This window comes from Macaca nemestrina, chromosome 3 (assembly GCF_043159975.1).
Source record: "Macaca nemestrina isolate mMacNem1 chromosome 3, mMacNem.hap1, whole genome shotgun sequence".
Classification (NCBI taxonomy): Eukaryota; Metazoa; Chordata; class Mammalia; order Primates; family Cercopithecidae; genus Macaca; species Macaca nemestrina.
Window position 1 is genome coordinate 179,034,849 of NC_092127.1, and position 288,358 is coordinate 179,323,206.

Consider the following 288,358-nt stretch of genomic DNA (forward strand, 5'->3'; position numbering starts at 1 on the left):
TTCCACTTTCAATAATTGGTTGCTTGCCTCGGTGAGAAGGGAGGTGTGAAGCTGCTATTCCCATATTTAGTTCCAGTTTCCCCTGCCTCTCAGAGTGATCATCTCTCAAGCTAGAAGGCATTTGTGCTTGAAGCTACAGTTTAATGCAATGAATGGCACATGGTATGTACTCAATGAATGTTCAACAAATGTTTGTTTTTATCCTTGTTATTATCCTTCCTTTCCATCCTCTCCTTGTTAGCAGGCTGTGACCTCTACAACCAATTGACTGGTCAAATTTTCTCTCTTCCAGAGACAGTTGTCTTATATTGAAGATGTGGCTCATCCTGGCCTCGAGAGGAGCCACTCATCTGCCCTAAATTATTATATTCATGGCTACTTAGAAGAAGCAGTTACTCATTTAGTACAAGTGGCTGCTCAAACTAGAATCTTTCCCTGACTTTCTGCCTATTTGCACACTTACACATCCCAGCTAGAATCAACATCCATTTCCATAAATTCAACTCTAGGTCCACCTGATTGGGAAACCCTCTTGCCCTAGCCACTCCAGAGAGAAAGACTAGAAAGGAGAAGGTGTTAATCTCTATCTCTCTCCCACTCATTTAAGTCCCACCTCATATCCTGACCCAGGAATTTTTCCCACAACTACCGGCAGGCACAACATTGTTTCTCATCACTGGAAATCCCATCCTCTATATAAGGCGTATTTTAATGTTACATCCTGGCAGCCCCCTCATCTTGCTTTTTAGTCAGTCAACTCTATATATGAGATGTCGGTAGTCCTACTTGGATTGTACTGTGCTGTCCCAAGCTGATCCCAACTCTTTCCTAACCTTTCCTCCAATGCCAAGTGAGGAAGAGATCCAGTCAACACATCCCACGTATGTTGTCTGCCCTCCACTCTCCATCTCCTGGAAGTAATGCTTAACAAGAAAACATGCAAATAGATCCCTAAAACAAAAAAGTAATGTTTAGACATACAGAAATTTAAATGCAAATTTAGAAAAAAAATACTTGCACCATTTTCAGGGACACAACATATATGTCCAATGTAAATTCCAAACCAATGACTTTATACTGCCATTGACAGCATCTGCAGTTGGAAAACTCCACTGTTGATTGGTCTTTGTCAAGAGCAATGGATATGGATTTGTCTTACATCGATAAAACTGAAAGACTCACCAAAGTCCTTACTCTCAGAAACAAAGAGAACTCTAACTTAAAAACAAAGCAAGTGAAGTCTCCATGCTAAAGGCAGATTTCCACATACACTGTTTGGGACAGTGCCTGGGACACAATAAGCCTTCAAGTGATGTTAATTTTTTAATAATTGTAGTTGTCATTTGTTATCACACAACTGCATGCCACCATACCAGCACGTGCATGCACCAAGTGTAAAAACATCCTTACTTTCTTGCTACCTTCACATTCAAATGAAACAAAAGTAGTTCATCATATCCATCCCTAATTTGTGAATCCTAGGTTTGATCCTAGGTGACGCATTCAATATGTCATACGCTGCATCAAATTCAAGTTACAGGTTCAAAAGTGCTTTACAAGTCAGTTCACCTTGCCAAGTGCTCCTTGTATTAGTCTGTTTTCACACTGCTATAAAGATACTACCTGAGACTGGGTAATTTACAAACAAAGGAGGTTTATTAGACTCATAGTTCTACAGGGCTGGAGATGCATCAGGAAACCTACAATCATGGCAGAAGGGGAAGCAGGCACGTCTTACATGGCAGCAGTTGAAAGAGCCTGTGAAGGAAGCAAAGGGGGGAAAGCCCCTTATAAAACCATCAGATCTCATGAGGACTCACTCACTATCACGAGAACAGCATAGGAGAAACCAACTCCATGATCCAATCACCTCCCTTCCTCAACACGTGGGATTACAATTCGAGATGAGATTTGGGTGGGGACACAGAGCCAAATCATGGCTCCTCATAGAAGGGTTCCCATTCAATGCCTCATGGAATGAATGTACAAGGATTTCAGGAGAAAGAATTTGTGGATATTTATATGAGCAAGAAAAGACAATACAGGACTTTGAGGACTCGGAGCGAAAGGCTGGCAAGGGGGTGAGGGATAAAAGACTACAGATAGGGTTCAGTGTATACTGCTCGGGTGATGGGTGCAACAAAATCTCACAAATCACCACTAAAGAACTTAGTCATGTAACCAAATACCATCTGTTCCCCAAAAACCTATGGAAATAAAAAAAAAAATTTTAAAGACAATACACAGAAAGCTAACCTAGGCCCTTTTCATGTGACAATCAGCAACACTTCCAACTAAAATCATGAGCCTATTTAACGACTTTTTATTTTAGCCTGCATGGCTCACATTTTATATTTGAAAGATTTGAGACAAGTGCTATGTGCTTTTAATTTTTTTTTTTTTGTTGGAACATTAGAATCTGACAGTTAGAGTTAGCAAAAAATAAAATTAAAAAAAAAAAATCCAACAGATTATCTTCCCCACTATACTCACTTTATAGCCTTGCAGCTGTGGGAAAACCATGAGTGTGGGGGGCAAGTGCATGGATTTTAGACACAGAATGGCCAAACACAAGTCGAGCATCTCTACTTAGTAGCTCTGTAATTCTGGTTGCATTACGTCAGGTATTGCACAAACATTACCTGGAGTCCTCTGGTGTGATACAATGTATGTGTGATTTGAATGCATTAGTTGAAGTCCTCCTTCTACCTACTACCTGACAACGATAAGTGTCACAGTCTTCATCTATAAATAATGTAACACACACAACATTCTCCTCATATGTTTTCTGTGATGACCCATGAGATACTTGGAAAACCTTTTCATTATGTCTGATGCATAGAAGCACCCAACAGGTGTCAAATATCATTAGGCATTTGATGATAACATGGATGTTTCTTCAAAAGTATTTAATGAGCCTGGCTAGGTACTAAGCATTCTATCTTGTGCTGGGAGTCAAGGTGAGAAAAGAGGATACCTTTTGGCTCTCTCAAGACTCATCACATAGTTGGGAATATTTTACTTAATGTGTTCATTTGCAATTGGGATCAGAGGCTTCTCATTGCCCAGAAAATAAAGCGAACTTATTTGTTTGGCATTCAGAACACTCCAGTATATGACTCCACTTTGTCACCCACATGCAGTTGATGTTTCCAATCAGCTAAGTTTATTTCCTGTATCTATGTTGTTGCTTTTGCTGAATTCTCCACCTCGAATACACCTCATCTCCCTCTTTCTCTGCCCAAACCCTGGACTTCCTTCATGGTCCAACCAAAATAACCTCCTTTGTGGACAACAAGTCTTCTGCTCCTTTTCATGTCCCTGTAAGGAACAGTCCTGGTGTAGCTGCAGATTGCACTCCTTGGCCACGAAACGGGTACAGGTTTACCTAGTTCTGGTCAAAAAGAGTGTGGCATTCCCCTCACTTTAGGGATTAGTTCAGGGGCAGGCATGCGACCTAATCCAAGCCAATGAGAAAGACATCTAAAATCAGTGCAGAGTTGGTTTAAAAAAAAAAAAAATACAGTCAAGTTGTATTCTTTTATGTGTGAGTTGTTCAGTTAGCTGTTAAGCTAGAAGGATGTGAGCCGAGAGCTGCACATCACCATCTCACCTGTAAAAACACACAACTCTAGGAAAACAGAGCTGACAGATGGAGGGACCAAGTCCTGCTGGTTTCATGGACTGTGTGGATGACATTCCTCAACTTTCAATTAGGAAAGCCAATCCATTTCTATTGTTTATTATTGCATTGTTGTTGTTTATTTCTTATTACCTGCAATCAAGAGTCTCCTGCTGACCAAGACACAGCTTATTTATATTTTTGGCTCCTATGAAAAATCAAAGTGAGTTTTGGCCCATGGTAGGTGCTCAGTAAATGTCAGATCCAATTAAGCCATAACTCATAGAATGAAATGCAATGAATTCCAAATCGGATTTATCTAGAGCCTCAAATGGATCAAGACTTTACATAATAACCTACATAAGTAGGAGAACTATATTTTTCGGAGTATTTTTGTTTATCTTCATTTTAGAAGTGAGAAACAGAAGGCCTGGAGAGATAAATTGATTCCTTCAGTCCCAGAGGAAGTGAGTGGAACAATTGTGGAATCCGGCCCCAATGTTCTTTTGTCTTCCTCTTTCCCCTGAGGCAGGTAGTGTAGGAGTAGGAATTCTTGGAGTCACCCAGTTGAAGTTGAAACCTCACCTCCACCAGCTGTGATGCACTACCTCAGTCTCTAGCACCAAGGAAGTGGCAATTAGATGACAGTTTCTATTATTACCATTAATATATGTTTTGGTGATTTCTCAGTTCACTAGAAATTTTAAACTGACTCAGAAATCTTAAGGGAACATTATGTGATGAACTCCCACTGTTACATACGAGATTTCTCTCTTAAGGGAGGAAAATAATCCTCAGCAGTTGCCTCAATGGGGGAAATGTAAGGCTTGAGTTGCTAGTGATTGTGTTATGATTCATTTTCCACCCATTATTCATAGGCTTTCTTCATTCATAGTAAAATGGAACTTTTCTGTGTTCATTGAGGGGAGATTATTATTCAGGTACTGTCAGAGAATTGCTAAGTTTCATTAGTTTTAGAATCTAATTTAGGCTGATAGCCTTATAAATTACAGTAGGAACTTCTCTATAGGTTAAGGAGATGTGATTACTATGGCTGAATAATAAAATGTACAAATGACTATAAAATGTAGCCCTGTAAACCTAAAAGGACTCCAGAAGTTCTTGCCTCAGGCTGAAGAAGAATTGCCTCCTTTATGTGACTTTGCGTCTCATGATTGGCCTAACTAAATGTCAAAGGACAGACCTGTGTGGAAAGTTCCAACCAAATAAACAAGGCTAAAATCAAGGTTTTCTAACCCCTAAAAGGGCTTTTTGGGACTTCTGTAGACCAGGTTTCATTATGATAACTTTTTTTGTTGTTTAATCTAGCTAGACCAAATGTATTTCTTAATTTTTTTTAAACGAACATACCTGGTGATTTTTTAACTTCTTAAAATGTGTGTACAATTTAAAATATAATACTGAAATTGAAAGCTTGACAATTCAGGAAAGGAGCAGGCATCCTTCTTGCGGGGGGTTAGAAGGATTATTTTATTACTTTGATTGCTGAGCTGACAAGTTTGCTTCTGTGACAAAGGTGTCTCCCCAAATTTTTAAAGAGAAAGCTTCAGAAGAAAGGGATGCTAGGGAAAGGACATTAACCTTTGGTGCCCAAGGTTATTGCCAAGTATTGTGCATGACGCTAAACACATGTGAGCTCCTGTAGTTCCCTGCAAAACCCTTGAAATAGATTTTCCTGCTCTACAGAAAGGGCCTTTGAGGAACTGAATAAAGTGCCTATGATCTCCTCAGAAATAAAAGGCAGTGTTGAGATATTTTTTTAATCAGTGTTGTGGTTAAAATAACAAACAAAAGCAAAAACCTCCATACTTCATGCTTTCCCTAATCCACCCATATTCTTATAAGTCAACCATTCATGTTTAACTTTAGTAACTTTGTCATATGGATGCAAGCAGGAGAATATCTGAGCAGGTAGCCAGACCACAGTTCCCAGCCTCTCTTGAAGTTGTGTGGCCACTTGACTAAAATCTGGCCAAAGGAATGTGGTGTGTGTGATGACTGTCACCCCAAACCTGGCCCATGAAACATCCTGTGCAATCCTCCAAGCTCTATTATTGCATCTCCTAGTCATACTCAAATGATCTAATGGAGGCCCCAGAGGCTCAGTGGATACTAGAGCACCTACTTGGAAAAAGCCTGAGACTTTAATGACTATATGACTCTATACCAACTCAGAATGAATTGTGACATGCGTTGAAAACCTTTTCTAAATTAAGCATCTGAAAATAGGGGGTTATTCATTATGTAGTCAGTCTTCCCTGACAAATACACCTTCAGCCATTTTTACTAAATAATTTTATTTAAATAAATTTGCATTTTCCTTAATTTTATTTATTATGGCATTATTTGTTTTAACTCATGTAGATTTCATGTGTTGACTACTTTTTATTTTCTAATACAGGAAATAAAACCAAAACCACTTTTAAAAGTTTATTTGACCCAGCAATCCCATTACTTGGAAAGGAATATAAATCATTCTACTGTAAAGACACATGCACACATATGTTTACTGCAGCACTATTTACAGTAGCAAAGACATGGAACCAACCCAAATGCCCATTAATGATAGACTAGATAAAGAAAATGTAGTACATATACACCGAGGCCTGTCGAGGAATAGAGGCAAGGAGAGGGAGAGCATTAGGACAAAGAGCTGATGCATACAAAGCTTAAAACCTAGATGATGGTTGATAGCTGCAGCAAACCACCATAGCACATGTATACCTATGTAACAAACCTGCACATTCTGCACATGTATCCCAGAACTTAAAGTAAATTAAAAAAAAAAGTTTACTGTAGAAAAATTGCGTGCACCATATTTTGAGATACAGTGCTACTCTAATCAGTTCCCTGTGCTTGGACAGAAATGTGACCCCTTCTTCAACCTGAATAGCCAAAGCAAATGTTTGTGTCAGGATAGACATGTAGAGACAATGCATCATCCCCATTCAAAATTTGTCCTTTAAATCCAGAGGGTCCAGTGAGAAAGGGTGGAACTGAGCAGAAACCTCAGAGCCACTCATGTTTAAACGGCAGTAGATGCTTCCTGGCAAAAGACAGAATAACCGTGGCCACGGCCTCTCGCTCCTGATTGCTCCAACCTCAGCCCAGTGGTGGCTGTGGGCATTGGAAATTGCCCAGGACTGACTAAGCAAGAAAAGTGGCTCTTCCTACCATCCCTTCTGCCTTGGACCCTTCCATGTTTCTCACGCCCTTCCATGTTTCTCCTACCTGTGGACTCAGCCAACATAGCTTGCAAGCAGAACATGTAGGTGTCTGCCCCCAAAACACTTTCTCTCCAGTCTGCAAAGAAAACCTTCTAACCCCAAGACCAATGTTCTGAAAACAAGTCAAAAGAATATGAACTCCTGGAGGACAAAGATCATATCTGAATGGTCTCTGATTCCTCAGAACATTCTAGAGAGAACACAGAGTAGGCACTAAATGAGCTTTGCTAAACTGAAACAAAAGCTTGCTCTATTCGCAGGGAACAAATGTTTTCAAGTCACCTATAAGTAATTCACTCCAAAATAGAGTGTCTTAAGAATTCCAGGAAAATATATTAGAAATTTTCAGTAAGTGTACAAGAGATAACCGAGGTTTCCTTCCTAGGAAGGAAACATAATGCTATGTTTGAAACACCACTGTAAAGATCAAATGATTTCTAAGTCTGATATAATAAAGACAGACTTGGCATTTACAAGGAAGTGAGCTGCTACTGAAATTCAACTGCATCTCAATACACACACACACACACACATGCACGCACACATGCATACTCAGACACTACACTGCTGCTTCATTAAATCAATTAAATCTGCCAGTGTTTGGTGGTGATGCTTGGAACTGTCTAATGTTGAAAATCAGGCCACCTACCCATAACAGAAAGAGTGTGTGTGTGTGTGTATGTGTGTGTGTGTGTGTGTGATAGAGAGAGAGAGCATGTGAGTGCACACTTTTAATATCCAATATATTTAACATAAAACGTGGTGACTCTTCTGCATGGCAGAGCACTAAGTAATTACTCTGGCCCCAGACATCTTTTCTATATAGGCTTTCTGCACTCTTCCACTCTGTTATTTGTGGAAAGATGGGGGCGCGGTGGGGGAGCAGACGAACTCTTACCATGGCAACCCTTGCAGAACATGTTGCACCTGATACTATCTGTCACTGTTTGGATAGAGAGCACTTCTCACCAGGAAAAGAAGAAAAGATGCATTTGACTTGATTATATGAGTACTTAACAGTCATCAGAGAAAACATAAAAACAATTAAAAGAGCATGCACTTTGTCCCCTCAAGATTTAAAACAGAGTTTGGAGGCTCCTTTCTTTTGAACAAAATCTTCATCTCTTGTGTGGACAAATTCAGAAGTTTGCATATATGACCTTTAATGTCTTCATGTGATGACCAGGTTCTGCCATTGTGCTAAAATGTAAGATGCTGTGTATGTTTGTTATGATTTATTTCCAGTGTTTTTCATCCAAAATGAAAAATATCCTTCCTCAGCAGTTGTTTCCTCTCAGGCATTTACCCCCAGGTTACCTGATTTTAAGGGTCCCTGAACCCACTAAACCAGTTGGCTTTCAATCTCACTCTCTCTCCCTGCAGATCACCACACCCAGACTGTGGCCTGTGAGTCTTCCAGAGTCAAGCAAATACCTTTGCTCTCCTTCCTCACTTTGCTTTGAATTACCCTTTCTGGGCTCTGGCATCCTCTGGTTTTGAGAAGCCTGGTGGAATTGTCTGTGAATTATAAATACTGTCAGGCTACAGGAACATAAAAATCAAGGAAAAGCTGATGGGCTTGCATTGCTTCAAAAATATCATGTAAAGCAGGTGAGACAACATTTTTTTTCCCCCTGATGATCAGTCCACAGTTGGAATACACAGAGCTGTTTTCCAAAAAGTTCTAGCTCCCAAGGCCAGATCAAACAGAATGTTACATTGTCAAAGTTCAGATCAGTCAGACAGAAACCATTTGCAGATGTGCTCAGTAAGGTATGATAGTTGATAGTTTCATTCATTCATTCAGAAGGTATTTTGGTGACCATGTGTGAGGCACTGTGCTGGGACACAATGCCTCTTAGTTTCTGCAATCTCACTTTAGACATTAATTCCTCTAGGAAGTGTTCTCTAACTTCTAAAAACTGAGTCAGGTGTCCTCTTCTGTGTTTTCCTGGCACCCTGCGTTTAATCTTAAGGCAGTGTCTAATTGTTTTGTAATAATTCCTTACCCTTTGTAGTAGTAAGGATAGGCTAACCTAAACTTCCAGAGTAAATAAACCGCCAAATTTCAGTACCTTAACAAAGCTGTATTGCTCACTTAAATTACCAACCATTGTGAACTGGATGGCCTACTGAAATGCTCTTATTTAAGAAACGATTAAAGAATCCAGGCTTCTTCTAGATTAAACTTTTTTCTATTCAGAATCCTCTGCTTGCACTTAAATGTACAGAAGTGGAGACAGAAGAGAAAAATTGAGTAGGGAATGGAGAAGAGGGGAGGGGTGGGGAGGGAAAGGGAAGGGAGGGGAAAGGAGGGAAGGGGAGGGGAGGAGAGGAGAGGAGAGGAGGAGAGGAAAGGAGCTATATCTGCTCTTAACTTTCTCAGAAAAGTTAAAAACTGGCAAGAATCCATAATATTGACGTCACTCAGATTGAAGATGGGAAATGTGGAGAAACGTGTGGGTATTTAGTGAGAAATAGTACACTCTGCCATAATTACCTATATACAAAAACTTTGAGAACAGGGACTGGTTATATGAAAATATTTATTGCATGACGACATGTTTTTACCTGAGAGGAATTGACCAATAGATACACAAATTTATGGGAGAGGAAAGAGAGAGAGAACAATACCATGAGACTGTCTTTGAATAGGCAAGAGGGAACGGGTTCAAGGAAACAAGTGAAGAGACTGGCCCCGGACAGAGCTAAAATAGTTCTTCCATGATAAAAGGAGAAAAGGTCTAACACGTTGAAACCCCGTCTCTAATAAAACTACAAAAAAATTAGCCAGGCGTGGTGGCGGGCGCCTATAGTCCCAGCTACTCTGGAGGCTGAGGCAGGAGAATGGCCAACCCAGGGGGCGGAGCTTGCAGTGAGCCCAGATCGCGCCACTGCACTGCAACCTGGGTGTCAGAGCGAGACACTGTCTCAAACAAAACAAACAAACAAACAAAAAAACCAAGAAAAGTTTAAGTGTATGGGTACAGAGTATGTGAGTACAAGGAAGTTTGATGGTGGGAGGATGAAGAAATTATCTTCTCATTGCTTCTATTTTCTCAGGGAAATAAGAATGGTTATTGACCAAAGGTGGGAGGGAAGGGAAGAAGTGTTGGCAGTTTAAGAAGTGCTTAAAATTCTGCAGGTTAGCCCACCTTACTCAGATTAGAAGCCAAAGTTTCTAGCAGTTGCTTACAAAGCCCTGCAGGATCAGAAACCCTTAATATGCCTGTTATTCCACCTTGTACTTCTCTTCCCAACTTCTACTCTGCTCCAGCCACGCTCGATTATTGCTTTTCCTCAGATATTCTAGGCATGCTTTCAGCTCAGGCTTTAGACTATGGACCTTCTGCCTGGGAGGCTTCTCCCTGATATCTGCACGAATGGCCCCCTCATTTCTTTCAGCTCTTTGCTCATATATTGCCATGTTAATGAGGCCAACTCTCAACACCCTATCTTCTGCTGCTGCAATGTACCTATCCCTCTTTCTGGAACTCCCAATCCCTCCCCCTTATTTGGCATTACCAACCCCAACCCTTATTCTCCTCCCTGGTTGGAACTCATCAATGGCATGTTCTTCCCTTTTGTTTTCTCTCTTTCTTTATTTCTGTTTTACTCTACCAGAAAATAAGGACCAAGGCAGCAATTTTTTAAATTTTTGGTTTACTGGTAACACCTACAATGGTGGCTGGATTATAACAGAAGTTCACTTCATCAGTATTTTTTTAAAATGAGTCAATTCTCATAGCCTCCTTACCTTATTTATTATTATTATTATTCCATTAGTATCACCCCGTTTTACATGTGAGAAACTGAGGCACAGAGAGATTTAACAATGTTCCAAAGTTGACTTGCTAGCAAACATCTAGGAAGTAGTAGCATTGCACTTGAGACCCTGGCAGTCTAGCTCCAGAGTCCATGTGCACAACCACTTAACTCATCTACTTCTCCATACATATCCTTGGTGCTGTTACTGCAAACTGATGAGTGTAGGTGTTGTTCATAGATATCTTTATTTGACAAATGAGGAAACTGAGTCACATGGTTTAGATTAACTTGCCAAATGCCACACCATTAATAAGAAATTGAGCCAAATTTGATTAAGATATTTTGTTCCTAGGATTTCTGCTTCTAAATACTATGTATGTTTCCTTTCTAAAAATGCTATTGCACAAAATCATCTCTAGAAATCATTAATCTCCTCTTTATTGTTGTAAAAAAATCACATGTTTTCCTTCAGGACTGATTTTTTTAAGTGCTGCAAGTATCATTTTACCGAGTGACTGGCCAACCACATCAGATTGTACTGCTCACCCGCAACCATTTAATTACACAGTGCTCGTAAAGCCAGAACTGCTGACCTGAATCCTGTGGTCTTTTCTCTCCATGTGGTAAGCTCTTAATCAATTAAGTGTTCAATTCAGTTTAATTCAATGTTTTTACTGGCTTGAACCATTTCCTCGCTGAGCTCACACAAATACCACCAAGGACTGCCATCTGACCAGGTCTATATGGATTGGAGTCCAGATTTTAATCAGTCTAGTTTCTATGTGTGTGGTCCTTACAGTAAGGTCATTTGGTATCTGATAGTGTAAAAATGTTGACTTTGATACAGAGATTGTTGCCATGAGTCATTGTATGCAGGCCAAGGTCTGTCTGCCAATAATGTCACTAAAGGAGTTGTCAGGAAGCATAGAAGAACTGACTGTGCTTCTCAACGCTAGTTAGCAAAGGGAGGCTCTGATTAGTATCTCAATCTCTAAGCTGCTGTTTAAGGTATTTAATCATCAAAACATATACATATCCATGTATGCTTCCTGCAGATTCTCATTTGGACCCAGAATCTACATTTGCCCTTGAACTGATGATGGATTTTGTATTATCATTTGCTTGCTTTGAACAGAAAGGCATCTAAATTTTCTCAGCCCTAAGAAGAGACCCTGTATCAATGGGTCTTCTAAATAGTTGCTTGGGGATTCTGTGGCCAGTGGGCAACTCAAGCATGACAATCTTTGTATGAAGCTCCAGGAGTATGCCACTTGCCCATGTCACCTTTTGTTGTGGTCATCTGTTAACTATCTGTCTGCCTGCCTGTCGTTTTTGGGAAATATTTTTCTCCAATTCTATGTAACTATCTTAGTTCTCTATGTTGTCCTCCTTTGTTATTGACAAAAGGGTGTATATAATACCCACTGCTGGTCAGAGTACCCTAAAGTCTGGACATATGGCTGAAAACTAGGGGTGAGCATGCAACCTAAATAAAACTTGAAGAAGAAAGGATAGGAGAGGAGTCAAAGGCATTTTACAATGTGAATTGCTTGTCCTTTGCAACAAAACACATTGCTCACAAAACATTTACAGCCTAAAACACAAATTTCATAGTTCCTGTATGTCAGAGATTCCAAGAATGCCTCAGCAGGGTCATCTGGCTTAGAGTCTTTCAAAAGACTGCAATGTTGTGTCAGTAAAGGACTCAGTCAACTCAAAGTTCAACGGAAGGAATATATGCTTCCAAGGTCCCTCAGTGGTTATTGTTAGAATTTTGTTCTCAGGAGTTATTGAACTAGGGGACTCAACTTCCCACTGGCTGTTGGCCAAAGGCAGTTTTCAGTTCCTTGTCACCTTTGACTGTCCATAGGGAAGCTGGCTTCCCCAGAGTGAGCAAGTAAGGGGTCAAGAGAGGTAGTTACAGTGAAAGGGAGCATGACAGCAAGATAGAAGCCACAGTCTTTCACAATGAATCAAGGAAGTGATAGCCCATCACTTTTGGCATACTCTATCCATTTAAAGCAATACATTCTTTACATTTCTAGGTCCAGCCCATGCTCAGTGGAGGGGATTATACAAAAGCATATCGGGAAAGAAGTGGGCATCATCTGGAGCCATGTTAGAAGTCGGCTACCACAACAATGCTTCTATATATGTGAACCCAAGGCTGACAGTAACCCATTTGGGGCAAACAAATGGGAAGAAGTATTCTCCTCTCAACAACCAGATGCAGTCCAGATATGCCTATGTCAAGAAACAAAGCACCTCTCCTTGGAGAATGCATCCCCAAGTCAGAGCACATGGGTTGACTTACAGAGACTACCATCACTGAGCAGTGCACACACTATAAAACTGAGAAGAGAAGCTCTGTGTTCACTATTGCCTCATTTCCTGCCAATGCACAATTCTCTGTTAAATAATGACACTTTGAAAGTGAAGTCCAACCTTTTCTGTTTCAGAAGAGTAAAGGCTTTGATAGGGATCACAGTCAATGCAATATCTCTCATTAAGTAAGAGAATGTAAATGACATCCCTGAAATTAAGCCACTAGCTTTAAAGCACTATGCAAATATAAGGAATTATTACCATTAGCTAGTCTGGTGAATTCAACTAATCCCACCTAATACCAGCATTTTATTTTGAGAACCCTGTAATTAACTTCAGATTCTCATCCTGCTTTTATTCAGCAAAGCTTTATTGAGTACCATTTTTTTATCACATACTTTCAGGCAGATAGGAGTCATGATGCCGAATAAAACAAACAGTGCCAGGTATGGGTGGCTTTTCATACAGATGGCATAACTAGACACCTTCATGCACTCAAAGGGACTCAAATGCTACATTTCTCTTACTCCATACCATCTCACTGTCATTACTCTATGTGCCTGAGACTCCCAAAGGAGGAGAGCTAACTCTTAGTGCCTACAATATGCCATACACTAAACCATGTGGTTTATCTATATTTGTTATAATCAGGTAACTTTCTGGGGCAACTATCCTCCATGCAGTATTTAGTGCTCAGGATACTTTCATCTTGTGATTTCACCATCTCCAAACAAGCCGTCCTTCAGGCTGCTTATAAGGAAGAGAGATCGAAGAATTTGGCAATGGCTTTTTACTGCCTTAGGCTGGAAACGCTCTGTGTCACTTCTGCTCATAGCCCATTGTCCGAAATCATTGAAATGGCCTGGACAAACTCTAAAGGGGCTGAGAACTCTGGTCTTCTGTGCTCAAAAGAACATGGCAAACTAATAACGTCTACAACCACATCCACTATTTTCTTCCTGCAGAAGATGCTGCAGAGTCTTAGAAAGTACGGGTAACCTTTCCAAGGTGATTCAGCAGAGCGTGGATTAGAACTTCAGTCTGTCTGGTTTCAAAACACAGGTTTTGTTTCATTTTACACCACAACAACCTACCACTTGGTGGAACCATTCCTTTAGGAATTGCTTACTAAGATACTCATTTTCAAGTGGCATGTATTAAAAAGTACATTCTGAATGCCTTATCCCAATCCGATCCTAAGGCAATGAGCTCTCTCCCATATATGAACAACTCTCACAGAGGCTTTACCTGTCTCGAGTCTTTTTGCATCCTCTACCCATCCACAGACCATCTGAAAATTCTGTGTGTGACTCTCAAACTCTAGTTACCGAAAGCTGTTATTTAAGAAGCCACTGTTTCATTCTCCCTTTATCCAGTCTCTGCTTTCAGGAAAGACTACAACATCCATGCTGCGTCATTATAGTTAAGGAAAGTCAACATATTCTATTTTCCATCCATCCCCTATTCCTCCATCAGACACTACTAAGTGGTTATCTGAAGGAGGAAAGCACCGCCTGAGAAGAAGGGGAATGTTTGGGGCCAGTGTTTAATGTCTTCCCTGAAAACCCCATGACACCATAGATCTGACTTGATATTTTTCTTTCTACTGATTTTGTATGGCTGACTTAAGAAAACAAACAATGATAACAACAAAAATACTAGTACAAAAGCGTAGGAACACAATTAAGCAAGACCTGAAAACTGAGTTGGCAGAGTAGCAGCCTGCTAACTTGTCACCGTTGCCAAAAGATGAATGGCAATACCTGTTCTCACAAAATCTTTAGGAGAAGATAAACAATGTGAAAAAATTATAGCCCAAGAAAGAAGCTGTCAAATCCCTTTGCATGTCCACAGGAAAAAGAGACCATGTGCTGCTAAGGTAATCAGTGAAGGCTTCATGGGAGAATTGGTATTAGATAATAGTAACAACACTAATGATAAAATGGAAATAAAGCCAAGTTCACATGAATAGAACTAATTATACCAGAAATTTTACCAAACACTTTATATATTCATAACTCATTTATATATTTGTTAACTCATTTAGTCCTTAGGATAATTCTAGGAGATATTTATTTACTCATTCAATACATATTTACTGAGTCTCTGCTCTGTGCAGGCAGTCTGTGAGCTGAGGTTATGGCAAAGAGCAAGACAGAAAATATCGTTACTCCCTTGCCACTGTCTACTGAGAACTACCACTATAATTTTCCTTTTACACAAAACTGAGGTACGAAGGAGTTAAGTATACTAGCAAAGGTCACATACACTTTCAGTGTCCAAGCCAGGATTGGATTGCAGCCAGTAAGGAACAGAGCATGTTTATCTACTACATTTTCCCAACATGTGGTAACAGTGATAACAAGAGTAGACAGACAGTTTCCTAGGCAGATAGGGATGGATCTCAAGTGAAACTTGACCTTCAGGCCAAGGATAGTCTAAAGCTTGAAAACACAGCTACCAGTTACAGATAGAATCCATGAACCACAGTGAGAACGTTCATCCCTGTTTTGCCGACTCTCATTTGATTGGTTCTTTCTGAATGATGCCTTTTAACCAATCAAATGAAGCCTTTTCCAAGCCTACCCATAAATCAGCATGATTTCCCCATTCTAAGCCCATAAAAATCCCAGACTCAGCTTTATAGATGGCTACCCACTTTTGGGTCCCTTCTCGCTGTCAAGGGCTTTTCTTTGGCTCAATAAATTTTACTCTGTCTTACCCCCTCTCCAGTGTCCCCATACCTTAGTACTATTGGTCATGGGACAAGAACCTGGAACTCGCCAAACTGCTGGAGGAAAGAGCTGTAATGCTTCTGCTCACTGAGCTGCGGGCAGTGGGAGTAAATGAGCTGTAACACTCCCTCCTGCTCACCAAAGTATGACAGTGGAGAAGCCACAACAATAGGACAATAATGAAAATAACAATCATGTCAGATAACATTTAGTGAACATTTTAATGGCAAGTGCTATGTGACTTTATGTGGGTACTTTATTTATTCTGCAATAAAGTCCTGTGAATATAATAACTAGAATAGGTTTGTGACATGGTAAGATCCTGCATTCTTAAATCAGGTCACCATATTTGAAATCTTAGTACTTCCTGGTACTCGGCTAGCTGTGTTGCCTGTTCCTCAATTGTCTCATCTGTAAACTAAGTAACACGACTAGCCAGTATCACAGAAAACTGAGGTTTTTGCACTAGTATTATGGACATGCATCTGCCTCCTATATTTTAAGTGTTCTGAAGTTAGTGGCATATCTGAGCACTTGCTGTGCCCCAGCACCTGACTTATGGGAAATGCTCAATAAAAAAATTCATAAATGAGTGCAGGATTGGTTTAATAAGAAATCTTGATCTCATTAAACAATTTTCATGAATCAAAGCTCAGGGTATGAGCTCTACGAATTCAGGAACCTCACAGTATTCCAGAAACGATTCCAGAGACAACCACACATTGGAAGGATTATCCTTAATCAATATGGGAAACTTACCGCAAGCCAAGGCAAGTACCCATGGCTGCATAGAAGCCTCTGTATACTCAAGGGTGACAGTTCTGTAGCAGAGACCAAAAAGAGGCAACTTTTTCTGTCTCACTATTGACCTTGGGTTTGGGTTCAATTATAAAGAAATTGGATCAGAAAGTAACTTCAGGCTGTACAATCTTTCTTAGCACAGGAAGAGTTGCCCTGAAGCAGACAGACACTGAATTGGTACTCAATAGTGCAAGCCACATCCTGGTGTTGTAAACACATTATTGAATCCTCTGCAATTGTAGGAATGCATGGATATGAGCGGAAGCTAGGCATTTTCAAAGTTGGCATGAAAGAGGGAACTGATGTGCTCAAGCTCCATCCATTTTCTTTTCCACTAATGAATACTCCTTTTATTCCAAAGTCTCCCAAGTGACTCCCCTGACAATATAGGTAATTAATGGGCCATTCTTCTTGATTCCGATACTGTTGAAAATGTGAGAGGCCTAATAATTGAATCTGCATCTAAACATTCCCATCATCTGAGTGACTAAGAGTACATTAAATTAATAACAATTTTTCTTCTAGGAACTTCTTTATAGCTTATTGATAATGATCCTTTGACAAAAGAGAAAATGCATTTAGTGAAACTTTGCCAAATCAGACTGGAAGAGGAATTTTCCTTGATTCCTCTTGAGATGAGATTTAAGATTGGACTTCAATAAAGTCAGGAAAGTATAGGGTCAATGATAAGGTTCTCAAAAAGTCAGAAGTAATTAAGAAGCACAAGTTGACTTTGAAGATTGTTGTTTAATTTTTTTTAATGATTTAAGGCTAAGGATTATTTTAAACTTTTTTATAAAAGTTCTTTATTCTAGATATGAGTCCTTTGCAGAATACATATGTGGTTTTAAAATATTCTTGTTCACATGTAACTTGTCATTTTGCCTTTTTTTAAAAAAAAAATTATTATACATTAAGTTCTGGGATATATGTGCAGAATGTGCAGGTTTGTTATGTAGGTATACACGTGCCATGGTGGTTTGCTGCACCCATCAATCAGTCATCTACATTAAGGATTTCTCCTAATGCTATCCCTCCCCAGCCCTCCACCCCCCGACAGGGCCCAGTGTGCAATGTTCCTCTCCCTGTGTCCATGTGTTCTCATTGTTCAACTCCCACTTATGAGTGAGAACATGCGGTGTTTGATTTTCTGTTTCTGTGTTAGTTTGCTGAGAAGATGTTTTCCAGCTTCATCCATGTCCCTGCAAAGGACATGAACTCATCCTTTTTAACAGCTGTACAGTATTCCACAGTGTATATGTGCCACGTTTTCTTTATCTAGTCTATCGTTGATGGACATTGGGTTGGTTCCAAGTGTTTGCTGTTGTGAATACTTCTGCAATAAACATACGTGTGAATATGTCTTTATAATACAATGATTTACAATCCTTTGGGCATATTACCAATAATGGGATTGGTAGGTCAAATGTTATTTCTTGTTCTAGATCCTTGAGGAATCACCAGACTGTCTTCCACAATGGTTGAATGAATTTATACTCCCACCAATAGTGAAAAAGCCTTCCTATCTCTCCACATCCTCTCCAGCATCTGTTCTTTCCTGACTTTTTAATGATCACCATTCTAACTTGCAATGAGACACGATGAGATGGTATCTCATTGTGGTTTTCATTTGCATTTCTTTAATGAACAGTGATGATGACCTTTTTTTCGTATGTTTGTTGGCCACATAAATGTCTTCTTTTGAGAAGTATCTGTTCATATCTTTTGCCCACTTTTTGATGGGGTTGTTTTTTTTTCTTGTAAATTTGTTTAAGTTCCTTGTAGATTCTGGATATTAGCCCTTTGTCAGATGGATAGATTGAAAAATTTTTCTCCCATTCTGTAGGTGGCCTATTCACTCTGATGAAAGTTTCTTTTTCTGTGCAGAAGCTCTTTAGTTTAATTAGATCCCATCTGTCAATTTTGGCTTTCGTTCCCATTGTTTTTGGTGTTTTAGTCATGAAGTCTTTGCCCATGCCTATGTTCTGAATGGTATTGCCTAGGTTTTCTTCTAGGATTTTTATGGTTTTAGGTCTTAGTTCAAGTCTTTAATCAATGTTGAGTTAATTTTTTGTATAAGGTGTAAGGAAGGGGTCCAGTTTCAGTTTTCTGCATATGACTAGCCAGTTTTCCCAACACCATTTATTAAACAGGGCATCCTCTCCCCATTACTTGTTTTTGTCAGGTTTGTCAAAAATCAGATGGTTGTAGATGTGTGGTGTTATTTCTGAGATCTCTGTTCTGTTCCATTGCTCTATGTATCTGTTTTTTGTTTTGTTTTGTTTTGTTTTGTTTTTTAACCAGTGCCACGCTATTTTGGTTACCGTAGTCTTGTAATACAGTTTGAAGTCAGGTAATGTGATTCCTACAACCTTGTTCTTTTTACTTAGGATTGTCTTGGCTATATGGGCTCTTTTTTGGTTCCATATGAAATTTAAAGTAGATTTTTCTAATTCTCTGAAGAAAGTCAATGGCAGCTTGATGGATATAGCATTGAATCTATAAATTACTTTGGACAGTATGGGCATTTTCATGATATTGATCCTTGCTATCCATGAACATGGAATGTTTTTCCATTTGTTTGTGTCCTCTCTTACTTCCATGACCAGTGGTTTGTAGTTCTACTTGAAGAGGTCCTTCAAATCCCTTGTAAGTTGTATTCCTAGGTATTTTATTCTCTTTTGAAATTGTGAATGGGAGTTCACTCATGATTTGTCTATTATTGGTGTACAGGAATACTTGTGATTTTTGCACGTTTATTTTGTATCCTGAGGCTTTGCTGATGTTGCTTATCAGCATAAGGAAATTTTCAGCTGACACGATGGGATTTCCTAAATATACAATCATGTCATCTGCAAATGGAGATAATTTGACTCCCTATTTGAATACCCTTTATTTATTTCTTGCTTGTTTGCCCTGGCCTGAACTTACAACACTATGTTGAACAGGAGTGGTGAGAGAGGGCATCCTTGCCTTGTGCCAGTTTTCAAAGGGAATGGTTCCAACTTTTGCCCACTCAATATGATATTGGCTGTGGGTTTGTCATAAGTAGTTTTTATTACTTAGAGATATGTTCCATCAATAACTAGCTTATTGAGAGCTTTTAGCATGAAGGAGTGTTGAATTTTATAGAAGGCCTTTCCTGCATCTGTTGAGATAATCATGTGGTTTTTTTCATTGGTTCTGTTTATGTGATGGATTGCATTTATTGATTTGCGTATGTTGAACCAGCCTTGCATCTCAGGGATAAAGCCAACTTGATTGTGGTGGATAAGCTTTTTGCTGTGCTACTGGATTTGGTTTGCCAGTATTTTATTGAGGATTTTCGCATCTATGTTCATCAGGGATATTGGCCTGAAATTTTCTTTTTTGGTTGTGTCTCTCCCAGGCTTTGGTATCAGGAAGATGCTGGCCTCATAAAATGAGTTAGGGAGGAGTCCCTCCTTTTCTATTGTTTGGAATAGTTTCAGAAGGAATGGTACCAGCTCCTCTTTTTACGTCTGGTATAATTCGGCTGTGAATCCGTCTGGTCCTGGGCTTCTTCTTTTTTTTTTTTTTTTTTTTTTTGGTTGTTAGGCTATTAATTACTGCCTCAATTTCAGGAGTTGTTATTGGTCTATTCAGGGATTTGACTTCTTCCTGGCTTAGTCTTGGGAGGGTGTACGTGTCCAGGCATTTATCCATTTATTCTAGATTTTCTAGTTTATTTGCATAGAGGTGTTTTTAGTATTCTCTGATGCTAGTTTGTATTTCTGTGGGATCAGTGGTGACATCCCCTTTATCATTTTTTTATTGTGTGTATTTGATTCTTCTCTCTTTTCTTCTTTATTAGTCTCACTTGCAGTCTATCTATTTTGTTATTCTTTAAAAATAAAGCTAGCTCCTGTATTCATTGATTTTTTTGAAGGGTTTTCTGTGTCTCTGTCTCCTTCAGTTCTGCTCCAATCTTAGTTTTTTCTTGTCTTCTGCCAACTTGTGAATTTATCTGCCCTTGCTTCTCTAATTCTTTTAACTGTGATGTTAGCGTGTCGAATTTAGATCTTTCTCGCTTTCTCTTATGGGCATTTAGTGCTATAAATTTCCCTCTAAGCACCACTTTAGCTGTGTCCCAGAGATTCTGGTATGTTGTCTCTTTGTTCTCATTGGTTTCAAAGAACTTCAATATTTCTGCCTTAATTTCATTATTTACCCAGTAGTCATTCAGGAACAGGTTGTTCAGTTTCCATGTTTTTGTGGAGTTTTGAGTGAGTTTCTTAATCCTGAGTTCTAATGTGATAGCACTGTGGCCTGAGAGACTGTTTATTATGATTTCCATTCTTTTGCATTTGCTGAGGAGTGTTTTACTTCCAATAATGTGGTCAATTTTAGAATAAGTGTGATGTGTTGCTGAGAAGAATGTATATTCTATTGATTTGGGGTGGACAGTTCTGTAGATGTCTATTAGGCCTGCTTGGTCCAGGGCTCAGTTCAAGTCCTGAATATCCTTGTTAATTTTCTATCTCTTTGATCTGTCAAATACTGACAGTGGGGTATTAAGTCTCCCGCTACTGTTGTATGGGATTCTGAGTCTCTTTGTAGGTCTCTAAGGATCTGCTTTACGAATCTGCGTGCTCCTGTAGTGGTTGCATATATATTTAAGATAACTCTTCTTGTTTCATTGATCCCTCTACCATTATGTAATGCCCTTCTTTGTCTTTTTTGATCTTTGTCGGTTTGAAGTCTGTTTTATCAGAGACTAGGATTGCAACCCCCTGCTTCATTTTGCTTTCCATTTGCTTGGTAAATATCCCTCTGTCCCTTTATTCTGAGCCTATGTGTGTCTACACATGTGAGATGGGTCTGCTACATACAGCACACCAATGTATCTTGACTCGTTATCCAATTTGCCAGTCTGTGTCTTTTAATTGGGGCATTTAGCCCATTTACATTTAAGGTTAATATTGCTATGTGTGAATCCGATCCTGTCTTTATGATGCTAGCTGGTTATTATCGTTAGTTGAGGCAGTTTCTTCATATTGTTGATGCTCTTTACAATGTAGTCTGTTTTTGCATTGGCTGGTACCAGTTTTTCTTTTCCATATTTAGTGCTTCCTTCAGGAGCTCTTGTAAGGTAGGCCTGTTGGTGACAAAATGTCTCAGCATTTGCTTGTCTGTAAAGGATTTTATTTATCCTTCACTTATGAAGCTTAGTTTGGCTGGATATGAAATTCTGGATTGAAAATTCTTTTCTTTAAGAATGTTGAATATTGGCCTCCACTCTCTTCTTTCTATAGGGTTTCTGCAGAGATACCATATCTGCTGTTAGTCTGATGGACTTCCCTTTGTGAGTAACTCGATTTTCTCTCTGTCTGCCCTTAACCTTTATTCTTTCATTTCAACCTTGGTGAATCTGACAATTACGTGTCTTGAGGTTGCTCTTCTAGAGGAGTATCTTTGTGGTGTTCTCTGTATTTCCTGAATTTGAATGATGGCCTCTCTTGCTATGTTGGGGAAATTCTCCTGGATAATATCCTGAAGACTGTTTCCCAATTTGGTTCCATTCTCCTTGTCACTTTCAGGCACACCAATCAAATTGTAGGTTTGGTCTTTTCACATAGTCCCGTATTTATTGTAGGCTTTGTTCATTCCTTTTCATTCTTTTTTCTCTAATCTTGTCTTCACACTTTATTTCATTAAGTTGATCTTCAGTCTCTGATATCTTCTCTTCTACCTGATCGATTTGACTATTGATTCTTGTGTATGCTTCACAAAGTTCTCATTCTGTGTTTTTTAGTTCCATCAGGTCATTTATGTTCTTCTCTAAACTGGTTATTCTAGTTAGCAATTCCTCTAACCTTTTTTAAAGGTTCTTAACTTCCTTGTATTGGGTTAGAACATGATCCTTCAGCTCAGAGGAATTTGTTGTTACCCTCCTCTGTAGCCTACTTCTGTCAATTTGTCAAATTCATTCTCTGTTCAGCTTTGTTCCCTTGCTGAGAGGAGTTGTGATCCTTCAGAGGAGAAGAGGTGTTCCGTTTTTTGGAATTTTCAGCCTTTTTGCACTGGTTTTTCCTCATCTTCATGGATTTACCTACCTTTGGTCTTTGATGTTTGTGACCTTCAGATGGGGTTTTTCTGTGGACATCCTTTTTGTTGATGTTGATGCTATTCCTTTCTGTTTGTTAGTTTTCCTTCTAACAGTCAGGCTCCTCTGCTGCAGGTCTGCTGGAGTTTGCTGGAGGTCCACTCCAGACCCTGTTTGCCTGGGTATCATCAGTGTATCCAGTGAAGCCTGCAGAACATCAAAGTTGCTGCCTCTTGCTTCCTCTGGAAGCTTCATCCCAGAGTGGCACACACCAGATGCCAACTGGAGCTCTCCTGTATGAGGTGTCTGTTGATCCCTGCTTGGAAGTATCTCCCAGTCAGGAGGCATGGGGGCCAGGGACCTACTTGAGGACGCAGTCTGTCCTTTAACAGAGCTTGAGCACTGTGCTGGGAGATCTGCTACTGTCTTCATAGCCGGCAGGCAGGAACGTTTAAGTCTGCTGCAGCTGCGCCCACAGCCACCCCTTCCCCCAGGTGCTCTGTCCCAGGGAGACAGGTGTTTTATCTATAAGCCCCTGACTGGAGCTGCTGCCTTTCTTTCAGAAATGCCCTGCCCAGAGAGAAGGAATCTAGAGAGAGAGTCTGGTTACAGCAGCCTTGCCGAGCTGCGCTGGGCTCCGCACAGTTTGACCTTCCCAGAGGCTTTGTTTACACTCTGAGGGGAAAACCGCCTACTCAAACGTCAGTAATGGCGGACGCCCCTCACCCCACCAAGCTCCAGCATTTCAGATTGACTTCAAACTGCTGTGCTGGCGCGAGAATTTCAAGCCAGTAGATCTCAGCTTGCTGGGCTCCATGAGTGTTGGATCTGCTGAGCTAGACCACTTGACTCCCTGGCTTCAACCTCCTTTCCAAGGGAGTGAACAATTCTGTCTGGCTGGCATTCCAGGTGCCACTGGGGTATTAAAAAAAAAAAAAACCCCTCCTCTAGCTCAGTGTCTGCCCAAACGGCCCCTCAGTTTTGTGCTTGAAGCCCAGGGCCCTGGTGGTGTAGGCGCCCAAGAAAATCTCCTGGTCTGTGGGTTGTGAAGACCGTGGGAAAAGTGTAGTATCTGGGCTGGAATGCATCATTCTTGATGGTACAGCTCCTCATGGCTTCTCTTGGCTAGGGGAAGGAGTTCCTAAACCCCTTGCACTTCCCAGGTGAGGTGATACCCCACCCTGCTTTGGCTTGCCCTCTGTGGGCTGCACCCACAGTCTAACTAGTGCCAATGAGATGAGCTGAGTACCTCAGTTGGAAATGCAGAAATTACCCGCCTTTTACATTGATCTTGCTAGGAGCTGCAGACCAGAGCTGTTCCTATTCGGCTGTCTTGCCAGCCACCTGCCTATTTTTAACTTTGGGATAAAAAATTTCAGATGTGGTAACTTTCAAAATCAAAATTAGTAATATTTAATACTTTTGAGGTTATTTGATTTAAATTTTTTTCTAATCAATTATCTCCAGGATTTCAGCAATAGAAATTAAAGTTGGGTTGACTCTGTTTTTTTGGAGTGGGTAATGCAAAATGAAAGTCAAGAAGTCACAAATGTTTCCCAGCCACACAGAAATCTACCTTTTCTGAAGTTGGTCTTAGGGAATGTTAGTGGAAGTTTCTTCTCCCCCTCCTAAAGGAACTTCTACCCTGACTTAAAATGCACAGGGCAGGATAAGCTAATTTAGAAGATGCTCTAGTTTATGAATTGTTCAAATAAAAGTTTCCTATACCTGAGGAATACTGTGGCATTTTCTTGCACTCAAGGTAATGTGGTATATCCTGAGAAAAATTGCCATAGGTTTTAAAATCATTTACACTAAAATATTCCAAGTATTGCATTAACCATTTGAGGACACACAAGATGAAAAATAAATAATTACTCTAGAAAAAAAATCAGTTGCCATTTTATGTTTTTTCTTAGTAATATGGACAACATGTGACACAAGCAAGTAGTCGAGAAAAATATTTCTGAGGCTATATTAGCAGGAATCACAATGGAAATCTACTTCCCAGGCAAAAGGAAAGAGAAATAGAGAGACAAGAAAAAAGAGAGAATGTATTTACAGAACCACAAATTGACTAGCAGTTCAGAATGTCAATATCCAAGGAGTCAGAGTTTAGAACAATATGAAAAGGGCTCTAAATGCTTTGATAAGAAATCAGTATGGTGAGACAGCTTTTCTTAAACACCAGTTTTCCACAAGATATTAATCAACTTGCCTCAGAAGCATACATTTTGTAGTCAAATAAGTTTGGGAAATGGTGAATACTAAATTCACTACCCTGGAAATCCAAAATGCACCCTAGATGTTAAAAACTCAGTCAAGCCTTGGAGGAAAGAAATCTATATGACATGGTTTCACCTAACATTTTCTAATTCGCTATATCATGGAACAAACCTGCTCTCTCTTCATACATACACATGCATTCCTTTCTTCTTCCTCCTTTCTTTCCTGTAATTATCTTTCCTGGGTACCCATTAACACCTACTACTATTCACAATTGTGATCCATTGCAGGTTTTTAAAGTGAATTCAGACTAGAAGTAGACAGACTAAACCAAAAGCTACAGCATTAATGTGATCAAAGTGAAAAGAAATAAACATCATACTAACTGATGCGTCTGTTATGTGTTACTGGTAGTTACTTTAAGATAGAAAACAAAAAGACCAGGTTCAAAAAATAAGATGCATTGTTTAGCCTTGGAAATTTGTGACTTCTGTGGCACATTTCTGGAGAGATGTCAAGAAAGCAGTTCAAGATGTGCAGGAAGAATTCAGAAGAGCACCTGAAGCATGGTGTTAGGAGTCATCAATATTTCATTGATTTGTAAAGCAATGCAAATGTTAAACTTGTAAAGCAACATACTATGTTAAATCTAAATTTTGACATGGATCTCAATCTATTGCAAACCCAAACTTGCAGAGTCTATTATTAACTTGTAGAAGAATGAGAATGCTAAGTAGCATAAGAAGTCTACAAGTCATAAGACTTATGTTGTACTTTTAGTTATACTGAAAATCCAAGATTAAAAAGTAGATTGAAGTAGACCATTTAGCTCCATTGTGGCTCTGTTTACAATGTGCCTAGGCAACCAGTTGATTATTGAAATAATCAGTCTAGCCAGTTACCAGGTATCATTTAAATAAAACTAAGAAGAACATGAGTTACCTTAACTTGTAAAATTATAAATCCATAAATGAATGTTTTGTTATAAAACATAATCTTTGCCCAGTTATCCCTTCTGACTGAAATTCCCCATCACTCATTTGTCTGTCGGACAAACCCAAATCAGCTTTAAGTCCAAGCTGAAGGTCCATCCCCTCCATGAAGCCTTTTCCAGCTATCTTTACCAACACTTAAGATAAAATAAACTACTTTTTTTTCACAGCTGTAACACCACTGCTATTCTCGCTGACTTCAAGAATAAAGCTGTGGATCCTCGCAGTGAGTGTTATAGCTCTTAAAGATGGTGTGTCCAGAGGTTGTTCCTTCAGATGTTCAGATGTGTCCAGAGTTTCTTCCTTCTGGTGGGTTTGGGGTCTCGCTGACTTCAGGAATGAAACTGTAGACCTTCACAGTGAGTGTTACAGCTCTTAAAGGTGGCGCGTCCAGAGTTGTTTGTTCGTCCTACTGGGTTAATGATCTCGCTGACTTCAGGAATGAAGCCACAGACCCTCTCAGTGAGTGTTACAGCTCATAAAGGTAGTGTGGACACATAGAGTGAGCAGCAGCAAGATTTATTGTGTAGAGCAAAAGAACAAAGCTTCCACAATGTGGAAGGGGACCCAAGTGGGTTGTGCTGCTGGCTCAGGTGGCCAGCTTTTATTCCCTTATTTGTCCCTGCCCACGTCCTGCTGATTGGTCCATTTTACAGAGTGCTGATTGGTGCATTTACAATCCTTTAGCCAGATACAAAAGTTCTCCAAGTCCCCACCTGACCCAGAAGCTCAGCTGGCTTCACCTGTCAATCTCTCCTTTAAAAAGGACACCCCAACTGCTGTAGGGAATTGGACAATGACTGCTCTAGTGACTTCCTGCTGGATAGGGGCGAAGAAGGGGCCCTGCAGTTGTAGTGTCCGCCAGAGGGCAACTTTTTAGGCCAGTGAAAGAGCCAGTGGGTCAGTCCAGGGGTCCTCGATAGAAGTTGTTAGTTGAGCTCATTTAGGGTTCCATTTGTAAGACCATCTGTAGCTTGATGGCCTCAATTCTAGAGGAAACAAATTTGACAAGGAGGTTAAAAATACAGGGCCCAAAGGTGAGTAATAGCAAGATGGCTGTCACAGGACCTAGAAAGGGGAGAAGCCATGTCGCCCAGCTCCAGAGGTTGGTATAAGAGTTTGAAAGGGATTGTCTGATTTCAGAAGCCTTTTCCTATAAATGCCAGACAGCGTCGCATACTATCCATGACTGGTTAGTGTAAAACCAACACTCTTCCCCAAGAAGGTGCAGAGTCCTCCTTTCTCAGTGGTGAGGAAGTCTAGGCCTTGGCGGTTTTGGAGAGTCACTGCTGCCAAAGAGTCTATTTGGGATTGTAGAGTAAGGATAGATTTCTTTATTTCTTGCAAACTGTCTGAGAAATCCTTTGAGAGTGTGTGGTAGTAGGATAACGAAGTAGATAGACTGGCTATTCCAGTTCCTGTAGCAGTAGCCATTCCTAACCCTATAAGTAGGAATATTAGTTGTATGGCTCTGCCCTGACAGACTTGAGCTTTGAGGGGCACTGATAGGGTCTGATTTCCTGGGGCAATGTTAATGTTGGGACTTAGAAAGACTAAGGTGCAGGTGCCTGTCCAGTTAGTGGGTAGGCAGACATAAGAAGAATATACCTTGGCTGGGTAGACAGAATTGGCCGTGCATGTTAAAAAGGTGTGTGAGTTTGTTGTTTTCATTTTCCCATACTCCTAGAGTACTTGCCAAGATAGCTCCAGTGAGCAGCTGGAAAGGGGTGTTGGGAGATAACTGAGTGACTCCCTGTGTTCTGTTTTCTCACTGGAGAAAAAACTATTTTGTATCTACTAGGAACCATTCAAGAGAGTGATTGAAAGACAGGATGAGAAGGCATTCACCAGTGGTGGGGGCGCTGCTGCAGGGGGTGCAGGGGTGAATGGTCATGCAGAAAGTATGTTTGCCATTACAAAACCTGGACTCTTTGTTAAGCAGGGAGGAGGTGATGATTTTTGGAGGCCCTCAGCAGCGGACAAGCCATCTGAATGGAGCTCTTTGGGTGACTCGGAAGTTACTCTGATCAGTTGGGGCTTGAAGTTGCAGGGTGTAATTACACTGATGGTATATTAGGTGCCCCAGGGGCAGGCCAGATAACAGGTTGTATTGGATGCATAAAGGGGCTTAGAAAGTTAAGAAGGTATTCATAGCTATGGGACCATGTATGGGCTCTTCATTGTTTGTGTAATAGGTGAGGTTGGAAATGTAAGAATGGAAAAGTTGGATTGCATGTCCTGTTAAGGTATTCTTGGTCCTATCAGAGATGGGAAGTTGGCTAATTATTGCATATTTAGAAGTTGGAAAGAGTCTTTTCCTTTGTAATGAGGGTGGTAGATTAAGTTGGTAAAGACCCAATTTTTTTGTGGGAATGGGAGTGGCAACGTAAGCAGATGTTGATAGAGAGATACAAAGCCAACAGTCATTTGCCAGGGAAGGACTGGACTGGTTTAACTAAGAGTGGGTTAAGTTGAGAGTCTTGTAGTGGTAATTAGGAGCTGGTGGAAGGGGAGGGGTGATTGTATGAGGTATTCAAGGAAGCAGGAGGGATAGACAGGCAAAGAGTAAACAGGAAAGTAAAGAGGGTGCTCTGGAAGACAAGATCGTTTTATCCAGTCTGAGTTAAAGGTAGGAGTAAATTGCTGTCAAAAGGAAGGAAGATAGAAAGAAAGTTGATGTGATTAGGATTTTCGTCCCGGCAGGAGCTACAGTGTATGGCCCTATCACAACGAGTATGGTTAGTATACTGCTTAATAATATGATGAAATAGTAAAAGGATTCCATTAAAGGGGCAAGGAGAAGTGTAAAGATAAAGATTATGTAGGTTTTCACTTATCTTTTTTAAGGAGGAAGGAGTTTTGCCTCAGGATCAGCGGTAGGGGCATTTTTACTCTGGGATGTTTCCTTCTGAAATAGGAGATGAAAGTCCTCCAACGATTCGCAGGGGTACCGAGGCTGGTCTGGCTGATCTCGGGACTCCTGAGCTGACGGTCCTGCAGGTTCCTCAGGGGGTGTCCAAAATTTAACTCAGGTGTGGTGAATCCAAGATTCCACTCCTGCCACCTTAACTGCAGTGGGGGTAGAGAGGATTACCGAGTATGGTACTTCCCACAAAGAGTCCATAAATTGGGAGGTAGAGGGGAAAGATTTGACCAACACTAGATCTCCTGGTTGAAACAACTCTGTTCCCTTTTCTCTGTGACATCCTTCAGGTAGGTTTTAAAGGTTTCATTGATATTTTGCCAAAACGTTTTATCTTTCACCAAGGTGGCCATTTCCTGATCAAGTAGGTGGTCATTTGTGAGAAAAGGTCGTCCATACAACATTTCATGTGGACTGAGCCCCATTTTGTGAGGAGAATTCGGATTCTCAACAAGGCCATGGGCAAAAGAGTAGGCCATGGGAGATGAGTTTCTTGTGTTAGTTTCCTTAAGTGCCTCTTGAGCGTTTCATTAGCCTTCGTGACCTTCCCTAAGGATTGTGGTCTCCAGGCGCAGTGAAGGTGTTATTGTATCCCTAGCGCCCAGAAAATACCCTGAGTTATTGTGACTTTAAAAGCCAGACCACTGTTGCTCTGTAAGCTTTGGGGAAGCCCAAATCTAAGAATTATTTCTTGAATTAGAACTTTAATCACTTCCTGAGACTTCTCTGTCTTGCAGGGGAAAGCTCCTATCCAATTTGTAAAGGTATCAACACAGACCAACAAGTATTGAAATCCCTTTGACTTAGGCATATGGGTGAAGTCTGTCAGTCCTCTCCAGGATAGTGACCTATTCTTTGTTCCCCGAAAGGAGCCTTATGATGGACGAAGGGATTATTCCTTTGGCACACCTCACAGGCTTTGACTACCTGTTGGATGGTCCAGAGGAGATCTGGCCCTGTAAATAGGGATTTGGCCATTTGATGAGTGTTTTCAATACCCATATGAAAAGTTTGGTGGAGGGTTTTAAGTATTTTCCACTGACTGGCTTTGGGTACCTTTCCTTCTTCTGTCGTTAACCACCCCGAGGGGAGAAAACTATGCCCCTATGAAAGTCCCCATTCTGTTTCAGTTAGGGAATACTGGGGCTTAATCTCTTGGAGGGGGTTGTTCCATACCAAGGGTCCTTCCATAGGTATTTCTAAAGGGAGGTTCCACCTGGCAGCAATTTTGGCCTCAGCATCTGCCTGATGGTTTCCTTCTGCCTTTTCTCCTTCACCTTTCTATGGCTTTGGCAGTGCAAGATTGCCACCACCTTGGGTTTTTGCACTGCATGCAATAACTCCATAATTTCCTTGTGGTATTTAAAGGCAGTTCCCCCAGAGCTTAGGAACTCCCTTTCTTTCCATATTGCAACATTGGGCATGTAGGATTAGATAAGCATACTTGATATCTGTATACACATTTATTCTTTTTCCCTTTCCCAGTTCTAAGGCTCAGGTAAGTGCCACGAGTTCTGCTAACTGGGCGCTGGTCCCTGAGGGAAGAGGCTTAGTTTCAAATATGGTTACATCACTAACGATGGCATAACCTGCCCTTGGTATCCCATTCTCCACAAATGAACTCCCATTGGTATATAGGTTAAGGTCAGGATTAGCTAAGGGGAATTCTAAGAGATCATCTCGGGCAGCATAAGTCTGGGCAATTTGTTGGCAGTCATGTTCGATTGGTTCCCCATCCTCTGGGAGAAAAGTGGCAGGGTTGAGGGCCATGCATGTATGTATTTGAAGCACCGGTCCCTCAAGGAGTAGTGCCTGGTATCTAAGTAGGCAGTTGTCTGATAGCCATAAACTTCCTTTGGCGTCTAGTATGCCATTTACATCACGAGTAGTCCAGACAGTGAGATCCTTTCCTTGCATTATTTTGATAGCCTCTGACACTAGGACAGCCACCACCACAACTACCCATAAACAGTGAGGCCAGCCTTTTGCTACTACATCAATTTCCTTACTTAAGTATGCCACTTGTTGTGGGTTTGTCCCACGAGGCTGAGTGAGGACTCCAAGAGCTATCCCTGCTCTCTCTGTGATGTATAAAGAGAAGTTTTGTCCTGTGGGAAGGCTTAAAGCTGAAGCTTGTACTAGGGCCTGCTTTAAGGTTTTGAAGGATGTTTCTGCCTCTGGTTCCCATTCTACTAGATGAGTATTTGCCCTCTGGGTCTCCTTGATTATAGAGTGATCTGGCCATCTTGTTGTATTCAGGGATACGCAGGTGGCAAAAGCCGGTGATTCCAAGGAACCCCCATAACTGTTTTAAAGTCTTAGGGAAACGATAAGCCACCATAGGCTATATTCATTCCTTGCTAAGGGCCCTGGTCCCTCTGGCTAAGATTAGGCCTAGATATTTGACCTGCTGTAGGCAAAGCTGGGCCTTCAACCTAGAGGCCTTGTACCCTTGATTAGCTAGAAAGTTCAAGAGAACTAGAGTAACCTGCTGGCATGAGGCTTCCGAGCTGGTAGCCAAAATAAATCATCCACATACTGAAGGACCAGAGTGCTGGAACTTGAGAAGTGGCCTAGATCCTGGGCCAGTGCCTGACCAAACGGGTGAGAGCTATCCCTAAACCCTTGGGGCAAGGCAGTCCACGTAAGTTGGGATGTGTGGTCTGTGGGATCCTCAAAGGCAAAGAGAAACCAGGAGTCAGAGTGCAGGAGAATACAGAAGAAGGCATCCTTGAGGTCCAGAACAGTGAACCATTCTGCTTCCTCTGGTATTTGAGAGAGTAGGGTATAAGAGTTGGGTACAACTGGATATAGAGGAATTACTGCCTCATTGATGAGTCTAAGATCTTGCACTAGTCTCCACTGACCGTTCTGTTTTGGTATTCCTAGAATTAGGGTGTTGCAAGATCCCTGCATTTCTTTACTGAGGCTTGAGCTTTTAAATGTTTAACAATATCCTGTAATCTTTTATGAGCTTCAAGCCTTAAGGAAAATTGTCTTTGATAAGGAAAAGTGGTGTGTTTTTTTAGCCTGATTTGGACTGGGTGGGCATTTTTTGACCTTCCAAATTGTCCTTCCAAAGCCCAAACTTCAGGGTTGATTCCTCCTTCAAGTAGGGGACAACAAATGGGTAACTTGCTCCCCATATTCATGTAGATAATAGCTCCAGTTTTGGCCAATATTTCCCTCCCTAATAAGGGTGTGGAACTTTCAGGCATAACAAGAAAGGCATGTAAAAAGAGCAAAGTCTCCCAATTACAACTGAGGAGGTGGGAGGAATACCTGGTTACAGGCTGTCCCAGGATTCCTTGGATGGTAATGGACCTTGAGGATAGTAGTCCAGGACAGGAGATTAACACTGAGAAGGCCATGCCAGTGTCCAGAAGGAAGTCAATTTCCTGGCCCTGAATGGTTAAATGCACCTGCGTCTCAGTGAGGGTGATGACATGAGCTGGTGCTTGCCCCGGGCACCATCAATTCTGTTGTTGGATCATCTGGTTGGGGTATTCTGGCCCAGAGAACCTTTGCCCTCTGGGGCAGTGTGTCTTCCAGTGATTGCCTCAGCATAGTGGACATGGATGAGGGGGGCAGCTTGTTCCTCACTGGACAATCTTTTTTAAAGTGTCCTTGCAAACCACACTGATAACAAACCCTACCAGGAGATTGGCCTACTCCCTCCATTTTCTGTCTTCTCTGGACCACCAAGGTTTGTTTGTCTGAGGGCCGTGACTAAGGCTGCATCCTTTCTCCGATCTTGCTTTTCATTTTGGGCTTGTTCCTCTTGGTTCCTATTATAGAACACCAAGGTTGCCAAGTTTAATAATGCTTCCAGATTTTGTTCAGGGCCTAGGGCTCGCTTTTGGAGCTTTCTCCTGATATCTGAGGCTGATTGGGTAATAAACTTATCTTTTAGGATCAAATGACCCTCTAGTGAGTCGGGTGACAGGGGAATATATTTTCTTAAGGCCTCCTGTAGCCACTCAAGGAAGGCAGAAGGATTTTCTTCCTTTTCCTGAGTTATGGTGGACATCATTGAATAATTCATGGGCTTTTTCCTAATTCTCCTTAGTCCTTCTAGAACAAAGGTCAGCAGATGTTTACAACTCCAGTCCCTATGACCTGAGTCTAGATCCCAGTGGGGATCCATACTGGGGACGGCTTGCTGACCGGTAGGGAATTTTTCCCTTTCTTTGGCTGTCATTCTATAATTTACTTGACTAAGATACCAGGTATCTCCAAACTCTTAGGCTGCAGCTAAAGCTGCTTTCTTTTCATTAAAGGCCAGGGTTTGATCTAACAACAGCATGACATCTCTCCAAGTGAGATTGAAGGTTTGCCCTAGACTCTGTAGGACATTTATGTACCTATCAGGTTCATCTGAAAGCTTCCACAGGTCTGCCTTGATCTGCTTTAAATCAGAGAGGGAGAAGGGGACATGTACCCGAGTTGGCTCAAATTCCCCTCCCCCTACAGCTTGAAGGAGACATAACGATAGCCTAGGGGGTTTTGTGATCCTTTGGAGATTTTTTTCTTGTTTCCTTCTGGGTGGGGGAGATTAGAGGAGGCTTATCATTAATAGGAAGGGGAGCGATAGGGAGGCTAGGATATGGAGGTAAGCTGAGAGGTCCTCCTGTGGGATGTAAATTGCAAACTTTGCATAGTTGGGTATTCTCCTTCAATGAAAAGAAATCTTGGACATTAGGTATTTCACTCAGTTTGCCTTCCCTCTTACAGAAAAGGTCAAGCTGCAGGATAGTATTGTAATTTATACTTCCCTCAGGTGACCATTTTTCCCCATCAGAGAGAGAATATTGGGGCCAAGCCATAGTGCAGAAAAAAAAATGAGCCACCTCTTTTTTAGGGTTTGTGGGTCAAATTGGTCCAAGTGACTTAGGATGCATTTCAAGGGTGAGTCTGTTGATGCCTGAGTGTTTCTCATCTGAAAGACAAAACAGCCCATGGGTTTTTTGTTTGTTTGTTTCTCCCCCACCCAAGACCCCACAACGGTCCCAGGACCCTGCTGATCAGAATAGTTGTGTTCACCGACACAGCAGCAAACACCTCTTGCCCAAGAACCCGGAACGATCCCTGGGCCCTGCTGATCAGAAAAGTTGTGCTCACTGATGCAGCAGCAGAAACACTAGTTTTCCTCCTAGACCACAAGGAGGACTGAGAAAAATCAGATTTAGTGGCCCTTACCGACATTCTCGAAAACCTGCACCCTCACCTGTCCTCCTAGACCACAAAGAGGACTGAGAAAAATCAGATTTAGTGGCCCTTACTGACACATTCTTGAAAACCTGTTAGAGTCCTAAGCATTCTCCTGTTAGTATTGGGACCTTACCCCTGTCTTATAAAGATGTTATACCCCAAAAATGAAGTGGAGGGCCATACCCTGAGGGAGGGGAGGGATCACCAGGGTTGGAAAAGTGACGCCTTCTGTCCTCACTTGAATAGGAAGGATATCATTTCTGAGGCTTCCCATATATATCCTAGCTTCGGGAATAGCATTTGTTAGGCCTGCTTGTCTGAGGAGGGATCCTAAAATGCCAGATAGTGCCCCCTACGATGGGGCTTTGGGCAAAAATTATGTCTTTCTGATTGGTGAGCCCAGGTGCCTAAAGAAGGGAATAGAGTCCTGGAGTTTATACTAGAAATCATTCTTATAGGAGAAACTAGAAAAGCACCAGAGACAGGGAGTGGTTTTTAGAAGCGGGACTAGCCTCAGAGAAGAGAGGTAACAGGAAGTTTGTCTGAAGGCATTAGGACCCAGGAGGCAACGGTCAGGATAGATAGGATAAATGGGCGAGTCTCGCTTGGGTGATGTGACTTTGAGAGTTCTGCTCATGGCTGCAGGGTCAACCGACTTGTTGTCGTGACCCTGGAGCTGAATGGCTTTCGTCTCTGTTGACCCTCGGCTCAGCCAGGAAGCACAGGAAGAGTGGAAGCTGGTTCCAGGCAAACCCATGCTCCCAACTCCGAAGAGTCAAGGGTTGTTAGAGAGCCCTTTCCCAGAAAGCCTGACACCCATGTCTTTAGTCTGGTGGCTGTGCCAGTCACTTTTAACTGGCCAACAGGTGCCTGGTATTTAGCCCCTGAATTCTAAGGAAAAATAGGACAGAATAGCAAGTGAAAGGGGCCTGAAGGTACTTACTGCTTGGTGATAGTCCCTTCGTGGTTGCCAAAATGTTTCTGGAATTGGTTCCTTCCAGTGGGTTCTTGGTCTCGCTGACCTTCAAGAATGAAGTTGCGGACCCTTGCAGTGAGTGACACAGTTCTTAAAGATGGTGTGTCTGGAGTTTGTTCCTTCAGATGTTCAGATGTGTCTGGAGTTTCTTCCTTCCAGTGGATCTGTGGTCTCGCTGACTTCAGAAATGAAGCTGCAAACCCTCGCAGTGAGTGTTACAGCTCATAAAGGTAGTGCGGACCCAAAGAGTGAGCAGCAGCAAGATTTACTGTGAAGAGCAAAAGAACAAAGCTTCCACAGCATGGAAGGGGACCTGAGCAGGTTGCTGCTGCTGGCTTGGGTGGCCAGTTTTTATTCCCTTATTTGTCCCCACCAATGTCCTGCTGATTGGTCCATTTTACAGAGTGCTGATTGCTGCGTTTACAATCCTTTAGCTAGACATAAAAGTTCTCCAAGTCCCCACCCGACCCAGAAGCTCAGTTGGCGTCACCGCTCACTACCACTATTAGAACATGTCAAATATGGCATTATTACCAGTTGGGTTTATGCCTTTTCTCCAGTTAAATTGTGTGCTCCTTCAAGATAAATATCTTGTCTTATTTATCTCTGATTCTCCCACTTTACCCTCTCAGCCAGCTCCCTGGTAAAGGAGCCAGCCATTCAATTTCTGTCTGATGTATAACGAATATTGGTGAACAGACATGTGAATGCATTATAAAACGTATGAAAGCAGGAATAAAAGAATGAGTGTATATGTGAAAGAATAAATCAATGAAGATCTGAATCTTCAGAACTAAGCAACTGATTTTGGTCCACTTGGTTTATTGCAATTTGCTCTTTAGAATTCTGACCCCTGACATGGGATTTTAGGCCTTAAGGAACACAGAAGTGCAGGGAGGCCCCATTTATTTCGTTGTATCAAAGTAGACACAGCCATTGAGTTTCTGGTTAGAGAACTGAGGAGCAAATCATCATGCACAGGTTTTAGATGAAGAAATGGGGTGGGGGGAGTTGTTTACATGGTAATAGCTTTTGCTCAGAACATCACATTGAATCTGAAAAGGCCAAAACCAGGGGAAAATGTCAGACAGTGGCAAAAAGTATTACAAAAGCTGATTATGTAAACTTTGTCTTGTTTGAACGGTAAAGACTGTAATCCACAGCTCAAGTTCAAATTTCCTGTTTAAATATTGTTAGTTTGAATGTAAATCTGAGTTTCCATGTTTGATTGCAGTGAGCGGGGCTGCAAATATTGATCACAATGAAATGACAGCAAAGATTCACTTCTAAAAAGGAATCTAAGGAGCACATTCACATGAACCCAAGTAACAAATAATATCTTGGGATTCTGACTTATTTCCAAGCCGAAGGAATTATTTCCTCTTTCACCTTGTTTCTTCAGCCTCCTTTCCATTGACCAAATATACATCATACATATGGGCACATGAACAAAAGATAAAACAAACAATCCAAGTGGCCAAACACCATGGCAACAGAACCAAATTTGACACCACTAACTCACAACAGTGAATCTCCACAGATTTCAGAGTCACCACCAGAGTTCTTGCCTTATTCTCCCATTATGAAGACCCACTTTCCTAACGAACCACAGGGAACCATTACTTCATGTCATGCCTCCTAATAATTGACCAACCCAAGTTGTGATGGAAGGCAAGGGAGAAAGCTTGTAACAGAGAATCCCCAGTGGGCAAAACTTGCTGCCCCAGACATGGTTTGCTTTTGCAAACAATTAGAAAGATCAGATTACAGTGGGGTGAGCCAATTTTGCAGAAAGTTAATGAGCTAAACACTTCATGATGTGAGAGCCGTCAACACATCTAATCTTGGCATTATTCTTCCTACAACAATTTCCTAGCACATGGAGCGTATGGATTCAATACATATTTCTATATGATATCATTGTGTTGGTCACATCTATAGTTAGACTTTTTCTTATGTGACTGAGGCAACAAACTTAAGAGTATGTGGAGAAGTGAAGCAAAAACCTTGATATGGGTCAAAGATCAAATAATTCTATGTGAACACAAAACAGAATTTGGGCCATATGTATAGTTAATAGTTTCCTTGAAGCATTCAAATTCCTGAAATTCTTCTCTTTGCTTTGTCTATATGCAAAAAGCCCAAATGTTGCATAGACACAAGAGAAGGGCATAACTGAGTTTAGTGTTATCCACTTCAATGGGTCCCAAATGCCAGTGAGGGAATGGATATAGACTATTAAAAAGTTTTTGTCACCCCAAGAAAATGTCCCAGAAAATAAAGATGGTAAAGTAAGATTTTCAGAGACTAAATGACTCCTTTTAATTCTAAAATTATGTCCTTAGTACTTTACCAGTGTAATAATATTCTCTTTTATCCTATGATGGCAGGAGCAAACAATATTATAGTTTTGTTTCCTTTTATTTTTGTTTACTCAGCAGAAGAAAAAAACAGCAACTCTATAACAAATCCTATAATTAAAAACATATATCATCTTATGAAATGTAGAAACATATGGGAAATAATATAATAAACACTTATGTTTCTTAAACTTTTCAGACATAATTATCATCAATGTATCTTTTGGTAGACAGTTCCATGATTTTTATATAATCACACAACTCAGAGGAAGCAGAGTCTTCTTTGACCCCCAATCTCAGTGGCCTATGATTATAGGTGGTAGAGCAGGACTAGATTTTTAACTTCCAGACTCCAGATCACCCCCTCAAAATCAAAGAAGCCCTTGGGAAAAGTGGTAAGTGGTGCTCTAAAAAAAATCCTACAATAGATATTCTGAGGAAATGCAAAGTGCCTGCATAAGATGTAAAAATCAAAAATAAAATTGAGCAGTACATCATAAACTGTGGTCTCTGTTCCATCAGGATCTTAAAGCTCCAAGATCGTCGTAAGCAGATAAAGCTAAAAAAAATTTTTATCAATTATACCATCACACCCCTACAGAAGCATCAATTTTGAGAACAATCCACAGATGAGAGTGCATTTGTGGTTGTCCAGGAGTCCATCAGAGAAATTCTAACACATTGCTGGAGCAAAATTCCAAGAATAGATGCATTGGTGAGAGTAAGAATACTTTTATTTCACCTATGTCACCCTTCCCCCAAAGTGGCACAGCCCACTGCAAAGAGAGATCCCCCTTGGCCCAGAATTTCTCCCACAGGGAATACTGAAAATATAATGAATGAGAATCCAAATATCCCGGCCCAGTGTGCCCACTTCTTATCCACTCCACCGAGAATACTGAGGTGATCAGCAAGGCTGAATAGTTGAGAGAGGCTTGAAGCAGGGAAGAAAGGCAGTGAACCCTAATAATTACTCTAAGAACTCAACCCCTCTTCTGTGGAACCCTCAACTTGTTGATAGGCATCCCAAATATTCCACACACCTCACCACAACTCCCAGGCAGATTTCTTGAGCATGTCCTCATAGACAGCAAGTGCAAATGTCTCATGTAAACAACGAGCTTAACTCTGTGGGATTGACAGGAGACAGACAAACTTGAGTATTTCAGAGAATCACCATAGAAGGAAAAAATAAAAAGGGGGGGCTATTTGCACCAGCCTGGTTTAGCAAGATCTTGAGAGGGTATACAATGTAAGGAATTCACCCTAAGAAACAACAAGAGATGTGGATCAAGTAAATTCATAGGAAAGGTCTGAGAGAGTCTCAAAATTCCTAGTGATAAAAGAAAAACTTCAGCCAAATTAAATTTAAAAGAGTTTCACTGGGCAATGAGGTATTCCCAAATTGGGCAGCCCCCAGAATCACAGCAGATTCACAGACTCCAGTGAAGCCACGTGATAGAAGAAGCTTTATATACAGCAAAAGGAAAATGACATACAGAAATTGGAAATGAGGTACAGAATGGCTGGATTGATTACAGGTTGGTATTTGCCTTATTTGAACACAGTTTGACACTCAGCAGTATATGACTGGTTGAAGTATGGCCACTGGGATTGGCCAAGACTCAGCAATTGTTATAAGCACACATTCCTAAGTTAGGTTTTCAATCTTGTCTACCTATTTAAGTTAGGTTACAGTTTGTCCACAAGGACTCAAATATAGTAGTATGGAGTCCTTCCCAGGTCATATTTAGTTCACTTTAATGCTAGCTTGTCTGTTGGTTGAAAGTGTTTCTCTCCCAAAGCCATTCAGTAAAGATGACTGAAGGAGATGACTGCTTCTTAAAATGTGAAGACAACAATGCAAGACTTCAGGAACATGAAAAATCAAGAAAACATGACACCAACAGAACACAATAATATGACAGCAACTGACCCCAAAGAAATGGAGATCATGAACTGTCTGAAAATAATTCAAAACAATTGTTTTAAGGAAGCTCAGTGAATTACAAGAGAACACAGATAACTCAATTATATCAGAGAAACAACACATAAACAAGATGAGAAGTTAAACAAAGGGATAGAAATCATTAAAATGAACGAAATAGAAATTCTAAAGCTGAGGAATATGATGAATAAAATTTTAAATACAATAGAGACCATTCACAACAGGCTTGATTGGGCAGAAAAAGAAATCTGTGAACTAAAAGCCATTAAAAAAATCCAGTCAGAAGTGGGGGAAAAAAAAAGAAAAGAAATTAAGAAAGCCGCTGGATTTATGAGACAGTATCAAGAGAATTAAATTTGTATTATGGAGCCTAGAAGGAGGAGAATGAGAGAAAGAAAAAGAAAGTTTATTTAAAGAAATAATGACTGAGGCCAGGCACGGTGGCTCATGCCTATAATCTCAGCACTTTGGGAGGCCAAGGAGGGCAGATCATTGGAGCTCACTACATCTACTTTATACATAATGTTAATGTAAGCCGTTAAGTGGAAACAAAAGAATGCTAATTCATAACATAAAAACATACAAAAGTATAAAATATTCACTGTTAAAGGTAAATATATAGTCAATTATAATAATATGATAATGGTGTTTTGTATATCATTTAAAACTCTAGCATAAAAGTTAAAATGCAAAAGTATTAAGATAACTAAAGCTACAGTAATTTGTTAATGGCTACCTCATGTAAAAAGAAGTAAATTGTGACATCAAAAACATAAAATGGTGGAGTGAGTGTAGAGTTACCGTATGTGATTGAAGTTTAGTTATTACTTTTTAAATAGACTTTCATAACTCTAAGATACTTTTTACAAGCCTCATTGTAACCACAAGGCAAAAACCTATGGTAAAAACAAAAGATAAAGGAATAAAAACTTACAGGATGCAGCAAAAGAAGTTCTAAGAGGGAAGCTTATTGTGATAAGCCTACATTAAGAAAACAGAAAGATCTCAAAACAAACAAACAAACAAAAAACAACCTAACTTTACACCTCAAGTAAATAGAAAAAGAAAAACATACTAAGCTTACAGTCAGCAGATAGAAGGGAATAACAAAGATCAGAGCAGAAATAAATAGAATAGAAACTAGAAAAACAATAGAAAAAATCAACAAAACTAAGAGTTGTTTTTTGAAAAGATAAAACTGATAAAACTTCATCTAGATTAAGAATAAAAGAGAGGAGGCAGATAAAATCAGAAATGAATGAGAAGCCATTAAAAATGATACCACAGAAACACAGAAATTCCAAGGATCATAAGATAATACTATGACCAATTATATGCTTACAAGTTAAATAACCTAAAATAAATTGAAAAATTCCTAGAAATATACAACATACCAAGACTGAATCCTGAAAAATAGAAAATTTGAAAAGATTCATAAAGGTAAGGAAATGGAATCAGTAATCAAAATTCTCCTATCAAAGAAAAACCCAGTACCTGATGGTTTCACTGCTGAATTCTAGCAAGTATTTAAAGAATTAATACCAATGCTTCTCAAACTCTTTCAAAACATTGAAGATGAGCACATACTGTCAAACTCATGTAACAAGGCCAGCATTACTCTAATAGCACAGCCAGACAAGGACACCACAAAAAAAAAAAAAAAAATTGCAGGTCAATATCCCTGATAAACATAGATGCCAAAATCTTCGACAAAATACTACCAAACCAAATTCAACAGCACAATAAAGGTATAGTACAGTGATCAAGTGGGATTGATCCCTGGGACAAAAAGATGGTTCAACATATGAAAATCAATAAATAAGATACTCCACATTAATAGGATAAAAATTATATGATCACCTCAATAGATGAAAAAAAAAAAAACCCCACTTGACAAAATTCAACCTCCCTGTACAATAAAAACTCTCAACAAATTAGGCATATAAGGAATGTACCTCAACACAATAAAGGTCATATATGGCCTATCAGGGAGAAGACGAATTAAATAGAAATGACACACTAATCATTTCTATCCAACATAGTACTATAAGTCCTAACCAGAACCACTAACCAATAAAAACAAAAATATTAAAAGGAAAAAAAGAAAGAAAAAGCCATCCAAATTGAAAAGAAAAAATTAAGATTGTTTCTTTTTGCAGATGGCATACTCTTATATAGAGAAAATCCTAAAGACTCTAACACAAAAATGCTAGAACTAATAAATTCAGTAAAATTGCAGAATGCAAAAACTAATAAATTCAGTAAAATTGCAGAATACAGAAATCAGTCCACTTCAAAACACTAACAATGAACTATCTGAAATATCAATTAAGAATACAGTTGCCTTTATAACCAAATAAAAATGCTTAGGAATAAATTTAACCAAGATGGTGAAAGACCTGTACAGTGAAAACTATCAAACATTGATGAAAGAAATTTAAGAAGACACAAATAAATGGAAATACATCCCACGTTCATGCATCAGAAGTCAATATTGTCAAAATATTCAAACAACCCAAAAAATTCTACAGAGTCAATGAAATCACATTAAAAATTCCAACGGCATTTTTTACAAACAATAGTAAAAACAATCCTAACATTTATTTAAAGCCATGAAACACTTCAAATTGCTAAAGCAATCTTGAGCAAGATGAACAAAGCTGAAGGCCTCACCCTTCTTGATTTCAAATTGTATTACAAAGCTAAACTAATCAAAACAGTATGTATAAGGAAATGGAACAGAAAAAGAAAGTTCATAAATAAACCTATACAGATACTGTCAACTCATCTTTTACAAGGATGCCAAGAATGCACAATGGGATAGGGTAGAGAAGAATAGTCTTTTCAATAGATGGTGCTGGGAAACTGGATATCCACATGTGTAAAAAATAGAATAATCCTTATCTTACACTACACACAAATATCAACTTAAAATGGATGAAAGATCTAGACATAAGATCTAAAAAGGTAAAACTGCTAGAAGAAAACATAGGGGGAAATCTTCATGACATACATCTTGTCAATTATTTTTTCAGACATGACACCAAAAGCATCAGCAACAAAATCAAAAATAAAAAAATGGAACCACATCAACTAAAAAGTTTCTGCACAGCAAAACAAACAATCAAGAAAATGAAAAGGCAACCTGTGGAATGGTAGAAAATATTTGCAAACCATATTTCGATAAGTTAATGTCCAAAATATATAAGGAACTCATACAACTCAAGAGCAAAAATCAAATAACCTAACTTAAAAATGCGCAAAAAACCTTAAAAGACATTTTTCCAAAGAACCCAAAAAATGGCCAACAGGTATACGTAAAGACGTTCAACATCACTAATCATTACAAAAATGCAAATCAAAACCACAATGAGATACCACCTCACAATTGTTAGAATGACTATTATCAAAAATTCAAAAGATAACAAGCATTGGCAAGGATGTGGATAAAAGGGAATCTTCATACATTCTGGTGGAAATATAAATTGGTACAACCGTTATGGAAAATAGCATGGAGGCTTCTCAAAAAATAAAAAATGGAGCTACCATATAATTCAGCAATCCCACTACTAGGTATATATCCAAAAGATATGAAATCAGTATGTTGAAGAGATTATCTGCACTCCCATGTTCACTGAAGCATTATTCACAGTAGCCAAGATATGGAAACAAGCTAAGTGTTGGTCCATAGGTGAATAAAGACAGTGTGATACACACACACACACACACACACACACACACACACACACACACACCCCAGAATACTATTAAGCCTCTATAAAGGAGAATACCCTGCCATTTGCAACAACATGGATGAACCTGGAGAAAATTATGCTAACTGAAATTAGGCAGACATAGAAAGACAAACACTGAATAATCTCACTTAAATGTAGAATAAAAAAAAGTAGAACTCAGAAAAGCAAAGAGTAGAATGGTGATTACCAAGGGATGGGTGGGGGGAAATGGGAAATTTTGCTCATCGGGGGTATCAACTTTCACTCTCATAAGATGAGTAAATTTGAAGTCCTAATGTACAACAGGGCTACTACAGTTAATAACTAAGTATTGCTAGGAGAGTAGATCTTAAGTATTCTTACCACATGCACACACAAAACCATGTGTGAGGTGACAGATATGTTAATTAACCTTATTGTGCTAATCACTTCACAATGTATATGCCTATCAAAATATTGCATTGTATATCTTAAATATACCAGTTTTTATTTGTCATTATACCTTCTGGAAGAAATTAAATTTGTTGAAAGATTAAATGAGAGAATATAAGTAAAGCATTTAGCACATTGCTCAATAAATACTATCAATTGTTTCTGTTACTACATGTTATTCTTCTACAGCATCTGCACACCACTGCTAAAAGGTTTTGACTCTTAAGGTTACGTCCTTCAGCTGCCTTCATTCCTCTCACCTCCATCGTGGCTTTCCAACTAGCATATCAGTCCTCAGCAATCTCTCCTAACTTTCAGCAGTTATGTTACCTAGTGTAAATTTTGACATGTGCAATCTGACAACCCAAATAGATATAATTTGTATTTATAGTGGATGATTCTCTGGACTGAGATATACTTGGGAAGTCAAGGCACAAGCAATTTAATATATCACTGAGAAGGCCAATCTACAAATACCCAATATACAAGGCTCAACAAGAGAAAATCTCAGAAGATACTGTGTGACAAGGGTCAAATAAATGGCACAAGCAATATGCTTTGGTTTCAACATGAAAATAAGTTCTGTGGGCTGGAAAGACTGTGTAATACTTCATAGTGGAGAAGAGTCCAAAGCTAGGCCATTAGGGATGGGTAGGATTTAGCTTGCCCGAGATGAGGATATTTATACAAATAAAATCAATGAACAAACTATTAGGAGTAAATCAGAAAAATTGAAGCAGGATGAAGAAGTGCAAGGTGATTCAAAATAAATCTAGATTTTATGTAGCAAGATTAAGGCCAGGAAGATTAAGAGGGAGATTAAGGTGTCCAAGTTTCCAACCATTCAGTACTTCTGGGAAGGTGTCATTTGGCAGAAGTTACCTCAACTCTGCCTTGTGAAGGATTTCATGCCCATATCTATTAGTTCCTCTGAGGGAAATCATAGTATTCGTTTCCAATTATTTAGCTTTGTTTATTTTTTACCTTGAATTCTTACAATTTTTTGCTTATGTCTTTCTTGTTGCCATCTCTAACCTGTCTTCCACCCTCTCCCAACACAATACTTCTTTGTCATATTTGAACGATGCCTGACACTACATCTCTTCTTTCTTTTTCTCTAGATTCAGAATAAAACAAAAACGCTGACTCTGCTATCATAAAACCTACTCCTGGGGCTGTGTGAGAGTTTGTGCATACTCAACCACAACTGGGGTTTTTATCCTCCAGACATAGGAGTGACATTGAAGGTTGAGGAGGAGGGTGTTGAAATCCAATTATTAATCTTTGTGTGTGTGAAGGATTTCAAATACTAGAATTCGGTAATCCATATAGGAAAATTAAAAAATTTAAAGTACCACTAACTAAATAAGCAAAAATTTAGTTCAATCATTGTCTTAGTCTTTCAGTCTCTTATGGTACCCAAACAATCATTGTGTATCAGTCTCAGTTGCACACCATTTACACAGTCAGCATTTAGCTCTCCACTTTTTTTTCTGCTCATGTTCTGCTTCAGTTACTGTTATATATACTTGTAAGGTAAAGTTCTTACACAAATTTTTAACTTGGAGCCAATTTGATGTTATGCCTCACACATGCAGCCGTCGTTTCTCCTGAACTGGGCAGCCCACTCAGCTACACTCCACACTTGACATAGACAGAGAGCTCTATTGCAACTTAAATACACAGGCACTGTAAAAAATCCATGTTAAATACTGCTCCAATTTGGCAGCTCACCTGTGATTGTTTGAGGCTCATTCACGTACCATGACAATCCGAGAGTAAGGAATTGGTACAAAACCCTAAAAGCAATGCCACACCTCATGCATGAAAGCTGCCCAAGCACAGTACCAATATTACTCATCCAGCTTCTATCTAAATATTTCTAGGTAGTTTCTCACAAATCATGTTTGAGAAATTCAATTTGTAAAAAGTTCTTTCTTGTATTGATTCAAAATCTGCTTCTCTCTGTTATCTACTCAATCTAATCTTGTTTTCCGGATAAACAGAACTGCATTTCCCAGAAATGGTAAATAATAATGTTTCACAGAAATGGTAAAGGGGATCTGAGCACATCAGAACGGAGACCAAAGATGTATGATTTAGACACCCCTCTTTCTTGTAAGAGTCCGTCACACCATTGTAGACAACCCTCACTTCTTCTCCAAGGGTTATATTCTTTCCAACAAACTTCTCTAGTTCTCTTGACACACTAAGTTTGTACCCAAACCCTGTGAGACCTGAGTAATACTCAATTGTTGCTCGTTTATAAGTCTCTTGAAGAAAGTGGTACTTTAGGAAAGTTTACCTGGCTGTAGAATGACAGTCAGGTGAAAACTTCAGAGAACAAAAGCTCAAAGGGTTTGATGTTTCTTTCTGCAATTGTCATCTGTCAACTACAGAAAGAAAAGATGGGGGCAATTGATTTCAAAGAGGCCCACTGGCTATCCTATGTCACCCCCAGGGAAACATTTCCCTGGCCCAGACTTTATGCTGGTTTCACTTGAAGACCTGAAGTTTAAGCTACAACAGTTTTCAACTCAACCATGTTGATGAAAACACCAACTTGGAGCTTGAGGAAATTTTGACACCAAATGATATGAATGTTAGAGGCTGAACAGTATATTTCTAACCTTTGGAAAGGTCACTCTTCCTGTTTTCAGGTTTGTGAGCCACGTTGTTTGTGGAGCTTTTGTTTCAACTCTTGTTTCTTTCTCCTTCAGGGCATTTCAGTGTAAATGCCACTTTCTTCCATCAGCACACTGCAAAGGTGGTTTAAGGAGGGCTTGTACATAGATATGAGTTTCCGTTTATCCTATATGGTTTTTGTGTTCTGTTTAGCTCTGTTGTTTTTATTATTATTATTTCAATTGATCTTGCACCTATAGTGCTATTTGCAAAGGGATTTGTCATCCCCAAAGACGATCTCTAAAGCATCAACCAACAAACATTAAACAGTATCACAACACAGTGTTACACAGAGACAGTTCCCCAACCTGGTGTGTGAAGGTTGGTAGTCAATCATAATCTTTCCTCCTAAAAATTAGAAGCAATTAGGAATAGACACAGGAGTCAGGTGGAGAAAAATTCACTTGCTTTTGCTGAGAAAGGTGGTGAGATTCATGTGACTTCAACCCATGGACAACAAGCTTCCTATCTCTTTTGCCAACTGAATTTACCAAGTCTCAGGACTGTGTCTGGCCTCCTCTGCAGGAACAGAGAAGCCACCAAAGCAAAATAACTTTGGGGGCTGGGAAGAAAGAGAGAGATATATAAACAGGAGCCAGAACATTCTGGTTTGGACACTTGTAGCTCTATGATCTTAGACAAGTTGCTTATTCTCAGCCTTAGTCTCCTCACTCTTAAAGTGAGCATTCTTAGAATAAATGAAATAATGCATGTAAGGTGCTTTGCACAGTACTTGGCACATAATGAGTATCCCATAAAAAGCAACTTCATAATAATGAAATATTAATATTTTATTCCCACATTCAACCTGCAGACCCTTAGGACAAAATCTTTCTCAATCCTTGGGCATTGAGGCCCTAAGGAAAAGGTCAGATGCAAATGGCAGACCCAATTGTGGGACTGCTCCAGAAAAATGTTCTTCAAATCACTTTGTCATGCAAAACTTAAGGAGCATCTACTTCCTGCTAAGCATAGAATTAGGCAGAAATAAAAGCTAGAATTTGGAATGATATTTTCTAAAGAAACAATGATTGCAATGTAGCAGAGGAGCAGAGGGGAGGGAGGTAGTTCTTTTCTCTATCCCAGTTGCTAACATTGTTCATGTAGCAAAGTATCAAGTTCCAAACAGCCAATATGCAAATAAAATTTGAAGGCCAGGGAGTGTCTCATATTCACAGAATATGACAAAACAAACATAATTATACATTTCAACATGTCATTAAAACTAACATTGTGGTTCACTTCTTTTTTATCCATATTATGATGGAAGTTTCAAAATCTCTAGGTTATGAAAGTAGTTCCCAAGTCTTTCTGAGCCCTCAGGAAGGGAATAAACTCTTCTTTCAGGTCATTCATCTTTCCTTAAGTCAGTAAACCAGACAGAGGGTCACAGCACAAAATGACCCCCACATACTATTTTTTATGAAGCTATTTTTGAATTATTAATGGTTGGTCTGCACTAAAATCTTCAAGACAAAGATAAAACATAAAATACAAAGTCTCTGTATTCAGAAAAGTCATTAACCTTTGCAAAGTTCATATTTAAATACAGTTTTTAACATTTAGCTTCTACTTAACAACCATGTATGTCCTTTTCCATTGTGGCAAATTTAAATGTATTAGATTATGGTATCTTTTTCTATTATGTTTCATGTAAGTAAAAGAGCATAGGTAATGTGAAAATACTGGTATTGCAGGGATTGCAGTAATCGGAAAACTAACAATTAGCACTGAAAAAATGTATAATGCAGCTACATCTTTCTAAACTTCAAAAGCTATATTTCACAAGAGTGTCATGTGAAGCTAACGCATTCAGTAGTAAAATCAAGATGGCCCACTTAGTAGGTTTGATAGTTATATGGTAACCTAATCACAAGTCAAATTTCTGGAAATCTTGTTAATTTGTTCATTTATTTACTCATTCATTACAGAAGCATCTACTGAGCACCAACAATGTGCCAGTTGTTTGAGAAACAGAGTGATAAAAGCGAAGAAGTTCTCTCCTAATGTAGTAGTTAAATGTAACTGTGACTCCAAAACTGAATTTCAGAATTCTAGTAAACAGAACAACTAGCACTTTTTACCTTGTATGAGTCATTCATTCTACATGTAGATATCATTAGCTCAGATTTTACTGAAATCTATGTTAAGCATAATTGTCTAGTTCCCTAATCTTTAGCACATTTTAGGCAGACAATTAGAAGTTCCCACTATTGTTCAAAAATGTATAATCAATAGCAGTACTTGCTGCAGTTCATTAAATTCTTGCTTCTTGTTAAGAATGATTATCAGTTTTATGTATTTTAACATGTTTAATCTTCACAGCAATCATATGAGGTTGGTATCATTCTTATATCCATTTTCAGATAACAAAACTATGACACTGAGAGGGCTCAGTAACTTGCTAAGCTCACTCTCCTAGTAAGAAGCAGAGAAGAGATGAACACAGAGAATCTGACATCAGAAGCCATGGTTTTGAACACTACAGCACACTCACTTTCTAACAAAGGATGCTCTCTTGACATACCATTCTCTTCCTGTTTTAACAATTGTTGGTAGATGCATTGGAGTACCTTATAAAATTATAGGTTATTTGTGTGGTAATTGTTGTGCCAAGTTTTCCATAAAATGGGAACTACCTTGGGTTCATACACAAAGACCAAATGGAGTGAAGTCATCACTTAATGTAGTAAAGTGGCCTTTCTTTGTCCTGATAGCAAACTGTAGTTCTTTATAAAAATAACTGGCATAAGAGACGAACCAGGGATAAACTTTAGGCCAGACTTTCCTGTTGAAACTATCATTGGGTGAGCAAAACACCATTTTTATCTTACTCAATGTATTAGGCTGTTCTCGCATTCCTGTAAAAAGCTACATGACACAGCGTAATTTATAAAGAAAAGATAATTAATTGGTTCATAGTTCCACAGGCTGCACAGGAAGCATCACTGGGGAGGCCTCAGGAAACTTACAATCATGATGGAAGGTGAAGGGGAAGCAGATATGTCCTCCTTGGCTGGAGCAGGAGGAAGAGAGAGATGGGGAAGGTGCCACACACTTTTGAACAACCAGATCTCATGAGAACTCACTATCAGGAGAACAGCAAGGGGGAGGTTCACTCCCCATGATCCAATCACCTCCCACCAGGCCCCTCCTCCAACACTGGGAGTCACAATTCCACATGAGATTGGGGTGGGGACACAAATCTAAACTATATCACTCATTAGTAGGAAATTTACTCCCACTCAAATATTATTTTATATTGAGGCAGAACTAAGATAAATCAAATGATTTTGAACATCTCTACTCCAGAAAAAGTTGCTAAGAGAAAAAGTACTTGGCTCTGCAAACTTTTTCATGCAGACCTGGGTCATCTGAACCATCAGTATTTGTGTGAGGTAACATGGAAACACTCTAAACTTTGAGTCAAAAAAAGTAGGTAAGAGCTTTTGCATCACAACTCAATAACTTTATGACCTTAGAAAATGTAACTGCGTTGTTATGATCCTCATTTCATCTGTAAATTGGGATACTCTCTACTAAGCACACAGAAGGATTATTAAGAGAACAAAATGACATGATGGATGTGAAAGTGCTTTATGAACTTTGCATAGATTCAGTTTAATTCAATTCAGAAACATTTCTTGGGCATCTTCCATGTGAAAAGGACTGCAGCAAGCCCTGAACAAGATCAATGGGATCCAGTCCAAAGCTTTCAAGAATTATTATCACTAGCATGTTAGTTTTAACTCATATTTATGGCAGAATAGAGTTGTGTTTTATGTGTAATAGATACAATTTATAGTACACTTGGACTCTCTGTTTCATAAATATTTACTGTAAGTATATGTTCACTTTCTAGGACATAAGGCATAATTTTACACTTTTAAATCATTGTTGTAGCTTTCTGTTATTATGACACACTAATCATCATTTCTGTGATTTATTTGTTGGCAGATCCTTGGTTGAAAATATGTGTCAATTATAATGTTATTTCCATAAGAAGCACACTCCACTTTATAGTATGGGTTCTTAGGAATATATCACACTCTAATTTGGAGCCTTCCTATATTTTAAGTTGACTTTTCAGATCAAGGCACTAATAGGTAAACCAAAGTGTGATATCTGAGGCAAATAAAAAGAAGCACTGAATATTTATCTTAAGTTCTGTAGGTGATGGCTTTGAGGTTGTGTTTAACAATGATCAAATACACATTTTTCATATTGTACCAGGTGAGAAATTATCTCATTGTTTATTATTCATTCAATGAGCATTTACTGTATAGTCACTATGTTTGAAGCATTATTCTATATGCCCTGAGGGATATGAACAATTTTAAAAATCTGAATGAAGTAATAATATAGCCCCTGCCCTCAAAGATCTAGAAATAAACATTCCCTAGACCAGGATACAATGTTAAGGATAGCTCACCAGGAAAATAGAAAGACCCTGCTCTGTGGCAGAGCCACCATACCAGCCTTAGAATGTAAACCTCCAGACAACACATAGAAAAATAAAACTAGAAAATAAAATAGTAGAAAAATAAAACTATTAATTGATTTGAGTCATTTTTGGAGGGTTTTTGTTATTCATGGCTGAATACAATTTCTAACACATATGGATCGCTAATTAATATGGACCCCAAAAGAGGGTATCTTCCCTCCTCCATTTCTGGTCAGGAGAAAATGCAGAAGAAAGATGCTAGGATGAAAACATGATAAGAAGCTGAGAAACAGTGTAGACGTTCATCAAAATAGGTCTACAATATAATTCAGAAATTCCACTACTGGGTACATATCTAAAGGAAATGAATGAAACCATTCCATCAAAAATACGTCCGCACTCCCACGTTTATTGCATTATTCACAATGGCCAAGACATGGAAACGAGCTAAGTGTCCAATAATGAATGACTTGATTAAGAAAATGTGGCATATATACACTGGAGTACTATTTAACCTTAACTAAAAAGGAAATCTTGTCATTTGCAACAACAGAGGTGAGCCTGCAGGGCATTATACTAAGTAAAATAAACCAAGCCAAAAAGTACAAATACCACATGATCCGCTTATATGAGAAATCCAAAAGAGTTGAACTCGTGGAAGCAGAGAGTAGAATGGTGGGAGGGAATGAGAGAGGGAGGGTATGCAAATGTTGGTCAAAGTATAACAAAATTTCAGTTAACAGGAAGGCTATCTCCAAGAGCTCTATTGCACAATGTGGTGACTATAGTAAATATAACAATGTATTGTACACTTGAAAATTCCTGACAGAATAGATTTTAAGAGTTATCACCACAAAAATAAGCATCTGAGCTAATAAATATATTAATAATCTTGATTTAGTTATTCCACGATATATATATTTCAAAACATCATATGTACACCATAAATATATACAATTTTGTCAAATAAATAAGAGACTATGTAAGGTCTCACTGAGCACAGGAAACTTAAAAAATGTAACTTACAAAGATACTTAGAATTTGTCTAGAAGCAAAGTAAGGAAAAAAAAACATGTCAGGCTGAAACAATGACAGAAACAAAGGTGTGGAAGATGAGAAAACAAGATATCACGGCATTCCAGGTAAGGACACGAAGGTTTAACCTTCGGCCATTGGGGGCGCATTCCAAGTGGATCATTGCAATTTATTGAGTGGTGCTGTGTCCCACTATGTGTCAATAGCCTGGTTCAGAAGTTTCTCTATCACCAGAGAAACTTGAACACTGTGGGAAAGTGCAGGCTTGGATTGTGCCTACTGAAAATGCTGATTAAGGAGTGGCATAAGTCCTGTCAAACAGAAAAAACAATATGCTTCCTCGAATTACAGCAGCAGAGCACCTGCTGTTTGCCTTTTGAGAGGTTGTATGTGATGGTGCATTTCCATTTCTCTAGATTTTCAGAATACAGAATAAGTCAAAGCCACATGGGTCATTCTGGGGAGCAACAGATACACACAGGTATCTGCTCCATTATGAGACCAACATTATTGTCTAAAGAAAATGAAGTTCTCAGAAATTATTTCTTTTCTGTTCCTTGCACTGTATTTGACTTTCATTTTGAGATTTCTATCAATTTCCTTCATTAAAAGACAATTCCACAAACATTTCTGCAGCACCTACTATGTGCCAATCAGTCACTATAATGGGAATATAGATAATTTCAACTGCGTGGAGATAAAGGTGGACACAATGTTTAGGCCAGAATGGGGTGAGGAACAGTAAATTGATTTGCTATATTTAGCAAACAAAAATATAAGATGTCCAGCTAACATTAGATTTCAGATAAATAATGTATTACTGTTACTATAAGTATGTCCCAGGTAATCTTTGAGGCATATTTAATCTAAAAGATCATTCATTGTTTGTCTGAATACATCCAAATTTTACCATGTGTACAGTATTTAATATGGCAACATGAACAGTTAAGGACATGTATACCGGAAAGGAGACTGAAAAAAGACATTTTGCTCCCTAATAAGGGCCTAAAAGATCACTGCAATATTAGCTTCTAGGATTGAGTTCTTCTCCAATGGGAACCCCTGGGAACAGCAAACTGATTGTTTACATCCGGCACCTACTCTAATTTGGAGGTGCTCATACTAGGCTGTGAAATATTTTAAGTATTACTCCCTGTTTTACCCTTTTCACTCATTGCTGAGTTCACCAAAAGGACATCCTCAAAAGAAAATAGGTTCACTAAGCATTATATCTCTTAATAATGCAAAAAAAGCCAATGATATCTAAATTACAAGCCAAATTGGCCCTTCCCCAGCTTTGATGTTTTGGTTGCAGATATATTTGAGTATAGTGCAATGAATCTGCAGGACAGAGCAGATGGGGTGGGGCTGGGAATTAGAACTAACTCAGCTACAAGGAATGTGGCAAAAGTTAGTGAGACAGGATCCCCTGCAGGTGTTAAGAGACAGATCTGTCCAGGGAGATACCAGGTTGCCAAACAGATGGGTGACAATGGGGCACAGACTAGAAAACAAATATGCAGTGGGTTGACTGGCATACAAGATAAGGAGGAGGGCAAAGCCAAACAGGAAACCCAGACACGGGCTGCTCAGGATCCTTTTCAAAGAACTAGGACTGTCAGCTGATAGAGACTCAGGTCCAAGACTAAGTGTGAGGACCAGACTCCAGTTGCTGGATTGGGTAAAGCAAGGTAGAAAGAAGGTTGCAGATTTAGAGACCCTGGCACACTGAGCACATTGAAAACAGTTTAGGAAGAAAAAAACGGAAGGAAGGAAGGAAGGAAGGAAGGAAGGAAGGAAGGAAGGAAGGAAGGAAGGAAGGAAGGAAGGAAGGAAGGAAGGAGAGGGCAGGGAGGGGAGGGGAAGGAAGGAAGGAAAGGAAAGAAAGGGAAGGGAGGGGAAGGAAGGGAAGGAAAGAAAGGGAATTGAGGGGAAGGAAGGAAGGAAGGAAGGAAGGAAGGAAGGAAGGAAGGAAGGAAGGAAGGAAGGAAGGAAGGAAGGAAAGGGAAGAAGGAAGGAAGAAAGGGAGGGAGGGAGGGAGGGAGGGAGGGAAGGAGAGAGGGAGGGAAGGAGGGAGGAAAGAAAGGAAAGAAGGAAGGAAGAAAGGAAGGAAGGAAGGGAGGAACAGAGGAAGGGAGGGAAAGAAAAAGAGAAAGGATATGATATACAATACATATTTGAACAGAGCTGAGATTTTCTAAAATTGAGAATTCATCTAATTACCAAATATTGATTGAGTATATCCATGGGCCATGTCATTTACTATGGGAAGCAATGAGGACTTAATAATAACAATATACAACTAGTAACCAGTGGTTCTTGAATGCTTTTGATATACCAAGTTATGGTTCCATATTCTTAGCATCTATACATTTATTTTATTCTTACAACATTCTTTTGAGTCTTTTGAGGAAATTACTATTATTACCTCCAATTTCCCCATGAGGAAGTCAAGGCAAGGAGATGCACTGTGATCTGCTCTTGGTTACACAGGGAGTTGAAAAATGGGAATTTAAATCCAAAAAAAATGTGACTGTCGGAGTCACGTCCCAATCCACTATACACCATGCCAGAGTGGTACTCTACATCACAGTAACGATGACAGTGAAGACACTCATAAACAACTAATGCAGCAAGCACACTAATATCACACAGGCTATTACAAGAAATTGAACAAATAAAATCTTGGTGATCCAGAGAAGGAAAACTGATAGATGTCTATGGATATTTCTCAAGAGCTATAACATATTTGGGTCTGGCATGATGATATCTGAGATTTTGCCGTAAGGATAAGAAAAAGCTTTCCAGAAGAAAGGAATGAAATGATAAAAACTCTTGGAAGGAATGCTCAGGGAGGGAAAGCTATTTCAAGACGTGGGAGTACAGGACACAGCTAGGAAAAGTGGCAGATTAGGAGGATGGGCAGGTAGAGTGAGCTCTCCAGTAAAGCAGGGATCCCACAGTGGAAATTCTGAGGACCCATCCTGGGTCAGAAGCAGGTGACACAACAAAAGCCCAGAGTACTGTGGAAAATGGATTGAGTGATGGGAAGGAGAGACAGGATCTGGAGAAGTGTGGAGACTGAGCCCCAGAATGTGAAAGAAGAGCTCCTGAAACCCACTGTACCTCAGGACAGGCACCCCGTCTCACACATCAGCCCCGGTTCCCCAAGAAGCAGGAATAAGGAATCTGGGAAGCAGGTTGGGCTGATGTGTAGTGACAATAATAGAAAATCCTTTCATGTGACATTTACCAAATGCCAGGTAGTTCTCTAAGTGTTTTACACCTATTCACTCTTTAAATCCTCTCAACTTTTCCATTTCACAGATGAAGGAATAGAGAAGGGAAGTAGTAATTTGTTCAAGGTCATACAGCTAATTTTGTTGGGGAAACTGTATTAGTCAGGGTTGTTCAGAGAAACAGAATATATAGATATAGATATACATACACACACACACATATATATAGAGAGAGAGAGACAGAGAGAGAGAGAGAGAGAGAGAGAGAGAGAGAGCAACATAAATAGGTTCAATATGGGAGATCAGCTCACACCATTATGGAGGCTGAGAAGTCCCACAGTCTGTTGTCTGCAAGCTGGAGGCCAGGAAAGCCAATGGTATAGTTTCAGTTCAACAGCAGAAGCTTGAGAACCAGGAGGACCAATGATGTAAGTCCCAGTTCATGTCCCAAGGTCTGAAAACCAGGAGCACTAATCTCTAAGGAAGGAGGAGAAGGATGCCCCAGCCCAAGAAAACGGAGGGAATTTGCCCTTTTTTGGGCCTTTCTGTTCTAAGCTGGTCCTCAGCAAATTGGATAATGCGCACCCACACTAGTGAGAGCAGTCTTCACTCAGTCTACCAATTTAAGTGCCATTCTTTTCCAGAAACACTCTCACAGCCACATTTAGAAATAATATTTTACCAGCTATCTGGGCATTCCTTAGCCCAGTCAAGTTATCACATAAAATTAACCATCATGGGAACTTAGCTTTGAACCTGAGCAGCATGGCATCACAGTCTATGTTCCTATCCAGTGCACTCCACTGTTGGTGTCTCCAAAATAGAATGAAAACTAGCAACATAATCTGACTCACTAATTATAATAGTAAAATTTTCAAGACCCAGAGAAGTCATGTTCCCAACACAGAATGAAAAAGAATAGGGTTAAATCAGCAATCAAAGGGTCGAGATATGCAGGAAGAAATAAAGCTTCTTCCTTTTTGTTCCCTTGGTGGAAATGACGCAGCCTTGTAATTGTGGCTTCTCAGTTACCAGGAAGGAGTCAATCTCAGAACCCATAAAGAATTTGGCTCAATTTTATCTTCACTCTTGTGAAACTGTGAGTCAGTTTTTCTTTCTTTTCTTATTTATTTGATCTTTCATTCCCCAACCATAAAATTTGGAAGATAATACCTACCTTATTAAGTTTTGAAGGGACTAAAAAGGGTAGACACAGACAGCATTCAGCCCACAGTAAGTTCTCAGTAAATTGTAGTATTGGGTGATGATAATGGTGGTAAATATGTGATGAGTTCCCTGTCTACGGAGGTAATCAAGTAGAAAATAAGTGCTATTAATGTGAGATATTGTGTTGTCCTTTTCAAATTGTAGATTTTAGATCCGTTCCAAAATGTGACCAGAGCCATGCAGGAAATTCCTGTGGCATGACCACACTAACCTGATAGTTGACGTTATTTGGTCAGGTTCAGTTTAGCAGCAGCTGAAAGAATGGCAAGAAAATAACTGCTGGAGCTCCATGAATGAAACATTGAAACCTTAGAAAGAACAAAGATAGAAAATATGGTGATGACGTCTAACAGTGAACTTCTGGTACATAACTTATCTCTAGAATCCGAGCTCCCAATACCTCAACTCATTCTTCATCAGATATGATTAGCAAAGTCCACTGGGGAAGGTTTCCTCCATAGAAATAGATCTCATTTCATAACACCGATAATGAGAAAACTGGGATTTGCATTTTAGGCATTGCTCTATCTACGTTATTCAGAAATTAATCCATTTTGGCACCTAAAGCATGGCACTGTTTCCTCTCATTGAAACTGAGCTAGAAATTCAAGTTAGGCCAAGTAAATTAGTCTTAAGTAAACTTTTAAGACTTGTACGTGTAGAGTTTTTAAAAAATTTTTGTTCAGTTTTTTCCTTTTGTTTATGCTTTCTTCAGCAATTTAAAAATGTAATAAATAGGCCGGGCACAGTGGCTCATGCCTGTAATCCCAGCACTTTAGGAGGCCAAGGTGGGCAGATCACAAGGTCAAGATTTTGAGACCAGCCTGACCAATATGGTGAAACCCTGCCTCTACTAAAAAAAAAAAAATTAGCCAGCTGTGGGGGCATGCGCCTGTAGTCCCAGCTACTTGGGAGGCTGAGGCAGGAGAACTGCTTGATCTCAGGAAGCGGAGGTTGCAGTGAACCAAGATTGAGCCACTGCACTCCAACCTGGGCAACAGAGCAAGACTCCATCTCAAAAAAAAAAAGTGATAAATATAATCACTTGTAGCATCATAAAGATCCACAAAGACTTATAACTTACATTCTTGAAGTAATTATGTCTGACCTAAAGGAAAAGTTTTTAAAAACTGGTTGAAAATAATTACACAATGTAGATAAAAGTCCCTTTTCACTTCCCAAGGCCTGAAGCTTATCTAAGAGCTTGAGGGTAGGTCCAGAATGTTCCAAACTGGTGGTACTGGAAGGTGCTTCTACTTGCAGAAGTTGAAAATGAAGTGAGGAGACCATGATTCTAGTCCTAGTTCTGGGAGAGTCATTTACCTCTTTGGGCCTCAATTTCCTCAGTTGTAAAATGGAGTAGCTGTACTTTGTGATTTCTAAGAACTTGAAGGCTTAGTGAGTAGAGAAAGAACCACAGTCTCTCAGTAAGAGGTCGTGTCTCAGCAGTGGTCAACAGCAGGCCTTCTGGAGCCACACTACCCAGTATCACCTCCCAGAAGTACTACTTACTTTCAGTGGGACCTTAGGTTAATTACTTACACTTTCAGTGTCTCATTTACCCTCTTTGCAAAACAGAAATGATAATGATAATACCTATCTCATAGGGTTGTTGTGAGAATTGAGTGGGTTAACATTTTAGCACAAAACAGTTCTTAGTGCAATGCTAGGCTCACTATGAAATCTCTGTAAGAATTACTCTTTGCCAACCACTGTGTTAAATCCTTTACTTAAATTTTATCATCTAATCCTCACAGTTCTCCTTCAAAGCTGATATTCTTATCCCAGAGAATCTGGTATCCTGCCCAGAGCTACACAGCTAGTAATAGCCAAGGTGGGATTCGAACCATGCAATAAAGGCCTCCCCAAACCTTTGCACCTTTGATGGTAATTTATTGCCTCCCTGGTCCTTCTTTCCTCTTTATTCTTTCTTTTTCTTTCTGCATGCAGACCTGAGGTTTTACACCAAATAAAAACTAGCAAATGAGCTGAAGGGGGTGTTATATTTAAACCTGCACTTCCAAAGACTTGAAAGTCTCAGGATTGGATAATCCTGTGTGACTAAGACAAATAATTTAATTTCCCACCCCTGGAGCTCCTTAGTTTAGATAATAGTGTCACCTGCCACAGACTCTCTGCAGCTAGATTTCTAAGATGGGGTTAATGTCACAGGACTAAGAGTTGTAACCATGAGAAGAAATAAGACTACATAATAATCAAAAGACAAGCAGTATGTGATTATCATATAGATGCCAATATGGCATTGATGCAATTCTATGTAAACTACTGATAAAAGCATGCTAAAACCATAGGATGATAAACAGTGTGCACTAAAATGCATTATCATATTTAATCACGGCTCAACCATGACATTATCATTAAAATTAAGGAAATGAAATACCTCTTACAATAGGTATGAATATGGTACACGGTAAAAATATTATTAATTAAGAATAATTATTGTATATCTATAAATCCTAATAAACCAACTGAAACACTTCTAGAATTATAATAAAGATAATTTAAATAAAGTAGTTAAAAACAAATACCTTTTCAAAAATTAATAGTATTGCATCTTACAAATGTGACAGCTATAGCCTCTTATGGATCTGCCCCATCTTGTTCGTTACCCTATAACCTCTTTTCCACAAAGTAGCTTCAATAATCATTTTAAAGCAAAGTGATAGTGCCACTGGCAAGATTTATAAGTAATATGTTGACAACAGAATAATATCTTTAATCATAAAGTATGTTTATAAATTAATTAAAAATCACTCATATCTTAAACATAGGAGAGGGACATTACTAAATAACTCACATAAGTAAAACAACAAATGTGGACATATGCAAAAATTATCAGACTCCCTAAACAAATGCAAATGTAATGAGTTAATATTTTTCAAGTATTAAAGTAGCAAAGATTTTTCAAAGATTATCCTAGTGTTGGCAAGGATGCATTAGGCAGGCACTCACCCGTTATGATAAGGAAGGGAAAATTGGCACAACCTGACTGAAATGCAATTTGGCAATGTGAATTGAGTCTTTAGAAAGTTTATATCTGTAGAATCAGTAGCTTCTACAAATATATCCTGAATACATGAGTAGATAGATTTGTGTACAAGGATGCTTAATGTAATTAATTATAATGGCAGGAAGAAAATGATTCTAACCTAAGTGTTTAGTAGAGCAATAGTTAAATGCAAAGCAGTACAGTTTTATGGTATATAGCTTGACCACTTACATTAATGTTCTTAAAGTCAAAGGGTATCAGAAAATACTAGTGACATAATGCTGAGTGAAAAATTAGGATACTAAACCACCATCAATATCATCCTAATTTTAAATATATTTATGCAATAAAACTTTATGATAAAGTACTTTTAAGTGAGTTACCTTAAGGTGGTTAAACTATAAATTTTTTTTTTTTTTTTTTTTTTTTTTTTTTTTGAGACAGGGTCTTGCTCTGTCACCCAGGCTGGAGTATAGCGGCCGGATTATGGCTTATGATTCACTGCAACCTCAACCTCTCAGGCTCAGGAAATCCTCCGGCCTCAATCTTTCAAGTAGCTAGGACCACTGGTGCACGCCACCACACCTGACTAATTTTTTAAAAATTATTTTTAGAGCTGGAGTCTTCCTATGTTGCCTAGGCTGGTCTCCAACACTTGGGCATAAGTGGTCCTTCCTCATCAGCCTTCCAAAATGCTGGGATTACAGGCATGAGCCACCATGCTCAGCCTAAGAATTTTTTATATTCCAGTGTTCTTATATTTTCTAAACTTTTGATTATTACTACCTTCAAAATGTTATTGTTTTGTTACCAAAAAATGTTCTTAAAATTTGAGACATTATTAAAAGAAAAGAAATCATATTATCATTTAAAAAGAAAAATCAAGAGAAGTTTCATCTGAAGAAAGTCGCCGGGCGCGGTGGCTCAAGCCTGTAATCCCAGCACTTTGGGAGGCCGAGGCGGGTGGATCACGAGGTCAGGAGATCAAGACTATCCTGGCTAACATGGTGAAACCCCGTCTCTACTAAAAATACAAAAAACTAGCCTGGCGTGGTGGCGGGCGCCTGTAGTTCCAGCTACTTGGGAGGCTGAGGCGGGAGAATGGCGTGAACCCGGGAGGCGGAGCTTGCAGTGAGCTGAGATCACGCCACTGCACTCCAGCCTGGGAGACACAGCGAGACTCCGTCTCAAAAAAAAAAAAAAAAAAAGAAAGTTAAGACTTGGTTTCCATCTGTAGGCTAATATGATAAAAAGGTTAGAGATCAGAAAATAGAGAACAGTATAAAAATGTAACCAATGAAGATATACAAAAGCAGTGTGACTTCATCAGTAGGAAAATAGGCCCCTAAATAAATAATGGTGTCACTTAACCTATTAAATCAACAACACCTGGAAAATTGATGACTGTGCGCAGTAGAGCAAAGGGAAATCAAATCCTCAATAATCTCATGGTCAAAGCTTTGCACGAGTTCACTGCTACTGTTGGTACAAACTAGTGCTACCTTTTTGAAAAACAGTTTTCTAATCCAAAAAAGCTGTAAGAATGTGCACTCCCTTTCATTTAGCATGGAAATTTATTCTGAGAAGCAAGCCAAAAGAAATAAAAGTTAAATGCTGAAAATGTACATGACAGTATTGAGTATTGTTGATAACAATCCCAGATCAGCAAAGCAATCAAAATATTGGAAAGTATGTGAATAGTTAAATAAATGATGAGACTGTTAATTTAGTTAGTTTTAACATAAAAAGAATCCTACATAATAGTGTATCTATGTTGCGTAGGTGTAATATTGACTGAAGAGGTCAGGATACAAAATTATGTATATACATGGTTGGAGCAAGGTAAAAATACCTAGGTATATGGTAAAAACTAAAAGATTTTAGTATATCATAAGGTATGTCTATAAATTATCTAAAAGTAAATACCTATATTTGACCATATATATAGGCATTTTTGTATTTGATCACATATATATGTATGCTTAAAAATACCTATACATATGGTCAAAATTAAAGTCTTCTGGCTTTGACCTTATATTACACAGGTATGTTAAAAACACCTATATTTGACTATATATTGGTATTTGTATATTTGACCATATTTATATAGGTATGTTAAAAATACCTATATATGGTGAAAACTAAAAGATTTTAATATGTCATAAAGTATGTACATCTTTCAAAAAGATATACAGTTCTAATTGATTTGTTCTCTTTTTTTGCTATATGTAATTCTGCTGTGATTTACATTGTTTTGAGAGAGACAATGAAAGAGAAATTGTATACGTGAAGAAGCCTTCTTGAAAAGAAGGAAATGGATAGGTCAGGGTTTACCCTGAGGGAAGAAATGAGGTTCAGCAAATACGGTATGTTCTCATGTGTTAGTGGAAGCTAAACATTGGAAACTCACGAACATGAAGATGGCGACAACAGACACTGGGGATTACTAGTGGAGAAACGGAGGGAGGGGGGCAAGGGTTGAAAAACTAACTTATTGAATACTATACTCACTACCTGGATCATGGGAACAATCGTACCATGAACCTGGGCATCATGCAATATACCCATGTAACAAAACTGCACATGTACCCCTGAAACTAAAGCAAAATTTGAAGTTATTTTTCAATCAGGTTCAGATGTTCTAACTCAGATGGTCTTCTTCATGCCATCATTCCGTGATGTACTTTCAAATGAATTAATGAGGAATTGCCACGTTGTCTTCCACAATGGTTGAGGTAATCCACATTCCCACCAACAGTGTAAAAGCATTCCTTTTTCTCCCCAACCTCACCCGCATGTGTTATTTTTTTGACTTTTTAGTAATAGCCATTCTGAATGGTGTGAGATGGTATCTCATTTTGGTTTTGATTCACGTGTTCTAACTTATACATAGGAACTAAATGATGAGAACACATGGACACATAGAGAGGAACAACACACACTGGGGCCTATCGGAGGGTAAAGGGTGGGAGGAGAGAGAGGATCAGGAAAAATCACTGATGGATACTAGGTTTAACATCTGGGCGATGAAATAATCTGTACAGCAAACTCCCATGGCACACATTTACCTGTGTTACAAACCTGCACATCCTGCATATGTTCCTGTGAACTTAAAGTAAAAGTTAAAAAGTAAATTTATTAATAAACTTATTCCTAAAATACTATAGTAAATACGTGGTATGAACTGAATCATGTCCCCTCCAAAATGTCTATGTTGAAGCTCTAACCTCCAGTACATCAGAGCGTGACTGTATTTGAAGATAAGGCCTTTAAGGAGGTAATTAAGTTCAAATGAGGCCCTTAAGGTCATAATCCATTCCAACTGATGTCCTTGTAATTCAGACATGCAGAGAGACGCCAGGGATACTCATGCACAGAGAAAAGAACATTTGAGGACACAGCAAGAAGGTGGCCCTTTGCAAGCCATGGATAGACCTCAGGAGAAGCCATGCCTGCCAACACCCTACTTTGAACGTCTAGTGGTGTGGGATAATTAATTCCTGTTGTTTAAGCCATCCAGTCTGTGGTATTTGCCACAGCACCCCTAGCAAGTGAGTAAGGTGTTATTTTCTAATCCCCATTTTATATATAAAGAACCATAGACTTAGAATGGTTAGGTAACTCATTGAAGGTCACAGAGCCAGTAAGTATAAAAGTCTAGATTCAAACCCAGAGATCTTGTATTCCAAAGACTAGCTTTACCCACCACACCTGTCCAGAAAATTACTGTTCCTTCAGACAATTGGAGAGAGAAGTAATTGAGTGAAGATACCAAGTTTACTCTGGAGGGGATGAGAAGAGTGGGGAATGAAAAGGCAAGATGAAGAAATATTAAATGAGTGTCCAGTTTCTAGAGAATGACAAATTTTAGAGAATGAAATTAAATTTCATTCTAGAGAATGAAAAAAAATTTAGAGAATGAAAAAGTTTCTAGAGAATGAAAAAGTCATCAGCAGCTTCTGTGAGAAATCAAATCGGATACCAGCCAGGACTCCAGAGCACATATCAATTCCTATTCTGGAGAGAGGTAATAAACTGTAGAGAAAAGAACACATGCTTTGAAATCACACAGTTGAGATTTTGAATTTTGTCTTTAGCTCTTCCTACAACAGTGGTGGTTCTCAGCCAGGGACCACTTCTCCCACCACATCCCCAAGAGACGGGGCAATGTGGACACATTTTTGGTTGTCAGTGCTGGGACTGGAGTGCTACTGGTGCTTGGTGGTATCTAGACAGAGATGCTGCTAAGCATACTACAATGCACAGGACAGCCTCTCACAATACTTATCTAGCCCAAAATGTTAATAGTGCCAGGTTTGAGAAGCCCTGACCTGGAGAGATACCTTTTTAAAATATTCTTAGCTAAACCTTCTGAGACTTGGTTGCTGTATTTCTAAAGTAATAGGGGTAATACCTGCCTTAGAGATCTTTGAAGATTAGAGGCATTGTATGTCTACCACAAAGCAAAATGTTCAGTCACATGGGCGCTCCTAGACTATAATTTTATCTCCACTTAACCAACTGGGTCTTTAGGTTCCCTTCATCTCAGTTTTCGCAAATTACTGTCTGCATCTAATCAAGCTACAGATTTCAAAATCTAGCCTCAACATTGACCAACATTGACTTGTCTATCAACCTTCCAGGTTTACCCCTCATCCCCTAAATACTAGTTTGAATCGGGCCAATATTTATTTTACAACCTGATAATAAAGAGGCAACATGTCAAGGTGTTACTCTAGAACTCAAGCATACATTTCACTTCAGAATTGTATTGATTGTAAGGCAAGCATCATGGATATGCACATGGATATCTAAAGAGATGTTTATTCCAGCATTGTACGTAGTAAAAGAGTAGGAGAGAAGTAGCAATAATCTAAAAATTTAATAGAATTGGTTAAATCAATGATGGTATATTCTTTTAGGAGAGTGCATTTTCTGGTGCAAAATGATAAAAGATAGATTAGAATTTAGTATGTGAAGCATGAATATTTCTGATAGAATATCATTAAGCATCAAAAATAACTGACAAAAAACCCCAAACATTAAAACAGAAACAACAGTTCTCTCTGGTGGTGAAATTGCAGCTGGCATTTTTGGTGTGCTTTACTGTACATTTCAAATTTCCTAAAACTCATCATACTACTTTAAACAAAATAAGAGCAATAAATTTATATAATTTTGGAGTTAAGTGTATATGTCAATCAAGTTCAAAAGTAGTTGCACTCCATTTGAATAAAATCAAAGAAAATCTTAAAACACAAGTCAACTGAGGTTGAAAAGAAGAAATATAAAATTTATAAAATGACAAAAAGCTCACTCCCTTTGAGGAGTTGCCAACTTCATTACTTGCAGCCCAAGAGTGACTAGTACAACCTGAGCTCTCAGAAAGGAAGCCAGCGTCTCTTCCAGATGCAACCAGGTTTCTAGTCAGATGTACATTTTCTGTTTTATAGAGCAGAATGATCAAATGGCCATTTGCCTTATCTCAACTGAGAAAGCTTCAAGTCTAAATTCTCCAAGTAATTGTAGACAAATGGTCTTAAAATCAACACAGAAAACTTATCTGCCATTCTCAGGCTTTCTTCAGTTCTGTGTGGTGGAATAGTTTTTCATAATATTTTTAAGAGTACCTATATATAAGAATTAAAGAATGAAAACTGTGAAGTGTTCCAAGAGCTTTCAGGAAATGCTTTTAATCTATAAGTACTTCAATGTGGAGTTTATGTAAATTGGAGAAAAGAGCAGTTTTGCAATGAATCCAATCAGCAAAAACATCTACTGCTCTTCTTCCACAGCTAGGCAGCTTCTGCACCATATATGTTTTGAAGTAGAATTCCTACATACTCCTAAAATTTTCCCATACCAACGTTTTCCTATATTTCAGGCTGTGTCTACCAAAGCGTCACGTGGTATAGAACAATAACATCAGCATCCCAGCGCCACTTAACATGAAAGTCCTAAACCATCTTACTTCGTTCTTTTGTTCCTTAGCATCCACTGTATTCCTGTGCTACTTAGACTTCATCCCTTGGGTTTTTTTTTTTTTTTTTTTTTTTTTCGTCCTTAGCTGCATATTTGTTTTAGGGACATAACAACAGATGTGGCTTCTTCAGTTGTGACCACCAGAACTCTCTTGGCATGGTTTCATGCTTGCCTTCTGAAGCCTCTCCTCTGTGTTGCCTTGGTGGCCACCTGGGCTGACACCATCTGCCTGGCATAGATCCATGTGGAAAAACACACTTGCTTGGCAGGCCCTACTTCCCTTATCAGAGGATGAGACATTTATGTATTTAAAAGGCACTAATTTCAAAGCTCAAGAGTCCAGAAGCCAGCGAATTTGGATGGTTAGCAATACCAACATAAGAATAATGAGAAGTGAATAATTCCGTTAAGAGCTACCCCAAATCCACGCAGTACCTGTGAGTGATTATGTCCATAGTGTTGTCTAGGTTTTTGGTGTTGAGTGAATCAATTTCAGCTCTGCCACTAACTGACTGGAAGACCTTGAACAAGTGGCAAAACTTTCTGTGGTTAAGATTTTTCATCAGTAAAATGAAAACACGATAAAAGCAGAGAAACTTGAAAGTGTCTGGTACAGAGAAAAGAGCACAGGTTGGGGTCAAATACAACTGAATTTGAATCTACCTCTGAGTGACACTGAACAATTTATGTAACTTATCTCACCTCCAACTTTCTACTCTGAAAATTGATACCTTATAGCATCATTAGGTAGATTTAGAAAATATAAAAAGTGCAAAATAGAGTAGCTGGCACATAAGAATTGCCATCATCATTAGTACAGCTCTAACATTTACTTTAAATATATGGCATACATATACCAAATATATGCCATGTCATAACTCATGAACGGCAGACATCAATTATAGAACCTTTGAATAAGAAGGGGCTTCATCCTAAGTAGTAAAATTTATTGAAATTAAAAAATGTTGCAGTAAGTATATTTGTGCACTCTTGTCATAAAGAGGCAGTGATGCTGTAGATTGTAAACCCGAAGAACGAAAACTTCATGTACTGAAATTTGGTAAGCTAGAAAAAATATTGTACTAAAATTAAAGTGGTCTGGGTTATTTTTTTTCAGATCCTGTCACTAACCAGATTTGTGACTTTCAATAAGTTATTTCCAGACATGAGTTTTCTCTTCTGTAGTGACACGTGTATTAGTCACTACTCCCAATTGTCAAGTAACAAAAATATGACTTGAACTAGTTTCAACATTAAAGAACTATTACTCAACAGAAAAGATCAAATTTAGTGCTAAGGTTAGGTATGGCTAGCATAAAAGACTCAAACAATGTAGTTGGGGTTCCATTTCTCTCAAGCACACTCTTTCCAAGTAACGAATGTGATGGAAATACATAATCAAAACTGATACACTGCCAGGGGAAATGCCTCTTCTTCCAAAGGTTTTGCACAATACATACATATGTATATGTACGTCCCAGGGAGAATTCTGCCTTTTCTTCAAGCACGTGCCCATTGCTAGACCAATAGTTATGACTGGGACTTTGGGTGTTGTTCCATTCCTGAGTCATGTCTCCAGCTCTATGTGTGGTGAAGAGAAAGAAAGAAGGGCCCACAACCATCAGAACTATATGGAATTCATTTCTCAGCTAGGTTGGTAAGTCTGTTATCACCAAGAGGAATTGATGTTGTACTGGAAAAGAAGGTGGTAGCTTATATGATCTCAAGTTTCTTCACAGCTTATTTTTTCTATGTTCTATTATTCTAGATCCCATTACAAACAAATACCCAAGAAGCTAGTTAAAATCTGAAGCAATGAACATTTAATATAACAAAAGAGCAAAAATATGATGTTTTACAACAAATAGGAATTTTACATGAACATGTACCCTGTGGTGGACAAAGGATTAAGTAAGCGTGAGGCTTTGTGCCTAGTGCTTCACTAGACTTTGCTGGGAAGACATGAGGTGCTAAGGCTGGAGATGGGGAAGCCAAGGCAAGCACATAGAAACAATGCAGGACCATTGGGTAAGGTCACTGGATAGGTTCAGAATCGTAACATTATGATACATAGCCTTATGTAAGTCCCCAAGGCTCTCTCTGCTTCTGATATTTAAAATGGTTACACCAATACCTAACTCTCCAAATAATTGCAAAAACCAAAGAAATTAAAAGTAAAAGCATTTCAAAAGTGTAATGCCATTCAGACATAATTATTTTTGCAGAAAGATTTTAAACAGGTACTAGATGTGTTATATCATTTGTAAATGCTGCAGAAATTCAGATAAAGAAGACGGCAGTAACAGTCTGATTACACAGGAAAGTGTGATTAGAGTGGGGCCTAAGAGGATGGACGTGATTTGGACAGCAAAGAGGAGGGAGAAATCTACTGTAACAGATGAAGTCTTTTGACTTGACTGGAAAACAACTTTCAGAAACTCCCAGGTTCATAGTTTTCTAACTCGTGCTAGCTTTCAGTCAGGTCTAATTTTCCTTTTGCTGCTTACCCTATTTGCTTTGAAAGCATGGACAAATTCCACAAGTCTTGCTTGGTGAAGAAAGCACTACGTTGTAAGTATGTGCCAGAGAGAAAATTTCTTTAATGCTTATAGGAAGGAATGGAGACTTGGCAAATAGTTTGAAAACACTTTGGAGTCTGGTCTTAAGGAAATCATGAGAAAAGCCTTCATAGAACCAAGTATTTAACTTCATCCTTGGTATTTCAAGTAACAAGTGTTACATGAAGAAACAGAGCTATTGAGCAGTTGATCCTACATTATTTTTTTTCAGAAATACAGTATTAGCAATTATAATTTTCTCTAGGCTCCGATAGCTTTCAAACTCTTCTAATCCTTCTAATTCAACAATGATTTATTATGCCAGGAACTTGTCAGGTTCAAGGAAGACAGAAAAAAAGTTTTTGGACTTGACCTCAAGGATCTTGTGTCTTGTGACTTAAGCTGGAATGACAGTTCAAAGAAGATAACACAAGAGGTGGTGAATTTTTAGACAGCACATGAAGAGGTACCCATGCAGACACTGCACAATTCTGAGAGAATAGAGCCAGACTGGCCTGAGCTGAACCAAGTTTAATCCCAAAATCTGGATTAATGAAACCATTTTTAATTTTTCTTAAATGGAGTTCCCAAACTTATTGATATTTGTTATTTGAATCGTATCTATTTTACAGATGTGGATCAGAAAGCCACTTGGACTTGTATAGAGCAACATAATTACACAGTGAATTTTCTGATTCTAAATGTTGTTCCTTTTCCACTGTACTTCCTTGCATTTTTCTGTGTTGTTTCTATATGTTTGTCTTGTCCTATCTTACCATTTTTAATTGGTGAAAAAAAGTGAATTAATTGGTCAAGTAATTACTGAACACACATTATTAACAAGGTACTATGCCAGACACTGGAGTTACCAAGAGGAACAAATTTGGAAGGCTGATAGGCTTAAGATGTACTTGGGAGATAGGGAACAATAAAACTTATTAATTGATTGGAGGTTTAATCAATTTTCTCTATTTTTCTGGTTTTTTAATTCATTGATTTATACCTTTATTTTGATTATTTATCTCCCTAAACTTATTTTGAGTATACTTTGCTTTTTTTCTAGCTCCTTAATGTCACCTAAAAGTACTAATTATAAACCTTTCTTTGTATCTAATCTAAGCATTAAAAAAACTTTAAATGGACAAAATACTTGAATAGATACTTCTCCAAAGAAGGTATGCAAATGGCCAAGAAGCACATGAAAAGATGCTCAAGATCAATAACCATTAGAAAAATTAAAAACAAAACCACAAGGAGATATAACTTTATACCCATTAGAATGGCTATTATCAAAAGAACAGATAATAATATGTACTCACAAGACATAGAGAAATCAGAACACTTGTGCATTGCTGGTGGGAATGAAAACTGGTACAACTGCTGTGTAAAAAAGTATGGCAGTTCCTAAAAAACTTAAGTATAGAATTACCCTATGATCCATCAATTTCACTTCTGAGTATATACCCCCAAAATTGAAATCAGGGTCTCAGACAGACATTTACACATTAATGTTAATAGCAAGATTATTTGCAATAGCCAAAAAATAGACACGACCTAAATTTCCACCCATAGTTAAGTGGATAAACGAAATTTGGTATGTGAATACAATGGAATATTTTTAAGCCTTAAAAAGGAATGAAACACTGATATAATACAGATGAACTTTGAAGACATTATGCTAAGTAAAATAAGCTAGAGGAAACAGGACAAATATTATATGACTCTACTTATATGAGGTTTCTAGAATACTCAAATTCTTAGAGACAGAAAGCAGAGCAGCATTTAGCAGGGTCTATGGAGAAAGGAAATGGGGAATTTTTATTTAGTGGGAACAGAGTTTTATTATGGGATGATGAAAAATTTCTCTGTTTGAGAGGGGAGAACTAAGCAATGTTTTAGCTGCACGTTAAGAAATAACTGTGAATACCCAAAATTCATATATTCAAGTCTCAATTCACAACATGATAGTATTTGGAGAGGTGTTTTGAGAAATATTAGTTAGTTTAGGTCATGAAGGTACAGTCCTTATGATGGAATTAGTGGCTTTATAAGAAGAGGAAGAGAGATCGCCCTTCCTCTCTTGCTCCCTTACTTGCCTCCACAAACCAAGAAGAAATCCCTCAGTCAGATGCACATCAGCCAGCACTTTGGTCTTAATCTGGGGCTTCCCAGCCTCTAGAACTGTGGGAAATTAACCTCTGTTGTTCAAGACACCCAGTCCATGGTATTTTGTCATGGCAGTCCAAGCACACTAAGATACTGCATCCCACAATTTAGTGTTCTTTATTTTATTTCCATTGAAATGTTTTTATTTATCTTGTGATTTCTTCTTTGACTGATGGGTTATTTAGAAATATGTATTGTTTAAATTTCCAGCTATGTTGTGGGGGAGGACTTCCAGATATTTTTCTGTTGCTGATTTCTAAGTCTGTTCCCAGTGTGTCAGAGTACATAGTTGGTATGATTTCAATCTCTTCAAATGTAATGAGACTTGTTTTATGACACAAAATATGGTCTATCTTGGGAAATAAAATAATTTGTATTCTTCAGTTGATGGGTGGAGAGGTATATAAATATCAGTTAGATCAAGTTGATTTATAATTTCTTCTATATTTCTATTGATTTTCTGACTATTGTTATATCAGTTAGTGAAAAAGGAGTGTTGAAATTTTTAACTATATTTCTCAATTTTTCTTTTCCCTTCCTTCCTTCTTTCCTTCCTCCCTTCCTTCCCTTCCTTCCCTTCCTCCCCTTCCTCCCCTTCCTTCCCTTCCCTCCCTTCCCTCCCTTTCCTCCCTTCCCTCCTTTCTGTCTTTCTGTCTTTCTTCTTTCTTTCTCTCTCTCTCTCTCTTTCTCTCTCTCTCTCTCTCTCTCTCTTTCTCTCTTTCTCTCTTTCTCTCTTTCTTTCTTTCTTTCTTTCTTTCTTTCTTGATACACTCTTGCTCTGTCACCCAGGCTGGAGTGCAGTGGCGTGATCTCCGCTCACTGCAAGCAAGCTCCGCCTCCCGGGTTCATGCCATTCCCTTGCCTCAGCCTCCTGAGTAGTGGGACTACAGGTGCCTGCCAAAAAGCCCAGTTATTTTTTTGTATTTTTAGTAGAGACGGAGTTTCACCGTGTTAGCCAGGATGATCTCAATCTCCTGATCTTGTGATCCGCCCACCTTGGCCTCCCAAAGTGCTGGGATAACAGGTGTGAGCCATTGCGCCTGGCCTATTTCTCAGTTTTTCTATTTCTCCTTTCAGTTACGTCAGATTTTTGCTCCATTGTATTTTGAATATCTGTGATAAAGTTCGTGCAAATTTAGGTTGATTATGTCATCATAATGAACTCATCTTTTTATTATTATAAAATGTCATTCTTTATCTCTGGCAATAGTTGGTACCCAGAAGTCTACTGTGTCAGATATTAATGTTACCATTCCAACTTTCTAAGAAATGTTATCACAAAATATTTTACTTCATCATTTTATCATTTTTAAGTAGACTTTTTATTTTTCAGGACAGTTTTAGAGTCACAGAAAAATTTAGATTCTGGGGCTCTGTTTACAGAGGATGTGTGTTAGAGAACTAATTTTGTTTGCAGATCATAAGTTTTATTTTATTTTTTATTTTTTCTATGTTCATCATTTTGGATAGTGTTTGTTGCTTTCTTTCAAGTCCACTGATCTTTTCTTCTGAAATGTCCAATCTATTTTAATGCATTCAGTGAAAATTTTACTTCAGAGGTTATTTTTCATCTGTCGAAGCTCCATTCATTTTAAAAATATTTCTTCTTCCATGTCTTTCCTCTTTAGGTTCATGTTCCTTTAAAATTCCTGTAAACATTATTTTAAGATCTTTGTTTGTTAATAGTTCCATCTCTGTGATTTATGAACCTTTCTTTACAGTCTTCTTCTTCCTGATTACGGGTCACAATTTTTTGCTGCTTCACTATGTCAAGCAGTTTTTGATTGGATGTCAGATATGGTGACTTTTACATAATGGAGTGCTCTATTTTGATGTAGTCTTTGAGAGACTTTTAGACTTTGTTATAGCAAGCAATCCATTTATTTGCCCAATAGTTTGTTCCTGTTAAGCATTGTTTTCAAGTTATTTTAGGTCTAGTCTATGGCAGATTTTCCTGTAGGTGGAATTCAGTACAAATACTAAGACCTTACTCTTCTAGGATTCCTAATAATTGTCCCCTATATTTTACAAGTTCTCTCCCTTCTGGATGTAAAAAGTCAAATGATTCCATTCCTGTGTAAACCTGGGAATTATTGAACTTACAGCTCTTAGGTAATTTTTCTTTTCCCAGAAATTGTTTTATATGCATATTTGTGAAATTGTATCTAATACATACACAAACTGTCACTTAAAGCTAAAGAAGACTTCTCTGCAGATTGTTTGAACTCTCTTCACTAAGCTCACTTTTCTCCAGGATTCTGCTCTGCAAATTCAATTCACCTAAGCCTCCCCAAACTCCAATCATCTGCCTTTTCAATTCAACAATAACACTGTGCTCTGCTTGGGTTCCTCCTACCTGTATCACATACTAATAATGCCCTCTAGGCAGAAAGTTGGAACATGGAAGAGTTCATATTGTATGTTTCTCTTCTCTCTGGGGGATTCTGGTCCCATGCTGCCTATTGTCCAATATCAAAAGCAGATGTTTTATATTTCATGCAGTTTTTCTGGTGCAAGTGTAAAACTTGCTACTCTCTTACAACTTGACAAACAGAGACAGAGGGACAGAGGCAGAGAGAGAAAAAGAGAGAGAGAAGACTTCATTCTGAAAATGGCTTGTCAATGGGAGTAAGTATGCCAGCAGCACGAATCATGTTACCAGAAGCCAAACATACTTTGGGCCTTCCAACAAATGCAACCATGAAAGGGACATGACAGCCAAGAACAAACAAGCTAATGCATGCTAGCAGATGCCAGTTGTGGACTGAAGCATCATTGATCAGTCTCCTGCCTCTACACTCTTCCACTGCCATGATCTTACAAAAGGCCTCCATTACTTACATCAACCAGGGAGAAAGGGAGAAGGGGGAGGAGGGAAGTACCTAATTGACAAAGAAAGTCCCCAAAGTGACTGAGAAAATGTAGGCTAAATAGAAAAATCAATATTTCTGCTATTAAATAAAATTAATTCAGTTTAGTAGTAGAAACAGAAAATTATCCCCACCCCCACAGCAGCTTCATTAGGAGGACATCATAACATCACTCCTAATTACGCTCTTTCCTCTGGCAGACCCTATTCGCTGATTGTTTTAGATAGGCATCTTGTGGCCTCAAATGAACTGTAAGTTTCTCAAAGACCTTTTTTTGTTTCCTTTTATAGTCCTTTTTAAATATCCCATAGCCTGTAGGCAGGGCTAAGACCAGACGAAGAGATGTTTCACTGGTATGTGGGTGGGGGCTTACCTGCAAATCACCTACTTATGTCTCTTTATAATTCTTTCATGAAGTTGTTTCAGTACTTAAAATCATTTCTTCTTACTTTCTGATAAAAGCAGAACAGTTTTGATGATATTTTCCTGGACAATCTTCAGTACAAACATTTTCTCTCACTGCCACATTATGTGACAATATTTTCCAATATTTTGTTCAGAAAAAAAAAAAATGACCATAGTGTTTTAAATCATTAAGAGAACAAGTTTCCAAGTGTTTGGATTTTTTTAAATTACAACTTTAAATGCAACTACTCCTTGAATTTCACACTAGATATGGATTAGATTATTTGTCAAGTAAAAATAGAGAAAAGCTAGGTTTCTTTAAAAAAAAATTCCTACTTAAAATAATTTTGAAAGAAAAAATATACTCAGTTGTGTAATGCAACATTGATACTACAGAAACATTCTGATTGTTTGGGCAAAGATATGGCAAGTCACAGGGAGAATATGATTTTATTTGAAATACACCATTATATTTTGTTTTTCTCAATTGCATACAAAAATTGTGCCAGTAAGGCCCCTCCAGGGGAAAATAGACTGAAAAAAATTCTATTGGCAGAGGAGCTAAGGGTTGAGGGAAGAGGATAGCTCTAAGCTCCTTGATTTCCACTGGCAACAATCAGCAGAGGTTACATAACTGACTATATTTTTCAAAATATTAGCTGTTCATCATCGGTAAGTAGACTTTGCTGTAAAATGAAAGTTTAAAAAGTAATTTATTTTTCTGGCTTTCAGATGTATGGTCAAAGGAGGAGCAGTCTTTGGGAGTCAATGGTTGCCATAGAAACGTTTATAAGTTGATCTTTTCCTGCTGAGGGGTGCTTTGCATACAGGCCATTCAAGGTGAGGCAAATCCCCAAGGGGCAGACTCGGGCAATGCCAATTAATTAGAAAGGTGAAGAAGAATCAGAAGGAAAGGAAGAACGGACGGTAGAAAAACGGCTACTGAATTATAGACAAGTTAGTTTCAGATATTTACAAAAGGTATTGTCTTAACCATACTCAAGACTCAGATCTGCTTTTGCCACATGAAGTGTTGGTTTTCAAACTTCAGAGTCCTACAGATCATTTCCTGGATGTTTGCCTTGGACAATAGACCTAGTTTCTCTGAGCTTTAATGTCTTCATCTGTAAAATGGGGATATTGATATCAATTCTGCAGGCTGTTAGAAGAATTAAAAGGGAAAATAGATGTAAAATGCCTAGCATATTTCCCAGAGTATTGCAGGTGCTCAAAACATTTGACTTCCTTTCCGTATCTCACTGAAATCCTCTAAGGCTTAGCTTTACTCTTAGAACAAAGACTGTATGGTCAGTCTCCATACTTCATTTTTGTTTGTAAGTATGCATAAAATGATTGAGAATGATTTGGTTTCCCTGTGGCTTTCTCACCTACTCAAACAGATGATTTAAATCAACATGAAGAGATAATGATAGTTTATAAACAGAATGCCCTACTTAGTAGAATATCCTTATATACAGAGGAACAATTTTCAAATAATTATATATAATCAACATATAAGCCATTAAAATATAGATTGAGTATAATTGATGATTCAGAGGTTACCTAGCTTCTTTTAGGGCTCAGGTTCAAGAATATCCATTTCACAGAAGAGTTGAACTGACAATTATCCAGATTGGTTTGATGAGGAGAATGGGAGAGGTGGCTTTATAACTAAATAACTTTTGAGAACTTGTGCTCCCTAAATGTGCTGCTATGAGACAATATGCAAAACACTGGTGATAGAAAAACAAATCAGACTAGTCCGAGTCCAGGATAAGCTCATTATGGTAGCTGAGGAAAACACAAAACAGATATTAGCACCAAAAAGTTTTCAGTACAATGGAGTCACGGAAAAGAGACATGTTAAGCTTGTTTGCAGTGGCCAACTTGGGCTACAACAAGCACAGTTTGCAGGCATCAGGAAAAGCCAGATTCATCTACCAAAGGCATAGTTTGATAAACAAGATGACAACACTGCTCGATTTTGTTTTTCGGTGAATCTTCACAATCTAAGAATGAAGATGGTCCTCTTTAGCCTAACATATAGTTCGTCCTTTCACTATCAAGATAGTAGCAACTCTTACAGCCTTCTCTCCTTTGACTGTTATAAGCACTCTCCACAAAGTGTGTCCAAGAACCCCTGATACTTTCCTGAGGAAGCATCCAACATTTCTATGATATCAGCCCCTACCATTTTTACTAAGTGCATAAATATGATGGGGCTAAGTAGAAGCGGTAGCTGACCAACAGAGGCAGAACAGGTAGGGGGAGCCAATCAAGACTGTCAAGTGTCTCCATCTTCACCTTGACAAGCTGACACGTGTGTTCTCATCTTTTATACTCTTTAGTGATGAAGGACAACACCTTAGGCTGTACTGATTTATGGTTCTGACATTGAGACTCCCCAGTGCATTCATTCTCTGTCTCATGATACCCTGCTCCTTAATCAACCCTTGATGATAATTAGAATTTCCATATAGATGATTCTGAAAATTATTATGGCACAGACTATATTATGTGTTTAACACAACATTTTATATTCCTAGTCACATAGGAAGTCTACTCTGCAATTAGATTGAGATGGTAAAAATGGATTCTGGCCAATGGGGTATGGGAGATATGACATAAGCCAGGCCTGGCTCTTTACAACTTCTCTGAAATCCTCCCACCCTCTCTGCACTGCCTATGCAAACTTGGAAACCATGTGTTTCCAAATGGCAAAGCTATAAGATGGAGGGCGGTTCTGTACCTTACTGTTCTTTTTTTTTTTTTTTTTTTTTTTTTTTGAGACAGAGTCTTGCTCTGTCACCCAGGCTGGAGTGCAGTGGCACCATCTCAGCTCACTGCAACTTCTGCCTGCGAGCAATTCTCCCACCTCAGCCTCAGAGTAGCTAGAATTACAGGCACAAGCCACAACACTAGGCTAATTTTTGTATTTTTAGTAGATGCAGGGTTTCACCATGTTGACCAGGCTGGTCTTAAACTCCTGACCTCAAGTGATCCACCTGTCTTAGCCTCCCAAAGTGCTGGGATTACAGGTGTGAGCCACCACTTCCAGGGTCTACCTTACATTATATGTAGTATGAATGGAAACACACACACACATGCACAAACACGCACACATAATCAAGCCACCATGTCAGCTAGTGTTAAGCACCCCAACAAGCACAGCTAATAAATGTATCTCTTACTCAACTTCACTTGAAACTTTTCTGCTTCTACTCTTTCACAGTATGTTTAATATTGCTTGTTCTTCAAGAATCAGATCAATTTTCACCAATTTACTAAGACTTCTGGACTTCAGCATTCATTTTTCCATATTTACTTTATGTGCCATACATTTCACATACAGGATTGTTGCATCTGCAGAGAAATAATGTACAGTATTGCTTTCCAAACTATTTCACATCATGACACATATAATACATAAAAATATTTGTATGGTACAATAGAGTAAATGGGTGAGGCTGTTTTTGAATGATGCCAGGGAACCACCCAGGGACCTTCAACAACCCGAGATTCTGCTCAACTGGCTGGAGGCAAACAAGAATTGAAAGAACATCTGTCATCCATTTGTAGCATACCTGTATGCCTGGGAAGTTTTGAAAAAGAAGCCTACTCAAGCAGAGTATTACACGGTGAAATTATCTTGATACTGTCACCATACTTCAGAATCTGAGCCTAAACTTTTCTTAGGCTCTCTTAAAATACAGTATACAACCATAAGAAGAGTATTTATTGAGTATGCTATGCATTGAATTGCCTCAGTAATCTCCACAACATTGAGAAGTAGCCTTCATCATTTGCTGTTAGGTGAGAAAATCAAAGTTTAGAGATGTTGAGCAATTTTCCCATGGCCATGCAGTTTGGGGAGACTGCATTGGAATTAAAATGGGTTCAGCTCAAAAGCAATATTGCCTTTGTCAAGACACTTTTCTCTGTCAATGAACCCAGAGTGATTTTACCAACCAAACTCAACAGAAAGTGATATATGCAGTGGAAATCCAACTTATGGCTTAAAAATGAGAAATATATTATCATACAATTAGGAAATTAATTTCATCTCCCTATTGCATTCTGTCTTATCTTAATTCTCAGAAAATAAAAATCTAGAGACACTGAGACTCAGTTGAGAAGTAATGTTCTAATGGGTTGCTTACAGTGTACTGTAGATTTGCCTGTAAACTGCAGTGCAAAGGACCAAGGTAAGAGCTGAGAAGCAGTGTCTTGGACTGTACAAGATTAGGCCTGAATAGTCCATCCAATAGAAAGTTGTCAATCTGGGGTAATGCAAATGAAGGAGTAGAGGTAAAAAGCCAAACATGAAAAGTCAAAGGGTCATGAGGAGAGAATTTTCATATCAAGGTAGAGAGCCCTAACTAGAGTTACTCTCACTACTAAATGCAGGCAGTTAAACTGGTGGGCAAGAGCCAGATAGGAATCTCTGAGAAGGGACAGCAAAGGGTAGGTCACAATCTCTCTCTTCCAGAAAAGTCAACATGGAACTAAGTATATCAGCACAGAAATACTTGAGAAGTATGAAACCTTAACAAAGGTAAGGGAAGGAGACTAATTATGCTAGAGTCATCGAGTCAGTTTGATGATGCCATCCTAGTATAGAAAGAACTGCAATATACATCTGATTATGCAAGCCCAGTAATTTATCTTTCAGGAACATTATCTGTCAATAATAACGGAACCATGCTGGTTATATGGCCCTAGGTTCTGCTGTTTCATCTCCTACCTTCAGAGCCCTATTCTGCTTATTCCCTGAAGAGAAGTAGGAAGAGGAATGAAATAATCTATTGTTTTAGCCTCCCCTGCATGCATTTCACCCTTTTCTGGTACAGCATGATGATTTTTCCCTTTGAAAACTACCCACTCTGATTGGGAAAGAACTCGTCTTCCAGCTTAAGGCATATATAATGTCCAGGCTGAGAAAATGAACATTTTCTATTCCCCTGGCTAAGAGATGGATTCAGAGCTGGACACATAGTCCAAGCTGCACAGTGTAAATCACATGAGATTTTTGTTAAAATTATTGAGAATGAGACACTCTTTCTGAAGTTATGCAAGATGGAAAGGATGTAATTCTAGAATTAATAATGAGAATCTTGACATAAGGAAAGAAAAGCCTGTCTGAGAATGAACTAAGAAATAGTGAATAAAAAGATAAGCAAAAGATATAGAAACAGATTTCTGATGAAACTCAAACACCTAGGTCCAACAATGCCCGAAGCCAATTACCCTTGACTTTCAGTTATATGAGCATTGAACGACTCTTCTCTTTATTTTCTCAAGTGAATTTGAGCAAAGATAAAATCACCCTTCTTCTTTAAGGTTAGCTCTCGGAATTAAATCAGCCCTAAAACTATTGACCAAGACAGCCTGAGCATTCCCCTGAGTTTTACTAAACTTTAAGTTTGTTTCTTCTTGACTGTAGGTCCCTGAGCTCTTTTCTTAGATTTACTTTAGAAAACTTGCAATTGTAAATTATTTCTCTGCCCTTTGTGATGTAAATTTTCTCCCAGCCTCATGACAGTTTTATAATACAGGAGTTTTTTTTTCAAGGACTTAGGCACCATCCCTTTGAAATATAATAATCGAAAATGTAATACCCCTATCTCCCAGTTTCTGTGGGAGAGTAGGAGCCTAACTACGAAAAAGGACAATTAGTGAACTCAGATAGCCTACTCACGTTGACCAACTTCCCCTCCAATGTATTTCAGTACTTTTCCATGAGCTCAACCCTGAGTTTAAAAGCCCTCCAGCCCTTTGTTTCAGTGGAGTTGAGTTCTTTCTCTCTTTCCTGTTGCAATAGTCTTGAAAAAAGTCTTCCTTGCCTGTTTAGCTCTGGCTACTGCAATTTTGATTTGACACTGTTTTATGTTGAGACTTTCGTTTGTGTAAAGTAATGCATTCCTTTATTTAAGCCAATTGAATAATATCTTTTTAGCTAAAAATATCTTACCTGGAATAGAGATTGTTGTTACCTTTTTCTTTACAAAATCTTAACAATCTTTGGAAGATTTGGAGCTCTAACCTTTTACATAATCGTTCATTAAATTTTTGTGCCTAATTCTGCCTTCATTTTCATTCCCTAGAGCTTCAGAGCAATTTCCTATCATGGCCTTTTACATTACTTTGTTCACTTGCCAGGGTTTTTCCATATCAGAGCCATATGTCATATATTTACCTGGAAAATTACGATAAGAGGTTTTTCTATTGCTTCTCACTCTTTTGAACTTTTCTGTTGCCTCTTTACTCTGAAAAGAGAAAGAGGAGGATGAGGAAAAGGAAAAGGAGGAGGGGGAAGAAGAAGAGAAGAAGCAAAGAAGTGGAAAAGAAGGAAAAGGAAGAGAATGTAGAGAGGAAGAAGTAGTGAAAGCTAAAAAAGAAGGAATGAAAAGGGAGATGGAAGAAGAATGCTAACAAAGAATGAGCCAATATAACATGAATATAAACTCCCATGACTATCTTATTTCAATCACTTACCAAAGGAAAGAGGGGCCTTCCACCCAAAATGAGTTATGGCCTTATGTTGGGTAAGGGTCAAACCCAGAGCATTGTCTGTAAGTTGGTTGTGCAAGGCACACCAAATGAAGCAAAAGCAAGACCTTCTAAAAGTTTCCTTTGTAGACAAGTACAGATGCCTAAGAACACTATTTAAACCCATGGATGACTGAACTGTGGCCAAACCTTATTTCCAGGTCATTGACTGCATCTTTCCCGTCTGCCCTGCCTCGCAGATGTTGCTTTTCCCGTGTATGTAACTATGGCCTCTATTCTCCAGGTAACTGACATTTGCTCCCATAAAGACTTAAGTCTTGTCATGTGAAAAAAAAAACCATTTTCTGCATGTTGCTCACCTGCAAAACACCTGATGTTTTCCCCTCTGCCCCTTCTTTGCCCAAGTGAGCTCAAAATAGCACTGCCCTTCAACCACTTGTGAACTTGATGGTATTGTATTTTTTATTAATTTTTGTAAGAAAAAAGTCTATTTGTCAGAAACATATAAATATTAAAGATATTAAAACTTAAAAAAATGTATCTCCACATCATTATCTCATCTAAAACAAACCACTTTTGGAATAATATTTAACAGAAAGTATGTTTTAAAACTGGTTTAAAAGAACAGAACCTAAGCCTGGACATTAGTCCCATCTCTTGTCAGCCTTTTCAGTATTACGCATTTGTAATGTGATAGGTGAGTCACAGCAGAACTTTTCAGTGATGCAGTAATCATTTGGGATATTTAAAAAATACCACTGGGATAAAGACTTCAGACTTCACCCTGAGTTAGGTGGGTGGCAGGGTGGGGTGAGGAAGGAGAGGGAAGAGAAGCGAAGCATAGCTCTGGGAATCATACAGCCCGGGAACAGAATGGAACTCACACTCTAGATTTCATGTTTGGTCTTGGAGCTAAGCTTATGTGGAAACAGAGAAAGAAGAGGGATTCAAATGCAAAGTCAGAATCACAATTTATTTTTACAAGCTTTTCTTGAATTCCTGCTGTGTAACATGCTGTCTACTAGTCACTAAGGTTATAAAAACAATACATCATGCATTCTACCTACGGACCTCATCAAATTCCACTAGAAATGGTTTCTTTCCATGGTTAACAAAAGACTTTAATATACATTATATTTGATTTTCACAGCATTCCCACAGAAGAGGCAGAGCACATATCAAAATCTCTACTTTACATACAAATGAAGGTCTAGAGGTCCAGAGAAATTAAATAATTAACCCAAACTTGGAAATGGTAGCGTTGTTCTATAGGCTCATCTTGTGAATTAAAATATAGCTATCTCTTAGAAATGTTAGCCACCAGACAAACGCCTCCATAACAATATATTACAACCCATAATTATGTCAAGACACTATTCTAAATATGATGCTGATGGAATCTGTTTATGAAGTGCATAGACCAAACTTGATCTTACTTGCAGTGCTCATCCTACCTCCAACACAGAAAATGGATATAACATTTATAAAAATTAATTTATTTCCAAAGCACTCTCATGTGCATCAATACTCGACTCTATACATTTATAGGAAAAAGGGCCAGCATACATTATCTCTGTAGTATAGATGGAGAAACATGGAGAAACCAAGGCAAAGAGAGGTTTTCTCCCCCCTCCTCCCCAGAGGTCACTCATTTAGTTAATTAGGAGTTCCTATAAGTCTTAAGTCTAGATCTCTCAATTTCCAGTCTAGTTCTTTGTTGGCTGAAACTCTATTAAAAAAAGAGGAAGGATACTCATACAGGAGTGAGAGTCCTAGAGCATTTAATTCTCTGAACTTTAGTTTTTTCATCAAATGAGATAATATTTGGTGATTGCAAATATGTGCATGGCAGTCAATTGTAGTTTTATCTCTCCCTCTAGATTATAATAGTATGCTCCCTAAAGATCCTAACAATTAAATGACGTATGATCACATTACTAAGAATAATTTGAATACAGGATGCCAAGTCTTAGCATTCATCACTCATTCCCTTCAGGATTCTGGTAATAGATAATACATACAAGGAGAAAAAGCTTTATAAACCTCCACAATATAGGGTTTCTCATAATAGCATGTGTACCCCACCATCAGGCAAGAACATGCACTCTCAGAAGTTCAATGACTGCATGTTTCAGGCTACAAAAACACATTTAGCCTCCGGTAAGGTTCACTTGAGATCTCCAAGCAACCCGACATACATACCTGTCACCTCACTGTCCATCAGAGGACAAAGCACCCTTGATCATCCATCATCACTTACTATCATGATGATCTGTTAGCAGCCATTTTAGAGGTGGGCTATGTAGGGGGGAAATATTTGCCTTACTTCTCATTGCCCCATTATAACTGTCTCTCCTACCTTCCTTCTCCAAAAACCCAGCTCCTCTGAAGCATATATTCTTATTTTTATACCTATTACCCCTCTTTGTGCTCTTTCAATACCCTAGCCACTTTCCTTAATTTATTGTTGACTTTAGCACCTGCTTTATTATCTTAATACCGGTCCCCACTTCTATCTGCATCTTTAGAAACTTCAGCAATCACACAAATTATTCATCCAATGCCCTAGTTTCCATTTTTGACCTCATTAGCTCTATGGGGAAGGGAAACAACAGCAGCGTCCTCTATGGGCCAAGGTCAAGGCATGTAGATTGAAGGGAAGAGGATCAACCTCCACATCCAACTCCAAGGTACTGAGTTGAGCCTGGATTTCTCACTGCAACTTCCTTGATTTCTGAACTATAATTCTCATAATGGCATGGTAATGGGTGTAGACACAAGTTGAACAATCAAAGAAGGGTAGATCCAAGATGAAAATAAGGCTTCAAGGGTGAGTTTATGTTAAATATGTTTTAGACTGACTTATGAACATTTTTTTCTGCATTGGTTTATCAAGGGATGATGTGACAGGTAACACCAGGAGGCAAATAAACGTGAAAGGAGAGCTTCTATTGAGATCCCATTTTAATCTATCTTCTTTCTGCTTTTGGACAAAATGCATTTTGGACAAAATAAGAGTTAACTTATAAGGGAAAACAAAGAAGTAAGCTCTTTAAATAGTATATTGCATACGGAAAAAATAAAATCGCCAGAGCACCCTACTCCCCCTTGAAAGTTGACATGCATTTCAGAGTAAGCTTGCTTTGTTTAATCGAGAATTTGCATCTTAGTAGAAGCTCACAAGCATGTAACCTGTGAGGAAATGGTTGCTATGACAACATTAATGAGCCTGTCCTATGACCAGAGATTTCTTAAAAAGAAAATATGCTTGTGCTCTCACTTATTATCATGTTGGTCTCTGCTTTCTGGACAAGAAGAGCTTAAAAAAAATCACTCTAACAGAGAGAAATATTTATTAATGGTCTCATAGGGAGCCATTTTAAAATTTGAATAAGAGAAGAATTGTACAGCATTAAAAAAAATAAAAGTCTGCCTACAACCCATTTAGATAAAAAGTGTGTTGTGTTTTATAACGGACTGCTACATAAAACTAGTGCTGTTTTTTAACAAATAACGTGTTGAATTTACCATTTGTCTCCTTTGGACTGATATATATGCTTGTACAATCTTCCTCATTAAATGGTTTTATGGTCTTTTTATTTCATAATTGTTGGTAACTTTTCTTATGCCTCTCAATTAAACAGTAAATATTTATCAGGAACTATGTATTTAATACACATTTTGTCCCTGTGCCTTATAGGCTCTTTGAATAGCATAGCTTTTCAACTTTACACTAAAATTGAGAAAAGTGAGGCTCTGAGAGTTTGGGTGGGTTTCTTGGGGGCACACAGTCAGGAGTACTTTGAGCCCCAACTGGATATAAAAGCAGTGCTTCTTCTTATGTGTTTCATCTTTCCCCACCAAAACCACTCTCCACCCCCACTGAAGTGTTCAGTCATATATGAGATCTCTAAAGGTATATATTGCAAAAAGGGCAAAAGAAAGTTCCTACCCTCAGAGAGTCTTTAATCCAGTCTGATGAGATTTGAAATTCGTGTAGAGAATATTTAATTGAATTATGAGTCTTGAGACCAGGATTCACGACCCAGATCAAACGCTAACTTGCTCAATGTTCTTAGAGAGGACATATATTATGGTTGTACTTTCATTTCCAGGAATCACTACCTAATAAAATCTGAGTCATTAGTTAGATTAGAGTGCTCTTGAAACGGATTTGGTTACTTCAAAAAAGTAGTGAGTGTCTCGTCATAAAAAGTATTTAACAAGAAGCCAAATGACTTTGTAACACATACTTCTATGCTAAAAACTGGATGCGAAGTAGGATGTGGATTGTTTATTATTTGTAAAAAATCAACTATTGAGAAAAATATGTTAAAATCTCAGGTATGACTGTGGACTTCTCTAGTTTTTCTTTTAGTTCTATTAATTTTTGCTTCATATATTTTAAAGCTATATTATTGAACACAGATTTTTGATGCCAATATACTATGGCATTGACTTCTCTTTCATTTGGAAATATTTTTATCTCTAATAGTGATTCTTACCTATAGTTACTTTAAAATTTTTATAGCTATACTAGCTTTCTTCAGTTAGTTTTCGCATACTCCACCTTATTTTTATCATTTTACTTTTAATATTTCTGTGTCTATATGAAGTGTATTTTTAACATTTCGGATAATTCTTTCTTTCTCGCTCTAGCTCCACCTTTCTTCCTAGCCCTAAAAATCTGTGTGGAAGAAATAAGTGTGCTTGTTAGAGACTTTAACCTTTCTCACCAAACTTCCTAAGGGGGAGACCAATTATATAATTTGTAATTGGAGTAGGATCCCGCCTAAGTACGGCAATATTGTAAAAAAATTTATTCTGCCTTTACATGATTTTGGCCTTGCCTTCATCCTCCATTCCCCTAGCTGTCCACACAGCCCTACAATTCAGTGGATGTCCCAGGTCTCTACCTGACGCTAAAACTCCACTCTCTGTCTGGCCAAGCCTGGTCCTCCTCACACATCCAGAATTGGAAAATGCTCCAAGGGAAACACGTGTCATCTCACACTGAAATAATTGTCTCTCTCTGTAATTGTGGCTCATTTATTTCTCGATTCTTTCTCTGCTCTAGATGTTTTTAAAGTATCTTTTTAATTACAATTATTTTGGACTTTTTCCAGTTGATATATTGGGGCCTTAAGCTGCCACTACTAACCACATTGTACACAGAAATGGAAATATACACACATAAAAAGTGAGCAGCCGGTGTTAAAGAGTTGAACTTTAATCCATGAGTTACTAGATCACTGCTTCTCTACAGTAGCCCTCTGACCACCCGGAGTGCTTGTTAACAACGTTTCCTATGTCCCCTTCCAATCCTATTAAGCAAGAGTTTTCTTTTTTGTTGTTGTTGTTTGTTTGTTTGTTTTGTTTTGTTTCTTGAGATGGATTATATTGCCCAGGTTGGAGTGAAATGGCAGTGATCTCATCTCGCGGCAGCCACCGCCTCCTGGGTTCGAGTGATTCTCCTGCCTCCGCCTCCCAAGTAGCTGGGATTACAGGTGCCCACCACAATGACCAGCTACTTTTTTGTGTGTTTTTAGTACAGACGGGGTTTCACCATGTTGGCCAGGCTGTTCTCGAACTCCTGACCTCAGGTGATCCACTCTCCTCGGCCTCCCAGAGTGCTGGGATTATAGACATGAGCCACCGCACCCAGCCGTGAGCAAGTGTTTTCAAAAGGACAACATATATAGTTTTCATGAACTTCTGAAATAACTCTTATGCTCTTCGATATCTGTGAGATTTGCACTACCAGTACAGCATTGAACTATGAGTAAACTAAGAAGATGAACCTGTTATTTGGTCTCTATATACACAGTATTTTTCATAGCTACAGACATGTGTAGCTCACACTTCCTGCTGGGTCACTATATACCATGCACTTTTCTAAGCTCTTTACTAGATTTAACCCACTTGAGATTCACAACAACCCTATGAGATAGGTTCTATTATCATTCCCAATTTTCAAATTTAAAAAACTGGGTAACAGAGAGGGTAACTTGCACAATGCTGAGTGATTCAGTGGGAGAGCAGAAATACGACATAAGTAGCCAAAAAATGTGAAAAAGTGCTCGACATCACTAATCATTAGAGAAATGCAAATCAAAACCACAATGAGATACCATCTCACACCAGTCAGAACGGCTATTATCAAAAAGTCAAAAAATAACAGATACTAGCGAGGCTGTAGAGAAAAGGGAATGCTTGTACACTGTTGCTGCGAATATAAATTAGTTCAACCACTGTGAAAAGCAGTTTGGAGATTTCTCAAAGAACTGGAAACAGAGCTAGCACTCAGCCCAGCAAACCCATTACTGGGTATATACCTAAAAGAAAATAGGTCATTATACCAAAAAGACACATGCATTTGTATGTTCATTGTCATGCCATTCACAATTGCAAAGACATGCAATCAACCTAGGTGCCCTTCAGTGGTGGACTGAAGAAAGAAAATGTAGTATATGTATACCATGGAATATTACTCAGCCATAAAAAGGAATAAATTCATGTTCTTTGCAGCAACATGAATGAAGCTGGAGGCTGTAACCCCAAGTGAAATAATGCAGGAACAGAAAACCAAATATTTAATGTTCTCATTGATAAACAGGACCTAACCATTGAACACACATGGACATAAACATGGGAATAATAGACACCGTGCACCAGTAGAGGGGCAAGAGAGGCAGAAGAGCACGGGTTGAAAAATTAACTCTTGAGTATTATGCTCACTACCTGAGTACAATATACCCATATAACAAACCTACACAGATACCCCCTATATCTAAAATAAAAGCAGAAAAAAAAAAATTTAAGTTGTTTAGGGGCATCATCTGAAACATTTCAATAGAAAGTCTTTTGGAATAAATATTGAATGCATCTAATTCTGTAACTTCAACTATCTTTACACTACAACAACTCATATTTCTATCTCATACCCATTAAGCGTTTTCATCAAATTTTTTAAATGATGAGACTTTGGTATAAAGGCTGATTGAATTCAGGTTAGTAATGCTGTAAGAGCTTTAGCAAGAGACCACCATTTAATTAACACATCAGATAAAGCAATGATACTTCTAAGTTCCTCCATTAACTACAGAGCTATTATTGCCCGTGGCACCCTCACCCAGAATCAATAGTCTACTGTCTAATATACCCATATACTTCTCCCATTATTTGAATGACATGTTTACCAGAAGTCTGTTCAACTTGTTTCCATTATAGTTGTAATTGCTATTGTAAATTACTTACCTTAGTCAAATTGGTTTTATATAAACCAATAAAGCGAGTATGAAAAGAGGAAAGATAATAAAAAGTTTGCTATAGAAACAACTATAAAAAATTGGAAGAAAATTATCAAAATCCAGAAGATTAAGAATTCAAATTGCTTTCATCAATATCTTTAGGTTCTTGGTCCACTTTAAAGAAAAGAAAATAAAAATTCTCAGTGCATGATTAGTACCCTTTCTGAAGGCTCATGTATTCAGAAATGGCTTGGCCCTTTATCAATGTTTAGTGAATAAATACACTTTATGCATTTCATGCTCAAGAAAAATGTTTAAAGTTTATGTCTTAGCTCACTTGAACTGCTATAACAGAATACCATAGGTAGGGTAGTTTATAAAAAACAAACAATGTGAGAACAAGGAGCCAGCAGATTCGGTGTCTGACAAGAACTCTCTGGTTCATAGATGGCTGTCTTCTCACTGTGTCCTCATCTAGCAAGGGATCTCTCTGGGGTCTCTTTTATAAGACAACTAATCCCAATCATGAGGGATCTACCTTCATGGCCTATTCACCTACCAAAGGCTTCGCCTCCTAACGTCATCAACTTGGGGGTTACGAGGAATTTGTGGAGGTGGAAAAAGCATTTAGTCTTAGCAGACTAAGACTTTGTTAAAGTGCAGGTTTGTTAAATAACTTCTGCTGAAACCTAATTCAAGTGTTCACTCAAATATCACCTTATCAGTGAGGACTTTCTGGACTGCCCAGACAAACAGTAATCCCTTTTCCTCCCTGGAACTCCCTATTCCTTTTAGCTTGCTTTACTTAGTCCCTAACTCTTATCAATAACTCACACTACCTATTCACGTTTATTTGCTCATATTTCATTGTTTATAGTATATTTCCTGTGGTAGGCAGAATGATGTTCCCCCAAAGAGGTCCACAGAACATGGGAATATGTTACCTCACATGGAAGAAGGGACTTGGCATTTGTGATTATGCTTAAGGACCCTTAGATGGGGAAATTATCCTAGAGTATCACGATGGGCCCAACTTAATCATAGGTCCTTCAAAGAATCTTTTCTGATTGAGATCAGAGTCAGAAAGAAATGTGGCAACAGAAGAATGGTCAAGGAAATGCCAAGTTGTTTACTTTGATGATAGAAGAAGGGACCATGAGCCAAGGAATAGGAGCAGTCTTTAAAAATTGGAAAAGGCGAGGAAACAGACTCTCCCCTAGAGCTTCTAGAAAAGAAGACAGCCCTGCTGATTTTAGCCCAGTGAGATCCATGTTGGACTTTAGAACTGTAAGATGAGGGCCGGGCGCGGTGGCTCACACCTGTAATCCCAGCACTTTGGGAGGCCGAGGCGGGCGGATCACAAGGTCAGGAGATCGAGACCACGGTGAAACCCCGTCTCTACTAAAAATACAAAAAATTAGCCGGGCGCGGTTGTGGGCGCCTGTAGTCCCAGCTACTCGGGAGGCTGAGGCAGGAGAATGGCGTGAACCTGGGAGGCAGAGCTTGCAGTGAGCCGAGATCGCGCCACTGCACTCCAGCCTGGGCTGGGCGACAGAGCAAGACTCCGTCTCAAAAAAAAAAAAAAAAAAAAAAAAAAAGAACTGTAAGATGATAAACTTGCATTATTTTAAGCCACTAAGGTTATAGGCATTTGTTCCAGCAGCCACAAAAACTAATATATGTGCCTTCACAAGAATAAGCTCCATGAAGAATCAGATAACATTTTAGGCTTTACCACTAAAACTTAGCACAATCCTTGATACATAGAAAATATTCAATACATATGTTAAATGGATGAATGAATGAAGACACCGATGAACCAATAAGTCATCTCCTTCTAGTTCTGATATTGTGGCATATGATACATTACTATTGAAATAATACCAACACTGATACCACTTACTGAGTGCCTTTTCTTAGTCATTCATGTACACTCATTTCTTCATTTACTCATCACAGCAAGTGTTAGGGATATTATCTCCACTTTCCACAGAAGCAGTCTGGAACTCAAAGGCACAAAGCAACTTGATTAGGTCAATTTGGCTAAAATGCTGAGAATCTTCCATTAAGACACTACTTATAAAAATAATCAAATTGGTCTTTCTAATTTATTTTCAGTAAAGCAGAAGTTACTTAAAAGACAATCAAATGCAACATACACAAATGGTGGCCTTGAAATGTAAGAAGCGCTACTTATTTAATCAGTATATAACAAAGCCGTTCACATTCAAGGCCACAGAGTTTGTGTACATAGTTATGAAAGTGAAATAACATGTTCAATACTCAGATGATTTGGGTGTCTTGAAGCACAGCAATTAGGCACCCTGTCTAATTGGGTTTCCAGTTAGAACTTCACATGTAAGTTAATGGACCACACTTGCCCCTCACCCAAGAGGTCAGCTTACACACATGTAAGCATAAACTTCCAGAGACTTCACATCCCAAGCAATGGCTACTGGTTGATCTCTCTGCTCTCAGCTATACACCACACAGAATGTGAAGCTCACTGTCCTCTGAATCCAACACACTCCTCTACAGCCCTGCCTTTGCTGAGAGCACTTCATATACCTAAAACACATTTCCCTCCTGCTAGCCAACTTCTCTGTATGAAAACCTCTACTTAGCTAAAGATCCATCTTGTACACTACCAGTATCTAAAATTTCATCATTAGTGTGCTCTATTTGTGTCTTAAGACTGGCTTCCTGATCATTCTAAAAAATGTAAATCCTGCTGGGAGCAGCAATCCTTCCATTTTTGTATGTTTTATATACCATACCATGAATGAGTTTGAAGATTTCTTTTCCCAGGAAGTAGAATATACTAGAATATAGAAGTTTAGGCGTCATGAAAAAGTACAGACATTGGGATCTCAGAAAAACTATTACAGGCAACAAAGCTGGGAAAACAAGACTGGCCCTCAAAGGTGGGCCCCGGCCAGGTAGCCTTGTTATTGGAATAATATTGACAATTACTAGAGGCAGTGAGAGAGAACCACCCATATGATACAGGTGTAGCTGAAATAACATGGAATTTGCAGTCATATATGGCTTTAGTGGTCACTTTAGCCATTTCCTGACTCTATGGGTGTTGGCAAATTATTTAACTTCTCTAAGCCTCAGTTTTCTCGTCTGTCAAATTAATGATATAATAGCTACTATACTTGATAAAATGAACAAACAGGACAAGATCATTGCCCTTTAGGATTTCACAGAGTTAAAATACACCTTTAAGGATTAAGGAAACTTAAATATTTGGAAAAGACTCAAATTCCCTAAAAAGAAGAAATTGACTAATATCTGGTAAATCTTTAAAGTGGATTCTCACACTCTCATTTAAATGATGCATTATTTTAATTGAAATAGGAAAACCTTTAATGACCTGAGATGTTCACCGTATTTTAAAAAGCGGTTTAAAAATAATATGGATGATATTTTCCTATATTATCCAATATATATAAACCTACCTATAGTCACTGTATTAGCTTGAATAAAATTTGGCACATAATGATCACTAGTTGTTGAATAAACAGCTGGTGGATGTATATATAAATGGAGAGCAAGAGAGAATGATCAAAATGTTCATTATGATTACCACTTGGCAGTGCAATTTTGTCATAATTTTCTTGTATTGTTGTTCTCATTGCATTTTCAAAACTGATTGTGTATGCACATATATACACATACATACACATATATATGACCTTTAAAAGAATTAAACAGTATTTTCAATTGTCTTTAAGAGAAATTTAAAATTGTACTTAAATGTAGTAGAAAGTTAGTAGAATATTTTCAGTTAAACTAAGAGAAGTTAGCAAATCAAGAAGCACAAGGACAAACTTACATCATAAATTTCCTTAGAAGGTCATAGAGAGTGGAGAATTTGCAGTTTGAGCTTCCAGCTCTACACAGGAGATTTTCAGTGAAATCTTCAGGGGTTTTTCTCGTGCTTAGAAAGTTAAGCAAGTGCTCGACATTGAGAGCAGAATCAGGCATAGAACATAAGTTATCTTTTGATTTTTTCCTACTATACGTCATTTCTAAACTATGAATGAGTATTCAAACTACATCACAGAATTGTCGGAGAATCCAAGGAGAGAATTCATTCATTCATTCATTCATTCATTCACTCGACAAATATTAAACCCATGCTATTTATCTTGTCTTATTATAGATCTAAACCAAAGTGCAAAAATGTATGCCAACTCGAAGCTAACACTCCAAACTGGGGAGACAGGCCATGAACATAATAAATAAGTAAATCACAAAGTACATTATAAGGTAACAAGTGTTATGGAGAAATAAGTGTTATGGAAAAGGGGAAAGAAGTGATAAGTGATGAGAAAGGTGGAGTTGCAATTTTCAAAGAAGGTTCCAAAGAGGAGTCACTAACATAACATTAACACAATCTCAAAGGAGGTGAATAAAGTAATATCTACAGGTGAGTATCTAAAGAAACAGCATTCTAAGCAGAGAAAACATATATGGAAACTCACCTCCAAAACTGAAAAGTGTTATGCAAATATATATAGAAGTAATCTTAAGTAACATGTAAACCTAAATATATTGGTGAATGCATAAGCCAGGATCTCAAAGTGACTCAATAACCCATAATACCCCAGTTGTGCAGCTAGTTTCATGACAGAAACCCAGTCTTATACGACTCCATACTTCTGATCCATCTTTTCCCACCAAAACCTAATTATTACATTCTCTCACCATTTATCGTATAAAACTCATTCTTCCTCTTTTGATGGAGATTTGAGCATTATATGCCCACACCTCTAAGTAGGGGAAAGAATGTATTCAATGTATTCAAATAAATAGCATCTGGGTTTTTTTTGTTTTTTGTTTTTTTGTTTTTTTTTCCTTTAAGTTTTGGGATACATGTGCAGAATGTGCAGGTTTTTTACATAGGCATATATGTGTCATGGTGGTTTGCTTCACCTATCAACCCATCATCCGGGTTTTAAGCCCTGCATGCATTCGGTATTTGTCCTGGTTCTCTCCCTCCCCTTGCCCCTCAACCCCCACAGGCCCTGGTATGTGATGTTCCCCTCCCTGTGTCCACGTGTTCTCATTGTTCACCTCCCACTTTCAAGTGAGAACATGCTGTGTTTGGTTTCCTGTTCCTGTGTTAGTTTGCCGAGAATGATGGTTTCCAGCTTCCTCCATGTCCCTGCAAAGCATATGAACTCATTCTTTTTCATGGCTGCATAGTTTTCCATGGTTTATATGTGCCACATTTTCTTTATCCAGTCTATCATTGATGGGCATTTGGGTTGGTTCCAAGTCTTTGCTATTGTAAACAGTGCTGCAATAAACATACATGTGCATGTGCCTTTATAGTAGAATAATTTATAATCCTTTGGGTATATACCCAGTAATGGGATTGCTGGGTCAAATGGTATTTCTGGTCCTAGATCCTTGAGGAATCCCCACACTGTTTTCCACAGTGATTGAATTAATTTACACTCCCACCAACAGTGAAAAAGCTTTCCTATCTCTCCACATCCTCTCCAGCATCTGTTGTTTCCTGACGTTTTAATGATCCCCATTCTAATGGTGTGAGATGATACCTCATTGTGGTTTTGATTTGCATTTCTCTAATGATAATGAACTTTTATTCACGTTTCTTGGCCATATAAATGTGTTATTTTGAGAAGTGTCTGTTTCTATTCTTTGCCCACTTTTTGACGGGGTTTTTTCTTTCTTGTAAATTTGTTTAAGTTCTCTGTAGATTGTGGACCTAATTAGACCTTTGTCAGATGGATAGATTGCAAAAATTTTCTCCCATTCTATAGGTTGCCTGTTCACTCTGATGATAGCTTCTTTTGCTATACAGAAGCTCTTCAGTTTAATTAGATCCCATTTGTCAATTTTGGCTTTTGTTGCCATTGTTTTTGGTGGTTTAGTCATGAAGTCTTTGCCCATGCATATGTCCTGAATGGTATTGCCTAGGTTTTCTTCTAGGATTTTCATGGTTTCAGGTTTTACATTTAAGTCTTTAATCCATCTTGAGTTGATTTTTGTATAAGGTGTAGGGAAGGGGTCCAGTTTCTGTTTTCTGCATATGGTTACCCAGTTTTCCCAGCACCATTTATTAAATAGGGAATCCTTTCCCCATTGCTTGTTTTTGTCAGGCTTGTCAAAGATCAGATGGTTGTAGATGTGTGGCATTATTTCTGAGGCCTCTGCTCTGTTCCATTTTTCTATACATCTGTTTTGTTACCAGTACCATGCTGTTTTGGTTACTGTAGCCTTGTAGTATAGTTTGATGTCAGATAGCATGATGCCTCCAGGTTTGTTATTTTTGCTTAGTATAGTTTTGAATATACAGGCCCTTTTTTGGTTCCATATGAAATTTAAAGTGTTTTTTTTTTTTTTCCTGATTCTGAGAAGAAAGTCAATGGTAGCTTGATGGGAATAGCATTGAATCTATAAATTACTTTGGGCAATATGACCATTTTCATGATATTGATTCTTCCTATCCATGAGCATGGAATTTTTTTTTCATTTGTTTGTCTTCTCCCTTATTTCCTTGAGCAGTAGTTTGTAGTTCTCCTTGAAGAGATCCTTTACATCTCTTGTAAGTTATATTCCCTGGTATTTAATTCTCTTTGTAGCAATTGTAAATGGGAGTTCACTCATGATTTGGCTCCCTGTTTGTCTATTATTGGTGTATAGGAATGCTTGCGATTTTTGCACACTGATTTTGTATCCCGAGACTGCTGAAGTTGCTTATGAGCTTAAGGAGTTTTGGGGCCGAGACGATGGGTTTTTCTAAATATACAATTATGTCATCTGCAAACAGAGACAATTTGACTTCCTCTCTTTCTATTTAAATACACTTTATTTCTTTCTTTTGCCTGATTGCCTTGGCCAGAACTTCCAATATTATGTTGAATAGGAGTGGTGAGAAAGGGCATCCTCATCTTCTGCCGGTTTTCAAAGGGAATGCTTCCACCTTTTGCCCATTCAGTATGATATTGACTGTGGGTTTGTCATAAATAGCTCTTATCATTTCAAGATATGTTTCATCAATACCTAGTTTATTGAGAGTTTTTAGCATGAAGAGATGTTGAATTTTATTGAAGGCATTTTCTACATCTATTGAGATAATCATATGGTTATGTCATTGGTTCTGTTTATATGATGGATTGCGTTTACTGATTTGCATATGTTGAACCAACCTTGCATCCCAGGGATGAAGCCAACTTGATCATGGTGGATAAGATTTTTGATGTGCTGCTGGGTTTGGTTTGCCAGTATTTTATTGAGGATTTTCGGATCAATGTTCATCAGGGATATTGGCTCGAAATTTTGTGTGTGTGTCTCTGCCAGGTTTTGGTATCAGGATGATGCTTGTCCCATAAAACGAGCTAAGAGGAGTTCCTCTTTTTCTATTGTTTGAAATAGTTTCAGAAGGAATGGTACCAGATGCTCTTTGTACTTCTGGTATAATTTGGCTGTGAATTCATCTGGTCCTGGGCTTTTTTTTGGTTATTACTATTAATTACTGCCTCAATTTCAGAACTTGTTATTGGTCTATTCAGGGATTCGACTTCTTCCTGGTTTAGTCTTGGAAGGGTGTATTTGTCCAGGAATGTATCCATTTATTCTAGATTTTCTAGTTTATTTGCATAAAGGTGTTTTTAGTATTTTCTGATGGTAGTTTGTATTTCTGTGGGATCAGTGGTGATATCCCCTTTATCCTTTTTTTTTGGTGCATATTTGATTCTCTCTTTTTTCTTTATTAGTCTGGCTAGCAGTCTATCTATTTTGTTAATCTTTTCAAAAAACCAGCTCCTGGATTCATTGATTTTTTGAAGGGTTTTCTGTGTCTCTATCTCCACTTCTACTCGGATCTTAGTTCTCTCTTGTCTTCTGCTAGCTTTTGAATTTGTTTGCTATTGTTTCTCTAGTTTTTAAAATTGTGATATTAGGGTGTCGATTTTAGATCTCTCGTGTTTTCTCTTGTGGGCATTTAGTGCTGTAAATTTCCCTCTAAACCCTGCTTTAGCTGTGTCCTAGAGATTCTGGTATGTTGTCTCTTTGTTCTCATTGGTTTCAAAGAACTTCTTTATTTCTGCCTTAATTTCGTTATTTACCCAGTAGTCATTCAGAAGCAAGTTGTTTAGCTGCCATGTAGTTTTGAGTGAGTTTCTTAATCCTGAGTTCTAATTTGATTGCACTGTGGTCTCAGAGACTGTTTGTCATGATTTCAGTTCTTTTGCATTTTCTGAGGAGTGTTACACTTCCAATTATGTGATCAATTTTAGAATAAGTGCGATGAGGTGCTGAGAAGAATGTATATTTTGTTGATTTGGGGCAGAGAGCTCTGTAGATGTCTATTAGGTCTGCTTCATCCAGAACTGAGTTCAACTCCTGAATATCCTTGTTAACTTCCTGTCTTGTTGATCTGCCTACTATTGACAATAGAGTATTAAATTCTCCCATTATTATTGTGTGGGAGTCAAAGTCTCTTTGTAGGTCTCTAAGAGCTTATTTTATGAATCTGGGTGCTCCTGTATTGGGTGCACATATATTTAGGTTACTTAGTTCTTCTTGTTGCATTGATCCCTTTACCATTATGTAATGTTCTTGTTTGTCTTTTTCGATCTTTGTTGGTTTAAAGTCTGTTTTATCAGAGAGTAGGATTGCAACCCCTGCTTTTGTTGTTGTTGTTGTTGTTTTGTTTTGTTTTGTTTTGTTTTTCCATTTCCATTCTTCCATCTCTTTATTTGGAACCTATGTGTATCTTTGCACGTGAGACGGGTCTTCTGAGTACAGCACACCAATGGGTCTTGACTCTTTATTTAATGTGCCAGTTTGTGTCTTTTAATTGAGGTATTTAGCCCACTTACATTTAAGGCTAATATTGTTATGTGTGAATTTGATCCTGTCATTATGATGCTAGCTGGTTATTTTGCACATTAGTTGAAGCAGTTTCTTCATTGTGTCATTGGTCTTTATATTCTGGTGTGTTTTTTCACTGGGTGGTACTAGTTTTTCCTTTCATATTTAGTGCTTCCTTCAGGAGCTCTTGTAAGGCCGACCTGGTGGTGACAAAATCCCTCAGCATTTGCTTGTCTGTAAAGGATTTTATTTCTCTTTCACTTCTGAAGTTTCGTTTGGCTGGGTATGAAATTCTACATTGAAAATTCTTTTCTTTAAGAATGTTGACTATTGGCTCCCACTCTCTTCTGGCTTGTAGGGTTTCTGCAGAGAGATCTGCTGTTAGTCTGATGGCCTTTCCTTTGTAGGTAACCTGATCTTTCTTTCTGTCTGCCCTTAACATTTTTTCCTTCTTTTCAGCCTTGGAGAATCTGATGATTATGTGTCTTGGAGTTGCTCTTCTCAAGGAGTATCTTAGTGGTATTATCTGTATTTCCTGAATTTCAGTGTTGGCCTGTCTTGCTATGTTGGGGAAGTCCTCCTGGATAATATCCTGAAGTATGTTTTCCAACTTGATTTCATTCTCCCTGTCACTTTCAGGTAAACCAGTCAATAATAAGTTTGATCTCTTCACATAATCCCATATTTCTTGGAGGCTTTGTTCATTCCTTTGCATCCTTTTTTCTCTAATTTTGTCTTCACACTGTATTTACGTAAGTTGATCTTCAATCTCTGATATCCTTTCTTTTGCTTGATTGATTCAGCTATCGATACTTATGTAGGCTTCATGAAGTTCTCATGCTGTATTTTTCAGCTTCATCAGGTTATTTATGTTCTCTCTAAACTGGTTATTTTAGTTAGCAGTTCTTGTAACCTTTTATCAAGGTTCTTAGCTTCCTTGCATTGGGTTAGAAAATGCTCCTTTAGCTGAGAGGGGTTTGTCTGAAGCCTATATCTATCAATTCATTAATCTCATTCTCTGCCTAGTTTTGTGACCTTGCTGGAGAAGAGTTGTTATCATTTGGAGGAGAAGAAGCATTCCGGTTTTTAAAATTTTCAGCTTTTTTGCTCTGGTTTTTCCTCATCTTCATGGATTTATCTACCTTTAATCTTGAGGCTGACGATGATTAGATGGAGGTTTGTATGGGAGTCATTTTTGTTGATGTTGATGTTGTTGCTTTCTGTTTGTTAGATTTTCTTCTAACAGTCAGGCCCTTCTATCTGCTGCAGTTTGCTGGAGTTCCACTCCCCCGACCTTGTTTGCCTGGGTATCACCAGTGGAGGCTGCAGAACAGCAAAGATTGCTGCCTGCTCGTTCCTCTGGAAACTTCGTCTCAGAGGGGCACCGGCCTGATGCCAGCCAGAGCTCTCCTTCCCGCACAGCAGTCTGAAGTTGACATGAAATGATAGAGCTTGGTGGGGGAAGGGTCACCCGCCATTACCGAGGCTTGAGTAGGCAGTTTTCCCCTGATAGTGCTAAGGAGGCTGGGAGGTTTGGAATGAGTGGATTTCACCACACCACAGCAAAGCGGTGTCTGTCAACCCATGTTGGGAGGTCTCTCCCAGTCGGAGGCACAGGGATTAGGGACCTAATTGAGGAGGCAGTGTATCCCTTAGCAGAGCTCCAGTGCTTTGCTGAGAGAATCCTCCTTGTAAGGATCAGCTGCTCTCTTCAGAACCAGCAGGAAGGAAAATTTAAGTCTGTTGAAGCTGCATCCACAGCCGCCCCTTCCCCCAGTGCTCTGTCCTAGGGAAACGGGAGTTTTATCTGTAAGCCCCTGACTGGGGCTGCTTCCTTTCTTTCAGAGATGCCCTGCCCAGTGAGGTGTACTCTAGAGAGGCAGTTTGGCCACTGCTGCTTTGCTGCGGTGAGGTGAATTCCACCCAGTCCAAACCTCCCAGCTTCCTTAGCACTATCAGGGGAAAACCGCCCACCCAAGCCTCAGTAATGGCGGGTGACCCTCTACCCACCAAGTTCTATCATTTCAGGTCAACTTCAGATGGCTGTGCTGGCAGTGAGAATTTCAAGCCAGTGGTTCTTAGGTTTCTGGGCTCTGTGGCACTGGGACCCACGGAGCGAGACCACTTGCCACCCTGGCTTCAGACTCCTTTCCAGGGGAGTGGATGGTTCCATCTCACTAGGGTTCCAGGTGCCACTGGGGTATGAAAAAATCTCCTGCAGCCAGCTTTGTGTCTGCCTAAACAGCTGCACAGTTTTGTGCTTGAAACCCAGGGCCCTGGTGATGTAGTCACACGAGGGAATCTCCTGATCGGCCAATTGCAAAAACCATGAAAAAAGCACAGTATCTGGGCTAGACAGCACAGTCTGTCATGGCTTCCCTTGGCTGGGAGAGGGAGGTGCCTTGGCTCCTTGACTTCGCAGATGAGGCAATGTCCCACCCTGCTTCTGCTCGGCCTGCATGGGCCGCACCCGCTGCCTAACCAGTCCCAATGAGATGCACTGCCTCTCTTAGTTGGAAATGCAGAAATCACCCACCTTCTGCGTTGGTTTCACTGGGAGCTGCAGACCAGAGCTCTTCCTATTCGCCCATCTTTCCAGATCCCACATCATTTGGCGTGAAAAATCTGTGTAAGAATTAGAAAGACAGCTACAATGCTTCGTTTCATTCCCTGGAAGCTAAGGTATAAGACAGAGACCTCCACATTCTTGCTGCTCTAACCTCACTAAACATTGACAACTTCTAGGATTGAAGCATCAGTAAGCTCTGGGAAGGCTCATATCCTTGGTGAGTAACTACTTTCATTTTCTAGGAGTCAACAGAGGCCAGCCAAAATATAACCTTCCATTTCAAAGATAAATGCCTCTGCGTGGAACAGTGAAAGTCCTCAATTTACTCTGGGGGAAAAAAATTCTGTAAAATTGTGAGTATTTGGAGCCCCACTAAATCATCTCAAAAAATTCTACTTTCTAATTTAGGGGGTATATTAAACAGAGAAAAGACAGCTAGGAGGAAACATTTATTGAAGGTTCTGCAAGTTGGGTGTGGCCCTTAATGCTCACAATAATTCTACAAAGGAGGTATTTTTTGCCTGTCCCATGTCAGAGAAAGAAAATTAAGGCCCAACAAATTTATGCACTGAGCCAACGACAAGAAAGAAATAGCAGAACAAAGTCTAAAAGACAAATTCCTTAGACTTCAGAATTCATGATTTTTCTACTAGCCCAGGTTACATTTTGTTTAACTGCCAAATCACAGTGCATTTGACGTCAGAGACGTCGTGCTCTCATTTTGCAGCCTTCTGTCCTCAGGAAGACTCAGGCAGCATGTTCCTCTGTTACTGAACTTATCACACAATATTGTAATTAATTGTTTACATATCTGGCACTCCCAATAAACTCTGTACTTCTTATAGGTAAGAACAATATTGTATTACTCATATTTACAAATACCCTAGCATATACTACACCCAAAAATATTTGAATTATCAATCTATCCAACAGTGTATCTATGGAGAAGGTAAGAATATAAATCCACAGGATTTAGGAATAGCTATTAATGCAACCACACTTATAGCCTGTTATGAATTCAGTTTATGAATCCTTAGACAAATTGTGATTTATCCATCGATTCAACAAAAATTTATTGAGCAACTACCATTTTTTCAATCCCTGTATGAGACAATGGGTATACACTTGGAAATTCAGAGAAAGGCAACATTCCTGCCCTCATTGAGCTTTCATTCTAGAAAGAGCATTAAACAATAATAAATAAACAAATAAAAATAAATGCAGCTTGTGACAAAAAATAAAATAGGAGGAAGACAGCAGCTGATTTAGATAAAGTGAGCAAAAATGGCCCTTCTAATGAGATGATAATTATACTTGAGTATAAGGCAAGGCAAGTGCAAAGACTGGCAGGATATTTGCATCCTGTAGGAATTGTGACAAAACAATAAAGATGAAGCACTCATGAAATGAGGTTGGAGAAGTAGTCACACCCCAGACTATGCATGTCCATGGGGGGCCATTATAAGGTTATGGATCTTATTACCATAACAACCATGTGTCCACATGGTAAGGTATAGCATGCTCAAATAACATCAGAAAAATGTTGATAAAATCAAATTTTTAAACATGTCCATAAAAAAAGAAAAAATATCATAAAGTAATAAAATTGTGTTAAAAGATAGATAGATAGATAGATTTCAATATATTATTCCACGAAACCTTTCTTCTTTGAGGTCCTCTGAAGTGAAAGAAATTCACCCATAGGAATATCTGAACACAGGTAATTAACAGGAGAGGGCAGAGCATTACATCAGAATAAACAACTGTGATTGCAGTGCCAAATCGGGTCAGCAGACGTTCAAAGCAGGTTAAAGAAATATTAAAAAGGCACTGCAGTAACACAGTAAAAATAGGGAGATGTGTGTTTAAGAAAGTGGTTGGGAAAAAAAGTGTTTTCTTAATTCCCTCATTTCTATATAAAATGTATGTCAAAATGTAACTTCTCCAAGGCTTCCCATCAAAAATAGCATCAGGATGACCTTTATGAGTTTATCTGGAGCCACAGTGTCAAATATAGTACCACTAGTCACATGTGGCTACTTTATCTAAAATTAGATAAAATGTAAAATTCACTTCCTCATCCAAACTATTACAGTTTTCAAGTGCTCAATAGCCATTCATGTTTAGTGACTACTATCAGACAGCACAAATATATAGACAGACATATTTCCAGCACTGTAGAAAGTTCTCTTGGTTAGTAATGGTATTTGTGGAGTTGATCCTGTCATTGTGCTGTTAGCTGGTTATTAGGTTGGCTTCTTTGTGTAGTTGCTTTACAGTGACACTGGACTGTGTGTTTACGTGTGCTTTTGTATTGGCTGGTAGTGGTTGTTCCTTTAATGCTCCTTTCAAGATCTCTTGTAAGGTAGGCTGGTAATGAATTCATTTGTGGTAATGAATTCCCGCAACATTTGCTTATCTGAAAAGGGTCTTATTAGTCCTTCACTTAGGAAGCTTAGTTTGGTCAGATGAAAAATTCTTGGTTGAAGACTTTTTTCTTTAAGAATGTTGAATTTAGGCCCCCAATATCTTCTGTCTTCTAGGGTTTCAGTTGAGATGTCTGCTGTTAGCCTGAAGGTGTTCACTTTGAAGGTAACCTGTGCTTTTTCTCTACCTGCCTTTAACATTCTTTCTTTCATTTTGACCTTGGAAAAGCTGATGATTATGTGTTTTGGGGATGATCTTCTTGTAGAGAATCTTTCAGGAGTTCTTTACATTTCGTAAATGTGACCGTTGGCCTCTCTAGCAAGGTTGGCAAGGTTTTCACGGATGATGTTCTGAAATATATTTTCCAAGTCATTTGCTTTCTCTCCCTCCCTTTAATGGATGCCAGTGACTTACAGATTTGTCCTCTTTACAGAGTTCCATACTTCTCAGAGGTTTTGTTCAATCCTTATTCTTATTTTTCTTTATTTTTGTCTCTTTTATTTCAGAGAACCAGTCTTCATGTTCTGAGATTCTTTCCTTAGCTTGATTTATTCTGCTGTTAATACTCCTGATTGCATTGTGAAATTCTTGTATTGGATTATTCAGCTCTGTCAGACCCATTATGTTTCTTTTTTTATATGGACTATTTCATCCTTCAGCTCCTGTATCACTTTATTGTTAATTCTTATTTTCCTTGGATTGGATTTTGCCATCTTCTTGAATCTCAATGATGTTTGTTCCTATCCATATTCTGAATTCTATTTCTGTCATTCCAGCCAGTTTGGTCTGGTTAAGAACTCTTGTTGGAGAGCTGATGCAGCCATTTGGAGGATGTACGACACTGACCATTTGAGTTACTGGAGTTATTCCATTGGTTCCCTCTCATCTCTCTGTGTGGGTGTTCCTTAACTGCAGTATAGATTTAATAAAGTCAATAGACTTCTTTTCTGGATGTTTTCACTGGGTGGAGGCTTTGTGTAGGGTCTTTATTTGAAGCTAACTTCTTGTCTCTGGTTTCAGAGGGGGATATGTTAGTGAGTTATTTTTGGTGTTGAAGCTTTGGGGTGTGATCCAGCAGGTGGCACTTAGGTTATTGGTCGGTTGGTAGACTCTTGCTTGGTTGTGTGGCTCCCCTATGTTTCCTCACAGTTGCAGTCACTTTCCCTCTAAATGCTCTGAAATTGTGGGTTCCTCTTCCCCTTAAGTGCTGGCTGTAAATGGTGAGATGGCACTCTTGGGCTGCCCACTGCATCTCTGGAGTGATCTCAGTGTTTACGCTCCTTCCCCAACTTAGAGGCAGGAGAAGAAGAGATCTTAGTAATGGTTGTTGCTGAGGGTATTTTGCTTGTCCCCTGGGGGCTCCACCCCAGAATTGCTCAGTGAATTCAGCCCAGGATGGAGGGTCTGTGCTGTGGACTCAAGCAAAGGGTTTCCTGTCTAGTGATGAGCACTTTGTGTGTGTGTGTGTGGATGGGCGTGCAGCAAGTATAGGATCTATGGGAGATGAACTGGTCTCCTCTCCTTGGGTCAAGAAATAAAGGGCATCCAAATAGGAAGAGAGGAAGTCAAACTATCTCTGTTTGCAGATGACATAATTTTATATCTAGAAAATCCCATGGTCTTGGTTCACAAGCTCCTCCAGCTGATAAACAACTTCAGCAAAGTTTCGGGATACAAAATAAATGTACAAAAATCAATAGCATTTCTATACACAAACAACAACCAAACTGAGAGCTAAATTAGAAAAGCAATCCCATTCACAATTACCACAAAAAGAATAAACTCGTTAGGTATACAACTAACCAGGGAGGATGAAAGATCTCTACAATGAGAATTACACTGCTTAAAGAAATCAGAGAAGACACAAACAAATGGAAAGCATCCCATGCTCTTGGATAGAAAGAATCAATATCATTAAAATGCCACACTGCCCAAAGCAATTTACAGTTTCGATGCTATTTCTATCAAACTATCAAGGACATTCTTCACAGAACTAGAAAAATCTATTTTAAAATTTATATGGAATCACAAAAGGGACCAAATAGGCATCCCTAAGCAAAAAGAACAAAGCTGAGACATCATGATAACTGACTTCAAACTACACTACAAGGCTACAGTAACCAAAACAGCATGGTACTGGTACAAAAACAAGCACATAGACCAATGAAACAGAAGAAGGATCCCAGAAATAAAACTGCATACCTATGACCATCTGATCTTTGACAAAGTTGACAAAAACAAGCAATGAGGAAAAGATTCCCTATTGAACAAATGGTGCTGGGATAACTGGCTAGCCATATGCAGAAGATGGAAGCTCAACCTCTTCCTTACACCATACACAAAAGTCAACTCAAGATGAATTAAGGACTTAAATGTAAATCCACAACTATAAAAACCCTAGAAGACAACCTAAGCAATACCATTCTGGACATAGGAATGGGCAAAGATTTCATGACAAAGACACCAAAAGCAATCACAACAAAAGCAAAACTCGACAAGTGGGACCTCAAAAAAAAAATCTATCAACAGAGTGAGCAGACAACCTACAGAATGGGAGAAAATTTTTGCAAAATATGCATCCAACAAAGGTCTGATATCCAGAGTCTACAAGGAACTTAAGCAAATTTACAAGAGAAAAACAACCCCATTAAACAGTGGGCAAAGGACATGAATGGATACTTCTCAAAAGAAGACATACATGCAGCCAACAAGCATATGAAAAAAAGCTCAATATCACTAATCATTAGAGAAATGCAAATCAAAACCACAATGAGATATCATCTCATATCAGTCAGAATGGCTTTTATTAAAACGTCAAAAAATAACAGATGCTAGCGAGGTTGCAGAGAAAAGGGAATGCTTATACACTGTTGATGGGAGTGTAAATTTGTTGAACTATTGTGGAAAGCAGTGTGGTGATTCTTCAAAGAGCTAAAAGCAGAACAACCACTTGACCCAGCAATTCCGTTACTGGATATATGCCCAGAGGAATATATAAAATTCTACCATAAAGACATATACACACATATGTTCATTGCATGGTATGGTTTGGCTGTGTCCCCACTCAAATTTCATCTTGAATTCCAGCTCCCATAATCTCCACATGTCATGGGAGGGACCCAGTGAAAAGTAATTGTATTATTCGGGCGAGTTTTTCCTGTGCTGTTCTGGTGATAGTGAATAGGTCTCACAAGAACTGATGGTTTTATAAAAGGGAGTTCCCCATGTAAGACATGATTTTGCCCCTCCTTTGCCTTCTGCCATGATTGTGAGGCCTCCCCAGCCATATGGAAATGTGAGTTAATTAAACCTCTTTTTCCTTATAAATTACCCAGTCTTGGGAATGTCTTTTTTAGCAGCATGAGAACAGACTAATATATTGCAGCACTGCTCACAATAGCTAAGACATGGAATCAACCTAAATGCGCATCAGTGACCAACTGGATAAAGAAAATGTGGTACAAATCCACCATGAAATACTATGCAGCCATAAAAATAATGAGATCATGTCTGTTGCAGGAACATGGATGGAGCTGGAGGCTATTATTCTTAGCAAATTAATGCCAGAACAGAAAAGCAAACACTGCATGTTCTCACTTATAAGTGGGAGCTAAATGATAAGAACTTGTGAACACAAAGAAGGAAATAATAGACACTGGGGTCTACTTGGTGGGGGAGGGTGGAAGGAGAAGAAGCAGAAAAGACAACTATTGGGTACTGGGCTTAATACCTGTGTGATGAAATAAAATGTACAACAAACCCCTGTGACTCGTGTTTACCTATATCATAAACCTTGATATGTAACCTCAAACCTAAAATAAAAGTTAAAAAAGCAAAGTCCTGTCGGATAGCACTGACGTAGAATTCATAAAAGTTAGCGTAATCCCTCACATAGAGTAGATGCTCAATAAGTATTTTTAAATCATTTGATTAAGCTTGATCCAGAATAAGTAGGAAAGATAGTTGGGGGATTTGCTTGTAGGAAGTGAATATCTGCCACTGAAACTTTAGCAAATCTATTTATAATTGAGACTCTGTCAACAGATTTGGTAATAAATCTTTCCCGAGTTGTTAATTTATGGTATTTATGAAATCTCATTATTGTTCCTGTTGTTATTTTTATAACTTAGAACTTCCATTTCTTTGAAAATAAAGACAGAGCAAGAAAATATATTCAGCTACATGCTGTCCTTCTGTCTTTCTTGTATCAAGAATCCCATATATGTTATTTCCATAGAAAGACCATAGCATATCTATCTTCTATCTGAGGTCAGGCAAGTCTATGTCCAGTTGCTCTTCCTCCTGCCCACCTTACAGGGTTGTTGTGAAAAGTAAGTAAATAAACATGTGAAACCGCTTTGAAAACCATAATGGTCATTTTATAAAAGTTATTCTGGTAATTTTTTCAGGGGCAGTCAAGTTGCTTATAAATCAACTGTTGGAGACTGGTATGGCTCAAAATATTAAAAGCCTTTCCCAAGCTAATAATTAACTTACTTGTTCTGTTGCTTATTTAATTGAAACACCTGTCTGTTCTGTTAATGTTTAAAATCATTTGGAATACATCATTTACGTTTGTTTGGTTATAATGAAAACACCGGAGCCCAGGTCCATTATCCCTTCTCCTGTCACCTGCTCCTGGCTCTTCCTACCTCCGCTAGAGCTTCAGAATTGTGCTTGTCCTCACCCTGCCACATCTTTAGGAACAAAGTTTTGAGTCCGGAGATGAACAAAGGTAACTATATACAAAAGAAAATACCACTTTTTAAAGTATTCATTTGACAAGAAACAATAGCAAGAGAAAAGGGAGAAATTTTATCATCACTTCCATAACATCCAGTCCCAATATTATCATGTTGACGGAGTTATCATTATTATTAGTATGCTTAATTATTCTATTTAGATTGCATCTTGATACATCTGATATATTTATATTTAAATGTTGTATTAATCTTACCCTTTGGTATTTTCAAAGTAATGCATTGTTAACTTAGCATTTTCACATTTATTATCTCATCTGAATGTCTTAGCTACCTTCTGAGTTTGGTAACGCAAGTACTTCTCTCATTTCTTCTCCAGGCTCAGAGGGGAGAAGTCCAAGGTCACACGACTGGTAAATGTTAGAGCTGGGACCCAAATTCCACAGATGTTAACCAGGCAGATTTCAAATCGCTCATTGTGTAGAGATCAGTACACATATCTTTTTTTCATTTGCCTTAAAGCTTTCAGTGTTACCTCTTAATTAAGCCTCTGTAAATATGTTTTCTGTTATAAATCTTATAAACTTATAGAAGCATTAACTTCAAAAAATATTGTTTAAAATATATTCTAACCATGGATTGTAAAATAGCCTGAAAATGCCAACTAGGAAGAGGAAGTTCACAGTCTCCCTTTAATTGAGGTTAAAAAAAAAAAAAAAAAAAAAAAAAAAAAAAAACAAACCTTCACAGAAATATGAAATCAAATCAGTCCCTAGTGTAGAAGTATGTTTTGCTATAAAGATTTTTTTTCTATTCACTCTAAAAAGATTAAAATACTACAGACAAGATAAATTTTCAGGAAATGGAAGTAAGGTCACTAACAGACACTGCACAGAAATGCCACAAGCCCCATTGGCACACACACAAAATGGAATTATTCATAAGGCTGACTTTTTAACACCTTCTCATTGATTGTTGTAGGAAAGCAGCCTTTTGGCGACAGCACGTAACACCACAAATAAGCTGGTCTGGGGAGGAGTTGGACTCTGACAAAATTCTTTTCGCCTTCTGTAGCTCCAAAAAGATGGAATGTGAAAAGTGAGCAGAACTCCTACTCACTAATGGCATGAAACAATGTTGCAAAGTAGGCAGAGCATGGGATTTGGACTCAGAAAACCTGGCTCTTACAATAATTAAAAATTGAACTGTTTTAGTACTCATACAGAATCAAGTATAGCTCTACAAAGAAATACACAGACAGTAAAGCATTTGAAGGTTGAGAAAATGGGTTTGGTCGACCGAATTAAACTCCTGTTGAACAAACTCTCTCTAAAACTATATCTTGACTCTCTTTTGCAGTGGTGCTTAAAACTTTTATCGTTCCAATCTAGAACGGAACAGCTTTTAATCTGAACAATAAAGGAGTTTGACTCAGCAACTCTTTAGCAGAGATGAATCTATAAATATATCATCGATATAGTTCGATGGTTATTAATATCCCTCCAGAGGAAGTTTCTCTGTATTATTTTGCTTCCCCCAAAGGTGTTTTCCCATGACTTTAACTGATCAGCATTTTGAAGATTTTGTTTGAAATGCTCTGGAGGATATTTTCAAGGATTTCTCATGTTCTTATCAAAATTAAGAGTTGCCTGCTAACTAAAGACTTGGGTATTGTTCACTGCAACAAGAACGCATACTTTTAAAGGTGTAGGATTGTCAGAAGCCTGGGATTGTGTGCTAGTCTTGAAATTAATTGCCCCATAGTATTTTGCTTTTACAGCCAACTGGACTACTAAGAACAGTTAGAAGAGCAGACTGCAGGCTTAGCTGACCTCAACCTGGGGTGACTGCCACAGTGACACCATTGTGATTGGAATTAAATCATGGACTATACAATGACCTGCTTTTCTCAATCTGAAAGTTGGGTTATTGCCATATTTAACCCACACACGAATTCCTCCACTCCTCCCACTTCATTCATTCCGCCCCCCCCAATTTTGTATGCATTCACCTCCTCCAATAAAATTATAAATTAGTATTTAGACAGAAGAACAACACTATATTTTACTTCTCTTTGCCTACATACATTTCAGTTATTAGTGCTATCCTTTGTAAATAGTGTTTGTATTAAATGTTTGTTAAATAAATAAATAAATGGCATATTTCTGTGACCTTGAATAACTCATTCTTTACCCCTATAACTTAGTTGCCCTGTATATTTAAGTCAAGGTATAGAGATTGGAGATATGGTGTAAAAGTAAAGTTATTTTTTTAAACCATTAAGTTTTAATCAAGTAATTTTAAATGCATATGTTGCCTACAAATGACTTCTTCTTCTTTTTTTTTTTTTTTTTTTTTAGCACTCATCAGTAGTTTTTCATTTTGCTACATCTGACCACTCCACTGCTTCTGAGGAAACAACTCCTTTTCGTCCTGGTTCTATTCATTAGTCAAAAATATTTATGAAATATTTTCTATTTTCTATGTTTTGTTGTATCTGTGTACATGGAGCATGCATTGTACTAGGGAGGAGTCAGCCAATAAGAAGTAAAAATCTAAAATAAAACTCAGTATACAAATCACAAGGCAATTTTTGATAGTGATAAGTACTATAGGGAAACTATCAGTTTTCCTCTAGAAACTTTTAGTTCTAGTTTTCACGTTTAGGTATTTGATGCATTTTGAGTTAATTTTAGGATATGTTGTGATGTATGAATCAAAATTTTGGGTTTTGTTTGTTTGCATATGAATATTCAATTTTTCCAGCATCATTTGTTGAAAAGACTATTCTTCCAGCACTGAACTGCCTTTGAAAATATGTCAAAAAATTGTTGTCTATATATGTCTATGGGTAGATTTTAGATTCTGTCCTCTATTCAATTATCTGATCATCTATTTTGATGCCAATAATTTTTTTATTGTAACTTCATAATAAGTCTTCAAATTGGGTGCTGTTAAACTTCCAACTTCGTTTTCCCTTTTCAAAGCTGTTGTGGCTATTCTAGATTTGTTGCATTTACACATGAATATTAGAATCAGCTTGTTGATTTCTACAAAAAATCAATCCTGTTGGGATTGCATTATATTTATAGATCACTTTGGGGAGAATTGATGTCTGCCCCTGCCATAAAGATCTGTGGAACTTTGAACTTGAGAAAAATGATTTAGGGTATCTGGCAGAAAAAATTTCTAAGTGGCAAAGCATTCAAGAGGAAGCAGAGCATAAAAGTGTGGAAAATTGGCAGCCTGATGATGCGATAGAAAATAAAAGCTCATTTTCTAGGAAAAAATTCAAGCCTGTTGCAGAAATTTGCATAAGCAACTAGGAGCCGAATATTAATCACCAAGACAATGGGGAAAATGTCCCCAGGGCATGTCAGAGACCTTCAAGGCAGCCCCTCCCGTCACAGGCTTGGAGGCCTAGGAGGGAAAAAATGGCTTTGTGGGCTGGTCCCAGGGCATCTCTGCTCTGTGAAGCCTCGGGACATGATGCCCTTTGCCCCAGCTGCTTCAGCTCCCACTGTGGCTAAAAGGGGCCAAAAGGGGCCAAGGTACAGCTTGGGCCATTGCTTCAGAGGGTGCAAGCCCCAAGCCTAGGTGGCTTCTATATGGTGTTAAGCCCATGGGTGCACTGGAGTCAAGAATTGAGGTTTGGGAACCTCTGCCTAGATTTCAGAGTATGTATGGAAACACCTGGATGTTCAGGACTTTGTTGCAGGGGTGGAGCCCTCATGGAGAACATCTATTAGGGCAGTTCAGAAGAGAAATGTGGGGTTGGATCCCCTACACGGAGTCCCCACTGGGGCACTGCCTTGTGGAGCTGTGAGAAGACGGCCACCATTCTCCAGACCCCAGAATGGTAGATCCACCAACAGCTTGCATCATGCAGCTAGAAACATCACAGACACTCAATACCAGCCCATGAAAGCAGCTGGGATGGGGGCTGTACCCTGCAAAGCCACAGGGGTGGAGCTGCCCAAGGCTGTGGGAGCCTGCCTCTTGCATCAGTAGGACCTGGATGTGAGACATGGAGTCAAAGGAGATCATTTTGGTACTTTAAGGTATAATGACTGCTTTTGGATTTCAGACTTGCATGGGGCCTGAAACCCCTTGTTTTGGCCAATTTCTCCCATTTGGAATGGGTGTGTTTACCCAATGCCTGTACTCCCATTGTATCTAGGAAGTAACTAACTTGCTTTTGACTTTACAGGCTCACAGGTGGAAGGGACTTGCCTTGTCTCAGATGAGACTTTGGACTTGGACTTTTGGGTTAATGCTAGAACAAGTTAACACTTTGGGGGACTGTTGGAAGGGCATGATTGTGTTTTGAAATGTGAAAACATGAGATTTGGGAGGGGCAGAATGATATGGTTTGGCTGTGTCCCCACCCAAATCTCAGCTTGACTTGTAGTCCCCATAATCCCCACGAGTCAAGGGCAGGACAAGGTAGAGGTAATCGGAACATGGGGTGGTTTTCCCCATGCTGTTCTCATGATAATGACTGAGTCTGATGAGATTTGGTGGTTTTATAAGCATCTGTCATTACCAGAACTAGAACTAGAATATCTAAAATAATTTTGAAAAAGAATAAAGTAGGAAAAATTAGTCTGCTCAGTACCAAGACATTAATTAGCCACAGTAATTCAGGCTGTGTGATGTTGATGGAGGAATAGACACACAGATCAATGCAACAGAATGCAGAATCCAGAAATCAGTGCAGTTGACTTTATAATGTTACAAAAGCAATTCAGGGGAGGAAACACAGCCTTTTCAACAAATGATGCTAAAGTAACTGGACGTTCATAGGCCAAAACAATGAACTCCAACCTAAGCCTTACATCTTACACAAAATTTAACTCAAAATGAATTACAGAACTAAATGGAAACACATTTGTACCTTCAAACATTTTTATAATATTCTACTCCCCAACCTTTGCCAACTGACATTTGCTTATCTCCAAATACCATTGATGCAAAGGGGCTTTCGTTAATTAATTTGTTTAAATGAAACCTCTCTACCCTCATTGATTTCTGTCATGCCATCTGTTGATTTTTCCTGTAACTCTTCTCTCTCTCTCTCTCTCTCTCTTTCTCTCTCTCTCTCTCTCTGACACAGTCTTACCCTGTCACTCAGGTTGGAGTGTAATGGTGCAATCATGGCTCATTGCAGACTCGAACTCCCAGTCTTAAGTGATCCTCTCACCTCAGCTTCTTGAGTAGCTAGGATTACATGCATGCACCACCATGGCTGGCTAATTTTTTAATTTTTTGTAGATATGGGGTGTCACTATGCTGCCCAAGCTGGTCTTGAACTTCTGGCCTTAAGCAATTCTCCCACCTCAGCCTCCCAGAGTGCTAAGATTACAGGATTTATCTCTTGATTCATTATTATTTAGTTTTATTAAATGTGTATTTACTTGATTACTGTTTGACTTTCTCACCAGACTCTAAGTCTCACATCAACAAGAACCGTGTCTATTTTTTTCAGGAATGTGTTCCCATCATCTGCCATTATGCCAGGAACATAGTGTATGTGCCAAGAAATATCTTTAGACAAAATAAATGAATCTATCTCAGATGGCCAAGGAGGACCTTGTGAAACAGAGTCAGAAGTCCAATTGTGAGGAAAGAACTCCAAGATTTTCAACTGAGTTTGGTTACCTGGCTCGCTCATTTAATAATTCAGTTAAAGTAAATGAGTAAATTATTTAAACTCTCTGAGCCTCCAAGGATTTACAGGTAATGAATGAAATAATAAATATAAAGCTTACGTGGTATGCATTAGATAAAATGTTGGCTTCCTTCCTGAGACAGGTTGACTTCTGTTTGACCCCTAAATACAACAGAATGAATATCTGAGCAAAACTCTTTAAATTCGTAAATTCATTTGGAATGCACATAACTGTTTCATTTGAGAACATCTGTGGTTATTTGCAAAGGAGAATTATTAGCCCCAAAACAGAACTAAAAGAAATGATTTTTCCTAAATTACATGAGACTTGATAGGCATAAGGAAGACAGTAATTTTAAATGGCCCACTTCTCTTTAAATTACACACGTTTTTGTCTTCAGCACAGCAGTTTTTGGTTTCTTATGTCTATCTTGGGAAGAGTGATGACACAGGTCAGGGGAAGGAAGATACTGCCGAACAACCACATTCCACCTGCTCCCTGAAAAAAGAAAAAAAAAGTATATCTTTGAAGTGTCTTGATAGCCTTCATTGTCAGTAAATCCTCACCAGGATTTCATTCCTTCTGGGTGATTCCTCTCTAAAGAGAATAATAGTGGCCTTTGAACTGACTGACAAAGGATTTAATGAACCATTTCTGACCTGTTCCACAGAAGGAAACCTTACTCAGTGGACTTGGAAAAAACATCATTTCTTTGTGTTCAATGTCATATATCCAGGGCTTGGTAAAATGCTAGCCATATGGTAGGTGATTCACAAATATTTATTGGATGCATAAATAAGCAAATCAAGAGAACCTGGGTTGCAGAATCAGATTGTCAACTCAGTAAAGACCCAGAAGGTGACAGTAAGAAGGCGCTATCAATAAAGACTATTCTAACCTTCTTATTTAGCATTTTACCTATTTTCCCACGTACAATAGACCTAAAAGGAGGTCTCTGTTTAAAAATGTTCTAGATATGAGGAGCCAGCTTCAGGCAAGCCATTTCATCTGCATCCCATTTAAATCACTAGTATATATCTTTTTCTCCAGAACTCGAAGTTGGCCTTCCCTTAACTCTTATCCATAGACCCTAATTCTTACCTTTCTTCCACAAATAGCTTATCAAAAGTTTCAAAGAAGCTATTAAGCCCCTGTTATTCTAAGGTTAATTTAAACACACAACAGCCTGCTAAAAAGGGAAAGACTTTTAAAAAAAAGTAGCTTTTGGATAAAGACATCAGGATTCATATTCAGTGAACACAAACTGGCAAATAAAAAATCTCAGGATGGTGGTGAGAAACCACTACTTAACTTTACCTTTTAATAAATGTTTTGTTTTAGATGTACCAATTTGTGAAAAGACTACAGAGTTCCCATTTACCCACACAACCAGATCTCACATTATAAATATTTTATATTAATACATTACATTTGTCATAATTAATGAACCAATATTAATACATTATTATTAACTTTGGTTTACATGCCATCAAGTATTGGGAAAGGGCAGGATTTTTTCCTAATTTTTATGGCAACCTGCATTGACTCCTAAATTCACAGGAGTGGAGAGAAAGGCAAAAATATCAGCTTTTTAATTCTTATTTAAAAAATAAAAATAGACTGGGCACAGTGGCTCACACCTGTAATCCCAGCACTTTGGGAAGCTGAGGTGGGAGGATCACTTGAGGTCAGCAGTTGGAGACCAGCCTGGCCAATATGGCTAAACCCCGTCTCTACTAAAAATACAAAATTTAGCCAGGCATAGTAGCATGCACCTGTAATTCCAGTTACTTGGGAGGCTGAGGCATGAGAATCGCTTGAAGCTGGGAGGCAGAAGTTGCAGTGAATCGAGATTGAGTCACCACACACCAGCCTGGATGATGGAGTGAAACTCTGTTTCAAAAAAAAAGTAAAATGAAACATTATGGACTGTGCTTATAAGCCAACAGACTTTTATTTTAAATTCACAATTAAGCTAAAACACACCTCAGTTTATAGCACATTGTCATTTATTTTGCTTTGCAAGGAAAAGAGAAAAATTATAATCTTTTTCTTTATCCATCCCCATTCCCATTTCTTCCATTCTCCAGCTCTCATTATAATATATTACAATCCAATTTTATAAATTTATTTAGATGTGTGTGTATGCTTGTAACACATTATTTTTGTTGGGGGTCGTTATAATTTTACTCAAATGGTACATCATACTGACTGTAAATTATATTATTTCAACAGTCTTCCTCAACACTATGTTATTTTAGATCATTCTCTACATAAATCTACAAACAAGAAATTTCAACATAATGTATACACATACACATACGTACTTTTTTCCAAACATATTTAGAGGCATGTAATATATACACATACACATGCATAAGCACATATGTTTACATATATAGTCAATCCTTATTTACAGTCATCATGTTCTAAAAAGTCACTGTGGACACTGAATTAGTGAATACTTAGTCATTACTCTTAGTGGAAGTACAGGGCTAGGTTCCTGTGAGTCTCTGGTCACAAAACTTTTATCAATTGATCAATACAGAACCTTGCATTATGTGCGTTTCCGTTTAAAGACATTTTAATATATATTGTTGATTCATCAACATTGAACTCACAGTCAACGGCAAGTCTGAACCACACATATCTAACACACATATTTTTTTCTATAAGGCACATCACAGCCTTGTACTTAGGAATGCCAGACAGCACTATGCTTCAGGGCTGCTTTAATCAACATAAAGAATGGAAATGCAATAAATGTGGTATTAAATAGGCCATGAAAAGGACACTTGTTTATCGTATGAGAGACAAAACACAAAGCATGTGGCCGTGTTCGACCTCAGCTGGGAATATCCACATTGAACAATCCAAAGCTTTCCCTTCTCAGCAAATGTCATGTCCACAATGACTATGAAAGTGCCAAGAGTATTGATTTGGGGGAATACAAATACATTTTAGCAAGTAGACAAATTTACATATATGGAATCCATAAATAGTGAAGAACAACTGTGCAAGTACATATATAATTATTTTTGAAGCTGCCTAGTTTTCTATTGTATGCCTATGCCACATGTTATATATCCATTTTGCTCGGATGACCATTTGAATGATTGCCTCCAACTCTGCTACCAAAAGTGACTACTACAATAATTATTTCTGTACATTTATCCTTACAGACCTGTGTGAGAGGTTTTGTGTATACAAATAAAGGGATTTCTCGATTGTACGTTATCCACATACTTGGTTCCACTGAACACTACTGGCTGGTCCTTTCGAATGACTACATCAATCTGCACTCCCACCAACCTGAGGATAGCCATTTCTCCCACATTTTGCTAGAGCTGATATTATCTGACTTTCTGAAGTTTAATAAACCTTTGGGTGCAAGAGAGTGTTTCTTGATTTTAACTTGCATTCTCTAAATACCTGTCAAGATCTCTTCACATACTTATTAAATCAGCATCTACCGTTTAATCCTATTGTTTGCTCTTCTGTTGAATGTCTTGCATTTATCTTGCTGATTTCCAGGCAATTCATGTATTCACTAAATATTGATGCCTTTAAATTTTTATAGACATCGCAAGTATCTTCTGCTAGTCACCTATCTCCAGTAAATTTTGTCTATGTATAATTTACTGGAGGAACAAATTGAAAAGTAGATGTAATCGCATTTATCATTTTTTTGTTTTTATGTTCGAACTTGAGGATCTTGTTTTAAATATCCTTCCCTACCTTAGGTCATATTGTCCTAAATTTTCTTAAATTCTGAGGTATTTTCTTTTATTTTATATATTTCTTTTGTTTTTCATATTTAGTAATTGTAAATAATTTTAATATAATAGAGTATAAGTATCTAACTTAATGTTTTTAAAGTAGAGTAGCCAACTATCTTCTCATACTTGCATTTTTATTAATTACCAATTTGCTTAACTGTGAGTTTGTTTCTGAGCTGGCTATTCTGTTTCTTTTGTCTATTTGCCTGTTTCTGCAGCAATACTTCCTTGTTTTGTTACTATATATTTTGGATTATTTATTAATATGTGAGACTGGCTCCCTCTATTTTATTCTAATTTTTTAAAATTCTTTTATCCATTTGAGGAAATTGATTCTTCCATATACAGTTTTAAAGTAATTTTCCAAGTCACTCCTCCCCACAAATTATGCTGGAATTTTGGTTAGAATTGTTTTGGATTTATTAATATAGAGAAAATTTATGTTTATAATGCCAAATTATTTTCTCATGAACATGGTATATTTCACGTTTAAATTTTTCTTTTAGATCCTTTAAAGTAACTTTAACATTGTCTCCACAAAGTTTTTAGTAGATTTTGTTAGACAATCCCTAGATACCCCACAATTTTTATTGCTTTTATAAATGATATTCACTCTACATTTTCTAGTTGGTTATTAAGAAATCCTATTAATCTGTTTTGCTAATTTTGCATCCAGTATTTTTACTGCATTATATTATTGATCTTAGCAGTTTAATGACTTTCTTACATTTTGTAAGTTTATCTCTTAATAAATAATTTAAAACATTTACCTCTTTTTTCCCATTTTTATACTTCATGTGTCTTTATCTTCTATATTGCTCTAGTCAGGATCTGTAGTTGCTGTCTAGTTTGCCTGAGGCTGAAAGGGGTTCTGGGACATGAGACTTAGCTTTAAAACTCTAACTGTGCCATTCTAATCACCCAGTTTTCCTGGGACTGAGGAGTTTCCCCAGAAACAAGATTTTCATGGCTAAACTCAGAAAAGTCTCTAGCAAACCTGAGTTGATTACCCGACCTCTAAAAATCAGTTGACTAGTAACAGGAAGACTGAAAATTATTGTCTTTTTTCTTACATTAAATGTAATGTGGCTAAAACATTTTCACTAAAAAGGTTTTTTCATATGAAGTTCTTTTTTGGCTTTTGTTTGTTTGTTTTTTGTGACGGAGGTTGGAGTGCAATGCCGCTATCTTGGCTCACTGCAACCTCTGCCTCCCGGATTCAGGCAATTCTCCCACCTTAACCTCCGAAGTAGCTGGGATTACAGGCACCCGTCATCATGCCTGGCTAATTTTTGTATTTTTGTAGAGAAGAGGTTTCACCATGTTGGCCAGGCTGGTCTCAAACTCCTGACCTCAGGTGACCTGCCTGCCTCGGCCTCCCAAACTGCTGAGATTACAGGTGTGAGGTTGTCTACCATTTTGTTGACATTTATTCAAATTTTTTCCTGCACCTAACAAGATAATAGATTTTGTTCAGTGTTGAAACATCCTGGCATTGTTATAATCAATACTATTATATCATAATGCATTCTAATGCATTGCTGTATTTGCTTAGTTAATTTTTGTATATTTACATCTATGTTCTTAATGGAATTGACCCATAAACCTAATTTCTCACATTTCCCTTTTATTTTTTATATTTTAATATAATAATGTACATAAGAAAATTTATCTGATCCTTGACAATTTGACTGAATCCATCTGTAAAACTATCCAGAATTGGAGGCCAAGGGACATTTTGAGAATCCATTTTAATCACTTTAGTGGTTATTAATCTATTTTAATTTCCATCTGCTTTTGTTCTTTTTGTTATTTGAGGGGAAATTAGTCTTCTACACCAATGTTTTCAAAATTAGTTAAGAATGATTTTCATCATATTTTAATGATTCTTAAATCTGTGTTCTATGCGTATTTATTTTCAAATTTTCACTCCGTATTTTATTTAAATATCTTGTCAATTTTTTCTTATTAAATCCCACCATTGGTTTGTTTATTTGTCTTTTGAAAGAACAGGGATTTTTTTTAAATTGTTGCCCTCTCTAATTTTCTTTATATAATCTCATTTTATTCAGTTCTGCCTTTACTTTTATTAATTTCCTCTTATTTCTTAGGATTTATTCTGTTGTTCTTTATTTCTTAATTTGAACATTTAGCTAATTTAGTTCAACAGTTCTTATTATTTGCTAAATGTTCTAAGTCCATTAATTTCTTCCTAATCTGCCTCCCCAGGTATTGACATGTAGTGCTTTCATTGCTATTTAGCCTATTTTAGTTTCCCTTATTATTTTCTCTTGTTATTGTTTATTTAGTACATGTTTAGTTATTTAGCTATGTTAGTGTTTAAGTTATTATTATTAATTTCAATTTTTCTTAAATTATGAACATATCTTACGTCATGAATGATATTAACCTGGGGAATTTATTAAGACTTTTATTTAGTCTACTTTATAAGACCTTCTATACTCAATAACAATTTTATTTTTTTATTTTATTTCTTAGAGACAGGGTCTCACTGTGTTGCCCAGGCTAGGTGAAGTGATACAATCATAGTTCACGGTAGCCTCAGCCTCTTGAGCTCAAGCAATCTTCCCATCTCAGCCTCCCAAGTAGCACATGCCACTCTACCTGGCTAATTTTTTAATTTTTTTTGTAGCGATAGGGTCTTACTGTATTGCCCAGGTGGGTCTTAAACTCCTGGTCTCAGACAATCCTACCTTGGCTTCCAACGTGCTGCGATTAAAGGCATGCCCAGTTGGTAATTTTAAGTAATAGTTTTAATGAATATAGTTCAAAGTCAATTTCCATCAACAGTTTAAAAATACATTTTTATTGTCTTCTTGCAGCAAGTGTTACTATTGAAAAGATTATCATCACTTACTTAGTAGGGGTCTGGTTTTTCCTCTCTGGAGCATTTAGAAATATTTGTTGTTTTTCATGTCCTCAAATATCACTGTCATGGGTCTAGATGTAGTTTTCTTCTTATCAGTTCTACCAGCACTCTATGATTCCTTCCTGCCTAAGGATGCATGTCTTGTTCATTACTTCTACTACTTTCTCTCCTCTATTTTCTCTTTGTTCTCTTCTGAAATTCCTTTTTTTAGCTGTTGGCACTTCTACTTCTATCCTCTCTATCTCTCAGTCTTTCATTCTTTCCAGTTGTTTGTCATTTTCTGATGTCTTTCAGGAGAGTTCCTCAATGTGATCTTCCAACTCACTTGTTCGTTCTTCAGCTATATCAATCCTGTGAGTCAGCATATCCATGCAGTAATTTAGTTCAACATTATTATTTAATCCTAATACCTCCAGTTGTTTATAACTATCTGATCTACTGTTTCCAGTTGTCTCTCTTATCTCTGTGATAACATAGAATATGTTTACTTTAAAGCCTTGCTGTATGTATTCCATCAATTACACACATGTGTTCTATGTGTGCCTTTTATTACTACAGCTTGTTCTCTTTAGATGTCTCATGATTTTTCTGTGATACCTTTTTTTCTTATTCCTCTGAACTAAGGCATGTCTTTGCCAGTAAGTAAGTAGTGTCTCCCTGGGAGTGGAGGTGAGATCCTAGACACTAGACTGAAACTCAGGGTGGAGACTCTCGAATAGATCAATTACCTAATAGCCTCCCAAATACTCTTCTTTTGCATGTATGATGCAATCCTGGCACCTATTTCTGGAAATTGGGGGTTGGCATATAAATATCCTAGGTGATTAATGTAGCTTTTTGTGGAGCTGAAAAGACCTGCAAAATAAATGAAAATTAGAAGGGTCTACCTGAAGCATCTTGGTAAATCAAATGAACTCGTTTCTTATTCTTATCACTTTCTTTGATACCTTCAGCTTTGCGATTGGCTTCACATGAATGTGTTCTATGAATGCTAACAGAACACACTGGAATGTGGCAAAAATGATCGATTTACTTATACAAAGGTCTTAGATATGAAATTTATTTACATATTTTCCTAAATATTCCCCAGAGTTATCCCTAATTTTGAGGAAAAAAAACAGAAAACCCTTTTTATCTAATCCACAATAGGAGACAATCTAAAGATTTGTCTAATGGGTTAAAAAAAAATCCCTCTACTAGCTGAAACAAAATGTATAGACTATAACAATTCATGGAAATTGGTTACCTGCCATAATACAGCTTTCATAGAACAAGGAAATGAAAGGATAGTTATATAATTATGAATATTAGATATCTGACTAGGGCATCTATGGTATTCAATTTCCTGCCAATAAAGCAATAGTAATATTTGATTCACATATGCCCCCATATTAGTGGTAAAATAGCCACTTTAAAGAGGAATAAATTTCATGAGGCTCAGGGCAGAGGCATTCTTGTCAGTGAGCTAAAGTTTCTTTGCTGATACTTCACAGCTGTATGACTGAGCAAATGACTTTAGCCCCCTGTATTTTTATTTTCTGATCTATATAACAGAATTCTCAGCAGCACATACCCCCATAAATATGTTGTAAGAATTCAAGGAAAAAGTTTGTATAAAACACATAGCACATTGTTACCATCCCCAAAACATTGCTGATTATTATACTGAGTGATCATGAATATTAAGTGGGAGGTACAGATTTTTCTTTATACAAAGACTATTGGCTAAAGACTATTACGATTGAAGCAGCTCAAAGAAACGTTTTTGTTCCTTTAAGCAACTGAATAAGCACTTCAACTCAGAGCCAGTAGATAGCATGAAATTCAAAGTTGATTTAGAGTTCTGAGCAGATAAACGATATGGTCAAAGTAAACACACACCAATAGGTATAAAATAGTTTGAAAAGCAAAATCTCAATCACTATAATCTTGAAAAATGGTTGATAGCATGAGCCTAGAAACACCTTTGGAATGTTTATTTTTTAAATCCCTTTTGAAGTAGCATTAGCGTGTAATTTATTCTTACACCCTCAAAACTACGCTACTGTAGAGAAAAGATAGACCAGACTTTTTTTTTTTTTTTTTTTTTTTGTACAAGTGGATGTAATTCCTTATGTAATTAGTGGTCAGTTCAAAATAACCTTAAAAAAGTAGAATGGGATAGGACTTTCAGCACCACCCTTCGGGGATAGAGACTTTCTGGGAGGGGAAAGGGACTATAGTTTGGCTAAATCACCATAAGGCCAATGATTTAATCATTCATGCCAACATAATGAGGCCTCTATAAAAACCCAGAAGTTCAAAGAGCTTCTGGGTTGAGCACATCAAGGTGTTGGAAGAGTGGTGTGCCCAGAGAGAGCACGGCAGCTCTGCACCACTGCCCCCACACATCGTCCTTTATGTCTCTTCCATCTGACTGTTCCTGAGTTGTATCCTTTATAATAAACTGCTAAACATAAGTAAGTGTTTCCCTGACATTTGTGATCCACTCTAGAAAATGATCAAACTCAAGGAGGGGGTCTTGCGAATCCCCAATTTATAGCTGGTCGGTCAGAAGTGGAGCTCAGAATGGCAACTGGCATTAAAACTGGGGCAGTCTTGTTAGACAAAGCCCTTAACTTGGGGGGATCTGAGGCTAGCTCCAGGAAGACAGTTTCAGAACTGAATTGAATTGTTGGACACCTAGTTGGAATCTGCAAAGAATTGAAAAATTGCTTGCTGTGGGAAAAAAAAAAATCCCAAACATTTGGTGTCAGAAGTGTTGTGTGTGAGAGTAGTAGAGACCAACAGGTTTTTATTTGCCTTTTTGATAATTTGAACAATTAAGTGGAAAGAGGCAAAAAATGAATGTGAGCCAGTTGTGTGTGTGTGGGTGTACATGTGTGCGCATGTGGTGTTAGGAAGAAAAATGGTCCCTTAACATGTTCATGTTTTACTCCTCAAATTTGTGAATTTGTATGTTACATAGCAATTTTGTTCACATAATTCTTTCCGGTCAGTTTCAGAGAGAATGAATGTTGCTAACCAACTAAAAATTAAAAGGCAAGATTATCCTGAATTATTTGGGTGGATCCAATCTAATAACGAGTCCTTAAAAGTGGAACAGTGGACAGGGAGTCAGATACATGTGATATGAGAAGAACTCAACCTGCCATTTCTGGTTTGAAAATGGAAGAAGGGGTCACAACCCAAGGAATAGAATGGCCTCTGAAAGCAGGGAACTACCCTGAACTCAGAGCCAGCCAGAAAAAAGGACCTTACTATCACTGCTGCAAAGAACGAGATTCTGTTAAGAACCTGAATAAGACAAAAGACCAATTCTTAGCTAGATGATCCAGAAAGAAGTGCATTTTAGCCTTGTGAAAACTGTCAGTACCAAAATGGAGTCATGTATGTTAAAACCAAACTAAATAGGGCTGGGAGGTTATGAAGGCAGGGCTCTCATTTACAATTTACCTGATAAGAGAAACTATTACAAGATTTTTTTTTTCCAAACCACAGCTTGCTCCATGAGTCACACAAGGACAACTAGCCGTTTGTACAAGAACACTTGCCTGACACACTGTCTCCACTAATGAACTGACGTCAACTCCTGCAGTAAAGCCCCTGTAACCAATGTTCTCTTTCATTCAAAACAACTTATGCACACTTCTCCTTTTGCTTTTAAAACCTTCCTCTTACCTCAATCTCCTTGAATATGCCCAGCATTGGTCATAACAGGCATATTCCAGATTGCAACATTCTGCTCACTCCCCAATAAACTCATTTATTTTGAGAGCCATCCTCTCTGTTTCTATTATAGATTGGCAGCCCAGTGAGACCCATGTTGAACTTCTGACTTACAAAACAATGAAGTAATTAATTTGTGTTTTTTAACCACTAAGTTGTGGTAAGTTGTTATGGCAGCCATAGAGAACTAGAAAAAGACACAGAAGATTTAAAAAGACAACTAAGTGCCAAAACAATGAAACTCTAAAATTTTATTACTAACACCTAATTGGTAGAAATGACCCAGAGCTCTGGGCTAAGATCCTAGCAATAACCTAGGAACACATGCCCAGATTCCTGTTCTCAAGGGCAGGCCTTACCCCTCCAGGAATATTATCAGGCATTTTGATATGCAGAAAAGGAATTTACTGTGAATGTATGTTTTAGGATGTAGATGACGTCATAGACACAGGGATAGAACTGGGGGAGAATGACATCTTGGAAAAAAGGAACACTGTTAGATATTCATGCCCATGTACCACTCATTACATAGCCTCTTTCTTGACCAAGCCCAGCCAGATATACAATATTTGAATTTCTGCATGATGTAGACATACAGTGAACAGCAATTTCCACTTGATTTACAGCCAAGTACCAGACTACTCATTCTAACCCTACTATGTGTTGTATAGGAAACTATCCCCATCTCCCACAGCTCCAGGCTGGGCCTGAATTGGCTAAAGTTCAATGATCTATCCTGACCCCTTGGCCCTAGTTACTGTTTCACAGATGGGCAAGAACCCCAGGCCTAAGCTAATCACTGCATTACATTCACCTGACAATAAACCTAGACCAGGTCATGAAGCCCCACGGTTTATTCTGGAAGTGCAGATGAACCTCAAACAACAGTGGTTCAATTTAACTTTTCAAATTTACCATGGTGTGAAGACAATGCACATTCAGGAGAAATCTTACTTTGAGTTTTGAACTTTCATTTAAAATTATTTATAAAAACTTTATTATAAAGTAGGCTTTGTGTTAGATGATTTGCCCAACTGTAAACTAATATAAGTGGTCTGTGCACATTTAAGTTAAACTAGGCTAAGCTACAAGGTTTCATAGGTTAGATGTATTAAGTACATTTTCAACTTACAGTATTTTTGACTTTACTATGAGTTTCTCATAAGTCAAGATGCATCTGTACTGGAATTTAGACATTTTGGCAGAACCATGAGCCAAATAAACCTCTTTTCTGTACCAATTACATATATATATATATATATATATAGAGAGAGAGAGAGAGAGAGAGAGAGAGAGTGCGAGTGTGCAATTTGGAGGGTTATATATATATATATTTATATATATATATTTATATATATTTATATATATATAATGATATAGCTTGAAATTCAAACTATATCAGCCAATAAAGTTTCCTTTCTTATTTGAAGCATTTGGGTGAAATGTTCTCTTATTTGCAACTGAAATATTGCCACCTGGTAGACTACTCTAGTGCACCCAAAAGGCCACAACTTCCTGGAGACATGAAAGAAGATTGAATGATTCCCTGGCAAGGAGAGATGGACATTCGCAGCAAGCCCATAATGCTAGTTCAACCATTGTGGAAGACAGTGTGGCGATTCCTCAAGGATCTAGAACTAGAAATACCATTTGACCCAGCCATCCCGTTACTGGGTATATACCCAAAGGATTATAAATCATGCTGCTATGAAGACACATGCACACATATGTTTATTGCGGCACTATTCACAATAGCAAAGACTTGGAATCAACCCAAATGTCCATCAATGATAGACTGGATTAAGAAAATGTGGCACATATACACCATGGAATACTATGCAGCCATAAAAAAGGATGAGTTCATGTCCTTTGTAGGGACATGGATGCAGCTGGAAATCATCATTCTCAGCAAACTATCACAAGAACAGAAAACCAAACACATTTTCTCACTTATAGGTGGGAATTGAACAATGAGATCACTTGGACACAGGAAGGGGAATATCACACATTGGGGCCTATTGTGGGGAGGGGGGAGCAGGGAGAGATAGCATTAGGAGATATACCTAATGTAAATGATGAGTTAATGGGCACAGCACACCAATATGGCACATGTATACATATGTAACAAACCTGCACGTTGTGCACATGTACCCTAGAACTTAAAGTTTAATAATAATAAAAAAAAAAGACCACACTGCTAATACAGTGTATGTTACTTAAGGGTGAATACACATCAACATTTTGTATGTATTTATGTATATTTATGTATGTAGTTGAATATTAACACAATAATTTACAAAATTGGAAATAGCCCAATATAAATTTATATATAGCCCAGTCTGAAATATGACCAGTTAGGTTGAACTAGTGCATTTAATTGTCTTTGTAAAATCCTGAGTTTAAAATTTCTACTAGTCACCAGAATGGAGCATATCCTACCAACATGAGCAGCACAGAACTTGGTGCTCAGAAAGGACAGACCTGGGAATCAGCCTTCCTTCCAACCAGATTCTGGTCTGTGGCATACACAGAGGGCCTAAGTGGACCCCAAGAAAACTGAATTCTCACAAAAATGTTGCTCACTTGCTTGGCATATCCTGAGCAACAGAATTGTGGATGCTAAAATCAGGGAAGGGCCACTCAGTTCAGATTTAAAGCAAAGTCATTTCCTTCTCAGAAATAGAGTTCTAAAGTCAATTTAATTAAAAATTATGCCTAAATAATTTCTTTAATTGACTGTAAAGCACAGTATACATTGTTTTGTGTATTTAACACAATAAAATAATGTGTATATACCAAATTCTATGTATTTAATAATGGATATACATTAGAAGGAATATATATAAGAATATTTTTAAAGAATATATATAAGGAATATGATATGTACTAAATATATTATTTTACAGGATTTGTTCACTTGACCAAACATAATTGGAGTAAGTTCAAGGTAACCCCATGGCATACTCAGAGGCGTACACATGTATTTATGTAGGACATGTAGTATTTAGATGGTTAAGCGGTGAGCTATAAATACACATAGAGATGTGGTTATAGACACAGTCATCCTTGACTCCTCCCCTTTGCTCACAGCCTATATCTGAAGTGTCAGCAAATTCTTTGAGTTCTACCTATGAATAAATCTATTTTTACCACCTCCCTTACTGGTTGAAGCCACCATCATCTCTCACCTAAATTATCATAATTGTTCACTTACCTGTCTCCCTGTCTCACCCTTGAATGCCTATTCTCAACTCAGCAGCCAGAGTGACCCTGTTAGAACACATCAGATCATGTCACTCCCCTGCCCAAAATGCTCCAATGGCTCCCATCTCAGAGTAAACACCAAATTCCTTTCAAAGACCTACAGAGACCTGCTGCACCCAGCTCCCATTTCCTCTCTCACCCCATCTGCTATACGGTCCCCTGGCTCACTCAGCTGCAGCCACTCCAACTTCCTTGTAATCCCTTGGACCCATCAGGTGCATTTCAATGTCAGGGCCTTGCACTTACTCTTTTCTGTGCCTGGAGTGCTCATTCCCCAAATGCCCATGAGATTTATTCTCTCACTTCTTCAGGTCTTTACTTGCATGTGATCTTCTTAAAAACACCTTCCCTGCCCAAACTTTCTATAATCACAACCCATGCCTTCCTTTCCTTTCTTCAGTACATACCACTACCAAACACACTTACTAATTCATTTTATTTATTGTCTCTCTGCTCCTCTAAAATGTAACAGTGATGAGGGCAGGGATTATTTTCAATCCTTTTTGTTTGCTACCATACCCCTAGCACCTAAACAGTGTCTGGCTTATAGTTGGTGGTCAATAAATATTTGTTGAATGGATACATGAATATATACAGGTCCTTCATGAACTTCATTAACTTATCTTTACTGAATGGTGAGAAAAAATTGATTGGTAGTGAGCAATTGGTTAATTGGTAGTGAACAATTACCAATTCATACGCTACATGTTTACCAGACACAGTTTCTTGAGTGAAATTGCATATGTTATACAGTTAATTGAATAAAATTATTCAAATGTGAAAAGTATACAGGAATTCTTACACCTATCTCTGATTACACTTAACCAGCAATAAACCTCAACCAATTTGGCTGTTATGAAAAGATCCTATGGTAGCCCCCATGTTTCCTGCTCTGCTAATATTTATACCCTGTAACATCCCTTCCCCTTGAGTATGAGTGGCAGCTGTGATTTGCATCTAACCAAGGGAATATGGCAAAGGATATCACTCCTTTGATTAGGTTACATTATATGTCAAAGGTGGGGAAATTAGCAGATGTAATACAAGTTTATTTTGAATTAATCAAAAGGGTAATTATCCCGAGTAGGCCTGACTTAAACAAGTGGGAACCATTAGAAAAGGGACTGGGTCTTCCTTCAGGTGACAGATTCTCCTTGCTAGATTAATGAAGTAAGCAGCTATGCTGAGGAAGTCCAACTAGGCTAGGACCTGTGGGTGTCTTCCAGGACCTGAGGGAGGCCTCCAACCTACAACCAGCAAAAATTGGACCTTCACTCATAACTGACAAGAAAAATGAATTTTGTCAGCAACCTGAATGAGATAGGAAGTAGATGTTTCCCCATATGAGCCTTCAGATGAGAATGCAGCCTGAGTGACAACTTGACTGCAGTCTCGTAAGACCCTGAGCGGAAGACTCAGCTAAGCTATGCCAAGACTTCTCACCCCATGAAAACTTCAAGACAATAAATGTGTGTTGTTTTAATTCACTGAGTTTGTGGTAACTTGTTACACAGCAATAGAAAACATTAAAATATAGTGACTACAGGAGTAATTCTAGTCCAGGCTAGATCTTCTCCACACTGTCATTTGCTAGAATGCCCACACTTTCCTTTACTTATTACTGGTTGCAGGAAGTCTGTGATTTTGGTCATGCTGTTGCTCAAAGTAATCTTTGGGTTCTGAGTCTGTATTTCATTATTTCCATAGAAGGATTTTCCTCTTTCTAATATGTACTCCTTCATATGATTATCTGTATTATGTATTATCAAAAATGGCTTTAGGAAATAGTACTCTACCTTAACTACCCATAGTGTTTTGATCTGTGTCCTTTCTGGCATTATCAGTAATAGTATGCCTGCCATGATTAAAGAGGCTTTAAACCTTCTTTGCTAGGGAGAGTTATTCTTATTGGGAGTTCAAGCTGAGACTAAATCCACCTGAGCACTGTAATACATTCTCTATAAGACTAGACATCCCTTCTCTCAGTTCTGAAGTAGCTAAGGGGTAACACTATCTAAGAAGTCGATTTCCCAAAGTAATTCCAGTCTTATCAAAACAAGACTCATTTCACTTTCTCCTCTTCCATTTTTCTTCTCTCTGTGCTGCAGTGTGACCTAAAGAAGTGGGCACAGAGAGGAGTAAAAGAAGAAAAATGGAGAATGGAAGCAAGGGAAGAAGGAGGGAAGGAAGTTGAATAAAGCTTCTACTCTTTGTCATCCTCTGTCCTTAATATTTTCATATAAATAATTTCATCTCATCTTTGCTGAATAAATATTATTTCCTCTATTTTACAGAAGACAAAAGGTTGAATGAATTATCCAGTGTCATAATGAGAAAAAATGAGTCCATCAATGTTTTTATAAGTTTTCTCCAAAAGTAAGAAGTGCTCTAAATTGCATTTATTGCGTGTGTTGTTCTGTTGTTGTCTTTTAGTTTATTTTAGGCAATTATCATATATGATAAAGATATGCATTTTTTAAAAATCCTTATTAAATTCTAAGAAAGAAAATGTATTAAAATTATAAATATTGATATACACAATTACCTAATTTTTAAAGAAAAACTACTTACAGTACTGCAACACAATGAATGTGGCATCTGATATAACCTAATATTAAACAACTTTAAATGCATAATACTTCTAATATTTTCATTCTTTCTCTAGGTTAAAAATCATCATGATAGACCCAGAGTTCTCTTTTTTATACATATTATTCAATTTTTACCACCAATGCAAGCTATGTAAAAGTATCTCTTCCAGCTAAAGCTAAAACTCAGAAAGTAAGACAAAAAAAGTCAAAGATGTGGTAGATATGTTAATACATAAAAGTTTGTTTTAATGAAGCATCCATAGGAACAAATTGCTGGTAATTTTTCATTGTTACATTTCCAATGAAACATGTTACAAAAAGGAAATTCATTCTTTTATAATTTAGAAGAATGATTTTTTTTTTCTGAAAAAAAGGCAGCTTTAGAGCTGGACTTTTAATTATAGTTTAGGAATTATCAAGAGTGTCAACAAACGAAGGAGAGAAAAATATTCCAGGCCAAGAAAATAGCCAAGATTGTCCTCTTTCCTAACTGACCTGAAAGGAGAAACAGGCAAGGGCACAGGACTCGTGGTTCTTGGTTTCAAGGGAATTTTCTTCTATCTATGACTGGAAAAATCCTGCATTTCAACGCTAAGAGGATATCTGCTTCAATAGTAAACTACAAGGCTCTGCACCCAAGTCTGCCTGAGTTTTGGCACAACTTCTGTCTCTTCTTGTTGCTGAATGCCTCCTGGTTATTTCCCTCTTATACCCTGTCTCATCTTGACAATAAGAGTAATAATAGTACCTACTCATAAGGTGGTTTTGAGCATTGAAAAGACAGTACATGTAAATGTAGAACAATGCCTGACACATAGTAAACACTCAATAAATCATGGTTGTTGGATGTTGTCTTTATTAATTAGTGAAAGCATCACAGCATGGCAATCTGTGACACGCTTGGGATCTGGAGCCAGACGTCCTGGGTTCAAATCCTGGTTCCAACACTTGCTAGATGTGTAATCTTGGGACATGTATAATCTTAAACTATGATTCAGTTTTCTCATCTTTAAAATGAAGATTATGTTAGTAAGTATCTCATACGGTATTGATAAATATTGAAGAGGTTTATATTTATGAAGTGCTTTGGACAGTTCTTGGACTATTAGTGTTCATTATATTTAAAAAATAAATATTAAACAAAAATATTTTTTAAAAATCTAGATTTGTTTTATTAGGTCTAGAGTATGTGAGGAATTACAGAATCCCTCTTTCATCACTTTTTGTATGTCCTTTGTTAACGTGTTTGTTATGCGTTATTCTAAAATTGAGCCTCAAACTGGAATGCCTTCGAAGACAGATGCTTCTGTAGAGGTTCTTTGACCTAAATAGTTCAGCATTTGTATTTTTATTCTGGTATCTAATCAGATTCCTAATCAGAGCCTGTAAGAAGGAATGTTACTTTAATATTGGACTTTGCTCATGTGCTCGTGTCCGCATTTTTTTTCTTAAAATCATAGCCATATGGTAAATTTTCTATTTTGTTATGGTTCTCTTTTACTGATGGGCATGCAGTGGGTGTTACTTGGAAATGGCAAATTTTTATTCAAATATTTCTGGAAGAAAATTTAATCTGGCAATATAGACTAAATAAATAAATAAATAAATAATTCAAACTAGACTCATCTTACACCATCCAACAGCCATAACAAGAGGTCTATTCCTACCAAGTGGCACCAACTGCTAGTGCATTTAAGACTTCTCCTGTGCGTAAACATCCTTAAGGAAAATACATAAAACTCGGTACATTTAAAAGTCTCCAAAGTGCAGGTTTCTGAGCCCACCCTAACTTTACTCCAACTCCAAAGAGTAGGTATAATTTTAGAGATGCTTTATCTGATGCCCTCTCTTTACAGCTTGTTTCCATAAATAATTATCATCTAATTTTCTTCTACATGAAAGTGAACTTTTTTTCTTTTCTGTCTTTCTTTTTCTTTTTTTTTTTTTTTTTTTGAGACAGAATTTCGTTCTTGTTGCCCAGGCTGGAGTGCAATGACCCAGTCTCAGCTCACTGCAACCTCTGTCTCCTGGGTTCAAGTGATTCTCCCGCCTCAGCCTCCCGAGTAGCTAGAATTCCAGGTGCCCGCCACCACACCCAGCTAATTTTTGTATTTTTAGTAGAGATGAGGTTTCATCATGTAGCTAGAATTCTAGGTGCCCGCCACCACGCCCAGCTAATTTTTGTATTTTTAGTAGAGATGAGGTTTCATCATGTCGGTCAGGCTGGTCTCAAACTCCTGACCTCAGGCAATCCGCCCGCCTCAACCTCCCAAAGTGCTGGGATTACAGGCATGAGCCACCACGTCCGGCCGAAAGTGAACTTTTAAACTTCCCTAACTCATTGCTGAAAGACAGCCAAAGACATAAATTCAGCTGGAATTGTTTCCTAGTTTTAACATTCCACTTTCTATTTCAATTAAAGGAGCTTTGATATATAAAGAAAACATCCAAAAAGAGAAAGGTGAAAATAGAAAAGGATGAAATATCTTAAAACTTACCTTACACATCTCTTTTTGTAGGAAGCATTCCAAAATTCCCCAGGATAACAGAGTTGCTGTCCTTGATGACAGCATAATATTTGAAAAAATTTCCCTGGGAAGCAATTCCATTGTCTTGTAGTCATGTGTAGTATAAGGTAGCTTACGCTACAGTACAAATATACCCAAATTTAAATGGCTCAACACAACAAAGCTTTGTTTTTCACTCAAATCACAATCCAATAAACATTGGGAGGCTATCGTCAGCAGCTCACTTCCAGGCAACGGCTCAAGAGTCCAGATACCTCTTATCACATGAGTTTATCATAACATGATTATATGGTCACATCACTACATGATCAGCCACATGAACTGGAAAGAGAGAGCTATGTTTTAGGGTCAGTTCTAGAAATCCTTTCTGCCAACATTCCATGGGCCATATTGAGCCACATGGCCCCAACCTAACAATGTAAAGAGAGCTGAAAAGTGTAATTCTGCTGAGTGTCCATGGAACAGAAGTGAGATTGCTGAGCCTCTAGCCAGCCTCCACACAGTAAGGGTTTCACTCACTCTATGCTCAGTTCCTTGTGGGCCGGGACTGTCTTATCAATCCTCCAGACACATCACCAACAATACTCGTGGGTATCAATCATTTCTTTCTGTTAAGTCTGCTTTCTGGGTTGTTCCTAGCTAAAATATATGGGAATTTATTTGTGATTTACATCTATGATTTAATAGAAGAGATACTTCCCTTCTAATTTCCACCCTCTCATCTGCTCAGCCTGAGACCCTGGAAATCTCCTGTTGGCTGGCCTTGGAAGCAGGGCTGTAGCCAGTTATCAAAGTCAAGTCAGAAATAAAGCACCAGGAGATGCCACAGGGCAGAGTTAGGCATCAGCAGTTGGGGAGAACATGGGCTAGGAACAAAGAGTGAAGGATTTTCAGACATCAGATGAGAGACCACAAAATTCTCACTGTATGAACAATAGAGGTGGTGGAAGCTCTGGAATCATTCTGATGTCAAAAAACAGACAGAAAAATACAAGACATTTACTAAGGTGAGAACATGAACTATTCAAGGTAGTTTCCTTTAATAACAGCTGTTGGTCTCTTAAAATAACACCATGGCACATGCTTCATTTAGTTAATCACTAGGCCAGAGTGTAATCACATCTGACATGCTTTTGCAGAGTCAGCAAACTTCTGTGTTCAGGAATTTATTTTTCTTGTCTTGCTTTTTATCAGAAAAGAAGACCTGAAGCACTCACTATCACCTTTCTTGAATTCTGTTCTACTACTCCATATTACATAACTATAGTGAGTCCAGAATGTGAGATAAAACAAAGCCTATAGTGCCATCTCCATCCTCAAGTATTTTATCAGCCCATCAAGTGGAAGAAGTACTAGAGAAGACAAATAATTGGTCACTTGAGCCAAAATACATATCACTAACTGCATGTATAAGTCCCTTAATCTCTCTGAATCTCAATATCTTAAAGGACAAAGTGAAAATATTGAATCAGATGATTTATCAGATCCTTTCTCAGTCCAAAGTTCTAGGATACTATGTCTGATAAAATCATGATTTACAGTCTCAGAATCCTGTTTAGGTACAGCAGGACCAAAAAAAACTTATTCATTGAACAAATTAGAAAAAAATTTGCTAAGGATATTGGAGTCTGTTTGGTGGTTTGTCTCTTTAACCTGTTCTTAAAAGGTTAACACCTCCTTAAAACAAACAAATAAAACATCCTTCTCCAAGACAAAGAATCTCTGCATTTACAAAACATTGAGTGGGTCCCATAGGCATTGGTTTATAACTGTCCTGAGCTCCAACCAGGTGATTCAGTGGCTTGCGTTACTATTCCCATACCTTTTATACAATGACCCCCACAAGTGTTAGGCTTCTCTTCCATCTTGAAAATGTGTGAAAATGCAAGTTGCTTTTATTCAATTTGCCAATTTTGTGGTCAAGAGAGATCTCGACCTTTGAAGTCAAGCAGGCTTGGATTTGAATCCCTAGTGTGTTGCTTAGTAACTGTGTGACCTGGGGTAAATGAGTCACATCCCTGAGCTCCATGTTTTAAAATATGTCTATGTGCAAATAATGCAGATTCGATAGAATTTTTTGGAGATAATATATGTCGGGCATCTTCAACATGGTAGGCACTCAAAGAACAGCAGTTGGGTTTGTTTATTGTTATTGTTTTAAGAGAGAGAACCCTCTTGTGATAAACAGGAAAGAGTGCATTTAGTGAGAAGATAGGGTACAAGCTGAACCTCAAATATTTGAAACAGTGTGGAAGTGAAAGAGTATTCTAGCTGGGAAGAATGATGAAAGAAAGGCAGAGATGAATAAGGTAGAATCATGTCTTGTTGAAAAATAGGAAAGGAGGCAACTCTCGTGTGAGATTTCATTTAGTGGCAAGGAAAGGAGAAGCAATATCTAGCCCTGTGCCAGACATTTTGCATATCTTATCTCACTTAAAACTCACAATAATGCTGTCAGGAAAAGCATCCTTAACTCCACTTTGGAGATAATGAAACTGAGGTTTGGATATTAAATAAATTAACCAAGTCTGAGTCCATATAGCTAGCATATGGCATGGACTTTAAAAATATATCTGCTGATTCTTTCCATTTTCTATCATCCTCCTATCCCAATGGCCCTTTTCAATGATTTTATTGAAGAATACTCCTTGTATAGTAAGCCTTCACTTTGTAGATAGGTTCTTGGAAACTGTGACTAAATGAAATAATGTTATCTCAAAACTAATTTTACCATAGGCTAATTGGTATAAACAAGCGTTAATTTCCTACCTCATATTTCTTGTCACAAACAGGTCACCAAACTTCTAAAGAAAAATCCAAACACTTCTAATATTAAATATTTAAATAAATGTGAGGTGCATATGCACATAAGAAAGATTAATAAAAATGAGTTAGGTAATTATTTACCCAGTTCTTCCAGTTCAGGGTCACAGGGGGCCAGTCTGGTCCAACAACTCAAGGTGCAAGGCAGGAAGCAGTCCTGAGTAGAACACCATTCCATCTCAGGGCGCACTCACACACACCCACACTCACTCAGACCAGGACCACATTTAGACATACCAGTGAACCTAATGTGCACAGCTTTGGGATGTGGGAAGAAACAAGGTATCCAGAGAAAATCCACACAGACTTGGGGAAGATATAAAGACTCCACACACAGAATGGTCCTAGCTGGGAATCATTATTTTTTTTTCTCATCAGCGTTATTGGAAAGATGTTGAATGAAATTGTTATTCGAGAACCTGCTGTACTTTATTCTGATCAAAGTTTTAGAGAGATGCAAGAGAATGGTTTATTATAGGATCCAGCCCTCAAATATTATTAGACTAAATAGTTATAACCTCACCAAGATGACCTGGCTGCCTGGGGGCAGGATTCTTCAGACTCAGCATTTAGTTGAGCTGTGCTTTCCTAAGCAGAGAGTAAATATTTATAATAGAGAGGGCTATGTCACATTATCAATGACTTAATCACAATATTGCTTTAAATCATAAATTATTCCAACCCCTACACATAATCTCTGCATTATGTAACAACCTGCGTGTTTCCATTTTAAAGAATGTAATAACACTCACTTAATAATGAGTCTGTTTTATACAAATTTGTATTACATGCAAACTTTCCAAAACAAATCTACTTTACAAAGACAGGTAAACTTAGAGAGATTAGGTCATAAATTCAGCATGAAACTATATTTAAATGTATCCCATAGTTGGAAACATGTGGGTATAGCTTTTTCAGAGTAATAAATGGATTTTCTCAAATGCAGGACTTGAAGCAGAAGTTTCCCTGAACCTTTGGCTTCTCTGTTCAGTTCTCTGGATGGCTGACCTTGAGCAATGTAACCTGATTGTCAATGAGAATAATTTCTATCAGACTATTTTTAGTCAAGGAAACAGATTTTCAATTATAAGAAGTTTCTTCCTATGAAAAGCTTTACCAAAGACTGCAGCCAAAATTTCTTGCAATGCTGCAGAACATACACTAATAAAGCTAGACCTTCAAACTGCAAGGTCAAGTGTGTCACTTCTCATGGTCTACATTTTGCTCCCTGCTGACTTTCCCCTCAGGAGAAGGGGAACAAGCTTGGCAAAGACTAATTGGAAAATATCATTTTCAAAACCAGGAGCAAACAGTTATAGAATCTACGGATCTCTTCAAGAGATTTTTTTCCTCAAGTGGTTAAGAACAACGATTGAAAGCTCCCCAGAAACTGAACCTGCTGTCAGGCACTGAAGGAGCAGCACAAAGAAGATTGAGATTAGAAACAACACCTATCATTGGACACATCTTGCTGTGAATCTAAGGAGAAAGAGGCTACTTTGGAATGGAACGAACATCGTTAACAGGTGAGCGTGGCAAAGTTTCCCTCCCGAGACAACTCAAGGGGCTTCTGTCTCTCTCTGCTATAGATCTTCCTATCTCCACTTTCTGAGGAAAATCATTCTTGCAGAGAATAACTATATACTGCAATGAGCAGGTGGGAATGAACATGTGCAGGGCAAGGGTTGAGCTTATAAGCTAAGGCTGGACAGGAGTCCTCAGCGAAGCCTAGGAGATCAGGAGGGGCAAGGGCAGTGGGGTATCTGTGAGGAGAAATAGAAGAAAGAAAAATAAAACAATATGGAGATACTCCTAGCCTCTTTATAGGGATTGCAATGTGCAATTGGGAATTGGTTTCTTTGAAATATCTTCCTTTGTTGCTGAATCATAGTTTTTTGAAGACATTGCCACTCTGAGAATGGACCTACAAATGGGGGTCTTTGTGAGTTAGCGAGAAATTTGGCTAAAGAAGCCTCTTGAAGCAATATGTAGTGAAGTCTAATTTATGGGTCAGAATTTCTTTGAGCTGAACACTTTTTGGTGTTCCATATTCAATATCTTAGGGAAAGATATTGAAACAAGTTAATATAGGCAGGATGAATTCATATACAACATCCTGGTATATCCCGGGTTCAGGTAAGAGTGTGCCTTTCTCCTTCAAGACAGTAATTAGACAGGGTTGCATGACAGGGGAGGCCTCTCACAACACGAGACTGCTCAGAGGCTTAAGGGCAAGTGGCCATCATTCAGAATGTAGGCAAGGGAACTCCCAAGCGAGAAGAGGATCAGTCATACTGGGGGCCTTAGTAAGCACGGTTCAGCAGCACAGCAGAGCATTCCCAGGTCAGAGTGCTTTGAAGGGCAGCAGTGGCTTGGGACCATATAACTAGGCTTTATCTTATCAGTAGGAACATCCATCAGGTGAGGTTTTATAGGGTATATAAAACAGGCAGGTTCTACATGGTTAGAAATGTGCTTGTTTGGGCTATTTTCTAAACAATTGGATGCATAAAAGTTTGAGTTTGGAGCCAGTGGCTTTTGAGCTAACAGGTTTCAGCCTGCAGTGAAGAAATGGACAACCTAGGGGCCAATACACATTGGCCATCTTTACCTCATTTTTATGACAAACCTGATCTCAAGACATGAACATACTTGGAGCAACAGCCTATGTGGGGGCATCCTGATATTTTTAAAGAATTCTGTGAAGATTAGAAATGGATATTTCAAATAAGGCAGCGAGGACATCATTACTGGAAATCATAACTTTGTTGGACTTCTTTACGTTTATCTTATGGTTTGATGTTGATATTTTTTGTGAATTATCTATGAGGAAGAGGTGGCAGTACGTCTGTGTAGAGTTTGGATCGTCTAAGAGTTTTAATTTGGCTCTAATCTTTTGTCCCCAGTTAAATGTCTCAGTCAAAGAATGATGTATCTACACCTCTTTAAAGTTTATAGATGTGAAGCACATATAACAATGCCTGATGCATAGTAGGCACTTACTAAATATTAGCTATTGTTTATTGCACCTAATGAAACAAATGGTTTCTGTGTTGATATCAAGAAAGACCACTGTATCCTAGCAAAGGTGCTGCAAAGGCGATGAAGCCCAGCATCAGGTAAAGACCTTATCTCTTTAAAGCACTTTAAAATTTTAGAAGGATTGATCCTTAAAAGAGAAGCAAAATGATGCAATAAGCCATAAGGCAGGTTTAAAAGAATCAGCCCCAGTTCTGTCGCTTACCTGCTGTGTGACCTTGTGCAGTGTATTTAAACTCACTGGGTCTTTTTTCTCATCTGCAAAATGAAGATATGGGGCTAAAACGGTGGGTTTTTAAAAACCTTTATTCCAGTCTTGCATACTTGTGATCTACAACATACCTCATCAGAAACGAAGAGCAATCCTACCACATTATGAGAGCAATCCTTTTGGGAGGGTAAAGGAAACCCAAAGAGAAGGAGGAAAAAAAAAACTCAGAGCTTTGTAAAACCTCTCAAATCATTTAAAAATTTTCTTCCCTGAACCCTAATGAAAATATCATTGCAAGGCCGGGCACAGTGGCTAATGCCTGTAATCCCAACACTTTGGGAGGCCGAGGACGGTGGATCACCTGAGGTCAGGAGTTCGAGACCAGCCTGGTCAACATGGCGAAACCCCATCTCTACTAAAAATACAAAAATTATCTGGGCGTGGTGGTGGATGCCGGTAATCCCAGCTACTCAGGAGACTGAGGCAGAAGAATCGCTTGAACCTGGGAGGCAGAGGCTGCAGTGAGCCAAGATAGTGCCATTGCACTCCAGCCTGGGCAACAAGAGCAAAACTCTGTCTCAAAAAAAGAAGAAGAAGAAGGAGAAGGAGAGAAAAAAAAGAAAAGAAAAGAAAAAAAGAAAGAAAAAAGAAAAGAGAAAAAACATCATTGCATCTGGACATATCTGGAATCTCCTGTGGCTCTGGAATGTCTATGACAATATTATTTATTTTTTAAAGTTTACGTTTTCTGCTGAAGATATACTGAGATATCATTTTAAGGGTAAGGCAATCTAGGTTTAAAGAGACATAGTTTTTGGTATACAAAGCAGCACAGTCCCTGGATGGAATAGCTGTACAGCACTGACTCCAAGGTTCCGGTCGTCTTACAGCATGATTCTGGGCTTCTTCGCCTTTGAGGCACCTATGTTAGGATGTAGTTGTCTTTCTTGATAGCAACACAGAAATCATTTATTTCATCAGGTGCAATAAACAATAACTAATATTTAGTAAGTGCCTACTATGCATCAGGCATTTTTATATGTGCTTCACATCTATAAAATCATTTAATCCTCCTAAAACCCTAAATTGAAGATTATCTTATTTCTGTTTTACAGATAGGTCAAACGAAGCAGAGAGGCCGAAGTTACACAGCTAGTAAATGATGGAGGCAGAATATGAACTCAAGCATTTGCACACCAAGGCCCTTGCTCATTTCCACCCTGCCATGCTGATTCTCAAAAGACCTTCTTGAAGACTGTATATCTCTTATTATTCAGGCTGTAAATACGGAATGGTGAAATCAGGAGACCAATAGAAGAACATTAGAAAAAGACAGTGAAGTTTCGTGATATAAAGATATAAAGAGGAGATGAGGATTCGTGATGGAATTCTGATCCTTCCCCTCACCAGCCGTGTGATCTCAGTCCAGTCACTTAATCTCTTCGTCTCCAAGTCTTCTCAATATTATGTGGTATTTACCAGAGCACTATTTCAAGGGATTGTTGTCAGGATGAAAAGAGTTAATGCAGAGTGCCCTGCACTTAGCGTGACACCTAACATCCCCCGCACCGCCCACAGGAGCCAAACTTTCTTTCTTTACATCCTTCTGGAGCTGCTGCTGCTATCTCTCCTACTAAACAACTCTAGTGTGTGTAAAAATAAAGTATTCCAGGTAAAACAATGTGTGCAGCGATATGGATCACCCAATACAAGGCTATATGCTGTAACCATGGAGATAGTTTCATATTTTATCTTTAAGAGACACAGTTTTTTAAAAGCCTTCCCATGAGGTCTGTATCCTTGACTAGTGCCAACGGTAGCTCTCCTTTTGTTCATTCAATGAAATGCAACAGCGTTTATCATGCACTGCCTTCTCCTCTTTTCCTCCAAGTTCAAGTTCTAATTGTTTCCAACTTGGATTTTTTCACCTCCTCCTACCTTGTTCCACTACCTCCTGCCACTAAATCTTCATTCCAAAATCCATCTCACCCTTCTACATTGCTGCCAGTGATACCTCTATGTCAGGAGAAATCCAACTGGATCCTATCCATCCTTAAAATATTCCAGTAGCTCCTCACAGTTCCCAGGATATGCTTATATTTCTTTGTTTCCTTTCATGAACGGTTTCACGCTTTCCTCTCAAGTCTCATCTTGAACCATTCTCCTAATCTCCAGGCCTTTGACCACACTGTTTTGTTAGGTGTACTGCCTCCCCATCCCCACCACACTTACTGCTTTACATGTTTGTGATTGGCACATACAGCTATGTCTTTTAGTGAGGCTTTTCTTCCCTGATGCTTTCCCAACCCTTCACCAGGGCCATTAAACAGCATTTTTTTCATCTACCAAACCTTAACATCAGCAATGGTGACTCCTAGAAGACTTTGTTGACCACCTCCCTAATCTTATTGAATTTGCTTTTCTATATAAGCCTATATCCGCAAGTGCTAATCTTGGTCACTACTCCTGATATATTGACCTATGGCATCTTTGAGAACAGAAACTGTGGTTTTCATCTCTATATTTCCAGGCATGGCTTGACACATTAGTAGGGATTAAATTAATCTGTGCTGAATGAACGAATATCAACTAAACTCATTTGTAACAGATAAGTTTACACAGAAATTTGTAAACTAACCCATATGACCCTCCACCAAGAAATAAGCATAAGTCTGTATTTTTATGCTAACAAATGAAGAAAAGTGGTAAACTTGTGTTGTTTACTAAAACATCTATAAGCCTGCATCTGGCACAAGTCAGTGATTGTAACTGTAGAAAGGGCGTAAGTCCCATTCATACATTAATATATGAGATGTGTGAGCAACCTGCAAACTGTCTTTGTCAATGTTATATTAGAAAAGAACCTGGTGGAAATTAATTTTTTCTATGAAATAGGAATGGCAGTAATTCCACTTAAAATAATTTGACTTGAAGGAATACATTTATGAATTATATGTATTAATAATTTTTATACTATTATAGACCTTTGATTTTTATTACCTCCCCTTCCCCATGTTTTAAGTTCTGCACAATGCAGGCATAGACATCATGCCAACAGTAGCATATGTGCTGCTAAATCCAACATATGGGGAGAGGTGAAAGAGGAACTTTAAAAATGATCAATTTATCGTTTTTAGAATTTTTCAAGATATGAGTACTGACACCTCATTTTTCATCACTCATGAAAAGCACGCCTACAAAGCTATATCTGTAAGTGTTAAAGGGACAAATCAAGTATTGAACATGGTAGGGTGAATGATCTGTTCAGGAGTTTAACCATTTGAGTTGTGATGTCTTGTCTGAGGTGGAACAGATTAGGGGAAGGGATAGGGAGAGGAGGACAGGCAATAGTGGGAGGCCAGAGTCTGACCAAGGTGAAGTCAATCCACACAAGGCCTCCTCCTCTGTGTTCTCATTGAGCACCAATGGTCAAATCCCACAGGGCTTTTGAACAAGCTCCAACCTCATCCTCTTCATTACCACCATCTCCTGCGCACTGCTGACCTGGCTTCAGGAGCCCTTTCCTTCTTTTCACTGCCACAGTCTTTGAAATCTGAGGATTTGTTTGCTAATGCACAAAATATGTCAAGGATATGGCTACACCCTGTGTTAATTTAATTAAGGGTTTTAATGAAGCAGAAAATTAATCAAAAGGTTGTCACAGGAATATGTCAAGATCAGTCTTTACCAGTTTCGACATACTGTTTCATGATCCTTCGGACCCTTCAGATGTTTCTGACAGCTTCCTTTTTGAAAACACTGAAACAGACTGGATGGAAGATAAAAAGAAACCTTTAGAAAAGGACACAGAGGAAGTCCATTTCCTTTGCATATGAAATAGTAGGGTAAAGTGTATGTCCCCTTAGGCTAATGGTACAAAATAAGTCATAGCATTTTGAAGAACTGGAAGATATGGACAGATTTCTAATAATGCAAGTCTTGTTAGTCACCTTCTTTTTCTCCAGGAAGCCCTTCAGGATACCCACTTGTACTTTTGTCAGGAGGGTTGGATGCCCATTTTCTGTGTCATCATCATACCCCCACTTGTTAAATACATTTATTTTAATTACAGTCTGTTTCCCCCTCTTAATAAAGAGAAAATTGTCCTAATAATTTGTACAACCTCCATTTTGGGGCTGAGTAACTTTTCAACTTAAAAAAAAATTAAGGTGCAATTTTATACACAGCAAAACTCATGCTTTCAGTACTATACTTCTGCAAGCTTTGACCAACCTATACAACCATGTAGCCACCAGTGCAAGCAAGATATAGAACAGGTTCATCACGCCAAAAAATTTCCCCATGTCCCTTTGCAATCAATCCCTGCAACCACCTTTTCTGGCAAAGACTGATGTTTTCTGTCCCTATGTTTTTGCTTTTTAAAAAACATCAGTGGAATCGTACAACATGTAGCCTGTTGAGCTTGACTTCTTTCACTGAGCATAGTACATTTGAGATTTATCCATGTCGTTGTGTGTAGTTCACTCATCTTATTGCTGGGTAGTATTTCATTTGATGGAAATTTTTGCATGTACCTGCATTTATCCATTATCCTGCTGAGAAACATTTGGATTAATTCCAAATAAAGAGATTTTTGTATGAACATAGGTTTTCATTCCACTTGGGTAAATAACTAAGAATGCGATCACTGGATTGTATAATATGTATAAAGTTTAACTTTATCAGAAATTTTCAAAACTGTTTTCTAAAGTAGCTGTACCTCTTTGCAATCCTACCAACAATGAATTCTCACCAGCACTTTGCATTTTTACTTTTCTTTTTGAAATTATATCCATTCTAATAGCTGTATAGTGGTATCTCATAGTTTTAATTTGCATTTTCCTAATGACTGATGTTGAGAAGTTTTTTATGCAATTATTTTATATATGTCTTTTGTAGTAGTCCTTAGTCTGTTCAGGTTGCTATAACGAAATACCATAGACTGAGTGGGTTATAAACAGAAAATTATTTCTCACACTTCTGGAGGCTGGCAAGCCCAAGATTAAGGAATTGACGGATGCAATGTTTGGTAAGGGCCTGATTCCTGGTTCATAGATGACCATCTTCTCACTGTCACTTCACATGGCAGAAGGGGCATAGAAGCCTATGTGGTCTGTTAGAAGGGCACTAATCCCATTCATGAGGGCTCTACCTCAGAACCTAATCACCTCACAAAGCCTCCACCTCCAAATACTATCCCATTCAACATTAGGATTTATCATATGAATTTTGCGGGAACGCAAACATTTGGTTTGTAGAACAGTGTGTGTTCAAATCACATCATCTTCAAGTAGGGACTGTCTTAATCTTGTGCAAGTTCTATGCATTATATTTCTTTCTCTTGGTTTATTATACTAAGACCTCCAGTACTACATGGAATAGAAGTAGTGAGAACATAAATCTTTGATTATTCTTGATCATAGGTGATATGGTTTGGCTTTCTGTCTGTACCCAAATCTCACCATGAATTATAATAATCTCCATTTGTCCTGGAAGGGACCTGGTGGGAGGTAATTGAATCATAGGGATGGGTTTTTCCCGTGTTGTTCTTGTGATAGTGAATACATCTCATGAGATCTGATGGTTTGATAAAACGGAGTTCCTCTGCACATGCCCTCCTTCCTGCTGCCATGTAAGACGTGACTTTGCCCATCCTTTGACTTCCACCATAATTGTGAGGCTTCCCCAGCCATGTGGAATTGTGAGTCAATTAAACCTCTTTCCTTCATAAATTATGTAGTCTCAGGTATGTCTTTATTAGCAGCATGAGAACAGACTAATACGATAGAGAAAAAGCATTTAGTCTTTCTACATTAAATATATTATTACCTGTAGGCTTTTTGTAATTGTTCTAAGTCAGGTTAAGGAAGTTATTTCCCTTCTATTAGTAGTTTCCTGAGTTTCTCTTAGACTATCCTATGGATGTTTTTGTTCTTTATCTATTAATATAAATTATATTGATTGATTTTGGAATATTGAATCAGTATTATTACATCTCTGGGATGAACTTCACTTAGTCATGATACGTTATTCTTTCTGTATGTTGCCAGGTTTGTTTTGTTAAGAATTTTTGCATGTTCCTGTGTTTATGAAAGAGATTGGTTTTCTTTTCTTAAAATATCTTTGCCTGGATTTTGTATCATGGTAATGATGGCCTCATAGAATGTGGTGGGAAGTGTTCCTTCCTCTAAATTTTTCTGGACTTTAAATAGACTTATTTTTTATAACATTCTTTTTTATTGTATAGACTTCTGGACTTTATATATACTTTTTATTATGTCTTACTTAAATATTTAGTCAAATCTACCTGTGAAGCCATGTGAGCCTGAGTTTTGTTTTCGGAAAGGTTTAAACAGCAAATACTAATTGTTTACTAGATATAGAGATTTCAGGTTTTTTATTCTTCTTGAATGACCTTTGGAAGTTTGTGTCTTTTAAGCAATTTGGTCATTTTACTTAAGTTGTTGAATTGGTTGAAATGAAGTTGATATAATCCCTAAATATTTATTTAATGTTCATAATATCTAGAGTGATATCCCTCTCTCATTTTTTATATTGATGATTTGTGTCTTCTATATTTTTCTCCTGATCAGTTTAGCTACAGTTTATCCATGTTATTCATCTCAAAGAATCACTTGTTGGCTTCATTGATTTTTCTCTATTTTTAATTCTATTTTGTTAATTTCAGCTCTTAGACTTGTCATTTCTTTTCTTCTACTTATATGGTGTTTCATTTGCTCTTAATTTTGTGGTGTCTTAATGAGGAAGCTTATATCATTGATTTAAATTCTTTATCTGTATTTCACAAATTTTGAAATTTGGAGAGGCTTATTTCCATTCAGTTTAAAATACTTTAAAGTTTGTTTCTGGGTTACTTAAAGAATGTTTAGTTTTAAAATACATGAGAATTTTCTGAATATGTTTATATTATTGATTTCTAAATTCCATGTGGTCATGCTTTTTATGTCTTGAATAGTTTCAAATTTTGAGATTTGGTTTATAGCCCATAATATGTTTATATCTTGATAACTGTTCCACCTAGATTTGAAATTAATATATATTCTACTCTTGTTGGGTGTAGTATTTTATAAATAAAATAGTTATTTTGTTGATAGTATTGATAAACTTTTCTATATGCTTACTGATTTTCAGACATCTATCAATTATTGAGAGACAGATACTGAAATTTCCCAGTATATTTGTAAATCTCATGATTTCTTATTCTATCAGTTTTCACTTCATGTATTTTGAAGCTCTGTTGATTGGTACAATATGTTTAACATACATATGTTCTCTTGATGAATTGATCACCTTATGTGTATAAATAAAACTATGCTCTTTATCCCTGGTCATTTTATTTGCTTTGAAATCCTCTTAATCTAATATCAATATCAGCACTCCAGCTTTTTTAAAATTAGTTTGCATGATATTAGGTTGGTGCAAACACAATTGCAGTTTTTGCTTTGAAAGTAATGGGAAAAGCCGCAATCACTTTTGCACCAACATAATATACTTGCTTCCACCATTCCCCATTTTAGTCTATTTTTGTCTTTATATTTAAAGTGCATATCTTATAGGCAGTATATAGTTGGGTCTTATTTTTTAAGTAATCTGAAATATTTGTCTTTGATTTGTCATGTTTAGTTTATTTAAATTTAATGTGATTATTGGTTTTGTTGTATTTAAATATACAATGGTTGTATTTGTTTTCTATTTATCTCATCTATTCTCTGTTTCCTTTTTTCTGTTTTTCTTCAATCTGTTGATTATGTTTTTTTATAATTCCATTTTTTTTCTCTTTGGTATATGAGTTACACATTATAGTGGTTAGTTTAGTATTTCCATTATACAAATTTACCTTATCACAATGTACCTTCAAATAACATTATATCATTTTACATATGGTATTATAACATTATGATACTATACTTCTATTTTCCTTCAGCTTTTTTTGGTTTTGTGAACATGTTATACATTTTACTTTCTCAGTTGGTATAACACATACAATATATTGTAATGATTTCTCCTCAAGTGATCAATTATATTTTAGAGTAATTTTAAATGTAAGAAGAAAATATTTTCTATTTACCCATGTATTTATCATTTCTGCTGCTCTTCATTATATTGTGTAAATCCAGAACACCATTGATATTGTTCTCTTCTGTATGAAAGATTTTTCTTAATATTTATTGTAATACTATTGCAATACACAACCACTAATGATGAATTCTTTCATTTATTGTATGCCTGAAAAAGTCTTTTATTTTCCTCTCTTTTGAAAAATACTTTCACTCGGCAAGAATTCTAAGACAATTGTTTTCTCTCAGTACTTAAAGATGTTATCCCACTGCCTTCATATCTGTTGTTTCCATTGTGAAGTCTGCTGTCACTCTTATTGCTGTTCTTCTGTACGTACTGTCTTTTTTTCTAGAGCTGCTTTAAGACTTTTCTTTTTGTCATCAGTTTTAATTTGATTGTAGCCTTAGTGTGGCTTTGCTTGAGGTTCATTAAGATTCTTAGATCTGTGGATTTATATTTATCATCATATTTATAAACATTTCAAGCTTCCAAAAATAGATGTTTTCTTCTTTTTCCTTTATCCTTCTTTCTCCTTTGGGGACTTACATTTATGCATATTAGTCTGCTTGAAATTTTCTCTCAGGTCACTGATACTCTGTTAATTTTTATTCAGGTTTTTCCTCTTTGTATTTTATTTTGGATAGTTTCTATTACTGTGAATTTAAGTTCACTAAACATTTACTTTGTTGTTTCCAGTGTTCTACTAATTCTATCCAGTGTATTTTTCATCTCAGAGATTACGTTATCATCTCTAGATGTTTGATTTGGGTCTTTTTAATGTATTCCATGTCTCTCCTTAATATACTTATAAGCTGTCTTAATGTTCTTGTTTACTAATCTTATCATTCATATAATTTTTGGTTAAGTTTTGATTTACTGATCTTTTTCCTTATTATGGTATTTCCTACTCCTTTAGATGCCTTGTAATTTTTCATTGGATATCAGAATACGTGCATTTTGAATTAAATAATAGGCATTCTTTTCTCTTCTTTTAAAATTCTTGAGGTTTGTTCTGAGACACAGCTAACTTATACTGAATTTATTTGTTCCTTTCAAGCCTTGCTTGAAATCTTAGCAGCACCAGCCTTTAATCAAGGGCAAACTTTGCCCCACTACAGTTGTGAAATCTTTCTTACAACTGAGCACAGTGCTGAGCTGTTTCCACTCTCGCTGATGGTCAAACTATTCCTGGCCTTGTGTGACCTCCAGGATTGGTCCTTCTACTCCTTTCCAGTAGTTCTAGTTTTGTGTAGTTTTCTCACAGGCATACATTCATGTATGGATTAGTACTAGCGTGAACACTTGGGCAGGGGACCTTCTGCAGATCTCTTCAGCTCTCTCTTTCTCTCTTCAGTCCTTTCCTACCCATAAATCTTCCTTGTTATTAGCCACCATTTTATCTTTGAACTCTGCACTTTGTCTCCTCAATTCAACTTCTCCTTGGTATCCTCTTTCTATGCTCTAGTCATTAATTTCTCCCCAGTAAGCTTGGGCTATTTTAGAACTCACATTGTTTATTTCTTCTCTCTCAAGTATCGTTGTCATGAACTGCCCTCTCTCCAATGTCTGAAAATAGTTGATTTGTGCATTTTTGACAGTGTTTTAATTGGTTAAGTTGAGAGAGTAAATTTTTTCTCTTTACTTCATCTTGCTTGAAAGCAGAAGTCACTAAATGGGTTTTGAATAGAAGATAAAGAAATAAATGTAGTCTACAAAATTTAAAAAGAAAAAATGTAGGAATAAAACACAGCGGTAGTAATTTACGTCAGAGACCTTAAGAAATAAGATAATGCATATAAAAGTATCTAGCGTATGCCTACCATAAAGTCTTCATTCAACAAATGTTAGTTTAATACCATTCGATTCTGTCTAAGGTCCAAGTACTGACTACAGATTTAGTGATCTAATAGTCATCTGCTTTTTCTCAAGTAAAGTAGACAATCCCATTCGTAGCTATAAGTATAAATGCAATGAAAGCCCAAGGGGACTCCATCTATCTTATTCTTCATTCTATGTTACATTTTGATGCAGGAAATTACTAAAATAGAAGGAAAATAAAAGCAATAAGATAAAATTTTAAGATGAGATCAAAGGACATTTTATAGTTTATGTATAGTAATTTAATGAATTTGGTGGATTTATCATGATGAGGATATAAGGTAGGCAACAATTGACAAACTACAGCCCATAGACCAAATCCAGGCCAAAACCTTCTACAGACCAAAAGAAGTAGGCCTGGTATACAGTAGGCATGTTATTTTCTTTCATTTTCATGAATATGCTCTCAGTTGGCTATAGTTGTAGTTACTTTTATTCCCACTTTATGTATGAAGAAACTGAGGCTCTCAGCAGCTTAGGTAACTTGTTTAAGACCACACAGCTAATAATTAATGCAACCAGAAAGTGAGCACTTGTCATTTGTTTATATATCATCTGTCATATGACATATTTACATATGGCAGGTTTCACACTACAACATCAGAGCTGAGTAGGTGAGATAGAAAGCATATGCCTTCCAGTACTAAAGATACTCACTACTTGACCATTTGCAAAAAAAAAAAAACCAAAGTTGGCCATCCCTAGCGTGGACTAAGGCAACATCTCCACCTAATTTTCCAACCACCTCTATGAACAGCCTCCTCACTATGATTACTTCAATGTTTGAAATCCATACTTTGGTTTATGTATTTCTCCAAGTATGGAAAACTCTTTCCAATTATTTACCTAGCTCACTTTGCTCCTTTTTCATGCCTCCCTATGCATCTCCCTCTACCAGCCTTCTCTGGTCTTCCAAGATGAACTGAGGGCTCCCATCAATACCTGCTGCTGTCCTAACACTCACCACATTAAATTAAAACCGTCTATTTACATCCCAATCTTCTTCTTGAAATGTTGATATCCTTTTGGTAGGGATAGTGACATAATCATATTAGGAACATAATGGGCACCCAACAGAAATTTTGTGGCCTGTACTGAAAAGTCTTCTTGAAAATAAGCTTTAAGAAATGTACTTGAACCCACACCAAGAGTCCATCACTTTATTATTACAACAGGGTGTCCACTCCCTTGGTGGAGTGCACTTATAAACTGTAGTTAATCTTCCCCATCTCTTTTGATATTCAAATATCTAGGAGCTGTCCAGTGTCCTGGGATATTTCTTCATTTCATCATCAAAGGCTTGGAATAGGTCTTGAAGCCCAACCACAGAACAACTTAAATTTATACAGAGCTTTAGGCATGAATAATAAACTCCTTAACGCAAAGAAAGCAATTATTCTGCCCCTGAAGTGAAGTAGCTTGCCCTAACTTATTCTCTGGGCTACGGTGCTGGGATGCATTCAGAAATCCAGCCGCTTCTCCTGGAAATTCTCACAATATCACTATTCTTGGTCACTGACATCAGCAGTTTAGCGGACTTGGCTTTATGGAGTTCAAGCTTCTAAATCTCCACACTTTCCTTTACATTCCTATCCTTTCATGACTGCCCTCTGTCTTACGGATCCTATAATACCAAAAGGCTCACTTTTCTCCCCTAAAGGAACTTTTATAGAAAATATGCTCATGCTCTCTATAAAGCTGAAAAGGGACTGGAATCTGGGGGGAAAAAAAAAAATCTGCCTATGATGTCAGTAACTGGAAGGTGGCTATGTTTTCATTTTCACATAATTTGATATAAGTAAAAGGTCTTTTGTAGATATTATTTATCTGGTATATATATCAGATACATATTCCAAAGGGACATTCTTTTTTAGTAACCCAGAGAAGTTAATCAAGTACGCCAAGGCCATAGAATTAAAAGTGGAAAAGCCGGAATTCAACCCTTGATTGTCTGACTCTCCTCCTGCCCTCCATGGGCACCCACTCTGGACTACTCTACACTATAATAAATGTAAAACATTCATTAGAACTTTTTGCATCCATGGATTCATTTGTAGTCTATAGTTTCTTTTAATGCATATAAACTTTTGCAGAGAAGTTGTATCCTGATATAATTGATTACCTACCACTGTAAGATCATTTTTTGTGTACAAGCACCATCTACAGACCCTAAGATACCCTAGGCCTGGTATACAATAGGCATGTTATTTTATTTCATTCTCACAAATATGCTTTCACGTGGCTGCAGTTATTGCAGTCATTTTTATTCCCATTTTTCAGATGAAGAAACTGAGGCTTCAAGAAGCTTAAGTAACTTGTCCAAGATCACACAGCTAATAATTAATGAATGAAACTAGGAAGCAAAATCAGGTCAGAAAAACTTCAAAAGTCATAACGACTGCATTAAACTACCTTGCACACAGAGATGTATGTTTAAATGTCAAGAAATTCTTTCTGCAGATGATTTTTCAGGAAGACACCTCTCATAACAAAAGTTGCAGTGACAGTAGTTGGGACAATAACAGTTCCTATATTAAGATTACACTTTCCAGCTCACAAAGCATTTCCTTATATTGTTTTTGTTTCCTCAAAACTTGAGGACCCCCTGGGATCCTGAGACTTTTCCCTCTAGGGTCTGATTTGTCCTTTCAGAGTGAGAGACCACGTTATTGCAATTTAGTTCTTAAACCAAACCAAATAAGTATAAAAAGTGGGATCTTGCCACAGAGTTTACGTGGTCCAGACAAATATTTCTTTAAAACAATAATAAGATGAATATCATCAGAGTATAGCAGTAAATAGCAAATTAAGGTTTTCATTCTGCTTGGTCTTATTTCTCCTTAAGATGATGTGGAATATAATTTAAGTTGCTCACTATCACACATTTTAATTGATAGGCCTCTTCCTTATGTTTTGTTCCCAAGAATTAATGTTTATATTTAATATCATACTGTCATTATCTTGTTTCCTCTACACTGAAAGGAGTTGTCTGTTATTTGCAGGTGTGGAGGGCCAGCTGGAAACACAATTCCCTTCTCGCCTTCCCTCCTCCCTCTGATCACTGGTTATTACACATAATTACATGGAAGCATGTATTAGGCTTTATTATAATGCACCACAGTGTGCTTTAAGTAAATTAGGAATTTGCATATCAATTCAGAGAAAGAAACTAAAATGCCATTCAGGACCTTTTATTTATATCCACAGGATTCCTAGATTTTAGAGGATTGCTTCTCTTCTCAGGTTAATAATCGAATTCCAAAATTTGAAAGCACAGTGAATCCAGGTTGAAGGTAGGATGGGTATTCTATATCTTGTGCTGGTTTTTCTTCCTGTCTTTCCTCCTCCCTGTCTTACTTAGTAACCAGCTGAGCAAATTGTTCCTTAGTAACCAGACAGGTCATGCTTTGGCTACTTGGGGCACTTAGCATTTACCTTACAAGGTTTCAGCCTTCTGGAGACAGCAAGTAGCTAGCTGGTGGTTTCAGTATTTCCACAGCCAAAAGAAATCAGGGCCATCCAAAACAGACACAGCCATATTCCCTGGAGTGTCCAAGAATAACAAGTCACAGTGAACACAATTAACTCTAACCCCACCCTGCCTGTCTTTTTTTTTTTTCGTACGGAGACTCATCTTCCTTGACCCTGGAGAGAATAGACCCACCCTGAAGAATTGCCTGGGGACTTTTAGACCATGGATCAGGGTGCTGGAGGGAGCCAGCTCCAAGCCAGGACAGGGGAAGGAATCTGGTTTCCTCCTAAATTGCCTATGTGGATGCTAAATCATTCCTGATGGAAACGTATGTCCCTCAGCTCATTAAAATAATTTGTGGAGTATATTTTTGCCTTTGGAGAGCTCTGGGGGCTATTAGAGGGTGTCATTTTTCACAGTAAAGTTCCTCATAGATTTCATTTTGCAAAGGCTTTGTTTCCACTCCATTTCATTGTTATTTATGGATTCAAAAGTCAAGGACCAAGAAAGCCTTATTGGGATATTTATTTTAAATCTATGTGGTCTTTTTTTTTTTTTAAATATAACTTAAACTTTTTAATTTTTCACCTTGGAAGAAGTGGATTTATTTAAAATTACATTGCTTTAATACATATATATATGTATTAAATACATATACATATATATATGTGTATTTGCTTGAATTTTAAAATATCGTCTAATAGCCAAATGTTTTTCCAAGGAAAACATGTGGCTGAGGAGAAACTCCAAATGACATAAGCTTTAAAACCAAAGATTCCTATTTTGCAACCAAACTAAAAACTTCTGGTATTAGGTTGAACCATTAAAAAATATCTATATTTGACCTTTCTTTGACCTGAAAAGCAGCAATTTCATATGGTTCAACCTAAAGCACCTAACCTGTCAATAACCTCTTAGCTTCACAATATAGAAAGGCAGTATTTAGTTTATTTGTTTGTTTGTAACTTTGCTGTATTCCATGTAGGACTAAAGAGGGATAATGCCATTTTATAATTGCTTTTCTTCCCCTTAGGATTAAAAATTGCAACAGTAGGAAGGAAAAGTAACCAATATTCTTTTGTTGTTATTGCTGTGCTTTACCTTTTTCTAGTAGTTTTCATGCAAGTGTCTTCAGAATTATTCCATCTGCTAAAACATACTAGGATGGTTTATAAAGTGCTCACTACCCAGTGCCCTGAATGACGGCATCTTGTGTGGCCTGTGGGGCAGTCACCAAGCAGCACAAAGCAAGTCCTAGGAAGAGTTTACCAAGTGCTGTATAACAGCTGTCCCAGGACAAAGAACAACAACCAGTTGAAACCGTGGGAAATAAGAGACAGAGAAAATGCAATACCCATATTACATTTCCCAGGAACACCAGCATTAGTATGTCCAGGTATTCCAAAATGCAATGGACTCTGTTGCATCACATAAGAATACAAATTCCAGTTCCTCCAGGTCACGGGTTCCTACAGAAGCTGATGGGCAAAACACAACAGTAATGCAACAAGAAAAATGGGAGAAGGGCCTGTTCTTTAGGATGAAAAGTTTGCTTCTAATTTGAACAAGGACAATTATACCCCACATTTAGTCTCTCAGCATTTAATTCGTGTGCAAGATAACATCCTTTTCATTAAGAGCAAGGAGGGTGAAAATGGAAAAATATGAAACAAGCCATATACTACGGCTGTAATGTTTACCTTTTATTTCTATAGAAACAAGTGTTTTAATGATATACCATGTAATTACATATGAGTGTATATAGACAGCTTTGCTGTAAAACCTCAGAAACCAGATTAGGAAATAAGAATTGAAAGGAACCCTAGAGGACCTATAATACAAACTCCTTATTTAGAGATGAGGACACCAAAGCCAAACATCACGTTAAGTTGGAATTAGAATCCAGTACCCCAGAACTCATTCGACCACACCACCCCACACCATTACACTCGGTAAAACCAACTGAATTTAAAACAAATCAACTTCTCCATCTTCTGAAAGAATTATTTCAAGTCAACCTGAAGTAAATACTATGGCAGAAGTTGCAAATGACTTCTGGTACTCATTCTCCCTGTCTTCCTCAGTCACAGAAAGGTAATTTTTTTAGCTGGATGCATTGTCACAAAAATTATTTTTCCCAGTCTCCCTTCAGCTGTCTACATGTTGTATGACTAATCTCTGTCAATGCAACATAAACAGAAAGGGTTAGTGAGATTTTGTCCGGAGCTGCACGCCCCGGCCATAGCGAATAATAATTAAAGATTAAACGCCTGAGCTGTGTTCATTTCCACCCCACACCTTCTCCCTATCTTTGCCTTTTTTCCCCTGTACTAATATCTCATTAAAGATGGCGCTCTTCCTGCTTCTTCTTCACTCACTTTTCCCGCACCCGGGAAAATTGTTACTTAATAGCGCAAGCGCAACATGATGTCCCACCAGAGAAACCGAAACTAACCTGGCCACGCCCTCCGCAATGAGATCATTTCCGCCTTAGCCCAACCCCTTCCCTTCCAAGTGTATATAAGGCAGTGCATTACCGCCATTAAACGAGACTTGATCAGAGCACTGTCTTGTCTCTATTTCTCGTGTCTCTTGTTCCCCAAATTCCCACCCCCTCCTCCAGGGCCTGCTCTGACTATCCCGCGGGCCGGGATAAGATTTCTAAGAAGTCTCCTCAAAAGTGGAATATATACCTATCTTCTTCCCTTGCTCCTTCCTACACAGGAGTGTTAATATGTTGGTTGGAATCCTATGAGCCATTTTGGATCAAGAGGCAACCTGCTCCAGATAGCAGAGCAACAAGACGGAAGGAGCCTGGGGCTAGGCATGGTGGCTCACGCCTGTAATCCTAGCACTTTGGGAGGCCCAGGCAGGCAGATCGCCTAAGGCCAGGAGTTCGAGACAAGCCTGGCCAATATGGTGAAACCCCGTCTCTATTAAAAATACAAAAAATTAGCCAGGAGTGGTTACAGGCACCTGTAATCCCAGCTACTTAGAAGGCTGATGCAGGAGAATTGCTTGAACCTGGGAGGTGGAGGTTGCAGTGAGCCGAGACCGTGCCATTGCACTCCAACCTGGGCAAAAAGAGCAAAAGTCCATCTCAAAAAAAAAAAAAAAGAAGGAGCCTGGGTCCCTAATAACTGGAGAGGCCCCACCCTAGCCCTACCTACATCCAATTCTTTTAAATTGAGAAAGAATTTTTATTTAAGCTCCTGGTTTTTGGTGTTTTCCTGTTGTATGCAGTCAAGTTTAATCCTAACTAACTAGTATAAATCTACTCAAAGTATATCATCTAAAAGATTTTAGAATAATTTAATTAATGTACCTGAATAATAGAAAAAAGATTAGTTTAACCTGTGATTTTTTTTTTTTTTTAGCCTAAAGGGATCAAAGCATTAATCAAACTTTATATCATGCCTCCATTCCCATTCCTAACCCTTGGGCATAACAAATGTCGAAAGCCCACAAGTTATCAGTATCCAGGGCAAGCTCTTTGATGGAAGGCAGACAGGTAAAAGCTCATTTTTTTCTGCATCTTCAATTAAAAGCATTACAATCATAATTATGTCATTTGGTTCTTTGTTTATCAGATGCATGGAGGCCAAAGTAAAACAGATGTTTCAAATAATTTGTAGTTTTAAGTAATTTGTGTGTGTGTGTTTGTGCACACTCACACACCAGTAAATCACTGCTTTCAGGATCTGATTTGTAAAGGAACCTAAGAAAAAAAATGTCTGCACAACAATAATCAAGAAATAATTTCTGCCCAGATATGGTGGCTCACATTTGTAACCCCACAACTTTGGGAGACCAAGGCAGGAGGATCACTGGAAGCTAGGAGTTTGAGACCAGCCTGAGCAACATAGTGAAGCCCCATCTCTTAAAAAAACAAACAAACAGGCCGGGCGCGGTGGCTCAAGCCTGTAATCCCAGCACTTTGGGAGGCCGAGGCGGGCGGATCACAAGGTCAGGAGATCGAGACCACAGTGAAACGCCGTCTCTACTAAAAATACAAAAAATTAGCCGGGCGCGGTGGCGGGCGCCTGTAGTCCCAGCTACTCAGGAGGCTGAGGCAGGAGAATGGCGGGAACCCGGGAGGCGGAGCTTGCAGTGAGCCAAGATCGCGCCACTGCACTCCAGCCTGGGCAACAGCGTGAGACTCTGTCTCAAAAAAACAAACAAACAAACAAACAAAACAATTTTTTTAAAATACCCAGGCATGGTGACACATGCCTATAGTCCCAGCTACTTGGGGGGCTGAGGCAGGAGGATCCCTTGAGCCCAGGAGTTCAAAGTTGCAGTGAGCTATGATCACATCACTGAACTCCAGCCTGGATGACAGAGTGAGAGCTTCTCTCTCTCTCTCTCTTTCTGTGTATGTGTGTGTGTGTGTGTGTGTGTGTGTGTAAATTCAAGGAAAAACAAATTTATACATATATATGTGTGTGTATATTTATATATACACATAATATAAGGAATATAATCATGTATTATTTTCCTTACAATGTATAAGGAATATAATATTATAAAGAAAAACAAATGTCATACACCACTCAACCTTATCTATTTTGACTGATCTGCCCCAATTTTTACGGTTGTCCAATCTATTTCTTTTTCTCTTTGTGATCAACAGTTCTGCTTTGAATTATTAGTTCAAAAACTAACATCTCACATGAGGACAGGATAAAATAAGCTAATAATAACATAAATAATAATAATTTTACCTTTCCAACGTGCTCTTATACAAAAAGCTTCAAGTGCTTTATAAATTATATATGCAGAAATCACTTAATCTCCTACTAAAAGGCTGCTACTCTTAAAAAACTATTCTCTGTAGTGTTGTGCAGCAGAAAAGAAAGTCTGCTATGTCCATGCACAATTGCCCGAGTAGTTTTAGGGAAGTAAAGTGTAATTCGCTACTCAGACACACTAAAAGCTTTGAACAATCCCTTTTAAAAATCATCAAGGGAGCTTTTAATCACCAGAAGTAGTCAACTCTTTGTTTTGTGTCTCCTCCATCCAATCAAAGTGGAAACGTCAGCCATAGAACAGCACGCAGATCATCAGGGGTTATGAAGTCAGCTCGACTTCATTAGGAATAGTCTCTTTGCCAATGACTACCCCGAATAAGGGAAATGGAAAAGAAGATCAGAAAGCAGGCCAAAAAAAGGTTACTTTTGAAGCTGCTAAGAACTAGACTGTGAAAGACACACAACTGGCTGCATTTTGCACACTTTTGCTCTGTTTCTAGTTCTTCAGCCCCGACCCAAGATCTGAGAACGTACCCTCAATCCCAGCCACCCACCACAAAGAACAACAGCAGGGAATTATACTCCTTATACTCTTGGCCATCTGTCCACTTTTCTCAACTTTGGAGACCACGATCCAGCTAATTATTGTCTCCTCTGTGAAGCCTCCTGGCTACAGCTACACCAGGAATGATCACTCCCTTCCCTGAGTTGCCTTGGCTCATTTTTCATGCTGCTAATAAACTATGTGTCAATCATTTAAGAGATGTTTTTGAATATTTCCCTTCCACTGAAGGATTTGTTCTTTATGTGTTGTGATGATGCCTTATCATATTTCAATACTAGCAAAAGATCTGTGCACAGTGGGTGCTGAGTGTTTTATTAATGACTGACTAGTCCTGTCTGCTATCAATTCTGGTCTTGACAATTACAACCAATAATAACAGACTTCCCTGTGGCTGTGCTTGCCCTCTGCTCAGCTATGCTGAATGTAGTAGCCAGATAGAGCTTCTGAAATGGAAGATTATGCCACCAGCACTTCCCCACTGCATCTCCCTCTTCCACCCCACCTTCATCATCATGCCGTCCCTTCCCCAGATTTTTATATGCATTAACCCTTCCAGTTAGGATGCTCTTCCCCACATACTATTCTCATTCTTCAGATCTCAGGCTCAGTGTCACCTTCAGAGAAGCCTCCAGTGTCTACCACGTTAAGTTGATTATATCCTATCCATCTTCTTGGGCCCTGGATTATTGCTTTGTACTTTGTTATAATTTAATTTTTGTCAGGTTACCTTTTCACTGACAGCCTCCTCAAATAGAACATAAAGTTCCATGGTGGCAGGGACAGTGGTCAGTTTTATTCTCCATTATATTCTTAACAAGTAGCACAGTGTTTGGCACTTTTAAATACTCAGCAACTATGTGTTGAATGAATAGGTAACTTAGTGTAGGCTTTTCCACCAAAGACCTGTGTCCCATAAGGAGAATTCCATTAGACTAGAGAGAATCTCCAAGGGAAATCAAATGTAGACAGAGAGAAAAAGCAACAAAAATGAATATTTGTGAAAGATAGAACCTATTAGAAAAATGAGACTTCCTAGTATTAATGTTATTTGCCTGTGTAAATGAGGAATTGTAATTTGTTGTATACATCTCATAACAGAGGTCCTCCCATTTTGCCTAGAATTTTTCTTTGAATCCTTTCTTGGACACAAATGTCATCTCCTTCAAGAAGACTTTCCTGGCTCTCTCCACGGGGGTAGGGTGCCTTTTGCTGTGCTCTAGGATATGCAGTGTGTGTCTCTAAGAGCAGTGAATTGTCAGAATATATGGGTGGGGAAAAGTGTTAGGAATAGATTGTGCAAATTTTTACATTACATGCTAGAACATTTGAAATTTATCTAGGGAACAAGAATATAACTGACAGTATGATCAGATTTGTAGTTCAGAAAAAAAAGTGTTCTGATTAATCTGTGAGTAGAGTGAATTCAAAGAAAGGGAGACTAGAAAGTGAGAGGTGATTGACATGCTAGGGTCAAAGACAATGAGAATCTGAACTGGGTCAATAGCAAAAGCAATGAAAGATGGGTATGGATTCAAGAATTATAAAGAAGGTGGATTCTACAACACCAGGCAATTGTTCTATAGGAATGAGCCAAAAAACGAGTTGTTTTAAGAGAAGCATCTGGGTTTGTAGAAAAGACAGAGAATTTTACTTGGGACAATAGAGTTTGAAGTGTTGAGGGATATGCAGGTATCAATGTTTAGTGGGCAATCGTAGATACACATCTGGAACTCAGGCAAGCTAGTAATATAAATTGGGAAGCCATTAGTAATGATATAGTTCACTCATAAATGATTTTGTTGATGACCCTTTGTACTATGAAAATGCTAGGCATAGTGATTATAAAATTTTTCAGAATATTCTTCAGAGCAGAGCAACCTAAAATAAATGGCACCCTAACTGTAAAATAAAAAACCTACATACTTTATGCTTAATAAATAAAAGATACTTACTTATATGAATTACTAAAACTGAAGACAGAACCATAGATCATTAACCTTTGTTTCCCACAATTTCTAGCACTTGGTAATTACCTCGAGGTACCCAAGAGAAACCCCTCTGACTGTAGAAACACAGATATAAAATGCTGGAGTTCACTTCCAGATATGTTTGGCACTTACTATAATGCAGATGAGCTCGCTTATACATTTTGCTCCTTTTGCTCAAAAGTTGCCATTACAAGTTTCACAAAGCACACGAATACATTCTCTGCATCCACCTAAATCTAATCATGAATTTTAGCTATTTATAATATATGGTGATACTGTGACTGAATTCAACTAACTTGCTTAAAGAAAATGGCATTGAAGAGAAAATTAATTGTGTACAAATGCAAAATTGTAAGAACTTACTATAAACCCAGCACCTTTCGTTCACTCATTCAGTCCTTCAAACAACCATAGGACATGTTAACATCATCCCAATTTTACATCCCCACAAAAAAAAAAAAAAAAAAAAAAAATCTAAAACACAGAGAAGTTAGAAACTTATCAAAGTCACAGAGCTGATAAATAGTAAACCCGAGTGTATTATTCCATTCTCACACTGCTGATAAAGACAGAGCTGAAACTGTGGAATTTATTTGAAAAAAAAAAAAAAAAGAGGTTTATTGGACTTACAGTTCCACGTGGCTGGGGAGGCCTCACAATCGTGGCAGAAGGTGAAAGGCACGTCTCAGATGGCAGCAGACAAGAGAAGAGAGCTTGTGCAAGGAAACTCCCCTTTGTGAAACCATCAAATCTCATGGACTCATTCACTGTCATGAGAACAGCACAGTAAAGACCCGTCCTCCATAATTCAATCACCTCCTACCAGGTTCCTCCCATATGAGAGTTACAATTCAAGATGAGATTTGAGTGAGGACACAGCCAAACCATATCGCTGAACTTCAAACTCTGTGCCTGACTCTCTCTAAAATTTCTCAAGGTCCTCCTTTATGTCATATGCTAAAAAAGTCAATGACTTCTCCCCCCAGCACAAAGTAGGAACTAACAAATTAAATGCCAATTTGATGCACTAATAAATAATGCATAGACAGTCTATTCTATTGTGTCCTTCACTCCAAAATTCTATTGCATTGACATTCTGCTGTTTCCTACTCAGCCAGTCCGTCAGCCTCATTGTACTTTCTTGTTGTAACCCATTCTGTTCTAAGCACAGTGGTTCATCATTTCAACATTGTTATAACTAGCATCGCAGAGTGCCTTAACTCTTAAACTCCCATTAAGTCAATCAGCCAATTCATGGGTTAAATTCAGAGAGTTCATAGTCCCTGTGTGTGGCAGGAGAAGCTCACACAGGGCTGCTTCATGGGTAGATGACCCAGGTGGTCACATAAACCTTCACGCTCAGACATCCCTGTGCTTGGTTTCATGCTCTGTTGTCATTGTCTTGAATTTCTTAATAATTTTTTAACAAGACACATATTTTTATTTTGCACCGGGACATACAAATTATACTGCCAATCCTGAACTCACATAGACTTATTCTTATTTCTCTTCCTAACTTCTCTTGATTTATCTTTACAATGATTTATTTTATTACATTTGGGATAAAATATAAAGGAAGAGAGGGGTGCTATGCAAGGAGTGGGGAACAAAACTACTCAGATAGATTAGAGAAGCATTCCTGAGAAAGTCAGATTTCCTCTGCGCTCTGAAGAAGGAGCAGGTGCTAACTAGGCCAAGAGTCGGGAGACTGTATTGCAGGCTGAGCCCTCGAGCTTAAAGCACAGGGTGGGCTGGCAGCACTAACAAAGGACGTTTAACACAGTGACTGACAACCGGAACAAGGTGAGGCCACTAAGGAGGGCAGCCCAGATTATGGAGGGACTGCACAACAGCTAAGAATTTTTATCTTTATCCCCAAAAGCAGTGAGTGGCCATCATAGCATTTAAATCAAGGGAGCGACAAGATATGATACAATATATCACATCAAGGGTATGATATCACACCAAGTCCTCACTTCTTTAAGCTTTGAGTGAACCACTCTGCATTGGCATTGACCACATCTGCAGTTCCTTGTCTCACAGTTCTCCATCTCTGAGAATGTCACCTTTCCACATCTAGCAGGTAACTTCATCTATCATTTCTGAGAAGGGTGAAGCTTCCCAGTTTCATTATTTCCATCTCTTCTCTCCATCTCATCACGATGCTTGTAACTTTAAAGTGGCCTTGTTTTTCCATAGGCTTACCTCCACCCCTCTTGTCTAGGAAGAGATACAACCTTCATTTCTTCCCAGGCTAATCTTTCCAACTATGCCCTTAATACCGCATTCATTCTTCCTCACTGAGTCTCACTCCCCACCCTCTAGATAATCAGATCTCCTTATTATGGTATCTGCAATCCCACACTATCCAACCTCTCCCTCTTCTCAGCATATAGCTACAGCTCTGTGCTTTCATAGAAGGCGAAAGAACACGCATTCTTGAACTACCATCCCCATTCTTCTCTTCCCTTACCTACCACTTTCCTAAAATACTAAAGTAGCCACCTTCTCTAAAACTCTATGGTTTGGATTTGTATCTTTCCTTTATACATGGCATCCCAGGCTCTTATCTCCAAATGTATACTTGTGTGATTGATTTCTTGGAACCAAATAAAACCATCTTAAGATGGTATTTTAGCTTGAATCCATTGCCTCAGCATGTCAAGGTCTTTTGGGATTCTTAATCTGATAGCCCAACTATTTCCTTCTAATTCCAGCAATGTGTGATCTGCAACTTTACAATGGATGCCTTCTGTGTGATAATGACCTTGTGAGTGAATGGGCATGGGTAACAAGCACAATTTAACACTAGTTCAGGATATAGCTTATTCCATCCATAGAAAGCGTGTTGTGGCTGGGCCCAGTGGCCCACACCTGTAATCCCAGCACTTTGGGAGGCCAAGGCTGGCAGATTACCTGAAGTCAGGAGTTCAAGACCAGCTTGGCCAACATAGTAAAACTCCGTCTCTACTAAAAATACAAAAAAAAAATTGCTGGGTGTGGTGGCAGGCACCTGTAATCCCAACTACTTTGGAAGTTGAGGTGGGAGAATCACTCGAACCCAGGAGGCAGAGGTTGCAGTGAGCCAAGACCATGCCATTGCACTCCAGCCTCAGCAACAAGAACAAAACTCCATCTCAAAAAAAGAAAAAAAAAGTGTGTTGTAATCATTTGCCTATTTTCAAATTCATTCTTCTGGACAGTTACATTTTCCACTAATGCAATTACATTCAAATTTTCACTAAATAAATGGAAGGTCCAACTGCTCCTATCATTTTGAATGCCAGAAACATTATCAAAAATCTAATTAAATAAAATTATTTTTTAAAAATAAGATATCTATAAGGTATACATTTGAACAAGAACATAGAAATAGCTAATACAAGAAGAAAAATATATTCATGGTTAGAAAATCTAACTAGAAACAAAAGGACCAGAGTTTTATATCCTATCAGACAGTCCTCATTTTAGACAACAATGGTTTCCCCAGCATGCTCAGGGCTCATGCTGCCTGGTCTCATCAAAGCAGGGAGTGTGACTGGAGTCAACCCATTTGCATACATAGGTTGCCCCAACAGCCAAATGAGAGGGGTGCTGAATGGGATAGTATTAAGATTTCAATACCTATTCAACCTTTTGCTTTTTGAAAATTCTACAGGCCTAAAACTAGGAAAACAAAGAATCTAATAACCTTGCCTCATAATTAGGGTAATCTTTAACAGAGCATTGTATGTGACTTCAATAACCACATACAATTAGGTGATTATTTGTGCCCAGTAAAAATATACCATTAAGCATTAAGAGAAAAATACAGATGAATAATAATCACACTGTATTTTTCATGGAGCTTTAACCTGAAACATAACAATCATCATGTGCTACAATGTCCAGAATATAAATAACAGTGTAAAGACAATTTGAGAAAGAAAAACAGAAAAAAAAAAAAAAAAAGAAAAACTCAATCTGGACTAACTAGGGAACATATGCCAACAAAAAGAAGCACAGGCAATGGAGGAAAAGCAAATAATAACAAGCTATCATCATCTGTAAAATGTGATTCCTACAAGCAAGTCCTATGGACTCTTGGATCCATGCCTGTGGCTGCTGCCCTAACTCAAGCCGTCAACATGTCTCGCCTGGACTACTTCAATACTCTAGTGTTCTTCTAAGCAGTCTCCTTGCTTCTATCCTCTATCTGCTCCTTCCTAATCTCCATCCTGCTACTAGAATTCTCTTTCTAAAATAAAACCCTGTTCATACCACTACCCGATTTGGAAATCCTCCATGGTTCTTCACGGTTTATAGAATCAAGTCCATATTCCTTAGTATGGCAACCAAAGTCCCTCACTAGTAAACCCTTATTACCCTCTTCAGTCTCACCTCTAGGCAATCTCCATCCTCACTCATCAGGTCTCTTCCCTCATATATGCCACCATGGTACCCTCCTCATGTATTCCAACCATGACGGACAGTCTGCTAGGTTCTCCCACTGCCCTGCTCTGGATGGTTCCTCTTCAGGTAGCAGAGTAGAGTGCTTAGGAGCATGGACTCTGGAGCCTAAGTGCCTAGATCCAACCTCCGTTGTGCTTCTTCTTAGCTGTGTGACCTTGGAGAAGTTACTTCTTTGTGCCCATTCTTCTCACCTGCAAAACAGGAACATAATTAAAGTGCCTACCACATAGCACTTCTGAAAGGTTCAAATGAGCTATCACAGGTACAATACTTAGAATAGTGAGAAATATATGAGCATGTAAATTTCCTTTTTATTATTGTCCCTAATTTTGCCATCCATTCTCTAAATGCCTAATGATCATCTAATACTCCAGATGAATGACATTTTTCTGTAAGCCTCACCTATTCCACTTTCTCAACATTAGTCATTAGGCACTTCATTTTCTCTTTTCCCATAGCACCAAAGAACTTTGATCATATAACCAAATGACACTAACTCATTTATTGAACACCTGTTAAGAGCTATGCAAATACTAACCACAAATAAAATAAGCTGATATAATCATTACCATTATACAGATAAAAAGACTGAAAATCAGAGAGGCAAATGAATGTCTCCTTTATGCCACCAGCAGGTAGAAGAATTAGAATTCAAATTCAGCCCCATATGACCCAACCTCATACCTTTTTTCCACACAATACTGCTGCCCAAGTGCATATTCATTACCTTGCATCGTAGATAGGTGCTTACACATCTGTTCCCATCTCAAACTGTGAGATTCATCTGATTTATCTTTTAATTGCAAACAACTTGCACAAGGCCTAGCACATTATATGTTCTCAATATGTTCTTATAGCCTTTCAAAATCATACTTTAAAGGAAAGTTGTCCAAGGGAAATATAATGTGGGCCACGTGTATAATTTTAAATGTTTTAGTAGCCACCTTAGAAAAAAATTATTAAAATATATTTTATTTAACTTAATACATCTGCAATATTATCATTTTAACATGTAATCAATATAAAAACATTCATGAGATATTCTATCTTCTTTCTTTCATACTAAGTCTTTGAAACCCAATATGTCTTTTATACTTACAACACATCTCAACTCAGAATGACCACATTTCAAGTGCTCAGAAGAAACCACATGTGACTAGTCTACTCTACTGGACATTACAAATTGAAGGAATATAAACTGTAAACATAAAACTAACAGGGAATTTCATCTACTCTGTGCAGGTCGACTCAAACCGTCCAAGTAGACAACACACACTCTCAATCTAATCAAATCTCTCTCCTACATTCAAACAATGCCTCTACTTTCCACTCTAGGTCATTGGGGCCTTCTCACAATCCTCTGAGAGTCAGGATTACTTTAGCTCTTCACTGCCTTAGACAAAGTCCACATAGGACTAATGAACAAATACTTTAATTTTTTAATCTTTAAATTTTTAATTTTACTAGTAAAATTTTTAAAGATTTAAATTTTAAAACGTTTTGAATTTTTTTTGTCCAATGTAATGAGGATTCCCCGTGGTCTTAGAGAGTTCCCGCTATCTGGGGGGATTAGGCACACATCTGCATACACAGTAATTGATTTGAGCCTCTCTTGAGGAATTTTTTAAGTTCTTCCTTGTTCTTAGACCATCTGCCTGCAGAACTTCTCTGCACACAGATTTTTAATTAGAAAATTCCATGGGTTTGGCTTGACACATAGCTAAGCCCCCAATAGTTGTCCCTTGAGTCACTGTTTGACACCCAATAGACAGTAATGGAGTAAAGAGTATCAAGGATTTTACCATGTGTTTGGGGTATAATTCAAATTTAGGAAATGTGACTGAGGCAGGATTGATCATCAAAGTCTTCAAGGTTGAAATAGAATGCAACTAGAAATAAACCCTTAAGTAGAAAAAGAGCATGAATAAGAAAATTTTAGGTGGAAAACTACGCCCCAAAAGACTCAAGGGAAGGAAGTGATTTCATAAATAGTTACACAGCATTTCTTACTGTGTACAAGGCACGGTTCTAAGGATTTTTCAAACAGCAACTCATGTATATTTTATGCACAGCCCACTAAGGTAGACCCATTTTTGCAGATGAGGAAAAGTAGTTAGGAGACTTGGAATTCATACTCTGTTAGAAAGCAACATCCCTGAGAGTTGAACATAGAACCTCTACTTCCAGGGCCCATCTTCTTAAATACTATTCTTTACTGCCTCTGTGGCAATTATATGTTATAATTACACCTTAACCTTAAATTATGTTGGTTCTTGATGGTGGGCTCAAGACCAGTCTGGCCAACATGGCAAAACCCCGACTTTACTAAAAATGCAAAAATTAGCCAAGTGTGGAGGTATGTGCCTGTAGTCCCAGCTACTCGGCTGAGGCAGGAGAATCACTTGAACTCGAGACAGAGGTTGCAGTGAGGCAAGATCACACCACTGCACTCCAGCCTGGGTGACAGAGCAAGACTCTGTTTCAGAAAAAAAAAAAAAAAGAACCAACTACTGCAGGTAGATGGGTTACCTGCAATAAAAAGAAACAGGTTAATTCTAATTGAGCCATCTTAAGAGACAAATGAACATTTTAATGGAAGACTCATTTTACATCCTAAGATCATCTCCTGAGTGTTTGGTCTAGAGCAAAAGTTTGGAATATTTGAATTCAACATTGTTTTTTCATAGGCGTTAACTCACTTTACTAGAAGCGCATTAACAAGGTCTGTCTGTAAGTTCCCACTGCAGAGTACATGTAGCTCCAGCACAGGAGCCATAATAGAGGGAACTTTATTTATGTATTTATTTGTTTATTTATTTATTTGAGATGGAGTCTCACTCTGTCACCCAGGCTGGAGTGCAGTGGCGCCATCTCGGCTCACTGCAAGCTCTGCCTGCCAGCTTCACACCATTCTCCTGCCTCAGCCTCCCGAGTAGCTGGGACTACAGGCGCCTGCCACCACGCCCGGCTAATTTTTTGTATTTTTAGTAGAGACAGGGTTTCACCATGTTAGCCAGGATGGTCTTGATCTTCTGACCTTGTGATTCACCCACATCAGCCTCCCAAAGTTCTGGGATTACAGGCGTGAACCACCATACCTGGCCGGAGCTTTATTTTTAAACGTTAGGGACATTCTAGTGACTAGTCAACAATAATACAGCTCTTGTTTTATTTCAGAAATGTTTCCAGTTGTCAAATAGGCACAACCAAAGGCTATTCTTTCTTTTTTTTTTTAATCTCCCTCCTATGGTTACTTTGGTAAAATCAAGGAGTAAGGTAAAATCACTATTCTCAAACATCTTATAGTTTTGTTCATTTTTTCATTTTGTTCGTTTGTTCATTTCAATTCAATTTAATGTGTAATTGCTTAGCACCTATGTGCCAGGTGTCCTGGTAGGCAATAAGAAAAGTAAGATGAATAAAGCACAAATCTTCCCTCAAGGAGCTTAACATCTTACAAACACATAAGCAAATAACTATTATACTCTAAGACAAGTTATATGGAAGGCTTAGAAATACATGCTATGAACCTACAAAAGAAGCTACAACTAATTCTGGTAGAATGAAGGAAATGTGCATTTTTTTGCTTAATAATGATTTTTATTTTATTTTACTTACTTTTATTATTATTATACTTTTAAGTTCTGGGATACATGTGCAGAACGTGCAGGTTTGTTTCATAAGTATACAAGTGCCATGGTGGTTTGCGGTGCCCATCAACCCATCATCTACATTAGGTAGATGCTATCCCTAATGCTATCCATCCCCTAGCCTCCCACCCACCAACAGGCTCCAGTGTGTGATGTTCCTCCTCCCCGTGTCCCTGTGTTCTCATTGTTCAACTCCCACTTATGAGTGAGAGCATTCAGTGTTTGGTTTTCTGTTCCTGTGTTAGTTTGCTGAGAATGATGGTTTCCAGTTTCATCCATGTCCCTGAAAAGAACATGAACTCATCCTTTTTCATGGCTGCATAGTATCCCATGATGTACATGTGCCACATTTTCTTAATCCAGTCTCTCGTTGTTGGGCATTTGGGTTGGTTCCAAGTCTTTGCTATTGTGAACAGTGCTGCAATAGACATACATGTGCATGTGTCTTTATAGCAGAATGATTTATAATCCTTTGGGTATATACCCAGTAATGGGATTGCTGGGTCAAATGGTATTTCTGGTTCTAGATCCTTGAGGAATCACCACATTGTCTTCCATAATGATTGAACTAATTTACACTTCATGATTTTTTAAAGTATTATTTAGAAAAACATTGAGCTAACTACAATAAAAGAATGAAATAAGCATATACATTGTACAGTGAAAAACCCAAGGAAAGAATGATTAATTTTACCTAGGAAAGTAAAGAAAGGCTTCAAGGAGGCAATGACATTTGTGCTAAGAAGAGTACATAAGACTTCTTTAAGCGACAAGTGGCGTGGTCACAAGCAGAGGAAATGTGTGCAAAGAATCAAAGATATAAAGCATCATAGGAGGAGTAAGTAATTTCTTTGCATTTGAAACAGCTCTAACTCTTTGTTGGCAGTGAGATCTGGGAGGTAATCACTTCATATAATTCTAAAATATTTACTGAGAATTTATTATGCATCACCACCTTGCAAAGTGATAGGTATATAATGATATATAAGACATGATTCCTCTTCTTGAAGATTCAAAGCTAGTAGCAGAACAATCATTTAAGTAACTAAATGTAATTCAGTGGGACACTTGCTATAATAGAGGCAGAGTGTAAGGAAAATGATGTTAGTAAATTCAAGTTAGGGATAAAAGACTGGTCTAAAGGTGTGATATTTGAATTGGATCTTGAAGGATGAATAAGAGTTTTCCAAGTGACAAAAAAAGAAGATATTCTTTCAGACAAAGGGAACATGTGCAAAGATATAATTACACAAAATATTATAGCATATTTCTGGAAAAGTAAGAGTGGCATTGCTTCAAAGAACAGAATGACTATGAAAAAGATTGCATAGGTACACAGAGCTTGTATAATGGACAGTTTTATTTTTCTTTAAAAATTTCAACTTTCATTTTAGATTCAGGGGAGTATACGGGCAGGTTTGTTACCTGAGTATACTGCATGATGCTAAGGTTTAGGGTGCAATTGATCTCGTCACCCAAATACTAAGCATAGTATCTAATAGTTATTTTTTCAACCCTTGCCCCTGCAGCCCTAAGTAGTCCCCAGCGTCCATTGTTGCCATCTTCATGTCCATTAGTGCTCATTGGTTAGCTTTCAGTTAAAACAGAACATGCAGTATTTGGTTTTCTGTTCCTGCATTAAATTGCTTCAGATAATGGCCTCCAGCTGCATCCATGTTCCTACAAAGGACATGATTCCTTTTTTTTTTTTTTTTTTTTTGTAACTAAGTAGTATTCCATGGTGTATGTGTACCACAGTTTCTTTATCCAGTCCACCATTTATGAGTGTGTAGGTTAAATCCATGTCTTTGCTATTATGAATAGTGCTGCAATGAATATACTAGTGTATGTGTCTTTTTGGTAGAACTAGTTATTTTCTTATGGGTATATATTCAGTAATGGGATTGCTGTGTCAAATGGTAGTCTGCTTGAAGTTCTTTGAGATATCTCCAAACTGCTTCCCACAGTGGCTGAACTAATTTACATTCCTACACACAGCACATAAGTGATTCTTTTTCTATGCAGCCTCACCAGCATCTGTTGTTCTTCAACTTTTTAATAATAGCCACTCTGACTGATGTGAGATGGTATCTCACTGTGGTTTTGATTTGCATTTCCCTGATGATTAGTGATGTGGAGCAATTTTTCATATGCTCGGCCACATGTATGTTTTCTTTTGAGAACTGTCTGTTCATATCTTTTGTTCATTTTTAATGGGCGTATTTATTTTTTGCTGGTTCAGATATTTAAGTTCCTTATAGATTTTTGTCCAATGCCTAGTTTACAAATATTCGTGCTCATTCTGTAGGTTGTATGTTTACTTTGTTGATAGTGTCTTTTCTCTCTGTGCAAAACTCTTTAGTTCAATTAGGTCCTATTTGTCATATTCTGTTTTTGTTGTAATTGCTTTTGAGGACTAAATCGTAAATTCCTTCCCAAGGCCAAGGTCCAGAATAGGGTTTCGTAGATTTCCTTCTAGGATTCTTACAGTTCGAAGTCTTGCATTTAAATCTTTAATCTACCTTGAGTTAATTTTTGTGTATGGTGAAAGTAGAAGCCCAGCTTTGTTCTTCTGTAAATGGCTAGCCAGTTATCCCAACACCATTTGTTGAACCGGAGTCCTTTCCCCACAATAAAGAGCCTTATAAGAAATGCATAAATGTTGGGACTTCATACTGTTTGTTTGTTTTTTATACAGACAGGATATCACTTTGTTGTCCAGGCTGGTCTTGAACTCCTGGGCTTGTCATTCACTCAGTTTTGCCTCCCGAAGTGCTGGGATTACGGTCATGAGCTGTCACACCTGGCCTGCTTGGGATTTCATTCTGTAGGCAGCAGATTCATTGAGGCTTTTAAGCAGAGAAGTAATATGATTAACTCTGCCCTTCAATCAAGACTAGACTGGAGAATTGATTGGAGAAGTTCAAACTGCAGGGCCTGGTAGAAGGTGATAGCAATGATCACTGTAGAAAAGATGGTAGCCTGAAGTATGGCTAAGTGGAAAAGGAGGTAGCAGAAGGTATAGAGGAGAGACAATTTCAGAGGCAGAACCAACATTATGTAATGACCATTTAGATTAAGTAAGGAGGTTGATAAAAGGATAGTTCATATAAGAAGGTTGATAAGGATGATAATTTGTTTCTGGATAGAGCCATTAGATAAATAGCAAGGATAACAGTAACCAAGATGGAGCAGGTGCTCTCTTACAAAGAAATATTATGGCATGGAGAAGTGGAGGTTGATGCTGTAAAGTGGAAATACCATAAGGAGGAAGCAATCCATTCAGGTTTTGGACGGCACCAATCTATCAGACAAATTTCCATCTGCCCACATCTACTATTTACGTTGTATTTCTTCCAAAATAAAAGAGCAATCAATCTTGACATGTAGTCTCCAGGAGCAACTATCCCTTCTACCTGGGATGCTCATGGCAAAAACTGGCCTGGCTAAAACAAATAAATCAATTTGTGTCTGCCATGTTAACATCTCTGTAGGAAGTTAATTGACCCTGCTTTTGACACAAGCCCAAATGACAGATGAGATGTGGGGGAAGATGGACAATGGCTGGCAGTTCATGACACAAACAATGTGGGGTTGTCCTCCTATAAACAGGCTGTCTGGACAGCAGGTTATCCATGGAGCAAATCTTCAGGGAAGGTCAGAAGTCAACGGGTGCCTGAGGGTGAAGGGAGTGATTGTGCAACCACAGTTGTCACTGCAACTGCAGGGAAGCCACCAGACTGAGACACTGAAAGGCACAGACTGGAGGGGACATCCTCTCTTGGCCTTAAGGAACAAGGGCACAGAGTAAACCCGATGGAGCACCGACTCGGCTCATCCCACCAGACTTCAACACGTGGCCACAGGTTAATTCTGGAAACCCTTGAGAGTTTAGCCCTCGTCCACTGCCACAAAGGCACTGGACTTGTGATCCTAAGGACAAGCTTCATGGACATGTTGCTAAAGTTACCTGAAATTAGGTAACTCATGGCTAAGAGAAGGTTCATAATATCCAGCTCACCTCTTAACCAACTGAGCAACTTGGGGCAAATTAACTGAGCTTCAAAGCCTCTGTTTTCTCATCAGTAAAATGTGCTAACGCCTGTCTTACTTTACAAGACTGCTCAGATGAATAAAGGAAGTAATTTAAAGGCAAGTGTCTGGTACACTGAAATTTGTTAAACCTATAATATTTTGGTTTTAAGATAATCTAGGATCATTAATGGAGAAACAAATGTTCTTACTCCAGTTCTACTATGTCTTAATTTGGATGTATCAAGCCACTTTTCAACAAATGTCCTGTTTTCACAATGTAAGCCATTCCTGCCGATAGTGTGGAGAGGAATCAAAAGTCCCCCAGCCTCTACATAGTGCATTTACCTTGGTCCTTTCCTTGGTGTCCGGATCATAGATAGCACATCAGCCCTTTGACCTCTGATCAAAGAAAGAGATAGTTGTCCCTGCTCGGTTAGTACCACATTCCGAGGAACTATCCACATCCTCCTGGATATATTCTACAGTGACATCAGAGAAAGGGACGGAAAGCTCACAATAAACACATTTTCCCTTTGGTAGGTATCTGCCTATGATGAAGAGAACAACAGGGGTGGCTTCAAACACCTTTCATCCAATTCATTACTGTAGGGCTTAATATTTCTAGCCCTAACCAGGATGATGCTGGGTAAACAATGTTTCTTTGTTCCTTAGTTTTCTTCATCTATAAAATGGGTATGGTATAAAAATGTGAATAAATGTATAGAAATCACATCCTGAAGTGAAACTATCTTTAACTTACCTAGCTGTTGTCTAATGCTGAAAGCCTCAGCTCAGCTCTTTTTGTGGTAAGCCTCCAGGTGGCTGAGGGCAGGCTGGCAATGCAGTGTGCCCTTTCCTTCTAGAGAGAGAAGGGAACGAGTATTTATGGAATACCTTTAATAGCTTCAGACACTATGCTAAGCACTTAACAGATTATGTCTTATTTTAGGTACAAACAGACAAAATTCTGTGATAGGGAATCAGATAAGTTGTGTGAGCCAAAGTCAAAAGGCTGGTAAATTGTAATGCTGAGTTCTGTTCATTTGTTGTTTTTGTTGCTGGTTTTTATTCTGAGTGTGACATCTTTGCTGAAGACCACGCTGATCTGACACTAAGTGGAAGAAATATTTAATTTTATAGAGTCTATTCTTTCAGGAGAATTCATAATGTCCTCACTTATCTTAATAGCAGACCTATTACAGAGGTAAAGTACAGGGGAAGTAGCATAAATGTTGGGAAAATAGGACTCAATATTAACTCTGCACTGATATGAGGAAGGTATAAATAGAAATACAGTGTCATGCTACAATTTCCCATATTCCCAGAATTATGGTGACAGTCAACAGATGCTTTGTCAATGAATATATTGAATTCCTATTGGGCTAAACTTCAAGAATGAAAAGGCCCTCCTAACCATCACTACCACATTTGTGTCCCTGTAAGACAAAGCCAGGGACCTAAAGTCTAGGTCTTTCAATGTCAGGAGACAATAAAGCTTAGGGAATAAGAACAAGCATGTTGTAATCATATAGACCTGGGTTCAAAACTAGCTTTATTAATTAATCAGGGTGGGACCTTAGGCCAGTTTTACCACCAGCACATTTGCCCAGGGATTGTAAGAATCATGTCTGTCTTGCTCCCTGTCCTATTCCAGCACCTAGAAGCATGCCCCGTGCATGGGATGAGGGCAGTTGGTGTTTGTTAAATGACTGTCTTAAAATCCCTTAACTATATAATAAGCACTCAAAACGTGGAATTTAGGATTTCTGCAGAATTCTAAATTCATAATTTGCACATAGTTGATGTTATCCAACATTAGAGATGGAGAGACTTTGGCAACCGCATCTTTGTAGCCAAAGAAACTGTAGCCCAGTGAACAACTTGCCCCAACTCGCCTAGCTAGGCTTTGAACCTGGAATGCCTGACATGTGTTTGGCTACACTTAGGTATTTTCTATGTAAGCCCACAGGATTTTAGACATAGCTATCTTAATGATAAACAATGGTACAAAGACTTTCACGAGACATCAACATTATCACTTTGCTTGTTCGACAGAAAGAGAGCAAACAAAATCTTCTGAGGATATCCAATAATACAGATGATCCCCAAGTTGTTGCACGCTCACTAAAAACAATGCTAGAGTTAGATCTGCAGATCAGAAGTGAAAGGTCACCAGCCAGGCCCTATCAGGTAATAATGAACTGCAGACAGCCGCTTGGGTACTTCTTAGTGAACTTCACAGGGAAAAAGAAAGCTCTTGCACTCAGTAACTGGCTGCTCCCTATCTATCATCAGGGATTGACTTGTAAAGACAGGAACGCTGGATCCCAAACAAAGTACATGTGCATGGTGCCTGTGTTTGAGGCAAGTTGCAAAGAAAAATAAATGGAATGGAAGAAATCAAAGTATTCTTTGTACAAGGTGGGGGAAAGAGAAAGAAAAAAATGTTGATAGCTAAAAATCTAGGCCACATGGTTCATATTGAGTTTCATGTTTACGTTTTCAGTAAGCTTTGGTCTGGGCAATGCAAATTGTGGCTTTTTGCTAGTCATCGTTGCAAACCTTTGAGTCCTCATGAAGGCTTATTTGAAGCTGCTTTCTACAACAGAAATCTCAACTCAGGGATGTTGTTATGCTCACCATACCTAGAAGGCTTCCCAGGCTAAATGTATATTTGTTTTTCCTTTTCAGAACAGTCCTTTTCAGAACAGTCATGTTCCACATAAGGATGTTTCTGCCAACTGCATATTTGACAGTGGTCCCATAAGATTATAATGAAGCTGAAAAGTTTCTATCACCTAGTGACAGCATAGCTGTTACAAGTCACAGCACAGTATATAATTCACATGTTGGTTGGAAGGCTGGTGTAAACAAACCTCCTGCAGTGACTTGTTCATTATTTCATAGTGTAATTCTCTGTTTATTACAACAAAAATGTTAACTGTAAACCAGCTTCAAGAAGGTCCTTCAGGAGGTCTTCCAGAAGAAGGCATTGTGATCATAGGAGATGACAGCTCCACGTGTGTTACTGCCCCTGCAGACCTTCCATTTGGACAAGATGTGGAGGTAGAAGACAGTGATATTGGTGATCCAGACCCCAGGCAGGCCTACACTAACGTATTTGTGCTTTAGCCTTTAACAAAAAGTTTAAAAAGTAAAATAAATAAATAAATAAATAAAATTTTAGGAGAGTTTATAGACTAAGAATAGAAAGAAAGAAAATATTTTTTACCACTATACAACGCGTTTGTGTTATTATTACCAGAGTCAAAATGTTCCAAAAATTCAAAGGTTTATAAAGTAAGAAAGTTATGATAAGCTAAGGTTCATTATTAATGAAGAAAGAAAATTTCTTTATCAATTTTGTGGAGCCTAAGTTTCCAATTTATAAAATCTACCATCGTGTACAGTAATGTCCTCGGACTTCACATGCACTCACCCCTCACGCACCCACTCACCCAGGGCAACTTTCAGTCCATTTATGATATGTCCCCTATGCAGGTATACCATTTTTAAATCTTTTATACCATATTTGTACTGTACCTTTTCTATGTTTAGATAGGTTTAGCTACAGAACATTCGCCATTGCATTATAGTTGCCTACGGTACTCAGTACATGCTGTCCATGTTTGTAGCCTAGAAGCAATAGGCCACACCATGTAGCCTAGGTGTGTAGTAGGCTATAATTCCTAGGTTTGTGCAAGTATAGTCTATGATATTCTCACATCAACCAAATCATCTAAGGATCCATTTCTCAATGTATCCCCGTTGTTAATCCATGCATGACTGTGCTTTTTAAGCATTTATAAACACACAAAGAATTCATTCATGGCTCTGTAAAACACAGTATTTCCTATCTCAGCAATATTTAAAACGCCCCAGCAAATACAATGGCTTTGCTCATGCTCCTCTCCAATAGGTTTCCACCCTCAAAAGATCAACATGAAATAGAAGCTGATTGGCTTGGGGCTTTAGCAGTAGCTCCTACAAGCAGCATCACAGCCTAGACTCCTGGAGTGAGCCTGCCTCCTCCACTTCTTGTAGTCACCAAAAGAGAAAACCAAGTTATCACTAACCCCAGCCAGCTCAGTTGTTAACTGGGAAGCTAAATACTTTGCATATCTTCCTATCACCCAAATAACTGCAGAATTAACCTTCTAAATTTCTCTGCTTCCTTATTTTGGCTTCTTACTTTCAGGCGGCTCTATTGCAAAGTGTAGTCTATTACAAAAGTACGTCTGACCCTGTTCCATATAGTCTTTTGAACTCCAGCAAGCCCTTGAATTCCCAGGATGTTGGCCTGGCTTGTTCTCATGGTAATAGCAGAAAAGCAAGAGAGAAGAGCAGAACTGCTAACTGCCCAAAAGGCTTCTTGAGACACAAACATACAATGGGCACATTGTTACTACTGTAGTCTTCTGGGAATAAAGGAAGACCACCCAAATGAGAACAAGCAAAGGCTTTTTATTCAGAGCTTGATAGAGCAGGGAAGTCAGCCACTGTCATTTGCATATGACAGAGATTCAAAGACAGGAAGAGGTGTGGGAAGCTTTCTAGTGGAAAAAAAGAGAAGGCCTCAGGTGAGCTGCAATTGTAGGTTGTTGCATGGAGAAACTATAGGTGAGCTAACTGGGAGTGGGGCATCTTATGTGATTGGTTGGGGGTGCATATTTAGCTTCACCCAGTTGGTTCTAATTTGGAAGCAGGAGCAAAAATTAGGAAAGTTGTCAGTTATTAATCAAGTCCTGACTATTTGTGGCCAATAGTTATGAAAGTTATTGTTTCTTTTCCTGGGCGGGGTGCTGCTGGCTATGGGTCTATTTTTATATACAGTCTGGATATTGTTCATTTATATATGAAGCCTTTCACTCTCTTGGCAGAGTGAGTCACAAAATTAACCCCTATTCAAAGGTGGGGAAATAGACTCCACAGCTGATGGGAGGAACTGAAAAGCCACATTGCAAAGAATGTGGACACAGGGACATCATTACTTGAAGTCATGAAGGCACTCAGCCTAAAATAAGCTTCCAGAGTGTGTCGAGGGACTGAATGTGAATTATGAGAAAAAAAAAAAAGGGGATCGAGGGTGATATCGAAGTGCTTTTGCTCAAAGCAACTGGAGGAATGGAGCGCTAAGACCTAGAAGACAAGGAGTGGAATTAACGCTTCATTTTGGATTTAAATATCTGAATGGAGTTTGCAACTGGGTATACAAGTCAGGAGGAAGTTAGAATGGAAATAATAATTTGGTAGGGAGTGACTCAAAGAAAGGAAAATAATTTGTAAGTCTTGAATATTCAAGAGATGCAGCAAAGCAGACAAAGAAGTGGCCAGTGCATTAAGGGAACTCCAAGAAATGGTGGTATCCCAGAAACACAGGGAAATGAATGCTTCAAGAAGGACATAATCAATATAATCAGCTTGTGTCGAATGTAGAGCAACAGGAGGGCAAAAAATTGACCAGTGAATTTTGCAACAACTTGTAGATCAGCAGTGCCCTTGACATTGGTGACCTCCTAAGATTGTTTCTAGACTGTCTTTTTCTCGACCCCTACTCCTACTACGGAGGGGCCAGTATCACCTCTCTCCCGGAAGATTGCAGTACACTTACCTACTGGCCTCCCCACAGCTGCTTTGCCTTCTTCCCAATCACTGCCCATACTGTAGCCCATCAAATCCTAGCCTCACCGCCCCATTTAAATCCCTATGATAGCTTCACAGTGGTCTTAGGACAAAATCCAAACCCGCATTACAATTTGTAGCCCATGTCTATCCCTTCAGCCCTCTCGCTACATTCCCGCCATGCTGACTTCTCTTACTTCTCTTACTTCCCACGGTGCAATCCTCTCACCAGAGCCTCTTTGCTTGTTATTCCCTCTCCCTGAAACATTCCCACATCCTCAACCCAGCCAACACCCACGCTGTGTGTACACCTTGCAAAGTTACAAGCATGCTTCCTATGTGTGTTAAAAGGGAAGCAATGTATGACCGTCTAGCCTACAATAAGTCCTTTAAACACCCTGTACGCCATACCCTTCTATCCCACATATCCTGAATATAGTCAGGGCAGAACTTTTAAAATTAGGAATCATTGCTTTTTTGTTTAATATATGCCTCCTGTGTAAGTCTGTGGGATCCTAAAAGGCTGCCACATCTCCTGAATCAAAACAGGGGGCTTAGTTAATATTTTTAAAATAAATTAATGGCATCAGATGAAGTCTGTGAGATGCACAATATTGTCCCCATTTTACAGATGAGGAAACAAACTCAGTGAGGTCGAGACTTTGTTCCAGGAACTCGACAACAGTCTGCCTCACTCCTACCTGCTGACTTCTCATGTGTGTGTGTCTGGGATGTGGGGGTTGGGTGGTGCTCACCACTGGCTGAAGTTTCTTTTTTTTTTTTTTTTTTTTTTTTTTGAGGCAGAGTCTAGCTCTGTCACCCAGGTTGGAGTGCAGTGGCTAGATCTCAGCTCACTGCAACTTCCACCTCCCGGGTTCAAGCGATTCTCCTGCCTCAGTCTCCTGAGTAGCTGGGATTATAGGCACCTGCCACTGTGCCCAGATAATTTTTGCATTTTTAGTAGAGACAGGGCTTCACTATGTTGGCCTGGCTGGTCTCGAACTCCCGACCTCGTGATCCACCCGCCTCGGCCTCCCAAAGTGCTAGGATTACAAGCATGGGCTATCGCACCTAGCCTAGAGTTTCTTAAGGACAGAGTTCATGTATTAGTCATTTTGGCGTGAAAGCTCATCCCTGTGTTTCTGATACTAGTCTCAACAAATATTGATTGGACTGACTTGCAGAGAATTGAATTTCATAGATTTGAGGTGAACTGAAAAAATATGCAAACCTTGTAAAAATATGTTTAGGTTTATCTTACGGATTTTCTTTTCAGTTTATAATAGCAATTTCTGCCTCCCTCTTCCCCCTGTCATTGTTGTGGTTTCTTTCTTTGGGGAGATATTATTTTTCATCCACACTTGCAGCTAGTTGGCTCTGGCAGAGGATACCTATTGCACTTTCTGCCTCACCTCAAGCACTATTTGTGTTTGTCTGATGGAGAGAGAATTCAGCCCATTATGAAGCAATAGAAATTGTGTGAATGCTTTCAGCCTGGGAGTCGTGCACTCACGGGAAGTAGGGCTCTCAAGCTCTGGCAGACTGCAGACCACTTAGGTGAAATAGACGAAGACCACGAACCAACAAAGGCCCTCATTCCCACTCCGGGCTGCCCCAAATGAAAACCACACCCAAAGAAATGGAATGCTGGTACTGCCTCTGATGGGCTGCAGACAAAACAGTGCCTGCTTTTATTAAATATCATAAACAAATAACTTAATAATACCTGAAACCAAACCATCAATGCTATCACACAATCTATGAGCGTTAATGCCACAGCCTACAGACCACTGGGTTCTCCAACTGTAGACTACCAGGTGGTACCCAACAAAACTTCAAAAATATCCTAATTAAGGGTATTTTTACCCTTAATAATAATAATGGTAATAATGGTAATAATAACAATAATAATACATACATACATGGCAATATAACTTTGAGTCTGAAATAAAGTTCATAAAGAAGTTCAATTTGATCTCTCAGAGCTACACATAAGTTTGGTTTTTGTTTGTTTGTTTGTTGTTTGTTTGTTTTCTTGAGACAGAGTAAGACTCTGTCTCCCAGGCTGAAGTGCAGTGGTGCCTTCTTGGCTCACTGCAGCCTCCGCCTCCCAGGTTCAAGTGATTCTCCTGCCTCAGCCTCCTGAGTAACCGAGACTACAGGCGCACACCACCATGCCTGGCTCATTTTTTTTTTTTCCCAGTAGAAATGAGGTTTCATCATATTGGCCAGGATGGTCTCGATCTCCTGACCTCGTGATCCGCCCACCTCGGCCTCCCAAAGTGCTGGGATTACAGGCATGAGCCACCGCACCTGGCCCCATACAGTAAGTTTGTGAGGAATACTGAACAGGGATTATTGTGACCATTCCATCACAGATGAAGGCTCAGAAAAGATGCATGTTAGGTAAAATGCTTCATGGACAGGAAGTGGCAAAGCTAATAGATCCCCAACTCACACACTTAACTTGTCCGTCTTGAGGGTCTGGGACTATGGTAGACTGAATTACTGCTCCCAGCTTTTCACTCCTTCTCGGTTATAGAATTACACATGTTATCATATAACTTTATAGTTTATAGTTCTTCACCACATGGGTGGACTACACTTCCCTGACTCTCTGAGCTCAGCTGGCCATGTGACTTGCTTTGACCAATAAAATGTTAATCAACATTTTACTGTGGGCAGTGGCTTTAGAGGGTTCCCATGACTTGGATGGCTCTCTTGCACTCCTATCATTCACTATGAGAAGATGTCTAGGATTCTGGTAGAAGGAAATTGAGAAGACATTTGGAATAGACCTGCACCCAACCTGCCTGGCAGAGCCAAACCTACTTGAATCCATCCAGGTCCAGCTGAAATAAGTCAAATACCAATCAACTTACAGATTCATGTGTGAGAAAAATAAATGTTTACTGCTATGAGCCAATGAGTTTTGGGGTTGCTTGTCATGCAGCTCTATTATAGCAATAGCTAAATAACACAGAAACTATGTCTCATTTTATGAGTGGAAATTTGACTAAGGGGTCATGGATCTGTTGTCATGTGCAGAAAAATGAACACAAGTTTTGTAGTCATAACTCTCAGAACAAGCACTCAAATCCCAGTTGTGTCACATCTCGGTTATGTGACCTTGAGGAAATTACCTACTCTTCTGAGCCTTATTTCTATTATCTACTAATCAGGATAATAATATCTATTTTGTAAAGTTGCTGTATGGATTAAATGAGATTTTATGTCAACAACTAGAACAATATAGGAACCACAGTTTTCTGTAATTGTTTCTGTCTCAGATCTGAGTAAAATGTCTTTTTTTAAAAAACCATATATGCTAGATTTTGACCAACATGGGGGATCAGAGTCTGGAAAGGTGTCCTTAGTACTACATGACACTTTCATTGAATTTTATTTTAAATTCAGGGTACATGTGCAAGTTTGTTACATGGATTAAACTGCATAATGCTGAAGTTTGGGCTTCTAGGATACCCAGCACCTAAATAGTGAACATTGTACCCAGCAGATAATTTTTCAACCCTCATTCCCTTCCCAGCAGCCCCCTTTTTGGAATCCCCAGTGTCTATGATTTCCATGGTTTTATCCATGTGTACCCGACATTTAGCTACCATTTATAAGTGAGAACATGTGATAAATACCACGTTTTGAACCCAGGGCTTAATCAGGGAAGGAAGGAAGGAAGGAAGGAAGGAAGGAAGGAAGGAAGGAAGGAAGGAAGGAAGGAAGGAGGGAGGGAGGGAGGGAGGGAGGGAGGGAGGAAGGAAGGAAGGAAGGAAGGAAGGAAGGAAGGAAGGAAGGAAGGAAGGAAGGAAGGAAGGAAGGAAAAAGAGCAAAGAAAGGAAGGGAGGAAAGGAGGAAAAGAAAGAAGGGATGAGAAGGGAAGGAAGGAAGGAGGTAGGGAAGGGAAACAGAAACACAGAGATGTAATAAGGGAGGGAAAGAAGGGAGATGAGAGTTTAAATGCCACTAACCTCAAGACCTCACATAGGATAAAGTGCTTCCCCATGCCATCCTCTCAATGCATTCCTCTCAGGCTTTCAGTGAGAGTATAGAGACTGAGCCCAGATATGCAAGCAGAGCCTGGTGAAATATGAGAAATGAAAATGAAGAAATTGACTAACGTGATTAAGATCACATTAATCACTAACTAACCAGTCATAATAAGTACCTGACTCCTGGAACTGCTCGCACCTTCTGTGTGTGCAAGGTACATGGCTTGAGCTCAGTAATTAGGTGCTGATTGAGTATATCTGGGATTGTGCCATAACATCTCTAGCCAGAGGGTTTAAGTGCCCTCCAGGTCTAAAATTCTGTGATTATGGCAAGCAAGATGTAAGCACAGTGAGATACACACCACATGGAGGTGGTTCATCAGTTGGTTGCCTAAAAAAATGTTAGTGTATTATGTGATAATACAAATGTTTTTGTTTCTGGCACAGATTCCTACTGTTAATAATGTTTAATACAATGTAGACCTCTCATTACCATGCATCGATATATTTGTAACCAGCAACATTTGGCCCCTCTCTTTTCAATAGCAACAGCTGATACTTTATTTTGAGCACGTCTTTTGATGCTCTTCTCCTCCTGTAGAGGAAGGAGAGTGTGTACTATACTTTGCTAGGCACTGAAGATGCAGAAGTAAAAAAAAAACAGTGTCCTTTCTATGATCTCCATTCAATCAAATCCTTCATAGTTCTGGACCGGTCATTTTTGGCTCCTTATGAACAAGCAATTTCCCCAATGCTGATTCTCAATTTCCCTTTCTTCTCATGGGTTTGGTGAATCTTTGGGAGTAATTACAAATATTCCAGGAGTTTGGACTCTCCATTTTATCTCAACCCTTCTCGTATGTAATAAATTACCAGGTGGGGTGTTTTTCCAATTCACAAATTTTTCTCCTTTTAGCCATGCCAACTGCCCTCTGGTCACAGCTATATTATCCAGAGCTATGACATAAGAACCAAGCTGAATCAAACAAATTCTTTTATTCAAGAAATTGAAATTTGAATTCAGAGACACAGAGGTGATATATCAGTCGGCCGTTGCTGTGTAACAAACACCCACAAAATTTACTTAGAGCAACAATTTGTTTTTTCTCATGAGCCTGTGTGTAGCTGGACAGTTCTGCTGATCTGAACTAGGTCTGGTGGGGCTCACCCATGTGTCGGCAGTCAGCTGCAGGTTGGATATGCAGTTTTTGTATGGGTTTTCTCTCATAGCTGGGGGTTCAGCTCAGCAATATGGGATGTCATAGCTCCATTTCTTGTGCCACATCATCCATTAGGCTAGCCCAGGCATATTCTCATGGCAAAGACAGGGAGCAACCAAGAAAGTGGAAATCTGAAAGTGTATTAGTCTACTCTCACAGTGTTATAAAGAACTACCTGAGACTGGGTAACTTAAAAAGAAAAGAGGTTTGGTTGACCTACAGTTCTGTATGGCTGGGGAGGTTTCAAGAACCTCACAATCATGGCAGAAGGTGAACAGGAAGCAAGGTACGTCTTACATGGCGGCAGGAGAGACAGAGAGAACGAGGGGAACTGCCAAACACTTTTAAACCATCAGATCTCATGAGCACTCACTCACTACCATGAGAACAGCATGGGGGAAAACCGCCCCCATGATCCAGTCACCTCCCACCAGATCCCTCTCTCAACATGTGATTACAATTCGAGATGAGATTTGAGTGGGGACACAGAGCCAAACTATTTCTGCAAGTGTTATTCAAGTTTTTGCTGACACCATATTCACTACTGTTCCATGACCAATTTCAGACTCACCATGAGTGGGGGCTACAGAGTTACAGAGCAAAGGGCATAGATACAATGAAGTCTTTAATTGAGACCAATAATAAAAGTAACGAACCATAGATTCGAAGTCAATAACCCTAATGGCAATACTCTAGAAAAAAGATATGTGGAGGCTCACTGCTGAGTTCCCTAGACAGCCCTTGATTTCTGCATTTCCAAAATTTGAATATTCAGTTCTTTCTTTAATTGGATGAGCTACCCTGGAATCCTTCTGATAAATCTTTCCTTCTTAATTCCACCAGTCAGTTTTTGTTATCTTCCACACACACAAAAAAGTCATTATTATCATCATCTACAACGACCTTTAACTAGTATACCACTTTTTGCCAATTCTATATCCAAAAATCTCTCATATTCATCCCTTTCCTGCCACTGTTAACAGTTACTGCTTCAATTTGGACTTTCATTATCTCTAGCCTGAACCACTGCAGTAAGATTTCTGAACCAGAATATTATTAAGCTGTTGGACCTAAACTCCACCTTTTTAATTAGCATCCTATTTGAGGTTTCCCAGTCTCTCTGCCTCTGTATAGCAGGTAAAAATAAGTAAATAAACAAATGGCAAAGAAATTGTCCTTTTAGAAATATACCATTTGTGATATCTTCAGTAAAGAAAATAACATTATAGTTTTACCTTTTAAGTAAAGGTTTTATTCTGAAGAGAACAAAGCTATGACTTTGGGCAGATTAATTTTCTTCTTAGAGCCTGGCTTTTCTCCTTGTTAAATGGCAACAATAACCCTAGTTTTACAGAAGTGTTATGAGAATTAAACAAATACATGAACAGCTTGGACCTCACAAACAGTAATTGTTCCAACCTTCATCCCTTACCCTCCACATACATCCTACACCCCTTCACTTGAGCTGTATAATTCAAACCTACAACAACTTATGTTTTAAATCATTTCAAAAATCATGTTTCATAAAAAAGTCACATATGATGGGCAAAAGCCCAGCCTCTTCATGATTTCTGAATGGGTGCAATTTCCCAGTTTTCTCTTCCCTTTTCTTCCCCCGATGTACTACTTTTTTTTTTTTTTAATTTATTTATTATTATTATACTTTAAGTTGTAGGGTACCTGTGCATAACGTGCAGGCTTGTTACATATGTATACTTGTGCCATGTTGGTGTGCTGCACCCATCAACTCGTCATTTACATCAGGTATAACTCCCAATGCAATCCCTCCCCCTCCCCCCTCCCCATGATAGGCCCCGGTGTGTGATGTTCCCCTTCCTGAGTCCAAGTGATCTCATTGTTCAGTCCCCACCTATGAGTGAGAACATGCCAGCATATAAATAGAACCAAAGACAAGAACCACATGATTATCTCAATAGATGCAGAAAAGGCTTTTGACAAAATTCAACAGCCCTTCATGCTAAAAACGCTCAATAAATTCGGTATTGATGGAACGTACCTCAAAATAATAAGAGCTATTTATGACAAACCCACAGCCAATATCATACTGAATGGGCAAAAACTGGAAAAATTCCCTTTGAAAACTGGCACAAGACAGGGATGCCCTCTCTCACCACTCCTATTCAACATAGTGTTGGAAGTTCTGGCTAGGGCAATTAGGCAAGAGAAAGAAATCAAGGGTATTCAGTTAGGAAAAGAAGAGGTCAAATTGTCCCTCTTTGCAGATGACATGATTGTATATTTAGAAAACCCCATTATCTCAGCCCAAAATCTCCTTAAGCTGATAAGCAACTTCAGCAAAGTCTCAGGATACAAAATTAATGTGCAAAAATCACAAGCATTCTTATACACCAGTAACAGACAAACAGAGAGCCAAATCAGGAATGAACTTCCATTCACAATTGCTTCAAAGAGAATCAAATACCTAGGAATCCAACTTACAAGGGATGTAAAGGACCTCTTCAAGGAGAACTACAAACCACTGCTCAGTGAAATAAAAGAGGACACAAACAAATGGAAGAACATACCATGCTTATGGATAGGAAGAATCAATATCGTGAAAATGGCCATACTGCCAAGGTAATTTATAGATTCAATGCCATCCCCATCAAGCTACCAATGAGTTTCTTCACAGAATTGGAAAAAACTGCTTTAAAGTTCATATGGAACCAAAAAAGAGCCCGCATCTCCAAGACAATCCTAAGTCAAAAGAACAAAGCTGGAGGCATCACGCTACCTGACTTCAAACTATACTACAAGGCTACAGTAACCAAAACAGCATGGTACTGGTACCAAAACAGAGATATAGACCAATGGAACAGAACAGAGTCCTCAGAAATAATACCACACATCTACAGCCATCTGATCTTTGACAAACCTGAGAGAAACAAGAAATGGGGAAAGGATTCCCTATTTAATAAATGGTGCTGGGAAAATTGGCTAGCCATAAGTAGAAAGCTGAAACTGGATCCTTTCCTTACTCCTTATACGAAAATTAATTCAAGATGGATTAGAGACTTAAATGTTAGACCTAATACCCCCAATGTACTTCTAAAGGGATGGAGCAAATAGCGCATCTACTAGTTTGGGTAAGAATCGCCTTATAAAGTGAGAGCAAAGCAGTACATTAAAAATGTAGGTGTGGTTTCAAGTTATTTAAAATCAATGCAGTTTAAGGTCCACAAAATGATTATCTCGCAGTTAAAAATGGGATTTGGTTGCACCTAAAGTTCAGCATTCATAAATTCATATTAATGCTTGACAATCAAATTATAGATTGTAGCTATCAGAGATCTTCTCCAAAGAAGTGCCAAATTCTCTAGCAAGAAGTTCTATTGATCCTTGAAGTCTTCTTGCCATCACTTTAAATACTTTTTTCTTCTTCTGTGACTAGGAAACAGATGTTCAAGAAGATCACCACAATTTTCAAGTTCAAGTTTGATAGTCTGCAACTTTCATCCTCACCCCAAAAAGCAGGTTCTCCATCTCCTAAACTCTGTTCATGCATTTCCTCCATGACCTTTGATACCATTTCCTAGGCAAATGAAAAGGCTAATCTCTAGTTCCAAGACTGGGGACAATATCCAGGAGTCCAGATCAGAACTTACCTATAGGTTGCTGTGTCCAAAATGGTGGTAGGCTATTGCAGAAACTGTTCAGTTTGGATGAACATGAACTTTAGTTAGGTAGATTACCTAATATAGTAAATAATTTAAAAAGAAAAAACAAGAGTGAGTAACCAGTATGAAAATCTCACTGGAGGGCTAATAATAATGATAATGACTGCTTTTTTATATATATGCTTTCTTTGCACTGGGCAGTATGGTAAATTCTTCAGTAGGATGACTATGGTTATAAAGATTATTCACTGCATGGCACTGAGCACAGTGTGAATGTCACCCCCTAGAGTCAAGCAGTGTGCAGCCTGTAGTCATTCATGGCAGGCCTACATCAATAGATTCTAATTGCATTATTGCACTGAAGATTTTCTACATACTTCACCTCATTCAATATCCGCAGCAAACCTCTGAGCTAGAATTTGTCACCCTCTTTTCTAGAGATCTATCCAAATCTGGAAACTGACTACCAGAGAGGTTAACTAACTAACCCATGTCCACATAGCTACTAAGAAGAGGACCCACAATTCAAACCTAAGTCTGCCTTCCTCCGTGTTTTTCTACCATTCTACTGTGCCGCCCCTTAATTTTGAATTGTTACTGAATACCTTTTAGAACACAGGAAGTTGAGGAGCTTTTACAGTCTGCAGTATTCCACCAGGACTGAAGCAATTTCCTGGGAAGGAGAAGAAGGCTCACAGAAGGAGACAGAGCTCTTTGAGGCCACGGTGGGGATACCATTTAGTAAACTGCTGGATGAGCCTCTGAAATGGAAAAGACAATGATCGACTCTGAAATGAAATCTCTGTGAATGGGTCTAACATGCTCCCAGAGGGTCAGCTTCCTCGAGAAGAAAGGCTACAGGTTTAGTGCCAGGACAGCCCTGTCAACTGCTAACTCAGTTTCTGATAAGAATTTATTTCCCCCATAATTATGTCAGAAATCAATGCTTCCAGCTTTAATGGTCAACCCACATTCAGTTGGCCTCTTTATCTTATCATGAAGCTTTATTTGGATTTAAACATAACCATAATAATTAACAAAGAACCCAAGTCTAAAACTACCCAGTTATGTATTGACTGTGAAAAGCAGGTTTCACGTAAGGTGATTTATAAGAGAGATTATGAAGGTAGTGCTATAACCCATAAAGAGAATGAAAAGAGTCAAAGATCTACTCAATTTAGCCGACTTTGGACAATATCACAATCTCATTTTTGTAGGCAGCTTGGCCTAGGAAAAAAATACAGACTTTGGAATCTGAAAGACCTGAGCCTAAATCTTAAACTCATGAGCTATGTGCCTATGGACAGTTACTTAGCCTCAATTTCTTTCTCTTCAAATTAAAGTGATGCTATCCATCTCTTTTGATGTAAATTTATAAGAAAGTATTCCTAGAGAGCCCAGCACATTGTACGCAGCACATAGTGGGTATTCTGTAAAAGTCTGTTCTCCTCCTTCTACCTTCAGTGTCTGTGATTCGTTGGCCTTAGAACCTTGATCTTAGAATCTCAGTTCACATAAACCTGTCAATATTTGATTGCAAGCAACTTGAGAGAAATTCCCTATGGTTTACACTCAAGACAAAGTTGTTTCAGATTCCTGCCTTGGAAAGATAGAATCTTGCAGAGCAAAAATAAGAGTGACTTTTAAGTCAATCAGTGTCATCATACATGAGCACCCGCTCTGTGTAATGATCAAGACTCATGCTCAAGGACAGGAGGTAATTTCAATTTCAGAGCCCCGTTATTACCCAATTTCAATTTCAGAGCCCTGCTATTACCCAATCAGAATATTCTTTGCCTAAGATTCTTCCATTAACAAAAGACATTGTGTCTTGCCAAGTTTCAGTAAGAAGAATAACACCAAGGAAAGGATTACAGAGTTATAATACCAGTTAAAATATAAGAACACCAGGTTATGTTATGAATGTACCCACTGATAAACTTATTCTCCCTAAACTTACTGCAGGAAATAGAGTGCTTTAAGGGAATTGTTTGGAGAGTCAAAGAAAAAAATCACAGTTACTTCACAAATATGTCCTACTTTATGATGTAACAGTTTGAAGATACTGTTTCTTCCCTAAGGCTTATAGTTTCACCAGGAGACAGTGCAGAGTGAGATACTGGAAAAAGCAACACTCAGTGTCAACTATGCCTGAGGGAGACATCTGCTTCCCATGATTGTCAGGACTCAAAAGAGAGCTAACCCACAAGTCAGTGTCACATAGAGAAAGAGAAACCACTAGGCAACAGTAATTCTCAAAATGATGTCTTGGTTGACACATCTTTGTAATAAATTGCATCAGTGGCTCTAATTCCCCAACCCTCCCTATTTCCATGTCCTTTGCCACATGCTGTACTTTTGTAGTGCCATTTGGTGTAAGTGAGGGCACTCTCTGCTCATTTACTTTTGACCCAGCCATGTGATTTGCTTTAACCAACAGAATGAGATGAAAGTGAGGTGTGCCTGTGCTGAATTTAGGCCTAAAGAAGTCCTGTGTGCCTTCCCTTGCTCTTTTGCACCATGTCTAGGCTGGCCTGATCGTTCTACGGTAAGAGACAAGGAGCAGAGCCACCAGCAGCCACCACCCAGCCTAGACAAACCAATCCCCAGCCAACCCACAGATTATGAACAACAGGAAATGGTTGTTTGAGGTTGACTTGCTACACTCAATATCTAACTAACACACTTCAATATTTTTTCTTCACAATAAAATCAGAGGTACCATAAGATCCACCAATACCGCGAAATAAAACCAGAGCCAGGAAATGAAAGGGAAATGAGAAGAAAAAGATAAGAAGATTATGGGTGAGGAATATGCCTCTGAATTTTTCTCTCTGAGGCTAAAAATCCTAATAATGACAAATACAGAAGGAAAAAAGTAGAAAAGACACCCAGACCCACAGATATTTCTAGTGACCCAGAGAGCATTCACCTGAAGTGGGGGTGCACTGGAAAGTCACAGTCCTTAGAATGAGAATTTGGGTCCTCAATTGATACATAAATGTTCTGAGCACTTTTATCTTACCAGTTAAAACAGGAAAATGATATTTCTTTTTTATACAGTGGACATGAGGATTGGAAACAATAGCAAAATAGAAGAGAGTAGCACCTGAAAAATTAGCAAAAAATGACCCATACTGGTATTGGTGATAATTAAATGTCAGCTTACTGTTCTGATCTCTATACTCTACCTATCTTTTCCCCAAGACTTGGTTCATTGATCCCCTTCTACACATCCTTCTTCCCAGATCCTTTGACTTGCTCCTGATATGGTGAACTAATAGCTGGATCTTACAGTCTTGTCTCTGACAATGATGACAATGTAAATAATGTTTTAAAATAATGACAAATCGGCTGAAGTGCTTACCTGGCAAGTGACTAAGCACTTTATTTACATTATATCTTCTCTACATGGTAGCTCCGCTGTTTTATCATCGTCTCCATTTTACAAACAATAACACTGAGAAGCAGAGATATTAATTACCTTTTCCAAGACTACTGCCATTAAGAGGGAGACAAAGGATTTAAATCTGGAATTTTAGAGTCTGGTATCAAAGACTTTCTCTTTTACAGCTACAGAATTCGCCCACCTCCCATACTTTCAGAACTTTTCCATGGCTGATAGGTTCATAACTCAGTACCCTCTGCCTCTAGGACACCAGTTTCTTAGTGACTAGACCTGACGATGAGTTGAACTAGGTGCTCTCGACCCCTAAGCAGAGGCCAGCAACAATTTCCAACCCTGCTAAAGTTGTAATGGCAAGGACTCTGTACCCCTTACCAGAAAAGATACTGTAGAAAAATTCGCAACCTCCCTACCCCCATGAAGCGAGGCGTGCAAGAGGAGGTGCCCAGAGGTCAGGCCACTGCTGTCTATGGGCGTTTACTTTCTGCTCTCAGGCACTTCTCAACTAGGCAGGTGGCAGTGTAGCAGCTCAGTCAGTATGTTCCTGGAGGTTACTCTGGGAAGACTAAAACAATGAGTTCAAGTTTCATTTTAGACCCTTAATAGCCCAATCAATAATTTAGGGAACAAAGAAAACATTTTCTGGGAAAGCATTAGCTTAAAACTGAAAAGCAGCTTCTCGCCCCTTGGAAATTACACTGTTTTAGCAAGGGTGGAGTCAAGGGAGAAGAGGCTGACAACTGCTTTTCAAATATTCTCTCTCTCTCTTTCCTTTTTCTCTCCATACTTCTTCCTCTCTCCTATCTACTCCTCTCTCTCGTTCTCTGCGCTACTGTTACCACTATTTGGTATTCTTTTCTCATCTTTCTGAATATTGCAATTACTGGTGCAATGACTAATTAGTACCGTAACAAATCTGTTGCTATAAATTATTTTTTCTTGGAAACAGATCAAAATCATTATCTACTAATGTTTAATTTCATTTGAAGTGTTAGCCCCGCTTAAAATTAAAGATTCACCTTAAAGAAATTTCTGCAATTTGAATCAAAATTGTACTTTGTCCGATGTGCTTGACTGACTAAAAATGTTTAATTTAAAAATGTAAAAATAGATAAGATCCTAAGAGTTCCAAAGCTGTTTTAAGGCTTCGCGTGGCAATTAATAATATATCCAACTTGCCAAAACCTTTGAACTGATATTCAGGAAACTATTTCAAAATGCATTTTTTTCCTCTCTCTAGTTATTGCTGATTGCAAATGCACTAAGAAATCCATTTGGTTTGGGAACAAGCAAGACTTCAGAGAAAGTAACCTGACAAAGACTTTTGCCTCAAAATTTGTTGATCTGGGCTGAATTATAATACAAAAATCATAGCCTAAAAGTCCAAATGTCCTATACTTTTTCCGTAGCCTAATGATGACGCACCAAACAGTTCAAAGTTATAACAGAAATTAGGCTTATGAAAGAAGGTTGGTGCTGAAGTGGTCCCTGATAAAAAGATGGAGAACAGAAAACTAACAACTAGCAAATGATAGATAGCTTGTCCTTTCTTGTCCTAAAGAAACATAAGGCATTTGGATGGATTAAATATGTCAACTGTAAGAATATCATCACATCCATCCCTCTTACACGGCAGACACCTGCAAATCCCTCAAAACCCTGCATATCAGGGGATTGGAGTTGTCAAAGAGAAAAATCCCTATTTGGAATCCCAGGACTAGATGACTATTCAAACTTTAAAAAAAATAAATTGTAAGTCTTTAAAATGGGATTATTTGTTCAAGTTCACAAGGCCAAGGTAATGGCTAAAACCTGGTATCTTGATTTCTAGGTTAGGTCATGTTTATAAATTGATACTGCCTCTCGAAGTCCTACCCACACCCTCTGCACCTTGTGATATTACCATGACCAGGAGCCCAGGCACATGCTGGTCTGTCTACTGCTAACTCTGCCCCAGGAGACAGCCCTACTGAGCTGCCATCCACTTCTACCCAACTTCCTTAGTGAGACCTCAGTCCATTCCCCAGGTAGTGGATCTCCAACTTTGACTGCATTAAAATCACTTCAATGCCTGATAAAACACAAATTGTTCAGGATTTCACACCCATAGAGTTTCAGTTCCCATAGGTCTAGATGGGGCCGAAAACTTTTCATTTCAAACAAGTGTTTTGGGACAATTTTCTATGAGTCTCTTGTACTTCTGTATATTTTGCAAGTAGAGGCACTCTCTTCCTTTTTTTGTGTACCACTTTTCAAGGATGTATTTATACTTCAATACAAGTATATATTTACTACTCAGAAGATAGTAAAAGGTAGGTGTATTTGCTGTCCTATACAATAAAGATAATAATGTCTCTGCCTAGAACAAAGGTCAGGCAGGCTTCCTGTCCATTATGAAAGATTAGAATTGCCTAAACTCATGATTCCTCTCCTGTAATGCAAGCCACTGCATGTGCAGGCACTTTCCGTCCTTACTGGCATTGCCAGTGGTAATCAAGGATTGGTGCAAGCACTGTAATAACATGTTTCAATTTATTTATAAGGTTTTTGTCCACATCCCCCTTCTAGTACATCCACTGAGTTAAGGACTCCTACTGTTTTTATTCCTGTTTTGGTCCCAGGATTAAAACAGAGCCAGGTACAGAGTGGGTGCTTGATAAACATTTGCTGAATGCATGAATAAATACATAAATAATTAATGATCAACCCAGCAAGTTTAGTATAACTCTTAACTCCATTTTACAGATGAGAAAAGGGAAGTTTAGAGAGTTTAAGTAATTTGGCTAGAATCACAAAGCTAGGAAGTTGTAAAGCTGGGATTTGAACCTAAGTCCCCTGACTCTCCCACCTAAACTCACAAACATGATATTCTACTTCTTCTCTAACACGTATATATGTATCTGTGAAAATAATCAGAACACACTAGGCGAGTAGTGGCTACTTGACAATCCTGGTGATTGTTTTCTTCTTTCTACATACCTACGCTTTCTAAATATTCTACCGCAAAATGCACATATGCATATATACATATATAGGTATGCATATATATATATATGTATGAGTATATATATAAATTTTATAATGAGAAAAAGACTATTATTTTTTTGAGATGAAGTCTCACTTTTGTCCCCCAGTCAGGAGTGCAATGGCGCGATCTCGGCTCACTGCAACCTCCGCCTCCTGGGTTCAAGAAATTCTCCTGCCTCAGCCTCCTGAGTAGCTGGGATTACAGGTGCATGCCACCACACGCAGCTAATTTTTTGTATTTTAAGTAGAGACAGGGTTTCACCATGTTGGCCAGGCTGGTCTCGAACTTCTGACCTCAGGTGATCCACCTGCCTTGGCCTCCCAAAGTGCTGGGATTACAGGCATGAGCCACTGTGCTTGACCGAAAAAAAATTATTTTTAAAAAAATCTGCTGAGTGGCATTATTTTAAAGATGCTTCCACCACCAAAAGTACTTCCAATGTCTCCTCTAGAATTTCCCTCAGGAATAGTAAACAAAGCACACAAGAAAATGATTCTTCATACATTGTTATACTTCATCTTGACCTCAAGTGGGCTTGCCCTGCTCAATCACTCCCTTATTTCATATCAGACCTGATATGATTTGAAACAGTATTAATTTTTTTTCCAAAATCAAGCTGGACAAATTTGCAACTGCCGAAGAAGTTAAAAGTAATCAATACAAACTCTAAGGTCAGCCCCTCATATAGGTTCCAAAACTAATCTTCAGCATCTGTAAAATTCGTGGCTTAGTCTCTGAAGACCATTAAGCATAAACTATAATTTTTTCTCTATATAAGTTTGAAAAGTCAACATCCTTCAATCAAAGTCATATTTCAGGTTTTTCTTTATTATAAATCTTTGAAAAGTGGTTGTCCTCCTAGGAAGAACCCACCCTGCCATGCCCCACCCCAGTTGACCAAGACAACTCAGAGTTTACTGGAAACACAAAAAAAGGAATTATGCATTCCCCAGCAGCACTCAGACCCATGTCATTTAGATTCACTAAGATAATCAGTATTTGATCATTAAGAGAACACTGTAGTGTTTACAGTTTTCAAGCATTTGGGACATTCTCCTTTGTTCATTATACCCAATTAGAAATTTGAATTAAGGTTTCCATTAAGCAAACACGGATCTCTTTTCCCATGTTTGTTGTGGAACAGAAGCCAACAAGCCTCTTTAATTTCCTTCCAAGTTTTGTATATGAATTACATTGTTGAGAATGGAGTTTGGTAATATAATTGTTCTCCCTCTGTGCATTTGGGCCACTTGGTAGAAGACAGTACAACTCAATCAAACCTCTCTCTTCTGAAAACCATTATAATTTTTCAATATTATTGCCTTAGCATTTGGAGATACATTTGCAGAATTTTGTGAAAATCAAAATATACATTCTGTACGTTGTCTTTATAAATAATCTGATGATGCCATGAAAAGAATCCCACTTTGGAAATCAAGAAATCTGTATTCATGGTTCAGTTCCACTTACTAGGATTTAGTGAGTTGGAGGATTTAGGCAAAGCTATTTAACTTCTCTGAGTTGAAGTTTTCTCACAATTAAAATACTGGATTTACAATTCCAGTGCTAACTACCCTACAAAATTATTGTCAGCATCGAATGAGATTATATATATGAAAAGGATGATAATGTTTATTTAGAATTAACAGTCACATAATCAAATTTCATTGAAGGTAATCCTCAAAGACATACCTAATTTACAATTTGACTCTCCAGAAATGCTTCATTATAATACGGTCTAATGTCTCATTAGAACATTTAATCCATCAACAAAGAGCATAATAGGGGGACAGTCTCTATTTAATCATGCAAGAATAATTGTAATAGGAAGGTTACACTTGAAGCATCAGCTCCTGGGGGTGGGGGATGGGAGTCTATTGTGCTTCAGCTTTCAAATTCACAAAAATGAATCCTTCCTTCTTGTGTGGCATTTCACAATGTTTTTGTCTTGGGAAAGGGGCGGGGCAGAGGCTGCAGAAAGAGGGACACACTGGAAAGGTCTCATTTCTTTTCAATTACTACAGCCAGACTCCAAGGACACCATTCACAATGGGTAGTACGCAGAGATGCTCCCTTCAGAAAACACTTTAATTTGGGCTGCTGGCATGTGTCCAGGAGGGAGCTGCCTATTGGGGACTGGGAGGCTGAATACCCGGGGGGGGACACAAAGTAATTACCATCATCAAGAACAATTGTAACAATACTGGAGTTGGTCTCCGGTTGTTCGCAAACAGGCAATTCCTTTTACGCAGACATTCCAGTTGACCCCCTTGTGCAGAAAGCTCCAGAAGTAAAAAAAAGCAGGATATAACCTTTTCCTTCTTAATCATCAACATTTAGCAGGGTAAATGTCATCTGCTGTCTGACTTTTCATGAATCATATAGAATTCTGGGAAACCATCCCTGCATTTAGAGACAAGCTTAAAAAAAAATTTCCCCTATTTCTTTCCTTTTTGTTTTAAAAACCAGATATTTCATTTTCATGATGTCCCCATGGGGATTGCTGGAGGTGCCACCTTGCAATGTCCTCATCAAAAGTTTCTTAAGGCAGAATTGTCAGAAGCAAATTGGATAACTGTGCCAATGAGGAGACTCAATTTAACTGTCATCGGGAAATTATAAAATAGCTTATCGGAGATTGAATGTGAAGGAGAGACCCCGAGGATTGTCATTTAAGAAGCAGTAGGTTAAACTGTGTAGGGCAGCTTTCCTTTAGCTCATTAGTACTTGAAGTCACAAGCATTTAAAGATCTAAGTCCCACCGAGGAAACAAGCCTGCCTTCGGTGCTCCTGCTGAAGAATGATTAGCTGGAATTAACGAGAGCATCGCTAGGGATTTCTTCCCAGATCAACTCAAACCACTGTTACCCTGATACAGAAATCTTAGGAAACAGTTAACCTGGTTCAGCAACCCTGTATGCACGCCACAGCAGTGTGTACATCAGGCGTTTCTCTCTGCAGAGCAGAATGTCACCAGGAAATTATTGAGATTAAAAACACATCCACCCTCCACCTGTCACAAGCCATGTCATGATGAGAAAAATTACCTAGTGATGCCTGGTTCTGTGGATGTCTCCATTTTATTCCCCAGCCTGCCACTCACTCATTTGTAGCTCCATGAGCAAATTCCCTTAGGCAGGGTTAATGGTTGGGGGAGGGGAGAGGCAGCCATCAGTCAACTATTAGTTTTAGCGAGCATTTCACCAGTCTAATTCATTTTGTCTAAGCTGACAAGAGGCATGCAGTGTAGGACAAGGACAGCATCCACACACCAATCTTAGGTTGTCTGGGCACAATCTCCACAGTGCTTAGACGCACACTCCTGGGTAGATGGTTTTCCTTGAGTATGAACCAGCTTGCTGAGCAGAATGGGCACCCCTGATTCAATTAAATTTCAGGCTATGGTTTTAGTTTTGCAAAGTCTCAAAGCTGTCATTAAAAATATAATATTACTAGAAGAGTTGGGGCTTGTCATCAGGAAACCTGGGCTTGAATCCCGGCTCCACCACAAACTGCATGACCCTGTGCCAGTTCCCGGAGCTCAGGAACCCCATCTCTAAACTTGGGATAATCAGGAGAACACTCATCTCACAGAATTAAGGTAAGTACCAGCCTTAGCAGTGTGTTTCCAAACGCGCTGGAAAATACCAAGCAAAATGCAAATGCTCACAGTTATTACTGTCAAGAGAAGAGAAATTCAACTGAATGGAACCTCAAACCAAGATTTTCCTGTTGGTAGCTCATTTAAAGTTATCTGGGCATAGTGGCACTCACCTGTAGTCCCAGCTACTTTGGAGGCTGAGGCAGGAGAATCACTTGAACTTGGGAGGTGGAGGCTGCAGTGAGCAGCGTTCGTACCACTGCACTCCAGCCTGGTGAAAGAGCAAGACTCCGTCTCAAAAAAAAAAAAAAAAAAGAATAGTTATAATTAAATAAAACAATGGAATAAAATCTTTGTGTCATTGGTCAATATTTTTCCAAAATAAAACAGACTACAGGGTGGAGAAAAGGCAATTGTGATTCATTAAATATCCCCATTACCTGAGGTGCAGTTGGTATGTATATAACACTACTGAGAGTAGAGTGTGTTTATCAGTCTTCTCGGCTGCAAGAAACAGAAAACAATTGGCTATCTTCAGAACAAAAATAGGTATTCGAAGTTTAGCGAGGGAACACAGAATCCTTAACAGACTTTAAAAACAAACAAACAAACAACAACAACAAAAAAAAAACAGACTTCAAAAGTAGCAGGAAAAGAGGGGCCTGCGCGGGGCCAAGAACACAAATGACGATGACTATTTTGTTAGCAAGAATTGTCTACTCACCCGTTACAGACACCACCATCCCACTTTGCATGTCTCCCAAACTCTCCTGGTCTTTGCCGAACTTGTTTCCAATTCGAAGCCCTGAATGGAAGCATCAGATTGGCTTAGCCTAGGTTATCTGTGCAAACTCTTGCTACCGGGTAGTGGAAGGATGTATGGTTTTGACTCTAGTTTTTAAAAAATGGAGATGGGGCAGGTGGGATGTTTCCCAAAATAGAAAGGTAGATGCCAAGCAGCCAAAAATGGCAGCTGTCACTCGTGACTGACTATTGGGTGTGGCCTACATGCCGGATCCTTTTCACATTTTGTTTCACCAAATCCTCCCAAGCACCTGGGAAGATGCTATCATGCCCTTGGTGCAGATGAAAAAACCAGGGCTTAGGTAACATTCGTGCATTTTCAAGAATTGTGCATCTAGTATGTGATGCCAGGTCTGTCCTATCCAGCTGGGTTACTTGCATGTAAATGGCTTTAAGCTTCGGACTCAGAAAAGAACCTTGTGAACCAACATGACAGGAGAGGAGAGTGATGAGAAATAGAATCAGTCTGCCTTCTCCTCTGTGAATACAAGGCCCGGTGTCTCGTCTGCTGGTCTACACCTCACACAGGAAAATGTGGGTAACAAGGCTACTGACCATGCCCTGCACACTCTGGTGGCTTCACCGCTCACTGCAGCAGAAGTTGGATCCCATCCTTTCATCAGGAAGTTATTGCTGTGCTGTATGAACTTGGCTGCCCTGGAAATGCTGATGCTCCCTGAGCCATGAATATTTATGATTTCTATTTTTCCAAGCACCAATGGCTTAACCCAAAGATGATGTCGATCAGAAAAAGCTCAGTCTCCTCCCTAGAGATTTTTTCTTCCCTGGTAAACTGATGACATTAAAAACAACAATGGAAATTACTGGCTGTGTGTTTTATTTCCTAATAGTTTAACCATTTTTATTCATATGAGACTGGACAGTGGAGTGAATAATAATAGTTCGAATTTCATGTCTGAAAACTTTTCATACACAATTATAAATGTTGTTTTCCTTCAACCTTCTGGGCAGGATAGAACAGTAAAGTATAAAGTTTCAAAATAAAAGCTGGACTAGGATCTTTTCTCAACTAGCTATTAACTGATTCCTTTGAAGTAAGTTTCTTCACCTCTCTGAACCTCAGTTTCTCCATCTGTAAAGTGGAGATGATAATATTGAATTCATAGGGTTATTGTGAGAAATTTGCACAGTACCTGGCATTTAGTAAGTATTAAATAAAGGAGAGTTATTGTTATCCCCATTTTATAGAGGAGAACTTTGAGAAATTAAGTTTCACCAAAATCACAGGCAGGATCACAGGCAGCAACAAAGACTTAAACCCTGCCTTTTCATTCCAAATATAGGATGTTTTCTAGTATATCTCTATACCTTATATTTCCTAGCCCAACTTTTCGCTGGCCTTTACACATACTACCTTGCTGATTCATATTTATTTTTGCATTCATTATGATTAGGAAAGAGGAAATAAATTCTATTCTTGGTCCAGTAGGTTTGTAATCTCTGAATGTTAAGTGTTATCTCCCATTGTGAGCCCCCTTTGGCTGGGTACATCTCCAGCATCTTTCCTTTCCCCTAGTGTTCTGCTAAGAATATGTTTCCTGATGTCTGCTTTCTAGAATTTCCCAAATTCACATTTTTGTGTGACCTTGTAAATGAATTCTTAACATTCACTCACTGCAAGGTGAAGTAGGACTTCCTTGCCTGAGGGGTACCGTCACTCACTACTGCATTCTTTACCCAAGTACAAAGCAGAACCAAAACTCAGATTCATGAAGTAACTTAAGGAAGGAAGATCAAGGAACAGACACAAAAACAACACATAAGAAATTGAGGATATATACGTCTTCATGTAAAAACAAAAAAAATCCAATAACTAACAAAGCCCCAAAAGATTGGCAAATTCTAGGCAGCATTAGTAAGGGTTTATAAATAAATGGAGTGAAATAATATCCACCCTTTGTACACCACACCAGAATGCAGTCTTTCTCAGTATGAGCCCTAAGAAAACTAGAAGGTGATTTTGCTAAATTGTTTAAAAAATGTATTAAATTATTGGTTCTAATTTTTTAATATGTGTGAAAAATAAATTCATAATGAGATGTACATTTTCTTTAAAACGCTCCCTCAGAATACAGCAGTGGGTGCCCACCCAGGAAGTACTGGCACTCTGATACAGATGGTAACAGCTCCACTCCATTATTGTTTTATTTTATGAGACTGATGATGTCTTGGAAAGTTGCATGGACCTTAAAATCAGACAGACCTTGTATTAGTCCATTTTCATACTGTTATGAAATACCTGAGACTGGGTAAGTTACAAAGAAAAAGAGGTTTAATGGACTCACAGTTCCACAGGACTGGGGAGGCCTCACAATCATGGCAGAAGGCGAGGGAGGAGCAAAGGCATGTTTTACATGGTGGCAGGCAAGAGAGCATGTCCTGGGGAACTGCCCTTTATAAAACCATCAGATCTTGTGATACTCATTCACTATCATGAGAACAGCATGGGAAAACCCATCCCCATAATTCAATGACCTCCCACAGAGTCCCTCCTATGACACATGGGGATTATGAGAGCTACAATTCAAGATGAGATTTGGGTGGGGACCCAGCCAAACCATATCAGGCCTAAAGGCTTGAATCCTGACTCAGCCTTTTAGTAGCTGCTACAATTGCTTTTCCTTCCTCAGCCTCAGTTTTGCCATCCATAAAAGGGGATACCTCTCTCAGGATTGTATAGAGATTCAATTAGCATAAATCAACACTGAATCAATAAATGTTAGTTTTATTCCAAATACATATCACAACTTGTAGTAGATGCATTTTGTGTCCATAGAGTGAACTTCCTTTTTCTAAATTCTTCAATTGTTATTTTACTTTATCATCACAACACTGTGAAGAAGACAAAGTAGATAGAATTAAACCTACTTAATATATAGAAAAACTATGGCAGCGAGGTTTAGAGCTGCTCAAGGTCACAAGCGAGCTAGTGGCCAAGTTGAGCTAGGTTCAAGTCCTCTGATTCCCTGTCTATTCTTCTTTGAGCATCTTCTAGGTCTTTGTAATGCTGTACTTGAATGTTTCTATCCAGACATATCCCCTGAGTACTCAGGTGTCACTTTTCCTCTCTTCCATTTTCTTCCGTTAATTCACAATGACTTGGCTCTTCTTTGGGCATATATTACCACCTCCCTATTATTTATTTAGAGGGAAATGATTAATACAAGTGCTAATGTTAATTTCTATTTCCTTCAAAATATCTCACATCTCATAATTCCTTCCAAGGAATGTTTTGATTATTAAAAATATGTACAACTAGACATCCTTATGTTAAAAGGTATTTATCACTATCTTGACATGGGTCTGAACTTAGAGTTATTTCAAGCCGAAAAAATTTTAGGTGTTAAAAAAAACTTTGATGAAACCAATTAGTAAGCATGTATATCTGGCATTCTTAATATGTTTTTGATTTAATCAAAATAGAAATCAAATTGAATAACTCTACTTGAACTAAAGCAAAACTGTTTCTAGCTTAAGGGAGTATTTAAAAAGGTAACTTTCTAATTACATCTCTAAGCCCCAAATAAACATGTGGCAAAATTATACATTATATATGATCCAGGGCTATTTACAAAGCTGAGCAAGTTGTCCCATTAGTCAGAGCTAAGAGTTACAAGGAAATGATATAAAACTAATAATATGATTTGCCATATAGATAACACTTATTGAAGCCTCACTATTTGATAGGTGCACTACCACCTACTTTATAGTCACTGTTGCTTTTAAATTGCACAATAGCACTGTTCTTGTGCCCATTTTAAATATAGGAAACAGAGTCACAAAGAAGTAAAGTTATTGGCTGAATGTGAGGGTCTCATCTCAAGTAAGTGGTAGAGTTGGAGATTGAACCCATGTCTATCTAACTAACAAAGTATATGCTGTTAAGTGTACTTATTCAATAACTTTACCCACAAATATCTATTGAGACCTCTGAAGTGCTGGGTGGAGTTCAAGCTTCCGGAGATACAGGAGTAAGAAAGACAAAACTTCTGGCCTTCTCAAACATTCTGTTGAGAGCAGATGGAAAATCAGTCCATGAACTAATGAGCAAGATCATTGTAGATGGTGATACATGGTACAAAGAAAGAAAAAAAAAATGAGACAAGGAGGCAGAGGTAGGGGAGGACAATTATTACTGTGTATAGTTTTGAAGACCTCAGTGAGGAGGTGACATTGGGGACTGGATTTTGAAAGACAAGAAATTGCATGTCATAAGGGGCCTGGAGGCAAAGTCTTCTGAAAAGCCTTGCCCAAGGGACCTGCTGGGAGGTCAGAGGGACTGACAGTCTAGGGTTGCAGAAGCACAGAGCAGGAAGGGATACTTGGTAGGGGCTGAGGTTAGAGACAAGCAGAAGGAGGCCTCATGACAATGTGGAAAAGTAAAAATCATGAACATAGAAACCCACCAGACTCATTCAAACACTGCCAAGAGTTTCATGATAAAACGTACTTATGGCTGGGTGTGGTGGCTCATGCCTGTAATCCCAGCACTTTGGAGGCCAAGGCACGTGGATCACCTGAGGTCAGGAGTTTGAGACCAGCCTGCCCAACATGGAAAAACCCCGTCTCTACTGAAAATGCAAAAAATTAGCTGGGCACGGTGGCGGGTGCCTGGAATCCCAGCTGCTCGGAAGGCTGAGGCAGGAGAATCACTTGAACCTGGAGGTGTGGAGTTTGCAGTGAGCCAAGATCGTGACACTGCACTCCAGCATGGGCAACAGGAGCAAAACTCTGTCTCAAAAAAAAAGAAAAAAAGAAAAGTACTTATTTCAAACACCTTATAAGGGAAAAATCTTGCCTGGATGCCAATATAGCACGATTATTACTCTTTATGTTTAGATAGGAAAACATTCTATTTTCATGGTTTCAAATTAGTCTTGGTTTGAGGTATTAGATGTGTGGGGGTTATTAAAAATGTAAAGTAAGCATCTTCTGGCTTTAATTTACAAACTCATTGAATGGACTTTTTATATTTGTATTATATATAACACAAATGCTGATGCATCATTATTTTTTCAAGTCCTTTTAATGAAAAGACCAAAAGGAGGACACAATTTCACATTGTTTGATTTGATCATTGTAAATCTCAAGCATACAATAAAAGTATTCACTGGACCTTAAAAAACTCACCCTTAAAAAATGTACAATTCCGTGGTTTTTAGTATTTTCATGAATTGTGCAACCATCACCACTGTCTAATCCCAGAACCTTGTCATTATACCAAAATGAATCCTTGTACCCACTAGCAGTCATTCCATATTTCCTCCTAACCTCAATTCCTGGCAACTATTCATATATTTTCTGTTGCTACAAATTTGCCTTTTCAGGACATTTCACATGGATCGACTCCTACAATACACAGCCTTTTGTGTCTGGCTAGTCAAGCCAAGAACTGCAGGAAAGAGCATTACAGGCAGAGGGAACAGCTAGTGAAAATACCTCAACCCATAATCGCAAGGATGATGAAAGAAGCTGAAATCCAAAAAAATGGAGAGCATCAGAGCAAAATAAAACCTTGTCAATTATGATAATGGATGTCTGTGGTGGTCATTGAGACTGCCCACAATTTTTTAGTTCTCTCTTTCAGTGAAATATGACATGATAGCTGTCTGTACCCAACTGAATGCAAGTGAGGTCATGTTACTTGCTTTGACCAATCAAAACTGAGACTCCAAAGAAATGAGTCACTTCCAGGCAGAAGCCTTTCAAAAGCCAGCACAGGATTCACCTCATCTATTTGCTTTGCCTCAGAGATCACAGCAGTCCGGGTCAAAATGGAGCCTCCATCAGTCGAGGCTCCTGAGAGTCAATGATGACCAGAGCCCCCAAGTAGACCCACAATTGATGTGCAGCAAGAGAGAAAGATAAACATTTTTAAAGAAATTAACTTCTCCTGACTGATGAGTTATATTTTTATACTTAGTTCTGTAAAAAGACACTGGGGGAATTTAATTAAAGGCATGATATGATATAACTAATGTCTCTAAATATGTGTAAATACATTGAAGGGGTAAGGAATAGAAGCAGAGGGACAGAGAGAGCTGTCAGAAGAGTTGTTACAGTGGTCCAGGTAAGAGTTGATCGTGACTTTGACTATAGGGGTGTATTTAGAAATGCACAGAAATCATAAGAACTTGCAAGGGATTGAATGTTGGGAGTATAAAAAAGAGAAACAGCCAGTCACTATCACCATGTCCATAATAGCACTACTACCATCACCGAGTTATAGGGAGGATAAACTAAGCCTACTTGTGAGAGAGTCTAACACATCATACTATTATGCTTCAGGAAAGGTTAGTTTTCATCCTCCCCTCACTACCTCCACCACCTGAATCACTGCCTCTTTGTCCCAGTGCTGAAATCAACAATAACATTATCTTCTTCAAATTTGACCTTTGTCTCATCACTAGGTGGGGATTAGAGGAGAAGAACCTGAGTCACTAATCAGAAAACTTTGCTCACCACGTATTTTACCCAGGACTGGCTTAGAAATATATTCATGTTCACCTCTCCTCCCACAGTGAGGTATGCCTATAGATAGCAATAAATGATGCCTTGTTCACAGCAAAGCAGCTAAACAGGGAATAAAAATCAAGTAAGAGTGCTCCACAATACTACTGAGGCAACTCCCTTACTTACAATTGTTCTTGACAACCAAAAATGGGTGGATAGAGATGTTTGGATTATATTGCTTAAAGTAGGTTTGTGATCACTTAAGTTCAATGAAAGAATTAGATATCCCTTCTCTTTATAATAACCAAAATATTTATTTAGGAGAATAAACATTTTTTCCTGTAAATATTGTCCAGTTTTGCATAATTTTCTACTGCAGCAACAAGGCAAAAAATCTTATTGTTTTAGCCATGAAATATCCAGTGTTTTAGAGAAGGCTTAAGGAAAAAAGATTATAATTGTGGACCCTAGGCATCAAGCTCTAACTGGATGGCAGTGAGCAAGGAAAATATTTCTTACAAAAAATATTTCTATGCAAAAAACATTTAAATGTCTTCCTGATAAGATCATATTATTTCTAGAAGCATTTTTTTTACAGGTTAATGCTCGATAGTATAAATTTATTTTAACACATCATAGGCATTAGAAGAGAGGAGAACGCTTCACAGTTGTAGTTAGGCTAGGCAGCCTGGGCAGAATAAATTTAGCAGTGTTGAGTGTTTGTACAGAGAAAGGGTAGAAGAAAGGGCTCGCCGATATCCTTCAGCACTGTCTCCCTGAGAGGCAAATACCCATTCTCCTGTCCACACCATCATGAAGTCACTCAAACTTATAAATGCTCAGATACTAAACAAGAGTAAAAAAAGAAAGGAATCAATCTCCAAAGGAAGAAAAAAGCCCTGGGTGTGATTCAACTGAACATTTATCAAAAGAGACTAAAAAAACCTAAAATAGGTCATTAGAATTGCCCCGTTTGCTAACAGTGGGAAAGGAATTAATGAACAAGATACAGGCATTTGTGGCAGCAAGAAAATGCAAAACTTCTTTTGCATCACTGCACTGTAAAGTAATTCTTCCCTCCGAAAGATGTCCATATACAACTTTAGATCCCCAGAAGATTTGAGTTTGTTATATGGCAAAGAGGAATTACCATTGTTGATGGAATTAAACTTGCTAATCAACTGGCCTTAGAGAGATTACCCTGTATTATCCAGATGGGCTGGATGTAATTGCAAGGGTCCTTACAAGTAGAAGAGCCAGTAGAATGAGGAAACTATGACTTATGCTGTTTAATTTGCCCAAGGACACACAGCTGATGAGTGGCAAAGCCAGAACTTTCTGTGTCAACCTGGGATCTCTCTGCTGTGACTCCACTCCAGCTCTCACACGGAACCCGGGATTTTCTTGCAGTCTTTCTTCTTTGATCATGCCTTGTTTTAAATTCTGTACCCAAAGCTATGTATAATTTTTCTAGCAGATGCCCTTGTAGTGTTTTAGAAAATATGCAGTAGAGATTCTCCTTCCAAATAAATATCAAAACAAGAATATCTAGGTTAAATGAAGCAGAGGGAGAGATGAAAACTGTGCCTGTAGAAGTTATCACCTACACCTGGAGACACCATGCAGGGCACAGGGCACTTTGTTTTCCATCTGAGAATGTGGATCCTCCCTGCTAAAACAAACCCAAGATATTCTTCTGCTAAGAGAGCCAAGCTGATTATGAATACAATGCATGGCAACATCTGTGGTTTGCACATTGTTGAACTAAAAAGGCTCTCATGCGTTGGAGCAGAGGCCAAGCAACCAGTATCCATGGCAACTCCATGTTTAGTTTCAACCGACAGTCATGGAGAGTATTCAATCGGATTCTTATATTTGTCTAAATGGCACCCAATAAATACTTCCCATAGCTAAGATTTTTGTCTTAGCTTGGAAACAAAGGAAAGGAAAATGACACCTTTAGAGTGGAGGAGGAGAACAGAGAGAGAGTTCGCCCTCTGACGCCCTCTGAACAATCTAACTTCAGGAAAGTTAAAATTAATGTCTCACTCATCAAGCGACAAAGAATTAAGGAAATTGTAATAGGTATGAATTTAGGACTGAGTGGAGGGCAGGAGGAAAAACAGGAATCAAATTTCCTAGTCTAATTTTATCTTTAAAAACTGATTTTCAAAAAGCCATGAAATCTGCTTGTGTTTACAAACAGTCCACTGTTGTTTATTGTGTCCATTCAGGCATTGTGCTAGAGACACTTGACACACATTATCTCTAATCTTCACCAGCAACAGACAAAAACACCTGTAAGAAAGCTATCATTATCTCATTTCACACTTAAGGAAACTACAGGGAAGAAAATTTCAACAGTTTATGCCCCATTACAGATTTTGCCTGTGAAAGATTTGAATTTAGCCTGTCTAATTTAAAAGTCCCCGCCTTTTTTCAATGTTTCACATTCTGCAGAAAGTAAGCAATATGAATTAAAAAGAAAAAAAAAAAAAAACTCTGTCCTTGTTAGAATGAATGCTTTAATAAAAAGATATTATTCTGGCAAGTGAATTTTAAGTTTAACTATGAAATATTTTATTATTGCAATATCTTGTCAAAATTAAACAGGACTAGGCATGGTGGCTTATGCCTGTAATCCCAGCACTTTGGGAAGCAGAGGCGGGAGGACTGATTGAGCTCAGGGGTTTGAAATCAGCCTGGGAAACATGGCAAAACCCCATCTCTACAAAAAAAATACAAAAAAAAAAAAAAAATATTAGCCTGGTGTGGTGGTGCATGCCTGTAGTCCCAGGTCCTAGGGAGGCTGGAGTGGGAGGATAGCTTGAGCCTGGGAGGCAGAGGTTACAGTCAGCCAAGATTGCACCACTACACTCCAGCCTGGGCAACAGAAACAGATCTGGCCTCAAACAAACAAACAAACAAACCAACAAACAAACAAAAATTAAACAGCTCCATCTTCAACTGGAAAATAATTAAATGTGTAAATGTTCTTCATTTGCATGTGATTTGCATATATTCATTCTAGTTCAACGAAGAGTAGAGACTAGGAGGTGAGATCTAGCCAGCTGGATGCTGAGAACATGAGGATGTGAGTACCTGAAGAGTTCTGGATAGAGACCTGACCAGAAAATTGGACATGAGATGCTGCCTTTCCGCATGTAAGCATTGAAAAACTTCCCCTCACCTTTTGGAACTCGCTGACATCCCTAAATTGAATGAATGATTTGTCTCTCATGTCAGTTACACCATCTGGAATGCTTGCAACTTTCAGTATGATACCAAGTGTAATTCCAGAACAGTGGACCCTGCATGAAGATGAAATGAAAGCATAAACAGCCAACTCTGGGATAGAATATTAATTACTTAAGTAAACTGAATAAGAAAGCAAACAGCTTTATTGGGCTATAATTAACAAAAACAAACTGCCTATGTTTAAAGTACACAACTTGATAAGTTTTGATATCAGTATACATCTGAGAAATGATCACCACAATCAGGATAATAATGAACATGTCTATTCCCCCAAAAGTTAGTTTTCTCATACCTCATTGAAGTGGCTTCCTCTGATCCTTCCCTGCCCACCTACCACCATCCCCAGGCAACCACTGATTTTCTTTCCATCACCATAAATTAATTTACATTTTGTAGAATAGAAGGTATACTTTTAAATTCTCCTGACACCAAGTTGCAGCCACAGAAACCAAATAAAAAGTCACCATAGCTACCTACTCTTCCAAACAGAAGTAATTCCAAGCCCTATCAATATTTAACAAGTCTTTTGAATCCTTTGTCTTATCAGCTCCTCTCTGCCTTGGCCATGTGTGGTCTTTGGTGACTTCATTTTAGACAAGCTACAAAGGCCTGGTCTCCACTGGGGCATCACTTCTCATTATTCTCTCTCAACCTGATGAATATCTCCATTCCTGCTACAGATAGGGTCCCAGCCATGCCCCCTGGACACTGTTTGTACAGAAACACGACTGAACAGTAATAGATAGTAGCTTTTTAATGAGAAGCCTGGCCCAGATATTCTGGGCACCAATGGCTCCATTGTGTGGCACCAATAGCCAGAGGATCTGAGAAGCACAGGAGCTAATTTTCCTCACATGCAATTCACACAGCAGCTCTATACAGTACTTACCAAGCTGGATCCATCTTCTCAACCAAGGTAGCTGGAACACCTTCTTTTGCAGAAATGTGTTCATAAGGTATGCCCAAGTGGCTCAAGTTGGAAGTTGGTTGGTTGGTTGTTTCTCTTAAATAGCTAATTATTTTTTTAAAAGATTCTAGAACAAAAGAAGATATTTTCTATTTAACCACACATTTGCCATTTCTGGCACTCTTTATTCCTTCCTGTAGATCCAAACTTCAATTTGTATTCATTTTTCTTCTGCCTGAGGAATTTCTTTAACATTTCTTATAGTGCAGATTTGCTGCTGATAAATTATTTCTCAGATTTTGAAGGTCAGAAAATAGTAATTATTTTGCCTTCATTTTTCAAGATGCTATCACTAGCATAGAATTCTTGTTGACAGTTTTTTCTTTCAGCACTGCATGGTTTCTGACAAGTGTTCTGTCATTCCTATCTTTGTCCTTCTGGGTGTAATATGTCATCTTCTCTTATCTGCCTTTAAGATTCCTCTCTTTCTTGATGATTTTCTACAGTTTCATTTTGATATAACTTGGTGTGGTTCTTAGTATATTTTTTCTGCTTGGGGTTTTTTGAGCTCCTTGGATCTATGAGTTTATAGTTTTAATCAAATTTGGAAACATTTTGCTATTTCTGCAAATCATTTTTTCTGACCTCTTTTTCTTCTGAGACTCCAATTACATGTACGTTAATTCACCTGATATTTTTCCACAGCTCACTGTGAGACAGCATTTTTCCCCATTTTTCTCATTCTGCTTCAATTTAGGTAGTTTCTATTGTCATGTCTTCAAATTCACTGATATTTTCTTCTGTAATATCTAATCTGCTGTTTGACCCGTCTAGTGAGTATTTCATTATAGATATATTTTTGATCTCTAAAAGTTCCATTTCTGTCTATTTTCTGTCTTTCCTCCTCATCATATTCAAGCTTTCAAAAATTTTATATTATTTAACATATTTAGAAGATTTATGGCTGTTTTAAGGATCTTGTCTACTAATTTCATCATCCTCTGATTTGGGGGATATGTTCTATTGATTGATTTACTTTTTCCTGGTTATTGGTCATATATTTATGTTTCTTTATACCTAGTAATTTTTAATTGGATGCTAGACATTGTGACTTACATTGTTGAGTTCTGGTTTTTGTTTTAGTTTTTTTTTTTTATTTTTATTTTTTTTATCGTTTCTTTAAACACTGCTGAATTTTCTTTTGGTCTCTGTATTAGTTTTTTATTGGTGCTGTGTCAAATCACCGCAAGCTTTATGGCTAAAACAATACAATGTTATTCTTTTATGGTCCTGGAGGTCAAAGTACAAAATAACTCTTACAAGGCTAGAGTCAAGATGTCAGCAAGCCTGGTTCCTTCCGGAGAAACCAGATGAGAGTTCACTCCTTGCTTCTTCTAGCCTCTGATGGCTGCCAGAATTCCTTGGCTTGTGGCCACATCATTACAATCTCTACTTCATCAGTATGTTGCCTTCTCCTCTTCTGTAGTGAAATATTCCTCTTAGGCATCACCCAAATAATCCAGAATAATCTTCCTATGTCATACTCCTTTACATGATCACATCTTCAAAGTCTCTTTTTGTAACACAAAGTAACATTCAGTTTCCAAGGATTAGGACATGGATACATTTGGGAGCCTTTATTCAACCTACCACAGCACCCAATCTAAGTCACTTGAAGAGGAAATTTAATCATACAACGCTTGCCTTTAAGTTTTGTTACGTCAGGTCCAGACCAGCCTTTATTCTGGGGCTACTAAGGTATGACCTTTCTGAAGACTCTACCACAAGCCCTACAATAACAAGTTATGACTTATGGAAATACAAATTATTCTCAACCCCATATGACGTTCAGAAATTTTTCAGCCAATCAGTTTCCAGTGGTTCATTTTTTTTTTTTTTTTTTGTCTCAGGCATTTTCTTCCCATGCATACACTTATTAGTACTCATTCAAACTAGAGGAGCCACTTTGTAGGTCTCAGGTTCTCTCTCTCTCTTTCTCTCTTTCTCTCTACGCCCTACCCTCCCTCCCTCCATCTCCCTCCTCTCCAGTACCCTGCCCCTCAAATTCTAGCTACCTCATTAACACTGAACAACAACCTTTGTCTCCTCAACTCAGTAAGGCCACTGATCCTGTTTCAATTTTTCCTTTTAAAGAGTAAACTGAGACAATCATAGGGCTTACCATGTCTATTTCCCTTCTCCCATGCATCACAGTCTTGTATTGCCTGTTGTCCAATGCCTGGCAATTATTAGTTCATATACTTTTCTCAGTTATATCTGTTTATGGCATGAGGGAAATTTCTGTAGCAATTTATCCTTCATGAGGAGAAACAGAAAACTCTAAGAGTTGAGTTTTAAACAGTCAATAAGAAGAAAGGAAAATGTATCAAGTGATGTAAGAGTATCAACCAGCACCTTCCAAGCTTACAAATGGCTGAAACACTGTGACCAAAGGTGGCAGGTAATCATCTACATGATTAGGTAAACCCCTTTAGCCCACTATTATTTCAACTTAATACCTTAATATTTAACTCATGCCCTTTTCCCATGATATAAAAATAAAGTAGTACCAACACTGCTAACAGTATTTTCTTTTGAATTAGCTAATTTTGGAATGCAGATTTTAGTAGACAATCTAGAGGAATTTTTTAAATTTTAATAAATATAATCTGCATACAGAAAGGTGCACATCACATTTGTACAGCTTAATATATTTCCAAAAACTGACCACACATGTTGCCAGCACCAGGTTGAGAAACAGTACATTATGTGCATCCCCAAAGCCCCTATTCATTAACCTTTCCCACGTTTTCATCTCCTCCCACAGGAGTATCTATAATCGGAAATTCCCATAATATAGATTAATTCTGCCTGATTTTGCATTTTCTAAATTATTCATAAGGATGTATTATTTTATCTTTGTTGTGGGTAGTTGTAGATTCAACATCCTCATTGCTGAATAATTTTCCACTGTGAGAATGCAACACAAATTTATTTATCCATTCTGCTCTTGGTGGCAATTTAGGTATTATTCAGTTGAGAGTTATTACAAATAGCGCTGCTATGAACATTCTTGTGTATGTCTTTTGATGTACATATATGTGCATTTCTGTCGGGCATTTATCTAAGTGTGGAATTGCTAGTCCTAAGTTATTCATTTTCAGCTGTAGGAGATACTGCCACCTGATTTGACCAAGATGCTTATTACATAGGCCACTTTTAAAACCCAGTAGTACGTTTTAAACAGCAGAGGAACAACTTAAGGCTAGTATCCCTGGGATGTAACAGATCAGTGTCAACAAGTAAAATCAAACTTCTATTTCCAAAGCTCAAGTCCAGGTATTAGTTCCTATAGGTCATTTAAAACCCATGATGAGAATTAGTAATTACATACTAAGTTTAAAAAAAAAAAAAAAACTTTTAAAAATCTAAACGAGTACAGTTGATTAAAAGTTGTTCTATCTTTCTTTGTAGCCACAGAATCGTTTTACTCTGTTTTACTTTTTTTCTTTTTTCTTTTTTTTGCAAATCTTTTATATATAAAAGCTGGGGAACTCTGGAGACAGCAATTTTTGGAACCACAGGGCTCTGAAGAATGCAGCTTGAAAACACTGCTATGGTCTATTTTCTTCTGTTTCAAATGAGAGAACTCTGGCCCAAGGAGGAAAAAAGAAACGCCTTCATGAGGGTCACACAGTAACATAGTGAAAAGGGAAAGGATTAGATTCCAAGGTACCCCATCCCCCTGTTCAGCAAACTTGCCTTATCCTGTTGAACTGGATCCTAATTTGGACTCAACCACTGAGATAATCAGGTTCTTGCCGAATTCAAAATAAGTAAAAATAAATTTTCCGAGGCTCTTTTCCTCTTGACAACCTTCAATTGGCTATTTTCTCTCAAAGTTGCTTAACAAACATAGAGCAATGTATTCTCCTACTAAGAAAATGAACCCACTCCACCTGTGAGAAAGAGGAATCACAAAAGCTACAACATGCCATTGCTGGTTCAAAGCAAAACTTATTAAATACTGAATAAAAATGGTTATGAACAAAATTTATGACCTCCTAACACCTACCAGAAAATAAGCAATGTGTAAATACACTCTCCCAGTGTGTGAATCTGCTGCCAACTAGCAGTAGAAAAGGATTGAACTTTTGAATCTTACTCAAATATTTTTTTCAAAGTGTTGAGAAAATGCAGTTTGAACTTCATCCAAGCAGTTGACTTTAGGTCTGATTTCTGAAGACCTAGAAATTTTGCACATCAAATAACACTTATGAAATTTTGCAAAGACTCAAATGAAGCTGAATTCAATTTTCCCCTAAAGAACATATGGACTTTCAAAAAGGCAAGGGAGGAGGTGGTTGGCAAAATATGTTTTCAGTTTTAACACTTTTTTTTAAAACAAAATAAAATAAAAATCATTGCTGGATTGCCCCAGTCCCATTCCCCCAAATTACCATTTTTCCTGTCATTGACCTATGACTATTAAAGATATTCTGATTATTTTACATAAAATAATCATTCTTTATGCTAACAGTGCTTGAGCAGTTGCAAGGAGTTGGCAGACTCTACAAGGCAAGGCAAGTGTCAGTTTCGAACAAACCCATGAAGTCAACAGTTCCTTGTAAATCAGCTGAAATAAAGACTATTTTCAGAAACCAATGGGGGTAATTCTGGATTAAACATCGATATTTTGAATTCCAAACCTCATGAGACAACTTGGATTTAATGAAAAGACAAAAATGGAAGAAGAAAGACAGAAAAAACAAAGGAAAAGGAAGTGGAAGCAGAGAAGAAATTTTAGAACGATTACATGAAAAATCAATGCATTATTGAGTAGAATATTGGCTCTTCCGGCTCTAGCATGAGAAAGATTCAGTTTTGTTTTTGAACAAAGCTACTGAGTGTATATACATACGGAACTCAAGTGACCCAATCTCTTGGGTCAAGTGAACCAGAATTTCATTTTCCAAAGAGTTTTTAAAATAATTCTTCCTGTCTCTGTCATAAGCTTAGCACACATTTAACACAATCTCATCAGTGTTTTGCAGAAAAGAATTAGATCACTAGATCAGTATCCTACCCTCAAGTACCTAACAGGGTATTATGCACGTGACAGAAAATTGAAGGTGACTAAGTAAGTTGGAGAAGGAGGAAGGCAAGTCCTTTTACCTCAGCTGGGATGAGGGAGGTGAGACCAAGGCTGCCTCATTATAAAGGGGGCTTATAATTTTTTTGTGACCCAGCCCCCACCTTACTCTCCAGTCCCACAGTTATTCGAGCTGTACCCCTTCACTGGTCCCCACTCTACCTAACTGAAATCCAGCCTCACAGAACCCCTTTTGTCTTCCTGACACCTGATTCTAGGAGATGTCATTTCTTATCCCTGTTCCTTTTTCCTACACTGAAGATATCAACATCTCCAGTGCTGTCCTAGACAAAAATTCTTCCCTCATGACACTAACAAATGCTACACAACATTTATTTATTTATTTATTTATTTATTTATTTATTTATTTGTTTGGAGACGGGGTCTCACTCTGTATCCCAGGCTGGAGTGCAGTGGCACAAACATGGCTCACTGCAGCCTTGATCTCCCAGGCTCAAGCAATCCTCCCACCTAGGCCTCCCAAATAGTTGGGTCCTCCAGTTAGCCTAAGCATAAATTAATTTAGTAAAATATATGTATGACCCATAGAGTCTCTGTGAAGCCCAAATTACCAGATTTATGGCACACAATCCAGGATAGATTGAGCTAGGTAAAAAATGCACCCAGAAGATACATTCAAGTCTACTATGGAACCATCCTAGAGGAACCATCATTGCTACTACTGCATGTGTAACACCCTGGACCAGATGCTAGCAATACCACCATGGCTGCCTTAGACACCACCCCCACTACTCTTGTTAGAAATGTCTGTCTCTCCACGTCATACTACTCCTTTGTTTATCTTCACCTCCAAAGTCTTCTGATTGGCAGATCCTAGATCATGTATCTGTACCCCAGCTACAAAGTAGTTAGAGCAATGTCAGTTTTAGCTTTCCAGTCTCTATAATAAAGGAAAGCAAATTCCATGTGGATTGGAATGAGTGTTGAAGCAACAAACATATAGCCCTCGATCTTCAGTAGTTATCATATAAAGAGAGATAAAAATTTAGGATACCTGGAATAGGGGCTTGATTGGTTTCTAAGATAGGTGGAGGTGGATGCAAGGAAAGGGTCCCCAAAAAGAGGAGAGAGAGAGAGAGATTAAAGGTGGTGCTATTCAGGAGAAACTAACAAGGTCAATCTCCTGGTTGCAGCCTGCCTAGGAGAAGAGGGGTTAAACTGACTTGAAGAAAAGATGGAGTGACAGGAGCTACTTCCAGACAGTGTCTATTCTGCTTAATTTACATTCATTTTACACTGGAGCTTTCTCACTTGCCTCTCCACAAATTATTTCAAACCATCCATAGATAAGCTGAAGCAAAATAGAAAAATTGGATAATGCAAACAAAGATGTAAACTGAAAGAAGAGTGGAGAAGCTGTAGACTGGATAGAAAATGCTTTGGAAACCAGAAACTCACCCAACTATTTATAATATTCATGTCATTGGTGGCATGCATAACAGCTAAGAGTCACAATATTCAGAAAATTGTCATTCTAAAAACATATTGTACATTAGGTGATATTGGATAAACACGAAATACTATAAAACTATAGATAGTTGATTAAAACAAGTTTTTGACAAATTGTATCAGTACTCTGGTCATTTAAACAACTGGTATCTGTCAAGTTGTTTTTAGGAAATTGCTGTGACTTAATTTGACCTAGAACACTTAGCCCAGTGACTTCCTCCAAGAAGATTCCCCAGATTGGCCACTCTCTAACAACCCCTTTCCAGTCCCTCATTCACATAACTGTTGAATCTACTTTATGGCCCTTACCTCTCTCTCAGATTATTTTGTGAATGTATTTGTTTGGGGCATATTATCTAAACATATTGTCTGTCACATTTCAATAGAAAGTAGGTTTCATAAAAATCACGACAATGTTTTATCTTGTTTCCTTATCCCCACTGCCTAGAACAATCTCTGGTACATAGTTGGTGCTTAAAGAAGGTTGTTTGTTTCTAAACAATTACAAGTAGTAATGCTTTCCTTATAGAGTCATTAGGAAGATTAAATTTATCAGTATGTGTAAACCACTTAGAAGAGTACTTGGCCCATAATAAAGTGTATTAAATGCTATTATTATCATTTATTTTGGAGCAAGGCTTATATTTTTGTATATAACACTAGTAAGAAAGATTCCTTTTAAAGACTTTCGACTAAGCTACCTGGATTCTAAATCTGGCATTTAAAAATGGAGGACCAGTGGTGGTTTCCCTACATCTCCATGTGCTCCGCAGGATGGTCTTTGCAACATTAATATTTAATAGAGCGTAATAATATACATTCACATTTGCTACAGATTAATAATTTACATGTGATATTTAATATGAACCAGAATTCAGATCCTTAGTGCGTCTTCAAAAGTGTTGCCATCTGGCTCCCAGGTCCTGGGGACCATTTTGTGGTAAGAAACCAGAAGTGAAAGGCTTATGATCCAAGGGGTTTCTCTGCCTCTCTTCCCCCTCCCACTAACAGAGCTGGCCTTGGGAAACAAACAATTAGTAAAGGTTTAAGACTCCAGGAGCATATGGAACTGACCACCTAGATGAGTTTGCAAACCTATAATTAAAGACTGCTTTGTATGTTTCTCCACAGAATCTTGCAACCCTGGGATATTGGCACTGGAAGAAACTCTAGAAATCACTTGGCCCTAGTCCTTCATTTTATGGAAATGGAGGCTCAGAGAAATAAAGTGAATTGGTCAAAGACACACAGACAATTTTTGGAAGAGCTGGTCCTAGAACTTGGGTTACTTCTATGATGATACAATTTCTAGTTTTCCTAAGTTTCTCCTTGGGTAGGTGTACCTGGGTTTTCAGAGACATGATGAATGAAATTATTTAAAAAAAAAAAAAAAGCATTTTTACTCCTTGTAATCTCAGGGAATGATTGTCCCATCTATGAATAATTGTCCCAACTTTGTCCATTTCTTCTACTTAGCCCTTTTTTTTTTTTTTTTTTTGAGACGGAGTCTCGCTCTGTCGCCCAGACTGGAGTGCAGTGGCCAGATCTCAGCTCACTGCAAGCTCCACCTTCCGGGTTGATGCCATTCTCCTGCCTCAGCCTCTTTACCCTCTCGTGCTTTGCTTTTTGCTTTGGGGGCAAAAAGCCCCCATCTATGAAGAATTTTTCCATCTTTGTCCATTTCTTCTAGTTAGCTCTTTGCCCTCTGTGCTTTGCTTTTTCTCTGGGGGCAAAAAGCCCCCATCTATGAATGATTGTCCCATCTGTAAATGATTGTCCCATATTTGTCCACTTCTTCAACTTGGCTCTTCGGCTCTTGTGCTTTGCTTTTTGCTTTGGGGGCTTTTATTTGTTTGGTTTTGGATTTTTGATATTTTGTTTGATCATGCCATTATTCAAACCCAAAGGCACGTTCAGGGAGTAGGAAAGAAAACTCAACCCACACAGTGCTGGGTCCATCACAGAGGTGTATTAAATATTTATGGACTTCAACCAAACAATATCTTTATTGGTCAGAATTTAAGAGCAAAATGAGGAATAAGATTGAAATTATTTCCTAAGAAGAGGGGGTTTATGTTTTAGTTATCCATTCTGTTCATACATGTGAGGAAGACGGGATAATGTAGTAGTTAAAAGGGCAGCTTGCTTCAAACCTAGTCAAAGCTGAGTCTGAATTCCTGCTCCACTGTGAGTACCAGTGGAAGTCGCTAGAAGTTTTGAGAAATGACCTGTTTCCAGACAGTAACTGGAAGCTGTGTAGGGAAAGGATCAGAGAAACAGACTGAAGACAAAGAAACAGGCAGAGACCCTGGCAAAAGGCAGGTTGAGGTACGATAATCAAGCATATTGTTCTTTCTTGTTAGCAAGAACCACCAAAAATTGGCAATAATCGCCATGCCAAATTATTTCCACATGGTGAAGGTTGCAGTTGTAAATTAGTTCAACCATTGTGGAAGACAGTGTGGCGATTCCTCGAGGATCTAAAACCAGAGATGCCATTTGACCCAGCAACCCCATTACTGGGTATATACCCAAAGGGTTATAAATCATTCTACTATAAAGACACATGCACATGTATGTTTATTGCAGCACTATTCACAATAGCAAACATTTGGAACCAACCCAAATGCCCATCAATGATACACTGGATAAAGAAATATGGCACATATACATCATGGAATACTATGCAGCCATAAAAAAAAATAAGTTCATGTCCTTTGCAGGGACATGGATGAAGCTGGAAATCATCATTCTCAGCAAACCAACACAAGAACAGAAAACCAAACACCACATGTTCTCACTCATAAGTGGGAGTTGAACAATGAGAACACATGGACACAGGGAGGGAAACATTACATACCAGGGCCTATTGGGGAGTGGGATAGGGGAGGGATAGCATTAGGAGAAATACCTAATGTAGGTGATGGGTTGATGGGTGCAGCAAACCATCATGGTGTGTGTAAACCAATGCAACAAACCTGCACGTTCTGCACATGTATCCCAGAACTTAAAGTACAAAAACAAACAAACAAACAAAACAACAACAAAAACCCATAGGGGAGAGAGAGGGAGAGAAGAAAAACATAGAAACAGGAGAAGAAGGAAGAGCTGGTGTGGGAAAGGAAGAAGGGAAGGAGGGAGAAAGAATTATTGATTTTTCCCATCACCCCAGTGCATTTTTTTTTCAGTGGATTTTTATTAATCAGTGGTTCTCCCTAGTAGCAATGTAAGCATTATCTGGGAGCTTGTTAGAAAGGCAAATTCTTGGGTCTCACCCAGGTCAATTAAATCAGAAACTCTTGAGTGGAACCCAGCCATCTGTGCTCCAACAAACTATGTAGGTAATTTTGACGCATACCCAAGTTTGAGAATTACTGTCGTCTGCAGGTGTCTGTGTGTGCACATGCACGTCCTAGAAATATGAGGCATATAGAAAGTTTTTGTTCAGTTTGAATCATAAATAAATCATGTCTGTGTAACATATAAAGCAATTTGCAAAATACAACAAAAAGGTAATTATTCAAGATTTAAATAAACTATTAATATTAATAGTTTGTTTTAATATCTTTATTCTACTTTCCAGGGAATACACCCTATCCATAATAACAGCTATATCCAAAGGTATCTAAGATTATGGTAGACTTATTGAATGTTAACATTTCAGTATTTCAAATCTGAGTAAATCCTCTCTCTGTCACATTTTGCAATTTGTGTATATCATATGTGGAAGAAAGTTTATTACAAATTCAAATTGCACAAGAATTTTATGGACATTCTCATATTCTGATTCATAGACAGGGAGTCCTGGAACTACTAGGAGTGTCCAAGACTACTATGCCTTCTAGGACTATGAGACTGCAGAAACTTAACATACATACTTAGCATACATCAGGAGCTGGACTTCAGCTCAAATAGCAGTCAGGGGACAACAATGATACTCTCCTAGAATCTACAGAAGAGAAATGAACAGAACACAGAGCATAAGTAGAAACCAACAAAATAGAATAGCCAGAGGCACAAAAATATTTTAAGGGGGTGCTTAAGAACATTAGAGTCCAACACAAATAAGTTGTTTTAGAAGCGAGTGACCAGTGTAAAACGCGTATACATAGGAAGTACTAGAAGGGAATTGTAAAAAGAAAAACATTATTCTATGGTGATGACTTTATGGTAATGTTTTTTCTTTAATCAAATTTTCATTTTTAAAAATGTGATTAAGAAAATGGTTTTTGTATTAGTTTGCTAGAGTTGTTGTCTTAGTCCATTTTCCGTTGCTATAACTGAATATCTGAGACTGGGTAATTTATAAAGAAAAGAAATTTATTTCATGCAGTTCTGAAGGCTGGAATGTCAAAGGTCTGGGAGTCTCATATGGTGAGGGTGAGGGCATTCTTGCTGGTAGGGACTCTGCGGGGTCCTGAGATGGCACAGGGCATCACATGCCAAGGGGGCTCACAAAAGGCTAGTCAATTGGTTTTTACAACAGACCCACTTTCATGATAACACACACACTCCCTCAATAGCCCATTAATCCATTAGTCAATCAGTGGATTGACCTTCTCCTGAGGACAGAACCCTCATGATCCAATCACTTCTCAAAGGTCCTACCTCTCCTGCATTGGAGACCAAGTTTCCAACGCATGACCTTTTGGGTGACATATTCAAGGCATAGTAGTTGACACGAAGAAATGCCACAGACTGGGTGGTTTATACAACAGAAATTTGGAAGTAAGGCTTCAATATATAAATTTAAATTCAACATATAAATGTGTCCAAATACATGGACAATTCAGCCCAAAACAGTTTATAAAATCAGAAAGAAATGTATACCAAAAATGAATAATTGAGCTATGTAATGTAAAGAACCATATTTCTATGATTGTGACATAGGGAGAAAGTTCATGAAGAGAGGAGTGGGAGACCAGGTCCTTGTCTTGTCTTTGCTCTTCTCTGTGACCTTGAGCAACTCACTTTCCTCATTACTGAAGAGAAGCCTTTGTACATGAGGATTTCTCAGATTCCATATGTTTACAATTGTGATTATTTCAAAAAAGTTGTTGCTAAAAACACATAAATGATTAGAACGGTTGAAGTTATTAGAGTGTAAAAACATCAAAACTGTAACAGAAATGAAGAATGTCTTTGATGAGCTCAATAATGGACTAGACACAGCGAAGGAAACAAATAAGTGAACTCATCAACAGAAACTTCTTATGCTAAAACACATAGAGAACAAAAAATTTTAAAAAAACAAAAAAGAGAGTATCCAAGAACTGTGGGGGAAGTTTCAAAAGACATAACATATCCAAAACTGAAATGCCATATATGTATATATATAGTATATATATAGTGTGTGTGTGTGTATATATATATAGTGTGTATATATATATGCTACTTCCACTCTCGCCCTTCAGGTAGTCCACAGTGTCTATTACTATCTTCTTTACATCCATGAGTATCCAAGTATCCAAAGTTTAGCTCTCACAAATGAGAACATGCAGTATTTTGTTTTCTGTTCCTGTGTTAATTTGCTTAGAGTAATAGCCCCAGCTCCATCCATGTTACTGCAATGGAAATGATTTTCCTCTTTTAGATAGCTGTATAGTATTTCATGGTACACATGTATCACATTTTTTTTATCCTGTTCACCACTGATGAGCAACTAGGTTGGTTCCATGTCATTTTCTATTGTGAATAGTGCTACAAGGAGCCTGAGTGTATGTCTCTTTTGGTAGAATAATTTATTTTCTTTTAGATATATACCCAGTAATGGGATTGCTGAGTTAAATGGTAGTTCTGTTTTAAATTCATTGAGAAATCTCTAAACTTCTTCCCACAGTGGCTGAACTAATTTACATTCCCATCAACAGTGTGTAAGCATTTCCTTTTCTCTGCAACCTCACAAGTGTCTATTGTTTTCTGACTTTTTATTAATAGCCATTCTGACTGGTGTTAGATGCTATCTTATTGTGGTTTTGATTTGCATTTCTCTGACGGTTGGTGATGAGATATTCACATGTTTATTGACTGCTCATATGTCTACTTTTAAGGAGTGTTTGCTCATGTCTATTGCCCATTTTTAATAGGGGTATTTGCTTTTGGCTTGTTGAATTGTTTAAGTTCCTTATAAATTCTGAATGTTAGACCTTTCTTGGATGCACAGTTTACAAATATTTTCTCCCATTCTGTAGATTGCCTTTTTACTCTGTTGATAGTCTCTTTTTCTGTGCAGAAACTCTAGTTTCATTAGGTCCCCCTTGTCAAACTTTTTTTGGTTTTTTTTGCAATTGCTTTTGAGGACTTAGTCATAAATTCTTACCCAAGGCTGATATTCAGATGAGTATTTCCTAGGTTTTCTTCTAGAATTCTTAGAGTTTGAGGTCTTACATTTAAACCTTTAATCCACATTGAGTTAATTTTTGTATATGGTGAAATGTAGTGGTCCTGTTTCATTCTTCTGCATATGCTAGCTAGTTATCCCAGCACTATTTATTGAATAATGAATACTTTCTCCATTGCTTATTTTTGTTGACTTTGTTGAAGATCAGACGGCTCTAAGTTTGTAACTTTATTTCTGGGTTCCTTATTCTGTTCTATTGGTTTATATGTCTGTTTTTGTACCAGTATCATGCTGTTTTGGTTATTGTAGCTTGATTATATAGCTTGAAGATGAGTAACGTGATGCCTTCAGCTATGCTCTTTCTGCCTAGGATTGCTTTGACTATTCAGGCTCTTTTGGGGTTCCATATGAATTTTAGAATATTTTTTCTAGTTCTGTGAGAAATGATGTTGGTAGTTTGATAGGAACAGTGTTGAATCTGTAGATTGCTTTGGGCAGTATGGCAATTTTAATGATATTGATTCTTCCAATCCATGGGCATGGAATGTTTTTTCCATTTGTTTTTCTCACCTATTATTTCCTTCGCAGTGTTTTATAGCTCTCCTTGTATAAATTTTTTACCTCCTTTGTTAGATGTATTCCTAGGTATTTTTAGTGGGGTATAGCTATTGTAAATGGGATTGCATTTTTTATTTGGTTCTACTCTTGAACATTATTCATGTATAAAAATGTTGCTGAATTTTGTACATTGATTTTGTGTCCTAAAACATTACTGCAGTCATTTATCAGTTCAAGGAGCCTTTTGGCAGAATCTTTAAGGTTTTCTAGGTATAGCATCTTATTGTCCACATAGAGAGGTAGTTTGAATTCTTTTTCTATTTGGATGCCTTTTATTTCTTCCTCTTGCCTGATTTATCTGGCTTTTCCTTCCAGTGCTATGTTGAGTAGGATTGGTGAGAGTGGACATCCCTGTTTTATTCCAGTTCTCAAGGGGAAGGCTTCCAGTTTTGCCCATTCAGCATGACGTTAGCTGTGAGAGTGCCATAGATGGCTCTTATCCTTTTGAGGTATGTTCCTTCAATAGCTAGTTTCTTGAGGGTTTTACCTTGAAGGGATGTTGGATTTTATTGAAAGCTTTTTCCACATCTGTTGAGATAGTCTTGTGGTTTATGTTTTTAATTATCTTTACATAGTGAGTCACATTTATTGATCTGCATATGTTGAACCAACCTTGCATCCAAGAAATCAAGCCTACTTTACTATGGGTGAATTAATTTTTTCATGTGCAGTTTGCTACTACTTTGTTGAAGATTTTTTGCATCTAGTTCATCCGGGATATTGGCCTGTAGTTTTCTATCTTTATTGTGCCTTTGCCAAGTTTTGGTATTAGTATGACACCAGCTTCGTAGTATGAGTTAGGTAGGATGCCCTCCTCCTCAATTTTTTGGAATAGTTTCAATAGAATTGGTACCAGCTCTTCTTTGTACATTTGGTGGAATCCAGCTGTGAATTTGTCAGGTCTGTGGCTTTTTGTTGTTGTCATTGTTGTTGTTGTTGTTGTTGTTGTTGTTAGGGTTTTTATTACTGTTTCCATTTCAAAACTCAATATTGGTCTCTTGAGGGTTTTGATTTCTTTCTAATTCAATCTTGGGAGATTATGTGTTTCTAGAAATTTATCTATTTCTTTCAGATTTTCTAGTTTGTGTGCACAGAGATGTTCGTAATAGTCTCTAGGATTATTTTTAGATTTCTGTAGGATCAGTTGTAATGTCACCTTTGTCATTTCTAATTGTGCTTATTTGAATCTTCTCTCTTTTTTTCATGGTTAATCTAGCTAGCAGTCTGTTGATCTTGTTTATCCTTTCAAAAAAGCAGGTTTTGGTTTCTTTGATCCTTTGTATTCAACTTGGGGTCTCAATTTTGTTCAGCTTTGCTCTAATTTTAGCAATATTTTTTCTTCTACTAGCTTTGGGGTTGGCTCACTACTTTTTAGTTTCTCTAGGTATGATTTTAGATCATTAATTCAAGATCTTTCTAAGTTTTTTAGGTAGGCATTTAGTGACATAAACTTTCCTCTTAACACTGCTTTTGCTGCAACTCAGACACTTTGGTATATTTTGTCGCTGTTGCCTTTTATTTCAAAGAATTTGTTGATGTCTTCTTTAATTTCATTATTTACCCAAAGTCATTGAGAAGCAAGTTGCTTAACTTCCATGTAATTGTGTGGTTTTGAGAAATCTTCTTGGTATTAATTTCTGTTTTTATTTCACTGTGGTTTAAGAGTATGGTTGGTATGATTTCAAATGTTTTTTTAATTTATTGAAACTTGCTTTATGGCCAAGCATGTGATTGATCTTGAAGTATGTTACATATGCAGATGCAAAGGAAGTATGATCTGTGGTTGATGGGCGGAGGGTACTGTAGATGTCTGTGAGATCCAATTGGTCAAGTGCCAAATTTAAGTCCAGAATTTACTTGCTAGTTTTCTGCCTAAATGATCTAATTTGTCAGTGGTGTGCTGTAGTCCCCAACAATTATTCTGTAGTTGTCTGAGTCTTTTGTAGATTGATAACTACTTGTTTTATGAATCTGGTTGCTCCAATATTGGGTATATATATACATACACACACACACACACACACACACACACACACACACACACACACACATTAGTTAAGTCTTCTTGTTGAATTGAACCTTTTATCATTATGCAATGCCCTTCTTTGTCCTTTTTTTTACTGTTGTTTGTTTAAAGTCTGTTTTATCTGACATGAGAATAGTGACCCCTGCTCTTTATTCTTTTCTATTTGCATGTTAGATCTTTCTCTGATACTTTGCTTTGAGCCTATGGATGTGGTTACATGCTGATACATATGAGATGGGTCTCTTAAAGACAGCAGATGGATAACTTGTTTTTTATCCAACTTGCCACTCTGTACCTTTTAAGTGAGGTGTTTAGACCATTTGCATTCAAGATTAATATTGATATGTGAGGTTTTAATCATATCATGAAGTTGATAGCTGTTTACTTTGCAGTTTCTATTATGTGGTTGCTTTATAAGGTCTGTGGGCTATGTAGTGCTTAAGTATGTTTTTGTGGTAGCAGGTACAGTTCTTTCATTTCCATGTTTGGAACTCCTTTAAGGATCTCTCGTAAGGCTGGTCTAGTGGTAAAGAATATCCTTAGTGCTTGCTTTCCTGGAAAATATTTTATTTCTCCTCCATTTATGAAGCTTAGTTTGGTGGGATATGAAATTCTTAGAATTTCTGTTCTTTATGAATGCTGAAAATAGGTCCCTAGCCTCTCCTCGTTTGTAAGGTTTCTGCTGAGAATTCTTCTGTTAGCCTGATGTACTTTCCATTGTACGTGATCTGACCTTTTTCTCTAGCTGCCTTTAAGATCTGTTTCTTTAGCAATGACCTTAGAGAGTCTGCTCTGGTGGTGTTCATTTTGTATGGTGTCTCACTAGTGTTGTCTGGATTTCTCATATCTGGATATCTACCTCTCTAGAAGATTAATGTTTGCTTTTTATTAGTTCCTCAAATATGTTTTCCATATTGTTTACTTTTTATATCTCAGGAATGCCAATATCCTGTAGGTTTCGTCGCTTTACATAATCCCATATTTCTCGAAGATCTTGTTTCTTTTTTCTCAAATTCTCTTTGCTCTATTTTTGTCTGACTCAGTAAGTTCAAAAGACTGGTCTTCAAGCTCTGAAATTCTTTCTTCTGCTTGGTCCAGTCTATGGATAAAGCTTTCAATTGTATTTTGAAATTCCTCAAGTGAGTTTTTCAGTTTTAGAAACTATGATTGATTTCTTTCTAAGATGTTCATCACTTCCTGCATTTCCTGGATTGCTTTAAAGGTTTCTTTTTCTTGATTTTCAACCTTGTCTTGGATCTCACTGAGCTTCCTTGAAATCCATTCTTTGCATTATTTATCTGTCACTTCTGAGTTTTCCATTATGGTTAGGGACCATTGCTGGAGAGCTAATGTGATCCTCTGTTGCTGTAACTACATTCAGATTTTTCATGGTGCCAGAATTCTTGTGCTGGTTCCTTCCCATGTGGAGACACTGGCACATCTAATTGTTATATTGTTTTCATGGTTTTCATGCAGGCAGAATTTTTGTTTCTTTCTTTCCCCATAATATTATTTTTTGTTCTTATTTCTTTTTACCTTTTCTCCCCTCTCTAGGGATTGCGACTGAAGAGAATGCTAAGTATGCTCTTTTGGCTTTGCTTCCCTAGCCCTAAGCACTTCTGTCAGATGGTTTTATTATATATTGGGCTGTGCAGTTTAACCTACAAGCCAGTAGATGGCACTTATAGGTAAGAGCAGACTGCAGCCATATCTATAAAGGTTATATATACATAACCTTTGTTTTCTGGAAGAAGCTCTCTGTGGCTTCAGACAATGTGCTGATTCATAGAGGGCACAATGGTCCAAACTCCCTGCTTTGCCTTGGAGAGGGAGCCACAATGAGGAAGACAGGATCAGGGGACTGCCACTAGTCCCCTGATGGCAGGCACAAGCACTAGTGCTGAAGGAGAATCCAGTGGATGGCCACCAAGCACCCAGAGATGTGCCTAACTATGGAGCTGGAAAACTAACTCTGTGCCAGAATTGTTGTGCTGTTTGATTCTCATCTGAAGATTTTGGCACTTCTAAGTCTTGTAACTGTTTCATGCAGGTAGAATTTTTTCTTTTTCTTTCTTTTTCTGGCATGAGACTGGGAAACCTCTTTGGCCCCAAGTTCTGTACATGGGGATGGGGGTGGCCTAAACTCCTAATCCAAGAAAGTGGGGCCTCCTGATGCCTGAGTATAGAGTAGAATGGACCCTCCTGCATCAGAATCTCTGCACAGGAAGGATAGGGCAGCTCAGGCTGCCTATCTAGGTGAGCTGGTGCTCCAAATGCCTGGAAATCCACCTGGGGGTGGAGAGGGTCTCGCTGCGCCATGAGCTATGTCCAGGAATGGTGGGATGGCTCAGGCTGCTGAAACAGAAGTGTGCATGATCTGAATGCCTGGAGATCTAACTGGGCATGAGAGAGAGAGGGCCTCCCTGTATCAGGATCCTTTTATCAGTGAGACACCATCATGGAGCCTGTTTGCCCACATTCTTCTCCCTGGAATCTAGAGTGCCCTTCGTGACTCCAGTGGATTCAAGTTTTCTTTCTTGAATTAAAGCTCACAGAGTTTATCTTTATGCACTATCTTGCTATTTCCAAGAAGCTGAGGCATGCTGAAAAGTCTCTAATTTACCACCTTGGGGAAAGAACCCTCCAGATCATCTGAAAATGTAAATTGGAAACTCTAGAGTAACCACTACAATAATATCTTAAAGAAGCATAATCAATTGCTGAGAAAGAAGATGCAATTGAAATATATAAAATACTCAGTTGAAACAAGATGAAATAGAAATGGTGGGGGAAATAGAAATGGTGTTCAAGGAACACTTAGAAACAAGAACACCCAAACATGGAATATAAAAGTCCACCTAATCCATCAACCTTTTAAATAAAAGGTTTTAAATATATTAATTAAAAGACAGATTGCCAAAATGGATTTTAAAAAACAATATCCACTCTAAGAGACGTACAAGAAAACCATTTTAAATAACAAGACTCCGATTTTAAAAAGAGAGAGAGAAAGTCATACTATGCTAACACAAATCAGAAGAAAGCTAGAGTAGCTATATTAACTTCAGACAAAGTAGACATCAAAACAAGGAATATTATCAGAGATAAAGAGAGGTCTTACATAATGATAAAGAAATCAATTATCTGAAAACAACATTACATTTCTAAAGGTGTTTGCACCCAGCAGCAAAGTGTCAAAACAAAAGAGGTAAAAATTGATAGAACTGAAAAGAGAAAGAGACAAATCTAATATTATGGTTAGAAATTTCAACATCTCTCTTGAAGTAGTTGATATATCAAGCAGGCAGTAAGTCAGCAAGAAATTTGTTAGAATGGCACTATCAATCAACTTGATCCAACTGGCGTTTACAATTATAGAATGTTTCATCCAACAACAACAAAATGTATAATTTTCCCATATATAATATTCACCAGACGACCACAACCTAGTCCAAAACTACACCTTAACATCTTCAAAAGAATGGAAGTCATGCAAAAAAATATGTTTTTAGACAACAGAAAAATTAAACTTGAAACCTACAATAGAAAGAAAGCTGAAAAATCCCCAAGTATTTAGAAATTAAACAACATGCTTCTAAATAACCCAAAGGTCAAAGAAGAAATCACAGTGAAACTAGAAAACATCTTCAATTGAATAAAAATAAAAATATAACAAATCAAAATTTATCAGAAACCACTAGAACAGTACTGGAAGGAATCTTTATAACATTAAACGTGTCTATTAGAAAAGAAGAATGATTTAAAATCAATGCCATAAATTTCTACCTTAGGAAGCTAGATAAAAAAGAGCAATTAAAGCCTAAATAAAAAAGAAGGAAATAAATAATAAAAATTAAAGCATAAATTAGGTAAATTAATACTAGGAACACAGAAGAGAAAATCAATGAAACTAAAAGCTGGTTTTTTGAAAAATTCAATAAAATTGATAAGCATCTGGTCAAGGTAAACAAGAAAAAAAGAAGAAGAAAATTACCAATATCAGAAATGAAAGATCATCACTGCTGAGCCCATGAACATTAAATAGATAATAAGGGAATACTATAAATAATTCTATGACCACAAATTTGATAACGTAGAAGAAATGGACCAATTTCTTCGAAGATACAAACTATAAAACACAAATAGAAACAGGTAATCTGACTAAGCCTGTATTTATTAAAGAAATTAAATCAATAATTAGTAACCTTCCAAAAAATAAAATACAAACACCACATGGTTTCACTGGTGAAGTCTAACAAATATTTTGAGAAAGAAATGATACCAGTTCTCCACAATCTCTTCCAGAAAAGAGAAGCAGAAGGAACATGTATTTACTCATCCTATGAGGCCAACTTTACCCTAACATTAAAACTAAAGACATTTCAAGAAAGAAAAACTATAGTTCAAAATGTCACAATAAACATTTATGCAAAATTCTAACCAAAATGTTAGCAAATAGAATCCAACAATATAAGAAGAGTTACATACCACAACCAAGTGAATTTATCCATGTATGCAAGGGTGGTTCAATGTCAACAAGATAAAGCAGAAGAATCATATGACCATGTCAATTGATGCAGGAAAAACATTTGACAAATCCAACATACATTAATAATAAACATTATCAGAAAGATAAAACATAGGGAACTTCCTCAACTATCTACAATAAATCAATAGTTCATATTATATTTAATGATAAGAAACTAGATACTTCTGTTAAAGTCAGAAATAAGGCAAAATGTGTTCTCTCTTTCCACATCTGTTTACCATCACACTGAAAATCCTAGCAACTGCACTAAAACAAGAACAAGAAATAACAGGTATGTGTATTGTAAAGAAAAAAACAAATCTTATTATTCACAAATAATATAATTGTTTATGTAGAAATTTCCAAATAATTGACAAAAAATTACCTAAAACTATGCAAGTGAAACAATGTCACAGCATGCAAAGCTATTATTTTAATATTTGCTTTTCTATATTTCCGTAATAAACAACAAAAAATTGAAACAAAAACTGAAATACTTACATGCAAATGTAACCAAATATGGACAGAAATTTTATGCAGATATCTATAAAACAATGATGAAAGAAATCTGAGAATAAATAAATGGAGAGATAATCCATGCTCATGCATTGGAAGAATAAATGCATTTGAAATGTTAATTCTTCCCAATTTGATCTATTGATTCATAATAATCCCATCAAAAATCCAAAAGTCTCTTCTTAAAAATATTGACAAGTGTATTCTAAAGTTTATAGAGAAAGGGAAAAATTCTGAAAAAGGCAACACAATAGTAAAGAAGAACAAATTTGGAGGATTTCCATTGCTCTACTTCAAGACTCAATGTAAGACTACAATAATCAAGACAATGTGACATGAGTAAAAGGATAATACATATATCATTGGAAAAGAACCTGGGAAAGAACATAAACAAATACAATCAATGGATCTTTAACACAGGAACACAGGCAATTTGGTAAAAAAATAATAATAAAAACAAAAAAATTAAAAAGTATAGGATAGTCTTTTCAAAAAATGGTGCTTGAAAAGTTGGACATTCAGATGCAAAAAGAAAAGTACTAGACACAGACCTTACATGTTTCAGAAAAATTAACTCAAAATAGATTATAAACCTAAATGTAAAATTAGAATTATAAAATTTCTAGAGGAAAATCTAGGTGACCTTAGGTTTAGTGATGATGTTATAGACACAACATCAAAATCACAATTCAAGAAAGAAAAAAAATTGGACTTAATTAAAATTTAGCATTTCTGATATGCAAAAGATACTGTAAGAGAATAAAAAGATAAGCAACAGATTGGGGAAAAAATTTGGAAAACACATATCTGATAAAGGACATCTATCCAAAATACACAAAGCACTTAAAACTCAACATTAAGTAAGCAACCTGATTAAATAATGGGTCACAGACCTTAACAAACGTCTCATGAAAGATATACAAAAGGCAAGTAAGCTTATGAAAAGATGCTCCAAATTATATGTCACCAAGAATTGTTAATTAAACAATAATGAGATACTATTGCATGCATATTAGAATGGCAAAAGTTCATAGAACTGACAATGCTAATTACTGATTAGGATGTAGAACAATAGGAACTTTCATTTTTGGTGGGAATGAAAAATAGTACAGTCACTTTGGAAGACAGTTTAGCAGTTTCATGCAAAACTGAGTTTTCTACAAAGTCTTATCATCTTTATTAGTCTGTTTTCACACTGCTGGTAAAGACATACTCGAGACTGAGCAATTTACAAAAGAGGTTTAAAGGACTCACAGTTCCACATGGCTGGGGAGACCTCACAATCATGTGAAGGGCACATCTCATATGGTGGTAGACAAGAGAAGAAAACTTGTGCTGGGAAACTCCCCTTTAAAAAACCATCAGATCTCGTGAGACTTATTCACTATCATGAGAACAGCACAGGAAAGACCTGCCTCCATGATTCAATTACTTCCCACTGGGTCCCTCCCACAACACATGGAAATCATAGGAGCTACAATTCAAGATGAGATTTGGGTGGGGACACAGCCAAACCATATCACCATCCATCCAGCAATCATGCTTCTAAATATTTACCCAAATGAGTTGAAGACTATGTCTGCACAAAAATTTGCACAAGATGTCTTTTAAAGGTGAATTAATAAACGAACTATGGTAGACCCATACAATGGAATAGTATTCAGTGATAGAAAGAAATGAGCTTTCAAGTCACAAGAAGACAAGGATGAACCTTATATGTATAATGCTAAGTAAAAAAAGTCAATGGGGAAAGACTACATACTGTATGATTCCAATTCTATGACATGCTGGAAAAAGCAAAGCTATAGAGGTGGAAAAAAGTCAGATTTCAGAGAGAAGATGGGAGAGGTAAGCGTTGTACAGGTGAAGAATGAATGATGAGATCTTTTTTAGGGCAGTGGAACTAATCTGAATGACACTATGCTGATGAATACATTATACTCATGTCAAAAATCCATTGAATTTTAAAACACAGTGAACATCAATAATTTTAATTTTTAACTAAATATTTTGGAAGCCAAGAATGGAATTTGGAATGTGGGAAAACATTATGACAGTACTACAAGTGTACAAAACAACTTCACTGAAGGAAATGAAAGAATAAAGGTGGTCATCTAAATAACTTTAGAAATGTGTGAAGTCTGTAAGAGCAAAGGCAAAAGAAATTATATCTAAGTATTGTATTATGATGAATAAGGTTGTTTACCACAGAGGTATTGGCTTACAATTCTTATACAATTACTAATGTAAACAGAAATTAAACAATTAGGTAGATGAATGGAAGATAGTGGGAGCCACTTTATACTGTTGGAGTTGGAGGTTACAAATTAGTAAGAGAAAGAGTCTAGAGTAATCTGTGTGCTTATATTTTAGGGCTGGAGACATTGGTAACAACTCTGTTTAGCTTAACACAAATAGTTCCACATAGAAATATTTATAGATATAAGTGTATAGACTGGTTCTTACATATGAATATATCCTTAGTCTGTCAGCTGATAGGGCCTAAAGTGACAACACCCCAGTAGCAATGAACAAGCCTAGTATCTAGATCTTGGGTTAGCATTATTCTTCAGCACTTCCCTTTGTAGAAATGCTTGATTCTAGGACTGGGAAAGGAAATACAGAAAATGAGACTGGAGCATCCCATAGTGCCAGAAAGTAAGGAAATTCTCAAATTTTAATTAGTTAATAATGAGATATGTCAAAAGGGCACAAAAGCCCTTTTGTTCCCGATGGCCAAAACTAGAAAAGTTTGTATAACAAAATAAATTAAGTAATAGTAGATGAAACCTGCCATGGCTTCAATGTTTGTCATTTCCAAAAGTCATGATGAAATTTTATTGCCATTGTAACAGTATTAAAAAGTGGGATCTTTAAAAGGTGATTAACCAATGAGGGCACTACCCTTGTGGATAGGATTGATGTTGTTATGAAAGCATGTTTGCACCCCTTTTTCCCCCTCTCTCTTGCCCTTTCTTGCTGTTCTACCATGTGATGACACAGTGAGAAGGCCCTCACCAGATGCCAGCACCTTGATATTGGACTTCCCAGCCTCCAGAACTGTGAGTCAATAAATTTCTGTTAATCATAAATTACCCAGTCTTGGGCATTCTATAATAGCAGTGCAAAGGAAATTAAGACATAACCTAAAGTATAAAATAAATATTGATAGGCCAGATGCAGTGGCTCACGCCTGTAATCCCACCACTTTGGGAGGCCGAGGCAGGCAGATCATGAGGTCAGGAGTTTAAGACCAGCCTGACCAACGGGGTGAAACCCCATCTCTACTAAAAATACAAAAAGTAGCTGGGTGTGGTGGTGCACACCTGTAATCCCAGCTACTCAGGAGGCTGAGGTAGGAGAATCACTTGAACCCAGGAGGCAGAGGTTGCAGCGAGCCAAGATCGTTCCATTGCACTGCAGCCTGGGTGACAGAGCGAGACTATGTCTCAAAAAATAATAATAATAAATTAATTAATTAAATATTGATGAATCAATACAAATACAAATAAATATTTGAATGAATAAATTTGGAGAAGACAAAATCTCCCATGTGGAATTTTGAATAATTTATGTAGACACTCTTCTTCAGGAAACACAACAATTCCCCATTCCTTCAGTGTAGGCTCCACATGTTGATATATTTTCAAATAATACAATATGAAAAAGAGAAGGAAGAAAAGTCACTTTACAATGAAGAAACCTGACAAAAAATACTCAGCCAGGTGATAAAAGTTAACATCAAAAATAGTCATATTGATAGTAAGTACCCTTGATACGATAAAAATGTCTTTACCTCTCTGGTATTCTTCCTCAAAACACACAAACCCAGTCTAACAATGAGAAAAACATCAGGCAAGTTCAAATTGAGGGACATTCAACAAAATACCTAACCAGCACCATTCAAAACTATCACAGTCGTGAAAAACAAGAAAAGGCTGAGAAATTCTCAAAGCCAAGAGGAACCTAATCACACATGACAGTTAAATGCAATGTGACATCTCAGATGGAATCCTAAATAGAAAAAGACATTAGGCAAATCCTAAGGAAATCTGAATAAATTCTGGTCTTTAGTTAAGAACAATGCGTCAATATTGGTTTATTAATTATAACAAATATACCATACCAATGTAAGCTTCTAATAATAGAGGATCCTGGGTAGGGTATATGGAAAAACTCTGTACTATGTTTACAATTATTCTGTAAATCTAAAGCATTCTAAAATTAAATATTTATTTTTGAAAAATTATCTAAATACAATAAGAGTGTGAAAAATATTTTAAAGAAAACTGAAATCCAATAGTTCTAAGAAAGTAGGAGCAAGGATCATCCAAAAGGCTTTGAAACAAGAAAACACACTGGACTTGGAGTTTCTCTGCTGATTCCCCGATGGGGTTATACACTTATCTTTGAAACTCTGTTTAATGGGATTGAAAACAACATGGATGTGTTCTGTTCTGGTGGGATCTGGTTTGTTTCCTTGTTTTGTTCTGCTTGTTTGTTCCTTTTAAAAATTTGTATGCAGAGAATTGAAGCAAACTTCTTAGCTTATGATATATTGCTATCATTGGTGCTCGATTTGTCCTTCTATTGTATTCCATTATCTTTACTCCTGTTTATTCATAAAACACTCATTTCTCCTCTTGTCCACATAAGCTACCATTCTAACATGTTTTATGAGAATTTAGCAAAAGCTTAACATACCTCACCCCAAAAAGGCTAAAAAGTGATAATGTAGCATGTACCCTCTTTCCTGATGATAAAATCCTTATCTGAGATTAAAATCACTTAAATAGGAACTTTGGGGTGACAAGTGTTATTGAAAGGCTGGGTTTTGTTTGAAAGCTGTGGGTTTAATTGAACATTATTAAACCATTTAATCTCTCCTGCAGAGACATTTCATGATGTCCCTCAGGGAACTTTCCCTGCAGGACGTCTTGGAGTCAGCCTGTGGCCAAGTTGGTGACAGTTCAAGAAGTTCATCCTGCTCTAATTTCAACTGAGCAGCAAGTGAGCTCACAGCAGGAAACTCAAATTTGAAAATCTCAAGGAAAAATACATGCTGCCTTTCATTTCCCACCACGCAGGATATTGAACCCAGATGACCATAGTGAACACAAGAGAAAGACAAATTGCAGAAATAAGCCTGCTATTCTAAGTCACTGGGCCATTTCAAGTGGTAGGACTATTTTGTTTGTAGGAAATTCACTATCTTCCCTAAAGGAAAGAAAAACATGCCTTAGGAAGCTACTTTATCAACAAAATAGTAATATCTGAGGAAAGTGGTCATTTTGCAGAAATTAAAGTTTAGAGTTTACATGCAATGAATCCAGCATTGGCTTTGAATCTAATATTTTTAAGTCATTTCATCAACTTGCTGCAATTAGACTCCAAGAAAACCTATGCATTGTTTCTCTTCTCTCTGGCACTCAGAAGACACCTGCCAACCTTTGTTCTAAAATCACCAAGAGGAAGCATATAAGAGCAAAGTTTTGAAGAGAGGGATGCAAATTTAAATTCCAACTCAACCCAACTCAGCCCTTATCTACTGTGTGACCTCGAGGAAGTGGATTCTCCTTTATGGATTTTGGTTTCTGCATTTTAGGAATAGGGAAAATAATATTAGTGGGGCACACTGAATGGTTAGACTTTACTCAGACTATAAGACAAAAGTCATGTCGATTTTTAAAAATTTCTCTTAAAAACTGCTATTTTGGTTTATGTATTTAATTAAGTCCAGCAGAGCCAGATTCTTCTCCAGTGTTGAAAAGATGGCTTTTGTTTACTTGAAGACAAGATGAAGTAGTTGGCTTGCATTTGAGGGCTCTGTTGAAGCAGCAACTATTTAGCTTTAAACATTGGAATTGCACTAACTACAACTGATAACCACAAAATGAGAAGCATTGGAAACAAAGGCCATTTCAGAGAATAACAGCTTTATGTGTCTCCAGGTCAAACACTAACTAGTTGAGGTCTAACCAGAATTTAGTGCATTATTTAAATATATCCTGTGAGAAAAATGGTGAAATAAGAGGCCTTCACTTATATTCCCACACAGCAACAATAGTTTGGCAGCTACCTAGGGACAACTTTGTCCCTCCTTTGTGGGAACTTTGGGATTCTTGTTGGAGACTGCAAAAACCCAGTGGAGCCTAAGAACTAACAGAGCTATTCTGAGAAGGCAGAACTGCACTCAGATGGCAGGCTCATTAACTGTGATCCCAGCTCTAGACACAGAAATGACCTCCCATGGACTAAGTCAGAGTCCCATTTGGCCTTGATCCTGCTTTTAGAACTGTCTGCCAAAGGACCTAGGAGGAGTCATGCCGACTCGTGCCTTTAGTGACAGGTTTACCAATCTCAGTTTCAGATATGGAGGACAAAACAGCCCTGAAACTTGGCTCCAGACCCTCTCCACTGCAGTCTGAGAACAATTCTGCTCACTGAGGGATCCTGAGGGATATATGAAAGGTCATGCCCCTAGAAGCAGACCTGTAGGCCTTAGTTTCAGCTGTGGACCCTGAAGCAGCCCTGTGACTCAGTTCCAATCCCTCTTAGCCACAGTCTAGGTTCAGTACAGCCTGCCCAAGGACACAACCAGTGACACAACCAGAGCTCTCAGGAACCCAGAGGAAACCACAACAGACCACACACCTGATAGCAGACCCAGCGTCTGCAAACCCTGAAGTAGACCATCACATTAGCACCAGCCCTAATGACCAATGTCCTGGAGTCAACCCAGTCCATAGAGGGACCAGGCAGGTTCTGTGCCCACTTGTGGTAACAAGCCTGCCACTTGTGAACCCAGCAGCAGTCATGTGACCCAGCTCCAACCTCACTTGACTACAATCCCAGAGGCAATCTCATGTTCCTGGGGATTCAAGAGGGGAAGGCCTTTACCAGTCAACAGCAGTCTTTAAAGACTGGAAGAGATGTTTGCTCATTCAAATGCACAGACACCAACTCAAGGCTACATCAGTGAAAAAGAACCAGACAAACATGACACCACCAAAGGAAATTAATAAAGTTCCAATAATGGACACCAAAGGAAAGGGAGATTGATAAAATGCCTGAAAAAGAATTCAAAATATCATTTTAAAAGAGTTAAATGAGATGTGATAAAAATGCAACTAAACAAAAATAGGAAAACTGCATGAAAAAAATCAAAACTTAATAAAGAACTAGAAATCATTTTTACAAAACCCAATTAGAAATCCAGGAGCTAAAGAATACAATGACAGAACTGAAAAATTCAATAGATTTAACAGCACACTTAATCATGCAGAAAATAGAATTGGCAAACTTGAAAGCAGATTATTTGAAGTTAGCCAATTGTAGAAACAAAACTAAAAAGGAACTTTAAAAAAGTGAATAAAGCATAAGGGAAACCATGAAGCACATGAATAGATTAATTATAGAAGTCCCAGAATAAGAGAGACAATGAAGAAAAAGTTTATTTAAAGAAAAACTGGTTGAAAACCCCAAACTTGAAGGAATATGGACACCTAGATTTATAAGTTCAAAAGATTCAAAGCAGAACCCATGAAAAAAGAAAACTCAGACACACTGAGATCAAATTGTCAATGCCAAAGAAAGAGGACTTTGAAAGGAACAAGAGAAAAGAAACTTGTCTCAGCCGGGCACAGTGGCTCATGCCTGTAATCCCAGCACTTTGGGAGGCCGAGACGGGTGGATCACGAGGTCAGGAGATCGAGACCATCCCGGCTAACACAGTGAAACCTCGTCTCTACTAAAAAAAAAAAAAAAAAAAAAAAAAATTAGCCGGGCGTGGTGGCAGGTGCCTGTAGTCCCAGCTACTAGGGAGGCTGAGGCAGGAGAATGGCGTGAACCTGGGAGGCGGAGCTTGCAGTGAGCTGAGATCAAGCCACTGCACTCCTGCCTGGGTGACAAAGCGAGACTCCGTCTCAAAAAAAGAAACTTGTCTTATATCTTAGGAAATATCTATAAGGTACCTATCACCAGAAGACTGTTAACAGAAACCTGACAAGCCAAGAGGGTAGAGAATTCACAGTGCTCAAAGAAAATACATAGTCAAATTCAGAATGTTATCATACTGTAATGGCGATGGTAAATCATTTTAACTCTAGTGTAAAAGTAAAAGATAAACATATTAAAAATACCATAGCTACAATAATTTGTTAATGCATACACAATCTAAAACATATAGAGCATAACATCAATAGCAAAACATATAGGGGTGGAGAACAAAAGTATAAGATTTTTGCATATAATTGAGTTATCAGCTTAAAATAGAAAATTATAACACATTTTATTTAAGTCCCATGACAATCACAAAAAAAAAATCTCCAGTAGATGCAAAATAATAAAAAAATCAAAGCACACCATTACAAAAAAATATCAAATTACAAAGGAAGGCAACAAGAGAAGAAGAAAAAAACAAAAAAACTACAAAATAGTCAAAAGACAACAACATGGCAAAAGTAAATCTTTACCTATCAATAATCACAATATATGTAAATGCATTTATTACTCCAATCAAAAGACTCAGAGAAGCTGAATGGGTAAAAGGAAAAGACAATATCCAACAACATGCTGTCTACAGAAGAACAATTTTACATTAGTTATACACGTAGGCTGAAAGTGAAGAGATGGGAAAAGATATTCCAGGCAAATAGTAACAAAAAAGAACAGAGGTGACTATATAGTCTTTCAAACAAATCAGTCGTAAGAGACAAGATAAAGTATTTATATGATGATAAAGGGGTCAATTCATCAAGAAGATATAACAGTTACATATTTACCCAACATCAGAAAATCTAAACATGTAGAGCAGATACAATTAACCACCTATACCCCTGGGTTTCACATCTGTGAATTCAGCAAACTGCAGATCAACAACCCATGACAGGTTGAATCCAAGGATGTGGAACCCACAAGTATAAAAGGCAGTGTCCCCAAAAAAATTTTTTCCTTTAAAGATTTTCTAAACAAGACAGTCTAGCAATAATTTACATAGCACTTGCATTGTATTAGGTAGTATAAGTAATCTAGAGATGATTTAAAGTATACAGGTGGATGTGCACAGGTTGTATGCAAATACTGCACTATTTTATATAAAGTAATTATATATCATAAATTTTTAGTATCATAAATTTTGGTGTCTGCAGGGGGTCTAGAACCCAATCCCCTATAGATATCAAGGAACAACTATATTAACAGAACTGAAGGGAATAGACAGCAAAACAATAATAATAGAGAACTTCAATAACCCACTTTCAACAGATCATCTAAACAGAAAATTAATAAAGAAAGAGCTGACATAAATAACAATATAGACCAAATGTACCTGACAGGCATACATAGAACATTTTGTCCACAGCAGTGGAATACATATTCTTCTTCTCAAGGGCACATGTAACATTCTCCAGGATAGGTCATATGTTTGGACACAAAACAAGTCTTAATGAATTTAAGACTGAAATCATCTCAGTTAATTTTTCTGATCTCAGTGATATAAAACTAGAAATTGATAACAGGATAAATCTTGGAAAATTCACAAATATGTGAAAATTTAAAAACCCACTCCTGAACACCAATGGGGCAAAGAAATCAAATGAGAAATAAGAAAGTATCTTGAGACAAATGAAATTAGGAACACAACATATCAAAACTTATAGGATGCAGCAAAAGCAGCACTAAGAAAGAAGTTTATAGAAATAAATGCCTACATTAAGAGAAAAAGAAAGATCCAAAATAAACAATATAACTTCACATCTTAAGGAACTAGAAAAAGAAGAGCAAACTAAGTCCAAAGGTAGTGGAAACAAGAAAACAATAAAAAATCGAGCAAAAATAAATGAAATAGAGACTAGAAATATGATAGAAAATATCAATAAAAATGAGAGTTGTTCTTTTAAAAAGATGAACAAAGTTGAAAAACAGCTAGACAACCAAGAAAATAAGAGTGGACTTTAATAAATGCAACTATAGAATTAGGAGATGGAGCAAGTCCCCCTTTTAAGAACACCAACTTAACAACTATCTACACAGAAAGAACACCTTCATAAAAACCAAAAATCAAGTGAGCACTTAGAGTACCTGGTTTTAACTGCGTATCACTGAAAGAAGCAATAAAAAGATAGAAAAAACAGTATTGAATTGCCAACACCACCCTTCTCTCACACTCCAGCAGTGGCAGCATGGTGCAAAGAGCCTCTCTAGGCACTGGGGGAAGGAGGACACAGCAATTGTGAGGCATTTAACTCAGTGCTGTTCATTAGAGCAGAAAGGAAAACCAGACCAAACTCAACTGACATTCACTCACAGAGGGAGCACTTAAACCAGTCCTAACCAGAGGTGATTTACTGATCCCAGTGGTCCTAACTTGAGTTCCTGCAAACCTTGCCACCAAGGGCCAAAGTGTGTTCAATTGCTAACTAAACTTGAAAGGCAGTCTAGGCCATAAGGACTTCAAGTCTTAGTCTAGTCCTAGTGCTGAACTAGGCCCAGAGACAGTGGACTGGAGGAGGGGCACATGACATACTGAGACACCAGCTGGGGAAGCTAAGGGAGTACTGGCATCACACCTCCCCTAACCCCAGCATGCACAGCTAAGCTCATGGCTCCAAAAGAGATCGCTTCCCTCCACTTAAGAAGAGGAGAGGGAAAAGTGGGGAGGACTTTGTCTTGCATCTGGGATACCAGCTCAGCCACAGCACAATAGGGCACCAGTCAGAGTCATTAGGCGCCAGTCCCAGGCTCTAGCTCACAGACAATATTTCCAGACACACTCTGGGCCACAAGGGAACCTGCTGCCTTGAAGGAAAGAACCCAGTCCTGGCAGCATTCATTACCTGTTAACTGAAGAGCCCTTTCGGTGATACCCAGGTACTATGTAGGGGGCTTTGAGTGAGCTTCTGAGACTTGCTGGGTTCAGGTGAGATTCAGCACTTATCAGCTGTGGTGTCCATGGGGCAAAACTCCTTCTGCTTGAAAAAAGGAGAAGGAAAAGTAAAGAGTATATACTTTTGTCTTGCACCTTAGGTACCAGCACAGCAACAGGTGGGTAGAGTAACAAGAGGGCTCTTGGGACCCCTGATACCAGGACTTGACTCTTGGATGGTATTTCTGGACCTGCCCTGGGCTGGAGGGGAGCCCATTTCCCTGAAGATTGAGTTCCAGACCAGGCAACATTCACCACAAGCTGATTTCAGAGCCCTTGAGCCTTAAAAGAACATCAGAGCTAGTCTGGTAGTACTCTTCATGGCCTGAGGTGGTGGTGGCTACAGAGTGAAGCTTCTTTGCTTTTGGAAGATAGAGGGAAAAGTGGGAGAGACTGATTCTTGTGGTTTGAGTGTCAGCTCAGCTGCAATACAATAAAACACCAGGTAGATTTCTAAGGGTTTTGACTCTAGTTCCTAACTCCCAGATGGCACCTCTGGACCCACCTGCGGCCCCAGGACCTTGCTGCCCTGAAGAAAAGGACACAAGCATGGGTGGCTTTTCCAACTGCTGATTGTGGAGCCCTGGGGTCTCTAGCCAGTAGCCAGAGAGTGGCTACAGTAGGCCTTGAGTGAAACCCAGTGCCATACTAGCTTCAGGTCTGATCCAACACACTCATAGTGGTGGCAGCCACAGGGGTTGTTGTGTCACTTAACCCCCAGTTTTAGGTGTCTCAGAGCATAGAGGGACTATTTGTTTGAGAGAAAGTAAGGGAAGAGAACAAGAGTCTCTGCCCGATAATCCAGAGAATTCTCCTGGATCATGTCCAAGACCATGAAGGTGGTACCTCCACAAGTTTGCAAGGACCACAATGTTACTGGGCTTGGGTGCTCCTTAAATCAGAAACAATAAATACTGAACACTTCAATGCCTAGACACTGAAGAACATCTGCTAGTGTCAACACCATCCAAGAAAACATGGCTTTACTAAATGAAATACACAAGGTACCAGGGACCAATCCTGGAGAAACAGAGATATGTAACCTTTCAGACACAGAATTCAAAATGGCCATGTTGAAGAAACTCAAAGAAATTCAAGCAACACAGAGAAAGAATCCAGAATTATATTAGATAATTTAACAGAGAGATTAAAATTATTAAAAAAGAATCAAGTGAAAATCTTGGAGCTGAAAAATTCCTGGCTAAAAAAAGAAGAGAGAAGACACAAATAAATAAAATCAGAAATTTAAAAAGACACATTACAACTGAAACTACAGAAATTCAAAAGATCATTAGTAGCTACTGTGAAAAACTACATGCCAATGAATTGGAAAATCTAGAAGTGGACAAATTCCTAGACACATACAACCTACCAAAATTGAACTAGGAAGAAATCCAAAACCTGATTAGACTAATAACAAGTAACAGTATTGAAGCCATAATAAAAAGTCTCCCAGTAAAGAGTAGCCTGGGACCTGATGGCTTCACTGCTGAATTCTACCAAAACATTTAAAGAAGAACTACCAATCTTAATCAAACTAATCTGAAAAATAGAGGAGGAGGGAATACTTTCAAACTCATTCTCTGAGGCCAGTGTCAGCCTGATAGCAAAACCAAAGACACATCAATAAAATAAAACTACAGGCCAATATCTCTGAAGAATATGGATGCAAAAATCTTCAACAGAATACTAGCAAACCAATTCAACAATACATTAGAAAAATCATTCATCATGATCAAGTGGGATTTATCCCTGGGATGCAAGGATGGTTCAATGTATGGAAATCAATCAATGTGATATATCATATCAAGAGAATGAAAAACAAAAACTATATGATTATTTCAATTGATGCTGAAAAGTATTTAATAAAATTCAACATCACTTCATGATTAAAAACCCTCAAAAAAACTTGACATAGAAGGAACATATCTCAACATAATACAAGCCATATTCAACAAACACATAGCTAGAATCATACTAAAGGAGGAAAAACTGAAAGCCTTTTTTCTAAGATCTGGAACATGACAGGGATGCCCACTGTCACCACTGTTATTCAACATAGTACTGAAAGTCCTAGCTAGAGCAATCTGACAAGAGAAAGATATAAAGGGCATCCAAATTAGAAAGAAAGAAGTCAAATTATCCTTCTGTTCAGACGATATGATCTTATATTTGGAAAAACCTAAAGACTCCATAAGAAAACTATTAGAATTGACGAATAAATTCTGTAAAGTTGTAGGATACCAAAATTAACATACAAAAACCAATTTCATTTCCATATGCCAACATTGAAAAACATGAAAAAGAAATACAAAACGAATCCTATTTACAATAGCTATATATAAAATTAGACACCTAGGAATTAACTTAATCAAGGAAGTGAAAGATCTCTATAATGACACTATAAAACACCGATGAAAGAAATTGAAGAGGACAACAAAAAAATGGAAAAATATTCTACGTTCACAGATTGGAAGAATCAATATTGTTAAAATCTCCATACTACCCATAGCAATCCACAGATTCAATGCAATTCCTATCAAAATACCAAATGCATTATTCACAAAGGTACAAAAAAAATCCTAAAATGTATGTGGAACTACAAAAGGCACAGAATACCTAGAGCTATTTTAAGCAGAAAGTACAAAACTGGAAGAATAACATCACCTGACTTCAAATTATACGATAGAGCTATAGTAACCCAAACAGCATGATGCTGGCATAAAAACAGACACATAGACCAATAGAACAGAATTTAAAAACTCAGAAACAAATCCACACACCTGTAGAAAAATCATTTTTGTTGAAGGTGCCAAGAACATACCCTGGGAAAAGACAGTCTTTTCCATAAATGGTGCCCAGAAAACTAGGTATACACATGCAGAAAAATGAAACTAGGCCACCAGCTCTTGCCATATACAAAAATCAAATCAAATTTGATTAAAGACTTAAATCTAAGAACTCAAAAACTACTGTGAAAAAACGTTGGGGAAAATCTCCAGGACATCGACCTGGGCAAAAGTTTCTTGAGCAATACCCCACATGCACAAGCAACTAAACCAACCACGGACAAATCACATCAAGTTAAAAAGCTACTGCATAGCAAAGGATCCAATCAACAAAATGAGGAGAAAACAAATTCAGAAAAGTTACAGAACACAAAATAAACACACAAAAATCAGTTGCATTTCTATATACTGACAGTGAACTATCCATAAAAGAAATGTTAAAAATAATCCCATTTACAATAGCATCAAAAAGAATAAAATACAAAGGAGGTAAAAGATCTGTACATTGAAAATTACAAAACACTCATGAAAGAAATTGATGATGCAAATAAATGGAAAGCTATCCCATGTTTATGAATCAGAAGAATAAATGCCTGTGTTCATGGATTGGAATTAATATTGTTAATATATCCATACTACTCAAAACATCTACAGATTCAATGAAATCACTGTCAAAATTCCAACGGCATCCTAAAATTCATATGAAACCAAAAAAGATCCAAGAAAGTCTAAACAATTTTGAGAATTAAAACAATGTTAGAGACATCACATACCCTGATTTCAAACTATATCACAATTACGGTAATCTAAGCAGTATTGTACTGACATAACAACAGACACGTAAACCAATGGTACAGAATAGAGAGCTCAGAAATAAACCCATGCATATCTGATCAACTAATCTTTGACAATGGCACCAAGAATACACAATGGGGAAATAAGTGTTACAATAAGGAAGTTAGTTGGGAAAATTGAATATCCACGTACAAAGGAGTGAAGTTGGAAGTTTTTCTTATACCATATACAAAAAAAAAAATAAAATGGATTAAAGATTTAAATGTAGGCCGGGCGCAGTGGCTCAAGCCTGTAATCCCAGCACTTTGGGAGGCCGAGACGGGCGGATCACGAGGTCAGGAGATCGAGACCATCCTGGCTGACACTGTGAAACCCCGTTTCTACTAAAAACTACAAAAAACTAGCCGGGTGAGGTGGCGGGCGCCTGTAGTCCCAGCTACTCGGGAGGCTGAGGCAGGAGAATGGCGTGAACCCGGGAGGCGGAGCTTGCAGTGAGCTGAGATCCGGCCACTGCACTCCAGCCTGGGTGGCAGAGTGAGACTCCATCTCAAAAAAAAAAAAAAAAAAAAAAAAAAAAAAAAAAAAAGATTTAAATGTAAGATCTGAAAACAAAACTCGTGGGAGAAAACATAGGGAAAAACCTTAACATTCAATTTTGGCAATGACTTTTTGGATATGAACCCAAAAGCACAGGCATTAAAAGCGAAAATAGACAAATGCAATTACAACAAACTAAAAAGCTTCTGCACAGCAAAGGAAACAATCAACAAAATGAAAAGGCAACCCATAGAATAGGTGAAAATATTTGCAAGTCATATACTTTATAAGGGGTTAATATCCAAAATATATAAGAAACTCACACAACTAAATAGCAATCAATCAATCAATCAATAACAATTAAAAGGGTGCAAAGAACCTGAATAGACATTGTTCCGAAGAAGACATGCAAATGGTCAACATGTATGTGAAACAGTGCTCAACAACACTAATCATCAGAGAAATGCAAATGAAAACCATTACAAGATATCACCTCACACCTGTTAGAACGGCTGCTATTGGAAGGACAAGAAATAAGTATTCCAAGGTTTAGGAGAAAAGGGAATCTTTGCACACTGTTGATGAAAATGTAAATTGGTACAGCCATTATAGAAAACAGTATGGTGTACAATGAGCAAGGATTTATTGTGTATATACCTGAAAGTTGAATTGCTGCACTGTGGTGTAGACATGTATCACACTGTTAACACTGTTAATGTTTTACCCAAGTCTTTTTCACCATTTATGATGTTATCCCTCAATACCAGATGTTAGAAATGAAATCTAATACAGAGCATCTGAATCTTTTCTCTGCCTGTAGGCAGACCCTGAAATATGAAGCATTTGCTCATCCATTTCATCTGCTCTTGACCGGTAACTGGGGGGGGCAGGTGGAAGGAAAGAAAGATCAACTCCCCTGCTTCTATTCTGAACAATTTTGAGGAGTGACTTTCACTGCAGAGCTCCCATCTGGGATCAGCGTGAAAACAACTCTGCAGGACTTTGCCTGAGATTTCACTGTTAGTTGTCTTAGTCCCCTTCCCTGTCCTGCTTTCTTGCTCTTTTACTAGCCTTCCCTGAGATCACTTAATAAGGCATAGATTCTCATTTCAGAATCAGTTTCTAGGGAACCTGGACAAAGATAAGGCATATTTCAAATATGCCAAACACTGCTGCATAGCTCTCCAAATAAATTGAACTGGTGGCTATTCCTCCCCCTTCTATCCTTAACAACATTATGGGAGTTAAACCAAGCCTTTACACCAACTCCCACAGTTTGGAGTTATCTTTTTTTTTTTTTCCCCTCCAAATCTGATAACTCTGAAAGGGTATTTCATTACTGTTTTATTTTGCATTTCCCTGATTGCTACTGAGCTTGACCTCTTTTCCTTAAGTCTGTTGGCCACATTTCCTGTTCTGTAGATGACTATTTATTTTCTTTATCCATTATCCTATTGAAGTATTTGTCTTTTCTTACAGACATGTAGGAGTTCTTTATAAATTCTGGAGGTTAAACCTTTGTAACATATACGTCACAAATATCTTCACCTTGTCTGTGGCTTGTCTTTTTAATTTATGCTAGCTTAGATTAAAATTTTTCACTTTGATATACTCAAATTTACTCACCTTTTCCTGTATATTTTGTGCTTTTTTAATTTTTCTTTCTTTTTTTTTTTGAAATGGAGTTTTGCTCTTGTCGCCCAGGCTGGAGTGCCATGCCACGATCTCAGCTCACTGCAACCTCCGGCTCCTGGCTTCAAGAGATTCTCCTTCCCAAGTAGCTGGGATTACAGGTGCCCACCAGCACACCCAGTTAATTTTTGTATTTTTTTTTTTGGTAGAGACAGGGTTTCACTATGTTGGCCAGGCTGGTCTCAAACTCCTGATCTCAGGTGATCCACCCACCTCAGCCTCCCAAAGTGCTGGGATTACAGGTTTAAGCCACCACGACTGGCCGATTTTTTTGTTTTTCTATGAAATATTTTCCTAACCCAAAGTTATAACATTTGCTTCTAAATTTTCTTCTTTTAAAAAATGTTTTTTTATTTTAAGTTCTAGTGGGTACATGTGCAGGATGTGCAGGTTTGTTACATAGGTAAACGTGTGCCATTATGGTTTGCTGCACCTATCAACCCATCACCTAGGTATTAAGCCCAGCATGCATTAGCTATTTATCCTAATGCTCCTCCTGCCCCCATGCACCCCGCAACAGGGCCCAGTGTGTGCTGTTCCCCTCCCTGTGTCCATGTGTTCTCATTCTTTAGTTCTCACTTATAAGTGAGAATATGCAGTGTTCGGTTTTCGTTCCAGGATTAGTTTGCTGAGGATGATGTCTTCCAGTTCCATCCATGTACCTGCAAAGGACATGATCTCATTCCTTTTTATGGCTGCATAGTATTCCATGGTGTATGTGTACTACATTTTCTTTATCCAGTCTATCATTGATGGGCATTTGGGTTGGTTCCATGTCTTTGCTACTGTGAATAGTGCTACAGTGAACATGCATGTGCATGTATCTTTGTAATAGAAGGATTTATATTTTCTTCTAAACATTTAAACATTCTGCTTATCACATTTTTTCTTTAATCATCTTATGTAATGTGTGTGGTAGAGATTTGACTTTATTTTTTCTGACAGTTTATTTCAAATAATTTTTTGCCACTACTTTTTGATGCCACTTGTGCCACATATCAACTTTCCACAAGACCTCTTTTGTTGTATTGGTTCATTTGTCTATCTCTTAGATAGACCAGTGCTTTATTTCTTATTTATTATGGTTTTATAATTACTCTTGATATCTATAAAACAATCTGCCATCTTCTTTTTCTAAAATTTTGTTTTAACTATGCTTGTCCCTTTCTTTTTCCATATGGGTTTTAGGACAAGCTTATCAAATTCCATGAAAAATTATAATTTTAAGTAGAATTTCATTGAATGTTTAGAATAACTTATAGAGGACTGATAACTTTATGATGTAATTTTTCTAGCCATGAACATAATATAGTTGATTCAACCAGCTGCAGATTCAACCAAATGCAGATTGAATATATTTGGAAACATATAACAACACAACAATAAAAAATGAAAATTGTAAAAAATACAGTATAATAACTATTTGCATTGCATCTGTATTGTATTAAATTATAAGTAATCCAGAGATCATTTAATGTATACAAGAGAACGTGTGTAGATTATTTGCAAATACTACACCATTTTATTAGAGGAACTGTTGATTTTGGTATTCAAGGAAGGTCCAGGAACCAGTCCCCTGCAGGTATCAGGGAGTGACTGTATATCTCTCAGTTTCTTCCTGTTCATTTTGTGACCTTCAAAAATATTTGCAATCTTCTCCATAAAGATATTAAATATCTTTTGTTAAATTTACCCTTTGGTACATTATAATATGTTACATATTACACATTATTATATATTTTACCTTGTGTTTTCTGGTGTTTAGGATGGTGTTAATGTTTGCACATTGCTCCCCTATCTATCTGACAACTTTGTTAAATTCTAGTATTTCTAATAGTTTATGGATTCTTTTGGATTTACTTTAGAGATGATCATGTTTTCTGTGATTAAGAATATTTGTTCTGCTCCCTTCAAACTCTGATCTCTCTTATTTTTGGCTTATTGCATCAGATATAACTTCTAATATAATGATAACAGAAACAACTAAAATTTGCCTTCTTTATTTTTTTCTGACATTAGTAAGAATGACTGTGTTACCATTAAGCATAATATTTGTTATAAATGTTTAATGGAAATAAACAATTTAGGGAAGTTTCCACTGATTTTCATTTGGCTGTCTTTAATGTATTACGATAATATTGTAATAGTCATGATTTGATTTATAATATTTTAAATAATATCAAATATAATGTTTACATAAATAGTATACTTTAATATATAACTGTGACTGTGTGTGTTGAATTTTATCAGTTTTTACCTCCAGCTGTTGAGATGATCACGTGGTATTTCCTTTTAATCTGTTAATATGATGAATTACATTATTTAATTTTCTTATATAGATATATTGCTGGAATAATCACTACCTGACATTTATATACAAAAGAGTATACATGTGGCCCTTTCCATTTGTTTATAATTTATCTAGATTGTCTGCATCTGTAATCTTAAGTAAAATTGATCTATTGTTTTATTTTATTTTAGTTTCCTGGTCTAGTTTGAATATTAGAATTATAATATTGTCACCAAATGAGTTGAATGGCTCTCAACCTTAATTCTTTGAAATGTTTTTTTTTAAGATGGAGATAGTCTGTTCTTCAAATGACTGGTAAAACGTCCTTGTTAAAACAATCTGAGCCAAAAGACAGGTGACTGTGATTCTTGTGTGGTGGGGGTAATGGGAGCTTGGGTTAATAGGTGAAGAGGGGAAGAATTTTAATTAACGGTCTCAGTTTTGGATAACTATATTTTGATTTAAGTTTTCCACATCTTCTTGACTCAGATTGGTGTTTTAAACATATTTTTCTAGAAAACTGTTTAAGTGTTGAAATTTACTTTTGTAGCAAAAATATGTTTATAGTATTATTTCTGATGTTTTTAAATTCCTATTTTATACATAATTACATATCCTTGTTTATTCTTTTATATTTTTTTGTTCTTCAGTCTTGCTAGGGGTTTATCTACTTTATTAGTTTTTGTCAAAGAATGTATTTGGATTTTCCTGACTCTTTCTACAGTTTCTTTATTTTATGTTTAAATTTCTTTTTTGTTTTTTATTGCATTATTTTCTTGTACCTACATTGTTTACTTTTTTTGTTTTGTTTTGTTTTTGTTTTTAGCTTTTGGTTCAAATAATTCATTTACGTTTAATCATTTATTTACTAAAAAATGAATTTAGGCCTGGTGTAGTGGCTCAGGTCTGTAATCCCAGCACTCTGGGAGGCCAAGATGGGTGGATCGCTTGAGCCCAGGTATTCAAGACTAGCCTGGGCAACACGGTGAAACACCATCTCTACAAAATATACAAAAATTAGCTGGGTGTGGTGGTGCATGGCTGTGGTCCTAGCTACCTGAGAGATTGAGGCAGGAGAATGGCTTGAGCCCAGGAAGCAGATGTTTCAGTGAGCTGAGATCATGCCACTGAACCCTAGCCTGAGCAACAGAGTGAGACTCTGTTTCAAAAAATATAAATAAAACTTGGGGGGCGGGGCCAAGATGGCCACTAGAAACAGCAGCTTTCAGAGGCTTGCATTAAAGAAAACCATAATAAGCATGTGAATCCTTTAACGGCAACCAAGGTATCCAGGTTCTCTCATCAGAACTGACTAGAAGACTGGCATGACCTATGGAGAGAAGGAAGAACAGTGTGGTGTGGCAGCCCACCTAAGAGTGAGTGGTGGTAAGTGAACGTGCTACCCAGCCAGGGAAACCGTGTTTTTTCCACGGAACTGTGCAACCCAGGGATCAGAAGATCCCACTGGCAAATTCATGCCACTGGGGCCTAGCGTCCCAACCCGGGAATGTGCAGACTCTTCGCCTCTCAGCTGGAATCTGTTTAAGCCTACCAAACTGCCATGGGGAGGTGACAACCAGCACCTCCACTGCAGCTGCCTGCTGTCTAAGCCATTTGAGCTCCTTGGGGGAGGGGGCAGCAGTCAGTACTGGGACTTGCCACTACCTAACACGCTAAGCTCCCTGGGCAAGGGAAGGGCGGTACCCGTCTCTATGGCTCCAGGCTGTGCTTTTCCCCTGCTAGAGCCAGGGAGCTGGACGGTTTGGCCTCAAGACTTGTCCCCACAGCCCAACACATCGGCTGTGGCAGTCTGCGACCAGAGTGCCTCTTCAGGCCTGACCCCCACCCATCCTTTCTCATTGGGTGGGGCTTCCCTGCAGGAACTCCAGGAACTCCAGCCAGAGGCTCAGAGACAGAACATGGATCTCCCTGGGCCTGAGCCCCTAGGGGAGGGGGTGGCCACAGTCTTTGCCGACCAGCAGACTTAGACTTTCCTCCTGGTAGTTCAGAGGAATCCAGGCAGCCCAGATGAGTGGGTTTCCCCCCCATCAAGGCACACCCCCTCCACCAAGGGACTAAGTGGGGGCCTGTTAAATGGGGCCTGTTCCCCATGCCAGTCAACTGGGTGAGACCCTCCAACAGGGGTTGTCAGACACCCTATGCAGGAGCGATCCTATTTGCATCAGGTTGGTGCCCATCAAGATCAGAGATCACGGAAGAAGTAGCGGGCACCTGTCTGTGCTGTTATCCGAGCTTGTTGAGTGACATCTCCAGGCGTTGGAGTGAATCAGATGAATAGGGCCTGAAGTGAACCCTGAGCAAACTTCAACAGTCCTACAGAAGAGAGACCTGACCATTGAAAGAAAAACAAACAAGCAGAAAGCAACAACAACAGCATCATCAACCACAAAAAGCCCCCAGAAAAACCCATCCAAGGGTCAGTAGCCTCAAAGACCGAAACTAGACAAATGAACAAAGATCAGAAAGAATCAACGAAAAAATGCTGAAAACCCGAAAGACCATAGTGCCTCTTCTGGTCCAAATGATCGCAATGTCAGAAGTAGGCTTCAGAAGATGGGTAGTAAAAAACTCTGCTGAGGATCATGTCCTCACCCAATACAAAGAAACTAAGAACCTTGATAAAAGGTTAGAGGAATTGCTAACTAGAATAGCCAGTTTAGAGAGGAACATAAAAGACCTGATGGAGCTGAAAAACACAGCATGGGGACTTCGTGAGGCATACACAAGTATCAATAGCTGAATCAACCAAGCAGAAAAAAAGGTATCAGAGTTTGAAGACCACCTTGCTGAGATAAGGCATGCAGACAAGACTAGAGAAAAAGGAATTAAAAGGAATGAACAAAGCCTCCAAGAAATATGGGACTTCATAAAAAGACTGAACCTACAATTTATTGGAATACCAGAAAAAGATGGGGAGAGTGGAAACAAGCCAGAAAACACACTTCAGGATATTATCCAGGAGAACTTCCCCAACGCAGTAAGACAGGCAAATGTGCAAATTCAGAAAATACAGAGAACACCATTAAGATACTCCATGAGAAGATCAACCCCAAGACACATAATCATCAGATTCTCCAAGGTCGAAATGAAGGAAAAACTGCTAAGGGCAGCCAGAGAGAAAGGCCAGATCACCTACAAAGGGAAGCCCATCAGACTAACAGCAGACCTCTCAGCAGACACTACAAGCCAGACGAGATTGGGGGCCAATATTCAACATTCTTAAGTAAAAGAATTTTCAACCCAGAATTTCATATCCAGCCAAACTAGGCTTCGCAAGTGAAGGAGAAATAAAATTCTTTCCAGACATGCAAATGATGAGGGATTTGTTACCACCAGGTCTTCCCTGCAAGAGTTCCTGAAAGAAGCACTAATTATAGAAAGGAAAAACTGGTACCAGCCACTGCAAAAACACACCAAAATCTAAAGACCAATGACACTATGATGAAACCATATTAACTAGTGTGCAAAATAACCAAATAGCAGCATGATGACAGGATCAAATCCAGACATAACAATACTACCCTTAAATGTAAATGGGCTAACTGCCCCAATTAAAAGACACAGACTGGCAAATTGGAGAGAGTCAAGACCCATTGGTGTGTTGTATTCAAGAGACCCACCTCACGTGCAAAGACACTCATAGGTTCAAAATAAAGGGATGGAGGAAAATTTACCAAACAAATGGGGAAAAAAAAACAGTATTTGCAATCTTAGTCTCTAACAAAACAGGCTTTAAACCAACAAAGATTAAAAAAAAGAGAGAGAGAGAGAGACAAAGAAGGGCATTACATGATGATAAAGGGAATAATTCAGCAAGAAGAGCTAACTATTCTAAATATATATGCACCACATACAGGAGCACCCAGATTCATGAAACAAGTTCTTAGAGACATACAAAGAGACTTAGACTCCCACACAATAATAGTGGGAGACTTTAACACCCCACTTTCAGTATAAGACAGATCTATGAGACAGAAAATTAAAAGGATATTCAGCACTTGAACTCAGCTCTGGATCAAGTGAACATAATAGATGTCTACAGAACACTCTACCCCAAATTAACAGAATATACATTATTCTCAGTACCACATGGCACTTATCCTAAAATCAACCACATAATTGGAAGTAAAATATTCCTCAGCAAATGCAAAAGAACTGAAATCATAACAGTCTCTCAGACCACAGCGCAATCAAATTAGAACTCAGGATTAAGAAACTCACTCAAAACCACACAATTACATGGAAATTGAACAACCTGCTCCTGAATGACTATTGGGTAAATAACAAAATTAAGGCAGAAACAAATAAGTTATCTGAAACCAATGAGAACAATGAGACAACATACCAGACTCTCTGGGACATAGCTAAAACAGTGTTAACAGAGAAACTTATTGCATTAAATGCCCGCATGAGAAAGATTGAAACATCTCAAACTGACACCCCAACATCACAATTAGAAATGTTAGAGAGGCAAGAACACATCAATACAAAAGCTATCAGAAGACAAGAAATAACTAAGATCAGAGAAGAACTGAAGGAGATAGAGAAACAAAAAAAACCCTCCAGAAAATCGATGAATCCAGGAGCTGATTTTTTTGAAAAAAAATTAACAAAATAGATAGATTGCTAGCTAGACTAATAAAGAAGAGGAGACAGAAGAATCACATAGACACAATAAAAAATGATAAAAGAGATATCACCACTGATCCCACAGAGATACAAACTATTGGGGCAGGGCCCCAGGACACCGAGCATGTGCTGCACATGGCACGTGGCACGTGGCTGCCAGGGGCCCTGACATGTGCTCTGCCTTGTCTTGTGCTTTGTGCTTGAACCATTGCCTTGGTTCAAGTATAAAGAATACTATAAACACCTCTATGCAAATAAACTAGAAAATCTAGAAGGAATGGATAAATGTTTGGACACACACACCCTCCCAAGACTAAACCAGGAAGATGTCAAATCCCTGAATAGACCAATAACAACTTCTAAAATTAAGGCAGTAATTAATAGCCTACCAACCAAAAAAAAAAGCCCAGGACCAGACGGATTCACAGCTGAATTCTGTTAGAAATACAAAGAGAAGCTGGTACCAATCCTTCTGAAACTATTCCAAACAATTGAAAAGGAGGGACTCCTCCCTATCTCATTTATGAAGCCAGCATCATCCTGATACCAAAATAGAGAAGAGAAATAACAATAAAAGGTGACTTCAGACCAATATCCCTGATGAACATCGATGCAAAAATCCTCAATAAAATACTGGGAAAACAAATCCAGCAGCACATCAAAATATTGATCCAACATGATCAAGTTGGTTTCATACCCGGGATGCAAGTCTGGTTCAACATATGAAAATCAATAAACGTAATCAGTCACATAATCAGAACCTATGACAAAAACCACATGATTATCTCAATAGATGCATAAAAGGACTTTATAAAACTCAACATCCCTTCATGTTAAAAGCTCTCAATAAAATAGGCATTGATGGAGCATATCTCAAAATAATAAGAATTATTTATGATAAACCCACAGCCAATATCATACTGAATGGACAAAAGTTGAAAGCATTCCCTTTGAAAACCAGTACAAGACAAGGATGCCCTCTCTCACCACTCATATTCAACATAGAATTGGAGGTTCTGGCCAGGGCAATAAGGCAAGAGAAAGAAATAAAGTGTATTCAAATAGGAAGAGAGGAAGTCAAACTGTCTCTGTTTACAGATGACATGATTTTATATTTAGAAAACCCCATCATCTTAGACCAAAAACTCTTTAAACTGATAAGCAACTTCAGCAAAGTCTTGGGATGCAAAATCAATGTGCAAAACTAACAAGCATTCCTTTACACCAACAATAGACAAGCAAAGAGCCAAATCATGAATGAACTCCCATTCACAGTTGCTACAAATAGAATGGAATACCTAAAAACATGACTTACAAGGGATGTGAAGGATCTGTTCAAGGAGAACTACAAACCACTGCTCAAGGAAATAAGGGAGGAAACAAATGGAAAAACATTCCAGCCTCATGGACAGGAAGACTCAATACCATGAAAATGGTCATACCCCCCAAAGTAATTTATAAATTCAATGCTATTCCCATCAAACTACTATTGACATTCTTCACAGAATTAGAACTTCTAATTTTCACATGGAATCAATATTCTAACTTTCATATGGAATCAAAGAAAAACTCATATAGCCAAGAAAATCCTAAGCAAAAATAACAAAGCTGGAGGCATCACACCACCTGGCTTCATACTATACTGCAAGCCTACAGTAACCAAAACAACATGGTACTGGTACCAAAACAGATATATAGACAAATGGAACAGAACAGAGGCTTCAGAAATAACACCACACATTTACAACCATCTGATCTTTGACAAACCTGACAAAAACAAGCAATGGGGAAAGGATCTCCTATTCAGTAAATGGTGTTGGGAAAACTGGCTAGCCATATGCAGAAAACTGGAACTGGACCCCTTCCTTACACCTTGTACAAAAATTAACTCATGATAGATCAAAGACATAAATGTAAAACCCAAAACCATTAAAACCCTGTTAGAAAACCTAGGCAATACCATTCAGGACGTAGGCATGGGAAAAGACTTTATGACAAAAACTCCAAAAGCAACAAAAGTCAAAATTGACAAATGGGATCTAATTAAACTAAAGAGCTTCTGCACAGCAAAAGAAACTATCACCAGAATGAACAGGCAACCTACAGAATGGAAGAACATTTTTGCAATCTATGCATCTGACCAAGGTCTAATATCCAGAATTTACAAGGAACTTAAACTAATTTACAAGAAAAAAAAAAAACTCCATCAAAAAGTGGGCAAAAGATATGAACAGACACTTCTCAAAAGAAGACATTTATGCGGTGAACAAACGTATGAAAAAAAGCTCAACATCACTGATCATCAGAGAAATGCAAATCAAAACCACAGTGAGATATCATCTCAGGCCAGCCAGAACAATGATTATTAAAAAGTCAGAAAACAATAGAAGCTGGCAAGGCTCTGGAGAAATAGGAACACTTTTACACGGGTAAAAGTGGTAGTGTAAATGAGTAGTAGTGTAAATGAATTCAAAGTAGTTAGTGTAAATTGTAGAAGACAGTATGGCAATTCCTGAAGGATATAGAGCCAGAAATACTATTTGACCCAGCAATCCCATTACTGGGTATATACCCGAAGTATTATAGAATCATTGAAGACACGTGCACATGTATATTTATTGCATCACTATTCACAATAGCAAAGGCATGGAACCAACGCAAATGCCCATCAATGATAAGACTGGATAAAGAAAATGTGGTACATATACACCATGGAATACTATGCAACTATAAAAAGGAATTAGATCATGTCATTTACAGGGACAAGGATGAAGCTGGAAGCCATCATCCTCAGCAAACTAACACAGGAACAGAAAACCAAATACCGCATATTCTCACTCATAAGTGGGAGTTGCACAACGAGAACACAGACATAGAGAGGAGAACAATACACACCAGGGCCTGTTGGGGAGTGGGGGTGAGGAGAGGGATTTTAGAGGATGGGTCAATAGGTGCAGCAACCCACCATGGTAACAAAGCTCCACGTTCTAAACATGTATCCTGGGATGTTTTAAGAATAAATTTAAAAATTATTTTAATTATTTTAAAAATAAAATGAGCTGAAAGAACTATTGTTTGGACATTTTCCCAATATTTTGTAATTTTTATTGGCTTTTACTCTTTAGTTCATTAAGTATTTAAGATATAATTTTATTTTTCTAAAACTGTGGGGACTGTTTTTTAAATATCTTATTATTGATTTCTAGTTTAGTTGTCTTTTGGTTAAAGAGCATAGAATTTATTATACTGATCTTTAAAATTTATTGTGACTTCCCTTCTGTCCCAATGTGATCATTGTGTAAATAATCCACATGTTCTTGAATGGCATTTAATATTCTCTATTTATTTGACTGAGTTCTATGCTGTCCATTACAGTTAGCTTTTTACATTGTATTGCTTAAATCTTCTCTATTATTACAAACACCTCTTCCACTTATTCTGTAAATATCTGATAGCTATGTGTTAAATCTTCAGTTAAAATTGTTGATTTTCCCACCTCTCCTTAAAATTTTTTGTCTATTTTTACTTTGCATTTTTCATTTAACAGAATATGCTGTTATATACAACTGGATTGTTATTCTTACTTCTTAGAGGATTGATTTGTACAGTTCTTTTCTTTTTCTATTAATACTTTAAATCTATTTTGTATGATATTAATATTGCTAAATTACTTAGCATATTTTCCATTCTGTTTTGTTTTTAACCTCTCTGTGTGATTTGTTTTGTAATGTCCTTCATCGCAGCATATGGCTGGATTTAGGTTTTGTATCCATCTAGTAATCTCTGTGTTTTGAAGGCTTAGTCTACTTACACATACCATAATACCTGATATATTTGGAATTATTTCTGCATCTTACTTGTATTTGGAGTTTACCAACCATTTTCCTCACTTCTTTATATATTTTTTTTCCTTTTCTTACCTTGCCTCTATTACTAGATAAATATTTTTGCATGACCCTTGTGTTCTACCCATGGATTTTATTTCTACAGTTTTAGTTAATTTTTTAGTATATAGAATTAACTATACATCTTTGAATGCTCTAAAGATCACAATATTTTATCTGCCTTTCCCAGACACAAGGATTTTAGCATGCTATCAAATACCTTTCCCGCTTAATTTTACCTGTAAGAAAAACACAACAATATTGGGTTTTTTATTTTATTTGTTTTATGTCAACTCAGTGAAATTTTTCAACACAGTTTATTAATTTTGGTGCCTTCCATTGTATGCTATCAACAATATGGCATTCTTTATTTTATTTATTTTATATCAATTCAATGAAAATTGTCAACAGATTATTACTTTCAATGTCTTCCACTGTACCTTGCATCCCAGAGCTTCCAACTGTACTTCTTTTTCTACTTTCTATATTTAAAAAATTCTTATATTGACAATCTCTGTGTAGTAAACTCTTGTACCTTTATGTCTCTAAAAGCATATTTATTTGCCTTCATTACTGAATTATAATTTGGTTGTGTGATTAATCTTGACTGCCATTTTGCAACTGTACTTAATAGTTTTCTGGTTTCTGCTTTTGCTAATTGAAAAGTCTATTGTGAGTCCAGTTACTATTTTCTTATAGGTAGTCTGTATTTTCTTTGTCATAGCTTTAATATTTTCCTTTCTTTGTGATATTTTGCAATTTCCTCACAATAATAAAACAGTATTGCACACAAAGTGAATTTCTCAATACTATCTTTAATTCATTAATTTTCACATGATACCCTGTCTAGAGATAACTGTTAGGAAGTAACTTTTGCCCCCACTCCCCAGATATCTACATGAAATGATGTCTACTAAAAAAATAACATCCTTTCTTTTTTGTTGTTGTTGTTATTTTATTGTCACATAATATTTGTACATATTTATGGGGTACAAGTGTATTGTGATACATGCATACAGTGTGTAATGATCAAAACAGAGTATTTAGGATATTCATAACCTCAAGCATTTGTTTGTGATGGAAACATTTCAAATATTCTAGTTATTTTGAAATATATAATATATTATTGTTAACTACGGTCACTCTAATATGCTATCAAACACTAGAACTTATCTCTCCTACCTAACTGTATATTTATACCCACTAATCAACCTTTATTCATCCCAACTGATATAATTTGGATATTTATCCTGCCCAAATCTCATGCTTAAATGTAATCCCCAGTACTTATGAGCCTGATGCACAATACCATTTTTCCATCCTAGGCCTCCAGGCCTGTGATGGGATGAGCTGCCATGAAGTTCTCTGAAATGCCTTGGAGGCATTTTCCTCATTGTCTTGGCTATTAACATTCAACTCCTCTTTTTACTTATGCAAATTTCTGCAGCCAGCTTGAATTCCTTCCCATAAAATGGGCTTTTCTTTTCTACCAAATGGCTGGGCTGCAAATTTTCCAAACTTCTATGCTCTGTTTACCTTTTAAATATAAGTTCCAGTTTCAGATAATTATTTTGTTTATGCAGATGAGCATAGGCTTTTAGAAGAAGCCAGCTACAACTTGAATGATTTGCTGCTTAGGATGTGTTCTGCCAGATCAAGTTCAAAGGTTCACAGAATTCTAGAGCAGAGGCACAATGCCACTAGTCTTTTTGCTAAAGCATAATAAGAGTGACCTTTACTCCAGTTCCCAATAAGTTTGTTATCTCCCCCTGAGACCTCCTCAGTCTGGACTTCAGAGTCCATATTACTATCAGCATTTTGGACACAACAATTAAACTTTTCTTCATCTTTCTACCTTCTTCTGAGCTCTCCAGATTGTTCCAATCTCTGTCCATTACCCAGTTCCAAAGTTGCTTCCACATTTTCAGTTATCTTTATGGCAATGTCCCAATCCTAGTACCAAGTTTCTGTTTTAATCCATTTTCATTCTGCTATAAAGAACTACCTGAGATTGGGTAATTTATGAATAAAAGAGTCTTAATTGACTTACAATTTTGCAGGCTGTACTGAAGGCATGGCTGGGGAGGCCTCAGGAAACTTACTGTCATGGCAGAAGGTGAAGGAGAAGCAAACATGTCTTCCCATGGCCAGAAGGAGAGAGAGAAAGAGACAGAGGGGGAGAAAGAGAGAGAGAGAGAGAGCAAAGCAAGGGTTGAGGGGTGCTACACACTTTCAAACAACCAGATCTCATGAGAACTCTATCATGAGACAGCATTAGGGAGATGGTGCTCAACCATTAAAAACCACCTCCATGATCCAATCACCTCCCACCAGGCCCCGACTCCATCACAATTCAACATGAGACTTGTGTTGGGATGCAGGACAAAAGCCATATCACTCAGCATCCCTGTTACTCCAGCTCCAGCCTCAGTTAAAAGGGGCCCAGGTACAGCTCAAGTCACTGCTCTGGAGGGTGCAGGCATCGGTGGCTTTCATGTGACGTTAAGCCTCTGGGTGCATAGAGTGCACGAGTGAAAGAGACTTGGCAGTCTCTGCCAAGATTTCAGAGGATATATGAGAAATCCTGGGTGTCCAGGAAGAAGCCTGCCGCTGGGGCCGAGCCCTTATAAGAGCTTCTATTATGGCAGTGTGAAGGAAAACTATGGTTTGCAGACCCCACAGAGTTCCCACTGGGGTACTGCCTAGTGGAGCTGTGGGAAGAAAGCCACCATTCTTCAGACCTCAGGTAGCTCCACTGGGAGTTTGCACCCTGCACCTGGAAAAGTTGCAGGCATTCAACTCCAATCCATGAAAGCAGCCATGGGGGCTGCACCCTGAAGAGACACAGAGGTGGAGCTGCCAAAGGCCTTGGGAGTTGCTGCCTCTCAGCACTGTGCCCTGGATGTGGGACATGGTGTTTTAAGATGTAATGACTGCTCTGCTGGGTTCCTGACTTGCATGGGAACTGTAGCCCCTTTCTTTTGGCCAATGTCTCCCTTTTGGAATGGGAATGTTCACCCAACGCCTGTACCCCATTGTATCTTGGAAGTAAATAAGCTGTTTTGATTTCATAGGCTCATAGGTGGAAGAAATTCATTTCCACGTGAGACTTTGGACTTTGGACTTTTGAGTGATGCTGAAATAAGTTAAGACTTTTGGAGGACTATTGAGAATAGATTATTGTGTTTTGGAATGTGAGAAGGACATGAGCTTTGAGGGACCGGGAGTGGGATGATATAGTCTGGATATTTGTCCCACCCAAATTTCACATTAAAATGTACTCTCCAAAGTTGGAGGTGGGGCCTGGTGAGAGAGGTTTGGGTTATGGCAGCAGAACCCTCATGGTTTGTTGCTGTCCTCTTAATAGTGAGATCTTCTGAGATCTGGTTGTTTAAAAGTGTGTGGCACCTCCCCCTGACTCTCTTGCTCCCGCTCTTACCATGTGGTGTGCCTACTCCTTCACTTTCTGCCATGTGTAAAAGTTCCTTGATGCCTCCCTAGAAGCTGAGCAGATGCCAGTGCCACATTTGTACAGCCTACAGAACTGTGAGCCAATTAAATTTCTTTTCTTCATAAATTACCCTGTTTCATATATTCCATTGTAGCAACACAAGAATGGCGTAATACACCATCCCTACACATAAACAACCTTTCCATCCACTGGTAACTATCATTCTACTTTCTGTCTACAGGAGATCAAATTTTTTTGGCTTCCACATGTGACTGAGAATATGCAACAGTTGTCTTTCTGTGCCTAGCTTATTTCACTTAACATAAAGACTTCTAATTCTATACATGTTACAAATGACATAATTTCATTCTTTATTATTGATGGATAGTATTCCATTCTGTATATGTAACACACTGAGTATTTATCCAAAGGAAAGGAAATCAGTATATCAAAGGGAAACCTGCACTCCCATGTTTATTGCAGCACTATTCACAATAGCAAAGATATGGAATCAACCTAAGTGTTCATCAACAAATCAGTGAATAAAGACATCTTTCTTTTTGCTCCACCCTTTACTTACTCCTCCATCCTGATTGGTGGACGGTGACCTGAACTTTATATTACATTCTTTGGATGGGGCTAATCCATTAAAAAGACTGTAAGTGCAAGGGATTCTATCTCGTTCTCTATCCACATTCTGAACTGGTGTGAGGCAGCAATTCTAAATGTGTCTATCATCCCAAATTTTTTCTTAGGTAGGGATAAGCTAGAGATAGGGCAGGCAGGGAACATCAGCAAACTCGTTTGTCATGAGTTTGGCCTTGTCCTCCAACGGTTTTTGTATCAGTGACAAAACTCATTTTCTACTCTTTTTTAGAAATAAAATGTCATTACCATCCCAAAATTGCCTCAACTGCCTCCTCATGCCAACTCACACTTATGCTCTTTCTCATTCTATAAAATATCCACTATCCTTATCTTGACTTCTAAAACCACATGAGAGTTGCTTGATTTTAAACTTTATAAAATCAATCATATGGTAGGTTTTTTGCATGTATTTCTTTAGCTCATTTGTTCATTTTTAATAGATGGTGTATATTGTTTTTTGTTTTTTTTTTTTTACTTGGAATGTCTTAAATACACTATCCAAAAGTCTTTGTCAGACTAGTTTACAAAATAATTTCATTGGGAGTAAATTTGCCTTCTGATTTTAAAATTGTGTTCATTGTCCTTTTCAGCATTAATTTGTTTCCATCTGTTTTAAAATTCTGTTTACAAACTTATTTGGAGTGAATAGATATTTTAAAATGTGTTTGTTTTAATGCTATGTGTGTATGTGATGTTGTAGCTGTTTACACTCATATACTTCTTGTCTATGTTCGTTATTGCAGTACAAACCCAGATGGCAGTTGGAACCCAGTTCTTAGTCATAAGGCTTTCTGTGTCTGTCCATCCTGAACCTCTGCTCCCACCTCCACTTCCTACCTTCCCTACCTCACAGCCCACAGATATTTTAAGCCGATTGCCAATCCTACATTATGAGACATTTTTTTTATTCCTGTCTCCTTTGGCAAGTGGTGGAGACTGTGAAACCTTCATCAGTGGCCATAGCACTGCTCTCTCCCGCACAAGGAGCATATTTTCAGAAACCAACCTCCCAGATCCACCTCCTGCTTTAGAATAGAAAGCCCAGAAGCTTGAGCTACAACTGTCATCAACATTGTGTGTTTTTACTGGCCCTGTGTTTGGAACCTCTCACTAAGTCTTTTCTTACTTTTTAGACATCTATTATTATAGATGCCTGGGGAAGAAAAACATGAGCTCATTGCCCCATCTTGAACAGATATGTCAACTATTTCCTTAAGCCCTTACAATCAGATTTATGGCAACAACACTTTCCAAAAAGGGTTCTCTCAAATGACCATATAGCTACTTTATCTAACAGATACTGGATTTCTCTCCAATTTTAGCTTTGTTGATCTTCCTGGGATGATTCAGACTGAGCACAAGCCCTGGTTCATGAAGCTCTCACCTCACTTGTGTTTCATTACCCTATATATTATATTCCTGATTATCTTCCTTCCTGTGTAACTGTTCCTTGTCTATTTCATAGTCACTATTCTTGTAGCTCCCACCTCCTCCTAAATGTATGAGTTCCTTCAAATAAATCTGGCTTTGTCCCTCTTTTCTTCCGCTCTATACTCTGCACTTCTTGGGTGACCTCTTGTCCTTTTTTGGCATCTAATCCCATTTCTACATGAGTGATTTCCAACTCCTTGCTTATACTGCTGATATTTTTACCTAATTTCATTCTCATATCTTCCATTGTTTCCTGGACATCTTCACCTCGATATGTTTCCAGATTCTCATGCATACCATATCAACTTCCGCCATTACCTCCACCAAACTTTTTCTTCCTCCTCAGCATAACCACTTTCTCATGTATTTGGATAAAAACTGCTAAGGCAACTTCTATCCCTTGCTTTCCCTTGCCCTTCACAATTACTCAGTCATTAAATCCCACACGTTGAACACCTATCCTCCTTACAGTTACTCTAGCTACTTTTCTAGTTTCATCTCTAATTACTCCTTACCTGAACCATGTAATAGACTCTAACTTGTTCCCTGACTCTAGTCTCTTTGCTCACCAATCCACCTGACATAGAATACCCTCCCTGGACCCCAGCCATCTTCCTCTAGTACCGTTTGATCATGCCATTTCCTTGCTTGAAAAGAGTCAGTGGCTCCTCTGCTCCTGTAGACTAGCATACAATATATTTTGTCTGCCTTTCAAGTGACTCAATGACCTGGTAGAAAACCACCTCTCTATATGTAACCTTCTAACCATGATTCCAACAAGTTACCCTTCTAATCATGTTCGATGATGCAGCCACACCTAACTTCTTTATTTTCACACATGACCCCTCCATGTGGAATTTTCTTCTCTCTCATCCCTGAAAGTTCAAACCTTACTCCACTTCTTTGAGTCTCAGTTGAAAAGTCACTTCCTTTACACTTTTTAATTTTATCAGCCAAAATTATTGTCTCCCACCCTGAAATTCCTTTAGCATTCCATCTATTTCTAGTTCAACTATGCTATCCATCCCTGTTCATCTGCTAGTATACTTACAAATGTGAAGCATAAATGCTATGAGACTACAATCCTTAATTATCAGAGCTTGTCTTACCTCAGGGTCTCTGGCAAAACTTGGCACAATCCCCCACTCATTGCAAACACTTAATAAATATTTCCCAACTAGATGAAAGCATAAAAGACACTGCAGAAGAGATTTCTGCCTCAGATTGAAGCCTGGAATAAATGAGCTAAAAATTCTTCTCTTCCCAGACTCAGTGATCCTCTAATTCTCAATGTTATGAAAAACTAAAATACATTACCACAAACTTGTGGAACTTTTCCTTTTAGAAAAAATTAATAACATAACCAACAACCTTTTGGGATTATTTAAGCAGAGTTATTCTTGGACCAGGGGAAGAGTTTAGAATATGTCTCAAGATTATATCTAATCCAACACACTGCCAGTAGACTCCCATAATCTCAAGACTGAAGAGAAGATATAGGAACTATTTCAGGAGGGAAGTCAGGTAAAATTTAAAATTGTAATGTAAAATTTTATCTAGTATCATGGGATGGGTAGAATGGCAGGGACTACTTCTTATATTCTAATGTGCGAGAAAGCCAGACTAGGAATTATAACAGCCCCCCTCCAAAAATAATTGATCTGCAATTAATGTGTTGGCACTGTTTTCAGAGCATAGTGGTACATTTTCGGGGAAGTCTGAGCAAGAATTGTCAGTTGGCCTCCAGGCATGTAAATGTTTTTGCCTAATTAACTGAGACAGAGATTAAGATTAATGTGACCAATTTCACTAAAACAATCCCAATTACGGTGCTGTATCTTGAGAGGTTTAGTTTTAACCCAAGCACCCACAGAATGTACTGGTTCAGCTCTGTTTTGACACCCAAGTTTCCAAATCCAGTGAAGTCTCAACACTGCAAGAAGTCATGGGCTTGAATAGAGAAGGCACTCGAGTCATCCTAAAGAATGCCTGAGGAGAGTGCAGCCAGTGAAAAGCATTCAGCCATCACTGAAGACCATTTGGAAACTGTGCTCCCAGGGAGATGTTCACCTATGTCTGGGGAAGATGTTCCTCTATTAAATCTCTGATCACTTTGATAGTATTTATAGTAAAAGTAACTGCACATGTTCAGAAATCACTACTTCCTTATGAAGTGTCATGAAGTTAATGTATAATTTTTCCTACCACAGTATCATCTCTGTAACCTCCCAGGCCTAGATAATCTCCTATTATACTAAGTGAGAGGTATTTCCACTTTTTATTATGTTTTGCCTTTATATTCTCTCACATATGAGTCCCACATATTATTCTACATCTTCTCATTCTCCCTTCATAGCTTAGTTTTAAGAACTATTGTTATATTTAGCAAAAGACAAATATACCTATTTAGTTATATACATCACACATGACATCTCTGAAAGTGCTGTTTGAGGAATTATTTTTCATTTTCTCATCAAATTGGTACTTATCCCAGACACATAATGCAGCACCTACTGAATCTTTTCTTCCAGACCTGTTCTCTTGGTTTCTCTTATGGGAGAATAAAAATCTATGGAACTGTTCACACAATGGAAAATTTTCTAAGAAGAGTCTATGAAGAGATGATGGACTGGAGAGAACATATGAAGGACCAGTGCCTATTAAGATAAAAATTCTCATTTTATACTTATCATTTCACTATCTCAAATACCAACTCTCTTACTACAGATCTTAAATCCTTTGAAAAGAATTGTAGTCCAAGGAAAATTCTTTAGAATCCAAAAATTTACTTCTTTCTTTCTTTCTTTTCTCTTAGACGGAGTCTCACTCTGTCACCCAGGCTGGAGTGCAGTGGTGCAATCTCAGCTCACTCCAACCTCTGCCTCCCAGGTTCAAGCGATTCTTCTGCTTCAGCCTCCTAAGTAGCTGGGATTACAGGCAAGCACCACCATGCACGGCTAATATAAACATATATATATGTTTATTTATATATTTATTTATAAATTATATATTTATATATTATTATATGTTTATATATTATATATTTATATATTATTATATGTTTATATATTATATATTTATATATTATTATATATTTAAACCCCATATCTACTAATAATACTATATAGAGAGAGTATATATACACATATATAGTGTATATATATACAGTGTATATACATAGTGTATATATATAGTGTGTGTGTATATATATACACTATATATATTGTGTGTGTGTGTATATATAGTATTGTTAGTAGAGTTGGGGTTTCACCATGTTGGTCAGGCTGGTCTCGAACTCCTGACCTCATGATCCACCCACTTCAGCCCCCCAAAATTCTGGGAGTACAGGCATGAGCCATCGCACCCAGCCATTTTGCCTTGTTTCTACAGGAACTGATGGACAATCAAGTTTTAGTTCTACTAATACTGTTATTACTACTTATAGTTGTAGTCTTTTTGGTTGGGTGCTATTGAAACAAAGCCAGCTCAACTTAACATGAGCAAACTAAAAGGGAATTGACTGGCTCCTATGGCTCAGGAGAATATTTTAACTCACAGGATTCCAAGAAGAGCTTTAAGACTGTGGGTGGGCTGAGTGCTGCCAGGACTCTCCCAATCTCCTTTACCTCTGCTTGCCTTTGCTTTTTGGCCTCATTCTCTGCCATTATAGATGCAGTTCGACCATCTTGGCCTACACCAGACCTACACCAGACCCATGAGCAATACAAGTGAGTAAGGATAGCCTGCTTTCTCCATGGTCCACATACAGATTCCTAGAAAGAACATGATGAGTTCTACTGAAGTCAAATATTTACCCTTAGATAGGGAACTATGATAGGCCAGACACTGGTCAAGGGGAAAGGCATGTTAGCAGAAGCAAGGAGATAGCAAGCTCACAGGAAAGCTAAAAACAATAGCTTTCAATGTTCATTACAAATAATGAGAATTGGTATCTGTGTAACTCAAAGGTCATTCAAGGAGACCCACAAAAGAGCAAATGTGTTTTGCTTGGTCTTTTAAGAGTTAAGCTAGTTCTGTCATCACTTTTAAATCCTGACATTCCCTCCCATCCCCAAAAAATCTACTTTCTAAGTATTCTTCAAAAATAGAGACATCTGATTAAATTCCCAACATTAACAAATACAGTAAGTTGAGGATTCCCATTTACATTGGACACACAATTCCCATTCGTCCTTGTCTATTTCATTTATTTATGTCACTGGGTTAGCCCCTGCAGGTATTTAAGAGTACGACCCTTGACTGGGGTAGCCCTTCACATTTACAAGCATTATTTCTTTTGCAACTGGAGCAGTATAGGAAAAGGGACATGCATAAATCCCATTTTTGATACTTCTTTCACAGTGCAGAGGAAACCCTAGGAAGAGGGTGTAGGGGTACCAGGTTGACAGCTAACAATCCAAACGAGGGCACTTAGGGGACAAGTAAATTTATGCAAAGAAAAGGATGTCTTCCTCATCTAGATGGGCATCAACTAAGGCATGCCTGTTCAAGTATGTTTGAGGTTCTGCATTCAGTTTGCCCGGTAGTTTCTGGTTCTTCTCCCTCTCATTGAACTGGAGTACTAAAAGATTAAGATGGATGGAATCTGACCAAGAATTGTCAAATTTGGACAATCAGATGTGCCTCTATTAAGGCACATAATGTGAGTAATATATAAATTAAAATTCACTTTAAATACAAGAAGCAAATTAGATAGTGATAGAGACTTGGTAGGATGGAACTCTTGACAAAATGCACGAGTGGAAACATAAAGTTTCTTTAAAAAAAAGTATCAAAATGAAGTCTGGAGTCATATACTATAGCAGAGGCTGTCAGTTTCCTACACTCATAAATCTCATAGCAGAGGCTGCCAGTTTCTTATTCTTTCTTGCTATGTAAAACAAAAGCAAACAAATCGAAATCTTAAATTTTAGCTGGGCACACTGCCACTTAGAATAAAAATTTATATTTCCCACCTCCTGTGCAGCACTGTAACTGAGTGTTTGCCAATGATTATAAGTAAATGCATTATCTAGAACTCATAGAAAGCATGCATTATTTTCCTCTTCCTCCATCCTACAGCTTGGAATGAAGATGTGATAGTAGGTAGCCTAGCAGCCATTTTGTACCAGATAATCTTGAGAATAAATGCTGTAAGCCAAAGATGGCACAAGAAACAAATAGAAGCCTTAGTCCCTGATAAAACAGTAAAATCATTAAACCTACCTCCAAACATATATTGGAGAGAAATAAGCTTCTATTTTACTGAAGTCACTATTCAGAGAAATATCTTTGTAGTAAACAGCAAAATGTAATTCTTAATTGACAGATATTTGAAGCTATCAGGAGACAATATTTGCTTGGAATGCAGGCCTAGGAAAGGAGTTGAAAATGCAAATGTCTTCAAATGATAGGTAGATAATTAGGATAAATAAGCAACATAAATAAAGAAGAGGAACTGGGCAGGCCAAAATGTGATCAGAAAACAGAGAGAACACTAATCGACTCAACATAGACAATCAGAGCTCGATGACTCAGTGTGTCTTTTCATCTCAGATCCTCATTCTCAATAAACTGGTTCTTCTAAGTCACAAACATGATCACATCATTTCCCTGCTTACTGCCAACTCCACTGCTCAGATTAAAGGTCAAGTCCTCACCATGGCCTGTAAGGCCAGTCTCCTCAAGGCCCTGCCTGTCTTTCTCATTCCTGCCTTCTTTCCCCACATCCCCCACACTTTAGCTCTCTGTAGATGTATAAGCCCACCTTGGTCACTCTGAAATGTCCCCCCTGTCTTTTGTCCTCAACCTTGTCTTCCCAATAAAAATCCCCGATCATCACTTTTGCAGAGAAATCCCAAGTCATCACCTTCAGTGTGAAGTCTCTTCTGAACACTATGGATGTTCACATAATGGATATGTTGCTTTCAGTCGCAGAAATCAGAAAATGTTAGTTGCAGAGGTGCCATGTTAGATGGACTCAAGTGATAAGTAACCATTTGAAAGTCTTAGGTAGAGGAAGAAAAAAAAGTGTAACAGACACATCATGAGCAAAGGCAGAGATGTGAGAAACGTGTTGTTCATTCAAGGGGCAGCAAATGGTCCAGCTTGGTTATCATGCAGTATACATACTTCAGTCCATCTTGCTAGGGAGAGCTCTGCATGCTTGACTAATGATGTAGTTTAAAACATTTAATAAGTTAAATGTTGCAGGGCCTTGTGCTGGATACAGTAGTGACAAAGTCAAAGGCACAAACTCTACCCTTAAGGAATTCAAGTCTACTAGGAGAAAGAGACATGTGATATGTCATTTCAATGTGACTTTGGTAAATATTATGGTATTGATATGCACAGTATGCTCTAGGAACTCATGAGAATGGTGCTGTTCTCAGTTACTAAATGCCTGCAATTCTAGGCAGATTCTAATGGACATTATTTCATTTAAGACTTAGTCCAGCCCTTGAAGGAAGATATTTTTATCTCCAACTTAAATAATGAGAAAACTGAGATTCAGATAATTTAAGCAACATAGTCCAAGGTTGCAGAGATAAATTAGTAGCATTCTTTCCACTACATCATGCTAAAAGGAGGTTACTTAATTTGGTGGGCAGTGAGGTATCATGGAAGGGTTTGAGCAAGAAAATGGCATCCTCTGAGCTATGCTTTAGGAGGATTAATATGGTAGCAACGTGAAGAAATAAAGGATGGCAGAGGCACCAATCAGAAGACTATTGTACATTCAAACTTGAGGTGATGATGCTCTGAGAATTAGCTATTTTTTTTTAAAAAAGTTCTAATTTGGCTTGTTGCATGTGGCAGTCATTAGTGCTGTTCAGTAAATAAATTCTCCAAATATTCTGTTTCTTCCTTCCCTGGGCATAGGGTAGGATTGCCCCTCCTTGCCTCCTTAGATTTAGGTGTGATCATGTTACTTCATTTGGCTAACAAAATGTCAGTAGGAATGACAGATTTCACCACACTGCCTGTTTTCCCTTCTGCCATGGCAACAAAGAATAATCTAGAGAGTATTGGTCCATGAGTCTGGGACCCAGAGTGAGAATGATGTAGAATAGATCTCCTTCTGAGTGATGATAGACAAGAAGCATTTGTGAAAATTAAAACTTGTTTGTTTTAAGTCACCAGGGTTTTGGACCTGTCTGTTACCATGGTATAACCTAGGTAACCCCAACAGATGTCATGTGTTCTCCTGAGACCTCATCATTTCAAGCACTGTTGCTCAAACTTTAATGCACACCCTTATACTTAGAGTTCTTGTTAAAATGTAGATTCTAGTTAAGAAGGTCTGGGGTGAGACACAAGACACTATACTTTTAACAACTTCCCAAACCCAGGCAGTACAGATGCTGCTGGTTCACACTTTTGTATTGCAAGAGTCTAAAACTGCACTGTCCAGAATAATAGCAAACAGCCACATGTGGCTGTTTAAATTTAAATTCATTAAAATTGAATAAAATAAAAAAATCCAGTTCCTCAGTTATACCAGCTCCAATTCATAAGCTCAAAAGCCACATGAGGCCAGTGGCTACTGTATTCAACAACAGAGACATAACACATTTTCATCGTCACAAAAAGTTTTATTGAACAGTGCTACCATAGAGCAACACGCAGAAGCATAAAGTGATGATTGGTCCTGGCAGCTTGGGAGACAAGAATGGTTGAGATTCAGGAAAGCAGAGCTACTACTATCAAACAGAAACCCAATAGAGAGAGAGTTGAGTCCCAGGACACAAAGCTGAGATGGAATGAAATGTGACATTTGATCTGGGTACAAGACAAATTCTAGTCCTGCCTAATCATTTTTCTCCCCTGTGGATCATTTCGAGAGATCCCATTTCAGGGCAGGCACTTCCAGGGAGCCTCCTCTCTTTTCGCCCTGATGTTGTCTGTCCAATTTGGCTAATCTATTTACTTCCCCTAGAAAACACACGACACCAAGTATAACGCTTGTTTTTGATCTCCTTTCCCCAAGAAATCAATAGCACTCAGAGAGAGCGTGCCTGTAAGCACAGTCAAAAGAGCTATAGAATTACACAGTGCGGTAGGCACGTGGCTGTGATTGGCTGATGGCTGCTGCCTGCTGCTAGTGATGTTCTCTACCCTGGCACCCACTTGCTCCTCTCCCCTCCCCTTCACTGACAGTTCAAACAGGAGAAAACCTCCTGGTTCATTTTATCCTGTCTTCCTCACCTCCACTCACTCTGAAAATAGTAGACTGCCTTTTTTAGATTTTGACATGGACAGAGGTTAATAACCTGAGAATTCCATGGGCACAGGAGAACTGTATGCAAAAGTTTGGTGTATGTTGCATGAACCCCAGTGGCCCTCAAGACTAACAGGAAGTGGGGAACAACTATAGATTGCTCCATCCAGATTCTAGTGGCCCAGTGCATGAGGTGAGGAACAAAGACAACTAAAAAGGAACAAGGATATTAGCAGAAAGAGAGAAGAATAGACGGGAGTAAGGGACTGCTTAGGAGTGACTTGCTGAAAAAAACACTGACAACAACATGGAGTGAAAGATAATGCCAACAAAGATAACAACTCAGACTATATGCCTCGCTAAACACGAACTCACTTTTCACCTTTCCCCTTGTTACTAAGGCTTCAGTCACACTGTTGGGGAATAACCTAAAACTGGTTGAAATGAAGTTCCCCCACTCCTCAGTAAAGAAGATTATAACAAATATTAAGTCAAAGTTGCATCCTCCTACACCATGGTAGACAGTGCAACTTCTTGAAGAGTCTACAGCTTTTAGCAGATTCTCAAAGGACTCCTTGGAGGATCTCTGACAAAGCATTTAGTGCATCTGTGAGTATAGACTGGAGTTGGCCTTGTCCTTTCAAGGCTCTTTCTCTTCCACTTTCTTGCTTCCTGCATAGACCAAGAGGCTTGACCTAACTGCCAAAACCCCACTGGTAATAGTGCTATGTTCAGGACTGGCAGAAATATAGTGCTTTAGTCCTTCTCCAACAATTTCACCTGAAGACCTCCAACTGCAGGAGAGAATGAATTTGAACCTACCCCCTTCTCTCCACTCCAGGCATCTGAGGCAGAGCTTAAAATGGTCATGATCTTTGAAGCACATGAAGTTCTTTGAAGTCTGTGCTGCATTTTTAAGTGTTCTGAGTTTTTACTCTATGATCCAGTCATGCGGTTCAAATATAAAAATGATGATTTTTATTATAGATCTTCAAGCATAGCTTGAGTATCCTTTATTTGAAATGCTTATAACTAGAAATGCTTCGGATTGCAATTTTTCCCCAGATTTCAGAATTTTCAATTTATACTTACCCAGTTAAGCACCCCAAATCTCAATATTCAAAGTCCAAAATGCCCCAAAGAGCATTTCTCTTGATCGCCATGTTGGCACTCAAAGTATTTCAAGTTTTGCAATATTTTGGATTTGGGTTGCTCAACCAGTACAGTCAATACCCAGAAAGCCACATCATGCTTAATCTGTGAATTAATCTAGGTTCTTCTTATCACACGTCACACTGGACCCCCCAAAATTTGTAACTCTGTGTGAGAAGCACGGTACACTTTGTTGATTCTTCAGACATTTTGTGTGCATCTATCATACGCCTTGTCTTTGCCAGCTACTCATAATACAGAGATACACAAAACCTGCCCTCAAAGAACTCACTGTCTAGAAGATATAGAGAAGTAAAGAGCCATAATTCTGTGTGTGGGTGTGCAATGGCAAAGGGAAGGACAGGCTGATAGAGAACAGTGTACAAGACCTATTGAAGGTGCACTTGGATAATGTAGACAAAGGTCTTTGCTTAATTATTCTTCTGAGAGGTGCGAGTCCCTTTAAGGAAGCAGAGTCCCTTTAAGGAAAGAGAAAAGAACTTGGGTTTTCTTGAATATCTAAGGGCCTCCATTAAAGATGACCCCACTAGACTGGTAGGCAGCAGATTTGCGCATGGCCCTACCTTCTCTGTTGGATCGTGATGTGGTCCCAGCCAGTCAGTCATTTCCTTTGGGCTGTGACTATCACACACACACCCCGTAATATAAAGTAGGGTGGAAAAGGAAAGCCGAGGAGCAAGCAGAGACGTCTACAGCCACACGTCTTTCCTCAGAGGCTGAATACAAATTCAATCTATTGGAAACACAGGATGGGCCCTTGAACAAGTCTCTGGTAAATTTAGGCTGAGCCAGTTAAAAAATCCATATCCCTCTAGTGCAGAGGTCAACAAACTTTTTTCTGCAAAGGGCAAGACAAACAATAGTGTAGGATTTGCCAGCCATACCGTCTCTGTTCCAAATACTCAACCCTGCAAGAAAGCAACCATAACCAATACCCGCAACAAATGGGCATGATTGTGTTCCCACAAAACTTTACGACTAGGCATTGAAATTTGATTTCATCTAACTTTCACTCATGAAGAAATACCATTTTTCTTTTGATATTTTTCCGCAGCCATTTAAGTGTAATAACTGTCCTTGCCACACAAAAACAGACAGAGGTTTGTCCGCCCCGTTGTCTTAGGAAGGCTACAGCTATTCAATTGCGTGATACCACATTCTATAGAAGTCTACAAGACCACGTGGCCATGATGACTGGAAACTCATTGAAAATAGGAAGATTCGTTGCACGTGCAAAATACTCCTTTTCATTCTGAACAATCTTTTCAATTTGTCGGATAGATGCTGCAGGAAGTCTAGTGGTTGCCAGGAGGTAAAGTTTTTAGTGTTTTTATTATTTGAGTCCAACAAATAAGAGAAGGAATTGAAGGATTTCAGCATAGCGGGGACAGGGCAAGAGCAGCGGCCCCTCGTGATAACAATCGGGACAAAGTGCTGGGGCAGGCAGGGCCCGGCTCCCGCTCCCCCAGCACCTGCGTGAGCCGCCAACGGAGCGCGCAGAGCTCCCTGTGCGCAGCCTCCCGCCTCGCTTGCGAGGATGAGCTCCATATAAAAGCAGCGCTGCGCTGCCCGGGCTTTTGTATTCCTGTGAATAAGGCAAGCTTGCTGAGCCGCACACGCTGCAGATAACGCATCAATTCCAGGCAATGTTATCGCCAAACGCTGCCTGCGTCATGAGCCATCCGTGAGGCCAGCTGCTCCAGAGTGGAATTTTCCAGCTGTTGGAGCTCTCGGCAGTGCCCACTGCTGCTCCTCCGCTCTTGGGAGACCCAAATTGGATTTCTCTTTTTTTCCCCCAACTTCAGGGATCAACTTGGGTAGTAATTTAGGCATTTTCTTCAAGGACTTAGGAAGTGAACTGATTGTTGTTGTAATTTCTGCACATTCGCTTCCCTGCCTCCTCCCCACATGCCTATTATCTCACACACATAACAGGCCTGAGCTGCTTCAGTTCAATTCACTTAATATTTGCTGAGAGCCTCTTCTATGTGTTCTGTGTTGAGCTAGTTCCTAGTTGCTGGGGACAGGGCATTAACCCAGAGAAAGCTGGTTTGGACTAGTTGTCCAGCAGGGAAAATTGACATTTAATTAGTAATGCAAGTATGATAAACATTACAGTGAAAGATAGATCAAATGCTATGAATAAAACTAGAAAAGGAATTTAACTTACTCCCAGATATAGAGAAGTCCTTCCTAGGGAAGGGACGCAAAGTTGGTGGCTGTGTGAAAGGAAGAGATAGATTTCCAGAAGAGGGAATAATGCGTGTGAAGAACCCTGAGATAAGAGTGTGATGGGCCTGGCACAGTGGCTCACGCCTGTCCTCCCAACATTTGGGAGGCCGAGATAGGAAGACCATTTAAAACCAGGAGTTAGAGACTACCCTGGGCAACATAGCAAGACCCCATCTCTACAAAAATATTTTTTAAATTAGTTGGGAGTGGTGGCACTACCTGTAGTCCCAGCTACTCGGGAGGCTGGGGAGGGAGGATCACTTCAGCCCAGGACTTCAAGGCTGCAGTGAGTTATGACCCTGCCACTGCGCTCCAGCCTGGGCAAAAGAGCAAGACTCTGTCTCTAAAAAATAAAATAAAGTAAGAGTGTGGTGGATGCACAGAAGGGAACTACCATGTTCCATAAACTGGTAGGAAGAGAGCAAGGGCTGGAACTCTCCTTGTTCACCTCGGCTCCTAGCACAGGGCCTGACACAAGTGTTCAGTGACTGTGAGGAGGAATAGCCAGAGGTGACCTTTCCCTTTTTTCTACCTTCTGTACACAACTACCTTCTATAAGCAACTTACTGCAGAACTTCTTACATGTGGCTCAATTATTTCTCTGTAGTCTCTTTCTCCCTCCAAATCAGAAGGCTGATCCTATTTGTTTTGTATTCCTGGTGCCCAACAAATTTGAAAGGTCCAACAGTCAAAGAAGATAAAAGACGTAAAGAATGAAGAAAAGGAAGGATAAGAGGTAGGGAAGAAAGGAAGAAGGAAGTCAAAACAAACTAGCTGCAAAGGACTTCGATGAATTAAGATAATCATTATTGTGGTAGATTAATTTCTTCCTTTTGCAACCAGAAAGTTTACAAATATATGATCTTCTGGACATGGAAAGAAGAGAAGCCAATCTATTCTCCACCCTGTGATTTTTTTGTTTGTTTGCTTTATTTTTTTAAGTGCCAGATTGTATGGCTGCAGTAATGCTGCATGACAAACCACCTCCAAATTATTAAGCTTTATTTCTTGCTCACAGGTCTTCAGTCCACTGAAACACACCTGGGCTCAGCTGAACTCTGATATCCAGACTTCAGTCTGAGGGTTGGATTCAGATTTTCTCCACATTTCCACATTCTCCTCGCATCAAACCAGTGCCCAACACCTCCTTTGCTCATGGAAGCTCAAAAGCATGTAAGAGACAAGCCAAATTGGGCAGATACATTTAAGGCCTGTTTTCACACACATTCTATTGGCTGAGCAAATCAGTGAGACAAGAAAGTATCCTCTACTCCCATGGTTTCCAAAGTGTGGGCCCTGTGGCCAAAATTTTTCTCATAATTGTATTAAAGTGTGTATTTTCTTACCCTCAGTCTCCCATGAGTATACTGTGGCATTCTGGTGTAGTATCAAAGAAGGATTTAAAATATTCTCTCTTTTTTTCCAATTATTTATCAGTGTGAGGCCAGATTTTCTTCATAAACTTAAGCAGAAAATAATATATCACGACAGACTGAATGTAGAGGGAGATCTTAGAATTCAGTTGATTTCTATTAAGCCAAACACTAAGGAGATTAAAATATAAAACAGTGTTATTCTTCTCGTTACTTTTTAGTTTGAAAAATATTTTTATTTTTGTAAAAAATATTTATGTTAACATGTAATTATTAGTTCTCATGAACCTCAATGAATGTATACTTTTAAATTTTTCAGTTTTAATTTCTATTAAATTTAGATGTGTATATATACACTAATACACACACACACACACACACACACACACATATAGAATTTTTTGAAGAGTAAAAGACATTCTGAGGCCAAAATATTTGAGAACTGCTGCTATATCTTAGAGAGGGGGATTGAAGAGCAAATAGTTGCTAGATAATAACTCAATCAATAATAAAGATACAGTGCCCAGAGCTTTCCATATCTAGTGATATGGGAACAACCTTATTCACTAAATATTTATGGAAGCTGGAAAAGCAAATCAGCCTTGTGGTGGTATTCAGAAGTTGAAGCTACTGTGTTTGGGGTGTGGTTTGTTACATAACAAAGCCAAATTGACCAGGGATCAGGGCCAGCAAAATCATAGACAGCCACTGCTCTGAGATCAGATCTACTTCCTTAACCTCACAATCCTTAATCAAACTGCAGAGACTGAAATATGCTCAGCCTGCTCACATTGACCTCCTTGGCCACTCACTAGATGCTATTCAGGGGGCCAGAACGTTCTTGACTGGTACTTCAGTAACCAAGCTTCAAACTCATAGGGTCTGGGAGATTTTTAAAGGGAAGTCTTCCTCTTAGAGTGTTTGTGGTTTCTCTGCTGGGCCCCCTTATGGCCACTCCTATGAAGTAGGTAATTTTCCTTCCTTCCTCCTGTGGCTGCTGCCCGACAAACCCCTGGTTTTCCGGAGTCCACTCCACTCTGACTCTGCCTTTCAGAGTCCTATCTTGGCCTGGTCAGGTGGTCTTCTTAAGTAGCAGTCAAGGGAGCTCCAGGATCATTCTCCTGTATGGCTCATGTCTGAAACACTTTTGTATAGATATGCTTAAAAACTCTGGAAATAGGGATTGCATTGGGAGTTATACCTGATGTAAATGACGAGTTGATGGGTGCTGATGAGTTGATGGGTGCAGCACACCAACATGGCACAAGTATACATACGTAACAAACCTGCACGTCATGCACATGTACCCTAGAACTTAAAGTATTAAAAAAAAAAAAAAAAAAACCTCTGGAAATATAAACTGATATAAGTACAACAAGAGCTCCCCTTCTCTCAGCCTGTCTTTCTTACCCTCTAGATCTGTAATGTTCAATAGAAAGAGAATGCAAACCACAAATACAAGCCACAAATGCGAGCCACAAATGTGAGCTACATGGTTAGTTTTGCATTTTCTAGTACCCACATTAAAAAAGTAAAAAATAAACAAGTAAAATTAATTTTAATAATGCATTTTATTTAACCAAAGATATCTAAAATTTATCATTTAAATGTATAACCAATATAAAAATTAATATGAGACATTTTACATTATTTTTGATGCTTAAAATTGACCCCACCACTACCCCACACCAGGTCAACTACAGAAAGCACATATTGAGTTCGTGAAGAAATCTGGTGGGAGTTCTCCCCATTTCCACTGGTACCATCTTTGTACCTTGGTTGCAGTCACATAACTCATTCTAGGTCTGTCTCACAGTTCATGCTGGCATTTCATATCTGTCTGCTTGCCTAAGTTAAAACTTCTAATCTATCATCCTGCAGAAAGAGAAACATAGAAGTGATACTGAGAACCACTGTTGATTTTTGAGGGTGGAAAATAGTGCATCTTATTTTATGCTGAAGGGAAATAGCCAATAGAGAGGAATGGTTAATGAGTCAGGCCAGAAGTTTATTAATGGATGGAGCATGAGCCTGTAAAAGGCAAGAGAGGAGAGGACCAAGGGTACAGGTGAAGGGATTGGCCTTCAGCAGGAGAAAATGGAAGAGGTGAGACGTGACTTCCTTCCTCACAAAAGGGAGAGATTGAGGATGAGGGTTTCTAGGAAGATGAGGTGTACATTCATAAAGCTCCATTCTCTCTGTGATGTTTATTATCAGAGAGAGAGAGAGGGAGAAGGTGGGTAAGAAAAGGACCTCAGGAAAGAAGTGTCAAGCTGAAAGAGCTGCCCTGGGAACAGGAGCAAACACTGATGAGAGATACCAAAAAAAAAAAAAAAAAAAAGGAGTGTGTGCCAAGCAGAGCTGAGTTCCCGGCTGAAGATGGAGACCAGGAGTGTGTTGGAGTCCCCATCTGTATCATGATGTGGCTTTTCTCCAAAGGGCTCTGCTGCCAGAATATAAGAGCAGAAAAAGCTGATGATTTGTCGAATGCCTGCAGAGCAAGTCAAGGAGTCAAAAGAGTAGAAGGTGCTAACAGACAGGGATCAAATTGATGAGTCCTGGAGTGTAGTGAAGTAGAGAGGGAGGTGGGATATGTAGGGCAGTACAAGGCAAGTCGAATCTTTTAGGAATATGATCCAAGTCTCACAGCCACTTCATCTCTTATTTACAGAAATCAATAAATCCACACATTGTATGTTATTTTCTTTGTTACAGAGAATACAAATAACATTGTTTTTGACTCATCAAGGAGCTTACAGCCTGGGGAAACAAGATGAATGCATAAATCAATACGTGTTGCACAAAAATGTAGTTACATTTTATGGCAAAAATTTCAAGTATTTTAGAAACAAAATGTGAGCTAGGGCTTGGTAACTTGGACAGTAGATACTTCTACCCTAATGCAGCGTCCAGGACTGGCTGCCTGACTTCCTTCTCTGAAAAAAGAACTCTTACCCAGAACAATCAGCAGATAGCAAGATCCTCGCTGGTGGATAGGATAGAGTATTAGCCATTCTATCTTCAGTGTCTGGCATAGACATGTAAGGAATTGCGTCTAAAGGTTTGTATGAGTGAATAAATGAATGAATCTCTAAGAACTGTGAAACCAAGAGAAGGAATCATGGCAGATGAGCTCAAAAGAGGAAGGGCTGCATGGGCAAGCTAAGTTGAGCCTGAGTGAACACCTGAGACTACAGCTGTTTCACCGCCTGCTTCCCAGTAGGAATGAGTAAGTTGGCTCCATTTAGAGAGCCAGGAGTGGAGAAGACAACAGAGTGGTTCCATGCAAAAGGTGGTTGAAGAGCAAGAAAATACAAACGTGGGTGGGGCACGGTGGCTCCTGTCTGCAATCCCAGCAATTTGGGAGGCCAAGGTGGGGAGAGATGCTTAAGCTCAGGAGTTCAGGACCACCTTGTACACTATGGTAAAATGCCCTCTCTGCAAAAAGTACAAAAATTAGCCAGGCATAGTGGTGAATGCCTATGATTCCAGCTACTCAGGAGGCTGAGGTGGAAGAATTGCTTGAGCCCGGGAGGTTAAGGCTGCAGTGAGCCATGTTAGCACCATTGCACCAGCCTGGTGACAGAATGAGACTGTCTCAAAGAAAAAAAAAAAAGAAAAATAAAAAGAATGAATGTAGACCCCACTGTGTGCTTAGCCTTGGACTGAGTACTTGAGTACTCTGGCAATATACAGGAAACAAAAATGTAGTTTCCAATTGTTTAGTTTATGATCTAGTTCAGCAGATATGAGTGCATAAACCTATAAGGCTAGCAGAGAATATTCAAAACAGGACATGGTATGCTAGAGCTGACTATGTCTATCACAGAATTACATGACAATTAAACTCTGTGTGTGTGTGTGTGTGTGTTTGCACGTGTGCTTAAACATTAGCTAAAGAAGCTGATCTTAGCTGTATCCACACAGTATATATCAATTGATCAACATAATCAATGTAGACTTTTCATCATCAAAATCTCCTGAAGAGCTTTTTCAAAATCACAAGCAGGGAATCTCCATGGATTCTGATTCAGTAAGTCTGGCATAAGACAAAATAACCTCTTTGCTTTCATAAGCTCCAAGGGTGATTCAGATGTTCATGTAATGGGGAGAACCACTTATTTAAACAATTTGGATATGGGGAGATTAGCAATGAATAAAGAGAAAAGGACTTTTTTACAGCCAGATTAACTGTTTCAATATAGCCAGCGATCATGCAAATTATGAAATAAAACATCGAACAAAAAAAATGTAGGGCTTGCTCTATGAAAATACACACCTGAATGAAAATAGAGCTTTAAGGATTGTGTACATTGACAATCACTGAAAATAGAGCTTTAAGGATTGTGTGCATTGACAATCACTATGTAAAAGTAAAATGCATTGATAGGGATCCCAGAAAAATATTTCTTTTTCATTTTATATTCTTTTGCCTACAAAAATATTAAGTCTACATCTAAGATTTTAACTATTGATATGGTTTGGCTGTGTTCCCACCCAAATCTCATCTTGAATTGCAGCTCCCATAATCCCCATGTGTCCTGAGAGGGACATGCAAATTACCTGGTGGCAGGTAATTGAATCATGAGGGCAGGTTTTCCCATGCTGTTCTGGTGATAGTGAATAAATCTCTTTAGATATGATGGTTTTAAAAAGGGCAGGTCCCCTGCACACACTTTCTTGACTGCTGCCATGTAAGACGTGACTTTGCTCCTCCTTTGCCTTCTGCCATGATTGTGCGGCCTCCCCAGCCATATGGAACTGTGAGTCCATTAAACTTCTTTTTCTTTATAAATTACCCAGTCTTGGGTATTTCTTTATAGCAGTATGGAAATGGACTAAGACTAATACAGTAAATTGGTACCAGGACTTGGTGCTCTGCATCTCAGCCATGGCTAAGAGGGACAAATGTACAGCTCAGGCTGTTGCTTCAGAGGATGCAAGCCCCAAGCCTTGGTGGTTTCCATGTGGTGTTAGGCCTGCAGATGCACAGAAGTCAAGAATGAAGGTTTGGGAACCTCTGCCTAGATTTCAGAGGATGTATAGAAATATTTGGATGTGCAGGCAGAGGTGTGCTGCAGGGGGAGATCCTTAATGGAGAACCTCTGCTAGGGCAGTGCAGAAGGGAAATGTGGGGTGGAAGCCCTCACACAGAGTCCCTACTGGGACACTGCCTAGTGGAGTTGTGAGAAGAGGGCCATTGTCCTCCAGACCCCAAAATAGTAGATGCATTGACAGTTTGCACTGTGCACCTGGAAAAGCCACAGACACTCAATGCCAGCCCATGAAAGCAGCCAGGAGGGGGTCTCTACCTTGCAAAGCCACAGGGACAGAGCTGCTTAAGACCATGGGAACCCAACTCATGCATCAGCATGGCCTGAGAATGAGACACATAGTCAAAAGAGATCATTTTGGAGCTTTAAGATTTAACTGCCTCACTGGATTTTGTATTTGCATGGGGCCTGTAGCCCCTTTGTTTTGGCCAATTTCTCCCATTTGGAATCGGTGTATTTACCCAATGACTGTACCCCCATATTGTCTAGAAAGTAACTAAATTGCTTTTGATTTTATAGGTTCATAAGTGGAAGGGACTTGCCTTGTCTCAGATGAGACTTTGAACTATGGACTTTTGAGTTAATGCTGAAATGAGTTAAGACTTTGGAGAACTGTTGGAAAGGCATGATTGTGTTTTGAAATGTGAGGACATAAGATTTTGGAGGGATCATGGTGGAAAGATATGGTTTGGCTGTGTCCCCACCCAAATCTTATCTTGAATTATAGCTCCCATAATCTCCACGTGTCCTGGGAGGGACCCAGTGGGAGATAATTGAATCATAGGGATGGGATTTCCCATGCTATTCTTGTGCTAGTGAATAAGTCTCATGAGATCTGATGGTTTTATAAAGGCCAGTTCCTCTGCACACTCTCTCTCACCTACTACCAGGTAAGACACGCCTTTACTCCTCATTCATTTTCTACATGATTGTGAGGCTTCCCCAACCACGTGGAACTGTGAGTTCATTAAACCTCTTTTTCTTTATAAATTACCCAGTCTCAGGTATGAAAATAGACTAATACAACCATATATGAGAATTTTTAAAAAGTAAAATGTAACACTTTGTGTTATGCGTTGTAGTTTTTTTCTTTTTTTTTTTTTTTTTTTTTTTTTTTTTGACAGTCTGTCTGTCACCCAGGTTGGAGTGCAGTGGCGTGATCTTGGCTCCTGGATTCAAGTCTCTGCCTCCTGGATTCAAGCAATTCTCCTGACTCAGCCTCTCAAGTAGCTGGGGTTCCAGGTGCATGCCACCATGCCCAACTAATTTTTGTATTTTTAATAGAGACAAGGTTTCACCATGTTGGCCAAGCTGGTCTCAAACTTCTCATCTTAAGTGATCCACCTACCTCAGCCTCCCAAAGTGCTAGGATTACAGGCATGAGCAACCTCGCCTAGCTTTACGTTTGTTTTAACAAAATGCTTATAAGATATTAAAAATAGTGAGTCTTTAAGATGTGCCTTGATGATTTGATCATTATTTATTCATTGCGTTTTAGTGGGTGTGACTATTTCTCCCAGGGAGTATCTCCATCAAAATGGCTAAGGCAAATGTCAGGAGCCTCTGCCACTTAAAATAAATGAAGTAGTGGGATATTTTGATCTAAAGAGATGCTTGATACAATTTTGCCAAAATTTGAGTAGAAAGTTGCATTAGAAGCATTTACTGTGCATTTCATTGAAAAAAATGGGTTACCGTGATGATGCTTAAACAAATCACCACTCAGAGGACAGCTTTTGTTTATAGATATAATAATGGCAGAAGGGGAAATGTCCATGCAGATGTGCTAATTCCTGCTTAGGTAAGACTCAGTCACCAAGAGATAGGATTTAGCTCCTTTAACTATATTTACAAGCAAAACAGAGTCTCTCTTATTATCTGAATGCAGCAGGAAAAATATTATTATATTTTGTTGTGGGAAATATGAAGGTAGTGGAGTGACAAGAAAGTAGGAAAGAGGAAGTTAGGCCAAAACTACCTTGTTCTCTAAAGCGACAAATTAACTACATCCACAAATGCACTAAAAAAAAAATAACAAAAGCTCTTCCAGGTACAAAGTACTTTCAAAAATATTTTTGTTGCCTTATTTAACTTTTGCTACACTCCTTAAGTTTAGATATTATTCAGATCGTCATTTTATACATGAAGAAATAGTCACTAAAACTTATGTTTATAGGTGCCATACAGTTCCCAAAGTGATTTCACAAATACAATTTAATTTCTTAAATTGTTTTATTAATATTTTAGTTAATAAATCATAATTATATACATTTATGGGGTATAATGTGATGTTTCCATAGGTGTAAACTAAGTAGAATTATTAAATCAAGCTAATTAGCACATTTATCATCTTGCTTATTTTTGTGATGAAATTTGAAATTTACTATTTTGAAATATTATTATTAACGATAGTGTGTGACAGATCTCAAAACCTGTCACTTTTTTCTTTCTGAAACTGTACCCTCCTACCAACTCCTTATTCCCTTATTTACTCCCCACTCACGCCCACAGCCCCCAGTAAGCATCATTCTACTCTCTACTTCTGCAAATTCAACTGTTTTAGCTTCCATATATAAATTAATTTTAAAAGTGTTATCCACATTTAATATAGAAGGAAATTAATTTCAGAAATTTCAGTGAATTGCCAGAGATCTTATAATTGTCAGACTCATGGCTCAACCTCTCTTCTGACTCTTAGACGGTTGTTCAGATCTGTTTCACCCAACCTGCGGGGACTCAGGCTGCATCTGCACAAGGGATAGTCAACGTCATCATTACAGACCCAAGTTGGATCTTATATCTTATGTCCACCTAATAATATTCACCTCTTGAGAACTTAGGTACACTTGTGTTGTATTCTACCACTTTCCTGGCTCAGAAGGAGATTTTTTTAAAGTTCTGTAAGTCCCCCTTTGACCAGGGGCAAAGCTATACCTTCAGACTACTAATATTTTGTAGGGGTCCCAACATCTCACCTGCCCATCCAGGAGGGGTTACCAAGAATCTAAGTCTAAGAGAAGGTATACCCACTCAGTGAACTGGACAAGACTAAGACAGAACCTTGGGACACAGGTGACTCTTTAACAACAATAGGCTGAGCTCTATGGTTGATAACTGGTCCTTACCAGGCAGCAACCAGAGAAAAACTTTTGCCTGGCTCAGCTTCCACGCAGCACCCTAACTCTGGTGGCTTCACAGCTTTTCTCTTGTAGCTCTCAAGCCTTTAGGATACCTTCCAGTCATCTCTTTCCCAGCCCGTGACACGGTTAATCTAGCTCTCAAAGAGGAAAACCTGGCCCCTCAAACATACGTTGAAATTTCCTTATAACAGTAGGTCACCTAACCAAGCCACCTAATTATAGAGTTAGCTCAACTTTTGCTCCTCAGGACTCATATAAGGATGAAGCCTTTAGGGTATGAAAACAAAAAACAAACAAAAAAAAAAACTCTGATGGGTTTAGGATACAAGAGAGAAAGACACAGTTTGATACCTTAATAGACTATGCAACCGTATTATTTTTGCATAATTCAGGTTGTTCCCAGCCTATACCTCTTGTCTCTCTAGTAACAATGGAAAATGCATCCTTACATCCTCTTGATATTTGTTACCATAGTGAGCATATAATGGGTTTGAAGCAAATACTAATTTTATTTGATTCAAGTGCAGCTGATTCCACGACCTTCCACAGCAGCTAAGACACCTAATTGTCAGATGGAACCCATTGTCCCTTGAGACTTACTGTTTCCCACACACACTCTTGCTTTGCAAGCTGGCTAAGCAATTTCATGATATCAGACATTAAGGCAGAGTGTTTAAAGTCATGTTCTCCCAAGAAGAATGTACTCCATTATCCTCATTCTAATTCAGTCCAAGAAGTTATTTAGTGCCAAATGGTAGACTTCCTCCTCTCCCTTTTCTCCTCAGCAGGTATTTCAAGATAAGGGGACAAAATTTTCAGAAGGAATAGAAAGACTATACAAAAGCATCTCTTCTCTCATATTCTCTCTCCCCATCCTAAAGCTGCATTCCAGGAGGTAAATTGTAGGAACGTGTTCTATAGAGCTGGTGGCATCTTCTGTTTGAGAGATGTTTTTGACTCTAAACAGATGAAAGGAAAAAGGCCCAGAGGTGAAGACAGAAAAGCACAGAATACCTAAGGCAGCTCTCAGCACCCACCCCAGGACCAGAGCCCAGATCTCTTGGCTGCCTGTGGCCTCCAGGACATGCTCTGCTGGCTGTCCTACACAGGGTGATTTCTTCACAACTGCACTCACCATACACAAGAGTGTACTCTCAGCTCTGGCCCCACTAGGCAGACAACCAGGGCAGGACTTGGTAAGGACCAGAAGCAAATCATGATGCACCACCTGGATCAGCTAAGCCACTCCCTAGACAGATCTTTTCTCAGAAACACAACCAAGCATAGCTTCAGCTCTGAACATGTCATGGAGGTGCTAGCCATGACCTGGTCCCAGCCAGCAGGGTACCAGCTACAGCCTAGACTGAGAAATACCCAGATGTGGACTCCTCTTGGCATCATTTTCTCCTTTTAGGTGAGAAGCAGCATTCAGTCTCAACTTCCTACCTGTATTCAACCACCACATTTTCCCTAATATGTTCCAAACTACAGATTGTATAATAAACAGGAAACAACAAAACAAAAAACTTAGACTATCATAGTAATCTAACAAAGTGATGATGGTTTTCTGGACTAGGGAATACTTGTGAAACAGATTTCAGATGTATTTTGGAAGTAGAGTTAACAGTTCTCACGGATAAATTGGTTGAGTAGGGCATGAAAAAAAGGGAAAAAAATCAAAGATGAATCCTAGGTTTTAGTACCTGGGTATATTTCCTCTTTTATACTCATTTAGCCAATATTTAATGAGCACCTTTCATATGCAAGGTACTGTTCTGGACTCTGCAGAAAAGATCCTTGACCTCATGGAGTTTATAATCTAGCTGCAGGATATTGAAGGAAAAAATAAAATACAACAGAGCACTAGCATGTAGAATATGATACATACTAAGCACTGTGTTCAGTGTTTTTACATGTATTTGCTATTTTAATCTTCACACTACTATTATCCTCATTTTATGGACCAGGACCCTGAGGGTCAGAAAGGCTACATAACTTGCCCAAGTATTGTTAATGAACCACCATTTAATTGGTCTGGGAGGGAGAGAAATTCTGTTTCGACAATGCTAAGTTTAAGAAGTCTGTGAGATAGCCAGACGGAGTTGTGAAATATCCAGATGGAGTTGTCTAGTAGGGAGTTAGCTACATACATCTGGAACTCAGAGAACGGATTGAAGTTTGAAATATACATTGAAGCATCTTAAACATAGACCCATAGGTTAATTGAAATCTCCTAGGAGAGAGAGAGTAGATGGAGACAATCAGAACAGGAAAGTTCCTTTCAAAGAGATGCAACATCAAGAGAGCAGATAGAGGAAATGGGGACAACAGAGAGGGCTAGTGTGGTAGAAAGAAAAGCCAAGAAGGAGAATTGTAGAATCCCGGAGAGAGAGAATGCAGATGCTTCCAGCCTTAAATGAAATCTTCCATTTCCAAGTGCTATATTAGGGTTGTCCAGAGAACCAGAACCAACAGGATGTGTATATATAAGGAGAAAGAGATATATTTTAAAGAACTGGCTCATGCACTTACAGAGACTGGCAGGGCCAAAATCTACAGGGTGGACCAGCAGACTGAAAACCCAGAAAAAGCCAATGCTGCAATTCATTCTGAAGACCATCTGCTGCAGAATTCTCTCTTATGCAGGGGAGCTCAGTCTTTTGTTCTATTCAGGCCTTCAACTGATTGGATGAAGCCCACCCACCTCATGGAAGACAATCTGCTTTACTCAAAGTCCACCAATTTAAATATAAATTTAAATCAAAATGTAAATATTAAATATAAATATAAATCCAAAAATGGCCTCACAGAAATATCCAGCATAATGTTTGACTGCATATCCATGCACCATGGCCCAGCCAGTGGACACAAAAAATTAACCGTAACAAATGCATAACAGTTACTATAAACACTGGTATTCTGTGTAGTAAGAGAGTGCTTTTTTTCTTCTAAACACAGATGCAGAATGTCCTAGCTCTCAGAATTATACTAATTGTTCTTAGGAAAATGCATGTGTCCTTGTCCATATCTAAGAGGCAAAAGTGAGGGCCTGGCAGATGGACATAAAGGGCCAGCTTTTTCTTACCTGGTGCTGAAGGAGTGTGTATTAGTCTGTTCTCATGCTGCTAATAAAGACATGCCTGTGACTGGGTAATTTATAAAGGAAAGAGGTTTTAATTGACTCACAGTTCAGCATGGCTGGGGAGGTCTCAGGAAGCTTAAAATCATGGCAGAAGGGGATGCAAACATGTCCTTCTTCACATGCCGGCAGCAAGGAGAAGTGCAGAGTGAAGTGAGGGAAAAACCCCTTATAAATATCATATATTTATAAATGATATACCATCAGATATAAATGGCATATGATATGGTAAATATCATCAGATCTCATGAGAACTTACTATCACAAGAACAACAAGGGGTTAACTACCCTCATGATTCAATTACCTCCCACCAGGTCTCTTCCATGACAAGTGGAGGTTATGAGAACTACAATTCAAGATGATATTTGAGTGGGGACACAGCCAAGCCATATCAGAGAGCCTGAAGAAAGGAGCTGGGCTCTGCTTGGCCCAGCATAGCTTGGACCCTATGCTTTGGTGCCTTACACAAGAGGAGTTGGGGGAGCTCTTAACATGCAAAACCTGACTTTAGAAAATGCAGTGACTCGTTTATTGTCTTGGGGGTCCATGTGGCCAGATTACATTCTTAAGAGAGAAGAAGGGGAGTCCCCTGATCAGAATAGCTATTTCCATATCAATTATCCTTTGAAGGGAGAAATCCTGGAACAGGTAATGGGGCAATAGGTAGATGTGAAATGTGGGAGTAAGGGTTTGTAAAAAGGGTGCTCCTGTCACTCCCTTTGGATAGAATTCTGGGGAATGGAGATGATGTGTACACCCAGTGATAGAGGATGAAAGGGCCTCCAGCACGTGACTACATCAGATCAGGTAGAAGGACCTCCAGCATGTGACTATGTCCAGGTAGAGCGCCCACCTGGTAAAGAATTCTAAGGTTAGGTTTAGGCTTGTGGGTGCTACTTCTAGTGGCAACATAACTTGTATTCTATTTCCAGATCTCCAAGCCTTCAGTCAGAAGTGGAGAAATGGATAAGATCTGTGCCATGCCCTAGAAAGAGTAGCTAAGGGAAGGGCAGTGTTTTGTCCCAGAAATGGTCACCAAGCATAGCAGTAATCTCTAAGGGATCACCGTTCACACAGGCTGCAATGCAGTGATTAAGCAATTTGGCTGGTACGAACCTGAGGCCCTTGCTGTGGAATACTCCTGAATAGAAGCCCCAGGAAACTCTGGCTAGACAGATATTTTAAATGGGATTAATCTGGAGGAAGATTATGCCATATGAAAATGAGCACTGCTAGGTTAGGAAACATGGAGAACTAGATGTCCAGAAAATGTCCCCCAACACTGGAGACTCAAAAACACTGGATAAATATAGAAAATGTCTTTTGATAATACATAACTGAGCCATCATAAAACAAAACAAAAAACTTCCTAAGGTTATAAACATCAAGAAAATGCAAAATCATCTAGATAGGAAGTATTTTTCCATAGGAAACATTTGATGTCCTCAAATCTGAGCATTCAACAACCACATGAGAGATACAGGGAAAAGGTACTAGAAGACCCAGAACATGAGCAGTTAGAAAAAAGACATCCACATAAGGCTTGGACCCTGAAATGGAAAACTCATATTTGTTTTTTTTGTATGTATAAACAGAGAGTGAGGATACCATCTAGAACAACCTCAGCTTCAGGTAGAAAGGAAATAAAGGAAAACTCCTACAAACTTATAGGCATTTAGGGCCAGAACTCCCACTCCTGTGTGACTGGAAAAAAAATTCCACAATATTCTACCTGGATTTTTGTCTCACCAAAAGTCAGGCAGAAACAGACCCAAATCTTCTCTGGCAAACACACCTTAAACCCTAGATTCAGATGATTTCTATTCACAAAGTTCCAACGAATATGAGCTGACATTAGAACCAGAAAACCATGAAGAAACAGTCATTGTGAGTGTGAACAATCAGCAGAAGCAACAGATGGCAGAATCAGACCTGCAAAAACAAAGACACTTGAATTATGGAACCAGAATATGAAATAAGTGTTTTAAGTAATAAAATAGGCTATCAAAAGTATGAAAAAAGATCAAAAGATTATTTAAAGAGATCAGGCTGATTTGAAGAAGACAGAAAAGTAGAACTGCCAGAATTGAAAAATATGGTCATTTTAAATAGAAATTCAGTGGGCATGTTAAACTGCAGTTTAGACACAACAGAAGACAGAAATAGTGAACTGAAAGATCAGAAGGAGTTACCAGAATGTAACAGAGAGAGAGGAGCTGAAAAATCTGAAGACAAATAGAAAGACACTGAGAATAAAGTGACAAAGTTGAAAAATACCTAATTGGAGTTCCGGAAGAACAGGATGGAAAGAATGGGAGTAAAAAAGATATTTGAAGAGATAATGACTCAGAATTTTTCTGATCTGGTGTCTAAGGTTCAAGTCCACTTTATCTATTAAGGAATGGTCCAGAATTAGAAAACATGATCCCAGCATCTTGTTTTCCCTAGGTTGACGGGCAATTGGAATGTAGAAAGGACAGATACATTACTATTGAAGAAAAATATGGGAAAAAAATTCACAAGGCTAAGCCATATGCAGCATAATTAAATTCCCCTGGAAAGCAAGCATCAAGACTCAGAAAATCTGTCCTCTAGTTCCAAGGGAGGGGCACAAGCAATAGCTCATATGAGAATGCTCTAGACAAGAGGTTAAATAACACATTCTCTTACACCCATGAGAATAACTCTCCAGGAACTGAATCAAAGGGGAAACATAATTTCCTCAAATTAATGCAGATAGGACTGTCACCATAGCATCCATCTTGATTTAGGGTAACTCGAACTCCTATAAAAAAAAAAAAAAAGATTATAGAAAAATAGCATGTAGATTGGCACAAGTGAATTTCCAAGATTCTTAAAATTTACTCCATTGATTGGCAGAACTTTAAGAAATTTAACCCGTGTTGTGAAATATCAGTTAGGAAGACGTCCACAACAAATCAAAGAAAACTCAACTCAGACCAGCTTGGACACAAAGGAAATGCATTGGCTTAATTGAGAGTTGGCTGAAGAGGACCCTAAATCCATGGGTCGCCTTAACCTTCAGGCTGAGGACAAGATGGTTACAGGAATTCTGGGCTTCTATGTGCAGCAATACTCAGGGGAAGAAAGGGATTACTTTCAAAAGGGTTTGTAGAAGTAACAACTTCTTTAAAAGCCCTAGTAAGTCTCTACTTCATGTTAGCCAGATTGGGCCATTTGCTAATTTCTAGACCAATCATTGCCAAGAAAGTTGGAATTAACATTTGGCCATAAATTCAGGCATCTGGCACAGGCAGGGGAGTAGATAAATGATTTTACCATTTATGGGGACACGGAACACTAGAGGAAGAGTAGATGTGATGGAAGAATACAAGCAATATTTGAGAAATAATATCATGTTGGAGATAATTAGAAAAAGAAGATTTGAGGTAGGGAATGTGAAGAGTAGACAGTGAAAATTACAGAAACAGCATAGAAAATTACAGAATAGCATAGAAATTTTACAATAAATCTTTCCAAAAGAACTAAAGGGAAACAATCCTGGGATTTGGAGCTTCTCTTTTCTGGTGGGCTGACACCATTCGCTTCGGGAAAATGTGTTCATGGGTAGACTGAGGGCTAAATGACCTAGATATTGGGGAAGAGGTGTGAGAAATACCTTCCCAGATATTTCTGAGAAATAATATGTAAATCAAATACAGTTTGATTTACAGATCTAATCTCAAACCAAAGCATATCAAACATCCACATTACTTTATGTCTCCAGGACCATGGAGGGAACTGGGAAGTAGAAGTCAATTATCTTTGAATCATAAAATAAGAAAGGCATCAAACGCATTTGGGTGGCAGATTAACGTTAGAGCATGTTAACTTTTAATATTTACAGTATCTCCAAAAAGACAAAATGCATTTATGAGTATCTCTGGAAAAGGATAATGGTTAAAATTACTTGACAGTTGGGGATGATGAAAAACTTCCAGAGGTGAAGAGTGGCGATGACTGCATAACAATGTAAATACATTTAATGCCACTAAATTGTACACTCAAAATGGTAAAATAATGTATTTTATATTGTGTGTATTTTATCACCCATAAAAATTCTCTGACAGGTAAGAAATAACTAATAGTAATCCATTGGACACTATGTTTAACAACTTACCATATACATAATTGCATTGACAGCCTCTTTATATTGCGGCCTGGCTTTATTGCTTTATTTTGGAAAATTTAAAAAAATACAGACTTTTATAAGTTATAAATAATAGATAGCACTTGGGGAGTTTTAAACCATGTGCCAGGTGTTTTGCTAAGTATTTTACATACATCACCTCTTTAAAATCTTTACAAAGCCCCATAGCTTTATCCCCTTTACCACCACTTTGCTGATGGGGAGACTGAGTTACAGAGAGGCTAACTAGAGTGGGTAAGTGGTAAGATGGGATACAAACTAAGCCCCAGACAATTATATTTCCGGTTCTAACCATTGTATCAAATGGATTTCCTGCACCTGTAAATTTCTCAACTGTTCTATTCCTCTACTGCTTAGATCTTGAAGATATCAGAACTGAATCTGATAAAGAAGCAATATATTTTTTGATGGAATAAAAGCAATTTTGATGTTAAAATAAAGAATATTAGATTAATATTAGTCTGGCTAAAGAACTCCAGAGGAGGCCCCAATCATTGAACCTATCCTCTCCAACAAGGCGAGGCCTTGAAGGTATTTACAAGTCACCTAAGTTAGAATCTTGGGAGTCATATGGTAGTGAAACAAGTCCCTCAACAGTCACACCCAATTAGACTTTAAGTGCTGCCATATATTTCAACTGTATTTCAAATACAACTCTTAAATATATTTCAAATATGACTCCTCCTGCCTATTCCTAGGACTCTCTCCTATTCAGCTTGTTCTATGACAGCCTCTCAACTGAGCTCACTCCTGTCTCTCCTGGCCCCCTCAAACATGCTCACTACAATACTACCAAGATGATCTCTTTGTTTAATGAATAAATGGATGGATAAGCAGGTGATGAGAACCTGAGCTAGGACAGCAATAGTAGTGATAGAGAAGGGACGGACTTGAGAAATATTTTGGAGTTTTAGACACCCTTTAGGGTTTGACTTTATCCTAAAAGCAACACATTGTGAGCAAAGACATTAAAGTAGGAAAGTGACATGATACTGTTCACATTTTAGAAAATATTTTTCCATTAGGAAACCTCACTGAAGAACAGGATATCTTTCCATTCATTCAGACCTGATTCCAAATACTGGCTCTGTGGCTTGCACACTGGATGGACTGCAAGCTACTTAACCTCTCTGTATCTCAATTATCTCATCTATGAAGTGGAAATAATAATAAAAATATCCTTTCAGGATTTCTAGGAAGGTTAAATGAATTAATACATGTAAATCACTGAGAATAGTAACTAAAACAAAGTAAGTGCTTAGCCATTTTTTCAGTTTACCAAAAAGATTTTCAGTTTTCTTCCTATGAGTCCTGGCCTTCCTTATCAAATGTATTCTTAAATATTTTATAGATTTTGGTGCTACTAGAATCAGTATATCTTCTCATATCCATGTCTAGTTGTTTATTACTGGACCAATGAAAACCAATTAATGTTATATTTTTATCTTATATTCACG